General features: G+C 44.2%; 3 protein-coding genes and 1 long non-coding RNA gene across 7 annotated transcripts in view; 3 read left to right on the plus strand and 1 right to left on the minus strand.

Annotated features, from left to right (window-relative positions):
* Positions 1-14,609: 14,609 nt before the first annotated feature.
* METTL14 (methyltransferase 14, N6-adenosine-methyltransferase non-catalytic subunit) lies at positions 14,610-36,638 on the plus strand. Its single transcript, XM_021008305.2, is given in 12 exon segments — positions 14,610-14,863; positions 19,384-19,472; positions 21,328-21,415; positions 23,212-23,292; positions 24,981-25,068; positions 26,505-26,595; positions 27,862-28,003; positions 29,580-29,672; positions 30,379-30,469; positions 30,472-30,494; positions 32,979-33,189; positions 35,279-36,638. Coding segments are annotated over 12 exon segments (1,377 nt in total). The 5' UTR covers positions 14,610-14,797; the 3' UTR covers positions 35,593-36,638.
* A 3,445-nt stretch (positions 36,639-40,083) lies between these two features.
* SEC24D (SEC24 homolog D, COPII component) lies at positions 40,084-156,569 on the minus strand. Of its 3 annotated transcripts, none has more exons than XM_078148706.1 (23): positions 156,424-156,569; positions 148,900-149,062; positions 142,440-142,569; positions 132,421-132,578; positions 127,674-127,949; positions 124,166-124,299; positions 120,695-120,806; positions 116,856-116,983; positions 89,614-89,752; positions 86,250-86,365; positions 76,629-76,753; positions 70,060-70,251; positions 68,804-68,897; positions 62,535-62,651; positions 60,606-60,776; positions 57,906-57,999; positions 56,069-56,214; positions 54,492-54,630; positions 52,117-52,235; positions 50,574-50,753; positions 49,057-49,248; positions 45,992-46,081; positions 40,084-42,109 (listed from the first exon to the last, which is right to left on the minus strand). In XM_078148706.1, the coding sequence occupies exons 2-23, from the start codon at positions 149,018-149,020 to the stop codon at positions 41,969-41,971; spliced, it is 3,114 nt and encodes a 1,037-aa protein (XP_078004832.1). In that variant the 5' UTR covers positions 149,021-149,062; positions 156,424-156,569; the 3' UTR covers positions 40,084-41,968. The 3 variants fall into 3 exon arrangements, with proteins under 3 accessions (XP_078004832.1, XP_020863940.1, XP_020863941.1); XM_021008281.2 differs by having other exon boundaries at positions 57,906-58,002; positions 156,424-156,568; XM_021008282.2 differs by lacking the exon at positions 156,424-156,569 and adding an exon at positions 156,165-156,250 and having other exon boundaries at positions 57,906-58,002.
* Positions 156,185-167,131, plus strand: LOC144455400 (uncharacterized). The gene is made up of 2 exons (XR_013484142.1): positions 156,185-156,274; positions 166,725-167,131. It is a non-coding gene; the product is annotated as an uncharacterized LOC144455400 (long non-coding RNA).
* Positions 167,132-231,441: 64,310 nt separating this feature from the next.
* Positions 231,442-288,358, plus strand: part of SYNPO2 (synaptopodin 2) — a 207,406-nt gene continuing 150,489 nt past the window's right edge. The window contains exon 1 of one of the 2 annotated variants that reach the window (XM_021008279.2): positions 231,442-231,717. In XM_021008279.2, coding sequence (XP_020863938.1) covers positions 231,613-231,717 — 105 coding nt within the window. In that variant the 5' untranslated portion in view covers positions 231,442-231,612. Of the gene's footprint in view, positions 231,718-279,957; positions 280,324-288,358 lie in introns of those variants that run through there. The other variant, XM_021008280.2, reaches the window with a different exon arrangement.

Here is a 288,358-nt window from a genome sequence, read left to right on the forward strand (position 1 = left end):
AACTGATTTTCATTACTCCCTAGATGGAGATGCAAGAGAAGGCAAGTTTCACAGTAATTGCTTATAATCCTCTTAAAGGGGATATATTTAAAGCACGAAAAAATATTCAATAAAGCCCCCATCTGTCTTCTACATAAGCCTCCATTCAAAGCCCCCTCGGCTCTGTTTTCTGATCTGTGTGCTGTCTTTTGATGAGAATGCTATATTTAGATCTTCCCCCCAATGAACCCTTGCATTCATTTATACTGAGACATATATGCCCTCCATTGGTATAGCAAAGCTGTAATTAGTTTAGAGATGATCTCATACACAGTGAACCATTAACAACAACAAGAAGAAATCCCCTACTTGCTCTCAAGTTACTGCTTGTGTGCTGTAATAGATCTAAATAGAGATCCTGGACAAATTTCTTCTCTTGGGTCATTGATTCCTCATTTTAAGAAATGCCAGGCCCATGTATTCACATGAACCACTATTTTATCTTTTGCAAATTCCTCATCTCTCTGCAGAATAATATGAAACCATATATATATACGCCTGTAAAACTCTCAAGTTCACAGGCCAAGAATTTGTTCTCTTCCAAACATGATAAAAGTTCAAGCAAACAGAGGAAACAGGAATCTTAATTATGATTAAGGAGAGAATAATTATAGTCTTTGCTTCAATATGTATCTGTGTTTTATGATAATTGCATCAGACATTTATTATGCACCTACTGTGTGCAAAGCCCTGATGCAAACATTGGGGTAGTTACAACGTTTAGATATGGCCTGCATTTGTTCTGAGGGACCTCAGGGTCCCACAGAGAATAAAGTGCAAATGGATAACTGTATTATATAATATCACATGAGAAATGCATTGGGGAGGTATAAACAAAATACCGTGACGGGGGAGAGGTTGCTGTTGGCTTCGGTGGGAGTGGGAATCAGGGAAGACTTCCTGGCAGGTGAGTTTTGAATTGGGCTCCAAAAGGTAAGCTGGAATCCAACAGACAGCTCAAAAGAATAAGGTCATTCCAGGCACAGACAATGGCCTGAATCAAGGCACAGACGCATGCGATCACCCTATACGTTGTAGGAGGAGCAACATTTGCTCTTGGATTGGTTGAGACTCATGGCGGCGAGATGGAAACCTTTCTACATGGGCCTATTTGTCCCCAAAAGGTAATAATGGGAATATTGCCTGAGATTTACCTGGTTCAGACAACTAAGGCTCAACTCACTGATAAAGGTTCCTGGTTGTCTGAGATGACCCAGGCACAGATAGTCAATATATGTCAGGTTTGAGGGACTTCCCACTGCCAGATGATTCAGCACGCCCTTCTATCTAGGCAGAGGACAGGAGGGCTGCACCTAATGGCATGAGTGTTGTATCTTTGCTGAACATCCTTTCCTTATTATTGTTGATGAAACTTATCTTTTCCCAATATCATCTGGCCTAAAATCATCTCATTTTGTTCGAATCCCAAGTCTAAATCACCAGACCAGACTGAGTCAAGCCTTGCCCAGACTATTAGATGTGACCAACAAAGTTGGTAAAGAATGACCTTGTGGCTGACCTCATGGTTGAAATGGGAGAAGGGTGATATGGAAGGAAGGGAGCCACACCTGAAAGGGTAGCCTGATGGCAGCCTGGGCCCCTGTGGCCACCACACTTCTGGCTGTTCCTCCCCACATTTGGCAAAGTCCTCTCAATGGGACTGACATGATGGCATTAGCCTGCTGGGTGCTTAAGGAAGTGGACATAGGAAACCAGAGATACTACCAGGGCTACTCCCTGGCTATTGCTGATAGCAATAGAGAACTGAATTGCTACCACAAGAGAATGAGAGCTGGGAACCTGACCTTGTTATAAGTGAGTCTTACCACCTTGGAGGGATGGGATGTGGCTTTTGGCAGAGGGGGACAGAGGGAGGGTGAGTTTTTACCACCAAGAACCCTGGGAGGTTAAAGGATGAATTTAAACAACAACCTGCCTCCCAGTCATAATGCTGAGGTTCGAGTTGGGAGAGCTGGTTAAGGTGTGAAAGAATTCATTTAGACCTTCTCTGTAACCATTGATGATGAGTTCAAGGTGGACCCCAAGAATGTTGGGATGCTACCCAAAATGATGAAGTATAGACATATGATCATGGTGTCCTGAAAGAATTCATTCGGACAGTCTCCAAATTAAAGAAAGGCATTTATTGGGGTACCCAAGCGGGCCTGCTCCCTATGACACAGAGCCCCAGTGGTCTCTACTCCCCATGGGAGGCAGAACATAGGCAGCAGGCCTTCCACCCCTAAGGGAGAAGAGTGGCCCCTGCTTCCCGTAGGAGGCAAAGGCAGTTAGCCAGGTCAAAGGTATGGTTCAAACACAATTTTATGCAATAGGGGTAAGGGGACAAGAGAACAGGAGGAGCAAACATGGCTCCAAAAATAGCTGGGATATCACTGGAGTTGAGAACACGAAAGGGAGGGGAAGAGCTGTTCTGGAATTGAGGGCCCACGGTGGTGGCTTCAATGCATAGTCTTCTTTGATCACTTTTCTGGTTGATCACATCCTGCATCGTATCTCCTATCTCAGTCCTGCTTCTTCCTTCTGTCTCAAGCAGAGCTTAGGGATCTCCGATGAGATTTACTTTTGAAAAGTGCAATTTCTGAGAACAGCCGGCTGAGGACCAGAGCCCAATTGAGTAGCCCAATAAAGATGAATTCCCTTTGAAACCAGTTTCACATTGGGGGTCTTTCAGGAAGGAGGTACCTCCACCCCACCTCACATTCACACCAAGGACAGATTTGGTGAATTGGCTTTGTGCTGCCCCATCAAGCCACCCTCCCCTCATTCCTTATAAAAAGGCAGCTGGTGAAATTTGACTTCAAGATCAGGACAGGTGCTGCAGGTGCCAGCACAACCAATGAGGTGAGGCACAGCACTGGCTTTCCATCTCCTTGAACTTTCTCTGATGCTTGACATTATCCAATCCTTCTTCATTTTCCTTCTTTCTTTGGCTTCCATGGCACTATTCTTGTCTAAGTCTCTCACATCTTTAACTATTCCTTGTCTTTGTCACTGATTCCTCATTCTCCCCTAACCTGCTGAGTCACGTTCTTGTCCCCCAAAACTCTGTCCTTTCTTTCCTTCCCTTTTCTCCATCTACCTACTCTCACGAATTCAAAGCAGATAACTCCCAAATCAACAGATCCAGTTAAAACCACTCTCCCAAATCCCAGCCCTCTAATTCCACCTAGATGTTTGGCTGGCATCTCAAACTCAACATAGCATGTCTAAAATATCATCAATTTTCTTCCAAAAAACAAAAACAAAGACATGTCTCTCCAACTAATTTCTCTATTTCTATTGATGACACGTATTTGGACAGATCCCCATGAATTTCCCGCAGACAAGGCAAAATGTTTGAATACTAACCATCCTGGGAAATGCAGTCCCATTTGGAACTTTTTCTAACCTGGGGGAAAAATGGAAACTATATTGTACACCTTAGAAATGAAGAGTGTGGGATATGGAAAAAGAAAGAGAGCCAGACAGTCAGAGACAAAGAAAGCGACAGGTACAGAGAGATGGAAGGAAGGAAGAAAAAGAGGAAAGAAAGAGAGGGAGAAAGGAAGAAAAGAAAAAAGAGACAGAGGAAGGAAAGATGGAAGGAAGGAAAAAGAGGAATAGAGTGAAGAATTGGGGAAGAGTGGATCCTGAGCAGCTAAAGTGAGTAGCTGGTTCTCCTACACCTCCAGTGGGGGATAAAACACCTCAACAATGGCAGTAGCTGCTTTTTTATTTCCCAAGTAGCTGAGAACAGCAATGGGGCCACAGTGCTAATACAGGCAGGTTATGGATGAAGCAGCATGAATGGGGTTGAGGGCAGCCAGGCTCCCTAAAGGCATCTTCATCCCCCACAATAGCAGGGGAATATAAATCCTGCAAGATGAGGACTTTGTTGGCAGCCATGAATCCAGGAAGCTGAGGAAGGGAGAATCTTCTTTCTTCCTCTAATCTCTCTGCTCTATTACCCCAATGTCACGTCAAATGGATATTTAAACCTAATACCTTCCTTTAAGTTTTTTTTTAAATACAGTATTTTATTTTCCCCCAATTACATGTAAAAAAACAATTTTCAACATTCATTTTTAAAAACTGAGTCCCACATTCTCTCCCCCATCCTTGTCATTAGGAAGGCAAGTGATTTGATATAAGCTATTAAGGTTTTTTTTTTAATACACTATTTTAAGTCTGTTTTCTCTTCCTAGATGGTAGGATTAATTCCAATTGTTGCCTCTTTATGTCTTTAATCATATGCTATGTGCAGGCCCTGTAGTCTCTCAGGGGGTTTAGAGAATAAAATGTAATTAGCTAGAAATCTCTGGTGGTTTAGATGTCACCTAAGGGTTTACAAACTGATACTGATTGTTCTAGCTCTATTATTAACTCCATAACTCTCCTGAAAGGAAGAACCTTTGGAGCTCTGGGCCTTTTCTTTCTGATCTTTTGACGAAGTGCATCATCTGTCTTTCATGGTCCTAGTGACTGTAGATAGGACAGCAGGGTGCGAGTGGGGCTTTGAGGCTAACAGGAAGTTCTTCTCCAGGCCCATATTCAGAGAAGGGCAGAGGGAGGGAAGAGAAGGTGATGGAGAGAGTGCCATCCCAAGTCCCCTCTGGGCCCAGACAGGCCTGGTCCTTAGGAGGATCTTGTTCCTGCCTCTCCTGGTTGGGGGCTGTGAATCGAGTTCAGCCTCTGGCCAGCCCTCTGCTCTCCACAGTGACACCTCGTGGCTACTATCCCTCCAACCTCCCTGGCCCCCTCATAGTCCGATTTTCAACTTATTTCTGATCCTCTCTGTGCTCTCACCCTCTGTGTTCCCAGTTCTTTGATCCCACTTCCACAATACGACCCCCGCTGCTAAGAGCCCTTATTAACTTTTCACCTCAAAGAGAAATTCTTAACCCAGGGCCCATGAGCTTAAAAAAATAGATAGATGATAGATAACTGGGCCTGGCACATACTAGGCACCTAATGAATGTTTACTAATTGACTGATTACAATATAACTGGTTTCCTCTGCAATCCTATGTAGTTGATATATTTGATGTTTGTGCATTTATGATCTTACTCTGAGAAGGGTCCAGAAGTGTTACCAGATTGCCAGAGGGTTTCATCACACATACACACACATACACACACACCCCCAAGTTAATACTCATTTGCCCTAGAAGAATGTAACAACCTTCTTAATGTTCTTCCTGCCTCCAATCTCTCCCTGCTTAAGTTCATCTTTCAAGCCACTATCACCATGACCTTCCTAGGGAGCAAGTCTGATCAATACATCTCCAAGGTCCATAATGCTCACAGGGTATTATAATAATCAGATCAATAATGAGCATTTACAGGGCACTTTAAAGTTTGCAAAATCTGTTCATTGCCTCCTTTGGTCCTTAGCTTGGCACTCATTCTCTGAACATGTATTTCCAACAACTGGTAAGGTACTTGGAACACAGTAGGTGCTTAATAAATGTTTTCTTACTGCCAGGTTCCTAATTCATCTCAGATGCCACTTCTACGGAAAGGCCTTTCCTGGCTCTCCCCATGCGACCCTCTGCTTGTCCACATCCTTTCCTCTTTAATTTCCCCTTCACACTCCCCTCACCCCTTTCTGGACCTGTGATTATCAGTGTGGAGAATTACCAGGTCAGAGTGTTAAGCACTGTGTCACTGATGCTGTCAGAGAGTTGCCTGGGGGCTCTTCAAGGTCCTGCGGCTTTGCATCCGGGTATTCCTGGAATGGTTGTTCCAAGGGTGACCCCTCTTTCCACTACGCTAGGCTAGCTGGCTCCTTCTGTACTTATCCCATTATCACCTGTGCTATAGTATTAGGCTTAAGTGGCCCATCTGCCCCTTGAAAGGGGTTAGAACTTGCACATTTGCAGCTTATAAAGAGTGGGAATCTTTGACTAGCCTTTCCCTTCGACTAGGGAAAGATAATGAGGTCTGCTTGGCCATGTTCAGTTTAAGGCGTCTACAGAACAGCCAGTTTGAGATGTCAGAAAAGCAACTGGAGATGAAAGACTGGAGGACAGTAGAAAGGCTGGGGCAAGATAGGGCGATGTGAGAATCGTCAGCATACAGACGACCATTGAATCCATGAGATTCAATGATGAGATTCCCAAGTAAAGCAGTATGGAGGGAGAAGAGATGAGGGCCCAGGCCAGAGCCCTGAGGGACACCAAGGCATGGTTGGGAGGAGGATCCAGCCAAGGAGATATACAGGAGGAGTGGTCAGAGAGATGGAAGGAGAACCAGGTAAGAGGGGAGTGTCAAGGAGGAGAGGGTGGTCACCAGTGCCAAAGGCTGCAGAGAGGTCAAGGAGAAGGAGGACTGAGAAAAGGCTGGATTTGGCCACCAACTTCGTGGGGAGAGTTTCTTCTTTCTCAAGTTCTCTATTTTGATGAAATCATAGGTCTGTTCTCTACCCCAGCACTCACCTTGCTAAGCTATTGAATTATTTTAGTAGGTTCAAACACCAGATATTTCACCAGGTCATAGAATGGGAAGGGACTTTGGAGACGTAGTTCAATAGTCACGTTTGACTGAGAAGTCTAGTCCTCAGAGAGAAGTGAAATGACTTGCCCAAGGTCATACAGGTACTAAATGGCAGAGTCTGGTGCTTCCAAAACAAGTGATCTCTCTTGACTGTTACCTTTCCTCCTGTTTTGATGAGGAAACAGAATAGAAAGATGAAATGAGTAGCCCCAAATCAATCAACTAATTCTTTTTTTTTTTTGATTAGGCAATTGGGGTTAAGTGACTTGCCCAGAGTCACACAGCTAGTGAGTATTATGTGTCTGAGGCCAGATTTGAACTCAGGTCTTCCTGACTCCAGGGCTGGTACTCCACCCACTAGCTGCCTCTAGTGAACTAATTCTTGTATGAGCATGGACACACATACTTTTTTTAGACTCAGGAAACAAAAATTTGATTTACATTAAAAATCAGAGTGTTTGTCTTGCAAATCAAAGGTAATTTCTCATTTGAACAAATTCTTACTATTCTGTTTACAGCATCATTACCGGTTGTATCAGTATTGTCTGCATTAGTGCTTTTTACAGTGTGGTTTGAGACCCTGTGGATCCCTGAGACCCTTTCTGGGAATCTGAGGGGTGAAAAACTTTCATAATAATACTAAGGTATTTTAATTTCTAATATGGTAAATATCAGTGGATATTACCCACATAACAAAATCCCTTTGGGATTCTCAATAATTTTTAAGAGTATAATGGGGTCCTGAGACCAAACAAGTTTGAGAACCGCTGGCTTAGAGGAAAAAAATGATCATCTTTCTCTCTCTCATGGTGGTTTCCTGTAGGATTTAGCTCACACAACTGACGTTAAGGAAGCTATGTGTAAAATACATGATTATTGGCAGAAAATGAGTCTGAAATTCTTTCTGAAATCAGATTTGTGACAGCTATGGGAGCACATTAAAAAAACCTTTTAGTTTCTCTAGCAATATTAAATAATATTCTTCCAATCTAAAACCCTTTCCAGACTTTTTTGCTTTAAAAAGGTAGGAAGATCAAAAGTTATGACTTTGCTTTGAAAGAAGGATGATAATCAAACTTAACTCTCACCTTCCTATTCCCTAAAGTGGTTGGTGCTATGACCCACCTAAGGACTGTTTGCTTTTAAATTCAAGGTTAAAATATTGATCACAGAAAGGAACTCAAGACAAAGTGGTTTTGGAAGGAAAGCAGCAGTAATTATTGTGGAATATTAACCTCGAATTTGTTTGTTTTAACCTATTATGATCTTTTCCTTGTTCAAGATGCCTATAAATGTATTTCTTTATCCTTCTTGGGGCAGAGAATCATGTTGGAAGCCAAGGGGACACTGCCAGTTTGGACATCTCTCTTTCTTTCCCAGCTTGAAATAGCTTGGCTACAGATCAACATTAAATTCAATAAAATGGTTTCTGGATGTACAGAATACATTGTTACTATTGCTTTCCTTTGAAACAGCTACAGTAACACACCCACTTCTTCATTCCCAGCATGTTTTTAAGTGCTATATGTGCAGTCAACAAAGAGCAGGACTCCTTATGCAGTTTCTCTATTTTGAAAGACGGATGGTGGTTCTGCTTGCTTTCTACAAGACTCCCTTAGGCTCCATTAAAGACTCATTTTCTATTTATGCCATGGCCTCGCCCTCTTAGGTCCAAAATGCACATTCCAGGAATGCCATTTAAAAATCTATTCTGGAGACAATTCTGTAGGCTGTCTATAGATAACATTCCTTTTAGACTCAGTCAACATGTGACTCCATAAGTCGATGCTTTGAAAATGATTCTCTAGACTTCCCTATTATCTCAAAGGGGCCAATGCTGGAGGGCCAGACTTTGATACTGTCCTTGTATCATGGATCTGGGCTTCAACTGCAGTCAAGGTGGCGTGCTGGAAACTGACAGTCTAGGCCTGGCCTGGGTGAAGCTTCCTGCCCACCCTATCCCATATTCCCCATCAGAATCGCTCTGTACTTGGGGAGTGGAGGGAAGGTGGGGAGGCAAGAAAGGGGGTAGAGATTTCTCCATGGAGACTGAAGAGGTCCATTCTTATCCTTCTTCTTCCTGGCAGATAGCCAGGGAAGGTTTTGTTTGGTTTTGTTCCCATCATGAAAACGGAGGTTTAGTAAAGGCCTTAGGAGGGGTTTAATGACTGAGAAGGAAAAGATGATTTGGGCCTCGGCCTATGGTATAGCGGGCCAGTGCTTGGGAGTATGGCCCGAGGTGAGCCAACCTAGGGCTTCGTCATATTCCTCTGCCAACCAGACAGCAGACACAGGCCGGAAGCAGCAGACCAAGGGTATCCGAAGCCCCGAAGCCCTGGCTTGAACATCTCCTTCTGGCAGCACATGGATTCTCTGAGCTGTTTGGTAAGTCTTAGAGAAGCTCCTTTATCAGCCTAGGGAGGCAGGTTCGTCTGCTGGTCTGAATACAGCATCAAAGACACCAGGCTTTGCTGTTGACTGGTCTGGGTAATAAAGACTGGGGTGTGGGCCAAGTGGATAGAAAACAATGATAGGCCTCCTTAGCTTTCTTTTTGTTTTAAATTCTTTTGCATAATAAGCCTAGGAATAGTCCCTAGGAGTATCTAATCCTAAATTAAATAAATCTAATTTAAATCTAATTTAGGTGGTAGAGAGGATTGAGTGTTGTACTTGGAGTAGGAGGAAGACTGTTCAGATCCTACCTCAGACACTTACCAGCTCTGTAAAACGAAGATTAAAAAGAGATAACATCTATAAAGTGCTTTGCAAACCTTAAAGCCTAGCTAAACAAATGCTAGGTATTTCTCTAGTAACTGGGGACAGCTAGGTGGAGCAGTGGTTGGAGCACTAAGCCTAGAGTCATGCCTGGAGCACTGGGCAAGTCACTTAACCCTCCTTGCCTCAGTTTCTTCATCTGTAAAATGAGCTGGGGAAGGAAATGGCACACCACTCCCATATCTTTGCCAAGAAAACCCCAAACAGGGTCACGAAGAGCTGGACACGATGGGGATAACGACTGAGCAATAATACTTAAACCTCATCAGAGATGAAGTGGTTTGTGGGACTGCATTTTACATTTCACCTCTACCCTGCACTGACTCCCTCAAAATTCACATCTTTTGGTGAGCCAGAGACGGCCCTGGAGCTCCTTCCCAATGTATCACCTGTCAACTCCATTCATTGGACCCAGGACCCCTGGACCTATCAAATCCCAAAAGGCAGTTCCAGGCCTGGGCTCATGCACCCTGAGAATGATAGCCATTCAGCTACTTAGGAAACAGCAAATAGAAAACGCAGCTGGGGGGCGGGGCTCAGGCACAAGCTCACCTCATTGAGTCCATCCTCCATGTGAGAAGAGATGTAGCATTTGGGGACGGGGAAAGCACAGCCCACCTTCCCGGCCCCTTAATGGACAATCCAGAAACACAAGGGTCTTCCATTCCATTGGGTCAGATACGTACACATATAACTCTAAACACAATGCATACACACTAAACACAAGGTAGTTTAGGGAGGAAGGGCACGAAAGGTGTCACGGAGAGGGGGTGCTGGAGCTGAATTTTGAAAGCAGCATGATGTAGAGGTGAAGAAGGGCTGCATTTCAGGCTGTTCAGTGCAAAGGCATGCAGACAGAGATAGAATGCTGTGGGTAAGGGGTGACAAGTTGGCCAATATGGCTGGACTACAGAATGCAGGAAAGGGAAAAACCATCTAAGAAGTCTGGAAGTATGGGTTTTCCCTAGTGTGTGCTGCTTGCCCCCAACCAGCAGTCGCTCTGGTTGCAAAAATGACTAATTATGGCTCTGGCTACATTGTTGAGATCATGAAGTCATTGAAACATAAAGGTGAATGAGGAAATGGACTTATTGACACAAAAAAGGAAATCTGCCAGGCTTCAATCTCAATTAGAGCTTCTGGTTCACTTCCTATTGTCTGCTATTCTCCATTTAACTTTGATTTGCTGGCACCCTAAAACGGTCCCTCCTTCATGCTGTTTTGCTGTCATCAGTCCATGCTTAGGCATGCCCTTTCTTTTTCCTTTGTACACTAAATGAAATTCAGGTCCTCTCCCACCCTCTTCTAAACCATCTTTTATACTGTTTCCATACATGGCGCTCTGCTATCCTAACTGGTGCCTACCTCTCCCAGAGCATTATTTTCAAGCTGTGTTAGCTCCCTGAGATCTTGGAAATCCAGCCCTTATCAGAGGTATTTGATGCAAACATTTTTCTAGTATCCTATTTTCCTAGTTGAACATAGTTGGTCAGTGCAAAGGTTTCTCAACCTAATGCAATCAAAATGATTGTGATTGTGTGTGTATGTATGTGTGTGTGTGTGTGTATGGAAGAGAGACAGAGACAGAGCAGTGAAAGAGACTGATTTCTAGTTAAGAACTCTTGCTAGCTGTAATTGTGAAAGCTTCCTAATCTTGTTCTAGTTTCTTTTTTTTTTTTTAATGGTGAGACCTTGAATATTCAGGTCACACATCCATATTGAGCTTATTGTGGTATACAGTTAACACCAGTCAGGCCATTTTTTTTGTTTGGTTGAATTTCTGACAAACTGCTTTCTAGTCTTCCTAGTACTTGTCAAAATATGGACTCCTTTCCCCAAGTAACTTATTTCCTTGGTTGTATCAAATACTAGGTAACTGAGTTCAATTATGTCTGATTCTTCCTCATGTAGCCTGTTCCATTGATCAACTTGTCTATTTCTTAACTAGTATCAAATCGCTCTGATGAATATTGCTCGCTAGTATAATCTGAAATCTTGAATTCTCCCTTCATTCCTACTTTTTTGGTCAGTATCCCCTTGACATTGTAGGCCTATTGTTCTTCCATATAAGTATAATTTTGTCTAGTTCTATAAAGTGTCCCTTGATAGCCTGTCACAGCACTAAATCTCTAGATTAATTTAATCAGTATTGTCATTTTTATTACATTGGCACTGTCCAACCATGGGCAATAAAAACCCATCCAATTACTTGTCTCTTTGAAGAGTGTTTGTAATTGTATTAATACAAATCTTGAGTGTGCCTTGCTTAATTCCCAGATATTCTATGTATTTTACAGTTATCTTGAATTGGACTTCCTTTTCTATTATTTCCTCTTGCATTTTGTATTGCAATGTAGAAATGCTGTACAGATTCTCAGAAGAAGAGAGAAGGGATTTCATTCCCTGAATGGGGGGCCAAATGCGCAAGGGGACAAGGGTGGAAGATGGAATGTTTTATTTGGGGAACAGCCAGTGGGCCAGTTGGCTTGAACCCGGTGTATGCAGTGGAGCAAACCATCTGAAATGTTTAGAAAGACAACGTGGAGCTGCAGCTTTGGGGAATTAAGAATGACATGGTTCCAAACCATAGCTACTAGAAAGAAGATGGTGTCCTCAACAGAAAGAGAGGTTTAGAGGAGAGAAAGGACAAGGGCAAGCTGCATTTTAGATATTCTGGAGTTTGAGCTGCTGGTGGGCCATCCAGCTGCCACTTGATGCAGGACTAGATTTCAGGAGAAATTAGAGCTGGACGTACAGATTTTTCTGTCTTTCACTTAAACCAGCATTTATCAAACAACTATATGTGTCAAGCACTGGAGATACAAAGACAAAGGCTGTGAAGCCAAAAAAGACGTGGCTGCAAATCACACCTCTGATGATCACTGCATCCATGGGACCTTGGAAAAATGACTGAAACTCCCCAAGGCTGTTTCCTCCTCTGTAAAATGAGGCTGGATCAGATAGCCTCCAAAATCCCTTCCAACACTTAATCTATGGTCTTGAAGGCTAAATAAATCGAAAACCTACAAAAAGTGGCACAGCTCACCAACCCATCCTGACGAGGTCGTCTTTTTGCCTGTCCCCGCCTATCTCCATCCCTCTTCATCTCCTCCTCCTGACTTCCCAGGCATCCTTCAGATCTCAGCTAACGTCCTACCTCCAGGAAGTCCTTACTAGTTCTGCACAATCTCAGTGCCTTCCCTCTGAGAGAATCTCTGAATGACCTTGAGATTAGACTGCCAAGAATCCTGTTTGTACATACAGTATTTGTTTACACATTGTCTCCTCCATGACACCGTAAGCTCTTCAACAGCAAGGATTTTCTTTTTTTGCACCCTCTGGTGTGTAATAGGCACCTAATTGTTGCTTACTGACCTACTAGTTAACCTATGGGGGAGAGAGGACTGGAAGGAAGCAGTAACATCTTAGGGAATCAGAAAAGGTAGAAAGCTTGAAAGGAACTAGGGCTTCCAAAATGTAAAGGAGAGGAAGAAGATGGGTTTGGAGGCAGAACAAACAAGATTTGACAGCAGACTAGATATAGGGAACAACAGAGGAAGACTGAGGATGACGCAGAAGTTATGAATCTGGGTGTCTATCAGGATGGCAGGACTCTCAGCAGAAGCATGGCAGTTGGGGGGGGGTAGCAGAGGAAGATCTGAGACTGAGAAAAGGGATTTTGAAGCCAACCCTCTCACTGTACAGCTGAGGAAACTGAGGCCCAAAGAGATGGACAGACTTGCTCATGGTCACTCAGCTAGTGAGTGCCTGAGAGGAGGCTTTCAGGTTTTTTGTGCCCTGCACTGTGCCTGGAGGCACCCAGCCAGCAGCCGCCTGTCCTGACCTCATGCCTGGACATCAGCAGAGAGGGCTGGGCCAGATGTGCAGGCTTGGCAGCTGGGAGAGCATGTGGACGCTATGAGAGGAACGAGGGTCCCCCAGACACTGGAATCACCAGCACTGAGCCCCAGGATGGGACAGAGGGACAGGACAGAGCCCCAGGATGGAACAGGATGAAGCCCTAAGACAGATGGGACAGGACGGAGCCCTAGAACAGAGGTCTGAGTCCCAAGGCCAGTCAAAGGGGACAGGACAGAGCCCCAGGATGGGACCAGACAGGACGGAGCCCCAGGATGGGACAGAGGGGACAGGACAGAGCCCCAGGATGGAGCCCTAAGACAGAAGGGACAGGACGAGCCATAGCACAGAGGTCTGAGCCCCAAGACCAGACAGAGGGGACAGGACAGAGTGTCAGGACGGGACAAAAGGGACAGGTCACAGCCCTAGGATGGGACAGAGGGACAGGACAGAGCCCTACGACAGAGGTCTGAGCCCTAAAACCAGACAGAGGGGCCAGGTCAGAGCCCTAGGACAGAGGTCTGAGCCCCAAGACCGGACAGAGCGGACGGGTAATAGCCCCAGGACGGGACAGAGGGGACAGGACAGAGCCCTAGGACGGGACAGAGAGACAGGACAGAGCCCTAGGACAAGGGGACAGGTCGGAGCCCTAGGACAGAGGTCTGAGCCCCAAGACCATACAGAGCGGACGGATCATAGACCCAGGACGGGACAGAGGGGACAGGTCGGCAGCCCCAGGATGGGACAGGATGGAGCCCTAGGACAGAAGGGACAGGACAGAGCCCCAGGATGGGACCAGACAGGACGGAGCCCCAGGATGGGACAGAGGGGACAGGACAGAGCCCCAGGATGGGACAGGATGGAGCCCTAAGACAGAAGGGACAGGACGGAGCCATAGCACAGAGGTCTGAGCCCCAAGACCAGACAGAGGGGACAGAACAGAGCGTCAGGACGGGACAAAAGGGACAGGTCACAGCCCTAGGATGGGACAGAGGGACAGGACAGAGCCCTACGACAGAGGTCTGAGCCCTAAAACCAGACAGAGGGGCCAGGTCAGAGCCCTAGGACAGAGGTCTGAGCCCCAAGACCGGACAGAGCGGACAGGACAGAGACCCAGGATGGGACAGAGGGATAGGACAGAGCCCTAGGACAGAGGTCTGAGCCCCAAGACCGGACAGAGGGGACGGGTCACAGCCCCAGGACGGGACAGAGGGGACAGGTCGGAGCCCTAGGATGGGACAGAGAGACAGGACGGAGCCCTAGGACAGGGCAGAGCGGACAGAGTCAGCGCCGCCCTCCTGAGCGCGCCCCCGAGCGAAGCAGGCACGCGAACAGGGAGGGGGCGGGCGTAGAGTTCTGGAGATCCGCGCTGCGGCCACGCCCCCGACGAGTGACGTCACGTCACGCACGTCCCAACGCCGGGCGCCGGCGAGGTCGTGGGGAGGAGGCGGGACTTCCTGGGCCGGAAGCGGCGAACCCGGGAGCGTGGAGTGGAGCGGGTCCTTGGGGCAGGTCCTCGGAAAGGACGCGGGCTAGGGGAAGCTCAACCTCGGGGAATTGCCCGTCGCGGAGGGAGGCTGTGTGCGTCTCCCTCGCTGTCCTGGCCCTCTGCGAAGAGTGTCGGCGGGAGCATGGACAGCCGCCTCCAAGAGATCCGCGAGCGGCAGAAGCTGCGCCGGCAACTCCTCGCTCAGCAGGTCAGTGCCAGGGCGGGGGCGCGAGGCTGTGCCGTGCGTACATGCGGCCGCCCAGCGCATGCCCGCCGCGCTCCCTTCGTGCATGCCCGCTCCGCTCCCGCCCGCCCCTTTCCTCTGCGCATGCCCGCATCTCTCCCTGGCGCATGCTCGGCGGGCTCGCGCTCCTGCCCGCGCCCGCTCCATCTGCGCTGAGCCTGGGCACCCGGGACGCGCTTCTGTGCGCCCGCAGGAGCCCGGGTCTTGGCGGTGGGGGGGAGCTCGTGGGGGCCGGGCTGGTGTGCCGGAGGTCGGGGGTCGGCGGAGGAGCCCGCGCCAGGCCCGCCCTCCCCTGCACCGGCCTGCCTCGGTGTCCCCCCAGAGCCGGGCCGGCAGCTGCCGGGGCCCCAGGGGGCAGAGCCCTGGCTCCCCTGCCTTCCTAGCGCGTGCTCCTTAGATGACGCGTTCAGTGTTTGGTCTTTCCCTGCGAGAGTAAAGGCGATCTCAGCCCTCATTGCACCGTGGGGCTCCGGAGCCCCCCCCCGCCCTGCCCGTGACCTGCCTCCCCTCCCCCTCGGTTCTTTCCCGGGGCGCCCCTCCCGCATGGCCACCCCGTGGTGACCAGCGCGGGCCCACCGGACCTCCGTCCTCGGGGGTTTAGTTCACCGACAGTGCAGGAGAAGGAAGGCTGCGCTGCCCGGTCTCTTAGGTTCGTCAGCGGTCTCGGCCGGGCTTCTCTTTCCCCACGAGCCTCCTTCTCCGTCAGTGCCCGTGCTGAGCACCTCGCTGTGGGCATGCTAGGTGGAAAGAAAGCTGGAGAGCCTCTGGCTGCCTCCTGCCGTCCCCTCAGGCATCTTCTTGCTCTCAGATGGAGAGACGGAGATGCTGCCCTTCTCCTTGGCAGCGCCGACACCTCCACGTTCCCCTGATCCATTCCCTCCTGAGCTCTGCGGCAGATTGTCTCCTCTTATTCCGTCTCTTTCTATCTGCTGGTTCTTCCTGGGTTTCTAGGAACCTAATCATTTAGTCCCTAAAAAAGCCTCTCTTGATCTGACCATGCCACTACCTCTCATCCTATCAGTCTCTTCCCATTATGGCTAACCTCCTTGAGAAGCCCCCCTATAGTCCACACTTCCTTTCCTCCCTCATTCTCAAAGTCTGCTGCAGTCTGGCTTCTGACCCTGCTCTGCTGCAAGGGCTGTCTCCAGAGTTACCAGTCTTTTAATTGCAAAATCTGATGCCCTTTGTACAGTTCAGGTAATGCTTGGCCTCTCTAACATTAGGCACTGTCTGTCACTTTGTTTTCTCTGGGTTTTTGTGACACTGTTCCCTTCCTGGTCTTCCCATCTCTGTGACCACTCTTCAGTTTCTGTTGCTGATTCTTCATCTGTGTCATACCTTCCAACCATAGGTGTCCTCCAAGACTCTATCCGGGGCCCTCTGGGATTTTTTCTCTATACTGTCAACTTTGGTGATCTCATCAACTCTCCTGATTCGCTATCTCTGCCGGTGCTTCTGTGATCTGTATATCTCCCTAGTGCCTCTACTGAGCTATGGTCAGCCACACAAGTTCAGTGTTCCTCCTTCAGCTTCCTTCATCACAACGTATTGTCTTCCTCTATAAGGCTGTAAGCTCCTTGAGGGCAGAGGCTGACTTTTCTACTCTGTATGGGTCCCTAGCGCTTAAGCACTGTGCCTGGCACATAGCAGTAGGTACTTATGAAATGATCGTTGATTGACGTGTCCGAAAGAGAGCCCCTCCCCTTGTCCCTTCTGAGATTTCCTGTCCTTGTTGAAAGGACCACCATCCTTGCAGTGGTCAGGCTCCCAAGCCCAAGGTTGGCATCTTCATTCCTCACTCTTACCCCACATGTCCATTCCATGCCAAAATCTTGTCTTCCTTCATATCGTCGCTTGTGGACACGCACTTCTCTTCTCTCATGCAGCTGCAGCCCTCTCACCAGGACAGTGGCGGGAGGCTTTTCATGGGCTCTTCTAACTGCTCCAGGCTGTCTTCCCTTCCACTGCCAGAGAGATTTTTCTAAAGTAAAAGTCTGACTTTGTCACTCTGTTCAGTGAGCTCTGGAGATTCCCTGTTACCTTCAGGATCAAATATAAATTTGTTTGGCATTTAAATTCTTTATGACTTTCCCACCTTTCCAGGCTTCTCGCACTTTACTCCCCTCCACCGTTTCTGTGGCATTGGCCTTGAACTCTCCACTCACAGCTTCTGTCTGTCTTTGTGCCAGCTGTTGCCCATGCCCACACCGTGCCCCCTCATCTCTGCCGTCTCCTCTCCCTGGCCTCACCCCATGCAGGGAGCTTTTCTTGGCACCCTCGGCTGCTAATGGCTTCCCCAGTTGCCTGTGTCCCCTCAGAGATTTCGTATGTCCCTGAATATTTACATATCATCTCCCTGTTAGAGCACACACTTACTGTACAAGCAAGGGCTGTTTTTTGTCTTTCTTGTCCTCTCAGCCCTTAGCACAGTGCCAGGCACATAGGGAACACTTGACTTATGGACTAGTAGCTAACATTGATTTCTCTGATCGTTCTCTGTCACTGGTTAAAGAGGATTTTAATAAATTAGTTACTGTAGGTGATCAAGAGGTGCTGGTGACTACAGTTATTAGCTGCCTGCTGTTAGAACCTACGGTGATGTGAGGGGTAGAGCGTGGAGGCAGGGGATCTAGTTCCCCTTTCTCTCTTTTGTCAGCCTCGGTCTGTATGACCTTGGCCAGGTCCCTGGGCTCCTCGGGGCTCCAGTGTTCTCCTCTGTTAAATGAATGAGGTGATTTTGATGATGTGCCTGCCCAACTCCAGAGTCTGTGCTGCTGGGATTTGCTATGCAGCCTCGGGAGCCCATCAGGCAGATTGATAATTAATTCAGGGGTCACGTCTATGTTATAGCATCCTTACAACATGCCCTCACTCCTCTGAACTGACCATATTTTACATGGGACAGTTTCTCAGTAGATTGATTTGCTGTTCAAGACACCATTCTTTACGGAAAGAGCCCCGAGATCACGCTGACTGCCTTCCCGAGGTCTCTTTCATCGTATGCCGCTCTCTGCTCTGGTTCAGAGTGCCGCCTCACCTTCTGGCCAGGCTCAGTTGGAAGCACCTACGTCTCCGTGGCATCCATAGGCCTCTTGAACAGGACCGTTTTTACGTCATCACTAGAACATGGCCCGCTGGGGGAAAACCAGGGTGAAGAAGCCCTGAAGGCTTAGGCTGGAAGGGACCTCCAAGGCATCATCTGGTTCAGGCTCTGCCTTTCCCAGATGGGAGGCGTCAGGCCAGAGATGGGGTAGCTTGCCAAGATTCAAACCCGGCTCCGTATTTGGTCTTCTCTGCTACTTGGGGCTGCTGCATTTTCTGAACAGAAGAGTCTCAGATCTCTTGGGATTTATAACCTAACAATATTAACCATTCTATATGTGTGTAGGTATTTGAATAATAACACATACACAAATGGAATTAAGAACTTATACTTACTGTCATCGTGGGTGCAGGCAAGTCACCTGTCTTTTGTCCTGCTAGCCCCTAGTGCTGCCTGGTCCAGTGCCGCGCCCTCCAAGCCAGCAGAGCAGCCCAGGCCCTCGTTGTCATCTGCCTGAAGGTGCAGTTTTGTGGGATGTCTTGCATCTGAGATTGCCCATGAATAGTGGTGAGAAGACTGCCTTGACCTTCCTGGTCAGTCCAGGAAGTCTTCCTGGAGGAGTGCCCCTCTCAGGATTAGGTAGACTGTTGTAGGGAAAAGGAAGTGGTGATGCCAGACCCAGAGTCCAGTGGGCTTTCACTTCTTTGGGAAGGTGATCCCTTGAACATCTCAGATCCCCAAACTTCTTGACCTGGGACTGTTAGCAGAATCCCCATGTGTGCCAAGTTTCTCACCAGTTGCCATATTTTCAAAGAAATACAAATAAAAAGGAATATTTTTAGAAAATCTTAGGTAGGATTGGAAAGAGCTGTTCTTGGGCTCCTAAGATTTAAGGCTGGAAGGGGCAGTGGGGCTTTTCTCATCTAACTCTTGAATACCTGTGCTGAGCAGTTGAGTGTCACCCAGTCAGCGAGGGAGTCAGCTGAAGAGCCAGGAGGCTCCTGGGACACTGCGCTCTGTCACAGTTGGGACTTTTCTGGTGCAGAAGTTTGGATGAGACACCAGGCTTCTTTAAAAGAGCTTTTTCATTTTATTGATGACAGGGAAGGTAATAGACAAGATACTCCTGACTTTTCACTTAGTATGTAATAGTTCTAATCCTGGTTTTAGTCATGGTATTTAAATAAAAAATTTGAACTCTCTGAAGTTAACAGAATTGGATATAAAATTGTTCTGTACTGAAGAAATACGTTCTCTTACATTGCTGTGAATTATAGCCAGCCTCCCCTGTGAGAGTCCACAGTCTGGCCACTTTTAATGTTCAAGTTATATCTTTTCTATTATTTGTTGAAAAGTCTTTCCCCTTATCAGCGAGGCTGAGGCTTTCAGCCGCCACCTGCCGCCCACCGTAACATACCTTTTGTTTTTTGCCTGTTCTCAGTTGGGAGCTGAGAGTGCGGACAGTATCGGTGCCGTGTTAAATAGCAAAGACGAGCAAAGGGAGATTGCTGAGACCAGAGAAACTTGCAGGTTAGTCCAAAAACTGATTTTCACCGTTTGCTTTAGTAAAGAGCATGTGGGAAAACCTTTCTGTTTTAGTGAGCCATTCACCCTTGGAGGGAATTTGTGCACTTGGCCTGGTTTGCAGCGAGAGGCACTGAGCACTCCGCTCAGGCCCACCAGTGCCCTCCCCCCCAGGACAAACCTCTGGGATGCTCGGCTGGACAGCATTTGTTTCAGACTTAGCCAGACCCCAGGCAGCCGAATAAATGCAGCATCTGCTGCTCTCAGCGTGCTGCTGTTTAGATGCTTCATTTTCTTTAATTAAAAAAAAGAGTCAACTTTTATTGATGTCTTCGTCATTCTGTCACCCACCTGTATTCTGCACCGCATCCCTCTCCCTCCTGCTGGAGAGCCATCCCTTCTAATAAAGGTTCTTCATTAACAGAGTTCATAAGACTTCTTTTCCTTCTCTTGGTCTGTTCACTCCCCTAATCATGTCTGGGAGGCCGTTCCTGGGCTCACCTGGCTGGCTGGCCTCTCTGTTTACATACTGGTTAAGCTTTTTGTGAGAATGATGTAAAAAGATCTCAGTACCAGCCTCGGAAGCCTGATAAGGGATACTTATTCAGACTGAACCAGGGACATTAATATTATTCTGGAGCCTACAGAAGAGTGGGCGGGGCGGCTCAGCACACTTCCCCTGCACTCATTTCTCCTCACTCTGCAGTCTTGCTTTCCGATTCATCAGTCAGCTGAGACTCTTCTCCCCAGAGTTACCAGTGAATTGATTTCTTCTGCCCTCTGTCCCAAGCCTGTTCACCTCCGGCACTTTGAATTCCTAGTCCTTTCGAAGGCTCCACGCAGGTGCCCTCACCTTCCCGGGCCTTGTTGTGATGCCTCCTGCTGATGCTTCCTCTCCAGTTACCTCGTACTTATCTTGTGTATGTTTTCGTATGTGCTTATATGCGTCCACGTGGATCAGAAGACTGTGAGCTCGTGGAGGGCAGTGACTGTTGTGTTTGTCCTTATGCCCACAGCCTGGCACAGCCCTGGGCACTTAGCTAGGCTCTTACGAGGTGCTTGTGGATTAATTAATTACATCAAGTGAAGGCCGAGCTTGGCCTCTGAGGTCACTGGCTCCGAGCTTCTTGGACTCTACAATACCTGGGCAGCTTGAGTGCACATTACTGGCCTTCGCCTGGTCTGTGTTCCAGTCACGAGGCATCTCTTGCTCTTCCATCTCATCCTGACCTTTTCCACCCCTCTCTGTGCCCACGCAAGCTGGGGGGCATCTGTCGAGGGCACTACCTCTGTTGAAGACAGAGACTTTTTTCGTGCTTTTAGTATTGGGTCCCTGGTGCCCAGTGCTTGGTTGGCACAGGGTAGACTTTTCCCAAGTGCCTGCTGCACTTGCTCCCATCCCACCCTTCTCATCTTCTCTGTACTTGTCGTATCCCCTCAGTACAGTGTAAGCTTGTTGAAGGCACTGACCCTCCAGAGCCTGGCATAGTGCCTTACCTATGACAGCACTTAACAAATGGTAGTTTTTTAATTTATTGAGTGAAGGACCTGCATCTTACCTTTTAGCACCTAGCACAGTGTGTCTTGTATTTTATTTTTATTTTGAAGTTTATTTTTTACATAGTTTTAAAAAATTTTTTCCCTGATTACATGTGAAGACAATTTTTAACATTCATTTTCTTAAAAATTTGAGCTCCAGATTTTCTCTCCCTTTCTCACCTCCACCCAAGACAGTAAGCAGTTTGATATATGTTATGCATGTGCAATCAATCCATGTATTTTAGACTCAATATTTTGTTGTTGAAAAAGAGGGGGGAAAAATCTCATTATGTCTATAAGATGTTTTATTCTGAATTTCTAGGGCTTCTTATGACACTTCAGCTCCAAATGCAAAGCGCAGATATTTGGATGAAGGGGAGGCAGATGAAGAAGACATGGAAGAATATAAGGTATGTGGACACCAAGGTAGCCTTATGTCGTGAATTCTCCTGGAAAGAAAATGCTGTTCTGTGAGAGAGTGAAAAATTAAAACGTTACAATTATTCTGTCTGATACTAGTTTGTATGGAACTTAATGGCAAAAGTTTTGTAAAAATCATAAATATTAACTTATTGTATAGAATGACAAGTTCTTTCAGTCAGTTCCCAAATACCAGGCTCTTACAGTGGGCCAGGCCCTGGGATACAAAGAAAGAAAAACAGCCACTGCCCCCCCCCCCAGCTCCCACTCTGATAGAGGAGCAGCAGATAAACATCGATGTCTGTGCCACATACAACGTATTTATGAGTAAATTGGAGCTAAGCTCAGAGGGAAGGCGAGGAAGGAGCCTTCCAGGCATGGGGGCAGGCAGTCAGTGAATGGAGTGTTATATGCGAGGAGTGGGAGAAGGGCAGCAGGGTATGTGGAGGAGTAAAGTGTAAGCTGCCTGGAAAGGGCCTGGGTAGGTCATCGAGGGCATTAAAAGCCATCAAGGAGATTTTATATTCGCTCCTGGAGGCAGTAGGGTGCCACGACAGTGTATTGAAGGAGGGAGAGACACGGTCAGGTCTGTTGGGGGGGGGAGCTCCCTGTGACAGCTCAGTGGAGGATGGGCTGGAGTGGGGAGAGACTGGAGGTAGGCAGGCCCACCCCAGGGCATCATCCAGGCCTGAGGTGATGAGGGCCTGAAGTAGGCTGTGACTGGATCTGCGGTGTGAGTGAAGAGACAAAGCTGACACCTGGGTGGAGATCCAGGGAGGATGGTGTTGCCCGACAGGGAAGTAACGAGTTCATCCTTGGATATGGTGAGTTTGAGATGTGTTACATACATCTAACAGGCCATCAGAGGTGGCGGATTAGACGTTGGAAGAAAAGCTGGGGCTGGGTAAGTTTAGCTGATGATCATCTGCATAGAGCTGCTGCTGATTGAATCTGTGGAAGCTGACAAGATCATCAAGAGAGCTAGTGTAGAAGGAGAAGAAAGGGTTCTGGACAGAGCCTTGGGAAACACCCAGGTAGCCGGCGTGATTTGGCTAAAGATGCACAGAGGAGACTGAGAAGGGGCAGTCAGATGGGGAGCACAGTGGCCCAGCATCCTGGAGAGGAGAGAGCGAGAAGAGGACGGTTAGCCCCGTCTGAGGTATGGTAGCACCTCCCTGCCAGGGTTGTGAGGGTGAAGTGCTTTGTAAACCTTGAAGTGATCTAAATGCTAGCCTTTATCATTCATACTTAGTCCAGAGGAAGTGAGATGTCATCCTTATGGAGTCTCTGTCACATACTTTGATGCTGGTTTTTGCAGTGGATGGAGTTTTTAATGCCATTGTACATGTGTGGCTGGTTGCATGAAGCAGCTTTTGGTGAATCTGACATTGAATTTATCAATTTACTGCCTTTGGAGTAAAATTAGTATGTTACCAATGTAGAAGACAAGATCTGTGGCAGTCAGTTCTATAACCAACAGAGACTCAGGGGGATATAGAATTCCTTCCCTTTTACTTACTGTTCACTTCTGTCTCATCATCAGTAATGTTCTCTAGCTTGTATTGTTAACATCTTTATCATTTCCTAGGTTATTTATTCATCATTAATCATGACATGGTGATAAGAAAGCCAGGCAATAAGTTGACTGGGTGTCCTTGGGAAGTGAGCGGTGGAATGATTGATGATGTGCTGTGGAAGGAGCTGGGAAAGGATCATTCATTGATTAAGGGGAGTGGGACCATGCACATAAAATGTCCTTTAACTCTCCTGGGTTTATTTCCCAAAGGATGAAGTAGAATTGCAGCCAGATGAAGAGAACCTGCCCTACGAGGAAGAGATCTACAAAGACTCCAGTACTTTCCTTAAGGTGAGAGTGCAAGCGCTCCAGGGGCTGGGCCCTTCACGCCCCCTCTTGAAGCACCTCTGTCGTGCAGCCTTCCTCGGCAGACAGAGAGGACGCTGCCCCAGCTTCTGGCCTTCCCCATCCAGGCGGCCCCCGCTGCTGGGGGGTTTACCTCTCATCTCTCACGTCTTTTCTATGCTCTTTACTGCTGCACTGATGCCTGCTGGTCTTGCTCACCATCTCCCTTCACCTCAGTCTCTTCTCCTTTGTGTCCTGGACCCCTTTGGCAGTTGGCTGGAGCCAGAATAGGATTTCTAAATGCATAAAATCCACATACTGTGGATTACGAGGGAAAGTCCTGGGATTACAAAGGCAGCCAAGTCAATCGAAATAGTTCTCAACGTGGTTTTTAAAAAAGGAAAAGGTTGAGGCTCCCAGGTTAAGAGCCCCTGCTCCAGTCCATCTCTCCTGGTGCTGCCAGGCTCATCTTCCTTATTCACAGATCTGTTCTGAACCATGTAGCAGCGCCATGTTGCCTTCCAAGTAAAGTCCAGACCCTTTAGCCTGGCATTCGAATGCCCTCCACAATATTTTTGCTGCCTTTTTTGGCCTCATCTCACACTGTGTTCTTCCACGTGTGCTGTTGTCTAACAGAATTGCGCTCACTTTTCCTTGGACAACATGGCTAGTGCTTGCCCACCTCCATTCCTTTGCTAGAGTGCCTCTTGATGCCTCAAATACTTTCCTTTTCCCCTAGCCTGTAATTCCCCTAGTAATTGCATATATTCCTCTAGCCCTGGTAGCTGCCCAGATATCTGCTTTTAGAATCCTCTCTGTTCTTCTAGATATCTTAGATGCCACCTCCTCCATGAAGCCTTCCTTGATATTACAGTCAAAAATGTTCTTTTCCTGCCTTGGACTTCAGATAGCACTTTGGTACTCTTTATGCGTCTCTTCAACAATTTACCTCAATCTGTGAAGTGATGTACTGTATTCTTTTCCATAATTGTTATTATGTGGTTGCGTACATTATCAGTTTTGGCGTGTTATGTGTCTGTTGTAAAGCAGAGGTGTCAGACTGGCTGGGGCCCAACCAGATGAAAATGCAGTTGGAAATTGTTTGACAAAGTAAATAAAAGTGTAACATAGCAAAGGTTAGTATGTGGCATTCTAAGTCAGCATGCACCCGTTGAGGATCCGTTTCTATTTGAGCGTCACACACCTGGCTTAGAGTACCACGTGTGTCTCTCCTTCGTTGCTCATTCCCCAGTTCTGTGGCGGGCACCGTGTTTTGGCTGCCTTGTAGCTCTTTCAGCACCCCATGTACAGGGCTTCACTTTTGATTGCCCTACACTTAAGTCGAAGACTGACCCGAAAAGAAAAGTATTAAATTCAGGTGAGATTAAAGGTAGATAAAGTAGGTACCCATGTCTATAGGGGGTAGCTAGGTGGTGCAGTGGATCGAGGCACTTACCAGCTGTGTGACCCTGGGCAAGTCAGTTCACCCTGTTTGCCTAATTCCCTTTTCTCTAAAATGAGCTGGAGAAGGAATGACAAACCGTTCAAGTGTCTTTGCCAAGAAAACCCCAGATGGGGTCCCAGAGTCGGACGCGGCTGAAATGGCTGAACAGCGGAACGGTCATGTGTGGGCATACGCAGTGTAACCTTGGGACTTACTGTAATTCTGTGTATTTCTATTTTTACATTTTTAGGGGACCCAGAGCTTAAATCCTCACAATGATTATTGCCAACACTTTGTTGACACAGGACACAGGCCTCAGAATTTCATCAGAGATGTGGGTATGTCCGACTTGCCCAAACAAGGGCTAGCTCTTGATTATCTGCAGCTGGCTTGGCAACTTTTTGACTTACCTCTGGCAAAGTACTGTTTTCCAGACAGTTCTTGCATTATGTAAATTTGCATTGGGCAAATTCGCCTTTACAAAAAGAATTCTGAAAGAAATCTGCTTCCGAAAAACCACATATTTTAACTTTGTTGTACAGTGCTGTGCTCTTGCCCCTTGGCTTGGGTGTGCCAAGGCTTCCCAACCCCCACCCCCCAAAAAACCTCTGAAAAATCCCCTCCAAGTAAAAGCCGAAGACCAGACGTGCAGAGAGGCTGCCGCTGCTGACCCCACCAGATCAGGGCTTGCCTTGAGATCCCCGGTGCTGAGAGAGGACCTTGGCCCTGTGTGTCCAGCTTTGCATGTCTGCCTTCTTTCTGGCTGTGCTGGGTACTGGAGGTCTGTCCCTGGCTCCCACTTGTCCTTGAACTGTGTCCTGGTCTCCTCCCTCCACAGGTTCATATCCCTGTTTCTGCCCCCTCTCCTTCCCTTCTCCACATCCATGGGTAGATTCGCATTAAGTAAAAATTACATGGAGGTCTGTGGAACAGTCCACTTGTGTAAAGTAAAAACTGTATGTAATAGTCTGGTCAGAATATAGTTAGGTAAAGAGGCCACGAAACAAGTTGTGGTCCATCCTCGAATCAAATGCAATTTTAAAAAACATAATGAATGCTGTTAGACTGCTGGTTTCGTATAGAATTGAGAGTTGCCTGTAATTCTTCCATTATTGACCAAAAGGATGTTTTTTTAAAAAATGTTCAGAAAGTTGGAATTTAAGCTTTAATTATGTAGTGTTTACATTTCATAAGCTTAAGAAAGATTAGAAATAGCTTTTTTCTTTGTATATGTTATAGAATTCAGTAAAATACATGCTTCTCATAGATAAATATTTTAAAAAATGGTACCATCTATAATTCTACGTGCACTTTCTCAGTGTGTGTTTGCAAAGTGACTCTTTGCTGCAGTGAGTAAGCTTTTTAAATAACTTTTACTCACAGAGAGTGTGTAAAGCTCTCCTGTCTTTATTTAAATTGGTACCACCAAACCTGTCCTGAAGCCTCTTGGGAGATGCTGAGGCTCCGCACAGTCCCAAAATCTTTGGAGTGGAGAATAAACCAGGCCTGGGGGCTAGATATGATGAATTGTGGCTTCCCACTTTAGACATCATGGGGGCTGTCTAGTAACCCTTTGTCTCTAGGTTTTGTAGACCCTTATTAAAAAATGGTCGTGAGGGTTTGGTGTAAAGGAAATTGGGTCCTCCTCCCCAGCATGGTGCCAGGCACATAGTGGGTGTTTAATACTTATTGATTGATTTAGGGAAGTCTCATAATTTAGTTTCACTGAATTAAACTTCCCTTGTGTTGCTAACATCAATATTTTCCCGTTCAGGTTTAGCAGATAGATTTGAAGAGTATCCTAAGCTGAGGGAGCTTATCAGACTGAAGGATGAGCTGATCTCAAAGTCAAACACTCCTCCCATGTAAGTGCATTCACGGCCATTGTTGGCACCACTTTTGTTCTCTGGAAAGCCCTGTTGTTCAGCAGTTCAGGAAACTGCTGTCTTTTGGCAGCTGTCTAAGATGAATGCGACCTAGTTTGTTTCCTTTGGAGAAATAGGTTGGATTGAAGGGCCTGTGGCTGAGCGCATCGCAAGCTCTGCATGAAAACTTCTTGGTTGCTTATAAGGCCTTTTGTATATCACAACACTGCTTTTAGAAAACAGAGACAGTATTGAGGCACAAAGCTCCCAGGCAGTGGAAGTAATTTGCTCTTCAGGTGTGTGTATGGGTGGTTATTTTTTTGAAGTTAGGGTGTGTGTTTTTAACACATTTCATATACCGAGGATAAGAAACTGTCTGGCGTTGGGAGTTTCCTAAGTGAGATTTTTGTTTTGATTGAGTCACAGAGATTCCCTCTTCTTGAGTACAATGCTGTGCTTTGTAAAGATGGCATTCTTATAATTGTTGTAGTGGTTTTGTGTGACATTAAGTCATCTTCATCCTAATCTGATGTTGTTGTAAAAGAGATTTACGAATTGAATGCAGGGTTTGATGAGGTTTCTTTGAATGCTAAGATTTTATAACTAGGCTTTATGAGGAGTCATAGAAATTAGCTTTTATCTGAAGCCTGTAATACTTTATAGTAGACGAATAGAGAAGATGGTTAAAGTTCATTTTTATTATCATGAAGCTCTTCCCTGGACCGTGGACTGGAGGAAATGAGGTCTTGAAAAAAAAAAAGGTAGAATTCTTAAAATCTGAGTAACATTTACTCACTGAGTTCACACTTAACAGATGGACCAGTGGACTCTGAGAGATGCACCAGCAGAGCTTAGAGCCTTCTATGACTACACAGTCTTTTGTATTTTTCCCTTGACTTTGATAGATGGCAGGCAGCATCACCATGCTGCTGGAGGAGGCAGAGAAGAAGGCCTGGGGGCTTGGGGCACATGGGGACAGGATGACGTGGCCTTCCGCACTTCCATCTCTGTGTTTCTGCCACATATAGACTGATGGAAATGTTAATGACCTACAGATAATACAGTCCATGCCCACAAGAACAGTTTTGCTTGTATGTTTGAATGTATGTTTTGAACTAAGAGAAAACTTTAAGAAAGCATTTGTTGATTAACTCACGTAAGCTCTGGGAATAGTGTGGAACCTGGATTGTTTTACAATCTTGTTTCATTGCTGTTAAGTGGGATGCTTACAACCGGCCGCCCGTGGGTTGTGCTTTAATCCACTAGGTATTTACAGGCAGATCTAGATGCTTTTGACATCAGAGAGCTAAAGTCCAAATTCGATGTAATTCTTCTGGAACCTCCTTTGGAAGAGTATTACCGAGAAACTGGAATCACTGCTAATGAAAAATGCTGGACCTGGGATGATGTAAGTGTTTCTTGAAAAGTGAAAATGAGAGGGCTTTTTTTTTATGGTGAACTGGTTATTTTTCAAATATGATCTTAAACAATTCAAGCTTGAATAGAAAGTATCTTTGTGTATGTGTTCCCATCTTCTGTGAACATGTGTGCTTATAGCATGCTGTGGCTGAGGTTAAAACCCTAAAGGTAGCCGTGTTGTTTTGGGCCTGGTTACAGGGAAGAGTGGAGAAGTGAGTGGACTGCAAAGTCTTCTCTGAAGGCAGGTGCACATGCTTCTTGGAGCTCTGGAGGGGCCCTGGGTTCTGGAAGCCTAGGCCAGAGCAGCCCTGGTTCTAGCAGCTCCAACCAAGCTGGGAAGGTTTCACAAATGGCCCAGTAATGGGTAGTCAGCTAAGTTTGGTGAAGCTGACCCAGTTGGTGTCAGGGGAATGAATATTTTTGTCCATAGTATATAAGCATAGAAGAGTTGTGCGTTGTTTTAGTGGTACCCGCCCACAGTGATAAAATCACAGCTCCTTGGAGCGGGTCAGAAAAGCTATAGAGTTCACTGAAAGCTCTTCTCTGCCCGCTGTCTGAGTAAGCAGCCAGCTGGCACGGTTGTATCCTCAGCAGAATACCAGGATGGTGGTGCTGAGGGCAGCCCCATAAGTACCTGCCTACTGCACAGCAGGCAGCAGGGCTGCCGAGAACGAAGCTACCAAGAGCAAAGTAGTCCTTCTTTGGAGGACCTTACATTGTAGCGGGGGAACGAGAAACCTGGCTGCAGCAAGGGTCTGCAGAGTAGATAGCAAATGAAAGGAGAGATCGCCAATTATGAGGTGGCACTTAGATCCTAGTCCTAGTCACAGGAGCTCTTGAACTATAAAGATAGTTGATGAAAGGTAAGGAATACATTAAAAAATGGTTTTACTTTTGTTGTTGGTCTAAGATAATTTGTCCCAGCTTGGGCAGTTATGTATTGAAGAATTATTCTGATCCTGAAATGGATGTCGATGTGACACTGACATGGAGTATTGCACGTGTTTCAGGGAAAGATGTTGTTGTGTCTGTGTTTGTGTGTGTGTGTGTGTTTCTATGTATGAGTGTGTGCGTGTGTGTGTGTGTGTGTGTGTCTGTGTCTGTGTCTGTGCGTTTCAGATGCTAAAGGTAGTCCTTATCCTCTTTTGAGCGTTCCTGTTTATTTTGTGTAGAGTTGGTGAGTGCCTCTTTGGAGATGGGGAAAAAAATGAGAAAGCTGTATGTTGCTGCATTGTCGTTTAGCTGCCCGATCAGCTTCGTGATCCTGAGTAGTTTCTTGGACTTGTTGGGGTCTTTGTCAGCTCGTCTGTAAAGTGAGAGTAATGAGCACAAGGATTGCTCGGATCCTTGCTGGGCCTCATTACTGATCAGCATTCTTAAAACCTTCATTATAGTCTCTTGTTTTGGGAGAGCCAGCAATCGAATAAGGAAATAGGAATTATTGCTATAAACCCTTTACTTGAGAAGACATGAGTGTGTAGATTGAGATCCAGAACACTATCAATTATGGTTTCAAAATGTGTAGCAAGCTGTGCTTTTGTGCAATATTGTTTTATGTTCCTTAGATTATGAAGCTAGAAATTGAGGAGCTTTCCGGACTACGGTCATTTGTCTTTTTATGGTGTGGCTCTGGGGAGGGCCTGGACCTTGGCAGAGTGGTAAGAAACTTGTTTTTAAAAATCCTTAAGAAATCTGAAGCAAATATGCTTGCATGAGAAGTGGTGGGAGAACCTGTTTACCTTAACGTTGTTGAGCCCATGTTTTGCCTGATAGTTTGAATGTGGTCCTTGGTCCCTTTAAGCAGCCAGAAGAGGGGGGCGAGTGAGGAGACAGCCAGGCTGAAGTGGTGCACAGAGCTGTGGGGATCCCTCAGTGAGGGCCCATGGAACCAAGTGAAGTAGGAAAGGGTGGGGAGGGAGAAGATCTTGCCCCAGGGATTGGATGGCGAGTGAGACACACACACACACACACACACACACACACACACACACACACACACACACACACACACACGCGTGTGGGCGCACTTTTTCCCTCTCCCTTTCTTCTCTAGTATTTTAATGCTTAGAAACCAGGAGGTGTGGAAGTTTGTAAAAACTGAATGAGAGGGCTGGGAAAAGAAACAAAAGATTTGAGAAGCAGAGGTGGCAGCAAGTGCCGATGAGGTACTTTCTGCACAGACGGTTTAGAAGTACGGTCAGCTGCTTGGGGCAGTGGGGAGAGCGCGCTGTCTCTGGGCTCTGAACGTTTTCTCTGGCCGTCCCTCATCGCTGGAACCTTCCCTTCCCTCTGCTTTGACTACTGACCTCCTCGGCTTAAGCCCGGACTAAAATCCTAACGACTGTCCTTTCCCCTTTCTTTTAGTGTTTACGCAAATGGGGTTACAGAAGATGTGAAGATATTTGCTGGATTAAAACCAACAAGAACAATCCCGGGAAGACGAAGACTTTGGACCCAAGGCTGTCTTCCAGAGGACAAAGGTGCAGCCTTTTCCCGGCTTCCTTTTTCTTATTCCTGGCTTCCTTTGTACTCCTTCAGATTGATAATGATCTTGAAATGAGGACGGAAGTAATTGTAGGGAAATAAGGACGTTCTTTCTGGTTTCTAGCACATAAATTGAATTAGAAATATTTAGGTATATTTTTACTTTAGTAGTTAAGAATTATGTAAGTTAAATACCATTTTCCCCCAAACTTAGTTTGATAAAACCTCAGAACCCTGGTAGGCTGTGATCCTGCGCCTTGACGGTTGTTTATCTACTCCGAGGGTTGTTGTGAGCATGGGGAGGAGGTTGCAGTGCTTTGATGCTCCTGTTACTTTGTAAAAATGAGGAGATTGGTTTAGATCAAGGCTGGGGAACCACACGAGATCCTCTAGGTCCTCAAGTGCAGCCCTTGGACTGAATCCAAACTTCATAGAACAAATCCCTGTAATAAAAGGATTTGTTCTGTAAAATTTAGACTCAGTTGAAAGGCCGCACCCAAGGACCTAGAAGACCTCGTCTGGCCTCAAGGCTCCTGCTTTAGAGGATCTCTAATATCCCCTCCATCCCCAAAGCCTCATTTGAAGTGGTAGTATTGTAATTTGTTGTCTCCTAAAGAAAGCTGCTTTTGTGGGTGAGGCCTATGTTTGACTTGGTTCAAGGTTTTTTTTTTTTTTACAAAAAATTTAGTAGGTACTCATGAACTGTAGAAGCCATTCAGAACATACTTTAATAATGCAAATTTTTTAAAAAAACAATGTAGTAATAAAAAAGATGTGAAACGGTATTCCTTTTTTACAGTCACTGAGGCACAAACTGAAGGAAATGACCTGCTGGCAGTTCCAGCCCTCCAAAGATTCCTGACCCTTGACCTCCTTTTCTCCTCCCAGGATAACCGTCTTATCATTCAAACCACCAGGGGTACGAAGCCCTTGGCTGGGCAAGCCTGGGACCCAGTGGAGGACCAGCTGTGGCCCGGCAGCTGCGAGAGCCCTTAGGAAGAAAGCTTCTGCAGATAGCCTTTCACCCAGCGAGCCACACTTCTCAGTTTGGGCCCTTGACCATGGTCCGTCATCTTCTTTGGGAGCTCGCCCCTTTGAGCGTTTCCTTCTCACCCTTCATTCTTTCTTTGTCTTCTGGCTCCTTCTTTTTAAATGTCTCTAAATCTAAGCTTGACCTGTTATCCCCCTTAAGCTACGAACATAAGTATATGTATACATGCATACACACCCAGTACTTACATACGTCTGTGCGTATCATGCCGTTTAGAAAGTTTGAGAGACGTAAGTATGTAATCGTGTCTTTTTTCATTGATAAACTCTCGGGCTATTTTTTCACCATTGATTCTCTATGGAAATTGCTCCTCCAGAAGTTTATCAGTGAGCTTTTAATTGATAAATCACAAGGCATTTTCTCACTTTTCTTGACCTTGACTTTTGTGTCACATTTGACCTTGTTGCCCTTGTCCTCTTCCCTGGTGCATTGAGCTTCCTTTTCCCTTGTGTTCCTTGGCTCTACTGTCTCTGAGTCTCCTCCTCTTGGTCTGACTTTTCTTCCCACCCATTACTGGGTCTTTATCCTCTCTTCACCCCTCAGGTGTCATTGTCATGTAAAACCCTTGCTTTGACTGGGCCTACATTTATTTGCCTGGTGGCCATTTTACCTCCTAAGTCCAGTTGGTTGCCAAGATTTAGTGATGCTCTGTCCTCACACTTACTCACCTTTTCTCTGAGGCCTCCACCCATAGATAATCTCCTTGCCTCTTGCCAGAGTCTCCTGGTGCTTCCAATCTCAGCCCTCTGACAAGCTGCCAGACGGCTTTTGGAGCCAAAGATTTAGCAGCCCACATCATCCCTAGTCAAACGAGGGTCTTGGGACCGAAATCACAAGCAGGTTTTTTGTTGTTTGTTTTGTTTTAATTTTACTAGAAAGCACTTGCAAAAGTTGAAGGAACTAAAAAAAATGTAGTTTCTCCTATGATGAAATCTAAGTTCTTCACCCTTTCTTCGAAGGCTTTTCCCACTCAGTCTAGCTGCATCCTACCTTTCCAGGCTCATTTACCATTTCATACTTCGGTCAGACTATGACATCAGCTGTCACCCTGTCACCTACGTTTATGCATGCCATCCCTGCGACCTGGACTCCACTCTTTCTTAGCATTGCCTTTCAGAATCATCTTCCATCAGGGCTCATCTCAAGTGCCATCTCTTCACGTAACCTTCTCTGGTGGTCGGTACCCTGCCCTCCCTTTCCTCCCCTGCCTGGCACTCTTGGCTTTGTTCTGATCCATGAAAGCCCATCTTCTGTTCGGCTCAGTCTGTAGCCTGAGAAGTTCTGGCTCATTTTCTCACTCCGACAGTCCCCTTGGCTTTTATCTTCCTGAAGACCATGGGAAGTTGGAAGGTTCTAGAATATTTACCCCAGAGCTCTGAACAATCCAGCCAGCTGTTTGCAGGAAATGTTATTTACTTGTCTTGTGCAGGAACATTGTCTGATGGGCATCAAAGGGACTGTTCGGCGTAGCACAGATGGCGACTTCATTCATGCCAACGTGGACATTGACTTAATTATCACAGAAGAACCTGAAATTGGAAACATAGAGAAACCGGTAGAGATTTTTCATATCATTGAACATTTTTGCCTTGGTAGAAGACGTCTTCACCTTTTTGGAAGGGACAGTACAATCCGACCAGGTAAGACTTCAGTTTAAAAACAAAATAACTTTTAAACTCAAAAATATTATATGTTTAAATCATTAATTAACCTTTTACATCATAGAATAAAATAATGTACAGAATAAAATTTCCGTGATACAATGGGAATGATATAATCTTGTGGAAAACTTGGAGTAGTTTGGTAGCTGTCTCCACAAAAAAACAAAAAAATCATATTTCTCATTTTAATTCTGATTAGGAGTATTAAGCCAAATTTGCTTTGCATTTGTATGCGTACTGTGTATCTAAATTTCTGAATGTTCGTGTTCACAAAATGTTCTTTAACATTTGAACTGGGGACCAGTTGAAAGCCTAAAATCATTTCAGGTTGAGATGATTGTTCTGGTGAGGACTGTCCAAATTGTACTAGGAGCCATTGTTTAAAGCTGTGTTGCCTCTTAGAGAGGAAACGTTACGATGACTTGGAGTTCTTATTTTGTCTTTCTTTTGTAATCAAATAATGAGTATTGGGAGAACATGACGTTAGATAATCTAGAACAAAGGGAAGGGAGTTCACATAAGAAATATATTGGGGGGGAAATCATACATATTTCGTAGCCAGAAGAAGCTAAGATCACCAAGAATGTTTATTTTTCTTTCCTTTAATTATATTAGGCAAAATAAAATGGTCGAGTGTTGTCCCTGAGAACTGTGAATGAGTTGTGACGCCCAGTCAGTACGCATGGCGTAGTGGTTCTCAGGCCATAGGGGATGACCCTGCCGGCTGGCTCTCTGTTAGAAGTTCAGGGGAGCAGCTGTGGTCAGGCTGTGGCAAATAATCCTGTAGGTGGCATTGCTGCAGCCGGGATCAGGCGCCAGGTTTTCCATTGGAAAAGTATAGGGGGAAAGCAGCTGAAAAGTAGATCTGAACCCTTTTTGCAGGGGTGGTTTTAGGAAAGCATTGTGTGATCTCCACTGTAGTTGTAGACCAGAGCACCATTTCAGACTTTGTGGAGGTTTTCTCCACATTCCAAAGGCTTAGCTCTTTAAAAATAAATTAAACAAAATCAGGTAGTTTGAACTATTTTGATTTAAAAATGACTTCCCATCTTCTAGGCTGTGTGTGTACATGTGTTTATGTTGTGTGGATACAGTAGCTTCAAGATGTTTAGCTTTTCCCTGAGGATCCCAAAACAAGTTGTTTTGAAGTACTGTGGGTGGTTTCACTTTTTCATCAGACTTCCTCAAAGGACAGATGATCATTTTTCCCAGCAGTTTAGGGCACAAAAGTTTATTACCGTATTGCTGATAGAAACAGTCCCTCCTTGTGACCTCCAGCGTCCATTTCCACAAAATTCCTTGGCTACATTGGTGGGGATCCGAGGACACTGATGGGCCTAATACGCCACTCCACAAGCGGGGACCGTAGCGTGCCTTATGGCCCCCCACCCTGCTCGGTGTCCCCAGATTCCTGCCCCGCTGCTCTAGTCCTTCTGCTCAGTCAGCCAGCCTTTAAGTGCTTGCGGTGCACTGGCCACGTCTGTAAATGCGGGGAATGCAAAGAAAGGAGTGTGTGGTCTCCTGGGAGGGCAGTGTGTGAAAAACGAGGCACGTGTAAGGGATATGCCCTGGGTTTGGGGTCTCCTCCCGGCGAGTCACACAGCTCACCCACCTTTGATCTCTTGGACATCCCGCTTCTGCGGCAGTCTTCTCCCACCCACAGGGCTCACGTCCATCACCGAGGTGTTCCTGTACACCAGCTAGGCCCCCTCCAGTACACAGCTGGTCCCGCTTTGTCCGTGTTTTCAGATTGACAGGTGGCTTCCACCTCTTGATCTGTTCTTGTCTTGAGGTAACTCGTTCAGGAGTAGACTGTTGTGGACGCAGTGACTGTGTGTGTCTAGGAGAGGGCCAGGACCAGGAGTCACAGTCTAGCTGGGGAGACAAGATGGACACGGGGAGTGTGTAAAGCCCAGGCAAGAAGACCGGATGTGAGAGGTGCCCCCCCAGAGCTCCAGGCGCTAAGGGCTGGGGGAGCACCAGGGCCTCACGCAGGGCCCTGAACCTGCAGGTGCCGGGGGAGGGAGCTGAGCCAGTGTTGATGACTCTTTATTTCTGTCTCTTGTAGGCTGGCTTACTGTGGGACCCAATCTTACCAATAGCAACTTCAATGCAGAAACTTATGCTTCCTACTTCAGCATTCCCAATTCCCCTCTGACGGGATGTACGGAAGAGATCGAGAGACTGCGGCCAAAGTCACCCCCCCCAAAATCAAAATCTGATCGAGGAGGTGGCGCCCCGAGGGGGGGCGGCAGAGGGGGCACGTCTGCCGGTCGTGGAGAGAGAGGCCGGGAAAGAAACCGGTCCACCTTCCGCGGAGAGAGGGGCGGGTTTCGAGGGGGCCGTGGAGGGGCCCACCGCGGGGGCTTCCCCCCGCGCTAGCACCGTTGCAGGCATGACCCCTTTGGTTCCTCCTCCTCCTGGGTCTGTGCTGGGGACTCGCGTTAGGAACCAAAGCCAGTCGACTCCTCGTGTTCGGAAACCATTGGCTACCTCCTGTGGACTTGCCACGTGTGGCAGGCTTTGTCTGGTTTGTGTTCATGTGCGTGTGACTGAGCAGAGGGAGAACACACAAGTACCTTAGCCCAGATGAAATTTAGTCTAGTTATGTTCTAGATCAGCCAGGTCCTTTGCTCCGTTTTCATAGCCCAAGAAAACCTTCCAAGCTAAACTCTGTCGCTAGTGCCCGGACGAGAGCTCAGCCTGCTCGCTCTCCGTTTCCGCGGTCACGTTCCTCGTAGGCCTAAGACAACCTGTCTTGGTATTGATGCAATAGAATGGGAGACCCGCTTCTCATTCATTCCTGTTTTCTCGCTGTCCGGCTCTAACAGCAAAACGATAGTTAAGACTTTTTGTTTTACATTTTTTATTGTTTCAGAGCCAAATGGGTAATTAGGCAGAGTTTGGCTCTTCAGCCGGCTGAGGAGGCAGATGCTTGTCAGAAGCATGACAGGAATTCTTCCATGTAGATCAGTGACTCCTTGTCTTCCTTACAACCATTATGGTTAGAGTCCAGATCTCAGCTGGGCTCAGGCACTTTCAGACTTCCAGCAGCCGTTGTAGGTGTTAGCAAGTAAAAGGGTGAAGAAAGCTGCAGAAGCTGGCCGAAGGGTTGGGATTATCGGCTGCTTCCTTTACACATCCCTGAGAACGGAAAGCAGCCTTTGTCCTTAAATTTGTTACAAAGAATTTAAGGAGAGATGGGTATTTGTTCTAAAGACTGTACAACACAGCTTGTGGACAGAAATCTGATTCCGCTTATTGTGTTTTGTTTCTATTTTTATGAGAGACTGATTTGGTAAATCATTTATATGACACTTTATACAACCTGGTTCTCTTCTGTAATTCATGTTTTAAAAGAATTTGCTGACTTTGGGGCAGTGAAAATGATTGCATTGTTAATTTTGATAAATACCATTTTTATAACATTTTGAGTAGGTTTTTTCTTTTGAATGAAAGGTGATCATTAGATGCACATCTTAAGATGCACCTTTTGGGGAGTCTGCTTTCAAGAGCTGCACTGGTCTTGTTTCTGGATGAAACCCTGGAAGGCTGAGAGTAAGAGCCTGTTTAGATGTCACTGATCCCTCAAGCAGACTGAGAAAATTCATGGAGATGTGGTTGTTCCGTGCCACGCTATGTTGAATCCTTTTTGGTTCGGTTCAGTGTGTATTTTTTACTAAAGTGGCACCTTAGCATCCTTCTCTCAGGTCTACCAGGAGTAAAGTTCCTTTTCGTAAAGGCGCACCCTGAGTGTAGGAGGTTGGGAAAAGCTCTGATCTCCTGAGCTCCTTGCCGGCTTGGTGGCAGTGGCAGCTAAGGAGGAGTGATACGTATCCTGAGAGGACATGGCTGCCTCTTTGGGGGACCAGGGCCTGGCCGTGGCTGAGGGGAGAATCAGACCTGGCCTTCAGAAGTGGGCATGTCCTTGTCACTGGACAGGATTCATCCATCTGTCAGGAGCACAGCTCTTCCTTTTTCCCCTGTGTTCATCTCTGATGGGCATTGCTTTGGGAAGCGACTTCTACCTGCTCTCAGCCAGTGACTCCCACGACCTCATGCCAAGCCCCAATGGAGGATTTGGCTGACTGAATCTTTTCCATAGGCTCCATGAAATGCCTTAATTAGAGAGATATGCGTAACTTATTTGGGGGAAATATGTTATCTAACATGGGTTTCTTCCAATCTCGTGAAGCCTCCGAGAGTGGGTTTTGAATGAGAGTTTGCAAGGAAATTTTTGTTTTGAGGAAATTCCTAGCTCAATACAAACCAATCTCATAAATAACGTCCTTAAGTGAGTTCTTAACAACAACCCTAAAGATAGACGGTTGGTGCCACTAATAGGAAGCTGGGTTACAAATCCAGCGCTCCTGGGCTCTCTTTGGGTTAACTTGAATGATGAAAGATTACAGCCTACCAACTCCAAACCAGGACAAGAGGAGGCGTTGGACCTCTGGCTAACATCATTGACTGTGTGAATTGGAAGGTCACCCAGGCCCATCTGTCCGTGACCAAGGACCTGACAAGATCCCTACTTTGTAAGGGAATGCTGCCATAACGTAGGAGGTTTTTCTATGCATTCAAACACAAATCTGCTTCCACTTCCACCCTGTGACTCTAGCTCTGCCTTCAGTGGCTGAGAAGACAAGTCCAGTGATCCCGCAAAGGGTTAAGCTCCCTCCACTTCAGGAAGGACCCCGTCCCCCTGTTTCTGTAAGGACACTATCCTTCCCCTTTGCCAGGTCCAGCCCCCCGGTGCAGTCTTGGCTCTTCACTCCGTCACCCCACGCATCCCCTTTTCAGATCTTGCCGTTTCCCCTCCAGTTCGCTACTCACTGGCCAGTGCCTTCCACCTGGACCGTTGCAGGAGCCTTCTCACTGGTCTTCTGCTTCAAGCTTCTCCCCATTCCAGTCCATCCTGAGGTATAGGTGTGATGGCGCCATTCCCCTTCTCAGGTGGTTCCTTCTTGCCTTTAGGATCCAATGTAAACTCCCCTGCTGGGCATTGAAAGCCCTTCATGACCAGGCCCCTGCCTATCTTTCCAGGATTACACGTTACTGTCTGGACCACACTCTACGCCTCACCAAGCTTACATAATTGCTAGTGGCTCGTTGAGTATTTTTCAGCCAGGTCTGCACAAAATAAGTGCCCAGAATAGGGCTTGTTCAGTGGTGTGAGGGACCGGATTGACTTGGCCAGTTTAGGTTGCTGGCTTCCAGTTTTCAGCACAGATTACTGGCACACACCTGCCCTTCATCGTGGTTACTGTGGATATGGCTGGAAATGCTATCTTTGGTGGTTAGAATGGGTACTCGGCGGGGAAGTCGGTTTCTATGCTGAAGGCTGTCTCGTAGTGGGCGAGGGGGGTTGTCAGAAGCAATAAACCCTTGCCAATCAATAAACTGCTTCATCAATCTCGATGTTTTGGAAGTTTTTCATTCCACATTTATAGATTTCTTCCAGGTTCTTCATTAATCTCCTGTAAGGGCTGCCATCTTGGGCCTTGTGCTGTTTCTGTTCCATAGTGCATTGTGTCTAGCTGGGATGGGGATGGAGAGAGGGAGGAGGAGGGGGGAGAAAAAGAAAGAAAAGCTGTAGCCCCTTTCCCACCTATTGCTCTCAGCACAGTAAACAAACAATAGTCTGAGAGCTTCTGGAGAGGGCTGCCCGTTACCTGTCCCGTGGACCAGCTCAGTGCTGGGCCTGCAGACACTACTTCCCTCTGTGCTAGTAGAAAGGAAACCCCTGAGAAGAGGGACGATCTTGGCTCTGGATCTATCCCTAGTGCTTAATGAATGCTTTTTCTTTCAGGTTCCGCGCTTTTCTTCCTTCACCTCTAGTACTCTGTCTTGTAGGATGTTTAATCTCTGGCAGTTCTGGAGGAGGGAGAACTTGGGTGTTCTGGAGGGAAATAAGGGATGGGATGGAGATGTTTGGAATTCCTACCTCTCAGGATGTCATTTTTGTGGGGAAGTTTGCCTTTCCTTCGCACCTGTTTTTTTAATAGAAGTATTACTGTATCTTAGATGGAAGATCTTGTCTTACTACCAAGGTCAGACTGAATTCAAATTTTATAGATCCTAGGGTTTAGGTACAAAGTGGCACCATCATTAGGGAAAGGTAAAGTTGTCCTGCCCTTCCTCCCACCAACACCTTTCACCTTCTGTTCTTATCCAAAAAACCTTAGAATTAAGTAGAATTTGGGGTGAGTTGAGAAGCAGCTGCAGAGTAGGCAGCAGGCTGGAGTCAGCGGGTCAGCCCTGCACCAATCAGGTTCAACTGTGTTTGGAGTTCAAATCTGGTTCTGTTGACCTTGGGCCAGTTACTTAACCTCTCTGGGTCTCACCTTCCTTAGCTTTGATATTCCTCCCATGTCTAGTTATCCTTACGTTACCTTCAGCAGCCTTCCCCCAGCCCCAGGTCTTTCCCAGGCCATCACCTTTGCACTGGATACATCGGAGGTTCTTAACCCTCAGTCCGGCAACTTGTTTTCAATTGTTTGATGACTATTCTAGTATATGTGATTGGGGGCTGTGGATTTTTTTTTCCTCTTGGGATTCCGTTTTGTTTTATGTGCTTTAAAACATTCTGAGACTGGACTCCCAAAGGATTCTAGGACACAATGGGCTACTGTCTGCGCACTATGGGTGACCAGTCTAACTCTACACCATGCACCGTCACCCTTTGTTCTTGAATCCTTCGTCTTCTTGCCAAACCACAACCCTGCATTGCTCCACCTGCTCCCTAGAAGCTACCACAGCAGTGGTAGAAACACATCTTGCCTCCTTTCTCCCCCCTCTCCAGTCTGTCCTCCATCCAGCTGGCAAAGTGATCTTCCTCATGCCTGGGTGAACAAAAAGAAAGGGGACAGACACGATGAAAAATGTTTTAATAAAATTCATTTCATTTTGGTTATGTTTTAACTGCTGGTAAAAATCCCTTAGGTTTTAGTACATAATGAATTGCACTTAACACAACACATGTTTTTCTCTCCTTAGTTAAACACGTAGAATGAACCTGTTAAGGCTTATTCTCTGCGGTCGGCTTGAGTTGGGATGGGTAGCCAACCACAGGGATGGAGCTGCCTTGCGACAGGGTGGTAGAGAGGCAGCCAGGTTCCTGTTAACATCAGCAACAGCGCTGCACAACAGGAAGGCAGTACAGATGCCTGCGGTGTTCCAGGTACAACCAGGAGACCGTAGCATCGAAGGAGGAACTGAAGGCGACTTGATTCTCCCCCTGGAGTTTGGATAAAATGTTTTCAGAAGATCACAAGTCCCTTCGAAACAAGATGTGCAAGTCCAAATGGTTCTCCATGGAATGTGGAATGGGCCTGATTTGTGGCTGCTCCCCAGGGTTAATGGGGCTTCATCTGCATCAGGGGCAGGCAGGCTGGTGGAAGTCCACATGTGTCCAGTGAACACGAGCGGGGTGAAGATGCACCCCTGCACCTCTGTAAAGCCAGGTAATGGAGAAGGCTGGCTCCAAGGGGGACGGAGGGGAGATGGGGTCCTAAAAGGGTAAATCCTTTAGCCCTGGATTAAAAATGGCAGGCAAACCCTATGGTTTAATAATGGGTGGTTTTGGCCTTGTGAAGGATTTTTTAAAAAAATTGTCGATAGAATTTAAGGAAAAAAAAACTTTTAGGAAGCTTGTTTCAATTGTAGACCCTTAATGGTCTGTAAGAAATGACTCACAAGTTCTATGTTAAGTCTATCCATCCAAATAACCGAGTGCCTTTCCTTGCCTTTTTTGCTTTCGATCTGTGATTGTATTGGTCAAGGGGATTTTGGGGAGAAAGTCACTCTACCCATGCTGGCGAGCACCTTCTTTACTTACACTCTGGAGAATTGCCTGGGGGATAAGTGACTCACCCAGCCAGTAAGTGTCAGCAGCAGGACTTGAACCCAGATCTTTCTAAGCCAAAGGCCAACTCTCCACTAGGCCAGGCTGCTGCTCTCTTCCTTGTTTTCTCAATCCCAAGGTACATTTACCTTTGAGAAAATGCTTAATGCTGCCTATATTTGATGGACAAGAGACATATGAAGTGATTTATCTCTATCAATTAAGATCCCTTTAATTACAGGTAGAAACCTTCAAAATTGTACAAAGAATCATTAAGAATGTTGACAGTTTTATGGACAAAATAAGGAATGGAGGGAAAAAGGTTCAACTTAGGATATGTAATTCTGAAAAGTTGCTGAATGCACATGAGATTCTCTGCCAGAGTCTAAACTTAATTTAGACAGGCTTATAGATGTTTGCCATTGAATGGAAAAATGCATTTGGAATGGAAAAATAAGTCTTTTACAAAATTAAGTACCATATAAAAATGAAGGTGGTTCTTCCTGTATCATTGGTGGGAAAGGCACCAAGATCTCTCTCCCTCCGCACATTGATACATCTTTATAATTTAGAGGAATAGAAAAGAAAAGAGAATTGAGAATGAGTCCTGTAAAGTCTGCCTCATATGAAATGCATAGACTTAGGTAAGAGTTTTAAAATTTGCCATCAGAAATAGGTGCTTTCCCTATATCTCAGGGCTGACCATCCTGTCCGTCTTCAGCTGGATACCTGAACACGGCTCGATAGGCCACTAGATAGAGAAGATGAGCAATGTAGATTCAGAGACCAGAAACTGTACAGGAAGGAAGCCTTGGGGAAAGCCCGAAGCAAAACCTCCTTCAGGACAGTGACCATGGGGTATCATCCCCTTAGAAATGGGAAGATGCCAGAGGATGGAGAGGCCAGTTTCCTCTAGCTCAGCAGCCGGCAGATTTCTTTGTGGACGCAGCAAAGGAAGTCCACGTAAGATGCTCCTCCGTAGAGACCTTTGTCTTCCACTAGGAACTGTCGGAAAACCACCTCTGGCTGCTCACGCTGCTTCACGATGGTAAGCTGGAAAAAAGAATATCCAGTCATCAGAGTACTCGGCAGTGTTCATAAGCTTAAATCTAATCCCTGCTCCTGACCAAGATGCCTAGAGTTTTAAAAATGGCGGATGGTTACCTAAGCTAAAAAAGTTAAAATTGGGGGACAAGACGGTGGAATTTTCATTGTCATGAGTGTGAGGAAGACAGAAAGGCCTAATTGCCCTCAAAGCCTAGAAAACATGATTAGGCAGAGGGGGCAGCCATTATGCTGGCCCTGTCCTTCCTACCCCATTTCCATGGTTTATAGCCCTCCTTTTATTTTCTTTTTTCTTTCCTGTTCCTTCCTATGCTCTTCTTTTTAAAGCTGGTTGGGTTAGCCAGTATGCTGGTATCAAAAAATGGTCTTGATATTCTAACAGGATGAAATCAAATAGGAAGGAAGGAAAGAAATAAGTTTTTTTAATTGTATTTTAATTAATTTTATAATTCTATTTTCTTTATCATTTGTTCATTTTTTTAAACATTCATTCTTTTGGAGTTCCAGATTCTCTCCTTTCCCCAGCTCTTTCCCCACCCATTGAGAAAGCAAGCAGTTTGATACCTATCATACATCTAAAGTCATGGACAACATTTCTGTATTAGCCATGTTGCAAAAAAAGAAAGAAAAGAAGGAAGGAAGAAAAATAAGGTGAGAAAACAGCATGCAGTCCGCACTCAAGAGTTTATCAGTTCTTTCTCTCTCTGGAAGGGGATAGTATTTTTCATTGTGAATCCTTTGGAATTGTCTTGGTTCACTGTATTGATCAGAGTAACTAAGTCTTTCATGATGAATCATCACTACAATATTGCTGTTAATATATACAATGATCTGGTTCTGCTCACTTCACTTTGCATCAGTTCATCTTAGTCTTCCTAGGTTTTTCTGAAATCACCCTGCTCGTCATTTCTTATAGCACAGAAATTGTGTCCCATCACAATCATATACTACAACTCATTCAGCCATTTCCCAGTTGATAAATTTCCCTTCATTTTCCAATACTTTGCCATCACAAAAAGAGTGGCTAGAAATATTTTTGTAAATATAGGTCTTTTCTCTTTTTCTTTCGGATACAGACCTGGTAGTGGTATTGCTGTGTCAGAGAGTATGCACAGTTTTATAGCCCTTTGGGCATAGTTTCAAACTGCTCTCCAGAATGGTTGGATCAGTTCACAACTCCACCAGCAATGCAGTAGTCTCCCTATTTTCCCACATTCCCTCCAGCATTTGTCATTTTCCTCTTCTGTCATGTTAGTCATTCTGACGTGTATGAGGTGTTACCTCAGAGTTGTTTTAATTAACATTTCTTTAATTATTAGCATTCTTTAATATAACTATTGATAGCTTTGATTTCTTCTGAAAACTGCCTGTTCATATCCTTTGGCCATTTATCAGTTGGGGAATGGCTTTTATTCTTTATCAGTGTGGTTCAGTTCCCTACATATTTGAGAAATTGGGCCTTTATTAGAGAAACTTACTGTAAATTTTTATTCCCTAGTTTCTGCCAGTCTGCTTTTCAGTTTACCCAGCAGTTTTTTCAGATAGTGAGTTCTACCCCAAAAGCTTGTATCTCTGGGAAACAAGCATTTAGTATGCATCTACTAGATGCCCGGTGGTGTGTTAAGTGATTTCCAGATGTTATCTCATTTGATTAGTGAGGTAGGTGCTGTTATTATCTTTATACAGATAAGGAAACTGAAGCAAATAGAGGTTAAGCAATTTGCCCCGGGTCACACAGCCAGAGACTGAAGACAGATTTGAACCCAGCTCTTCCTGACTACAGATCCAGCGCTCTATTCACTGCACTACTCAGCTGCCTCTGCACTGGGTTTAAAAAAAAAAAAGGCAACTACCCAAGCACAAGAAGGGAAGAAATGGCTTGATGGCATTTCCTCTAAAAACCCAAACCAAAACCTCATGGCTTTTAATTAACGGTGAGGTCTGCCAGTAGGAGCCAAGTGTGATATGAAGAACAGCAGAGCCCATGGAGTGCTGTCCCTCCTTAATAAGAGGAAAGTGACCACAGCAATGCAAAGAGAAGACCGCCTACCCCAAACAACCAAGAAGAGAACGTTGTGAATGCTTGGTCCCGAGGGGGAGATGAAGGAAGACATTCGCTCTACTCGTGTGCAGCTGCGGGGAGGTGATGGTCCTCGGTTGTAGAATACCTCGGACAGTAACTTTTCCCACTCTATTCATTGGTTTGGCTGAAATTTTATCTCCCTTTTTTTCTTTAAAAAAATATTGTTATAGGAAATAGCTCCCTAGCAGGGGAGGGAGAGGAACATGGGGGAAGATAGCAAGATATCATGGGAAATAAAAAAAATAAGCATAGTATCTGGGGCATTGGGAGGTTTGGTTCTGCTGGATACAGCCTGGAGCTGTGTTTGAGGCGGGACGCCAAAAAACCTGGGGCCACCAGGATGCTGGGATGCTCAGAGGTGTGGGGCCGCTGAAAACCGATGTAGCTTTGGTCTGAAGGACTGCCCCAAGTGAGAGAGAGGGCTGAGCCCTTGAACTATCTTTATTAAGCCAAATGTCTGTGAGCAGCTTCCATTCCTCCTTTGATGGGAGCATGAAGGGAAGCCAGAATCATTTGGGATCATCCGACCAATCTATTTAGCTGCCGTGTGACCAGTTGGGAAGGGGAGAACTCAACACTGCGGCTTCCCAGAGGTCGTGGCTAGAAAAGTCAAGTTGGCCACTGCTGCAGGGCTTGCAATGAGGAGCGACAGTGAGGGGCAGTGAGCTGAAGGTTGGGGGCGCGGGCCCAGCACACCGCCTCCTTACTCCTCTTTGGGTGACCTACATCTCACGGGGGCTCAGCCTCTTAAAGTGGAGTCTGTGAACATCAGTCAGAAAACATTTTGTCTTTGTTTTCTCTCACCTGTGGTTTCCTTTCAGGTGCTATATATTTTATGCATTGAAAAACATGATTTGAGAAGGGACCCATAGGCTTCTCCAGACTGCCCAAGGGGTCCATGATAGGGAAAAAAAAAAGGTACAAGACCTCCTTTCTACTCTAAATCCATGATCTTATGGTCCTCTCTGAGCATTGGTTTTCTCATTGTCAAATAATTTCAGGGGTGTGCTGGTAAATGTTTAACAACTAGCTCTCAAAAAAAAAAAAGGTTTGCACCATACACTTTTGAGTTTAATCTTCATCATTAAAGTTTTCTCCATCAGTCCCCTAAGTCGAGACAATCAGCAACACGATAAATCACACCTGGATTTGTGTCACTCGCAGATTTTCAGGGTGTAAATGGTCACACTGAAGATTTAATGATTAGCTCTCCCCTTGGAGCTAGCTTTAGGGCACCCCTTATTACAAGGATCAGAGGAAAGCCCTTGGTATATACTTCAATGACTCAGGGATGATGACTGAAGCCTTGGTAGCTTGATGTTTTCATGGAAAAGACTTTCCTCTTCAGATCTGTTAACTTTGTCCCTTTGTTCCAGACCGTGAAGGAGAGCTTCATCTGACTGCAGATTTATTCTTAAATTGTACTACAGCCTCTATTCTGTTTGCCTTTAGGTGATGACAGGTAGCCGGAGAGCCTTTGAGATGATAGTATATATAAAGGCTCCTTCCGAAGGCCACGTTATGAAAGTACAGCAGCCATGTTAAATGAGGTGGGAAGAGAAAGCACAAACCAATCAAAAATGAGTACTGCAAAAGTTACAAAGAACGAGCCTAACCCAGTGAAGAGATAGAAGATACTCCCCCCACCCACCTCTGCTTTGCAGAGTAGGGGGTGGGGGTCTGTGGGTGCAGAACACTGCAAACACTGTCAGATTTTCTGATGTGTTGATTGAGTTTTGCTCTAAAGTAATGAAATAGGTACAGAATGAAAAACTCTGATTCCTTACCTTCATCGAATACGGCTTCTTCTGCTGGATGTTACTCATGGTCAGTCTGAGTTTCTGAGAGTACGGACTCCCCACCTCAGGCAGTGATGTCTGCATTAAGATAATTCAGATTTAAGGTTCAAGTGAGCCTACTTGAAAGGATGTGTTTATACCTAGCTAGCACTGGGACAGATGGATTGGACTTCTGAAATGGACAATGACTGAAGTGTTAACTTGACTTAGAGCTCCTTTCTGTGTTCATATTTGCTACTCTTACCATGGAAATAAGAGAATTATCTTTTGGGGGGAAAATCTACAGTAAGAATAATCCCATCAGTTTTGGAATAAAGTTCGAAAAGGGGAACAGTGATTTCTCTTTGTATCAGGTAAACAGAATCCTCCTCTGGCACTCTGACATGGGGACATAGTGGAACTGACGCAAGGGCGCCATGTTTTATTCGAAGGATGTTTTTGTGCAATCCATTCTTCAAGTCTTCCCTATGTGTGTGGTCTCTCTCATTAGAATGTGAGCTCCTGGAGGTCAGGGACTCTCTTTGTACCTCCAACACTTAGCACAGAGTAACTGCCTAATAAAGGCTTATTCATCCATTCATTCATTGACTCATTCTTGTCTAGGTGGAAAAAGCCAAAGTGATGTTGCTGGGGAAAGGTCTTTTATTCCCCTTTCATGGAGTCATGGCTTCTTTCACAGGCGTGAGATTAAGGTAGTGGTAGAATGACTGCATTGAATGACCACTCTTACATCTTCATAACAAACTCTGCTAGACTGAATTTTCAGCTGGATAAATGAGGCTCAAGAGTATCCTTCAGTCTGGTTAGTGGACTCTGGAGCTGTAATCTATCCCCATGCGTTCCACTAAGGATAACAGGAAACTGTTCAAGTTTCTCCCATTAATGCTCAGAACTATCTTAAAATTGACCTCTGGCATGAGGGTGCCAAGAGCACAGACATCATCTACCACCCATGTGTAGGAGGAGTGATCTGGGGAACCTTTAACACGAACCCCAGAACTGTAATTCACAGACAAAACAACGGTCGGTGTCATCTCGTCAGAAATAAGTTGTAAGAGAGGTGGGTAATGCAGCATTACTTCAAAGTGCCACGTTATATGTGCGTATGGACCATTAAGATGGGCTTTTATCTGAAGATATTGGGAAGTTCTGTGTCTGCTTTCTGACTGGATGCCCACTGGCTGGTATGTCGTTGAGGGGAATCTGGTCTGAATGGGTGGGACAGGGTAGGACCCCTGAGGTCCCTGCCAGCTCCAAGATTCTGGCATTCTAGTTCAAAGTACTAACAGTCCCTCCCTCTCCAAGGATGGCAGGTAGCTGTCTGTTAAATAAATCAGTGCATTGTGAACAAAAGTGTCAGCCCCTGCCTGTCTCATCTGCTAGCATTCTGGACAATCAGTGTACCTTAGTTTTTACCTATGTTGAATGAACCTAAGTACAATGGTCCTTCGAGGTTCAGTCTACATGCCCCTTCTTGCAGGTGGCCTGGCCTGATTCCCCACCCCGCACAAAATGACTTTGGATATATTTTGTATTTGTTTAGCTGGGTACACATGGCTCCCTCAGTAGGATGTCAGTTATTTGAGGGCAGGGTCTAATTTGTTTTAGTTTGGTTTTTGGCTTTGTGTTCCCTGTGCCTGCCCTATAGTATGCAATGAACAAAAGCTTGTAGAATAATGGAGGAATTGTAGTATTTCTTCCTTAAATTGGGTAAAAATATTTCTTAGGTTCATTTGCCTTTCCATGCTGCATTGTAGATTTTTTTTGTCTCAGTCTCCTTAGGGGGAGATGGTTTCCTCTTCAATGATCTTTCCTTTTCTTATGATTAAAAGTACACTCTTAAGGTTTTCTAAATTTTATCATCTGTTCACAGGAGATAAATCTGGAAGGAACCTTAGAGATATATTTAGCCAGATTCTCATTTTACAAATAAGGAAACTGAGGATTGAAGAAACTAAGGGACTTGCCCAAGGTCACAAATATGGTAACTAAACTGAGATTTGAACCCAGAACTTTTAGTTCCAGATGTAGCACCCTTTTACTATACTACATTGGTAAGCTATTTACCATTAATTATATTTAAAGTGATTACACATTCTTACAACGTAAAGGCTGGGGTTCCTCTGGTGAAAAGGTGAGCCAAGGAACACCACAATCTCCACAGAATAAAAATGGCGACCCAAAGACAATAGAGAACTGCATCCTGGGCCCCAGGGGGTTACAACATAGCGCTCATCGTGACGTACACAAAAATTGGTGGTCATTTGCAGAGTGAAAAGAAAGGCTAATGCATGGATAGGCCAGAGGCCATACTGGTGCCACAGAAAGTTTGGGAGACCCGTAGGAAGGCCTTCAGAACACTGAGTGGATTCTTTACTGTGCATTTACAGGAGGACCTAGACAGGAATGTCACAGGACGAGATGGTGTGGTTTGACATCCCCCCACGTTTGGAAGCCACTGTGGCACAAAGTGATATTCAGGTCATTCCCCAGGCAAATGATAAGTCAGCCCCAAATCTCTCCATGTGCTGTGGATCCAGCCCTCCTCCGGGGACATGTGCCTAGAAACAGTTCAGCATCATATTCATCACAATGACTGTTCTACTTTGCAGTGGCTCAGCAGAATGCCTGGCAGTGATGGGTCGGGCTGTTGTCTTTTCCTTAAAGGAAAAAGCATCTCTGCAGCTTCTCTAGAGATCCAGGGACCCTTTTGTCTAGAATAACTTTGTTTTTCCAATACAAGAGGACAGCTGCGTGTTCCATTACGTGGTATTTGGGATATCTAAATGCGATGCACTAAAATTGCCTGTTGCATCGTCATCATGTAAGATTATAGAATACTTAGTTCCCCTACACTTCCTCCCTCAGCCTTAGCCTACATATTACAGTCTATTTCTTATGCAGAACTATGGGTGTTGGTGGTTTTTCCGTTCTGTAATCTGTGGGTGGATGTTAAGTGGAGAAGATGGAAAGGTTTTTATTTTGAATTCAGCCACAACCCTCTCCCCACTCCTCCATCTCTATCACACCCCCAAAGGAAAAATGAAACTTACTACGTCCGTGTTGATGTGCGTAAAGGAGGGCACGTTGAATATCCCCTGAATCAGCTCCGGCGGCGCGCTCACGCCCAGCCACAGGAACATCTGCAGCCCGTTGGCCAGCAGGAATACCCCTCCTTCAGAGAGACGCTCTTCGGAGCAGCGAATGGCAGCTGGGAGAGTTTCACTCTTGACATCCATTGTGTGCTGCAGAAACAAAAGCAGACCCAGAGCATGGCTTCTCCAACTCTTAAACATGGAAGCCCCTCCCCCGAAGAGCTTCTGTTTATGGGGGTCACATCAATCTGCATCTGCTGTATTACAGTGTCTTAGTATTGTTGTGAGAGTCATTTTAACCTTGGGAACCCCCTGAGACGGCCTCAGGGGCCCCAGGGGAACCCTGGACCACACTTGGAGAACCAGTGATCTAAAAGTTATTTGGGCATCACCAGCGTTATGTATGTCCTTGTGAAGTCGTGGGCTCACCCATCCCTGGAAGTATTTAAGCAAAGGCCAGAGGACTTTTGCTTGAACTCCTGATCCAACTTCCACGTTAAAAATTCCAGGATTAAAGATGAATCCATCCTTTGGTCATTCTCAGCTAGACTCACCCAGGACAAATCTTCCAAGAATTGAAAAGTTCCCTAAGCACCTTACAATGGTTTTACTTATTCTTCTTATCCCAGGGTCCAGTATGATCAGTAGTGCTAATCAACCTCTCTTAAAGTGTGTTGTCCTTTATTGGACTGTGAATGGTCCTTTGGATGCTCAACTTGCAGAGGCAAGGCTGCTCAGGCTGATTTCTTGCCTGACCTATGGTTTCTGCACCTGCACCATCACACACTTGTGTATGTGTGTGTGTGTATGAGAGAGAGAGAGAGAGATCACTGACACACAAGAGTTGTTGTCACCAGTGTGAGCAGTGGAAATGCTAGCTCCTGAACAGCAGAACCAGACCTCTGGAATTTTAAACTTAATGGAAAGCCCTTCAGAGCAGCGTGCAGGAGCCCCCTCCTACGTTAGAAGTCTCCTTTTCTTCCACTTATTATTGGTGCTGTCTCACTCTTGAAATGACTTTGAACAACTTTGTATTTACTCTTCTGCATACATGCTGCACTCCCCTCTGCTACCCCAAGAAAACATAAACTCCTTAATGAAGTGCAGGGCTTACTTGGGGCTTTGTCTCTGTCCCTGGTATTGAGCACAGAGTTGATGTTTAAGGAATGTTTGTTCAGGTAACCCGAGTACTTAATTGGCTGAGGCATTCCACCTTGGTGAAATTACATGAATCATATGGAGTTATTCAGGAAAATTAAGTCCCCCAAATGCCTCATTACCCTCTATCCTTATCTCCCCTCTTCCAACTTTGGTGTTCATCTTGATACACGGGAAAAACAGTCTCTCCCAAATCCCAAAACATGCCTGGCAGGCGTTCAAGACACCGACTTCCTTATTTTCATGCACGAGACTCAGAAATGACGTATGGAAAGAGCAGACAACATCACCCCCTTTTGCTGATGCTGCACACTTACTATTGGTATGAGCTGCGGGTAGAAAAAGATCTGAGTGTCTGCAACGTCCATCGACATGACCAGCTGCCTCTGAGAGGCTCGTTCGTCCACTGAGATCTCCGGTCTGCTCAGTAGCACACAGTTTTTTAGCAGACTGTTCATGTACACTGGGAATACCTTCATGGCATCAGGCAGGATGAGCTGAAAAGAGAAAGGGATTGTTTGATGGTCTTTTCTGACCTTGGAAGGGCAGCTGGGTGGTGCGGTGGATGGAGCACAGGCCTGGAGTCAGGAAGAATTGTCTTTATGAGTTCAAATCCAGCCTCAGACACTTCCTAGCTGTGTGACCCTGACCTAGTCACTTCACCCTGTGTGCCTCAGTTTCCTTATCTGTAAAATGAGCTGGAGAAGGAAATAGTGAACCACTGCAGTCTCTCTGCCAAGAAGACCCCAAATGGGGTTGTGGAGGGTTAGACACAGCTGACTGGGACACAACCACAAAAATGCGCGACCTGTGTCTGGGTGAAACTGGCACTGCCGATTGGGTAGGAGGGGGGCATCCTCTGTGCTCCCCACCCCTCTCTCTTCAGGGAGAGAGCTGGACCTTAGGTGGAAGCATCCCTTCCAGACCACCAGCTTCTGTCCTGGGTGCAGGCTTCTGTTTCTGCAGCTCTTAACTTGTGAGGAAACCCAAACTGTTGCATTTTACCTAGTACATAGATCTAAAGATAAGATAGGATAGAAGGGAGGAAACATTTACCAAGCACCTACTGTGTGCCAGGCACAGGGATAAGCATGCTTTACAATTTTATCTCATTTAATCCTCACAACAACCCTGGGAGGAAGGTGCTATTAGAATCCCCATTTCACTATTGAGGAGCCTGGAGTTAAGTGACTTGCCCAGGGTCACACAGCTAGGGAGTGTCTGAGGCAAAATTTGAACTCGGGTCTTCCTTATTTGCTGTCCCACCTAACTGCCCAGGGGGCATAGCTTCTCCTGTCTGGAGATGGGGGATTATCTGGTTCTGATGTGGGAGCTCAGAAGTTTACATGCTTGGCAAAGACTCTGTGGTCAAGATACTCCTAGGGAACTAGGGATACTCCCAGGAGTGAATGATCAAGGCAGGAAAGTGTCATTTCTTCCTTCCCTGTGAAAGCAGTGCACTCTGGGTTTGAATAGAGAACTATGTCCTTGCCAAAGTGAGGTTGGGGGAGGCATGGGGAGGGGAGGGAAGGTGGTTTGCTTGGAAGCCTGGAAGATGGAGCAATCCTCTGGACAGGCTCAGACAGTTATCTTGGGCTAGGGGATGAGTGTCAGCTCAGCCTGTCTTGCTCGCCAGCACCACCTGGTTCATGAAACGACGTGGATCAGGTCTATGATGTAAACTCTAAGGACGTGGCTAGAATATTGAACCCCACCTCCCCCTCCCCCCCGCCCCCATCTTTAGGGAACGGCCATGCTGCTGTTTTGGGCTGTGCAAGGTTAAGTGCTCTCTAGGTGACCGGACGGACGGACGAATAATGTCGGCTCCTCTGACTCCAGAGCGGGCAGGGTCTTCCTCACCTGACTGACGGCTGAGGGGCTGGCGCAGTTCTTTCGGTAACATGCCAACATGTGAGCGGTCTGATGCACCAGGATGTCCCGGACCGTCTTCAGGGGCTGTGTGAGAACTGCCGTGAAAGCTACAAGCAGAATAAGGCAAAGGACACGCAACTTAGAGATGGACCCCCAAAAGCAGAGAAAACGTCCCAGATTTAGCTCTGCCAGCTCCAGCTAGGAAGACCAGCATCCCACTATCCCTGAACCGAAAAGAGACTGAATTTGCATTTGTCCTCTTCCTTCCTTGTCTGCTTTTCCTTAGAAGTGAGGTGATGAGGGAGCCCTAGAACTAGGTAATTGGCTACCTCAATTGCCCCAAATTGTTTACACCAATTAAAAAACACAGTGTCAGTTTTGGCATCCTGATGGCAGATGAAATGGCAATTTCTGATGATGGTGATCTGAGCTGTGGCCTCGCCCAAGTCCTCCTCCCAGGCCTCCTGGCCTTTGCAGGCAGTGCTTGGGAAACAATGGCTCCCACAGGTTCTGTCGAGCTGGAATGGTTGGGTGAAGGGCCCCCATGGCAGCACACCTGCTAGCTCAGGTCCAGACTAGTTAACTCAGAAGTGGCCCAGTGCCCAAAGGGTGGCTACCAAGTGATCAGGATGGGGCCACAGAATCTCAAGAAGAGCTTCTATAACAGTGTAGAAGGCGTCTGTGGATGTGGAAATGATGAAACCACCAACCCTGCAAATACTGATGCTAGAGTCATCACAACACCTCACATTCATGGATCACGTCGAGGCAGGGGGGCCCATCGGAAAGATCGCTGACTGGATTCAGAGGACCTGGGTTCAAATCTGCCTGTGTGACCTTGGGCAAGTTGTTTAATTTTGCCGAGTCTCAGTTTCTTTATCTGTACTGGCCTCTGGGGTCCATTACGGCTCTAGATCAAAGACCTTGGAATCCTGAGGCAAAGGTCATAAAATGCTTTGTGTGCTAAGCTAATGTGGACATCGGCTTCCTTAAGAGAGGCACAGGACCACCGAGGTGATGCTCCCATTGTCCTCTGCTCTGGTCATTCCATATCTAGGGTATTCTGTTCTGGGTACCACCTAGGGGCAGCTAGGTGGTGCACTGGACAGAGTGCTAGGCCTGGAGTCAGGAAGACTCATCTTCCTGAGTTCAAATCTGGCCCAAGACACTTCCTAGCTGTGTGACCCTGAGCAAGTCACTTAACCCTGCTTGCCTCAGTTTCCTCATTTGTAACATGAGCTGAAGAAGGAAATGGCAAACCACTTCAGTAGCTTTGTCAAGAAAACCTCAAATGGGGTCATAGAGAAGTTGGCCATGACTGAAAAATGACTGAACAGCAACTGGGTGCCATATTTTACGAAGGTCATGATAAGCTGGGGAGCACCCAGAGAAGGGCAGTCAGCATGGCGAAAGGACTTGAGTCCACCCTGGGTAAGCGTGGTTGAAGGGACTGGGTATGTTTAGCCTGAGAACAGAAGACTGAGGGGACGTGGTCGCTGTCTTCTAATATCTTTAGGGCTGTCCAGTAGAGGAGCGATTTAGATTATTCTGTTTGGTCCCTAGAACTAGGAAGAAGGGGTGCAAGGTGGGGGCAGAGAGAGGTTCAAGGTCAGGAAGAACTTCCTACAGGCAGAGCTGTCAAGGAGGCTGTTAGGGGTGGGGAGGGCGGGACTCCTATATAGGCACCCGATGAGATGGTCCCTAAGCTTACTTCCAAGGCTGGATTTGAAGTCAGCTCTCCCTGACTCCTGGTCCAGCACTCTATCTGTTAAGGCTGCTGTTGAAGCAGGGCCTCCTACGAGTCCAAAGGATCATAGGTATTACAGCTGGAAGGATCCCTCTAGGCAACTGAGTCCAACCACCTCATTTTAGAATTGAAGAAAAGGAGGCACAGAGAGGGGTTACTGATTTGTCCAGGGTCACACAACTGGTAAGTGTCTGAAGTGGGATGGGAACCCAGGTCTCCCTAACTTCAAGCCCAGTGGTCTCTACACCCTTTCACTCTTGGGTGGCCCTTCCAATGACTTTTCTTTTTCCTGTGAAGAAACTTGTGGACGGGCAGATTAAGACAGCAGGAGACTGGGGAAGGAAAATCCCCAATCAGGCAATGGGAAAGGAAGAGGAGCCCCCATGACCACAGGCCTACTGGCTGGGGCAGCTGTTCCATGGTGCCCAGTGTCAGGAAGGCCCAGATCCAGCGGCCTTCATATTGTCCCCAGTGGGACGTGCTGGTCCGTCACTCAGAGCTCTAGAGTATATTCACCCAAGGGCAGGATTCTAGGGAAAAGAGGATCTGTCCATCAATCAGACACCTCCAGACCCCCCAGCTGGTGCAGCTTCCCCTTCTGGGAGATGGGTTTTACCTGATTTGGCAAAGAAGTTGATGAGGGCATCCGTCTCACAGCTCTTGTAGAGGTCCGCCAGCTGACTGCTGCAGTTCAGGCTGATGTTGTGAATCCTCAGCCTTCTCTGACCACTGATGGTCGTGTAGAGCACGGCACACTACAGGCCAAGGGGAAGGCCACAGGCTTAGCTCATTCATTCATTCACTCATTCATTTACTCACTCATTCGTTCACTCATTTACTCATTCATTTATTTGCTCATTCACCCATTCATCTACTCACTCATTTATTCATTCGTTCACTCATTTACTCACTCATTCACTCATTTACTCATTCATTCATTTATTTGCTCATCCATCCATTCATGTACTCATTTACTCATTCATTCACTCATTTACTCATTCATTCATTTATTTGCTCAGTCACCCATTCATGTACTCATTTACTCATTCATTCACTCATTCATTCATTCACTCATTTGCTCATTCATTCAATAAACTTGCATTGTTGCAAGCACTGTGTTGCCTTTCCTAATTAGAATGGAAGCTCCTTAAGGGGACAGGGATGCCTCACTTTTCCATTCAAACCCTCCGTGCTCAGTATGGTGCAAGGCACACAGTGAGTGCTTAATAAATGCTCTTCACTTCTATTCCAAGCCTCTCTGTAGTGTGCCTGCTTGACATCCTTCATTCAGAACTCTGTGTTTTATGTGAGATGAGGGAAGAACAATTAGCAAATTCTTTACTTTCTGTTAAGCTTTTCTGGTCTAACCTTACTGGATACATGCCTTCTTCACTCCATCTCTTAGAATTTCTATCTTCCTCTAAGGCTAGGATCTGGAGCCACCTCCTACAAGAAGCCTTCCCTAATCCCCTTAGAGTTGTCTTCCACTTCAAATGATTACTATTATGTGTTGTAATAGGAGTGTGAGGAAACTCACAAAAGCCGGTTGTTAAATGTTCATTGTGAGCATCTGCAGCTCTGAAATGGGTAAATAATATCAACCAGGGCTGGATTTATCATTTTTTGATTATCTTGACTTAAGAAAGTGATAGAGGCAATATTAATGCAAACTGTGCACACATCCTCCCCCTGCCAAGTTCTGGTTGTTAAACCATTTACCAGCACACCTGGAACCTCCATGTATCCCCCTCAGAGAATGTAAATTTCTTGAGATAGGGACTGTTTTCTTTTTAGTCCGTGTAATCCCATGTAACCCCAGTATCAGGCCAGCTAGAAGGCACAGTGGATAGAGTGCTAGTCCTGGAGTCAGGACGACTCATCTACCCAAGTTCGAATCTAGCCTCCAACAGTTTTGGGAAAAAAATACCCTGTGAATAGAGAAAAGCCAGAGTTTGGCCTTAAAAGGCAGTGACATATAAATTTAGTAGAATGTATGCTCTCAGGAGAGGGGGAGGTAGACGGTGGGAAATACGGGTGAGTCAAAACCAAGCGATAGCGACACTTTTTTTTCCTTTTTAAAGACAGTAGGTTACCAGGAGACTCTGAGCCCTAGCAGGGCTGGGGTCATTCCCGCCTTCTCTTTGTGTGCCCAAGGAGGGCAGAGGGACGTGGGCCGCCAAGCCAGCCTCTCACCTGGATGAGGGCGCCGCTGTCTTCGTTCAGTTTGTCATCATGCTTGAACTCCACCGTCACGGCTTTGTCACAGTCCACGCCGGCCATCTCGACGTCTGTGGTGTTGTTCATGTAAATGGCACCAAAGAAGTCCGTGGCTCTGAAGCCTGGAATCAGAAAACAGGAGTTCTTGGCCGAGCTGACCGCAGCTCCCTCTTTTCTCCCTGCTCTTATGGTTTTCTGAGCCTCCTGCACTTTGGGCGGAGTCTCTGTGACGGACCTACGTTTCTCTGGAGACCCTACGCTCCTCAAGGGCAGGGATTGTTTCATGTTTGCCTTTGATTCCTTGGCAGGGTGCCTGCCACATAGTAGGTCCTTAACTAACGCTTATTGACTGACTGACTGACTAAAAGAACGTGGACACGAGGTGCGCAGTTGGAGCAAGCCTGGATGGATGGCAAGCTGCACTAACAGGCAGAATAGCCACGCGCGGGAGGGTGTGGATTCCTCTTCCACAGCCACTGATTCAGAGAACACGGGAGCATCTGTCAGGGGCTTGGTGTCCTTCTGTGCCCTGGCAGAGGGACGCTCCTGTTCTTCTAAGACGTGAGCACCCCCACAGAGAACGTTCTGAGAAGGCATCGGCCTCCATCGAGGCGGTCACTACAGCCGGCCATCTCTGCCTTCCCTCCCCCAGCGGTCCTCCCCCAGCGGCCACGCTGCCAGCACGTCTTGACTCTGTATTTCCAGGCTTAGAAAGCAAGGAACGCGATACAGTTTGCGATTGAGGGGCTCATTTCTCCTTTAAAAGAGGGTTCCGTGCGCAGCGGAGAGATGGATTTGGAGCATGAGCCCACGTGTTAGAACCCTGCCTTTGCTACGCGTTAGCCGTGCACTCTTTGCACGTCCCGGGGGGAGGGGAATTTCCTCATTTGTTCAATGAGGGGGTTGGCCTAGGGTCATAGGAACACAGACTTAGTGTCAGAAGGGTCCTTAGAGGTCACAGAATCTAACTCCCCCATTTTGTAGATGGGGAAACTGAGGCCCTAACGGACGCATAGCGGTTGAATCCCCAAAGAACGTAACTTTTAAAACTCCTTTCTGAAGCTCGTTATTTGTCTGTTGAGTCAACATCTACTTCTCATTCCTTTTTGTCCTAGCTGATCATCATTATTATTATTGTTTTTATTATTACATAATAATAGCTAGCAATTATTATTATTGTTTTTATTACTATCTAATAATAGCTAGCATTTCTAGAACGCTTTAAGGCTGGCAAAGCACCTTATAAATATCATCTCATGTCATCCTCATAACAACTCTGGGATGTAGGTGCTACTATTATTCCCATTTTGCTGATGAGAAAACTGAGGTAGACAGAGGTTAATTGCCTTGCCCACTGTTTGAGGAGGGATTTGAACCAGGCCTTCTTGACTCTAAGTCCATCATCCCACGCTGGTCAGATCTTTTCAGACTTTAAATGCCATGATGCAAACATCTTTAAGTTAACTCCAGAAAGGAGAGAAAACAAAATGTCTTTTCTGACAGCTCTTTCCTTCATTTTGGTAGAAGGGAGACTTGTCAATGCAGAGGACTGCGTCAGCCTAAATCACACAGAATTGACTCTGCCAAACACAGATCACAGGACGCTTATCTTAGGGGTCACTGATTCTGAGATCACTTCACTCAACTCTGTCCATTTTCAGGGAAGAAAGTGGAGTCAGATCAGGTCTCCCTACAGGGGGGCCCATGTACTCAGATGACCTGGGGCCCCTTTGCTGGCCATGCTGAGGCTCAGAGATTACACCAATGCCTAGGCCGATTAGCCCCTCACCCCATTTGGGATTCCAACATTTACCTGTGCTGGTGCGTACCCTCATGATAGCGTCAAATCCTGTAATTTTCTGGACATCATTCCTGAGGTCATTCAAGAATGTCTGGCTGTCCAAGTGCTTCTGAAAAAAAAAATTCTGCCCATCAGTGTCCACCCGCGAGTGGAAAAAGCACAAGAAAAGAGACCCCACCAGAAACACACAGATGTTTACGATTACAACACTCCAGGGAGGTAGGGGTCAGCATGGGCACCATTATTCACATTTTATAGGTGAGGAGACTAAGGGATGAAACAATTAGCTTCCACAGATCTTAGAATGTTAGTGCTGGAAAGAACCTTATAGGCTCGGTGCTGAGAATCAAGCTCCTTAAAGGCAGGGGCTGTTTCTTGTTTTAACTTTTTCTCTCTAGTATCTAGCACAGTACCTTGTATACAGTGGGTATTGGATAGAATCATAGAGTTGAAGTGAAAGGCACCTCAGAAGCCAATCAGTTCTATTGACAAAGAAACTGAACCCCAAAGAAGTTAGGTGACCCACCTAAGGTCACACAGCTGGTATGCGTCTGTGACAAGATTCAACCTCGGGCCTTCCTGACTCCAGCCTAGCACTCTGTCCACTGCCCCACCCAGCAGCATGTTTCATTCAGATTTTAACCTTGTGCATCCCTGTTTGCTAAGCTACCATCCTCATGCCTATGAAGCAGTTTCTGAAATCACAACTGAGCAGTGTTTGCTCCGCGTCTGGGCCTGGCCAGGGAGTAATCAAGCGGACCCAGGCTCTGCCATTCAGCGTTTCACACAAGAAAAGCAAAGAATCCTCTTGGGGAAAGTGGGAAAACCCACCCCAGGCTGAGTGGACAAAATCCCCAAGAGAACACAGCTTTGTAGGGGACAGGGGAGCAGGGGAGCTGTGCTCAGGGAGAGACCTGTGACCATGCATTGCCCAGGATGCATTGTCCAGGAGTGTGGGGGAAGACACCCTTTTGGGCCCTCTTCTTTCAGGATGTGTCCTACCTTTCACGAAACATTAGAACTAGAAAGGACCCTGTCCTCAGGGGTGTGCTGGTAAATGTTTAACAACCAGCTCTCTGAAAATTGGGGATGCACTTTTCAGTTTATTGGCATCATTAACATTTTTTTCCATCACAGTCTACTATTTACACTTACTAGCTGTGTGACCCTGGGCAAGTCACTTAACCCTTTTGACTTGGTTTCCTCATCTGTAAAATGAACCGGTTTGCAATGGCAAACCACTCCAGTATCTCTGCCAAGAAAACTCTGAAATGGGGTCACCAAGAGTTGGACGCGACTGAAACACCTCAGCCACAACACAGAGGACAACCGTGGTAGGTGTGAACAGGACCACTGAGGAAGTTTGGAAGACAGAAGCACAAGATGTCAGCAGGGGAATGTAGGACGGGAAAAGAAGATGAGCTGGTCATGTGGTGAGGGAGAGGGAGGACACGAGAATGGCCAGAGGCATCTGCTGTCTCTCACAGGTTCAAGAGAACTTAGGAAGGCCTCCTGTGCCTTGGGAGGTACTGTGGCTAGCTACAGCCAGCCAAAGGGCTCTCAAAATGCCGGAGAGGAGCGTGCCCCAGGGGGAATGGTGATGTCTGGAGCAATTCCACGTTGATGAACTCACAGGACCATTAGGACGTTGGGTTTTCATTTGCCCAAAGTGTCTCTAATGAAATAAAAACTGGATAACTAGCAGTTATATTACTGAAGCCAGTGTTTACATTTTAGCCAGCAGATACAGGGTCAATGGACCTGAGGTCAGAGCTGCCTCTGCCCCTTCCCTACCACCTGTGAGATTTTGATGCAATAGGATTCCAGACTGAGAGATGTGAAGGACCTCGAATCATTCAGGCCTTAATTTGACAGCTAAGGAAACTGAGGCCCAAAGAGATAGAGTGGCTTTCCTGGGGACGCAGGGAGAGATGGTGCCAAATTCACATTCAAGGTCTCTGAAGCTGCTTAACCTCTCTCTCCTTATTTGCCAAGTTGGTCTTGACAAACTCCAGAAATCCTTTCGGTCAAGCTCATGACCCCACGTCCTAGCTTTGTTTCTCCCCACCTCCCCCCCAACCTGTGATTTCACTGGTTGAAGGTCTGGTTGAGGACACTTCTCTACCATTGCAGGTCCTCACCATCTCTGCAAATCAGTCTTAAGACATGTCTGGGGCACTGAGTGTGAAGTGACTGTCCAGGGCATGAAGCCAGCATGAGTCAGAGGTGGGATTTGAACCCAGGCCTTCCTGCCTTTGAGGTCGACTCTCCACACACTACCCTTCTATGATCCTGATTTTCTTCAGTTAAAGTACACAACTCTACATAACTGGCTAATATACTAAAGTCACTGTGCATCCTGTTGATGAACATGATTCCATTTACTCTGTGGCTAAAAGAAGATGTACGCAATATTCTGGGGCCTGGGCACTGGACCTGGGGTCAGAAGACCTAGGTTTGACATCACCTGTGTGACCCCAGACCACTCCCTCAACCCCTCTGGGCCCCCTTTTCCTCTTGTGTCAACGGAGGGGTTTGGAGCAGACGACCCTTCTGTGTGTTTCTGGTCATTTTTCATCTCTCGTTTGTGTTCTGTCCACAAGAGGGCAGAATGTGCAAACGTATGAGGATCTAGAAACCCAGTAAAATGGGAGAAGAAGCCCATGGCATCTGGAGGAAACATCTGGAAACATCTGCTGTTGGGCTGACTACCTGGAAATTGTTGTATTTATGCAGCGTGCCTCCCGTCTGCAGGGTCACCAGGCCCATGGAAGCCACGTCCACGTACTGATTGGGGAAGAGGAAGAGGTTCACGCAGCAGCCGTTTGCCACACAGTCCTTAGTCAGGGCTTCATAGATGTTTGTCTGTGGCTGGAAAAGTGTCTGAAGGCAGAGATGAAAAAGAAAACTCACACACATGCGACAAGTTAATTTATTTCTAACTAATTATTACTTATATATCCAACATATTATTATATATCAATAATTACTTATATATCTAATATTATATATTAATAATCAATAATATTAACACATTACTCATATAGCTAATATATTAACATATTATATATTATTATATATAATATAATAATATAATAATATATAATATATAATCTAATATGTCTAATTATTTCTAATTAATTTCTAATCCTTGCCTAAAATGCTCTCCATCTTCCCTGACTCAAGGCATTTTCCTTGGGTGTCCCTCATCCCTCCTCATCTCAGCCTCCTGGCTTCCTGCAAGTCCCAGCTCAAAGCCTGCCTTCTACAGGAAGCCTTTCCCAATCCACCTTGAGTCTGCTGCCTTCCCTCTGCTCATTATCTTCAGTTTAGCCTGTGTCTCTAACCTATTGGTACATAGCTGTTAGAAGGTTGCTTCCCCCATCAGCCTGTGCCCCTTGAGACCAGGAACCATCTTTTGTCTTTCTTTGTATCCCTAGCACTTAGCGCAGGGCCTGATACATAGAAGGGGCTTAATAAATAATTATTGACTTGAATTTGAAAGTAGCTGAAAACTAAACCAGCTCGTGGGTTCATAGTTCAAGAGCCTCAAAGGGCCTCAGAAGCCAATCTAGACCAATCCTTTCATTTGATAGAAAATGAGGCTTATAGGAAGGCAGACACTTGTACCCCATGTAGGGAGAGGAGCCCGTCTGGTTCCCATCCTAGTGAGCAGAGTGAGTGAGACTGAAGGGCCAGTCACAAAAGGTGGCTTCTCTGCCCAGGAGGGAATGGCATGAGGCACAGATCCTTGGGCCTGTTTCTCAAAGGGCCTTTCTAACCCTCCCTGCTATGGCCTCATCAGCTTGCTAATAGGCATGCCCAGAGCCCGAGGATTGGATAGCAAGAATCTCAGGGATCCTCTGGCTCTGCCTCTCTTTCCAGCTCTGGCCTCCAAGGGAAATGGAGCTGTGTGACTCAGCCATTTTTCTTTTTTCTGTCCCCTTCCCCATTAATATAGGTCTACACCATCCCCATTAGTACAGGTCTACACCATCCTCATTAGTTCAGGTCCACACTTTCTCTATTAGTTCAGGTCCACACCATCCCCATTAGTACAGGTCTACACCATCCATATAAAGTACAGGTCCACCCCATCCCCATTAGAACAGTCCACACCATTCTCATTATGGAATCTCTTTCCTCCTCTCTACCATGTGATCCATACAGAAAGTTTTGTAGTGCTTAGACCTCTGTTGTTTCTGAATGTAAATGTTTTTATTTCCAAATAAAGCATCAAGATGCTCAAACATAGGGAACGAGGAGGGTGCAGTTTGAGGGCAGCCTGGTGGTGGCTCTATGTTACCCAGACTGGATGAGGTGAGAAGGATGAATTACTCCTAGCTGTGGAGGCAAGGCACTGGGACCCTCTGACCTGTGACCTTCCTAAGTACCCCCTTGTGGCCCCGAGATCAAGAGGATTGTCTGGACAAAGGCTCTGATGTGGAGTCAACCGAATTAACTCAGTTTACACCAGAGTCAAGCTGCAAGGCTCCAGTTAGTCACGTCACGATTGGGAACGTAAGGCTGGGAACTGAATCCCCCTCCCCCTGGCTTCAGTTTAGGAGGGGTAAGAATGTTCCTGCCTCTTTAAAGAATGAAGGAATGTGGGGCCTACAAATGCTGCTGCAGGTGAAATACCTTTTCTTTGTCTGTGTTGATCAGTTTTCTGTCATCTCGGTTTTTCAGTTTGCCCGGGGCCTCAGCAGTCGGCAATGATGAGTGGAAGATGTATAGCTTCCCTGGACAGTCTGCTGCCTAGTACAAGCACAAAGAACATGCCTCCATTATGGCGTGCTTACTCAGAAGCCTTCAGGATCAACTTTCATGTCCTGCAGCTCTGTAAATTTGGGGAGCTCACAGAGTTATTATTATTATTAATTATTCATTCTTCAATTCAATTCAACTTGTAATGCACAGGGAGGGCAGCTAGGTGGTGCAGTGGAGAGGACCTGAGTTCAAATCCTGTCTCAGACATTTACTAGTTATGTGACCCTGGGCAAGTCACTTCACCTTATTTGACTCAGTTCCTTGCCTGTAAAATGATCTGGAGAAGGCAATGGCGAACCCCTCCAATATCTCTGCCACGAAAACCCCAAATGGAGGCATGGGGAGTCGGATAAGACTGAAACAACTCAGCCACAACAAATATGCAGGGTACAATGCTAGGTACTACAGAATAGAGATTAATAATGACACACAAGGAGCTCACAGTCTGTTAGAAAGAGAAGCTGTTTGTGGCTGAGACATTTCCAAAAAGTCCCAGGGAATGTCCTACTTCTACATAGGATCACAGATCCAGAAGGGGAAGGGACCTCAGACAGCCTTTATCTCCTTACTGTGAAGCTTCAGAGATCTGTACATTCAGCTGTGTGTGGGCGCTTTTCCTGGACAAAGACCACACAGCCTCTTCATAGCTTGGAGCAAGTCCCCCTCGATTTACCTGTGAGACCTTGCGCAAATAAATCACTTCATCCCTGGGGACCTCAGTTTTTCATCTATAAAATGGGGGTGGTGGTTGTTGGACTAGATGGGCCCTGTGGTCCCTTTCCGCTCTGGGTCTATGGTCATTTGACCTGAATGGGCAGCATTTATTACTAGGGATTTGTTCCAGCTGAAGAAAGAAACCGGCCATCACTGTGGGGCTAACTTTCTGAGTAAGAGCTTTTCTGAATTTTGCCAGGCTGGTCCTTGAACACTAGACACAGAGGTGCTTTGAGGGGTCCACACCCAACGCCTCTATTGTTGGGCAGGAATTGATTTGCTGGCACAACCTTGAAAACTTCCGAGTGACCTCAACACCAAAAGGAGGCACAAGAGCAATGTTTGCATAGGATCGTGGGCTTTTAGAGTTGGAAGGGAGTCTGGATTTCACGTGGTCCTGTCCCTTCATGGTAGAGACTGAGAGGTCACAAAGCAGAGCTAGATTCTGATCTCGGGTCATCTGCCTCCAAAGCTCGGTTCCACCTCTTGTCTGCCCGTGCTTTAGCGAAATACTGGCCATAAATACTTGGGCCCTCCATGGGTGTGGGCACTCCCTCCAGGGTACAGAGCCTTCACACCTTCTCCTGCATGGTACTTGTCCATATCCTCCTCCCTTAGTCTTCCACAGAGAAACCACCCAAAATGATGGAGCCTTTCCTCTAGGACTTTCCACACTCCATGGTACCAGGGCAGCGCCTGGGCTGCTCAGTGGCTAGCCCTTGCCCTGACCACCTGACTGTCCCATCCCCTTTTCTGAGCAGACATTTCCTGGATGATGGCCCTCATTCCCCTTTTGTACGTAGGCGGACACTGGAAATCGGCTGCAACTGACTTACTGTCATACTTGATTACACAGAAATAATAAATGTTGACTTTGTATCAGGCTCTGGGGATAGAGACTAAAATGAAACAATCTTCATCCTCAAAGAATTTACCTTCTTCTGGGAAGTGGTGATGTAACATATACATAGAAAAGTAACACATACGAAGTACAGACAAAATCATTTCATGGGGGGAAGACCCTAGCAACTGGGAGGAGCAAGATCAGAATCAGGATCAGCTTCCTGTAGGAGGTGGCCCCTGAGCTGAGATCTGAAGGAAGCTAGGGATCCCACTGGGCCACTAGCTGGTGCAGTGCATAAAGCACTGGGCCTGGAGTCAGGAGGACTCACCTTCTTGAGTTCAAATCTGGCCTCATACACTTCCTGACTGGGTGACCCTAGGCATTTAATTTCACTTAAGTGACTTTACTTCACCCTGTTGCCTCAGTTTCCTCATCTGTAAAATGAGCTGGAGAAGGAAATGGCAAAGTGCTCCAGTATCTTGGCCAAGAAAACCCCAAATGGGGTCACGAAGTCAGACACAACTGAAAAATGACTGAACAACAATAGGGAGGGACCCCATTAGGTGGAGAGTGGGAGGGGACTGCACTCAGCCACTGAGACGAGATGGAATGTGGTGTAAGGGGACCACCAAAGAAGCATCTTTGACTAGAACATGGGATGCAACGTGCCTGGAAAAGTGTGCTGGAGATGGGCCGCAAAGGGCCTGGAAAGCAAACAGGAGTCTGCAGGAGTCTCTCCCAGAGGTAAGAAAGGACAACGGGAGCTTCTTGATCACGTGTTGTAGGAATATTGATTGGGCAGAGAAGGAAGGGTCCAGGATCCATCCAAGGTGGTGAAGCTGGGAAACTGGAAGGAAGTTGGGGCCTTCTCCAGAAATAGGGAAGTCATGAAGGGATGGCAATTTGGGAGAAAGACGAGTTTTATTTCAGATGTGCTGAGTTTGAGAAGATTGTTATTGGAGATTGTCCAGTAGGCAGCTGGAGAAATAGAGAAAGTTTAGGAGAGAGAGTAGGGTTGGATGTATTTACCTGGATAGAGGTGATATTTAAACTCATTAGAACTGATTGTGTGTGTGTGTGTGTGTGTGTGTGTGTGTGTGTGTGTGTGAGTGTGAGTGAGAGCGAGAGACAGACAGACAGATAGACAGACAGAGAGCAATGAAAGTGTCATGAAAACCTCGGGAGAAGCAGGTGTCTAGGAGGAGATGGTCGCCAACAGTATCAAATGCTGCAGAGAACAATAATGATAAGATTCTGAGAAAAGGTCCTTGAGTTTTGTAATTAAGATATCATTGGTAACTTTGCAGAGATAAGTTTCAATTGAGTAATGAGAGGAGAAGCCAGACTCCAAGTGGGTGAGAAGGGAATAATAGAAAAGGAAGTCGAGGCAATGCACGCAGATTCTGAGATGGCTGTGACAAGGAGGACAGAAGATGACAGTGTGAGGGGATGGTAGGACCAAATGAGGGATAAGGATAGGGAAGCTTGGTGGTATTTCTGTCAGAAGAGACAGAAAGGGAATCAATCAGAGCACTGGGTCTAAGTGAGGAGAAGGGTCATCTCTTCATTAGAGACTGAAATAAGGGAGGGGACAATCAGGGACAGTGTAGCAGTGACTTGGAACACAGGGCTGGAGAGCAGCTTGTGCCAGATGGCTATGATTTTAAGGTCAATTTCAGAAGAGTTGAACTGAGCTAAGTGGATTCATCTGTGTGCTGAGATTCATTTTCCCCCCCCATCAGGAATTGGAGATGAAACCCACAGATCACGTTTTTTTTCTGAGCAAGGAGCCAAGAAATGTCAAGTTGATAGCACTTTAGAATTACAGATCGAGAGCTGAAAGGGATCTCAAAAACCATCTAGTTTAACCCCTTCCTTTTACAGATGAAGAAGGTGAGACCCAGAGAGGTTACGCAAGTGTCCAGGGTGACAGGAGCAGTGAGCCTCAGAGGCAGGGTGGCTGACATTATTATAGCACTCCCTGCTAGGCCTGCACCTGGGCGTCACATCTCTGCTGCTTCCCAGATGAGGGCTGCATCTGTGTTTCCCTTCCTAGACATCTCGGTTCCTCACTGAGCATTTCACTCCCATTGTCTTGGCTGGGCATTGGTCCCTGATACCAGCTTCTGGACTTTGCTTCTTTGGGGTACACCTGCTAGGGTAAGGGTGGCTATAAAACCGTCCATGATAACAGGAGGCTAGAATTCTTTAGGCAAAATAATGCCACACCCAGTTGATAAAATCCAGGCAGAACGCCCCTAGTTTAAGATTTAGTCTTTTCTCCTAAACCTTGTATCTTGAGCCAGAGATTCCCAGACAAACAGCTGATTTAAGGTTAGAAACTCCAACTTCCTCTCTGGTTTGCTATGCAAATGAATTTGAGCCAGGCTCTCCATTCCCCAGGTCTTAATGAGGCCTTTGTTATGCATTGGTGGAGGGAGTTTTCTCATCTGGGAATTCCCTGTATCAACAAAATAACTTGTCTGTTTCTCACCATTCCCTGTCTCCCCAAACTGAAAGTTAAGTATTAATTGTAGATAATTTAAAGATAAGTCCCTGTAGCCTGCAACAAATATGGCACATTTTAGGCAGAAGTATAGAGGCACTTTTTTTTTTTATTGCTAAACTTATTTCTTGCTTGGAATTTTATCTTCACCTATCATCATGGAGGAAGTCAACTATGGCTAACTTGGAAGATCTGTTTCTGCAAAAATTAAGTGGTGACACTGTCTCCTTACTCCTGGCAGGGTCCAATTTTGGCATAAGGATTGGATAAGATGTGAAGAAATAAGATACCTATTAAAAGTACCATATTTTGTGTGCATGGAAGCATTTAGAGCAAGAAACACGATGTCAAGAGTTGCATTGGTGAATTTCAGAGACTTTCAGAGAAAACTTGCACAAGAGGTTTCCAGAGAGTCCCCCTTTATCTTTCTGACAAGTCCGTTTGGATGTGGATTCTGTTTGTTTCTACCCCATCTGCTGGGCCTGGGAAGTTTATTACTTCTGATGATTACAGAGAGATTTTCCTTGGCAGCCATGAAAGAGCAAGCAAAGATCTCATTGCCACGGGGGAGGAAAGTTTCCAAATGACTGCTGCTGGCTCCTCCAGGAGAAAACCTTCATTTTTGTACTCTTCCATGTGGGTTCCTTGGCCTGCAGCCCTGGGCTTATTAATGATCCCTTTACCAGCCCCAGACCTGCCATTTTAAAGGGCACGCCTCTGTTCATTTGTCTGTTTTTTTCTTTAACGTGAAACAAACAGGCAGTTTTCCTGTACTTAGATGCTTTCCTTTCAAATTCTCCCAAGTATCAGCCTGTGTCTTCCAGGCAGTTTCAGTTGATCTGGGGGGTATATTGTCTCAGAAATTCTGTGACCCTACAGTTCTCCTCCAATGCCTCCCTGTGGTGCAGAAATGACCCTATGTTCCGGAAAGGTATGGGAGAAAATCACAAGCTCTGGCAGAGTCTCCCAGGCAGGAAACCCTTGGAGAGCCCTCCCAGGATGGCTTCTGACCTCTGGGGGTCTGTAGGAACCAGTATATCGAGGCACGGAGAAAGAGGCATGCCAGCAAGCTGGCCCCAGAGACTGGATCGCTCAGTCAGTTCTCTCCTCTGGGCCTCTGTTTTCTCATCAAAAGAAGGAGGAGTTTGGTTAGATTAGGAGTTATTTACCTGGGGATCATGGACCCCTAAGGACTTCATAGGTAGATCTGGGGGTGGAGGGTGTCCTTGAATGTGGCTAGAAAAATTAACATTTTTATTTTCACTAACCTCTAACTGAAATGTAGCACTTCCATCAATGATGAATGCTAAATTATTCTGAGAAGGGGGTTCATGGGCTTTACCAGACTGCCAAAGGGATCCAGAAGAAAGAAAGGATAGAGAATCCCTAGATCAGATGATCTCTAAGGTTCTCTGGAGCAAACATACTCAGAGGCTCCCGCTGCCTGGGGAGACAAGGTGAGCTGGCTGCCTACTCACTGATTTAGAATGGGAGGGGTCTTCAGAGATCATCTCATTCTATGACCTCACTTCACAGAGACAGAAACAAGCTAAGTGACTTCACTGGGACGTACATATAACAGGTAGCAGAGACAGCCTCATTCACTGTCATATCCTCAGGGCCTGGCACACAGTAAGTACTTAATAAATGCTTATTTGTTGAGTGATTGGAATTTGAACCCAACTCTCTTGACTCCAAATTTGAGAATTTCTTCACCATACTAAGCTGCCTCTCTTTCCTGGCAGAGAACTTCCCCTTTTATAACCCTAGGGTCCAAGGGTTCAAGACACATCTGAACTCCAAAGTCAAAATAATCAAGACATTTGTCCTCCCCCCCCCCCTTATCCAGTAGAGGAGATGGTGCTGGAACAACTTTTAACCTGGAAAAAAATAAGGTTCATATAGAAACCAGGCAGGAAACACACATACACACAGGCCGGAAGTTTGGGGAATTTGGGGGTTCTAGTGATTTCTCCCCATGACAGAGGGTCTGAGTCCCACCAGACCACAGCAGGTGGCCTCACAAATGCATTTCCAGCAAAGCCTTTCTGAGCACAGACTGAGGAACGTTCTGACCTTTAGGGCTTCCATGCCAGCTTGGACAACAGGAGCAAACACTGTCTCATTCTCGTTAGAATCAGCGAAAATCTCTGGAATCTGGTCCAGCAAGCTATGAGAAAAGAGTTAAGGGTCATTACCAAAAGAAATCCTTAGCTTTTCAGCCCCCGACAACAGCCTCATTTGGACACCCAGTACAGGGATGCTTCGCCTATGGCATGTTGGATGGGTGCCGGTCCCTTGGGGAAGGTCTGCGTTCCTTGACTGAGATCTTACCCAGTGAGATCAAAGATTTTGGTAGAAGAGAGCCACACACGAACCCTTGTTCACTCCTCTACAGACCAGTCACCTCGTGACTTTGTAGAATCCTAACACCGAGAGCTGACAAGGTCTTACTCCATTTAGTTCAGCCCTCTGATTTTACGGATGAGGAAACTGAGGCACAGATGATCTGCCCAGAGTCACACCAATTCATAGCTGAGCAGTGACCGAATTCAGATCCTCTGACTGTCATTGAGAGGCACCACGGCACTGGACCTGGACTCAGGAGAGCTTGAATTCCCCCATTTTCCTCATTCCCTGACACTCACTAGCAACATGACCCTGGGAAAGTCACTTAACCTCTTGGTGCCTCAGTTTCCTCATTTGCAACATGGGAGGCTGGAGGGAAGTTAGGCTGGCTTCTAATTTCTCTTCCAGTTTTCAATCAATGATCCTATGACTTAGGATTGTAGAAGAGATTGTAGAAGAGAATCTTATTCAGGTAGACATTAGGGTCAGGGGTATGCAAGAACCAGCTAGTACAGGCGCCTAAAATGTTTATTAAATTTTCAGTGTGGACATTTACACCTCAGAAACTGGAAGGCACTATAAATCAGGGCTTGATTTATGCTTGAATGTGTAGACTTAAGAAAGTGATAGGAAAATGCCAATGATGCAGATTAAATTGAAAGTGAGTCATGCACACATTATTTTGTTTTACAGAGCCAGTTACACAATTACCAGCATGCCTCTGGTAGGACTAAATGACCTCAGAGGTCCCTCCTAGCTGGGAAATCATTTAGTTCCACCCCTTCCTTTTTCAGATGGGGAAACTGAGGCCCAGAGAGATGAAGCAAGTGGCTCAAAGGTTTGTGGTTACTAAGCAACCAAGCTAGGTCTGAATCTAGGTTTGCCTATGCTAAATCTCGGGCCCTTTCTGGCACTGACTCAACCAGAGACACAATAATGCCTGAAAATTAGATCTCCATTGAAAACCATGAACCATTCTTTACTTGTGAATGACGGCCTTGGATTCTTGATAGTTGACCAGGAAGCCGTCCAAGAGAGGAACAAAGACCTCTGCCACATCGGTCACCACCATCATCTGGGGCTGGGCCAAGTTGCTCTTGACGTTGAAGAAGTGCAGGACTTTGTTATAGGTGACGAATCCCACCCGGATGGCCGAGGTCTCTTCTTGCTCTTCCCTGGAAACAGAACGAAGAATCGGGGATTATTCTGCAAGTTCAGTCATGGAATGAGAAGAGATTGTCTGGGACTGTATACAGCAGCGACCTACAAAACACAGCCCACCTCCCCTGCACTCCTCTCCCCCAAGGACCTTCCTCTTAGACCTCACCGAGCATCTGACTCTGTAATTCTCAAATGCAGCTTAGTACGTCCACCTGGCCCCACTTCCTTGATTCATTTCCTACCCATCCTTTAAAGCCCAAGTAAACGCGACCTGCTTTTGGAAGTGTTGCTGTTCTCTTTTCAACAGTAATGACCTTCCCTCTCTGACTGACTCCCCCTTTCTAAGCCACTGGAGGGATTTTGTCTACTGAAGTGAGAGTTGAGGCTGACTGCTCATCCTTGTAGAAAAAGGGAAGGCAATGAACCATGGCATCAGGGCCACAACAGGAAAGAGATTCTTTGGAAGAATCTAATAATGGTCCCCTAAATTTCTTTCTTTTTTTTAACTAAAAACTTTATTTTGACCTTGAATGCCAAAAGTGCATTTTCCCATACAGCAGAACACAGAGAATGATCTATGAAAATGTGAATCTTTACTTTATACCACTAGCATTAGATTATTATATATATGTATGCACACACATATATGTATACACACATATATAAATATACACACATTTATGCGCTACATGTAGCAAATCAATCGATATTTATTAAGCACCTACTATGTGCCAGGCACTGTGCTAAGCACTGGGGATAAAAACCCAGCAAAATATAGTCCCTGCCCTCAAAGAGCTTATAGTCGAATGGGAGAGACAACATGCAAACAAATTTATACAAAGCAAGCGAGATATACAAGAGAAATAGAAAATATTTAACAGAGGGAGGATGATAGAATTAAGTGGGGTTGGAAAAGTCTTCCTACTGGAGGTGGGATTTTAGTTGGGACTTAAAGGAAGCCAGAGAGGTCAGTAGTCTAAATGGAGATGGAAGAGTGTCCTAGGAATGGGAACAGCCAGTGAAAATGCCCGGAGCTGAGAGATGGAGTGCCTTGTTTGTAGACTAGCCAGGGGCCAGGATCACTAGATCAAAGGATATGTGGTCGAGAGTAGGGTGTAAAAAGACTGGAAAGGTAAGAATGTCTAGAAGGGCTTTGAATTTGAAAAAGAGAATTTTGTAGTTTATATGTGTATATGTATATATATGTGCATATAAAATTCTACAGGTTACTTTCAAAAGCACCCTACTGTCTGCCCTTTCTTTTGTTTTCTCCTATACATTAAAAAAAATGTTTCAACGGCCCTCACAATCCTCTATTCCATTAAAGTTCCCTTTCTCCTTTCTTGCCCCATAGAATTATACTCAAGTTTACACGGTTAATTATTCGTGGTTGTAAACTTATTTTTGCCCTTTGGATAGCGTATTCTGAGATGGTTATGATGACATATTGTGACAGGAATGGTATCTGGTTTGTAAATACTGGGAAATTTCCAAAGGGAAGAGGAGGCTGCCTTTGGGATCTGACTGGTCCAGGAGTTTAGGGCTGGAGGCATTGGTGTGGTTTCCTGGCCACCTGAAGTATAAAAAGGCCCAGTAACTTTGATCTGGAGTCAGAGCTCCTCTGGCCTTGAAAAGAGCCCCCTCCTTAGCCCTCTACCGTGCAAGTCGATTTATCTTTTTTGACCATGTGCTATTTATTACCAGAGCAAATATGAAGGCAGAGGGGAACAGTGTCTACCTGGATCAGCTGGTGAGCACATCCTTCTTATATCGTTAATTGTTAGGTTAATTTCTCTTTATCGAATTTTCTACGGTCCATGAGTCCTAATCTCAAGCATGAATTATAATAGTGGCCTGGAGCAGTCCTGGTCCAGAACACAGACATACAGATATAGACACACACACACGTTTAAATTCATATTGATAGGGGAGAGAGGGGGAAGGGAGGGGAGAGACAAATGAACAGACAGAAGAACAGGCCGACTGAGTCTGGTGGTTGTATTTAAGTGTGAGTCTAAGTGGATTTGCCACGTGAACCTTCCTGGGACACTGAGTAAGTCATCCTTTCCCCTCTCTGGGCCTCAGTTTCCCCACCTGTACAATGAGGGAGATCTCAAAGGTCCTTCCCTACTCTCCAGTTCTCCATCCTTTCTCTCCATACCTATAGATGTTCTATTACTGATTGAAAATTAGAATCCTGTATGGAGCTCCGTCATGAGAAAAGCTTCACCAGCGGCGTGGGGTGTGAAGGGGTGAGTCGGAGGCACGGACCCAGAGGGGGGCTTAGCCGTGAGATCAATCAAGAAATGGAACAGCTTGTCCCCTAGGGAGACATCTATGACCCCGAGGGGCTCGGCCAGGGGGGAGGGCGAGAGGGAGGTAGACTGCGCTGTGTGGCTCAGGCCGGCAGAAGGATGTGAAACTCCAGGACGGCAAGCTTGCTACAACTGCAGGGGAGCGTGTCCCCATTAGAGGAGGCAGGAGGCAGGCCCCACCCGCCATGTTGGCACCTGTCGGCAGAGCCTGGTGGCCCTCCCCTCCTTTTGACTCTTACTTTGACAGTAAAGGCCCAGAGCAGTTCCCAGACGCCCTATCTCCTCAGGGTGGAAGGAAGCAGGCAAAGGGCGGTGTTTGTTTGCGATAGCTGATTATGGGTAGATAAAAGGAAGAAGAAGAGAAATAAAGAAATGACCGCACTAAAGAATGTGGAATGTGAATTCCCACTGGGCTCAGCTGTTTTTCAATGGTATGAGAGAGGAAGTAGCCTGGAGTTGTCTGGGTTCATTTAGGAGCTAGAATTAATGATTTTGAAGCATTTAATCTGAATGTCTCAGATTATTACAAAACATCAGGCTTCTCTCCATGAGAACATATTTGAGGAACCTTGATAAACAAAGAAACGTTGGCCTAAAAGGATTTTATCTTCAACGGGCTGAACTATTGAACACGTGGAAAGAACACATTTCCCAATTCCCAGTCTCTTCTTCTCTGATGTAACTCCAGGGGACCTGGCAAAGGGAGGTGGGGTGCTGGTATGTGGGTCCGGTGCTTCGGCTGCCTCTTGGCTATTCATCCATCCTGACACACAGGACTCACTTTTTAGTCCCAACAGATTAAAAAACAAGAAAAGCTTTAGGGAACATGGTGTGGTTCAAAAAATTCTTCCAGCACTTACCAGAACCTAGACCAGACTATGCCCAAGTCCCTCCCAGCTCTCAACTGTACCACCCCCCAAGCTTGGTGAGGCCTATGGTAGAGGTATCACCACCATTTTACACCTGAGGAAAGTGAAGTTCCATACGGCTCATCAGTCTGGGAAGTGAAACCCAAGAGCCAGGCCTCCTGGCCAGCCCACTGCCCAGCAAGCCCCTTCCCCAGAGGCAAGGAGGAGAGCACCGAGCAGCAGCTGAGTGACCAAACCTGGCCCCCACTGGACTATTAAAACATGTCTCAAGGAGCCACTTTGCTTCTGCTTTCCAAAGTGCAGATGAATTTGTTACCCTGCATTAACAACAGCTTAAATGTTCTCTCTGAGAGCTGGCCCAGTAACATTTCAAATCCTTCATGATCTGGCCCTGCCTACATCACTCCATGTACTCCCTGTTTCTGCCACTCTGGAGTACTTGCTGTTTCTTTTTCAAGACCCATCATTTCCAGCTGCAATGTGTTTGCCTAGGCAGTCCCTCACACCTAGAGTGCAGTCCCTCCTCACTGTCAAGGTTCAGTTTAAATGCCACTTCCCACATTCCTGATTTTCCCAGTTGTTGGGGCCCTCCCCTTCTGCCAACTTTTAGTGTCTCCTCCTTTCTAATTATCTTGTATTTGACGACCTTAAATACTCATCCTGCACATACTTATCTACATCCTTCTTAGAATGTCAGCTCCCCTAGGGCAGGGGCAATCTCACTCCCATTCTGAATCCCCGCTGGTCAGCACAGGGCTTGGCACAGAGAAAGCACTTAATATGACCTTATCGATTAACTGATTGTGGAATTCCTCCTCATATTTCAAAGCCCAAAATCAAATGCTGCCTCTTCCAGGAACTCATTGCCATCCAGCCCCGTTCCCAGAGAAAACTTCTACTCAGCTTGTCACAGAAGCCATTGTCGGGCTGCCATCTTCATCCTCCTCCCCCTGCACTGCCCTTGCCTGCACCCAGATGCCAGTCCTGCCTCTGCTTAGCAGACGCTAAGCTCCTTGCAGGCAGGAACCTTGACACGTTTGCATTCGTACCCCCAGCGCAGAGCCCAGTCAGCGCCTTGTCCAGAGTGAGCACTTAATAACCACAGGTTAGACTGACTCGGACCCACCACGCTGCAGGCTTTGTTTCTCCACTGTGTCAAAAGGAACAGTCATGCTCTTCAGGCCAGACAAAATGAGAATCTGGGGACACTGGCACTGTTGGGGTCACTCTGCTCAAGCGAGGATGCAGAGAGAAGGGAGAGGGTATTTATTGACACTGGGGATTTTTAACTGCTCTTTCTGAAGCTCATGAACCTTTTAAAAATCTGGCCTTAGGAGGGAAATGTCATTGGGAGCAAGGCCGTCATAGGCCCATAAGCCCATCTTGGACAACAGAAAGTAACCAAGGCCCCAAGTGCCCTCGGGAGCCTCCTCCCTCGCCAGGTCCCATTGCTCACTCAGGAACTGTCTGAGACTGTTGATTGAATTGTAAACATTCCCGCTCAGTGCCTCTAAACCAACCCCCACCATTTTAGGGTTTTAGGTTGTCAGGTACAAACAGAGCCTGCGGTCCAGGGGTTGTTGTCCCAAGTGCATAGAAGCACAAGAAATATGTGTGGAACTCATGTGACCTGCAAACCCAGGCCCGTGACCTCAGCTGATGGAAGGAGGCACTTATCAGAGCAGGCCGGTGGAGGAGAGAGGGCCTGGCAGAAGCATGTGGGCCAAGGGTAAGGGCGGAGGGGCTACCAGTGGGGCGCCCACTGAGCTCCGTCCTCTAGGCCCAGAGTCCGTGAAGACATGGTAATGGCTCATGCTTCCCCATGGACAATAGCATCCTCTCCTGATCAATTCTAATAACAACCCCCCCCCCCCAGTTTGGCAGATCATGGAGAGCTGAAGGCTGGGCTATGGGTGTAGCAGCTGAGCTGACTTGGGGCTCCCCTTCCACGGCCAGGCTCGATGCCCCCCAAGGCCCCTTCCAGCTCCCAATCAAGGATTCTCTGGGTCTATGATTCTAGTCTGGGAAAAGCTTCACCCAATTAATTCCCTCATTTTACTGATCAGGAAACTGAGGCCTGGAGAAGCTTCAGACCTCACAAGTGACGAAGCTGGGATCTTAATTCAGGCTTTATGGCTTTCTTCCATGGTGCCATACTGCCTCCTTTCAAAGTTTACCAAGTGATTTCCCCAGAACAAACTGGTGAGTGGTATGGTATGAACATGATGATCTTCATTACATAATCTGGCATAGCTAGAGTCTCCAATATGCTGATGGCTAACCACCTACAGGACGCAGAAGCACCAAGGGCTGATGGTGGGGGCAGGGATGGGCACACAATGTGGACAACAGAAATACGCCATTAGCATGGGCTGCCACCAGAAAAGATCACTGGGGTCTCTGTGATCTCCTTGGAACCTTTCCTAAAGCCTTGGGTGGGCTTCTGTCCAAGGTGCTCACCATCTAATGCTGAGGGTCATCACTTTCCACGTTTCCTCTCCCTCTACCAGCCTGAGAGCGAGCACCATGAGGGTAAGAGCTATGTCTTAGCTGAATTCTGGGTCTTCCTCAGTACCCAGCACAATGCCCTATAGAACATCATTGCCCAATAATGAATTGTTTAATGAATAAAAGCAATGGGTGATTGAATGGAAGCCATCACCAGCTCTGCCCATCCTCGGTGCTGGAGAGAAGAAGTGTGGACCTGTTGCGTGGGTTCGATCTTAAGATCATCAGATTGTAGATTTGGAACTGGAAGCACTTTAAGGGTCACCTGGTCTGATTGGCTATTTCATTTTCAAAAAAATGACCAACCTTGGGCCCAAAGGGTTTAGGTGATTTGTTCAAGGTCATGCAGATATCCAGATCCAGCCTATTTTTCCATCTCATTGACTCCCTATGCTTTCCAAAATATTGGCCTGAATTTCTTTTTTTATTATACTTTTTTTTCTTTTTTTACTATACTTGAAAAAAAAAAGTTTGCTTTTTATATGGATAAGAGGCAGAGACCGGAGTTCTGGGTTTGAATAGAGCCTCAGGCACTTCCCAGCTCTTTGACTGTGGGCAAATCACTTTATTCTACTAAAGTCATTGAGGGGTTATAATCCGCATTGGTAGAGGGAGTTCTCACCCTGGGAATTTAATTTTTAGTCAACCACCATCTATCACAACATGGCCAATGGTATAAAATGTACTGCAGCCCCTTACTTTGGAAGACTTTCCAGGACGGTCTTCAGCTCTTCACAGATGAGCTTCACCAGGCCATTCTTCACATTACTATAGGAAACATCGATCATGAAGATGTAGGCCGGTGGGTGAGGAGGCTTGTTATTCTGAAGGACACAAGCACATGGAGCGTATCAGTGCAGGCACATATCTATGCGGGGAGCAAGCACAGGGCCCAAAGGGCTCTAGTGGTCATCAGGGCTTTCATCTAAGAATTCAGACATGAGGACTACAGCACAGAACTCACCCAGGATGTAGCTGCTTCTGTCCAAAAAAAAAAAAATGACTAAGACATTATGGTTTCCTGATCCCGGGGTGAGCCTGAGGCTGGCTCACTGGGGAGTCCTTGGAATTCAAAACATCAATCCCCATTTCAGAAAATGATTTATCACAAACTTGTCAGTATAACTAATTAAATTTACTTAATAACCACTAGCATTTAAGTTAATTCACTTTAATGCATGAAATATATGCATTAGAGATGACTTCTCAATCACCCCTCTAAATGGGATAACACACAGAAAATGCTTTGCCGATCTTAAAAGCACTACAGAAATACTGGCTATTATTACTTATATAGCAGGATTCTCTGGTTGTTCATGCTCTTCCATTTTCCCTGTTATATGGTTATAATTAATGCACACATGCTTCTTCTGGTTCTTTCTTTTACATTTTAAACAGGTCTTTCTGGATTTTTTAATATTCCTCATGCCAGCCCATTTAGATTGCATCATAGTATTCTAACACATTCACATGCTATAATTTATTTAGCCATTCCATTACTAGACATTTAGATTGTTTCCAGTGATTTCACAATCATAAATAATTCCGTTAAGAAAAGTCTTCCTTTCTTTGTTTTTGACATTGTTCACCTTCGTTTTTGAAGACCAATGGCGTCGCAGGATGACATCTTGACTCAAGTTTGAATTTGATTTAAGGGAGGCAGAGCTGCACAAAGTCCTCAGCCTCACCTTCTCTTCCAAGGTCATCGAAGTCCAGGGGCAGGACAAAACTCAGGGTGACTAGCGATGGCCTGGGATGCAGTGAGCGACCTTGGCGTCTTTGATGTCTGACTGCTCCACACCCTCAGGTATGTGCCCAACAATGGATTTATTGGGTCAAAGAGCATGATTATTTTGAGAACTATTCCTGAATCCTGTCATATTGCTCTGCAAAAAGATCCCCCAGATTTGTAAGTTCCCAGCAGCGAATCAAGTTGCCTGTCTATTTACAACCCGGCAACCTTGAGTTTCATTACTTTGGACTGTTTTTTGCCAATTCGATGGATATGAGATGATAACTCATAGTTCTTTTACTACGCATGTCTTTGATCTGGAGTCAGATGACCTGGATTAAAATCCTTCCTCAGATGCTAACTAACCACGTGACAAGTCACTTAACCAACTTGGACTCAGTTTCTTCATCTGTAAAAATAATGGCCTCCAGTCATCCTTCCTTATTCTACTCTCAAGAGTCTGTCCCAGAATATCTAGTTGTCTTATTTTGTGAAATTACAGTGTATTTCCATGTTTACCTCTTCTTAACTTCCACCTATACATTTTCATTTTCATCCAAACTTCCATATTTGCTGTTCCCCGTGTACCCCATCTCATCTCCCACCTCTGAGCCTTTGCTTGGAATGCATCTCATTTCTCTCTCTTGGAAATCAAGCTCCCTTCAAGGCTTAGCTCAGGGAAGACTCCTGCTTGAAGCCTTTCCTGACCCTTCCATCTCCCTTCTCCCTTCCCCCCATGGACTATGCTCCCATTATTATTTTAAATTTAATTTGTAAATATTTTGTTATTTACTGATCTACATATGTGTTGTATGTAAGCTCGTTGAAGGCAAGGACTTATTTTGGACCCATCGCAGGCTACAAATGGTTGCTGCGTTGAGTTAAATGCAACGATAAATATCCAGATCATGATGCATTTTGTTTGTTTTCACCCCAACTTACTTTACAAGCCTTTCTATGGTTGATAGAATATTAGTCTTGGAGTCAGGAGGACTTGAATTCAAATTCCACCAGACATTTACTAGCTGTGTCACCCTGGGCAAGTCACTTTAACCTTTATCAGCCTCATTTTCTCATCTGTAAAATGGGGATAATAATAGCCTCTACTTCTCAGGGTTGTTATGAAGCTCAAATGACATCATATTTGTAAAGCACTTTGCACATGTTCAAGTGCTATATTAGCTATTATTATTACTACTACTCCTCTTGATAGCCTCACATTTCAAAATTAAATTTATCCTTTTTTTCCCCCAGCCTGAACATGTCAGTGAGGGCTCTGGCTAATTTTGGACACGTCTCCGGTAAGAATGAAATGCTGCTGCGTCTTCCTCCCGTCTGTTTTAGCAGAGACCCCGTGACATGGGCCAGCTGCCGCCCTTTGGAGCTCTAGCTGTGAGCCCTCACTGCTGTGTGAGAGGACACGAAGGAAAAGAGGCTTCACTTCTGCTCTTACAAAAATATTTAGGAGAGAAAAAAATCTCAGAGCAACTTTATGGACTCTGGCCAGAGAAGGAAGCACCAAATACACTTGTAAAATTATGACAGCAGGCAAACCTGGATGCTATAAAGCAGAATCTGAATTTTATTACAATTTATGAATAACAAAAATCTTTCTATCCTTTTTTTCAATTAATTCCACATCTAAGGAACATTGTAGCGGGGATCCCTGTGCTGGTACAGGCTGGACTAAATGACCTTGAGAAGCCGAGATTGATTCTGTGATAGGTTTAGCTACAACATGTCACTAGAAGAAGCAGTGGGGTAGAATAGGAAAAAAAAAACCCATCTTGGGGTTAGAAGAACCAGGTTCTGGCTCTGGCACTTATTAACTGAGTGACCATGGACAGATTCTTTCATCTTTGTGAGCCTCGGTGTCCTCATCAGTAAAATGGGGAGAATAATACTGGCACTGCCGACCTGCCAAGGGTGGTTGGGAGGAGAGCACTGTGGAAGCATAGCTGTTCTTGCTATTATGTTAGTAATAATAGCTCCCAATAAGAAATAAGGGTCAGCTAAAAAGGTGACCCCAAACAATCTCTTTTTAGTGTAAACATCGTGAATCTGGCTTCTCTCAACACAGCATCACGTTAATGGCGGGCTGAAGAAACAGATGAACTGTAGGCCAGTGGGAGCTGTCAATCACAATTATCATGTCAATTATAATGTCCATTACTTTTTTTCCCCTGACTTCCACAGAATGGATTTCATAGTGTAGGCCTGTGCTCATCTGAATGACCAATGCGTGGTGAGGTTCTCCTACTCTCACGGCCCCAAACCCATATCGCCAAATGTCTAGTCAACATTTCCACCCACGTCCTTTCCAATCAGCTCAAATGCAGTCTGTCCCAGAATGAACACAGCCTATGACCTCAGAAACACAATCGATCAACAAACATTTATCAACTGTCTACTACGTGCTAGACACTGCACTGGGCCTCAACAGTGCAAGGACAAAAGCGAAACAGTGCCTGCCCTCAAGAAGCTTGCATTCTATTGGAGGAGATGACCTGAACACATATAACGACATGCCGAATAAATATAACTTACGTACATGTGGTTTAAGGAAGAGAGGCAGGCAGTTGGGGAGGCCAGGAAAGGCTTTGTGTTAAAGGTGGGGATTAAGATGCATTGTGAAGGAAGTCACGGAGTTTATGAGACTGAGGGAGAGCAAGGGGGCCAGCCAATGGGAAGGCACAGAGATAAAAGATGGCGTGCTTATGTGAGCCAGAGAGGGAAGGCCACTTTGGCTGGACCATAGTGGGTAGGAAGGAGACTTGGAAAGGTAGGCTATGCACATGTAATGAGACTTTGTAGATAGACTGAAGCCGTGAAGGGCTCTAAGACCAACAGAGGGATGCATATTGTATCTTAGAGGGAATAGGCAGCAGCTGCAGTTGACTGAGTAGGGGAGGGATGCAGTCAGCCCTGCAGGCCGGAAAAATCCCTTTGGCGGCTGGGGGAGAGGGTGGATCAGAATGGGGAGAGACTGGAGGCAGGGAGATCGAGGAGAAGCAGGAGGTGATGTGGGTCTGAATTACTATGGTGGCTCTGTGAGGGGAGAGAAGAGTCTGGATGCAAGATTCTGCAGAAGTAGGTGCAGCACGCTCCAGCAATGACTTGGATCTGAGGTGGCAGCGAGGAGCCGAAAATAATAATGATGTGACCAACCTGGGTGAAGGGGAAAACAGTGTTGCTGTGGATAGAAAGAAGGGCATTTGGTAGAAGGGGAGCTGAAGACAATATATCATTTCATTCATTCATTCATTTACTTTTCTTATCTAGCATTCTCTCTCTCTCTCTCTCTTTCTCTCTCTCTCTCCCCCTCTCTTGGAGGCAAACAAGGTTAAGTGACTTGCCCAGGGTCACACAGGTAGTAAGTGTCTGAGGCCAGATTTGAGTTTAAGTCTTCCTGACTCCAGGGTGAGTGCTCTATCCACTGCACCACCTAGCTGCCCCCAGATAATATATTTTAAATACGTTGCATTTTAGGTATCTCCAAGATGTCCAGTTTGAAATATCTATGAGATAGCTAGTAATTTGGAACTCAAGCTCTGGGGCTGAATATATAGATTTAGAAGCTGTCTGTATAGAGAGGGTGGGAGCTGATAAGGTCATGGAAAGAGAGACTGTGTGAAAAAGAAGAAAGGACAGCCCAGGGCAGAACCTTGGGAACGCACAGAATTAGGGGGCACGATATGGATGATCAGCTAGAAAGGATGCTGAGCCTCGGTCAGACAGACAGAAGAGGCACCAGGAGAGACCAGTGTTACTGACGTCCAGAAGGCAGGGAGTATCTGAGGAGAGGGTGACCAACAACGTTGAATGCAGCAAAGAGGGTGAGAGGAATGAGGTCCAAGACAAGGGCATCCCCCAGGTACTTAAGACAGAACATTGAGGAGGGTGGTCTCACTTCACTGGTGACGTCAGAAGCCAGATGGCACAGGGCTGAGAAGTGAAGGTGAGGAGGAATGAAGACACCAGGACCAGACAGCTTCTAGAGAAAGGGGATGGATGGAGGTAGACAGATAAAGCAGCTGGAGGCAGGGGTGGGGTCCAGGGAAGGTTGGTTGTTGTTTTTTTTTTTTTAAGTGGTGGGAAAGATTTGATGTTTATTGGCAGCAGAGAGAGAGTTGTGAATACTCAGCTTGGAGAAAAGGAGGAGGGAGGGAATGGAAACTTTGTGTGTGTGTGTCTGTCTATCTGTATGTATACACACATATGTACATATACATTTGGAGGGATTTTATGAGGAAGGGAAATTACATTTGTTTTTCTTGATCCCAGAGGACAGATGCAGAATGCTGGGTGGACGTTGCAGGGAGACAGGTTTTGGCCCCAATAAACAATGCTCTCCCAGCTCAGAACGGGCTGCTTCTGAGGTAGCAGGGCTTCTGCCAGCAGAAGTCTTCAGGTAAATACTGCAGGATCACTTCTCTGGTACACTCTACAGAAACATCTGGTCCACACAGACTGGACGAGGTGGCCTCTGCGGCCCCTCCTGGATCTGATATTCTCTGACTCTGTGCCTCACACTCAGATTTCTGGAGTTGTTTCTAACGTGGTTTTCTTGACCACAGGCCCTCCTCACTCTAGATTATCCTGCTTCCTCCCTGCTCCTATATAACTCTTTTTAAAATCCATTCTCACATGGATCATAGCACGTAACTTCCTCAGTCAAAAATCTCCTTTCCAAAAAGATAAAATCCCAATTCTTTTACCTGGATTCCAAGGTCTCTCTACTGTCGTAATATTGAGACTGATCATCTAGCTTCACCCTAAATGTTCAGTTTGATTTCTACTGTTCCCTGCCGCAGGCTTTTCTGCTCAAATCCCAGACCCTTGTTTCTTTTCTCTCTCTATTATCTACCTTGGTGATCTCATCCACTCCTATATGTTTAATTATCATCTCTAAGCAGATGTCTCACTGACATCTAGCCCTGACCTCTCTCCTAAGTCCCCTCTGCCTTGGGGACATCTCAGACTGGATGCAGAGGTAGTACCTCACACTCACTAGGTCCCAAACTGAACTCTCCCCTTCTTCCCAAACCTTCCCCTCTTCCCAACTGTCCCATTACTGACTAGGCAGGACATCATCATCTTCCCAATCACTCGGGCTCACATCCAAGGCTCATTCTCAGCTCCTCGCTTACACTCACCCATTTATTATCCAATATATAAATATATTATATAATAAACATTATATCCAATATATATCCAATGCATTGCCAAATCATTTTTACTTTAACCATATCTCTTGTAAATGTCCTCTTCTCATTCACCCACCATCCCAGGACAGATCCTCATGACCTTTCACCTTCATTATTGCAACAGCCTTCTAACTGGTCCTTCTGGCTGAAGTGTCTCCCCACGCCAGTCTATATTTCACTTAGCCAAAGAGACTCTGGGAAGTGACTTAGGAAAGTCTCTTTGGCCTCCAGGCGTTCCTGATCACCTCTAGGATTAAATGGGAAAACCTCTACTTGTTCTCCACCTGATCCCATCCTATCTTTTCAGTCTTCTACACTTACCTCCCCTCATGCATCCTATGATCCAGCAACATTGGCCCACTTGCTACTCCTCACACATAATCCTCCACCTCCCCATTCTGAACCTTAGTCCTGACTGTCCGCCCTCCCTCCTCACCTCGACTTCAGGTTTCTCTGGCTTCAAAATTCACCTCAAATCCCATCTCCTGCAGGGGGTCTTTCCGGGTCTCCCAGATGTATAGCTTGTATGCACATAGATATTTGCATACTGCTTGCCTCATTTGAATGTGAGCTCCTTCAAGGCAGGGATCACATTTTTGTCTTTCTATGTCTCCCCCCCGGTTAAGTGACTTGTCCAAAGTCACACAGCCTGTATGTATCACAGGTGGGATTTGAACTCGGGTCTTCCTGGCTCCAAAGCTGCCTCCCTCTCCACTCCACCAGACCACTTCTCCTTATTTAAGTAAATAACACAAATAATGTTAATGTATGGGGCTGAGCCTTTAAAGTCTTCTTTGTCTAACCCTAACAAAAGTTTGTGGTTTTCTGGACCCGCAGAACTGAATTCACCAATATTACTTTCTAAACAAATCTACCCCACGTTCTCAGCTCATGATTCGAAGCACTACTTCCTCTCACGCAAAATGATGACTACCTAGTCAACTAAATTATTGTTGCAAAGATAAAAAAAAAGAGTTAAGAATAGCATTTGTCAACAGGTAAAGTGAATGTCATTAAAATAAAGCTGGGAATTTTCTTTTAATGATGAAAAACAACTTGCCATTGGTAAAAAATTTATTTTAGGAAATTTTAGCTGTTGTGAAACACATCTGGTTTGATGGTTATTTCAACTTTGGATCGTCCCCTGCCTCCCCCTTTGCTCAGCCCATGCTGGGTTAAGTAATAGAGTTGAGGTTCAGGGTCAAGGAGAACCCTAAAGGCATCTGGTAATTTGGAATTAGCCCTCTAGGCCAAATTGGTGATTTGGGCCCAAGCCATGAGACAAGGGAAGTCTCCTGGACCTTCTCTCTTGAGCTTACACAAAGCCAAAACAAAACAAAACAAAACAAAACAAAAACAGCCCTCTCTAGCCAAAGTGCTAGCTAGCCCTTTCTTTCCCTCTCCCTGCTTAAATTCTCCAGGAATCATGGATACTTGAAATACAGAGGCACTGAGGTCAACTTAATGTTAAACAATGGAACAATTGAAAATAATCAACATGTTTCTAAAATTACTTCTGTAAGACATTCTCTCTCTAACTTTTATGCATACAGCAAATTTCATTGAAATCTGCTAAAAAGGACATTGGGGTCGTCCATGGGTTGCCATGTGATTTGGTGAACTGACTCACCCATAGTGGGTCAGGTATATCTTGACACCCTTCAGCAGTAAAATGGATGAAGCCAGAATCATGTAACTCCTCAAAGTTCTGTGGAACTAGGAAACCAAAGCGGGACAGGGAGGAGGCCAGACCAAAAGGAAATGCCAGGTAGGTAAGTGAAAACAAAGACCTCCTTTGGCTTAGTCACTTTATCCTTGGGAAAAAATCTCAGCTAAGGCACAATTCATGGATTTGTTAATTGTTTCTCCCTAATAACCTCTTTCTTCCCACCTCTCATCCTTTGCCAGCATTTTTGGCATGCCTGAGGCAAGCCAGCATAGTGCACCCTCAACTCAACTTTCTTTTTTAAAATGTATTTATTTTTAGTTTCAACATTCACTTTTATAAGATTCTGAGTTCTAAAATTTTCCTCCCCAGGATGGTCTGCAATTTGATATAGTCTACACATGTACAATTATATCACACATATTTCTACATTAGTCATTCAACTCAACTTTCTAATTCACATCTGCAAATAATACAGAAGGTAAGGAGACCTGTTTGGAGGAATGGGGGGCAGTGGAAAGGGTGGGGAATCTGTTATTAGAGTACCTAAAAGCTGAATGCTGTTGCCAAAGGGGCACCATTGGGCAGCTTTGCCTCCTATTTTATTTTATTTCTTTAGGCAACTGTGTGACTTTCCCCGGGGTCACACAGCTAGTAAGTATCAAGTGTTTGGTCTGAGGTTGGATTTGAACTCATGTCGTCCTGACTTCAGGGCCGGTGCTCTACCCACTGTGCCACCTAGCTGGCCCCTTTGCCTCCTATTTTAATAAATGTCTTTTGCTAGTGGGTGGGGAAGATAATCAAAGAGCTTGCGAGACTCCAAGAGGTCATCTGGTCCAATACCCTCATCTTACAGAGGAAGTTAAATGACTAGACCAAGGTCACACATTTACCAAGTGTCAGCCTTGGGATCTGAGTTCGGTTCTCAAAACCCGACTTCCGCTCCACACTGAGCGGGGCTCAGTTATTCTGACATGTCTGAAAAGGGGGCACGTGCAGTGAACATGGAGTTATGACAAGTAGAAAAAGTGCATGATTCTTTTTTTAGAAGATCGTCTTAAATTTCTGCAGCCTCTGCCTTTCTGTGCCCAGGGTCAAAGCTCCAGCCACAGCTGTCCATCTTTTCGAGCCCTTCCCTGGGAATGTTCCCAATTGGTTGGCAGCAAGGGGCGGTCTGGAAACTACCTGTAGCATTGCTGGTCTCTGTGTCTGACTGCGCGATACAGAGGCTACTCTCCTGGACTGGGGAAAAGGGTTTTAATCGATCACTGGACTTCTGGTGGATGGGGTTTAAGGCCCTACCTTGAGACAGGAGGTGAACAAGGTCCTATCGTGGGCCAGATAGGAGCTGGGCCTCCAGCCTCAGTCTCCTGCTTTTGAGGCCAAGCCTTTGCTTACCTCACCTACAAACCGATTTTGCTTCCTTAGTTCATGTTGGGTCAGAATCTGGGCATCATCATCCCAGGACAAGGAACTGGACCGGGGAGTTCCCCGGCTCTAGGAACTCCCAGATGAGGTAACTCCCTCCGCCAATCCACTTCTCTGCAAGTCTTCAGAGCTCCCTAGAGCACTGAGAGGCTAGTCTGTGTCACAGGCAGGACCTGAACCCAGGTTTTGCTGCCTCTGAGACCAGCTCTCCGATTGCTCCTTGGCCAGGCCCTATGGCTTCTGATGATCCCAGCTAACACGTATCCCCCAACACTGCAGGCACTTACTCTGCAGTAATCCAAAGTAGCAACATATTCGTAAGATCCCAGAGAGAGCTCCGGCCTCTCGTAGTGGTCTAGCCTTCTGCCGATATGGTCCAGATGTTGGAAGTAGAAGGGTGGGACTAAGGGAAGAAAAACGAAGAGTCACTTGTGTGTTTTAATAAACCCAGAGAAGTACGTCATCAACGACCATCAAGAGAGAAAGGGAGGGGGGCCAGAGCCCCTGAAAGCTGCCCGGGCGCACCTGCAAGCTCTCAAGCTCCAAGTGCACTGTGGGAAGGGGCTTTGACCTGGTGCATTGGACCTTATCTCATTGTACCCTGAGGATCCCAGCTGGATTCATTGCAACTTCCCCCAAGGAGTTTCCACACACATTTACTGTGCGGTGTCCTTGGCTTGGGCCCAGCCAGACCGAACCCTAGTGGTATTTAGTGGAACGTTTTTTAAGACAAAGCACCTCTTTAAGCTGTGCGTGTGGCCGGCATGCTTACCTGGATGGCCTCCTCGTAGGCCAGCAGGGCCTGACTATCTGTAGCCCTCCCTCTGAGCCTCTGGCTCCGGCTACATGTTCGCATTTTACGGGGGAGAAGATTACTGTATTAGGGAAAGACTCTCCCCCCTCCTCTCCCCATGAGCCTCGCTGGGGAAATCCAAATCCAATGTGTTTCCAACGTTGTCAAGGAGGAGGAGGATTAGTGCTGGCAATCCTTGGATGGCGTCCAAGAGCACAGATACGCCGAATTGTGAGTCACGGGCTGAACGCTTGCACAAATATGGTGTGATGTTTCTTGGTGTTTCTCGTGGAAGGGAACTCTGGCCGCATGAAGGCGAGCAGGGCTGGCCACAGTGCCCCTCGCTCACCTGTGGCCAGCTGCTGCCGCCGCAGCATTGTCAGGAAGAGGGCTTTCATTAGGAAGAGGCCAAGGGGGTGGCTTTTCTTCCATGACCAGGACTCTCAGATCTGAATTGAACTCCTGAAGAAAACCCTTTCATCTCAAGATACATATTTAAAACACTAGGCTTAAAAGCCTTTTCTGTTCCTGGCGATCTGATTATCAAAAGCTGGACTAGCTGGCAGGGCCCCCAGTGAGCTGTGACTGGCACAGCGTGTTGGGTCTTTGCCAAGGGGCGCTGCCACAGCTCTGCTGCGAGCATCTTTTCTGCCTTTCTTTGTATCCCCGGCACAGCACCTGGCACACAGCAGGTGCCTAATAAATGCTCGTCGGCATGACTTGTCAGCTGTTCCCGTCCTACCCATTATGTCCTTCTCTTGGACCTTTGTTGCCCTCTTATGGTGGCAAGGACCAGACTCCCCCTTCCCCTATCCCTGTGTGCCTGCCTGTGTTGATAATCAGTCTTCTGCCTTCCCTATCCACTCCCCACAATTGTTTTTTTTTTTTTTTTGCCTTGGGTGAACATTGTTTTGACTTTTGGCTCTCGGATTTATAGATCCAGGTCAACCAGGTCAAGATTTAGAGAAAGAAAACTCCAAGGAGCAGGGGATCAAAAACTCAGAGCTGGAAGGGACCTTAGAGGCCACTGAGTCTGGCCACTTCATTTTAGGTGAAGAATCTAAGGCCAAAAGACCTTAAGTGACTTGTCCAAGGTCACATTGATAGTAAGTACACAAGGCAGGATTTGAACCCAAGGCCTCTGTCTCAAAACCCAGCATGCTTCCATGTGAACCAGTGTGACAAGAAGGCCCCATTCAACAGAAATTGGGAAGTGAGGAGGAGGGCAAGGTTTGGGGGGGGAGGAAGATAAAGAGTTGTTTTAGACACGATGAGTGTGAGATGCCTGCAGGACATCCTGTTGGCAGGATCAATGGGACAAGGCTGGCATTCATGAGAGACTCTGGGGTTAGGGTGTCTAGATAGAGGAGGAACTGCATAGAGGTTTTGTCTGAACCCAGGGGAGCTAATAAGATCATTGTCAGAGCACATCAAGACGAAGAGGGGGGCGGAGACAGAACACGAGCACATCCACACATAGGGTGTAGGATTCAGAGAAGTACTACCAAAGGAGACTGGGGCGGCCGGGGGCGGTATGAGGAGAACGGGGGAGAGAGCACCTAGAAGGAGTCAGTGAGAAGCAATGTGAGATGATACAGAGAGGAAAAGAAGGATGTGGACTGGGGACAGACCACAGGATGCTGCCGTTGTGAGATCCCTGCTTACCGCATGGTACCGAAGGTTACTTCAGAGAGAGACGTGTCTTGTAAGTGATAAAGTTGGAAATCAGACTGCAACAGAATTCCGGGGGAGGCCAGAAAGCAGAGACAACAGGCAAAAGCAGTCCTTTCTTGGTGTCTGGGTGTGAAAGGGAGTAGAGACACAGCAGATCAGAGGCAGGGTTGGTGGGATGACATGAAGAATAGGAATCAGTGGGTAGTGAGAGACTGAAAATTCAGCAGAGAGGGGAGGACTGAAAGGCTGAGCTGCCAGAGGAGACAGAAGGGGATGGGGTCGGAGGTACAAAGGATGAAGGGCCACCTCTTCCTCTGAGAGGGGAGCAAAAGAGGAGTTTGTTGAGATGGGGGCTGAGGGGAATGGAAGTATAGAGCTGGGAACCAGAATGACCCAGGGGCTGGGAAGTTACTGGATCTGGGCAGGCTCATATAACTAGGGAGAGGGAACCCAAGAGGAGACTTGTAATGGAGAGGGCAGTGTGGGTCAGGAATGAGAGAACAGAGGAACAGAGGAGAGAGTACTAGCCCTGGAGTCAGGAGAACCTGAGTTCAAATCCAGCCTCAGACATTTCCTAGCTGTGTGACCCTGGGCAGTCACTTCACCCTGTTTGCCTCAGTTTCCTCATCTGTCAAATGAGCTGCAGAAGGAAATGGCGAATCACTCCAGTATCTCTGCTGAAAAAATACCAAGTGGGGTCACGGAGCATTGGACATGACTGAAAATGACTAAAGAGCAAGAAAGGAGCTTCCCAGGACGGCTTCACCCTGCAGAAGACCTCTGCCTGCGCTCAGGGGGAGAGGGCTGCATCTGCAGACAATGCCTTCTGCTCCCTCCTCTGACATGGGAGGTCTCAAGGAGACAGAGGTCACCCGGGGACTTCCCAGGGCCAGAAGAACCAGGCTGTCCCCAAGACCAGAGCGCTGACCACAGGCGTGTGTGTGGCCCCCAACAAACGAAGGGGATTCCGTGTCACTCTTTGGTGGGTCTCCTTCTGCTGCACTGACTTTACACTTTGGACCATGGGCCAGGTTTTGGAGAAGTCCAAATTTTCTTCACGCAATGCCTGAGACACGGCCAAGGGAACCGGGAAGGTGACGCTTGTTGGGGTTTTTCCAAAGTCAGAAATGTATTGTTTCAGAATGGATCAACTTTCTAAATTGCAATGTGAAGTCTCCACTTACCATCATTTACACAGCTGCAAAATCCACACTGGTACTTCCTGCCTCCTTCAATAAACTGCATAAAGGGGCACATATAGGCCTTGCACCTGTTGCATCTGACCGGTCCAGACTCACCATGATTTACCAGATAAAGAGGCACCTGGGTAGAGCAAGATAGAAGTTTTTTTCACCTTAGTTTATTTTCCAATTAATAAGCATGTATTTTCTCTTTCCCAGATTTAAATGAAAACAAAAACAAAACCCTTACAACAAATCTGCCTAGTTAAGCACAACAGATTCTTATGTCAAGTCTGAAAAGAATTAAATGAAAGGTATTTCCGATACTGTGGGTTGGCCTACACAGAGGCTATCCGAGAAGCCTGGACTCTCAGGGTACAGAGGGGCCTCAAGCACCAGCCAGTCCGACCTGCACCCAAGTAAGAATCCCTTCTTGAAAAGTGGTTGTCCAGCCTTTGTATGAATCTGCCCAGTGAGAGGTAACCCGCTACCTTCTGAGTCTGCCTTCAGGCTGCCCACGTATAATTTAGAGGTAGCTGGTGGTACAGTGGAGTGAGTGCTAAGCCTGGACCCAGAAGCCCCGAGTTCAAATCCAGCCTCAGTTACTTACCAGCCAAAGGCCCCTGGGCAAGTTATTCAACCTCTGCTGCCTCAGTTTCCTCACCTGTTAAATGGGGATAATAATAGCGCCTTCCTCACAGGGTTGTTGTGAGGATCAATGACACAATTGTGAAGTGTCTAGCACAGCTCCTGGCACATAGGAGGTGGTCAAGAAGTACCTGTTCCCTTCCCCGGTCAGATCACATTCAGGCCACTGTGCTCGGTTCTGGGCACCACAGTCCAGGAAGGATCTGGTTAAGGTGGAGAATGTCAAGAGGAAGGAGATAAGGATGGGAAGGGGTTAGAGGCCATGTCACAGGAAGAGCAGTTGAAGAAAAGGACATGTTTGGCTGGAGCTGATCCCCAGGAATCTTTAAAAACCAAGTTGGACAGTATTCCTCAGGAGGCAGATCGCTGGTAAAAAGCCGATGATGGGATTTGGTCTGAATCTTTTTTCTCCTGACCATTCTGGAGTGCACTCTCAATCCCCAGATGTAGCCGTGGTACTCCTCTGCTCCAGCACCTTCATGGGCTTTCTATTACCTCCTCAGTGAAGGAGCTCTGCACTCCGAAGGCCTGCACCCTTCTAGTCCTAAATAGGAGAAGCCCTGCTCCTCCTGCCCCCCTGCAGGGTCTGATGCATTCCTGTAATCCTGACCCTTTCAGAGCAAAAAGTACAGACTGCTAATAAACTGTGTCTCCTGTAGGTGTGAAAGCATGCTCACATGCCTGTTTCCACCCCTCTTTTAAAACCCTCAAGGACAGAGAGCTTAGCGAGGTCTTTCGACCAGGGAGGGGACGCTCCCGGAGCTCTGGAACATAAAACGCTTTTCAGCTGTTTAGACTTCTGTTTTCAGTCACCAGGCGCCCCAGCTTGGCTTCCCAGGGGTCCTGCCTTATCTCATCTTTCGGACCATCCTCACACCAGCCCCTGAGAAGCTTTCCAGCCCTCTGCAAAAGGCAGAAGTTTGTGTGATTGGATAAACAGCCAGTCTGAAGGTGGCTTTGGCATTTTTTAACCACACATTCCTCAGCCCCTGAGATTCTGTATCTGTGCTCTTAGCAGGGACTTAGGCTCACATTCTCCAGTTGGTCCTTTGAATGTTTTCCAGGTCCGCTGATCCTTCTGTTTTATCCTTTGCTCTTTTGGCCTCGGTCACACTGGAGGTGGGGCAGGGGAAAGTGACAGGGTGGGGGCCCCTGAGCCTAAGATCCCTAACCGGCTCTTCTTGGCTGGGGCCCTGGGATGAAGTAATTCCAGAGCTCACTTAGAGCATCACAGAGCTGCAAGGGGCCTCAGAAGCCTCGGCCAGAGCCCTTGTTTTACAGAAAGGGAAACCGAGGCTTAGAGAAGGGAAGAGACCTGTCCAAGGTGACACAGGTTAGAGTTAGGTGGCCTGAAGAGACGTGGCAGGGAAGCATATGAGGGGAGCCTACTCGTTGACATTCCATCTCTGCCTACAGTCCTTCACACACCCGTTCCTCTGCCTGGAACACTCTCCTGTACTATCTCCAACTCTTCTGGGCTGGGGGACAAGTGAGTTTTGGACACTTGACTGCTAAGCTGGAATTCTGCGATCCTCAGGGAAGGTCAAACAAGAGATCTGCAAAGGTCACAGGATCTGGGAAGCTCTAGCGGCTCAGAAGCTGTCCCACCCCGTTGCTTCTCACTCTGCCCTGGGGTGGGGGGGGAGCAGGCAGAGCAGAGTGGGCCCGATCCTCCTTCCTATGACACAAGGCCTCCCCCCTTCAAGGCAGCCTGAAACCATGAGAGGTGTTGGGCCACCGTGCCACGTACTCGACTCACACTTGACTTGTGTGGTTCACTAAAACCCTCAGATCATTTTCAGACAATTGATCAGCCAAATAGCATTTACACTATGTGACAAGCTCTGGGCTAAGTTCTGGGGCTATAACCACAAACAGTAGGTCCTGCCCTCATGGAGCTTTCATTCGGATGAGGTAGATAAGCCCTGAGTTTAAATTCTGCATCAGACACTTATTAGCTGTGTGATTGTGAGGAAGTCACTTAACCACACTCCGTCTTAGTTTCCCCCATCTGTAAAATGGGAACAATAGCACCTAACTCCAGAGTTGTTGTGAGGACCAGTTGAGGTAATATATGTAAAGTTCTTGGCAAACCTTAAAGTACTATACAAATGCTTACTTTTATTATTAGTATCATTAATTATTTGTTGTATCCCTAGCATTTAGAACAGGGCTGAAAGCTATTAAGCACTTAATAAAGACTTGTTTATTGACTGATTGAATGTAGTGTGGTAAGTAGAGAGCCAGCCTCTGATACAGAAAGATCTGGGTTCAGGTCTTAACCGTATCACCCTGGACAAGTCACTTAATCTCTCAAGTTCAACGTCAACGGTGCAGGGGCTCCCCAGTGGAATGCCCCAGCGATCTGTGCTTGGCCCCAGGTTGTTTAACCCCGGTTATTAGTGACTTAGATAAAGTGACAGAAGATTGACTTATCTCAGGTAACTGACTGGCTAAAAGGTTTAGAAAAGGTGTGGAAGCCATTTCCTACACCCCTAAAATCTCAGGTCCAGACCCCCAAAAAAGAACAAAGTCAAAAGCCAAAGGAAGCTTTCTCTGATGGTCCAGTTAGTAATGACCTTCCTTTTGTTCTCCACAGGGCATTCTGTTTATCCCATGCTCCCTGTTCCCCCCTCCCCATAAAGTACTTTTCATAAAATGGCGGGGGGCATGACATGATCTGGCTTTTTGTCTTATTCCCCTACAGGACTATGGTGGGGAAGAGGAAGGGATGTATGCATCTTCCTTCAGTGCCTAGCAGAGGGCTCTACATGGAGCAGGTACTTAAATGTTTCTGGAAAGACGGGTGAACCCCGAGAAAGGTTTGTATTAACTGAGGCCAGGCATTCAGACAAGATTCTCTGCACTCAGACGTGCGGACAGCAGAGCCAGGAAGACGGCACTTACAGCAAAGATCCTCTAGGGGGCACTGTGTTACCAGGGATTGCAACCCAGCTCTCCCGCTGGACGCCATTGTCTCTAACCAGACAATGACTGGTTCTGTTGGCCTTGGCCCCTGTTCTGTTCTACCAAGCTTCTATCCACCTGCAGCCACGAGAATCCCCTTCCCCTTTAAAAATGACACACGTGTGAACAGAAGCACAATAAGAGAGAGGAAAGGTCAAAATCTAGAGACAGAGAGACAGAGAGAGAGAGAGAGAGAGAGAGAGAGAGAGAGAGAGAGAGAGAGAGAGAGAGAGAGAGAGAGAGAGAGAGAGAGAGAGAGAGAGAGAGAGAAAGAGGGAGAGAGAGACAGACAGAAAGACAGAGGGAGAGACTCAGACAGAGACAGAGATGGGAGGGAGGAGGAGAGAGAGACAGAGACAGAGAGGGAGGGAGGGGGAGAGAGAGAGAGAGAGAGAGAGAGAGAGAGAGAGAGAGAGAGGAGAGAGAGAGTGAGAGACAGAAAGACAGAGACTGAGACAGAGACAGAGAAGGGAGGGAGGAGGAGGAGAGACAGAGGAACAGAGACAGGAGGGAGGAGGAGAGAGAGAAAGACAGAGAGACAGAGAGAGAGACTGAGACAGAGACAGAGAAGGGAGGAAGGAGGAGAGAGAGAGAGAGACAGACAGAGACAGAGAAGGGAGGGAGGAGGAGGAGAGACAGAGACAGAGAGGGAGGGGGAGAGAGAGAGAGACAGAAAGACAGAGAGAGAGACAGAGAGAGAGACAGAAAGACAGAGAGAGACAGAGAGAGAGACTGAGACAGAGACAGAGAGGGAGGGAGGGAGGGAGAGAGAGACAGAGAGAGAGAGACAGAGATGGGAGGGAGGAGGAGAGAGAGAGAGAGACAGAAAGACAGAGAGAGAGAGAGAGAGAGAGAGAGAGAGAGAGAGAGAGAGAGACAGAAAGACAGAGAGACAGAGAGAGAGACTGAGACAGAGACAGAGAGGGAGGGACAGACTGAGACAGAGACAGAGAATGGAGGGAGGAGGAGGAGAGACAGAGACAGAGGGGGGAAAGAGGGAGGGAGGGAGGGAGAGAGAGAGAGACAGAGAGACAGAGAGAGAGAGACAGAGAGAGAGACAGAGAGAGAGACAGAGACTGAGACAGAGACAGAGAAGGGAGGGAGGAGAGAGAGACAGAGACAGAGAGGGAGGGGAGAGAGAGAGAGAGAGAAGAGAGAGAGAGAGAGAGAGAGAGAGAAGAGAGAGAGAGAGAGAGAGAGACAGAGAGGGAGAGAGAGACAGAAAGACAGAGAGAGACTGAGACAGAGACAGAGACAGAGATGGGAGGGAGGAGGACAGAGAGAGAGAGAGAGACAGAGAGGGAGGGAGAGACTGAGACAGAGACAGAGAGGGAGGGAGGGGGAGAGAGAGAGAGAGGAGAGAGAGAGAGAGAGAGAGAGAGAGAGAGAGAGAGAGAGGGAGAGACAGAAAGACAGAGACAGAGATGGGAGGGAGGAGGACAGAGAGAGAGAGACAGACAGACAGACAGAGACAGAGATGGGAGGGAGGAGGAGAGAGAGACAGAAAGACAGAGAGACAGAGAGAGACTGAGACAGAGACAGAGAAGGGAGGGAGGAGGAGGAGAGACAGAGACAGAGAGGGAGGGAGGGAGAGAGAGAGAGAGACAGAGACAGAGAGAGACTGAGACAGAGACAGAGAAGGGAAGGAGGAGGAGGAGAGACAGAGACAGAGAGGGAGGGAGGGAGAGAGAGAGAGAGACAGAGACAGAGAGGGAGGGAGGGAGGAGAGAGAGAGAGAGAGAGAGAGAGAGAGAGAGAGAGAGAGAGAGAGAGAGAGAGACAGAGACAGAGAGAGTGAGAGACAGAAAGACAGAGACTGAGACAGAGACAGAGAAGGGAGGGAGGAGGAGGAGAGACAGAGGGACAGAGACAGGAGGGAGGAGGAGAGAGAGAAAGACAGAGAGACAGAGAGAGAGACTGAGACAGAGACAGAGAAGGGAGGAAGGAGGAGAGAGAGAGAGAGAGACAGACAGAGACAGAGATGGGAGGGAGGAGGAGAGAGAGAGAGACAGAAAGACAGAGAGAGAGACAGAGAGAGACTGAGACAGAGACAGAGAAGGGAGGGAGAGAGAGAGAGAGAGAGAGAGAGAGAGAGAGAGAGAGAGACAGAGAGACAGAGAGAGACTGAGACAGAGACAGAGAAGGGAAGGAGGAGGAGGAGAGAGAGAGAGAGAGAGAGGGAGGGAGGGAGAGAGAGAGAGAGAGAGAGAGAGGAGAGAGAGAGAGAGAGAGAGAGTGAGAGACAGAAAGACAGAGACTGAGACAGAGACAGAGAAGGGAGGGAGGAGGAGGAGAGACAGAGGGACAGAGACAGGAGGGAGGAGGAGAGAGAGAAAGACAGAGAGAGAGACAGAGAGACAGAGACAGAGAGAGACAGAGAAGAGAGAGGAGAGAGAGGAGGAGAGAGAGAGAGAGACAGACAGAGACAGAGATGGGAGGGAGGAGGAGAGAGAGAAAGACAGAGAGAGAGAGCAGAATGGGAGGGAGAGAGAGACAGAGAGACTGAGCGTGTGATTTCATTGATATAGGGAGCTCCCAAGTGAGGAAATTCCTCCCAGTACAGGCGGGCACCTGCCTCTGTACCTTCTTCTAATGAATGAGGTGCCATCTTGGCCCTTGCAGTGAAGTGGTTTGGCCTAGGATCACACAGCTAGTGCCTATCTGAGGCTGCATCTGAACTCGATGCGCCTTCATAATCCATAGGGTGATGTGATAATCAAAAAGGCTGCTGTGATCATAGAGTGTGTTCAGGGAGGCGCAGAGTCCAGAACAGGGGAAGTGACAGGTGCTCCACCCCAGACAGGCCACAAAGGGAGTGCTAGGTTCAGTCCTGGGCACCTCATTCTTAGAATGGATGTTGGCAAGCTGAAAAATGAACAAAATGGAGGACAAGCTAAAGATGGGGGAGGTCTCAAGATGGTGACACTTGAGGATCGATGGGGTGCAGAAGCTGGCAATGTGCACAGGCTGGAGAAGGGGCCCTGACCTGTCTTCAAGTGCTTCATGGGGGAAGAGGGAATAGACTTGACCTCCTCGGCCAGAGAGCAGGACCACGGTAATTGGGTGCAGGTCACAAGGGAGACTTTAACGTCATATAAAGGACTTCCAACAATTCAAGCCATCCGAAGGTGGAGGGAGCCACCTGCAAAGACGGTGCTTTCTTCCTCATGTCTTTTTACCAAAGCCCAGATGACTGCTGGTTGGGCGTCTTGGTTGGGCTGACCTGTGAGTCCTTCCAGCTCTGAGATCCTGCTATTCTCTCCAGGCCTCGGTTCCCTTAACCATCCCTTCTACCTCGAAACTGTATGAACCAATTCTGACAAGCTGAAAATATGAAGCTGGGAGTTAGTTGGCAGAAACTTTGCAAGTTTGGCTTTCAGAGTCTCAATCTTCTTGGAAATGAGAGAGAAGAAAGATTCGCTTTTATTCTGATTTTAAAATAAGGCTGGAAGAAATATGCATTTTGGTACATAAAAGGTCCCCCAAATGCCACTGGAAAGCACCATGTGGTCTGGAACAATTTTCAAAGGCTACAAGTCAAACAATTCTAAAATAGAAAGGTGACATTCAGCCTTGAGGGCTGCTCTAAAAACCTTGTGACCGACAGCTCGTGGCTCTTCCTTTGTGGTAGCTGAGCTTTGTCACTGTAATCGCAGAAAGTATGACAAAGATATCTCAGGGACCGTGTTGGGATGAGACGCTTCTTCCTTACCTAATATTCCTCTACCAGTATCCCTGAGCATCACCAGAACTCACAGGAGGAATCAGATGGAGACTAGTCAGAAGACAGAAATGGGCCCAAGAAAAGAATGACTGGATGACAGGTAAGAATGGCCCAAAGGAGCCCGTGCAAATGACATGGGGAGAGGAGGCTCGTAGAGGTGCTGGCCACCTCTGGCCAGACAGGAAGGAGATCTCCAGGAGCACCCTGGGAAGCTGTCCTTGGCCATGGCTACATTGTGTTTTGATCAATCATTCAGATGAATGGTAGGCTTATAGGTATACAGGTATATAAGTAGGCAGGCTTATAAAATTTTAGATGGCATGAACTTGAGTGGGATAATACATTTTAAATGACAGAATAAAGTTTCAGAAAAGGCCTTCTGACTCTTACCTTTGACAATTTGTCAATCTGACTGGGAACTTGCCATCTGGAAGCCTTGTGTTCAGAACTAAATGTTCCAGGAGTCAACAAACAACAGGTGCTTGCTATGTGCCAGGCAGAAGTATGGAGGAAGAGCTTACCAGGCATGGGGCACAGCCTGGACAAAGGTGTGGAGACAGGAGGTGAAATGTCACAGAATTATAGATTTAGAGTCCGACTGAACCTCAGAGCCCAGCTGGTCCATCATTCTCATTTCAGGGATACAGAAAAAGGCTCAGAATGGTTAAGTAAGTTGCTCAAGGTTACCCAGGTAGTAAATGTCAGTGGTGAGATTTGAACCCTGGTCCTCTGACTTAGAGCCAGTGCTCTTTACACTGTACCATGAAGAGCAAGGACAATTTTGGTAGGAGTTTATAGTGTATGATGGAGAATAATGGCTAGTCAGGGGCAGCGAGGTGGCACCTAGGTGGACAGAGCTCTGGGCCTGGAGTCAAGAATACCTGAGTTTAAATCCAGCCTCAGACATTTACTAGCTGTATGACCCTGGGCAAGTCACTTAACCCCTATTTGCTTCAGTTCCTCATCTGTAAAATGGGGGCATACTGGAGAAGGAAATGGCAAACCACTCCAGTATCTTTGTCAAGAAAACCCCATGGACATCATCCATGTAGAGTCATGTCAAGCTGGACACAACTGAGTAACAGCAATGGCTAGTCATTCTGGAGGAATGGGTGGGAGCAGTCTATGAAGGACTTTAAATTCCAAAGAGAAGAGTTTTTATTTTTCCTTCAGGACGTAGGGAGCCACTAAACTTCTTGAGGAGGGGACCCATGTTTTGGGAAGATCACTGGGGCAACTGAGGCAAGAGGGGCTCAAGGGAGCAAAAACATTTGGCGTTTTCAGAAGTGACTTCCAGTGACAGAGAGTCAGAGGTCTTAGACTGGGCAGGGGATCAGAGTCATTATTAATTCACCCTCCGCATTTTCAGATGAGGAAATCGAGGCCCAGAAAGCAAAGTGCTTTGGCCAAAGTCAGTCTTACTTAGTGACCAAATCAGACCTAGAAATTCTTGTGGTACCCCCGAATTTAAGTGAAGAATATTAGTCACATTAAATCATTCACAGAAAAAGAAAAAAAATTCCTTTCCTTTTCTCATGAAGCCATGATCTGTTATAGTGTCTATGATGAGGTCTGTAAGTAACGAGTAAACATTTAGATCTAGGAGGTAGCTCTAAGAGGTTAAAAATTCCAAACTGGCAGACAATGTTGGGGTCAATAGCATCATGGGATGCAGAGGCTATTTTTTACGAAGCAGTAAATTTCACTCTATTTGGGACTAGGACATAGTGCATAAACACTGGTTTTGAAAGATTATGGAAATGTACATAGCAAGTATGTCTCAGGGTATAGATTATCCTTCATTTATAAACATTTGAATTGTAAATGTTTAAATATGCTACGCGCATGGTTATTTTCTCCTTCCATCTTCTAGGAACTACTCTTGATAGGAACCATACTGAAATGAACTGATCATGTCAGCTAGTGGCCTGCGAAGGGGGACTGTCTGTTCCAATCTCTCTTCCCCACCACTTCCTTTCTCCCCCCCCCCCGTACACGTGCCATTTGCCTTACTTTTCTTCTGACTTTGTGGTTTACAGTGCAGTTAATTCTATCTTAGGCACTCTCTTTCTCACATAAACACATAAAATCTGTGACTCATTCTATTTTCCCATCTTCTTTCTTTCAATTAAAAAAAATACATTCTATTGATGGCTTTTTTTTTTTATAGTCCTTTTCCAAGCCTCCTCAGAGTGAAGCATACCTTTTGTCCACCTCCTTTCTAAGTCCTCCTCGGTTATTTCAGAAAGAGTCTCCTTTTCTCTCGCTCTCTGACTCATTCACCCTGTCTTCTCTCTTCACGTCTCATTCTGCTCATAAGGAGGCCACTTCAGTTACAGCAGAATCCATAGCCTCTGAGTACAGAGCCAGGACACACCTACGACATCACAGAGCAGAAAGACACAGCCACAGACGGTGACAGTGGGGGTCACCTCTGGGAAGACAGAGCCGTCCACTCTTTGTCGGCAGGGGTCACGTAATTTTTTATGTTTGTATACTCAGTGTCTTGCATAGGGTAGGGTCCGTCTCAGTCCTTTAATAAATGCTTGTAGGAGGGAACTCCAGTGGAGTCCAAGTCAAAGAAGGCATCACAGCAGCAAGAGGGAAGTGATAGGCATTTATAAAGTGCCTACTATGTGCCGGGCACTGGGCTAAGCATGTTACAAACATGTCATTTGCTCCTCACAACTCTGGGAAGCAGGTGCAATTGTAATCCAAATTTTATAGTTGAGGAAACTGAGGCAGAGGTTAAGCAACCTGCCTGGGCTACACAACTAGTGAGTGTCTGAGGCTGGATTTGAACTTGGGTCTTCCCAACTCCAGGCTCAGCGCTCTGTCTACTGTGCCACCTAGCTGACTCCAAGAGACCAGCAAAGAAAGAACCAATATCTTACAGCAACATTAAAGGTCAATTTATTTAATTTCTCATAAGATTTTACAATATATTAATAATAATTCCCATTTCTATAGAACTTTTGTGCTTACAAAGCACTTGTCATTGTAATTTGTGAATTTGGTAGCTGTATTATCCCCATCTGACAAATGAGGACACTGAGGCGCAGAGGAGTTAAATGACTTACTCACAGTCTTACCGCTAGTGTATACCAGAGCCAGGCTTTGAGCCCAGGTCTCCAGACTCCCAGCACATGGTTCTTTCTCCTACAGCATGAATTAGTAAGACAGGGGAACCTACTACATCCTGGTCTCAAAGGTGCCAACTATTTCTTTAATGTCCTGGAGTATTTGATTCTAAGGGATTGTCAGGAGCGAGGCCTGATGGATGGCCTATGTAGAAACATGACCCAGCCATGTACAGAGACAATCCAGGCCCTGTGCTGGACAACCACGCCTGAAAACGTGAAGGATTTAAACAATGAAACCCCACGAAGAGGGGGATCTGATTGTAAGACGACTGAGAGAAGAGTCACCGGGGTTCTCTACAGGAAGTTCCCCACAAGAGGAAAACCCTGAACCACTCGCATTTGGGTCTCTTTTGCACTGTCTTGTGTCGTATTTATTCAGCAAAGATGGGACTTCCAAACCAACAGAATCTAAAGAGTGCTTAGAGAGGAATAAAATAAGAGAGGTGGCGCTAGGGAGCTAGAGTCCAGGGCAAGTCACTTAATTACTCAGCCTCCGTTAGCTCACCTGTAAAATGGGGATAATATTGGTACTTTCCTCCCAGGGTTTTTGTGAAGTTAAATGAGATAATACTTGGAAAGTGCTTTGAATATCCTCAAATACTATATAAATGATGTTGATGATGATGATAATGATGTCTGGAGGTACCATTCCTTGTTCAGACATCAAAAATTATACCTATACAACACCTTGGAATATTTTTCTGAATGTTTTGAAAATATGCTTTAAACTGGAGTTTTCTTGGCAGATACTGGAGTGGTTTGCCCTTCCCTTTTCATTTTACAGATGAGGAAATTGAGGCAAACAGGGTTAAGTGACTTGCCCCGGATCACACAGCTAGTATCTGAGGTCATATGTGCATTCAGGAAGATGAGTCTTCCTGACTCCAGCCCAATACTCTACCCACTGCATTGCCTAGTGGCCCCATTTCTTCCCTACTGCCTTCAAACATTCCAATCTTTCCATCTGTAAAAGCCTCTGCTAGACCCAACTGTCTCCTTGAAGTGTCATCTTATATCTTTTTCTCTTTTACAGCCAAACTTATAGGATCTATAGCTCCTCTGTCCTCTGCAATCTGGTTTACAACCTCAATTATCCAACTGAATCTGCTCCCTTCATTTACCTATGTACCATCTTTTCATTACCAAATCTCAAGGTCTTTTCTTGATTTGTCAGAATTCCTCAGTGCTGCTGCCTAGGTGAATGTGGAGCACAAAGGAAGTATCCATTTTAATTAGCACCTGTACTGCTTTAAAACTTATTGGAAATCAATTAATTTATATTGAATTTTATGTTCCATGAGTGTTTCATCACGAACCAATCTCCAGCCTGAATCCTTGGACTTGTCTAATTTAAACCCAGTCCAGAAAACAAAGCCACTTTCCAGGACTGTCTACCAAGCTGCCGGAGGTTGTAATCTGTGCGGATGGAAGGAGCATCCTGCCCTGAGCCCCAACTGCTGTTCTTTGTGAAGTATGAAAGCACTGATATGTTCTCTACTTATTAGCACCAGGCAAAGAAAACACAGAACAGTCACTCTTTTGGAGGAAGGCTCACTGGGAGAGGATTTTATAACTCGGGCCAAAAATGAATTATTTTTATCATCCGCAAATGCAACGTGGATTACAAAAGATAGCTTGTAACCCTATGCATTTACCCAGGTTTCTGTGAAGAAAGTGAGATGTTTTCTCTTTCTTATCTTCATAATTAATTTCTTCTTTAAGCCTGAAGATTTACAAAGCACTTTCTTCATTATAATGCTATGAGGAGGCAGGGAGTAAAAATATTAATATCTCCATTGTACAGATGAATAAATTGAGGGTCAAAGAGGTGAATTGATCTGCCTAGGGTCATACCTCTTATAAGTTTAACTATTTTTCAAAATTATGAAACAAAAGTTTTATCCCCTGATCTGGCTCCTTAAGGGTAAAAATTGAGGTCTCTTCTATTTCTATGCACTTTGTTGTTATCCCTTCTGCTCAGAGAGAATCACAGATCTGTGCAACTCAATTCAGTCAAACAAGCACATATGAAGTCCTCGCTATATGATCAGGGGGCCGTGGTAGGGGCTGGGAGCATGAAAAGAGAGAAATGCAAGAAGGCTAAGACGCCCGGCAATGAGTCCCACCAGCCAAGTTGACCTCCAAATGTGAGAAAAAAGAGCCAGACTGCTCTATGAGAAAGCAGGCCAAGGTCTTCTTCAAAAGAGACACAGCTGCTCCCTCTTGGTGTTTCCATGAGGGGCTTCAGGGTGCTGCGTAGCTGCTGACGGCGACCTCATTCGGACAGTGCCCTCGATGCAAAGGCCATAGAACTGATTCTCAAATGGAATCCCAAGCCCAAGTGTGGGCCACAAAGCCCCTGCCGGAGCAGCTGTCAGGCACAGCAGGCCAGATTTGTGACTCCTGTACAAAGGTTAGCGGTTCTTAAATAATAATTGACTGGCTGGATTTGATTTTAGATTTTTTTTGCTGACACAGCCTTCTAGGTGACGGGCATATTTTTAAAGGTTGGCAACATGTTTTCATTCTTGGAGCAGCTGTTAGAAACGTCTGGGGGTATACGCAACTACGCGAGGACAAGAGATATCTCTCCTCATTGCATGATAAACTTGGAGGGCTTTTTCCTTGGTCCGTTCATGTTGGTTTCCATGGGGACCACGTTTCAGTAACTAATTAGAGACCTTTTGGAAGAGGGACTTATGTCACTGAAGTCACAGTGGATTGTAACTCAATCACTATCTCATTCAGATGCAGAAAGTGACCCAGACCCTAGACCTGGACCCAGCACTGAAGGGAGAGAGCAGAGTGGCTCCCACCTGGAAAACCATGCGGTATTTTTAATGACCTCAAGCTTTGTGCTGAAACAACACCCTTCTTCTTCATTTCTTTTTCTTTTTTTTTCCCAACACTAACATTCATTCAGTGATCTTGTATGACTGCTGCTCATTGGAGAGAACTTCTGTGTTGATGAGATCCTAAATCCATGCGCATATGGTGGACAGTGTCCCAGAGAAACTGAATGAAAATATTCGTTGAGACCAAAACAACTTTTGGAGATATTAATGAGGAAGTTTTCCTTGCAACCCAATAGTAAACTTGGCTTTCTCAGAAAATGGTGGGGCATCTTTGGACTCTAAAGATAGGCCAGAGTTGAGGTAAGACAAGGCACAGGCTAGGAATTAAACACTCCTTGAGGATTCAGGATTGAGAGTTGATTGACATCTCCAGTCCACGTATCTCACTCTCTGGCAGACATCATCCACAACAGCACTGGTCAAAGTGAGTTCTTTGACAAAAAGTGCTTTCTTTGATGTTTTGGCACATCAGGGACCCGCTGATGGGAGCATTCTTTCCATGGGGGCACACCATGCCTCCATTTTTTATTTCCCCTTTTCCCTTTGTGATTCCTGTCTGGGAGTTTCCACAAAGCCCTAGAGCCATACCATCATCCCTCTGACTACTTTCTGAGTCCCATTGCAGGCCTATTTGTTATCCCTCCATTCTGGCACATAGCCAATCCAGCTTCTTTTCCAGTCATAAATACCATTGATGATGTCTTTTATGACACTTTCTTACACATAAGTGATTGGCTGGGCAACAGGCAGGACCATCACTACTGGGGACACCTTACCCATATTGTCATCCAGAATCTATCCTGAATGGGTAAACCCACTTACCATGGGGTTGGGGCAACATGGTGGCCCTCTACCCTCTTCTTTTCCCCCTTTACCCTGGCTGTTGACTGTTGACATGACTTGGATGAGATGGCAGTCAACAACTCTATGCCAACAGGCCTAACCATTTGTCTTTCTACTGTCTCCTAAGTTCCTCCAGACCTTACCATCTGTCATACTTCTATCTCCTGGCATTCTCATCTGATGACCTAGTTCTCTCATGTGGAAACTTGCCTTCTACCCCACCACTGAGCCTGTATGGGAGCCTATTTCCCCACATAGGTCCTTTCATTTATTTATTTATTTATTTTCGCCAAGACTAATTGCTCTAAATTCTTTTAATGAAGAATTCTACGTTGAACTAACTTTTGAATCTTTTGGTCTTAATCTTGTACTCTGGAGGAGAAGGGAACAAATACACCCTCTCTTCCTCATGTCATGTTTTAAAATTTGAAGGCAGCTATCTCTTCCCCCTAATTCTTCTCTTGAATATCCTCAATGGTAGCAAATCTTCACCCTTGGAAGTTGGGGTTTTTTGGGGGGGCAACAAACAAACAAAAGCCTTTCAGAGGCAAGTCTGCCAAATATAGGGAGGGGTCACATGGAGGGAATAAAGGTTTTCATCAAAGTATAAATGATAATTATAAAGTAACAAGACTGGTATTCTCGTGTGTCTTGAAACCTGGCCCTGAAGGCAGTTTAAAAGAAGACGTTCCAAAGATATTTGAGCAACGTTAACACTGTTGGAACAAGATACTCCATATGGAAGGTCAACATTCATTTGGATACAGACATTCTTCTATGTCTAACAAATCAGTCACATAAGAAGACCCCTTCCCCCTGCTCCTTTGGCAGGGTCATGGAGCACAGGTGTGGAATGCTGCACATAATGTCAGGTTTTCTTCCATGCTGATCAGTTTGACTGCATTTCTTTCCTTTTTTTAATTTTTAAAAAATGCTTTGTTGTAAGAGGTATCTCCCTGGACAGGGAGGGACATGGGGAAATCCAGATGTTGTTAAAAAAAGATATCAAAAATACATTTAAAAAATAAGTCAAATGATTTTATAGCCCACTGTGTGCAATTCATTTCCATTTCCTTAATGTGACATTAATTTGAATTTCAAAAGAGTAACAATAATTTTTGTTTTAAGAGTTCATGGCAATTCACCAGCAGCTATGATTTCCACTCATCTACAGCCGATAGACAAGAGTTCCCAGATCTGTCAACCTGAATTCATAAGATTAAAAAAAAAAAGAATTGTAGCTTTCCAACCAAAATGTAGTCCTCTGAAGGACAAAGAAGTGCCCCTGCCCAATTCAGAAATGTAGTAAAAATGCCTGGATGAGATGGCAGTCAACAACTCTATGCCAACAGGCCTAACCATTTGTCCTACTGTCTCCTAAGTTCCTCCAGACCTTACCATCTGCCATGTTTCCATCTCCTGGCATTGTCATCTGATGACCTAGTCATCCCAAAAATGACTGGCACCCTTCTCCCCCATAACTGAATGTATCCTAGTTTTTTATGTGAAATCCAAGAAAGGAGCCAGCAACGGCAGCCTGGGCCACAGATGTCTCTACACAGACAAAGAATAAGTAATAAGAAAGACAAACAAGAGATGCTAATGGGAAGGAGGAAGAGTCAAACTTGACACTGTCGCTGAACCTTGGCGAAACGGGACCTGTGGTACCAATGTGGCTCTGAGGATATGCCGAATTCTTTAAAAGCATAACCTCCAAAGAAGCAAGGCTAGTAAAAGAGGGTGGAGGTGAAGCGGAGGTCAGAGTGGCACTGTAGGTTAGGATGCTACATTCACGCGAGGAAATCCTGGAACCAGAGAGAGGAGGCATGGTGGACAGACGGTCGTCCGGAAGTGATGTCATCAGAATATGCTCCTGACCGTCTGTATAGGAATGATACTCAGAGGAAGAGCTCAGGAAATACATCATAAGGCAGGAAACTGACAGTGGAGGCATCCAATTATCTGCAGTGTCAATCAACAAGCATTTATTAAGCACCCACTATGGGCCAACACTATGCTAAGTGCTGAGGACAAAATGAAAGGCAAGACAATCCTTGCTTAAGGAGCTTGCACTCCCAGGGGGAGATAGTACGCAAGCAATGGTGAACAAACAAACTACAGACAGGATAATTGGAGCTGATCAGTAGAGGGCAGGCGTTAGGGCATTAGGGGCCTTCCCCGAGGTCAGACTTAGCTGAGGTGAGAAGCCCGGGAAGCCAGGAGGCGGAGATAAGGAGGGAAAGCACTCCCGGCAAGGGGGGCAGTGGCCAGTGAAAACGCAGAGTGAGGAGGTGGTCTGTCTACCGTGAGCGACAGCAGGGATGGCCAGCGTCCCTGGGCCACTGCGCACATGGAGGGGACTGAGCTATAAGAAGAATTTCTGCTGGAGCACCCACTCAATTCTCGGCTTGTCTTCCTAATGTCATCCCTAGAAATGTAAAGAAATGAATGAAGGGAAACGACAGATGGGGCTAGACGATGACCCACAAGAAGGATGAGGGTTGGGAACGGCCATGGGCTGGGACCTGGACACCCCGAAAGGGGAACCACTCCCAAAACTTCCCAGTGCAGGTTGCCCCACTTCTCGATGCACCTCTTCTGTGGTACGGGTGTGGTGATGTCCTTTCTACATGGCATTTGTCCATATTCATCTGGGTTTTAATTCATAGATTACTAGAGCTACCAGAAACTCTGGAGACCACAGGATCATGGAATGGTGGATTTCAAGCGCAGGGCATTTGAGAGGCCATCTCAGTGGTAGCAAACTGCACAGGTATATAAAGATCCCTGCGGGTACATGGTGACTTAGAAAACCACATATTAATGTCATCTCTGTTCTATTGTATTTTTATCTATTTTGTTAAAACGTGTCGGTTGCATTTCAATGTGGTTTGGGCCTCATTCTGTGGTTTTGTAGCCATAGGGGCAGGTGGCTGGACACCTCAGGTCTGGTCCGCAGGCTTCAGCTGCTCGCCTTGCCTGAGGCCACAGGGAAAGAATGGCACACGCAAAGCTTGGATCCAGGCTCCCTAACTCCCGAGCTAGAGCTCATTCCTGCACCCTTCTGCCTTCGCTGGTGCCCTTCCCAAAGCTCACCTTTGTCTGAACAGACAAAGAACAGACAAAGCTCAGATAAAGCTCTGCCTTGTGTCTGCTGCGACATCACCACAATTCCCAGGATTCCTCCGATGGGCTGCTCCAAAGTCGCTTCAGCCTGGGCAGTGTGTGAGCATTGCTCCCCTAAAAGGCCAACTTTCCTTTCCAGGCTTTCTGAGGAGCCTATAATGTCAAGGCCATGTGTTTTGCAGAGGCTACCTGACAAGGATGACATAGGCTGGTTTTTAAGACTCTAATCCGCCCAGATTCTACTTCTGTGGCCTGAAGCTCTTCCTAGCACACTCCCCAAGATCTGAGATGGGTCACACTACGTGGTGTCCAGAAGGGCGTACTTTAGAGTTCTCAAGCCTCTAAACCCACAACGCTCCTGGAGCAGACTGTAACTGGGAAATATGTAACAAAATAAATCAATAAAAAACAATAAAACATTAAAATAAAACATGAAGGTAAAAGAAATAAAAACTATTAAAATGATTATTAAAATAAATTAAAAGAAAAAGAAAATATTTTATTAAATTAAAATCAACTATTCAAATAAATTTATTAAATATAAAATTAAAATAAATCATAGTAAAACAAAATAAAACATTTAAATATTAAAATAAAATTAAACTAAAACCCAATATAGATAACATTACGTTTTAAAATAGTCATTGCAGCAGGGATCCTTATGTACGGATTAGTGGCTCTATTTCAATTTGAGTCGACACCATTGCTTTAGAGGACTAGTCACCAAAGCGGGGCTTTGGACCGACCCACAGCCCTTCCCAGTGTCCTTTGCTGGATCTTCCCCCAGGACACACCTGTCGACCTTGGCGGTTGCCCAGGGGTTTCTCTTGGGCTCTCTTTTCTCAATACTACCTGACTTGGTGATCTCACTAATTCCCAGGTGCTCAATTATCATCACTGTGCAGAGGAGTCTCGGATCTCTTTATTCAGCCCTCACCTCTCTCGCCACTTCTAGTCTCCCATCACCAACTAGTTAACGGGACATCTAGAAGGGGTGTCCACATTTCCAAAATGGAACTCAACGTCTCTTTTCCACCACCCTGCCCTTTTCTCCATTTCCCTACTACAATTGAGCACAACCACATCTTCCCAGTCACCCAGGCTTGAGACCTTGTTGTCATCCTCAGTTCCTCAGGCACTCCACATCTCTGATCCGGTGCTAAGACTTGTCATTTCTACCTTGGACATGCTCCCTTCTCTCCTCTGACACTGCCACCCCTCCGGTCCAGGCTCTCATCACCTCACGCCTGGACTATTGAAATAGTGGCCGGTGGGTGTGCCTGCCTCAAGCCTCTTGCCATTACAGGCCATCCTCCACTTCCCTGCCAAAGTGATCAGACTAAATTTAGCACACTCCTCTACAGGGGCTCCCTATTACCGCTAGAGTTTTTAACATTATTTCATCTTTATCTCATCCTTTTATGATTTCTATGTCAATTTTAATGTATATAATGATTACAACAGCTGTGTGTATATAATTTATAAATAGGCTAATGTTTCCATTATGGTGGTACACACTCAAACTTTTTTTTTTATTGATAGGAGTGATGAACCCCACTGATTTTTAGCACCACAAAATGACCCAAACATCCAGAGTTCATAGGATCAGAGAGCCGGGAGGGACCTTGCAATTTATCTCCTCCAGGCCTCTCATTTTACAGAGCAGGACATTCAGATCAAGAAAGGGAACTTCACCTAAGTTCAGCCACAGAGTTGAAACCATCCTGCATTTTGCAGATGCAGAAAGTGAGAGCCACAGAGGTGAAATGACTTATCTAAGGTCACACAATTAGTGTCAGAATTGGAACCCAGGTCCTTGGATACCAGAGCCATTGTTCTTTCTACTGTCCAGCTCTCTAAGCAGAAGTTACAGTAAGGACACTTTTGTAGGTCTTTGCTCTACCAGTTAACGCCTAACCAAGCATTTACAGACGGAGACAGAAGGTAAGAAATGAATGCCGGGAGTGCCCCAAACAGTGTGATCCCCAGTCTTGGTCCTGGCTGCTCCTGGGATCTGCAGGATCAGTTTCTCATGCAGAGAGGTTGCGGCGTCTTGTATTAACCACCCCACGGCTAGGTCTTGGGGACACTGAAAACCTCTGGGAAACTGAAAAAAAACTAAATTGTTACCCAGAATGCATCTCCCAAAGGGATCTTAGAATTGGAATATGAGCATATGCAATCTTGTCAGATGGGAATAGAAATGTCATAAATTTAAACAATCCCTCCCGGACAGATGGGGATCCCCGTGTGTCTGGCACTCGGATCTAAAAGGAGGTAAGATTCAGTCTTTGTCACCACTGCCACACATGAGCATAGCAAAGTCAATGAAGGAGCCTTCAGAGTAGGGCACAGAGCAGGAGGTCCAGCCCTCAGGGACATGGTGCAGCTTCTAAGGGATCTTGGTGCTCAGGGCAGTACCGGAGGAGGAGACAGAGGCAATGGGGGGGGAGTTTACAGCTGATTCTCCTGGAGCTCCACCAATACCTGGTATTGGTATACCAATATATTGGTATTGGTTTCTCTGTATACTACATTTTCTCTCCAAGTTTTTTTATAGTGTTTTTATTAAAAGTATAATAATTAAAATAAGGCTTAGCACGAGAATGATTTTTATCTGTTGCTGTAGCTCTGATAGTTGTGGCGAGAAGGTGAGAATCAACTTCACAAAGATCTGGGTTCAGATTCTGCCTCTGACATTTACTAGGCATTTGAACATGGGTAAATCACTTAATTACAAGTCATCTGCAGTTACAGTCATGGTCTGGGGTGACTGGGACCCTGATTTTCCTCAGTTTATTTTACCACAACATTGTAAAAATTTCACATGTCTTTGTTACTATATGTCCGTTTTATGTGTTGCCTTGTTAAAAATTTGTACAGACTGTAACTTATTCATATCTAGCAGATGCATTGTTCAGTCATTTTTCAGTCATGTCTGATTCTTGGTGACTCCATTTGGAGTTTTCTTGGCAAAGATACTGCAGCGGTTGGCCATTTCCTTCTCCAGCTCATTTGACAGATGAGGTAACTGAGGCAAACAGGGTGAAGTGACTTGCTCAGGTCACACAGCTAGTAAGTGTCTGAGGATAGATTTGAACTCAAGAAGAGGAGTCTTCGTGACTAAAAGGCCTGGAACTCTATGCACTCTGGTCCCAGTTAGCTGGCCATCTAGAAGACTAGGATGTATGTATGTATATACACATGTATGTATATCTACATATACATACATGTGTATATATCTACATATACATATAAACACAAAGAGAGGAACAATTGCTTATGAAAAGTGGTTAATTATATTTAATATATATTTAATAAATTGAGATGGGGCTCTGATTAATTAATGAGGGAAAGGTTGCAATTTTTATAACTAACAAGGAAATAAGTAACTGTGCCACTAGATTTCCCTTAAACTCAGGATGCGAATGAATGAGGGTAACAGTTCACGTCACAGGCTGAAGGCTGACCACCACAGGTTGGCCACAAGTGACGGTGGCCAACCCTAAAACCCTGCCACACTAGAATAAAAGTGTAAATGAAAACAAAGCCGCTTGTATTTGGCCCTTGTAATTTTCTCACATTACCGTCCCAAACCGAGGACGTCCCCGGGACTGAAGAGTGGAAACACTGAACTGGAACGTTCTAGAAAGGGACCTGGCCACCAAGCTCACCTCTGCCTCCAATTTCTACATCCCGGAAAGTGATTACCGAAATGAGTGTTGGCGTGCACCTGGGAGGTCAGAACAGGGGCCCACGGCAGCGGGTCACAGGTCTGCGTCCCACTGTGGGCCCGGGGTGTTCTCCGGCTCTGCGTTGCTGGACCGCTCCCTGGCCGGGCTCGGGCCATCTGTCAATCACCAAGAGGGTCCTCAGGTGACTGGAAAACAGTGAACATGACTGCTTGCCTGACTCTTCGCCTGCGTTTCAGAGAGGGAGAAACTGAGGAAGCCCAGAGACATCAGCGACATGTCTGCCCCTCGCCTCCCCTTCGTCCTCTGCTGTGACTAACTTTTCCTCCCCTTCATGTCCTCCTGTGGGAGCCCAGCCAGGGTACTGCAGAGCTCTTGCAGTGCTTGTCTGTAACTGTGGCAGCAGCAGAACAGGACTCAGCCGGCCCCTCTGCGACTCCTCACTCTGCTCAATGCGAGTAAAGACGGATTTTGTTGTCGCTGCCGTTCATTCTTCTTTCTGATTTTTTTGTGAGGCAATTAAGGTTAAGTGACTTGTCGAGGGTCACACAGCTAGTCACTGTTACATGTCTGAGGCTGGACTTGAACTCAGGTCCTCTTGACTCCAGGGCCGGCGCTCTAACCACTGTGCCACCCAGCCGTCCCACCCTTCTTTTTGAAGAGGAGCGATGACATAGTGGGTGATGTCTTGATTTGTGCATGAATTGGATTTAAGCAAGGCAGAGCTGCGTAAAGTCATTGCCTCGCTCTGGCTTCAGTCATCAAAGTTCAGTGGCAAGACAAAGTCACGACAACTGGGGATGGCCCAGGATGCAGGGAGGACCTTGATGTCTCTGCTGTCTGACCAAGCTCTAAGCACTCCACAGCGCCTGCTTCGGCCATCTTCATGGCCGTTGGCATGAATTGTTCTTGTCTTCCCAGTGGGAGAAGTCTTCACGTGTCTGCAGTAATCAGCCCACTCACTCATCTGTCAGTTACCTTCAGCCTGAGTTAGTCCGCCTGCCAAGATAGTGTTACCGGCTGCAGCCGCTGCCCACGGGATGGCTTCTTGGAGCCACAGGTGGGAGCTGGGGACGGGTGGACACTGAAGGCACTTGAGCAGCCCCAAAAGGCTCTCGCCCTAGAGGTGCTAATCCTTCCTGCGCATCCCATACATCCCACGGGTGGGCCACAACCTCGCAGGACTCCAGGCAACTTATTACAACTAAGCTGTAGAAAAGGGGTCCACTTGCCTTGGTAGAGGGTATTTCCTCACCTGGGAGTTCTCTATGCCAACAAAATCATGGGTCCAATCCCTATTCCTATCCAAGTTCTGAGGCATTATGCTCTCACTCCACACTTACACCAAATCAGAATTTCTCTTTATCTGGTGAGAACAGAAACTATACATCACTCTAAGCAGACCAAGATGAGACCTGAGGAGATTCCTTAGCATGTTGGTACTGAAAGTCTTTGGTCTCAGGACCCTCTTTACGCTCTTAAAAATTATCGAGGCCCCCATCCCTGTTAAGAGCTTTTGTTTATATAGGTTATCTATCAGTCTTTACTTGATCAGAAATTAAAACATCTTAGTATTATTATGAAAAGAGTTTTGACCTCACAGACTTGCTGAAAGGTTCTCAGGGACCACCAGGAGTCCAAGGACCATACTCTGAGAACTGTTAATTGAGCATAACCCCTTTCTCCAGAAAGATGAAGTGACTTAACCAAGGTCACACAGCTAGCTAGTGGCTAAGCCAGGTTGGACTCAGTCCTCTGGGTACCACATTGCTTCTCAGTTAGGTAAAATCCCAACTGGGAAGTTCTGCCAGCCCTTGGATTTCTAGGATTCTACATGATTTCTGCACCGCTTCTTCAGATATAGCATCAAAGCAGAATCATCAATTTCTTAACATGAAAACCACAGAGATTTGATTTCTAATTGTTTGAAACACGGTGACATGGGCCATTTGCAAACCTCCAAAAGCAGCTTGAAAAGTAAATGCCAGGAAAACAAAGTGATAGAGAAGGATAATGTCCTCAGCCCCTGGGACATCCATTCTAAGCCAGGGCTGGCCAGCAGCGCTGAGGCAGCCAGGCTTCGTTTGTTTGGCGGAACTGTTGCTAACACAAGGCTGAGTTAGAAGGCGGTGCTGTCCAGCAGCCACCGATGTTATAGAAACTGCCCTAAACAAACCTCCCCGGCAGAGACCAAATCTGGAGGTGCTGGAAGGATGGAGAGAGGGTGCCTGGCCCCCGATGGTACAGAGGCGACGGAATGACCATAAATCAAAAAGGGAGGTATTCTAAGAGGAAAAACAAAGGGGTGGTGGTCAGCTGCGCTCATGCTAAAGGAAAAAAATGTATAGAACTTCATATGAAGATTGTCCCTTTGAAGGATGACAGACAACCCATCACCTTCTTTCTGACCTTATCTTTAAAATATAGTTTTCACCAGGAAAAGGTTTATCCTTACCAGCCCAGGGACTGTTTTGAGTTAAATAATTGAATAATAATGGTAGCTAATAGTTTTACAGCTCCTTAAGGTTTGTAAAGAGCTTTATTTACATGGAGGCAGACCTCAGAGATATTGTGGGTTTGCTTCTAGACCACCGCAATAAAACAATTATCTCAATGAAGCGAGTTATATGAACTTTTTGGTTTCCCAATGTATTCAAAAGTTATGCTGACACTGTGCTGCAGTCTATTTAGTATGCAACAATGTTATGTCTAAAAACATAACACACACGCCTTAATTTAAAATACTTTATTGCTAAAAAATGCAAACCATCATCTGAGCCTTCAGAGAGTCATAATCTTTACTGGTAGAGGGTCAGTGTTGAAGGCTGCTGACTGATCAGGGTGGCAGTTGCTGAAGGCTAGGGTGGCCGTGGCAATTTCTTAAGATAAGACAACAATGAAGTTTGCCCCATTGATTGACTCTTCCTTCCACTTGAACACTTAGAGACCACTGTAGGGTTATTAATTGGCCTAATTTCAATCTGGTTGTGTCTCAGGAAATAGGGAGGCCCAAGTGGGACAAGAGAGACTGGAATGGCCAGCTGGTGGAGCAGTCAGAACACACACAACATTTACGAATTAAGTTCACAGTCTTGTATGGGCGGCATTCATGGTGCCCAATATAATGATAATAGTAACAACAAGGATCACTGATCACAGGTCACCATAACAGACAGAATAACAAGGAAAAGGCGTGAAAGATTGCAAGAATTACCAAACTGTGATACAGAGACACTATATGAGCACGAGCTGTTGGAAAAATGGCACCAAAGGGGGCAGCCAGGTGGTGCAGTGGATAGAGCACCGGCCCTGAAGTCAGGAGGACCTGAGTTCAAATTCAGCCTCAGACCATACGCTTGACACTTATTAGCTGTGTGACCCTGGGCAAGTCACTTAACCCCAATTGCCTAAAAGAAAAAGAAAAATGGTGCCAACAGACCTGCTGGACTCAGAGTTGCCACACGCTTTAATGTGTAAAAAATGTGATATCTCTGAAGCGCGATAAAGCAAAGCTCCATAAAACACGGTAGAACTGCGTAGTAACACTGCTGACCCTCTCAGCAGTCCTGAGAGGTAGGTGCTGTTATGATCCCCATTCTGTAGAAGAGGAAACTGAGGCTCTGAGGGATGAAATGACTTGCCCAGGGTCACATGACTAGCAAAGGTCTGTGGCAGGATTCAAACTCAAGGCTTCCTGACAACAAGTCTAGTACTCTACGCGCTAGCCAGCTGGCTCTCAAGGATCTGCGATTCTACTGGTGGTGGAACTCTTCCCACTGACTCACAGCCATTTATGTTGATCTTTAAAATACAGTCCCAGTATAATAAAAATGACAATTCTACCTAAACAAATCTGCTTATTCAGTGCTATCCCAAGAAAATGATGAAAAACATATTTTGTTGAGCCAGAAAAAACAATAACAAAATTCATGTGGAAGAACAAAAGGTCAAGAATATCAAAGGAAAAAATGTAAGAGAAGGAGGGTGAGCAGCACCAGATTTTAAACTATATTTATCAGGCAGTAATTATGAAATCTATCTGGTACTGGCTAAGAAGCAGATTTTGAATGAAAGCACGATGCTGAAAAACCTATAAATGCACATGATTGCCTCTGTCTGGGACCTGCGCACACACTTTCTTTCACCTGAACATGGCAGCTAGTGGCGTTTTTTAGTAAAGAAGTTGTCGATGCTGCCACATCTGCTGTGTGTGACGGTGACACTGAGGGTGAAGGGCATGGCTGGCGTGGCCTGGTCCCGTGGGTCATGCCCCTCCCTGGTGAGCTATGTCACAAGGCAGGCCAGGTGGAAGGATGGAGTGAGGACGCGGAAGATCTATGGCCGTGGCCGGAGGAAATGAACCCAGCCAAGGCCGTGCCCTAGAGATGACGGTCGGTGGCAGCACCTGCGAGATGGCACTTTTTCTAATTGTGTGTGTGAGTTTATTAGTATTGGGAGCTCCCAGTGAGGAGATCCCCTCTACCAATGAAGGTCAGTGCCTTCTCTTCCACCTTGAGTCTCAGGAAGCCACCTGGGTAGTGAAAGGTCACGCAGCTCACCCAGCGACCCAGAGCTGGTATATCTCAGATCCGTGACTTGAATCCAGGTCTTTGTGGCTGATTCCCTAGGCCATGCCGCCTCTCTTAGTAATAACTGCTTAAAAGTTGTGTGCTCGCACTTCCTTCTCCCAAATCTATCATAACTCCCTACTGCTCGCCCAGGTAAATTCATCCTGGCATTCAAGGCTTTGCCCAATTTGGCAACATAAGGCACCTCCAGACTCATTTGGTATCATGCTTCTCCACGCGCTTCATCTCCAGCCAAACATCATACTATCTGTTCCCGCCACTGGGCCTCTGCTTAGGCTGTGTGCAGTGCCTGCCGTGTCCCTCCTCTGCTCCTTCCCTTGTGAAATTCCCATCCCTGCATGGGGTTTCATGGGATTTAAAGCTGGCATACACCGGAGACTAGCTAGTTCAAGCCCTTCAGGCTAAAGAAGAGGAAAAGGAGAGTGGGAAAGGCAAATGACTCTCCTAGCATCCCCCAGGGAGCAGTAAATAGAAAGGCGAGGTTTCCCCACCCTGGCCCTGTGGGATCTGAGCCCATCTCAAGGGTCACCTCCTCCTCACGCCCTCTCTGATTCCCCAATTGTTCCCAGGCACGTTCCCTTCCTTTGTTCATCGCCTTGGCCCCCACTTATCCCCACTGGGCAAATGGCAAAAAGCATCCGTGGCCTCATTTTCCTGCTCTGTAATGTGAAGAGGCTGATTGGAGAATATCCAAGGCACTTTCCTGCTTCAAAAGTCTACGTTTCTCATATGTGCATGACCCTCTTAGTTCACTGACCTGGAAGTGAATCTTGAGGTCATCTTGGTGGAGGCTTGGTCTAGAAAGCATCTCAGGATCCTATCACCTGGGTCAGTCCCTTCATTTTACAGATGGGAAACTGAGGCCTGAAGATGCTATGAGGATGAATGTACTCCTGAAGGAAGCACCTCTATTAGTCTCTCCTTTGGACCCAAGGAGAAATACACTGGGGATGCACCCATTGGGGACGTTCAGCAAACTGCACCTCCAGCAATGTCCAGATTCCCCAGTGTTCTCTTCCTCCTCCCCTATCTCCTCAACTCCATCTCATCAGAACTCCCAGCCTTCAGGCTTCTATGGGACAGATGATGGCACTGGGTCCACCAGTCAGGTGTCAGGGTTATCTGTGCACATATCTCCCCTTACTGGAATGTGAGCTCCATGAGGGCAGAGCCAGGCCCGACCTAAGCTTGGCATGATCTTCAGTGATCATCACAGTGCCCTTCACCTGGCAGCTGCTACTTAAAAGGGTCTGTTGGATCCAACTGGAGGTTGAGGTTGAAACCCGAGTGAAGGAATACGTTCATCCAGTGGGAAGAGAGGCAGGGAAGCAGATTTTAGACCCTGCCTTCGTTACTGCAGTATTATAACTGACGCGTGGGAATTCGGGGATTGCATGGGGCAGGATGGTTACAAAAAAACCCAAAAACTGAAACGAAAACGATATGGTCAATTAAGGCCTTGTCTATACGAGTCCCTAAAAACCTGCTTTTAGAGGACTTTTTTGCTACTGAATAGAGTGATTTGACTAGACAGGTAGGTACCACGTAGACATTAGCGCCCCACTGGCAAAGCAGAGAACTAAGAACTGAGAAGTAAGCCCAGGAGGTATAACAGAGGAGTTATTAAACTGCCATATGCTCCTGTCCAAGTCTCTTACCTCGTGTGGAGGAACAGTGGCAAATGGCTTGATGATGGCAGCTAACGGGAGCTGAGACTGCTTGGCCATGTCTGAAGTGGAAGGGAAGCAGTATGTTGTACACCGGATGTAACGAGGGCTGGCATTCCCTGAAATATTAAAAAAGGTTCATTAAAAAACCCAGTGAAAAAAATATATCCTAAAATATTCACATACAAAACCCACAATTGAACAGACCTAGCCATCCAAGTAGGAAAAACCAGCTGGATGAAGAGTGCATATTGCTAGGGGGCAGCTAGGTGGCGCAGAAGTCAGGAGGACCTGAGTTCAAATCTGACCTCAGACCAAACACTTGACACTTACTAGCTGTGTGACGCTGGGCAAGTCACTTAACCCCAATTGCCTAAAAAAACCCCAAAAACAAACAAACAAAAAAAGAGTTCATATTGCTGCTGGTGTGCAGTCGTTTTTAGCCCTGTCTGACTCTTCATGACCCATCTGGGGTTTTCTTGGCAAAGATCCTGGAGTGCTTTGCCATTTCCTTCTCCAGCTCATTTTTCAGAGGCATACCGGGTTAAGTGACTTGCCCAGTCACACAGCTAGTAAATGTCTGAGGCCAGACTTGAACCCATGAAGATGACTCACCATACAGCATGGTGCTCTACACACCATGGCGCCCCCTAGCTGCCCTGAGGAGTGAATACCTCCATACATAATGACTATAACAACGCAAATAGTCCCTGTGGAAAGGTAGCAGAGCTCTGGCCGAATACAACAATACTGACGTTCACCGCAGGAGTTAATGAACACATCCCTTATTTCCATTAATAATCAATAAACTGTTTTGCAGAGAATATACTTTGTTAGGAGGGCTTATCTGAGTATTTGCTGGCAAGTGTCACTTGTGTCAAAGCAAAATTTATCAATAATTTTAAAGGGCTATATATTAAACAGAAGGCACCTAAGTGGTACAGTAGATAGAGCGCTGGGCTTGGAACCAGGAAGTCTCATCTTCCTGAGTTCAAATCCAGCCTCAGTCACTTGCTAGCTGTGTGACCTTGGGTAAGTCACTCAGACCTGTTTGCCTCAGTTTCTCATCTGTAAAATGAGCTGGAGAAGAAAATGGCAAACTACTCCAGTGTCTTTTCCAAGAAAACTCCAAAAGGGGGTCATGAAGAATCTTACACAACGGAAACAATTCAACACCAACAAGAACGTTTAACAGACTGTCACATTTGGTCAATGGTCATCCCATTGAGAGCCCACACATTTGATTCAATTCAATTTAATTAAGTATTTGTTAAGCATTTACCATATGCCAGATGCCATACTAGGTGTTGGGGAATCCAACATAACAATGAAACAATACCTGCTTTTATGAGTTGTTGAAGAGTTGCTCCCCCCTCTACTGGAGGGGGAAGTACACCCTAATAATATACACATAAACTGGAGGACATTAACGACTGGGGGAGTCAAGAAAGACCTTTCGTCAGAGGCAGCACATAGGCTGATTCCTGGAGAGCTGGGGGCGTCTCAGGAGAAATATGCCTTGGACAGATGCTGTACATGGACAGTACGGAGCAGTGCAATGACATGGTGCTGGATTTAGAGTCCAGGGACCCGAGTTCAATTCCAGACTTTGGTACTAGCTAGGTCACTTTGGACAAAATATTTAACCTCCTTAGGCCTCAGTTCACCAATCTGTAAATGGAGAGGTTGGACTAGGTATTGTCTCAGGACTCTTTTGGCTCCAAATTCACTATTCCATGAACCAGACACAGAATTAGAAGAGAGGAAGGGGCCAGGACAGCTTTGGAAATTCCATAGCACTTTTAATGAGCCCTAGATGGCCCCTGCCATCAACATCTATTGTTTGGAGGCCCACATTGTCTTTGTGATGCGCTCGTGAAACATCCTGGTCACACGCTGGTCTCAAGACTGAAGGTCATAGACTCCTATGGCGAGAAAGAATCTCAGAAATCACTGAGTATAGCCCCCGTTTGACAGATGAGGAAACCGAGACTCAGAGGGGTGAAGTCACACAGCTAATTAATGTCTAAGGAAGGATTTGAAGCCACGACTTCAGGACTCCAAGTCCAACACTCTGAAAGGCAAAAGAAAGATGAGTGGGGACCTGGACTTGGAAGAGTGTGGTATGCTGCACAGATTCTCAGACTTTTGATCTGGCAGCTAGGTGGTGCAGTGGATAGAGTGCTGGACCTGGATTCGGGAAGAACTGAGTTCAAATTCTGCCTCAGCCACTTACTAGTTGTGTGACCCTGGACAAGTTATTTATTCTCTGTCTGCCTCAGTTTCCTCATCTGCAAAATGGGGCTAAGAATAGCATCTACTTCCCAGGGTTATTGTGAAAATAATGTGAGATTATATTTATAAAGCACTCTATAAACAGCTACATATGCTATATAGCATTGATATATATATATATATATATACACACTTATATGTTCTATATAACATAGAACATATAACCCTAAACCCATTATATATTTATGTGCTTTAGATGCTTTATAGCTATAAATGCGAGCTGTTATTATTAATCACTTTGGCTGATTTTTTCTCTTTTTCTTTTTCTTCTTAAAAATGTTATTTATTATATGGCATTGCTCCCTGGGAGAGGATGGGAGAAGGATGCTGGGGGAAATTTTGGTGACATAACAAAAACAAAAACTATCAATAAAATTTGTTATTTTTTTAAAGAAAGAAAAATGATGAGTTTACAGAGAAGGATAAGGGAGGGGCGTAACCAACATGAATTCAGTACAACAAATGGAGGCAAAGATGTCCTTCCAACATTTAAACCCCAGAGGAAGATCACTGGCTCAATTGGAAGAAACAGGAGATTGACACGAGCCAAGTGGAGCTGACTCCACACCCAAGGATCTCAGACCCACTGGAGTGTCAGAGCAACTTTAAAGCTTATATTTTAGAAAACGCTTTTCTTTTCTATGTAAAAAAAAGGGAAAAAATATCGAATAGTACTTTAAAAAAATAACACGTTCCCACAAATTATCTAACCAGAGTTACCATACTGTATCTAGTTCTGCCTGAAGGAGCCAAGCAGAAGAATGCTAATCCCCCTTCCACAGGATGGCCTAGCCAATCCTAGACCACAACTCTCCTGTGCCTCTAAGCCTTTTTAGACCCCTTACCATCCGGGGCATGGTCCTCTGGCTGTGACAGTGTGTCCACGTCCTTCACAAAATGCGAACTATGGGAAACTCCAGACGTGGTCTGGGCAGGGCAGAGTGAGTTAGACTATCTCTCCCCATTCCTGATCCCCCAAATTCACATTTTCTTAATGCAGCCCAAGGTAGCAAGAACTTCAAATAGCAAATCAGCAGTTTGAAGCTAGTTATGGCCTTAGAAACTCATTTACTTCCTCACTTTACAGGCCAAAAAACAGAGGACCAGAACAATTCATTGAATTCTTCAGGTCACACAATGAGTCTGCAGTACAGGAGATGAGGACTCAAATTTTCTGACTCCTAATCCATTGTTAACTACACTATGTTTTCCATGACTAAGGAACTTACTTTGGAAATACACAGGTGAAAATATATCAAACAAAAAAAGAGAAATTTTAAATTAAGGAAGTTAAGACTTGGAAAGTTTCCCTACAATGACTATTTTATTACACTCAGTTTTAGCTTAACACTATGTCATCATAGATCCCAAAAGGTCTTTGTTCCTGGCATAGCAGAAGGAAAGATGGTATTACAAGGTTCTTTCACTCATGCATTGGTCCCATAGCAGGGACCATAGTAGGCTCCAGGGTGCTTGCTGTTAACAAGACATCCCAGCTCTGGGAAGTCCAATAAAATGGCGTTGAAAAGCAATACCTTGGTCTTGGATCACACAGTCCGTGGTTACCAGAGGAGGAACCTGGCCTCTTATGTTGGTAGTATAAACTTGACCGCTTCTGGTAGATCTGTCATTCTCAATCACCTGAATCTGGCAAATGAGAAACCACCAAAAAGTAAGTATCTTCTTAATTCATTTTTTAAAGATTCTGTATTTTAATTTGTTGGAAATATAGAAAAGAGTATGGTCCAATGGCTAGAAAGCCAGTGGCTTCAGAACCAGGAAGACCTGGTTGAGTCTTCCTTCTGCCACATGCAGGTTACGTATGCCAGGACATGTCCCTAAACCTCTCAGTGCCCAGCTAACTCTTCAAGACTTCAGAGAATGTATATTTCATCATGCAGAATTTCCCACACTTATGAAACAAGGTGAAAACACCTACAAGCAAAGCCTTAAAGAAAAATACTAATTTGACCCAAGTCCAACAAGAATTCATGGAAGAATCAAAGAAAGAGATAAAAGTGGTAGAAGAAAAATTGGGAAAAAGAAATAAGAGTAATGCAAGAAAACATATGAAAAGGGAATTAACAGTTTGATAAAAGAAGTACAAAAAAAAACTGAAGAAGATAATACCTTAAAAAGTAGAATTGGCCAAATGGAAAAAGAGGTACAAAAGCTCACTAGAGAAAATAATTCCTTAAAAATTAGAATTGAGCAAATGTAAGCCAATGACATCATGAGATATCAAGAAATGATAAAATAGATTTAAAAGAATGAAAATAGAGAAGAAAATGTGAACTATCTCATTGGAAAAACAATTGACCTGGAAAACGGACATATGCAAGATAATTTAAAAATTACTGCACTACCTGAAAGCCAATAAATTTCAAGAAATTATAAAGAAAAAACTGCCCTGCTATCTCAGAAGCAGAGAGTAAAACAGAAATTGGAAGAATCTACCGATCATCTCCTGAAAAAGATCCCAAAATGAAAACTCTTAGGAATATTGTAGCCAAATTCCAGAGCTCTCAGGATAAAGAGAAAATATTACAAGCATCTAGAAAGAAACCACTCAAACACCATGGAGTCATAGTCCGGATCACATAAGATTTAGCAGCTTCCATGTTAAAGGAGTAGAGGGCTTGGAATATGATATTCTGGAAGGCAAAGGAGCTGAAATTACAAACAAGAATGACCTGCCCAGCAAAACTGAGCATAACCCTACAGGGGAGAAATGGATATTTAATAAGACAGAGGACTTTCAATCATTCCTGATGAAAAGACCAGAGCTGAACAGAAAATCTGACATTCAAACATAAGACTCAAGAGAAATATAAACAGATACCATAGACAATGAAGCAATATCAAAAATTTTTTACATGAAGTTTCTCTGATAAAGGCCTCATTTCTCAAATATATAGGGAACTGAGTCAAATTTATCAAAATAAGAGCCATTCCTCAATTGATATATGGTCAAAGGATATGAACAGGCAGTTTTCAGAAGAAATCAAAGCTATCTAGAGTCATATGAAAAAATCCTCTAAAGCACTATTGATTAGAGTAATGCAAATTAAAACAACTCTGAAGTACCACCTCACACCTATCAGAAATGACAAATGCTGGAGAGGATAAGGGAAAAGAGATATTTTAATAAATTGCTGGTAGAGTAGTGAACTGGTCCAACTTCAAACTGCATGCAAAGGGCTATAAAACTGTGTATGCTCTTTGGCCCAAAAATACTACTACTAGGTATGAATCCTAAAGAGATTAAAAAAAGGAAAAAGAGCTATATTACAAAAGATATTTATAGCAGCTCTTTTTGCAGTGTCAAAGAATTAGAAATGAAGGGGATGCCCATCAATTGGAGAATGGATGAACAAGTTGTGGCATAGGGCTGATGGAATACTATTGTGCTATAAGAAATGACTGGGGGGATGGTTTCAGGAAAAAAAATCAAAACAAAACATGGCAAGACCTATATGAACTGATGCCAAGGGAAGTGAGAAGAACCGGGGGATCGTTGTGCCAGTCTCCTTACATTCTACACGCTCCATGCGGCTGCCATGCTGGTCTACCTGCTTGTCCTTAAACACAACAACCCTCCATCTGCTGCCTTGGTGCACTGGTACCAGCTGATCCAGTGCTCCCTCCGAACCTGACCCGGAGAATTCCTGATGTCAGGACTTAGCTCAAGCGTCGTCTTCTTTAGGAGGCCAGCATCGGCTTTCCCCTCTTCCCCTGCCCCAGATGCCAGTGCCATCCCCGCTAAGGTTATCTTTGATCTACCCTTTCTTTACAGGGCATGTTCCAATTTCTACATGGCATCTTCAGTATTAGAATGTAAGCTTCCTGAGGACAGGAAGTAGTTTTGCTTTTTCTTTATATCCCTGACAGTACAGCGCCAGGAATGTAGGAGGTGCCTAATCAATGCTTGTTGATTGATCCTATGAAATGAGGCAGATTTCATATCTATGCAGCTGCCAAGCAGAGTTCCAGTGAGCTCTGATGGGTGCTGCAGGCTCCTCATGGGCAGGCAATCTTCTTCCTACAAACATTAATACTGCTGTGCGATTTTATTTCCTACCACCTCTTCAGATTTTATTTCCTACCACCCTGCTGAATGTGCGTCCCACTACGCCCATGCAACTGTGACATCCTTGATGCAGTTAGTTCTATGACCACAAAGATTACAGCCCAATCCCAGCTCACATTGGCCTTAGTGCTGCTCTTCCTATGACCAATATTATTCGATGGAAATAAAGAAAAGACCTTAAAGATGAAATCTGGCTAATGTCCAGGGACCTTTAGTTAGTACACATGAGGGCTGGATCATGCATGACGGGACCACGAGACTGCAATGATCAAGGTGCCTAGGGAATATTTTGTTTTATTTCAACTATTTGTCATAGAAATGAGCAGCTCGATGGCTCAGTGGATAGAGCACTGGGTCTGGAGTCAGGAAGACCTGAGTTCAGATGTGGCCTCAGACACTCACTAGCTGTGTGGTCCTTGGAAAGTCACAACCCTGTTTGCCTTAATCTACTGGAGAAGGAAATGGCAGCAACAGGACCATATAGTGGAGGTGGAAGTGAAGAGGAGGAGTAGGAACTGAGAAGATGAAGGAACTGGGAAGTCGGGGCATTGAAAGGAGCATCAGTATCCATGCTGAAGTCTCCTAAGGAAAGGGCAAGAGACTGGGAAGAAAGAGAGACAGACAGTGGGCCAGCCACTGAATTCCTCAAGGAGAGTCGAGAGATAGCAGCCACCAAGACCAGAACAAGAGGGTAAAGTTGGGTAGAGGCATCCAATAAGCTCATACCCAGAGAGGATGAAATGACTTTGGTGGAGATGCCCAGCATGGTGGGGAGATCCTCTAAGGGACATGGACAATGGTCACAAGGGATGACAAGGAGTGGAGGAAGAGTCCACCCAGAGGAGATTGCAAATGCACCAGAATGGACCTCAGAAGCCTTTGCTCAGGAAAACATTCACACATTTTGATCACTTACTGGGCTTGGGATAGAGTCTGGATCCAGCTTCTTTGGAGGCTGCATCGGCCCAGCCATCTGTGCAGGACCACCAGGAAATCCCGCCGGGGAAGTCAGCTGAGCTCCAGGCATCTGGGGAGGGCCATAGTTGGCCCCTTTAAAAACAATGAGATAAACGTCAGCTTTGACCATCTCAGAACACTCGGGCCACTGGATGGCCTTTGTCAAATACAGGTATGAACAAGACTGCTTTTGGCCTTCTGACTGTCCCTTAAGTTTGGCACCCTCAAGTACCCCAGCACCTGTCAAAGCAGAGCAACATATGAGAAGACACGGAGAGGGACTGGATCTGAATTTTACTGGCAGAGGGAACTCCCAGGGGAGGAAATTCTCCAACTAACATTTTGGAGACTCAGAGCAGTAAGAAGTTAAGTGGCTTGCTCAGGGTCACACAATCAATGATGCCCAAGGTGGCATGTGAGGCTGCCAGGCCCCCCTGGCAGGGAGTTACGGTAATAGCTCCCACGGCCAGCTTTCTATCCACTACACCTTGTTGCCAACAAAGGAATCCAGGAATAAAGACAAGGAAAAATAACCCCTAACCACCAAGTGCCCACCTTCTCTGCCCTAATTCTAATATATGAATATACCCTGGTACTAAGCAGTCTTCCTTTAATGGGGTAGTCAAGTGGCACAGTGGATAGAGCGCTGGGCCTACAGTCAAGAAGCTCAAATCCAGTCTCAGAATTTACTGTGTGACCCTGGGCAAGTCACTTCACTCTGTTTGGCTCAGTTTCCTTATCTGTAAAAATGAGCTGGGAAGGAAATGGCAAACCACTCTAGTATCTTCATTAAGAAAACCCCAAACAGGATCATGAAGAGTCAGACACAACTGAATGACTCAACAACAATATTTAATCACAGAGATAATGTGTGGATGCCTCAAGGAAGTTCGCTTTCTCAGAAACACCAACATCTGTCCTTGAGAGAAAGATAACCATCCCAAGGCCTCCGGTGACCATGAGGCGTCCTGATCTAGAATAAGTGAAATTTGTTGCTGATTTGACATTGATCTCTTTCTTGGTAAGAACATCTAGTTACTTTAGGATTATGGAAGCTCAAGCTGCAGAGCTGCACAAGTCCTCAGAGGTCACCTAGTCCAAACCCCTCATTTCACAGATAGGAAACTGAGGCCCAAGGAAGGTGAATGAAATGCCTGAGATCACTCATACCAGCAGTAAGTGATGGGGGCAGGACTTGAATTCAGGTCTCTGGCTCTAAATCCAGCATTCTTTTCAACACACTAGGCTGCGTCTGTAAAACTAATGATGGTGAGGCCAAATCAAAATGAATGTTCAATAAAATGAATTCTTAATTGAAAATAATGGAATGTGGGCCAAGTGCACTGAATACTGTTCTGATGAAGTTCAAAAGCAGAAAGACGGACATATCTCTGGGAATGTCCAACTGAGAAAACAGGGGAGAGGCCTCCCTTGGCATCAGGACTTTAGTAAAGGGGCATTTTCCAAGAGACAACTAGAGGGAGAATGTGGCTAAAACACGTGCTAAACAGAAATGTCAATTTTCAGCTGTTAAAAAAAATGATCGCTGAAAAAAGATCAACTTTAATATTTACATTTGTTTCCAGCAGAGGAGAAAAAAAATTACATTTTTACAAGAAGCTGAAAATTGTGTCAAGGTTCACCTTGCAGAAGAAAATCAAAGAAAAATGTGACATTCTGCTTCTCTCTCAAATGGAAGAGTCAGTGGCCCCTTTTCCTTGCTCATTAGGATAGGGGCAGGCAGCTAAGTGCCTCTGTAGTGGATAGGGCCTCAGACACAGAGTCAAGAAGACCTGAGTTCAAATCTTACCCACTCTGTGACACTGGCCAAATTACTTAACTGCTGGCTGCCTCAGTTTCCTCATTTGTAAAATGGAGCTAATAATAGCAGCTACCTCCCAGGGTTGTCGTAAGGATCAAAGGAGATAAATGTTCAAAAACCCTGCAAAAAAAGTCCTATAAAAAGTTCTGGCAATTATTGTGGAATGAACACTGGTTCTGGCCTCAATGGATGTGGGTTCAAATCCCACCTCTGACACTTACTAGCTGTGTGATGCTGGGTAAGAAATCTTACTTTCTGTAACCTCAGTGGCCTCATCTGTAAAACGAGGGGGTGGGATTCAATGACCTCTGAGGCCCTTTGCAGCTAGGACTCCGAGTCCATATTGCTTCCAGCTCTAAGTCTATGGTCCTGTAACAACAGCCACGGTTACCACAAATTGGCCTTGCAAAAGTCTCATGAGAGGGTTCTCTTTGAATGGCCTTGCTGAATGCCTGGAGACAGGCAGGAGACAGGCATGTATCATGTCTCTCTTTCAGCTGTGTATGGGGAGAATATATGTAGTTATCTCCTGACTTAAACCTCTTCACAAATATTGCAACCGGTCCAGAGCAACAGCCCAGCTCCAAAGACCAAAGAGAAATTATAGGATGGAAGGTCATTTGGCCTGTTTTTCTTATGAAAGAAACCTCAGCTTCAAAGTTCTGGAGATATAAGATGGAGCCAACACAAAGCTTTCTTCTCCATATAATCAACTGCCCCTTTCACATATGGGCATTCTGGCTGCTGAGAGGGACAGAAACAGAGGCTACGCATAAGGAAAACTGGTCAAATCAGCTTGAGAAGAAACAGAGGCCATCAGATAAAATGTTGAGGAGAAACACCGACTGTTGTTAGGCTTGCCCCTCAGAGAAAGGTCCCCGGGGTGGGGCGAGCAAGAGCACTGATGCAGGTAATGGCAGCAGCAGGGCATTGCAGAACATCAGCTCATTTGCATGTCATTGCTTTCAGAGGTTTAAAAGGCTCTAACTGGGAAAGAGTCAATGAAACAACTGTTTGTGGACTACGGGAAAATGATATAACTGGCATGTTCAAACCTAAGAGATGCTAGGAATGAGGACTGGACCTGGATGTCATTGCTAGAGGGAACTTTCAGGTGTGGAAAGTCACTCTGCCATCTTCTCTGAAACTGAGGGTCTTGGAGAGCACCGTGAGGTGAAATGATCAGCCCAGAGTTGCGCAGCCAACATGTACCTCAGGTGAGTCTTGAACCCCAGGCTCCCTGGCATCAAGGTCAGCTCTGGGCTCACTACTCTACACTCTCATGAAGTAAAGGCTGTGATTTTTCCTGCTTTTGCTTTCTAATGAATAAATGCTATGATTATGCCTGCTTTTCCTTTATCGTTTAGTAAATGATTTATTTTTAAGAGTTAATGGCATCATAATGGTTTGGCCATGCATATGAGAGGACGCCTCCATCCTCCCCCTGTCTTGCACCTTTGATCCCTCCAGAGCTGGGGAGGATGGTCCATGGGTGTGGAACATAGAATATAATTCCAGCCCTGTGCTCATGGACTCTGCTGCCTCCGTGGGTGGGCCATGACCGTGACCAGTCGTATTAGCGGAGCCAGAGGGCCCTTGGCTTCCTCCTCAGTATTGCCCTCAAAGGAAACAACCCCATTCTTACCTTGCTGAGGAGGATATCCAGGGCCTGGAGGTTGTCCTGGAAGAGGCAGAGATGGAAAACTGGCAGCAGGAGGGCCGGATCCAGGGAGTCCATCCTGCCTGCCTGCTGGTGGCAATGAGGGTGTGGCGCCGAGACCATTGTGCGTGCTCGGCAGGGGTGCGAGCATCTGGGGGCCCGGCTGCAGAATGGACGGCTGGGCCAGCTGTGGAGGCCCTTGGAAAGATGCTGCCAAGGGCGGGGCCAGGATGCCCGGGGAGCCCGAAGCCATGCCAGGACCTGTGCAAAGGCAGCAGGAAGAATGTGACTGAGAAGGGAAAGCAGCCTCCAGAAGACTGAATCAACTTTGCCCAAATGCCTGACTTCTCCAGTCACACAGCAGAAAGGCCCAAGCCCTTGTGAGCCTTTTGCGCTCGTGATGAGCTGAAGGCCTATACTGTACAAAGTGGCCCTCCCTCTGGGATGTCTCCAGAACAAGGACTCCAGAACCCTGTGAGCTTCAGGAGGAAGCTGGGAGGAGAAACTGTGTCTTCTACAGTAGCCCAGGTGAAGTGGGCATGACCGAGCTGTGTTTCCTTCAAAACCTGAAAAGGACCGTTCATAGCGCGGTCAAATAATGTGCTTTTGTCGGGATCTGGGGGGCCAGAAGTGAGTTAGCCCCCACACTCCCATGTTATGAAGCCACCCGCAGGAACAGAAAGGCAGCGGGAGAACAAGGAATAGTGAAGAGCCAGAGGAAGTGGGTTCCTGACTGGGCCATGAAATGTGATGTTAGCCACATCATTTACCTGCCCTGGGACTCAGTTTCCTCTTTTGTAAATTAAAGTAGGCAGCCCCTGAGGCCCCTTCCAGTTCTAATCCTATGAAACTATTTATTCTGTACCATAATAAAAAATCCAGTTACATTCAACTGTCAGGTATTAATAAACTAATTTAGTCTCCCTTCCCCTCACAGCCTTACAAAGAGTACAATGCAAACAATCCTCTTTGTTTCTGAAATGCTCTTCTAACTCTTAACCTATGATCTCTGTTCATTTCTGCACAGCTGCTACTGTCACCTCCAGTTCCTCCCCTTCACCCGAGATGCAAAGTGGTTCACTGGGGCATCAGGTGGGAAGAAGGACACACAAGTTCTGAGTCATAAATGACTGTGAAGTCTATATCAGGGCCAACCAGGAAAGGAAGTTATTTTGTGTCTCCTCTAGATTAGCATACTCCAAGGGGTTTACTGACTGAATGACTTTCTACCAACAATTTGATCCCCTTTCAGTAACAGCAAGACTTTGGCATGTCTGTCATTGAATTTCATGAGTCAGATACTAAAAAAATTCGGTACAATCTAAAATTATCTCGTGAGCAAATATATTTCAAAAGTTGTGACAAATCATTTGGTTTTTCCCTAGCAAACTAGAAGATACCAAAAAACAAGAGGTACCCATGCAATTCAGTTCAATTCAGTGAGTAGTTATAAAGTACCTAGTATGTGCTAGGAGCTGTCCTAGGTGCTGGGACAAAAATGCAAAATGATGAATAGTCACTGCCTTTATGGATTTGGGAGAAGGGATAGATATAACATGTACACAGATTTAGTAAATACAATATAATTTGGAGAAAGAACACTAACAACTAGGGAGATAAGGAAAGGCTTCCCATGGATGGCACCTGAGATGAGCCTTGAATATAGTTAGGAAGAAATATAAGCAGAGGATAAAACAGAGATCAGGAAGACCCAAGTTCAAATCTTGCCCCAGATACTTACTAGCTACGTGACTCTGGGCAAGTCATTTAACCACTATCTGCCTCAGTTTCCAAACCAAATGGAGATAATAGATAATAATAGTACCTTTCTCCTAGGGTTGTTGATTGTTTTAGAATTATAAATGCTAGTTATTATTACTATTGTTATTGGAAGTGAGGAAGTGCATTTAAGTAATTGAACATATACATACAGCCTGAGCAAAGGACTGTAGCTAGTAGTTCAATTTCTCTGAAACCCAGAGAAGGTGAAGGGGGCCTAAGGTGCAAAGGTCTGGAAAGGTAGGCTGGAGCCAGAACAGGATGGGATTTAAATTCTAAGCCGAGGACTGTGTATTTTCTCCCATAGGCAAGAGGGAGGCATTGGAGATTTTTCAGCAGGAGTGTGCCATGATCAGATCTGTGCTTTAGGAATATCGATTTGTTAGTTGTGGATAGATTGGAGAAGAAAGAGCCTGGAAGCCAGTAAAAAGACCAATCAGGAGACTATCAGAATAGGCCAGGTTAGAGGTGACAGAGGTCCAAACCGGAATGGAAACTGTCTGAGCAGAGCTAAGGGCATGGAACTGAAAGAGGTAGCAAATGAACTGATGCTTACTGAAGCGAGCAGAACCAGGAGAACATGTATGCAGTAACAGCAACATGTGTGATGATCAACTATGATGGACTTAGCTCTTCTCAGCAATACAATGATCCAAGACAATTTCAAGGGACTCGTGATGGAAAATGCTATCCACATCCAGAGAAAGAACTATGGAGTCTGAATGCACTAAAGCTACCATTTTCACTTTACTATTTTTCGTGTGTGTTTTTTCCCTCTTGATCTGTTTCTTCTTTCATAACATACGGAAATGTGTTTTACATGATTGCACATGTATAACCTATATTAAATTGCTTGCTGTTTTAGGAATGGGGGAGAGGAGGGAAGGAGAAAAATTTGGAATTGAAAATCTTACAGAAATGAATGTTGAAAACTATCTTTACATGTAATTGGAAAAATAAGATACTATTAAGTAAAGAAAAAAGGGGGAAAAAAAAGAAAGATGCTATAGAGATAGAATTGACAAGATTTGGCAAATGTTTATGTGAGTTTAGGAAGAGGGAAGAGTCCTGGATGACCTTGAAGCTATGGAACCTAGAATGATGGTGCATGTTTGGATGGAGCCCAGGGAAACTTGGTTTTGTTTCAGTTTTGCTCAGGTCAAGGTGCCAACGGCAAAACTAAATAGAGATGTCCAGCAGGTAGCTGGTGATGTGGGCTGGAAGGCAAGAGAGAGATGAAGGATAGCTATGTATCACATTTGTCACCTGTGGAGAAATGGTAACTGGACTCATGAGGGTTGATGAGATCACCAAGATATGGAAAAAAAAGAGAAGTCCTGAGACCGAAGTAGGGTTGGGATAGGAATATGTGAGGAATACTGATGCTGTTACTTGGTACTGAATTCTATTGACAAATTTATTGGGGACTAATTTTTAGTTTTGTTCTTATATAAAAAGAGGGGAAAAGATAAGGGACAGAATCAATTCTTTACTCAGAAAAAAACCCCTCATTATTATTATTATTATTTTTTTGTTTTTAGGCAATTGGGGTTAAGTGACTTGCCCAGGGTCACACAGCTAGTAAGTGTCATGTGTTTGGTCTGAGGCCAGATTTGAACTCAGGTCCTCCTGACTTCAGGGCCGGTGCTCTATCCACTGTGCCACCTAGCTGCCCCTCATTATTTTCAATGTTGGAAATTGAATCAATGTGGATAAGATAGCAGTGGGGCAATCTTTTTAGATGAAAATACTCCAAGTAAACTGTTAATCCACTTTAGGAATGAAGTATACAATATATTATGCTTGGAGAGCTAGTGGCCTAACAAAGGTGATACTATTTAGTGCAGGACCCAATCCCTCCTAAATATTGGAAAGGACCATATTCCCAGTCACTTTGGATGCAGTTCTAAGACGAGCTAATCACAAGCTCTAGAGATAGAAGAAACACTTAGAGGCTACCTAGTCTAACACTCTCATTTTACAGATGAGGAAACAGACCCAGAGAGAGGAAGTATCTTGCCTAAAGTCATATGTAAGTGGAAAATCCAGATTTGAACCCAGATCCAGTATTTGTACTCCTAAACCACGATACCCCCCCTCATATTTCCAGAAGACCTCAGTGAAAATCCTGCCTATTAATTAGGTCTTCTAGCCCTCTCCCATTAGCACCTTGGCCTTGACTAATAACACTCCCCAGGTCGTCCGAGGGGCAAGAAATGGAAGGACATCTCCCCTTATCATCATAAGACTTTTAACTGAAACAAACCAGGCTGATTTGGGAATTGTTGAGCTTGGGAATGTGGGAACTGGGAGGGCCATCCATGAGCAAGACATCTTACCTTTCTGGGTTTCATTTTTTCCATTTAATAGGTCACTATGTCAGGTTAAAGTCCCTTCCATCTTGAAAATGAGATATTCCTATGGTATCGTTACATATAATAAATGGCTTTTTCCCCTTGTCTACTCTACTTTGCATATAAGTCAATCAATCAATAGGTATTTATTAAACACCTACTATATGTCAAGTAGTGGGACCATACAAAGACAAAAATCAAGTAGACCTTGACCTCAAGGGAGTTACATTTTTAACAAATAGAGTTAAAATTCATTGTGGAAAATAATACCCAACACTCTTACATTCCTTATTTTAGGAACACATAAGAGGCAGTGTGGCATGCCGGATAGAGGTTGGACTTGGGGAAAGGAGGACCGGGGTTCAGATCCTGCCTCGGACACTCCTCCGCTGTGTCAACCTGAACAAGTTCCTTCACTTCTCTGAGCCTCAATTTCCCCATCTGTGACATGCAGATGCTGGATTCAGCGGTCCCCAAGGCTCTTTCTGGCTCTGGCTCTATGATCCTATGATAGAGTAGCATCCAGCAGCTGTTGCCCTCGCTCATGAAACATAACGAAATACACAAAGGAGCACCGGAAAGGAGGAATTCCCCATTACCATAATCGTGGATTTGCATGGCGCCGAGCTGATGGCCCAGCTGGGCTGCGGCAGACGCGGACCCGGGACTGGGATAGGATGCTGGTGGCAGATGAGAAGGTGGTGGGTAGGGAGGGGCAGCACTGTTGGCATTGTTGACAGGTGGAGGGCCTGGAAACCTGAGAAGAGAGAAGACTTGAGGTTAGACGATAACAGAAAGGATTTCCCAAACTCGCCGTCTGGAAGAATGGGAGGGTTCTTTGAAGTCGAGATGCCACTGGCAACATCTTGAAAAGAATACTACTGTATCTGGAATGAGAAGATGGAGGGGGGAATCCCAGCTCTGCTTCTCATCGTTGTCACTGGTCCTTTGTTTTCAAAGAGTACCGATGACATTACGGGGCGATATTTTGACTTGTGCGTGAATTGATTTAAGCAAGGCAGAGTTGCTTTACTGTCTGTGTGGCCGTCATTTCTCCGGGCCTCGGCTTTGTCATCTGACTGTTTCAGCTCAAAATATATTGCGCAATGACCTCAAATTAAACATGTCCAAAAGTGACCTCATCCACTTTCCCTGGGACCTCGTCTTAACTTCTTTATTTCTGCCGATGGCACCGCCATGCTCCAGTCACCCAAGCTTGACTGGATAGCGTCATTCTGAAATCACCCCTTTTCTCTCTCTCTTCTTCCCTTCCTCTCCAAATTCCATCTGAAACCACAATCTGCTTCTGATGCATCTCTCACATCTGTCCTCACGCTCGGCTGCTCTGGGTCAGGCCCTCATCATCTTTTCCTGGTTTATCAGAATAGCTGCCTACCCAGTTTGCTGTCCAAATCACCTTCTTAAGACACATCTTGACCTGACCTGGCACTTCCTTGCAAAACAAAACAAAAAACCAAACCCTAAGACTTCAGGGGCTTTCTAAGGATCACAGGACCACAGATGTATATAGAGATAGAAGGGACCTTAGAAATCATCAAGCCTGACCCCCTCCTTTTTACAAATGAGAAAATTGAGGTCAAGAGAGCTTAACTAACTTACCCAAGATCACACTGGTAGTAAGTGATAGATCTAGGATTTGAACCTAGGTCCTCTGACCCCAAACCAGCTTGCATTCTATTATGCCATGGGGATTAAAATGCCAATGCCTTGTACTCAAGGCCCCGAAGAATCTTGTTCCCACCAACCTTCCCAGGTTGACTCTCATCTTTTCCATTTTCTCTAAGCTCCTTAGTTCCATCAAGCTAACTGCTTCTGAGCAGACAATGAAAATGCCAATTCATCTGAGCAGTAAAGCTCTGCCCTAAGAAACTAGAGGATATGTGGAGAAAAGAGTGGGAGCTCAGTCCCAGGCCAGGGCTGTGTAAGGAAGCAGAGACTGGCCTTAAGCAATTATCCAGCCAGGGGAAGGACATCAGGTGTGGCTACCCCTTTTAGGCCTGCAGCAGGGCCGGGCATCCAGATTAAGTGGGGAGGACCAGGCCCCAGTATAGCTTCATCTCACCCCAAGTAAGAGAAAGTTATGAGACAAAGGGCATAGCCACCCCTTCCAAAAAAGCAGGAGGGGGCAGGGCCTTGTCCTGGTACAATCCCTATCTGGAAACTGAGGTTGAAGAGATGAGTAAAAGGGAAAAAAACCTAATGCAATGAAGAAATACCATGGATTAAAAGAATTCCAAGTTAATACCCCAGATGAAGAAATTAAGATCACAATAAGAATGAGTAGAGCCTTGGAAAAAAGAATGAATTGGACACAAGGACTCCAAGAATGGGTGGAAAAGAAGTCTGAAACAAGAGATAAAGAATGAAATTAGAATATTTGGAAAGAGGATGGTTTAAAACCAAAGGTGGAAATCCTTAGGCAAGTAGTGGCTATACCCTTCCAAGCAGAATAGAATAAACAACTCAATGATTCAATGAACAACAAGAATATTAGCACAAAGCCAAAAGAATAAAAAATTAGAAAACCATGTGAAGTATATACTATCCAGAGCAATTGACCTGGAAAATCAGATAAAGAAAGAGAATTTAAGAATTACTGGACTCCATGAAAACAATGACCATAGAAACCCCTCCCCCCATATATTATATTTCATATAGTCATAAAAGAAAACTACTCAGCACCATCCTTACCAGAGGGCAAAGTAAAAAGAGAAAGAATCCATCAATCACTTCCTGAAAGAAACCCCAAATTGAATATACCCAGAAATGTGATAGCCCAAATCCAGATATTCCAGGTCAGAGAAAACATACTATAAGCACATCAGCAAAAAGAGATCAAATATCAAGGAGCCATCTTCAGTACACACCAAGATATGCAGCAGATACTATATAGAAAAGGAAAGCTTGGAATACTATGTGACAAAAGGCAAGACAAAGGCTTTTATCAAGTATAACAAGCTAAAAAACTGAGTATAATACTGAGGCAGGGTTGAGGGAGGAAAGAGAGGAATGAACTTGTATAGAATAAACAGATTTCAAGCATTCCTGTTACAAAAAAACAGATGGGGTAGAATTTCTGAAATGCAATCACAGGAAATTAGAAAGACCTAGATAGACAAATACATTTGAAGGGGTTAAATGATGATCACAGGTTTACATCCTATTAGAAGGAGAAGAAACCACTGTTTCTTCAGAATTTGACTGTCATCAAGGGCCATGGAGGGAATATGGAAAACCAAAGGCCCTGGGTCTGGTGTTTTTCCTGTTCCTTTTCTTTTAGGTGAGTAAAAAAAGAGACAAAATGAGGAGGAAGAGGTAGGAGCTTGATATTTCTCTTCACTGGGTACATCTAGAAAGAGCATGCATACGTGGAAGCTGGGGTGGGGAGATAAGGAATCCCATAAACTCCCCTTATATGGAATGGAAGATGAAGTTGAACACAGACACAGACATAGATACACACACACACACACACACACACACACACACAGTGTTTGATATAGGAATACACTGAAGTCAGTTGGGAACAGGCAGGGATGGGCAAAGAGAAGGGAAAGAAGGAGGGTAGATTTAGGAAAAGAATAATTAGAAGGAGCAGGTCCCCATCGCCTCACAACTAGACGATTATAATTGGTCCCTGTCTCAAGTCTCTCCCAGCAGCTGACGTCATAGTGCACAGAGCACTAAGCCTAGAGTTAGGAAGATCTGAGTTCAAATTTGACCTCATATACTTACTAGCTCTGTGACCTTGGGTAAACCTCTGTCTGCCTCAGCTTCTTCAATTGTAAAATGTGGATAATAACAACACCCGCCATGCAGGATTGTAAAGAAGATCAAAGGAGGTAATGTTTGTTTAAAATTAAAAGTGCTAGATGGTGCAGTGGATAGAGCACTGGCCCTGAAGTCAGGAGAACCTGCGTTCAAATCTGGCCTCAGACCAAACACTCCATACTTACTAGCTGTGTGATCCTGGGCAAGTCACTTAACCTCATTGCCTCACCAAAAAAAAAAATTCTTAAGGTAGGATCTGACACATAGTAGGTGTTATATAAATACTTATTCCTTTATGCCTCTTTCTTTCACTTTCCTGTCCAATTGGTCTCCCTAAAGTATGTCTGACCATTGTCAATACATGCTAGTGGCTCCCTGTTGGCTCTAGGATCAAATATACAGCTTCTGTTTGGCATTCCAAACCCTTCCTGACCTGGTCCCTCTCCCCTCTTGTTGAGACTTTTTACACCTTCCACCCTCCTCCCCTCGTTCCCATGCAGTGACACTGGCTTTACTGTTCTTCCAGCTCCCAATTCTGAGTGTTTGCGCTGGATGTTCCCCATGGCCAGAATTCTCTCTCTCCTCAAATCCACCTCCTAGTGTTCTTGGCTTTCTTCAAGTCTCAGCTCGAGTTCCATCTTCTACAGAAAGCCTTTCCCTTTTCTCCTTAATCTTACTGCCTTTTCCTTGTGACTGCCTCCAATTTACCCGGCCTCTTTTGTGTTTGTACCTCATTGTTTGCATGTTGTTTCCCCCTTTAGATATCAGATTGTGAACTCTTTGAGGGCAGAGACTTTCATTTACCTTTCTTTGTAGCCCTGGCACTTAGCACAGTACCTGGCACTGAATAAGTACTAGCTGACTGACTTGACAACTGGAAGAAAATTCACCTATGGAGGGCTGATTATATAGGATAGAAACAGAATATTAATAGCTAGCACTGATATAGGGCTTTAAGGTTTACAAAGTTTCGGACGTTTGCAAAATGCATCATTTGATCCTTATAACAACCTTGTGAGGTAGGTGTTATTACAGATGGGGAAACTGAGGCTGAATGGTTAAGTGACTTGCCCAGTTAAGGAAGTGTCTGAGACCACATCTGAACTCAGGTCTTTCTGGTTCCAGGTTCAGCACTCTCCCCACTAGCTGCCACCTAGTTGCCCCCAAGAAAAGAGGACAGAGGAGCAGTATAAGATAACTAACTATAATAACAGGTTACTATAGCTGATCCCATTCCCTTTCCTTCCTCACCTTTTTTTTCCAGTGGAGGAGGAATGGGAAGGACCCTGGAGAGAAAACACTAGGATGTAATGAAGGAAAAACAGCTAACAATAATAACCATGAATTTAAGTGGAGTGGGTTTTTGTGTAAAACAGGAGAGGGCAGCAGCATGGATTAGAAAGCAGAAACTAACCACAGGCTGTTTACAAGAAACACATTTGAAATACAAAGATTCATACAGAATTAAAATGATAATTGGTTGGAGCAAAATCTTTTATGTCTTGGATCAATCTCAAAGAGCAGGGGTAGCAATAATGATCTCAGGCAAAATAACAATAAAAATGCCCATGGTTAAATGAAATAAGCAAGAGAACTATCTTATACTTAAGGGTACCATAGATAATGAAATGCTATTACTGTTAATTATGTATACATTGAATGGCATAGTACCTAAGTGCTTCTGGGAAAAGCTAACTGAACTAGGAGAAGTACACAGTAAAACAATAATCATTGGGAAATTCAATATACCCTGTTAAAACCTAGACAAATCTAGCAAAAAGATAAAAAAGAAATTAAGAACCTAGATAGAATTTTAGAAAAGTTACACATGATAAGCCTCTGGTAATTACTGAATGGGAATCATAAGAAAAACACATAGTACTCAATGTTATATGGTACCTCTACAAAAACTAATGTCGTGTTAAGGCAAAAAAAAAAAACTGATAAAAGCATGAAACACATTCTTTACTGACCATAACACAATAAAATTATAACCAATGTGGGGAATTTTAAGAAAGGAATAAGAAATACATAGAGACTAAATAATATAATACTAAAGGATGAGTGGTTAAAGAATGGTTCACAGAAACAAATAATTTTATCAAATAAAATGACAATAAGATAATGTAACAAAACTGTTCTGATACAGCCATAACAATCCCAAGGGAACAATTATATCTCTAGATAGTTTAATCAATAAAAGAGAGAAAGTAGAGATCAACGATGATGAAAGCAGAGATAAAATTGAAAAACAAAAACCACTGTGTTAACAAACACATTGGGGGCTTTTTAAAAAGGCAGGCTATTAATTAGTTTGTTTTTAAAAAAAACAAAGAATATTAAATTACCAAAATAAAAAATGAAAAATGGGTATTTGTAACAGAAGAAGAAATTGTTAGAAAACTACTTTGCTCAATTAAATGCCAACAAAATTGATAACTTAATGGAAATATATATATTTAATTAATAAAAATAAAAATAGATTAACAGGGAAAAAATTTAAACAGCCTAACCTAAAAAAAAAAAAAGAAATTGAACAAACCATAAGTGAACTTCCAAAGGAAAAGCCTCATTTCCACATGAATTTAAAAGTGAATTCTATCATATATTCAGAGAATGAATACCTTTAATATTACATAAATTATTGCCAAAATGAGAAAGAAAGCAGCCTGTTAAACTTCTGTGAGAAGATATTTCTGATAAAAAAGATAAAAAGTGCTTAGCACAATATCTGGCACACAGTAAGTGCTATATAAATATTTATTTCTTTTTCCTTCCCCCTTCCATGAGACAAATATCATGCTGATACCCAGACCAGAGAGAGATAAAACAGAGAAAGAAGCCTAAAACTTTTATTTCTAATAAAATTGCTGGGAAAAAATGTAGATAAAACATTATCAAAAGGGTCTATAGCAATGTATTTGAAATATTCTTTACTATGACTAGTGTGAATTTATACTAGGAACACAGGTTTGGTTATGAAAACCATAGGCACAATAGGCCACATCAATAACGAAAATATTAAAAGCCACATGATTATCAATAGATGCTAGAAAGACTTTTGACAAAATGCAACAAATGGAACAAAGGGTCAAGAAAATAAAGAAAAAAGGAAAATAAAGGAAAATAAAAGGAAAAATAAAGAAAATAAAGAAAAAAGATGATAAGAAAGGGGCTGTGTCAGTGTGACATAATAAACACAATCACAACTCTTTGGCAATGATCTAAAAATAGAAAAGTTGATCAATGGCCCAGAACAGGTAAACAATGTCCAGGAACCAACCAAACACATAATTGTGCTTAGTAAACCCGAGGATACCGACTACTGTGGTGACAACTATCGGGAGAATTGGACAGTAACTGGACAGTAATCAGGTTCAGACCAACCTCTTACACCCAATAACAGGATAAACTACAAATGAATACAATACATTGCCTAAATATAAAAGGCCATAAAATTAGAGAAAGAAAAGGATTACTTTTCACAACTATAAACACTGGATAATTCCTAATTAAACAAGGGATAGAGGTGAAGATTAAAAGGATAATTTTATTACATAAAATTGAAGAGCTTTTGCATAAATAGAATCAATGCAACTAGAATTAGAAGAGAAGCATTTAATATTGGAAATGTCTTTCCAGTAAATATCTCTGGTAAAGATCTTATGTTCGAGATATCCAAGGAAATTGAAACAAATAGATACGAACAATTCCTCACGAATTCAAAAACTTAAAAAAAAAGGTCACAACAATGCACCTCTTTACCAATCTGCTGTGGACATGGAAACTGAGAAATAGCAAATGATAGAACTAGGGCAAGGAAAGCATGGAGTGTTTTCCAAGTTTTTACATTATAATCAGAAAAATTGATCACGAACTGGCCCATTAAGAAGACAAGTCATTCTATACACTACATTTAAAGACCATGATGCCATAAAAATGGGTGTGAAATAGTGACATCATGAATAAGAGACTGACACTGGTGTGTTAATATAACTGTCATAAAGGAGAATTTAAAGAAGGGTCAGCAGATCACCCAAGAAAGAAAGAGGATACTGATATAACACATAAAACTCTGAGATAGAGCCAAAGCGGGACTTAGGCAGAAATTTATAGTTATGTTAGCAGAAGAGAGATACAATAAAAGAACTGAGTTTGTAGCCGCTCCCAAATCTAACAGTTTAGCCAAAACAAAGCAACGAACTAACAGAAAACAGAAGAGAAATAACCAGGATCAGCACAACTGAAAATAGGAAATCAATGGACACAGAAATGAAACACAAGTGCTGTTTTTCCAGAAGACTAACTAAGAAAAAAAGGGGAGAGCAAACCCAAATCACCAGAATTAGAGAGGAGAAAGGAGAGATCACAATGAGGGCAAAGAAATCAAGAAAAAGATAGACAGAGTTACACACACACAGCTCTATGCCAAGAAATCTGAGAAGCTAACTGACACGGATGGTTATCCACCAAAGTGCTAACAATCAGAATGATCTGAGGCTAGGAAGGCAAGCTAAAGAAAATGAAAAAGAAACTTTATTGAACTGAGTGAAAGTGGAAGATCAAAGAAAGAAGAGGACAGTTTTGTTTGTTTGTTTGTGTGTGTGTGTGTGTGTGTGTGTGTAGATGGAGCAACAGTAAAAGAAGACAGAATAGGCTGAGCTACTCAATTCTTCTGTTATCTCAGCAAAGGCCAATCTTTGGAGAGAAAGGATTAGAGCCAAAACGGTCAATAGGGAGTACACATACATGATGATTAGGGAGATAGTGAGTGATCACCTCAGTGCCTTGGAAGAACTCAAGTAACCAGGACCAGACTGGCAACACCCCATAAAATGGCCAGAGCCAGCAAGTGTGTTTGCTGAACTGCGTCAGAGACATTTGAAGGATGGTGGAGAATCTGTGATGTGGAACAAGACTGAAGAAATGTAAGCGTTGTCCTGATTTTTGAAGAAAGGGAAGGCCTGCCAAATCTAGGCCTATGGCCTTGATTTTGATCCTTGGCCAAAGTATTGAATTTATTATCAAAGGGACAGGGAGTAAAACCATTAGAAAAAGAAAGTGATAACAAAAATCCGGGCAAGGTTTTGAAAACACATTGTTCCAGGGTTCTTTTTTGTTTGTTGGTTTTTTGGTTGCAAAGAGCTGGACACAAAGTAATGCTCTTGATTGGGGAATGGCTAAACTAATGGAGGTGCATGAATGTAATGGAGTATTAATGTGCTGTAAAAAATGACAAGTAAGATGAATATAGAGAAGTATGGAAGGGCTTGCAAAACTGATGAAAAATTAGGTGAGCAGAGTTAAGAAAACAATGTAGACAACTACAACAATGCAAATGGAAAGAACTGCAAAACAATGGCCAGTGAATGTTGGGAAATTACAAAGAACAAGCTTGGCCCCAAAGAAGTAAGCGCTATATAAATGTTAGCTACTGGCTATTTTCATTCATTCATCCATCCATCCACCCATCCATGCATCCATTTATTCATGCATACTCTGTGCAAAGCCTGTTTATTGGAATGCCCAGGCTGTAGCACATTACAACCCAAGAACTGTGCGGAAAACTCAGCACAAGGGATATCCTCAGAGAAATGTGCAACGACAAAGGGAAGAGGACCAGTCATCTAGGGGGACAAAGGGAAGGTCAAGAGAGAGCCCACATACTCCCATGGCAGCCCTGCAACATCAAGAGCACAAGAAGAAGGTCCCCAACACACAGGGAGAACCTTCTGCTAAGCATTTATGGGAGTACAAGAGGAAGAGTCATACAGGAGGAGAGGGCATGGAACTGTTGTGGTCTCCTCCACTGGAAGCAGAAGAGACGTTGATGAGATAGCAGATCCAAATGGACAAGAGACAGGGCTGTAACCAGGGATAAGAACTGAAAAAGGCCCCAGCCCCTGCCTTCAGTAAGCTTACGTTCTGTCAGGGGAATACTGCAGGAATAGAGGCCAGCGCAGTATGAGGGAGCGAATGGTGGCAGCATATGAGAGAACCAGATAAAGTGCTCTGGACATACTTTAGGAGAGAAGAGAAGATTTTCATCGGAGGGCTTGACTGGCAGTCATCCCAGGATTAGGGGACACCAGGAAGCCTTCCAGAAAGAGAAGGCCTAACGAAAGAGGCAGCCTGGCACTGCGTAAAGAGGGCTGCATTAGGAGTCACACGGCCTGGGTTCGAATTCCATCTCTGACGCTTACTCTGTATCCTCGGACAAATCTTCACCCCTCTGGGCTTCAGTTTTTTCATTTGTAAAATAGGAGGGTTGGATGGGATGGTGCTAAGGGGCCTTCTAGCTCTGAGTCTATGATCTGGGTGTTTTCTCATGATCCCGATAACAAGTGTTCTGGGACAGACCCATGGTAAATCAAAAGCTCGATGAATTCTATGACTTGAATCCTCTTCCTTACCCTTACGAAAATCCCAACTGGCCCATCTGAGGGATTTACCCATAGGTCCGTGCCACAGAGAAAGGTGTCAGTCCAGAGGGCAAATTTACAGCCCGGGGTATGCTGGAGCCAGCTCAAAACCACTCGAGAGAGCCAGTTATTATGTTTTCCATGTGAGCAATTACACCTCAGAAAACAGAAAACACTACAAACCATGGCTTGGTTTGTTACTTTGTTGATTGTCTAGACTTCAGAAAGTGATGGAGAAATGTCCATAATGAAGATTAAACTTAAAACTGTGTTGAGCATACTATTTTTCCCCCTGGAGAGCTGGTTGTTAAATATTTACCAACACACTGCATAAACACTCAAGTTATTTAGAAACAACTTTCTGATCAAATACCACCATGAAGAAATTGATTCTGGCTACTTACCTCTGCTGGGGATACCCTGAGATATTAGGACCATTCTGGCCAAATTGATGGGCCCCAGAATTGGGGGGTCCAGGAGGTAATGCCCCAACAGGTGCAGTTGGTCCCAAAGGCCCAGCTGGCTTCATTATGCCTGTAAAGCAACAAAGACTACAGGTAAATAAGTTTAGGGGTCTATGTTATTAATGGATTACAGCAGATGATGCAAAATCCTTAGGCCAAGAACACAGGCTGATAAAGGGAGAGAGGGGATAACCATCCATTCTAAGGTGCAAAGAGCTAGATGAGGGGGTAGCTAATGTCCTCTCCAGCTTGGAGCCATGTGATCCTGTCACTCTGTGCTGTAATTCTGGGCTTCAGCCGTGGCAGAGGGAGCCCTGCCTCAGTGAACGATACTGAAAGAGGATGAGAAATACTAAAAATAAAATAAAGAAAATGGGCAAGAACTAGAATATTCTCCATCCACTTAGTCCACAAGCCAGTCAAACTTTGTGCCTTGCACAGAATAAGCACTTTTCCTCCTTCCTTCCTTCCTTCCTCCCTCCTTCCCTCCCTCCCTTCCTTCCTTCCTTCCTCCCTTCCTTCTTTCCTTCCTCTCCTCCCTTCCTTTCCTTCCTTCTTCCTCCTCTTCCTTCCTTCCTTCCTTCCTTCCTTCCTTCCTTCCTTCCTTCCTTCCTCCCTCCCCCTTCCTTCCTTCCTCCCTTCCTTCCTTCCTCCTTCCTCCTTCCTTCCCTCCCTTCCTCCTTCCTTCCTTCTTTCCTTCCTCCCTCCCTTCCTTCCTTCCTTCTTCCTCCCTTCCTCCCTCCCTCCCTCCCTCCCTTCCTTCCTTCCTTCCTTCTTTCCTTCCTCCCTTCCTTCCTTCCTTCCTTCCTTCCTTCCTTCCTTCCTTCCTTCCTTCCTCCCTTCCTTCCTTCCTTCCTCCTCCTTCCTTTTCCTTCCTTCCTTCCTTCCTTCCTTCCTTCCTTCCTTCCTTCCTTCCTTCCTTCCTTCCTTCCTTCCTTCCTTCTTTCCTTCCTTCCTTCCTTCCTTCCTTCCTTCCTTCCTTCCTTCCTTCCTTCCTTCCTTCCTTCCTTCCTTCCTTCCTTCCTTCCTTCCTTCTTTCCTTCTTCCTTCCTTCCTTCCTTCCTTCCTTCCTTCCTTCTTTCCTTCCTCCCTTCCTTCCTTCCTTCTTTCCTTCCTTCCTTCTTTCCTTCCTCCCTCCCTCCCTTTAGTTAATCAAACTGGACTAACTGCAGAAAGGCAACAAGGAGTAGAGAAGAGGGTCCTGGATTGTGGAGTCCAAGGATCTGGGTTCGAATCCCAGCTCAGCTTCTTACCACCGCTGTGACCAGGGGAAAATCACTCCCCATCTCGATGCCTCAGCTTCCTTTTCTGTGGACTGGGGCTGGTCCAGATGGTCTTGAAGCCTCACTGCTAAACTCTAATAATTATTTGCTGAATGGAACGGAATAGAATACAATTTACTTGTCCCCCATCTGTATCCAACATTTCCCCACCATCTGGGCTTTTTTGCCCTCATCTCCACATGAAATCTCTATGGCCTGGATATAAAGCTACCTCTTCCAAGAAGCCTTACGTGACTGCCCAGAAACGCCCCTTCCCTCCTCAGTCTTGGCATGGTACTCCATTTTCACATCTTAGGATCTCTCTTGTGTCACAGGTACAAGGTCATAGTTCAAGTGCTGGAAGTAACCTTTGAGAGTGCCTATTTTAAGACCGACCCTCATTTTACAGATGAGGAAGCTGAGGCCCAGGGAGGTTGACTGATTTGCCCAATGTCACAGAACTAGTAAAGGACAGAGCTGGGATTCCGACTCGGGTCCACAGGGACTGCAGTTTGGGGTTCTTCCCACTGAATCACATTGTATCTCTGGGGAATGCCTCCTTATCAGACCCTGAGTACCCACCTTAGTGCTCTCCACATACATCACTAAATAAACGTTGGTTGAATTGAAAAGTGCATGGATGCACGCACATCTTTGCATGTGTTCATGTATATATACACACATATTTACTAAAGTAATATATATTCTTGTACTTATGTACTAGCATACCATACAATAAATGTAAATATATGCATTGTTGAGTCATTTCAATCATGTCTGACTTTTTGGGTTTTCTTGGCATTATGGATGTATTTTATATACATATATTTCGATATACATATGCATATATACACATAGCTATGTATATAAGCATGTATATAGATGCATGTGTGTTTATATATACATATATGCATATACACATATTATATATGGTAAATGTATTAGGCTCTACGGAAGTAGCCACTGAAACATTTCCATAGTAGATCAGAATACAAGTTTAGCAAAATGAGCCTATGAAAAAAGTTCTGAGCCCTAGAAGCTAGAAAGGAGCCAACCTTGGTCTTGGAGACAGTTTTGGGTCTCCCTTGTGGCCCCCCTCCTACACAGCCATCCAACCCCAAAATCAGTCAGCTAACAAGTATTTATCAAGTGCTTCCTGTGGATGAGGCAGATAATGTTCAACAACAACAAAACAGATGTGAAAGAAATGTACAGGTGGTGGAGAATGGAATTCAGTTCTCCAAGAATCCTTGATAGTTTTTAAGCTTGGAAGTGTAATTTCTTGGGTGGAGGGAATCGTAGGGAGGAAACTCTCATTTCAGATCAGTCTCTATTTTGCAACTAATTTTGTCTGGAGTCACTGAGGGCTCAAGTGACTTGCCTAGATCAGGCCACAGTGAGTGCCACAGCTGGTGCTGGACCCCAGTCCTTGCCCCTATCCATCATACCACACTGCCTCTTGGGTACCTCGTGATTCTCCAGAGGATCTGGAGGAAATCACAGTTTAACAATGTGATAGATAAGTGTTTAACAGAGACTCTTTGGGGTCAGGGCCCAAATCTCCACACGGTTGCCAAACTGATCTTCCTAAAGTAGCATCTGACCCTGCTACCCTCTACTCCATAAACTCAATAGCTCCCTCTCCCCTATAGACTAAAACAGAATTCTTCTGTTTGGCATTTAAAACCCTTCACAATCTAGCCTCAGTCTATCTGTTCCAGGCTTGTTTCATACTTCCTCCCTCTTCTACCCCTTGACCTCCACTGAGCACACCCTACGTTTGAGACAACCTTTGTTACCTTTGTATGCCCAGTACCTAGCAAACAGTTGGTACTTAATAAATGCTTGGTGAAGTCTCTTTAATTTTCTTTGTGGTGCACCTAGCCTGGTGTCACGTGTAAGTAATAAAAATCTTTTAAGAGCAGCAGTTTTCATTCACCAGTGGCTCGTTTCCAACCCTGATCTTTGTACTAACCACGCATTTTTCTAAAAGTCTTCAGAAGGGAAGGGGAGGAGGGGCTAGAGATGTTCATGTTTGTTGTTGGGGTTTTAGGTTTCTGGCTTTGGCAAATTTCCCTCTTATTAACATGACCATGTATTTGAGTTTTCCTGGGATTGGCCTCATTTATGAAAATGAAATCTTGCAAAAATATGTTCCCGGAAGCTAATTTTAATATGGCAGCAATGTACCCACGTGGGCAAAGGAAAATGGTTGGATTCACCAATATTCGAAGCACAGAATTTTACCCCTGCTCTCTCAGTGAGAAGCAGCAGAATGTCTGGAGAAGTACCACCAAGGCCACCAGAAGTCCTGAATATTGGCCAGTCCCCTTTCTGCTATGTGCTGCTATGTGACCCTAGCCAAGTCACTTAACCTCTCAGTGCTCAAGGCAATTTGCTAAGAATAAGTTGCAGAGAAGATGATAGCCTGCACTTGGGAGTTCTCATATCAGTGAAATCACAGCTCCTGTCTTATCAGCAGCAAAAGAAGAGAGGGGAGCCTAGGAACTTTGGGCAGGTAGGTGGTGAAATGGATAGCGCACTGGGCTTGGAATCAGGAAGATTCATCTTCCTGGTTTAAATCAGGCCTCAGACATTTACTGGCAGTGTGACTCTGGGCAAGTCACTTGACCCTCTTTGCCTCAGCTTCCCCATCTGTCAAATGAGCTGGAGAAGGAAATGGCCAGCATCTTTGCCAAGAAAACCCCAAATGGGTCACGGAGAGTCAGACACGACTGAAATAACCGAACAACTGCCTAAAGATGACAGTGTTTCGAAGGACTGTGAACGGGAGCTGGGGGAGATGCTGCAGGCTTGTTTAAATAGAAACCCAGCTGCAGGATCTGATTAAGGTGAGAAGAAAGAAGGGATGTGGGCTGTGGCAGGCTAACCTGCCTTAAAGTCTGCTGGAAGGGCTGCATTTGCACCATGCTACCACTGAGAGCACCTGAAGACAAGATGAGCAGAGATTGTTTCTGCTGCAAGTTTGTTGAAACTAGCATTTATAGGGCTTTACAAATCTTCAATGAGTTTTACAAATATCACCTCATTTGATCCTCACAACAACCTGGAGAAGTCAGTATTCCCATTTTACAGATGAGGAAAATGACTCAGACAGAGGTTAAGTGACTCGCCCAGGGTCACACAGCTACTAAGTGCCTGAGGTTACACTTGAACTCAGGCCTTCCTGACTCCAGCACTCTCTCCACTGTGTCACCTCTACCACCTCACCTACCTGCCCATGACTAGTATTGTCTCCTTACTCTTCGCCTCTGTCAGCAGTACAGTCCAGAGGAAAGGCAGTCGGATTGAGAGTCAGAGGATGTGGGTGTGAATCCCCCTTCCGCCACATATGACCTGGCAGTGGGGAGGAAGTGGCCTTGGGAATGTCATTCTCAGTTTCCTCTTTTGTGAAATACGGGAATTGGACTAGATGACTCCTGAGGCCTCTTCCAGGTCTCAATTCTACGGTCCTGGTCCCTCTAGGGACAAACAGAACATGTCTCATCATTCTTCCCTTTGAATATGTGCAGGGAGAAGTGTCACGCTAGCTAGACATCTGCCTCCTTTGTTCTATCCTCATATGGCAGGACTTTGAAGTTCTGTAGTAGGGACAAAATTCCAGCTCTGTCACGTCGATGACCTTTCCCCTGCCTGGTCCCTTCCTCCCATTCCTTCCTCTTTGGGGGGGGTCATTGTCTCTCCCTTTAGACTGTAAGCTCTTGAGACCTGAACTGCCTTTTTATTAATCAATAAATTTATTAATCAACCACTAACTTATTAATAAATTCATTAATACTAAATTGTCATATAGCTATATCATGTAACATATTATACAATATATAACTATGCAATTCTATGTAATTATAGTTGTTATTGTTATATAATTAATGATGTATTATATAATATACAGTTATGCAAATTATATATTTTTATTATATAACGAAGGAGGCAACTACATGGCTCAATGGATAGAGTGCTGGGCCTAGAGTCAAGAAGATCTGAATTCAAATCCAGCCTCAGACACTAACTAGCTAGGTGACCCTGGGCAAGTCACTTAACCTCTATTTGTCTTAATCCACTGGAGAAGAAAATGGCAAACCACGCCAGTATGTTTGCCATGGAAACCCCATGAACAGTATGGTTCACGGGGTCATGAAGAGTCGGACACCACTCCACACCTGAACAACAACAAAATTATATCATCATGTGATATAACTCTACAATAATGAATGATATATTTTAAGATTACATGCTATACAGTTATATATAATTTTATAGTTCTATTATATAATAATTAGTGTGTTGTATGTAATAATGCTATGTTATGTAACTATGTAATAATGAATGATTATGAATTAATTAATTTATTAATAGTACTTAGGACAATGCCTGGTGCTTAACAAATTTTTCTTGGATTTACTGGATTGCTTATTTGAGGTCACTTTACATCTTTGTCAAGTCTGGGGGCTGGGCCAGCTGAGTTATTGAATGCCTTCCAGCTGCCCTCAACCTTGGATCCCATGGCCTTGCGGCATGCCCTCCACTAGACACTTTCCAGCCCATCAAGGTCTTTGAAAAATGCAGCCCATAAAAGTGAACACAATCACCCATAGTGTTCAGCACCTAGGGGGACAGGGATGGGATGGGACCCGGGAAGTCAATGATGCAGGGGACTTCCAGATGAAGAAACTCCCTCTCCCAGCATGCATCAGGACCTTTTCTGCAATCTATGGTCTTCAAGAGCCACCCAGGACCCTGAGAGGTTAGGGAATTTGCCCAGGGTCACTCTTTCAGCATGTGTCAGGACTCAGAATTGAGCCAAGGTCTTCTGGGCTCTGAGACTGACTCTATCCATCAGGTCATGCTGCCTCTCACTTGGCACGTAGTAAGAGCTTAGGAAACATTTTTCATTTAGATCTGAGCATCTGCATCTGAACAGAGCAGAGCACAGCAGAACTATGCCCTCCACAGTCCCTGGAGACAGCTCTCTGTCTTGCTGGTGCCTAAGAGGGCTCTAGATTCCTTGACTGGCATATCATACTATTGACTCTCATTAAGCTTACAGTCCATTCAAATCCTCAGATCTTTTGCAAAATCTCTACTCTTCATAAATGAACTAACATGATCCATGTTACCTGCTGGCGGGGCTGAGTGTGATGGGTCACCATAATGTCCACGAAGAGGTGGGGAGAGTGCCCCCATTCCAGGCTGGGGCTGGGAGTATGGAGGGGTAGCGACGTAACCTTGTTGGCTCATGGTGAAAGTTATCTCATTCCAGATCACAGGTTTCTTCTAAGGCTGAAACAGGAAAAAGACAACATCAGACTCAAGGGCTGGGTCATTCTGCTCCTAAAGGAAATGGACATTCTGCAGAAGTTCTAAGGACACTGCTGGGGATCTGGGGACATCATTACATCCTTTTATCCTTGAGCATCCTCCATTTCATTACAGCTGCTGCAGAGCAAAAAGGCCAGATGACTACTACTAAACAGCAAACATGCATTAAGTTCCCACTGTTTATCGAGTTTATCGAGTATTCTGTGGGTGCCTGGAACATACAAAGGCCCTTCCCTCTAGGAGCTTACAGCCTAATAGGGAGGATATAGGAATAGTGGTGGCACAGCTACCTTCCAAGCAGTTGACCTTGATTTAATTTCTGGCCAATACATATTTTTTTTAAGGCAGCTAGATGGTTCAGTGGATAGAGTGCTGGGCCCAGAGTCTGGAATACCTGAGTTCAAATCCCCTTTCAGATACTCCCTAGCTGTGTGACCCTGGGCTTAAGTGACTTAACTTAACCTCTGTTTGCCTTGATTTTCTTATCTATAAAATGGGCTGGAGAAGGAAATGACAAACCACTCCAGTATCTTTGCCAGGAAAACCACACATAGGGTTAAGAAGAGTAGGACATGACTGAACGACAGTACTAACAATGACAAGGCAGGACACGAGGAATGATACAAGGTACTTAAATTCTTCAAAACTCCAGGCTTTCATTGCTGGGAGAAAATTCTCTTCTGAGGCAGACTGTGACTGAGAAGGAAGGCTTTGTGCCAAAAGAGTCATCACCCCGAGGCCCACCCGGGCATGCATCTATATGGACCACATTCTTCCTTCTCTTTTGAGGAAATTAAAAAAGAGTTTATTAAGTATGCCAAGACTGCAAGCACCGGAGCCAGCCTAGACCTCATTCTGATAAACGAGGGAGGACCTGCTGGGTTGTAAATGATGGGAACCTTCAGTTAATTCATCCACAGGCATTCATAAGTTCATTGATAAGTCACACACAGAACTAAGTGCTAGGGATTCAAAGAAAGGTCAAATCAATTCCTGCCCTCAGGGAGCTTACCTTTTAATGGAGGACATATCATGTTCCATAGATACATGAGTATATATAAACTGTTATAAGGTAACCTGGGAGATGGGGAGAGACACCAGCAGGTGGAAAAACCAGGAAAAACCTCCTGAAGAAGGTGTAATTCGGGCTGAGGTTTGAGCGAAGCCAAAGATTCTGGGAGGTGGGAGAGCATTCCCAGCAGGGAGAAATAACCAATTTATCTTAGAATGTGTGATGAGGAAGAGGAATCTCAGCCACAGTCTGACTGGCACCCTAGCTAGGATCCAGTGGATTAAAATTCTGTAGGAGAAGTCAGCCCAGGAGAGACAGAAACTCTGGAACTGAATTCTGAAGACACACAAGGCAAAGGAAAAACAAGAGTTGTCCGAAGGAGGGAAGGAAGGAAGGAAGATAGAAGAAAGGAAGGAAAATAGGAAGGAAAGAAAGAAGAAAGGAAAGAAGGAAGTATTTCTTAAGTATAAACTATATGCCAGGTACTACGCTAAGCACTTTTACAAATATCTCATTTAATCCTGACAAGAACCCTGGGAGATAGGTGCTATTATTATCCCCTTTTTACAGATGAGGAAACTGAGGCAGACAGCGGTAAAGTGACTTGCCCAGGATCACACAGCTATTAAGTGTCTAAGGCTTGATCTGAACTCAGATCTTCCTGACTCCAGCTCCAGCACTCTATCCACCGTACCATGTAACTGCCTCTAAAAAAGGGAACTCATCAACCATCAGACAACTTATTAGGGGCAGCGACATGGTACACTGGGTAGAGTGCTATGTGTGGAGTCAGGAAGACCTGAGTTCAACTATGGTCTCAGATGCTATTTGTGTGATCCTAGGCAAGTCACTTAACCTGTTTGCCTCAGTTTTCCCACATGTAAAATGGGGATGATAATAATAACATCTACTTCCTAGGGTTGTTGTAAGGATAAATCAAGTGAGATAGTTGGCATGTAGTAAGTGTTATGCAAATGTTAGCTATTTTTTTTTTAGTATTAGCTTAGATTTTTAAAAGACATGTACAGAAGGGAGAAGCAGGGGCAACTGAGGATGAACAAAGACATGTGGCAGAGACTTGTGAGCAGAATGTCCAAGAATTCTGGCCTGGAAGAAGCTGAGACTGGAGGAGAGACTCTGAACAACAAAAAGGGTGGGGGTCGTGGAGCTAGAATGGGGGAATGAGGTGGCTCCCAGATGGGAGAAGAGAGAGGACCCTGCTCATGAGGGCGGGGCAGTGGGAATGGGGGCAGAGAAAGGGCAGAATGGTTCAACTCTTGTACTGATTACCTTTTCCACCAATGAGAGCAATCTTTGATCTAGAAAGGACAGAAACAAAATGTCTCATAGTGACTGACACCCAAGATAAGTAGAGAGATCATTCCTGGGCACTTGGCTTCCCTTGTTGGGCCTAAAGTAACAGGTCCAAACCGACTTCATCCACTGCTACGGAAAGAGGCGCTTGCTAAGTCACTGTCAAACATCTCTGAGAGATCTTGGAGAACCAGATAATTACTGTCCCCCCCCCCCCCCACCAAATTAGAGAGAATATATGTCCCAATGTTTTAAAAGGAAAGAGAATAGAGTCAATACATGGTAGGCCACTGACTGGTTCCTGGCAAACTTAGAAAATGCACTATTAAAGGGACAGGTGGTGAAGGAAGTGATGAGGACAGAGTCATCATGGCTTCAGAAACGACAAACGCCAGACTAACCTCGCTTCCTCTTTCGCCTAGGGTTACTGGTCTGGCAGATCAGCCAAGTCAAATAGAAACAGCCTATCTGGATTTTAGCAGGCCTTTGACAAAGTCTCTCTAGGCTATTCTTGGGGACAAGGTGGAGTGATATAGACTGACAGAACAATTCATCGAATTATAACCTGGTCAAATGGCTCAAAAACAATCATTGGCGATTCAATGTCAACTGGCTGTTAATGGGCCTAAGAAGATGCAGAAGGAGCCCTCCACTGGAGCTTCCTGGGGACGTGTGCTTGGCCATGTGCTGTCTAACACTTTTACCAAGGACTCAGATGAAGACCTAGATAAAGGTCTAGATCAGGGCTTCTGAAACTTTTTCCATTCATGACCCACAGTTTAAGAAGCACTGGCTAGATGGTATGTGCATCTAATTGACAAAAACCACATTGCTGGGGCAGGGGATAGCTGATAAACTGAATGGCAGAGGGAGGGTTCAAACAGATCTCCACAGCTTACAGGGGTGGGGAATCTGTGGCCTTAAGGCCTTTTGACTGAGTCCAAGTTTTACAGAACAAATCCTCTTATTAAGGAGATTGGTTCTGGGGAGTTTGGATTCAGTCAAAGAGTTGCACCCAAGGACCTAGAAGGCCATGGGTTCCCCACTCCTGGATTGAATCAAATCAGATGAAGCTGAATAGAGATAAATATAAAGACTTCTTATCGCTGCGTGGAAAAAAAGCAAAAATAAAAACAAAAAAAACTGTCACAAGTACAAGATGTCGGGGTGCATGGCTAGACAGCAGATCATTTGACAAAGGTTCAGGGTCTTTGGTGGGTTACTAACTCAACATGAATCAACAGTGTGATATGGAAGTCAAAAAAGCTAACCCAACCTGAGGGGTTTTCATGGGGCTCAAGACTAGAGAAATAGCACCGTCCACCCCGATCAGACATCTAGAGCACTGTGTTTAGCTCTGGGTGCCATATTTTGGGAAAGACATCGCTAAGCTAAAAAGCATCCAGAGAAAACCAAGCCAGATGGTTCATACCAAATGAAGAGCTTTGAAATGAAATGGGGCCACTTTAACTTGAAAAAGAGACTCCAGGGGATATGACAGTTGTCACCCAACTACAGAAGAATAAATATTGACCTGCTTTTCTGAAAGGAAAGGGAATAGAGTCTTTAAATGGTAGGTCAAAGAGTTTGACTTTGATTCCTGGCATTATTAAAAGGATAGTTGGTGAAATCCAGTATTTGGAGGACTGACACATACAAGAAGGATTGGACTTGCTCGACTGGGCCCCAGAAAGCAGGGCTAGGAGCAATGGGTAGGAACAATAAAGAAGCAAACTGAGGCTCAAGTCATGGGAAAAAAAACCTTTCTAACAATGAGAGCTGTTCTAAAGGAGACAGTGGGTGCCTGCTTATTGGAGGTCCTCAGAGGAAGGCTGAATGCCTCCTTAGCAGGTGTGTGGAAGTGGGGATTTTTATGCAAGTGTGGGATTCAGGTAGATCAGGGGTGGAGAACCTGCAGCCTTAAGGCCACATCTAGGTTCTTAAAGGAGGCCTTTTGACTGAATCCAAATTTTACAGAACAAATCCTTTAAAATTAGGATTCATTCCAAAGACTGCACTGAAGGACCTAGAAAGCCACATGTGGCCTTAAGGCTGCAAGTTTCCCAGCCCTGGGCTAGGCAGACTCTGAGGTCCTTTCTGTCTCTGAATTTACGTGATTCTGTGAATGCGGAAGAAATTAAGGATTCTCAGTATCAAAGGCTACAGGGTTCAGAGCTTGGAGACACCTTGGGGATCACCAAGTCCAACACTTCCATTTTATCAATGAAGAAACTGAAAACATTGGCCCAGGGTACGCAGCCAGGGGGCCCAGTGGATAGAGTGTTGGGCCTGGAGTCAGGAGGACCTGAGTTCAAATCCAGCCTCACACACTTACTAGCTGTGTGACCCTGGGCAAGTCACTTAATCCTTTCTGCCTCAGTTTCCTTATCTGTGAAATAGAGAAGGAAATGACAAACCACTCCAGTATCTTTGCCAAGAAAACCCCAAATGGAGTCATGAAGAGTGGGCCGCAACTGAAAGGACTGAACAACATAAGTAAAAGCTGGGACTTCAAACATAGGTCAGCTGGAGGCTTATTCCACCCTTCCATAATAGTGGTGAGTCAATGTTATGGGTCACAGCTTGGACAAATCAGAGGGCAGATTATAATCAGTCTTCAGCTATCCACAGTCTTCCTAAGTAAAGTAAACAGCAGTGATGCCTACTGGTTACAGCACTGGTCTGGGTGGGTGGGGTATAACAGCCTTTCAAATACTTTCTAGCTGTGCATATCACAACCTCTTTGAATCGCTTCCCAGCCTGCTGTAAGAAAGGTATTTGGCCGGTCTTAAAACCTACAGAAAGGTCAATTAAGAACTTGCCAGGAAGATGTTAATTTCTCCATTATGCATAAAATGATGCTTGGTTTACATGGAAGTCTACAGAAGGCCAGGTAGAGGAAAAGTGAAATTCTGTAATGACCATTTACTGTTTGGATCCCATTAGGATTCTCCTCAAGAACTGGACTTCCATTTACCCCATGGGCAGAACAGGGGCACAGGGAAACATGCAAATCTTGGCTCTGCCACTGACTACCTGTGCAACATTGGGTTGACTTCCCCCCTCATGGCCTCAGTTTCTGCATCTGTAAATTAAAGAGCTTGAGCCAATTTTCCCTTCCAGCTTTAAATCTGTGATCCTAAAATCTTTTCTGGTTTTCACAAAAATAAGAGCCATTTCTATGTTGATGAAGAATCTATTTTGTGGTATAGTTGAAGATGAAGCGTACAGGGCTTCTAGAGGCCTGAGTTCTGGTCTTGGCCTGCCATTCAGAAAGCCCACTTCACGTGTGTGCCTCAGTTTCCCCATCTTTAAAATAAGAGTGATTTTTAGAGCTCTTTCTGATCTCAAGATCTTGTATTTCTTCTAAAAAGCTTCTCCCTCCTCTGACTCCATGACCTGTAGGCACAACAACAGAAGCCCTTCCCATCATATGTAACTGTTTCCTTAGATTTAAAGCTCTTCTTAGATTTGGATCCGGATTTGGACCATACACCCTCATTTTTACGGTTTCTGAGGCTCAGAGAGGGTAAGGGATGGCGCAAGGTTATTCAGAGAGTAAGTAGCTGAGCTAGGATTTCAAAATCAGCCACCTGGTTCCATATCAGGGGTTCTAATCATGGAGTACAAGGGATTTGAGGATGCCTGTGAACTTGGACTGGAAAAAAAATGACATCTTGATTTTCACTAACCTTCAGCTGCCTTTCTAATTCACTGAATCTCATTTTCTGCATTTCAAACCTCTTTTCTGAGAAGGGGCCCAGAGGTTTCTCCCAGCCTGCCTCAGGGATGCACAACACAAAGATGGTGAAGGACCTCTGTCTAGAGAAGCCAGGCTCTTCCCAGATCACCAGCTGTAGCCTTCTTGGGAAGGCTCTTAGAAATCAGATTCCTGCTCAGGAGATGGTGGGGGGGCCGGGCATCCTTAACATTCCGAGCCTAAAATACCCCCTCCCCCCGTTTGTTTGCCTGTAGTATTACTCCACACTCCAGCACCGTGATCAGCTAGCAGCATTACAAGTCGATTTCCTTCCCTTCCATCCAAGAAGCAAACGTGACCAGCTGTGGACAAGACCGAAGGCCTGTTTGCCTTGTCCTTCGTTGGGGACAGTATCTTCCCTCCTCCCACTATTTAGAAGACAGGGAGACGTGGCAGTCTGAGCTTTAGTCAAGCCTATCCAACGGGGCACCTCCGAGCAGAGCCGGCCAGGACACACCCCTGGTCGTCCGTCCCCCAGTCCACCGGCCGGCTTCAGCTGTTGCCGACTGAAGTTGTCACCGGGAGCCCGGGATGCCTCTCGCAAGTGCACAGGAAGGGGCTGGCATCCTGCTCCAGTGCAAGTGGGGGAACTTTGCTTCCTCTCTCGCCCAGTGCAGTCTGCCACGTCAAACTTCCCGGCGCATCACACACACACACACACACACACACACACACACTGACATACACACACTGACCCATACACACAGCGAGTTAACACGGAGTATCCTGACTCAGCGGGAAATAGGCATGCAGGCAAAGAGATCCCCGAAGGGGAATCCTCGGAGGGAAGAGGCCTCCAGCCCCCGGGATCCCCGGGCGCCCTCGGACCCCGAAAGCCACGCAACCGTTTCGGTAGCGGATCTCAGAGCATTACAGTCACAACCCCCGATCGTGACAGTGACTCCAATAGCCTCGTATTCCAAGGAAAAGCTGGGGGTGGGGGTGGGAGGAGCCCATGGGTGTCATGGAAGGAGGACCTGGGTTCGAATTTCGGCTCCGACTGCTCGACCTTGGGCAAGCGTCTGGGCCTCAGTTTCTCCCTCCGTAACAAGAAGGCGCGGACCCGGCGATCTCCGAGCCCTCGGAGGTACGTGCCGCCGCAGGGAGCTCGGGACACCGGGGATCCAGGAGCAAGGAGAAGGGCGGGGGCCCCCACATCGCTGTCGAGCTGCAGCCGGGGCCCCCGGGCTGCGCGGGGCGCGGGGAGCGGGCGGGGGGCCCGCCGGGGCTGCCTACCTGGCTGGCTGCGGCCGCTCGGCTCCGCTCCGCTCCTGGCCCGCTGCGGCTGCCGCGCTCTCCTCCGCGCACACCCCCGCCCACCAGCCCGCCCGCCGGCTCGCTCGCCGGGGCAGGGAGTGCCACGTCAAAGCCTGCCCTGCCCGAGGCCGCGGCTGCAGGAGAGCGCGCGCGTGCCCGGCGCGGGGCCCTGCCGGCGGAGGCCGCGCGCGCGCGAGCCCACCGCCCCCCACCCCCCCGCCGCTGCGCCTGCGGAGCGAGCCGGGAGCGAGCCGAGGAGCGAGAGCGCGCGCCGGCGAGGGCGCTCCTCTTCCCCTCCCCCCTCCTCCTCCTCTTCCTCTCTTCCCCCTCCTTCTCCTCCCAGTTTTCTCCTATCCCTTCTCCTCGCCTCCCCCTTCTTCCTCTTCCTCCTCTCATCCTTCTCTTTCTCTCTCCCTCTCTCCCTCCCCTTCCCCTCCTCCTCATCCTCCCCCTCTTCCTCCCCTTCTACCCCTCTTCTCCTCCTCCCCTCCTCATCATCCTCCCCACGCCCTCCTGCTTATCCTCCCCCTTCTCCTCTTCTTCCTCCCCTTCTACCCCTCTTCCCCTCCTCCTCCTCTTCCTCTCTTCCCCCTCCTTCTCCTGCCTGTTTTCTCCTACCCCTTCTCCTTGCCTCCCCCTTCCTCCTCTTCCTCCTCTCATCCTTCTTTTTCTCTCTCCCTCCCCTTCTCCTTCCCCTCCTCTCTGAAGTTCTCTGAACATCCGACACCTCACCTATAAAAGGAGGCCAAACTCAATGCCCTCCAAGGTCCCCTTGCCTCAAAATCTCTGATTTTATGTGATTTGGAGCAAATCCCTTCCTCTCTCAGGGCCTCAGTTTCCTGATATGGAAAAGGAAGCTGGACCAAATGCCCTTTAGGCTCCCTTTGAGCTCCCTCTCTGGCTATGTCCCTGTGTCCATCCTCAGGAAAGGCTTGGGTGAGAGCTCCCATGCTACATTTCACATGTATCCCTAAGGAGTTACTTTTGAGATAGATTCTGTTCAAGAGGAGACATTGTTACTCCCAGGAGGAGGCTCAAAGTTATAGAGCTGAGAAGAGTCAAGGCAGCAGCATACAGGGTGGACAAACACTAGGCTCAGTGAAGAGAGAGAATGGTAGTACAGGTGCTCTTAGAAAATGGCCAATCCAAGCCCCTCACTTCTTCAGAGGAGGAAATGGATAACCAGAGAGAATAAGACTTCATCTTCATCAACAAGAAGCATTGAGTAAGTGCCTACTATGTGCCGGGTATGGGCTATGTATTGGAGACATAAAGACAGACAGAGCAATGACCCCAGCCTTTCAGGACCTCCCAGGCTAATGGTGAGACAACCTGCAAGCAACCATGTATATGCAAGCTAACCACGGGAGGAATGGGAGGGGCGCTCATAGGAAAGGCCCAAGCAGTACCGGGTAGGGGAGGAAGACTTCTGTAGTCATGGAACCCGAGCAGGCTGGGATGTGGGCCAACCCTTTTATTTTCGAGACTGGCTCAGTATTACTCAGGAAGTGAGTGGCATAGTCACAACTTCAGCAGAGGCCCTCTGGCTGCACACCCAGGACTCTTTGCCATCACACTTCAGCTACCTACAAACGACTTGGCAACTGTAGACAATGAAGATTGGGCTTCAGAGTGGGTGGCAGGCCTCCAGCTGAGGGGTTGCTATGCACACATTCTAGGTTTAAGAAGCGGAATCCGTGTGTGAGTTTTGGAGCCACACAACTTCTGATGTGGCTGAGAAATTGGAAATGAAGGTAGCTGAAGTGAAACTTAGGAACTGATCTCTCCGATATCTTGTTCTAGAATCTGGGTTATACTGGGTTTCGACCCATGCCCAGTTGGGATAAGTAGCTACTCTATGGTGGGGGTGGTTCAGCCAGGTAGTTACAAAAAATCAAAAACTGATGACCATTAGGACATACCAGTATCTCTTTTAATGCAAGAGGTGATGGAATTTGGATGAACAAAAGAGTTTGTGGATTAGTCTCTTATTAAAGGCATTTGACAAATTCTGTTTATCATCTGAAGATGTCCACAGAAAAAAAGTAACAGAACGTAGCATTTTCAGATGGATCCTATTTAATGTATGTAGCAGTTCTACAGATGTGACATGAAAAGAGGCTGGGATTTGGAGTCAGAAGATGGGATCTCCCATCCTAGCTTTACCACACTTTACCTGTTTGACCTTAGGAAAGTCTCGATCTCTCTGTATTCATCTGTAGAATGGAAGGGTTAGACCAGATGGCCCCTAGGGCCCCTCCTTCTAGCCCTCCTAGGACCTCAGATCTAGAACTGAAAGGAACCTGAGATGCCATCTAGTCTAAATCCTCATTTTTCTCATGGGGGAACTGAGGCCTAGAGAGTGGAATGCATTGCCCAAGGTGGCAGGTTCTGTAACTCCCAAAGTAGCATTCGTTCCGCTGTACCATGAGCTCCATCTATGACCTGATAACCCTTTGTATAGTATATGTAGATGATGTGCCTAGCCCATCATCAGCAGGTCCTCTGAGTAGTTCCTCCAACAGTGTTCATGTAGTGAGGTGGTACAAAGGGTAAAACAATGGAGGATCTGAGTTCAGCTCGATTCAGACACTTCTTAGCTAGGTCAGATGCTGACTTTTCTGGGCAAGTCAATTAACCTCTCCGTTCCTCAGTCTCCTCATCTCTAAAATGGTGATAATAATAGTACCTACTTCCCAGGGTTGTTGTAAGAATCAAATAAGATAGCATATGTGAAGTATTTTACAAATCTATTTTTAAAATTAATTTTTGTTATGATTTTATTTCCAGGCTATCTCCCTCACTCTCTCCTCTGTACTAGAGAAGGCCACCATTTGGCAGATATATAAATATATGTAAAACCATACTATGCATATTTCTATTTATCAGTTCTTTCTCTGGAGGATAGCTTCTCCCTTCATAGGTCCTTCATAGTTGATCTGAGTGTTTGTAATACTCAAAATAACTTGGTCATTCATAATTATTCTTTGAACAATAGTGCTGTTACTATATACGTCATTCTCTTGGTCGTGCCCATTTCACTTTTCATTATTTCATGTCGTCTTTCCATGTTTTTCTAAAATCAACCGTCTCATCATTGTTTACAGCACGATAGTATTCCATCACAATCATATACCACAACTTATTTAGCCATTCCCCAGTTGATGGGCATCCCCTCAATTTCTAGTTCTTTCCCACCACGGAGAGAGCTGCTATAAATATTTTAGAACTTATAGGTTCTTTTCCTTTTTTGCTGATGTGTTTTTGCAAATCTTAAAACACTATATAAAGGCTAGTTATAATTATTGGTATTTATCCCTTCATACTATCTTGTCTAGTTCTTTAGGTATGTGAAACATGCTTAAATGTTGTGAAACAACCCCCATTGATATGGAGTAAGTATATCATAGAGTTATGGCATCCCAGAATTTGATCTTACCCAACCCATGGTTCTTTCTATAGCTCCTTGCAAAAGCGGTTACCCAGTTTTTTCCTGAATATCTACAATGATTGGGGAAGCCACACCCTCACAAGATGTGCTATTCCAATTTGGAAAGCTCTAATCCTTAAAATGTTCTTCTTTATACTGAATCAAAATTTCCCTCTCTGTATCAATCATCTGTTAGTATTGGTTCATTCAACTGGGGCCATGCAGAATAAATCTAATCTCTGTTCTACCTGACATCCTTTCAAAGATATGGGGTTAATCATGATCCCCCCCAATAAAGAAGCTTCTTCAGGCTAAACATCCCCAGTTCTTCTGCATGAAAGGGTGGGGATTCCTAATTTGTCTAAAGCACACAAGGCCTAGTCTTCAGAATCAATCAAAGGTGTAAACTAGGTTCAAATAAGTCTCTAATCAATTTTGGAGGCCCGAGGTGCTTTGATCATTGGATGAAAATAAATAACACCACATAGGAATTATCTCCTAATTGGCTGAAAGGATCAAACAGACCTCTAGGCCTGTGTACATCAAAGCAAGCCAGTTCTGAACTGAGTATTCCAAGCAGGAACAAGCAGCAGTGGTTCAACAAGCAGGAGTGGTCCTAGGAGGAAGGGAGGAGGGAAGAGGGAGGAGGGAGGAGGGAGGAGGGAGGAGGGAGGAGAGAGTTTCTCTCCCACCCTCACTGACCCAGGGATGATCTTGTGAACTGGGCAAGGTTGGAAGATCTGGAGTTCCCCTTGCCTGGCAGCAGGAGCCAGGCAAACAACCACACTGAGAAAAGACAACTTCTGGGCTTTACAAGAACACCAGCCCTCTAAGCACCCCACACTGTGCTACACCTTACCATGAATTTCATGAGGACTCCACAAAGGGGAAAACAAGAATTTCTGATAATCAGGGGCTGTGAGTTTCCTCATTGGCCACAGGAGCTCTCTAATTTTAAGCCTGCTGTCCCCTGGGACATTCTGGGGCCCCAGGAAAGAGTGTTTTTTCTTTTTCCTTTCTTCTTTTTGAGGGGAATAGGGAGAATGACATTGATGTAACAACTGTCCTTGCTATATTTTCCTAGCAAATGTCTTTTTTTCCTAAAAATTAACTAACTTGGGTCAGCAAATTGGTAATTGATGAGGACTATATCATATGGGAGCTTATGGACAGCAAAAATAGAAATGATAACTCAAGATTCATGAGAGGAGGTGTGGTCAGCTACACTCCACAGAATCAACCTGCCAGCGCTAGTGGGGGATTGGTAGATGTCCTAATGTGGGTGCTGTACTCATAGGGTGTGGTTTGCAGTTACCCTACCATTCTGGTCTCTGTCCTTTGGACGTGTTCAGCACATCACTTCCCTTCCTAAATGTGGTCCAAAGAACTGGACAGAGTGTTCCAGGTATGGCCTGCCCAGGACAGAGTGGAGTGGAATTCCCTCATTCTGAATGTTATAGTAATTCTATTAATTCACCTTGAGGTAGTAGAAAAGAGAGCTCATCTGGAGTCGTCCAGATCTTTCCACTGCCCAGCTTGTGGCTGTGGATGAGGTCCTTCTCTCTGGGCTTTAGTTTCCTTATATTTAGAATGAAGGCGTTAGAGCAGATCTCTAGGCCCTGTCAAGCTCTACAATCCTACAATTCTAAGGTGGCATCAGCCTTTTGGGATAACTCAGCATCACATTGATGACCCCTACTGACTCAGCAGGCAGGCTACCAAAACCTTCGGGGGCCCCCCCTCACAGAAAGTGCTGTTAAATCAGGTTCTCTCCTTTGGGTGAGTGTTGCAGGTGACTTTTCTGAGGGACCCATATTTGTGCTAATTCAATTACATGCTACTCATTTGTCCCATTTTCCCATTTGGTTTGTCTCAAGTTTTCAAGTCCACATCTTGGCTCTGTCCAAACGGTTAGCTATTCCTGCCAGCTTTGCATCACGCACGCACATGTAATAAAGCATGTCATTGATGGCTCAATAAATATTACTGATGGAATTAAAAAAAGCACGGATTAAGCACTTATAGTGTACCCAGCACAGTGCTAAGCACTGAGGTTACAAACAGAGTGAGCTCACTTTCTAATCAGGGAGACAGCTCATAGAGGGGGTATCAGCTACAGGGCAAATGGAAAGGCCCAGTCAGTGGTCCTTAGGATACAGCAACAGGCTAGATGACAAAGCCCAGGTATTCTTAGGATGCTGCAGGAAGGACACAAAAGCACCTTTATTAAGCACCTAGTATGTGCCAGGCACTGTGCTAAGCACATTTGATCCTCACAACTACTCTGGGAAAGAACGATGGAGTCTGAATGCAGATCGAAGCTGACTATTTTCCCTGTATTTTTTTTCATGGTTTTTCTTTTTTTTAGTCTGTTTTCTCTTTCACAAGATGACTAATATGGAAATGTGTTTTACATGATTGCACATATATAACCTATATCAAATTGCTTACTATCTTAGGGAGGGGAAAGGAGTTGGAGGGAAGGAGAAAATTGAGAACTCAAAATTTTTTTTAGAAATGAATGTTAAAAATTGTCTTTATATGTAACTGGAAAAAATACTATTAAATACTACTCTGGAAGGTGGATGCTTTTATGATCCTCATTTTAGAGATTAAGTGACTTGTCCAGGGTCACACAGTTAGTAAGTGTCTGAGGCCAGATTTGAACTCAAATTTTCCTGCTTCAGGCCCAGTGTTCAATATACTGTGCACCTATGATAGCAGGTCGGATGGCAGTGTCTAAGGGTTCAGAGGGCTCCACATCAAGGCATCTAAGGCCCCAGTGCTTCTCCATTTGACTAGAAAGGTTATAGATGGTGATTGCCTCCTCATTCAAGTGGTATGAGCAGCCATATCCCCAACTAATGACAATGTAAGGGGATTGTGACCCCAAGGGTTGGAGTGGAGAAGGACTTTGAGGGTGTGGATGGGAGGAGGTCAGCATTCAGTTGAGAAGGATGTCCAATACCTAATAAGAACTGGGTTATAGGGTCTGGGGCAGGGCCTTGGTCCTGCTGGGCCTTAGAATATATGTGGCTACAAGAGATTTGGGGCAGAAGAGGAGAAGGGTCTTGGATGTTTCCATATAGCCCCTATTCCTGCATGCAACATTGGGAAAAAAGCGTTAACAGAACAGGGCAAAGGCACACACCTCCATCTAGACTTCTCGTCTATTAATCAACAAACTCATTCATTCTTTCTACCAGTTTTGAATCTGCCTAACTTTACTCTCTCATCCATACCCCATTTCTCTGTCTTGTTCACAAAGAAATCATGAGAGACTTTATTAGATGTCTTGATGAAATCAAGATAGATGAAGCCTGAAGCATTCTGCTAATCTTCTGGTCTAGTAACAATGTCAAAGAAAGAAATTAGATTAGACTAGCATGGCTTCATTTTAATGACTGTGTGTTGGTTCTGTGTGTTTACTGCTGCCCTTTCTTTTTTTTCTTTTCTTTTTTTTTTTAGGCAATTGGGATTAAGTGACTTGCGCAGGGTCACACAGCTAGTAAGTGTCAAGTGTTTGGTCTGAGGCCGGATTTGAACTCAGGTCCTCCTGACTTCAGGGCCGGTGCTTTATCCACTGCGCCTAGCTGCCCCCACTGTGCCACCTAGCTGTCCCCACTGTGCCACCTAGCTGCCCCTACTTCTGCCCTTTCTTAGAGTCCACAAGCCATGTGTTTAACAGGCCATTCTGAAATTTGGCCTGCAATCAGCATAGGGCTTATTCATTTGTAGTTTATGAAATCCATTCTCTTTCCCACGTCCAAGTGTTTTTATGGCTGCCCATATGTGAGGAAGTCACAGTCTAAATTTGTGTTTGGGGGTCATAGATTACAAACGGGAAGGAAACTCTGGGGTCTAGTCCATCTCCTTTGTTATGGAGATGAGGGAACTTGGGCAAAGTGAGGTTAGGTACCAGGCCCAGGGTCACACAGAGAGGAAGTCCACCAGTCACCCAGCTGCCATGGGTCAGAGGACAGAGCTGAGCTCATCTCCAACCACCACAGCTGGTACTCCATCCACACTCTACAAACTGCCATTTTGTGGTGCCTTTACTTTTTTTGGTTGGGTCTCTTGAGTTTTCTAAATCATTTGCAATTTTAAAGTATTTAGTTTCTATCTGTGTTTTAATCAATATATCAGACTTCTGGTGTCAAAACTTCTTTGAGTGATATGAATGACTAATTCTGTGACTTAACAGTCTTAAAAGAGAGTTTCTCAGGACATCGAGGTTAAGTAACTTGCCCAAGGTCACACATGTTAAAATGTTCAGTAGATTTGATAGCTCCCCTCTCCCTTTAAGAATTCCTTATTCTTAAGCCAAGAAACAGTTTGACTTATAAAGAGAACAGTTTTACCCCAAATGGGGCTTAATTGATGTTATTGAATGAAATTTATTGAATTAAACCCATAAGGCCTACAGAACTGGTGAGAGTCTTATTACAGTCTGAGCTCAAGGCTTAGATGGAGACAGAACCCTAGAAAAGAAAGGTATGTAGGGAGCTGTGAATATAATCTGAGTTGGAAAGGACCCCAGAGGTTATCTATTCCAACCCCCTCATTTTTTAGATGAGGAAAAACAGTGGCCCAGGGAGAGTGAAGTGACTTACCCAAGGTCATGCATCTGGGAATTGCCCTTGGGTACAATGGAGCACAGAGGCAGTTAGGTGGCTCAGTGGATAGAGTTGAGTCAGAAAGACTTGAGTTCAAATCCAGCCTCAGATACTAGCTATGTGACCCTGGGCAAGTCACTTAACCTCTGTTTGCCTTAATCCACTGGAGAAGGAAATGGCAAAACACTCCAGTATCTTTGCCAAGAAAACCCCATCGACAGCATTGGCGTGCTATTGTCCCCAGGGTCACAAAGAGTCAGACGTGCCTGAACAGCAACAGCGTGGGAGCCTGCTGAATAAGCTCACGAGAACGATTGTTCAATTTCCACTGGGAACGTTCATACCTTAGAAATGGGCACATGCTGAACATCAGGGCTTGATTCATTGCTTTGTTGCTTATCTAGACTTCAGAAAGCGAAGGGGAAAATCTTACTAATGCACATTAACTTTCAGTGTGTCTTGTGCATGGCTTCCCCCAGGAGAAGGAGTTATTAAACACTTACCAGCACTGCCCTGTGAGAACCTTGGACTCCAGATACATATAAAACAGCTGCCTTCCCCTCTGCTGTGCATCCCTCCACCACTCGAGGCTGACTCCTCTTAAGCCCCACAGAAAGGTCCAGCCCAGCGCTGGTCTCACAGACCATCCTGCCCTTAGATAAGGGGTGGGAAAAGCCTGGAGGTAGTGTTAGCAGATCCAGGTTTGGATCCTGAACCTCCCCCCCCCCAGCTGTGCTAAGAACAAACACTGTGACATTGAGGAAGCCACTTTTTCTCTCTAGCCTAGGTTTCATCTCTAAAATGGGGGTAATAATGTTTCAGCTACCCACCTCACAAGTGTTCGTGAGGATCACACTATGCCAATTTAAAGTGGCTAGATAAATGTGAGCTCTTACCAACATGAAGATCTCCTTCTGAGTCAATCATTCCAGTTTCTCAGGAAGATGGTGATGATCTTTTGCCCTAGTGAGTAATTAGGTGTCCAGGGTGAATACGTGGACATCAAGGAGCTCAGAGGTACTGGAGGTCAGGGCAAGGCAGAGACCAGCAGACAAAATGTGTGAAATGGAAATAAAGCTTGTCTCCAGCAGGAACAGGAAGGCATACTATGTATATGATGATGAGGAGAACATGAGAGGAAGCCTGGAAAATGGGGAGTGAGATGTGGGCTTAGATCCCATCTCAGGCAGATACAAGCCTTGTGGCCCTGGCTGACTCTCTCCAGGCCCTAGGCAACAATAAGGCTAAAAGTTGCAGAGAAGGTGTCAACCTGAATTGATAGGGTTAGTTTCCTCACCTGGGGGTTCCCTCTAGCAAGGAAGTCGGAGTCCCAATCCCTATTTTTAAAAGTGCTCTAGAGGGGTGGAGTATGCTGGAACCAACTTAAACTGACTTTAGAAAACCGATAATTAATTTTCTGTGTGAGTGTTTTACACCTTAAAAATCAGGAAATATTATGTATTGGGGCTTTATTTATTTTGTGGACTGTCTAGATTTAAGAAAGTGATGAAGAAATGTTAATAATGCAGATAAGAGTGTGCTGGGTATACTTTCCTCCCCCCCCCCCAGCTAGTTGTTAAATATTTACCGGCACACAATTGAAGGGCGTGATATGGGGGTCATACAAAAGGGCAATGTTTTACAATTGGATGTAGACATTAAACACTTAGTCACCTTCAACAAACATTTAGAAAGTCCCTACCATGGCCAAAGGCCTATGCTGAGGACATGAAGATGCCCCCCACCCAATCTGCTAGAACTTTGCCTGTAGGATGACCTCTTTCTGTTCTCTCACAGGTACATAGTTATCCATATGTTGTCTCCACCGCTAAAATGGGTGCTCCTAGAGGCAAGGACTGCTTTGGCCATTCTTGTATTCTCAGTGCTTGGCACAGTGCCTGGCACATAGGAAGTATGTAATAAACTCTTGTTGACTGACTCTGGGAAAGACAGTGATGTTGAAATAAGACGAGAAAGGTAGGTTTGGATAAGTTTGGAGGGACTCTGAATGCCAAGCTAAGGAGTTCATATTTTATTCTGCTCCAACAAGGAAAATGAATTTCTTTCCTGTTAAATGATCTCTTTAAACACAGAATAAGAAGATAAAAGGAATAATAAGGGGATAGTTTTTCTCCCTTATCTTTTCAGCCTGAGAAATGTTTTAATAAGAGACCTGTTTTAATCACATCCTTATGGTTTTCTGGCTTCTCTTTTGACTTGTTTCTTTGATCCAGACATACTTTACCAGCATCACACAAAATCCCTGAGTTGGAAGGGACTTCAGAGCCATGGATCCAAATCTGCATGAGTCCCAGCTACCAGCTATTTAACAAGCAGCCATCCAACTTTGTATGGGGGCCTCCAGTGAGAGAGGACCAGCTATTCCCAAAGGCAGCATCTTCCACTTTGGAGAGCTCTAAGAGTGAAGATGTTGTTCCTTGGCCATTTTCTCAACTTCCACCCACTTCTTTTTTTTTGATGTATATTTTTTCACATTTATTTATTTTATTTTTAATTTATGGAATAAAACAAGCATTTCCATAATGTAGTATAGTAAGAAAAATGATTGTACATGAAACTGCAAATCTACAATACACAACTTGCTATCCTTTTTAAATATATAATAAAGTCATCATGTAAATTTCTTTTTTTTCTTCTACTTCCCACTCTAGACATGACTGCCCTTAAACACAAATAGGTATACATGTGTAAAATTTTTCTATACATACTTCTATTTATCAGTCCTTTCTCTAGATGCAGATAGCATCTTTCTTCATATGTCCTTTACAGCTAATTTGGATATTTGTAATAGTCAAAATGACTTATTCGCTCAAAGTCGTTCTTGAAACAATATTGCTGTTACTGTATACAACGTTCTCTTGGTTCTGCTCATGCTCTTCATTCTTTCATGCAAATCTTGCCATGTTTTTTCCTAAGCTTATTGAGTCATCATTTCTTATAGCACAGCAGTATTCCCTCACAATCATGTACTACAGCTTGTTCAGCCATTCCCCAATGGAAGGGCATCCCTGCAATTTCCAGCTTTTTGCTACCGTAAAGAGAGCTGCTATAAACATTTTAAAAACATATGGGTTCATCCATTTCTTCTAGTCCTGTCCTCTGGGATCTAGCAGAAAAAAGTGTAATCTCTTTTCCAAGTGACATCATTAAATTTTTAAAGACAGATGTCATGACTACCTTCCCCCTCCTCAAAATAAAATCTCTTCTTTTCCTGACTCAGTATCCCCCTGTTTCTCCACCTGATCCTCGTGTGTCCTGATTTTGAGACCCTTCACCATTGCAGTTGTTTCTCGGGCTTCCCTCTAGCTCATCAATGTCTGACATTCCTCTCCTGGCTGTAGTCTTGCCTCTCCTGACTTTCTCTTTCTCTGCCCTGCATGGTAGAGGTCCCTCGCCCGCAACCCTGACTTTACAGTTTCCTTTTGCCTGCTGTCTTCTCTTGCCAGACTGTCTTTTTACCGGTATTTGTACTCCCAGCACTTAGAATAGTGTCAGTCACATTGTAAGCACTTAATCCATGCTCGTTGACTTCCTAAAATATGGCACCCAGAACTGAACATGATGCTCCAGGAATGCTTAGACTCGTCGCAGTAGGGTCCATCACCTCATTCCTGGAAAGGGTGCCCCTTCTCAGGGAAGCCAAAGATCTCTTCTTCTAGAAGACTGGCCCGGAAGGGCCATGGTTCTTATTGCTTAGGAAATGGAGCCGCATCCAATTCCATGACATCATCCTTGAAATAAAAGGAGAAACAGGACTTTCGGCCTTTCATTGACAGATGCATGAGACCTCTGTGCAGCATCCGACCCTGCTCAATGGCCTGTCCTCTCCCATACTCTTTTTATAACCCTGTTCTTTCCTGCTTCCTTTCCTACTGGCATGGCCTCTCTTACCCAGTGTCCTCTGCTGGATCATCATTCGTATCCTCCTCCCCCCAACTGTTGTTAAACCCCAAATCCTCTTCTTTGGGTCCTCTTCTCCCTTCTCATTTTGTCTCTTGGTGACCTCATCAGTTCCCATCTATGCAGATCATTCCAGTATCTAGACATCCATGTTAGATTTCTTCTGCCCCCCCAGGCCTACATCACCAGTTATCCATTGGACATTCTTACCTGGCTAGCCCAGAGACGTTTGAAACCCAATGTGTCCCAAACTTTCCCCTCGTCCTAACTGTTCTACTTCATTTAAGGGTCTCTTCTCATCACTCAGGAGTCATCCTCTGCTCTCCATTCTCCCTCACCCTACGTATCTGCTCAGTTGCCAAACCTCATCAATTCTACCTTCACCATCTCTCTCAACTACCTCCTTTTCTCTCCACTTATGTAACCAACACCCTAGTACAGGCCATCCTCACCCCCTATGTTGACTATATTGCAAGTAGCTTTCTAACTGGCCTAGCATCTCCCCTCTCCAATCCATCCTCCACTCAGATGCCAAAATCATGTTCCTAAAACACAAGCCAGGCCATGTCACTCCCCTGTCTAAGAAGCTTCAGTGGCATCCTCTTTCCTCTAGGATAAAATGCAAACTCCTCAGTGTGGCACTTAATGCCTTTCATAATCTGGCTCCAGCCCCTACCTTTACATGGTCATTGAACAACACTCTCAGGTGGTCTCTTTTCCAGTTGCTCACAATGCTTGGGGCATGCCCATCCATCCCTTGTCTTTGTGCCTTTGCTCTGGCTGTCCCACACACCCATGCACCCTCTCCTCACTTGCCCCCTAGCTTTCTCCACCACTTAGTCCAAGTGCTTCCTCCTTTCATGGTCTATCTTCCACCAACAGCTGCTAGTGCCACCATCCCCCCAGAAACTACTTTGTATTAAATGTGTATGTAACAGGCCATTGGCCATGCCCACAAGGGACAGTCAGCAAGCATTTCTTAAGTACCAGCCATGTACAAGGCACTATGCTAAGCTCTGGGATGGTGATTCAGGAGATTTGAGAGGAAATAGCCACTGTCATTGGTGGAGTGGGAATGAGCTGAGCTTCACTGCCAAATTTGCCCATGCACCCACTTTTGGACAATAGGCTGAGCAAGCAGGAAGAAAGAAAAGAGGACACGGAGTCTGGAGAGGCATGGCTGACTGCAGATGGGAGGCTTCTGGAGGCAGAGTCCAATGAGGAGGCTATCTGATGGTCCACCTGGGAGGTGATTGAGTCTGGACTGTCTTGGTGATGTGAAAGTGGAGGAAAGGGGCCAGAAAAGAGGTACTTTGATAGAAATGATAAGACCTGATTGCTAATTGGACTGAAAATATTTAATGATAATGCCAAGAATGTGAATCTGTCTGGGTGACAGGAAGGATGGTGGCAGAAGAGGAATGAAGAAGTTATGAAGGAAACAAGCATTTATTAAGTGCTTAGCATTACCAGGCAATTTACAAATAGTGTCTTGTCTGATATCTCACAACAACCCTGGGAAAAAAGGTACTATTATTATCTCCATTTTATGGTTGAAGAAACTTGGGCAAACAAATGCTAAGTGACTTGCAGGTTGACAGGGTCACACATGTTGAGTTTAAGATACCTATGGGACATCTGGTCAGAAATATCCAATTAGTATGTGGTGATGTGGGACTGGAGTGCAGGAGAAAAATTAGCATTATACATGTGTACATCAAAGAGTCATCTACAGAGAGATGACAGTGTGGAGCCATGGAGAGAGGAAGCCTATGATGCCAGCAACGTTAATGGCAGACCAAGAATTCCTTCTTTCCCCATCTCCTCTCTCTCTCTCCTGAGAGGAAGCCAAATGTCCCTGAGGGCTGTTTGCCGGCTTGAACATCTTTATTTCCTTCTGGGCTAGAGAAGCTTAGTGTGTCTTGTTAAATATTCACCATGATGAAAAAAAAATTGGTCAACATAACTTAGCAGCTGTACTTTACTCATGGCTCAGATAAAGAAAAGAAAGGAAGAGAGAAAAGAACATTCCCTGTTTGGAGACAGGAGTCTGGCTACGGGATCAACAGAAGCTGATCTGGGGGCTCGGAGAAAACTTAGAACAGATGGAAATAAGGGAAAGCCCATTATTGGACTGTGCAGAACTGGCAACAAATTCAAAATTCCAATGCCTCTAAAAGTGAGATTGTGAGCCGGTGAGAACAGCAGCCTTCAAGGGAATAAAATAAACATGGTCCTTCCTCTCCGCTTTTTCATTGGCAGTGATCGTTTGACACAGCAGAGTCTGAAAAGCAAGCCATACTCCATAGGGGGATGGGAAGATTACTCGGAAAGAAGAAATCAAGCTCTTGAGAAGGAGCAATCTGGAACTATGCCCTAAAAATGACTAAGTTGGGCACACTCCTTGACCCACTGATGCCACTAGGTCTATACAATATATAAGGCAAAGAAGGAGGAAAAGGACTCCCTGTGGACAAAGATATTTATGGAAGCTCTTTCTGAAGTGTCAAAGAAGTGGAAAATAAAAAGGAGTCTATAAATTGGGCAATGGGTGAACAAATTACGGTATATGAATATAATAGAAATGATTGTTCCATCAGAAATAATGATGGAACCATTTCAGGGAAAACAAGGAAGATTTGTATGAACTTATGCCGAATGAAGAGAGTAGAACCAGGGGAATAATTTAACAACCATGTTGTAGAATTGCTTTTTTTTTTTTGCTTTTTGGTGAATCAGTTGGGGTTAAGTGACTTGCCCAGGGTCACACAGCTAATAAGTGTCAAGTGTCTGAGGCTGGATTTGAATTCAGGTCCTCTTGACTCCAAGGCCAGACTCTATTCACTGCACCACCTAGCTGCCCCTAACAACCCTATTGTAAAGATAAACACTAGATTACTATGGTCATTTACTACTATGTATTGTGCACCTTAACCTATTCCGCTGATCCACTACTCTATTTCTTAGCTAGTACCAGATTGTTTTGATGATTACTGCTTTATAATGTAGTTTGAGATCAGATACTGACAGGCTGCCTCCCTTCATATTTTTTTTTTCATTGATTCCCTTGATATTCTTGACCTTTTGTTCTTCCAGATGAATTTTGTTTTTTGGTTTTTTAGCTCTATAAAATAATTCTTTGGTTGATTGGTATGGCACTGAATAAGTAAATTAATTTAGGTAAATTGTCATTTTTATTATATTGGCTCAGCCTACCCATAAATAATGAATATTTCTCCAGTTGTTTAGATCTGCCTTTGTGTGCAAAATGTTTTATAGTTGTATTCATATAATCCTTGGGTTTGTCTTGGCAGCTAAACCTGCAAGTATTTTATATTGATTGCAGTTTTTTAAAATTGAATTTCTCTTTTTATCTCTTGCTTCTGGGATTTGTTGGTAATATATAGAAATGTTGATGATTAATGTGGGTTTGTTTTATGTCTTACAACTTTGCTGGAGTTAATTGTTTCAACTAGTTTTTTAGTTGATTCTCTAGAGTTCTCTAAGTAACCATCATATCACCTGCAAAGAGTGATAGTTTTGTTCCCTCATCACCTATTTTTCTTCCTTCAATCTCTTTTTCTTGTCTTATTGCTGTAGCTAGCATTTCTAGTACAATATTGAATAATAGTGGTGATAATGGACATCCTTGTTTTCCTGATCTTATTGGGAAGGCTTCAAGTTTATCCCCATTGTAGGTAACACTTGTTCTTGGTTTAGATAGATACTACTTGTCATTTTAAGAAAGGCTCCATAGATTTCTGTGCTTTCTAGTGTTTTTAAAAGGAATAGATGTATTCTGTCAAAGGCCTTTTCTGTATCTATTGAGATAATCATATGATTTCTTTTGGTTTTGTTATTGATAAGGTCAATTATGCTGATACTTTTTCTAATATATAACCAGGCCTGCATTCCTGATAGAAATCCCACCTGATCTTTGTGACATATTGCTGTAATCTCCTTGTTAGCGTTTTATTCAAAATTTTTGCATTAAGAAAATTGATCTGTAATTTTCTTTCTCTGTTTTTGCACTCCCTGGTGTAGATATCAAAACCATATTTGTGTCATAAAAGAAATTTAGTGTGATTCCTTCTTTATCTATACTTTCCCAAATAGTTTATATAATATTGGAATTAATTGTTCCTTAAATGTGCGGTACAGTTCACTTGTAAATTCATCTGGTCCTTAGGATTTTTTCTTAGGGGAGTTCATTGATGGCTTGTTCACTTTCTTTTTCTAAGATTGTGTTATTTAAGTATTTTATTTCCTCTTCTGTTAATCTGAGGAGTTTATATTTTTGTAAATATTCATCCATTTTACTTAGATTATCAGTTTTACCATCTTGTAATTGGGAAAATAACTCCTAATAATTATTTTAATTTTATCTTCATTGGTGGTGCATTCACCTTTTCATTTTTGAGACTGATAATTTTTTCTTTTTTTTTTTTAAAGCAAATTAACCAATGGTTTATCTATTTTATTGTTTTCCCCCTTGGTTTATTAATTCAATTTTTTTTTACTTCCAATTTTATTACTCTTTGCTTTGATTTTCAGGACTTCCAGTGTGGTGTTTAATTGGGAATTTTTAATTTGCTCTTTTCCTTATTTCTTTTTTTTTTACTTGCGTACCAAATTCACTGATCTGCTCTTTCTTTTTTTTAATTGATGTACGTGCTCAGAAATATACATTTTTCTCTAAGTAGTTCTTTGACTGCATCCCACAAATTGTTGTTATGTTGTCTCATTGTCATTCTTGTTAATGAAATTATTGATTGTTTTTATGATTTGTTCTTTGACCTACTAATTCTTTAGGATTAGATTATTTAGTTTCCAATTTTTAATCTTTGCTTCCATGCCCCTTTATTAAATGTAATTTTTTTTGTTGTTTTATGGTCTGAAAAGGATACATTTAATATTTCTGCTTTTTTGCATCTGTTTGTGAGATTTTATGCCCTAATACATAGTCAATTGTTGTGAAGGTACCATATACAACTGAGGTAAAGGTATATTCCTTTCTATTCCCATTTATTTTTTCCAGAGGTCTATCATATATAAGTTTTCTAAGATTCTATTCATCTCATTACATTCCTTTTTTACTTACTTTATTGTTGTATTTTATCTAGTTCTGAGAGGGAAAAGTTGAGGTTCTCCACTAGTATTATTTTACTATTTCCTCCTGTAATTCATTTAACTTTTCCTTTAACAATTTGGATGCTATGCCATTTGGTACATACATGTTTAGTATTACTGTTACTTCATTCTCTTGGTGTCTTTTAGCAAGGTGTAATTTCCCTGCTTATCCCTTTTAATTAGGTCTATTTTTGCTATTCTTTTGTCTGTTATCATGATTGCTACCTCTGCCCCCCCCTTTTTTTTTTTAACATCGTCCAAAGCATAATAGATTCAGCTCCTTATTTTAACTTTGTTTCAAGTATGTTTCTTGTAAACAATGTATTGTTAGATTTTGGTTTCTAATCCATCTGCTATCTGTTTCTGTTTTATGGGTGAGTTCATCCCATTTACCTTCATGGTTACTAACTGTGCATTTCCTTCCATACTATTTTCTTCTGTTTATCCATCTCTTTCTTTTTATCTTGTCCCCCCTCTAAAATCTGTTTTGCTTCTATCCACTGCCTTCTTTTATCTGCTCTCCCTTATATTGCTTCCATTTCTCTTATCTGGTTACTTATCTCTTACTTCCCCATTGGGTAAAGTTGATTTCTATTACCAATTGAGTGTGACCTCTGTGTGTGTGTGTGTGTGTGTGTGTGTGTGTGTGTGTATCCCCTCTTTGAACCAATTTAGATGTGTGAGGTTTAAGTGTTGCCTCCCCCCCAACCCGAACATTTTCTCCTTCACAGTAGGAGCTCTTCCTTGTATGTCTCTTTATGTGAGATGATTTCCCCATTCTTCTTTTCTTTATCTCCTTCTCCCACTACATCCTTCCTTCTCATCTATCCATTTTTACATCATCCCACCATAATCAACTCAACCCCATAATCTTTTTCTGTATAGAATCCTTCTAACTGTTCCAAATAATGATAAAGTTCTTAGAAATTACATGTATCATCTTCCCATATAGAAATGTAAACAGTTTAACCTTATGGAGTCCCTTATGATTTTTCTTTCATATTTACCCTTTTTATGCTTACCCTGAGTCTTGTATTTGAAAGTCAAATTTTCCATTTAGCTCTGGTCTTTTTATCAGGAATGCTTAAAAGTCCTCCATGTTATTTCTATATATTTTTCCCCTGGAGGATTATACTCAGTTTTGCTGGGTAGGTAATTGTTGGTTGTAATCCCAGTTCTTTTGCCATCTGGAATATCATATTCCAAGCCCTCTGCTCCTTTCATGTGGAAGCTGCTAAATTTTGTGTGATCATGGCTGTGGCTCCATGGTATTTGAATGGTTTCTTTCTGGCTGATTGAAGTATTTTTTCTTTGATCTGGGAGCTCTGGAATTTGGCTATAATGTTCCTAGGAGTTTTCATTTCGGGACCTCTTTAGATAGTGATCAGTGTGTTCTTACTCCACCATCTTGGCTCCACCCCGCCAGTGTATTCTTTCAATTTCTATTTTACCCTCTAGTTCTGTGATTTGTTGTATTGTTCAATCATTCAGTCACATCCAACTCTTTGTGACCTCATGGATCATAGCACATCAGACCCATCTATCTTCTACTATCTCTCAAAGTTTGTTCATGCTCATTGTTTCCATGACACTATCTATCCATCTCATCCTCTGCTGTCACCTTTTCTTTTTGCCTTGAACCTCAGTGTCTTACTGTTTATCCTATCCTCTCATTATGTGGCCAAAGTATTTAAGCTTCAGCTTCAGTATTTGACCTTCCAGTAAATAGCCTGAATTAATTTAAGTATTGACTGACTTGACTTCTTTGTTGTCCAAGGAACTCTCAAAGTCTTCTCCAGCATTACAATTCACAGGCATTCATTCTGTGACACTCAGCTTTCTTTACAATACAAGACTCACAGCCATACATGGCTACTGAAAAAGCCATACCTTTGACTATATGGACCTTTGTCAGCAAAGTGATGTCTCTGCTTTTTGGTATGCTGTTCAGATTTGCCATAGCTTTCCTTTGAAGGAGCAAGTGTCTTTTAATTTTATGGCTTCAGTTGTCATGTGCAGTGATTTTTGAGCCCAAGAATATAAAATCTGACACTACTCCCATTTCTTCTCCCTCTATTTGCCAGGAAGTGATGGGACCATTTTCTGCCATCAGAGTGGTATCATTTGCATATCTGACATTGCTGATATTTCTCTTGGCAGCCTTAATTTCAGCTTTTGATTCATCCAGCCTGGCATTTCCCATGATGTATTCTGCAAACACGTTAACTAAATAAGGTTACAATGTACAGCATTGTTTATATCTTTTCTAATCTTAAACCAATCATGTTGGTTCTAATTGTTGCTTCTTGGTCCTCATACACGTTCCTCAAAAGACAAGTAAGATAATCTGGTCCTCCCATCTCTTTGAGGACTTGACACATTTTGTTGTGATCCATGCAGTCAAAGGTTTTAGTGTAGTCAATGAAGCAGAAGTAGATCTTTTTCTGGAGCATCCTTGCTTTCTCCATAATCCAGCAAATGTTGGCAATTTGGTCTCTAGTTTCTCTGCCTCTTGAAAACCAGCCTGCTCTTCTGGTAATTCTGAATTCGCATATTGCTGAAGCCTAGCTTGCAGAATCTTAAGTAGAGCATTGCTGGAGTATGAAAACTTGAACATTCCTTGGCATTGACCTTCTTTAGTATTGGGATGTAAAGTGATCTTTTCCAATCCAGTGTCAATTGTTGAGTTTTCCAAATTTCCAGATTTACACTAAATTGGTGTATTGAGTGCAGCACTTTAACAGCATCATCATTTGGGGTTTTAAATAATTCAGCTGGAATTCTACCACCTTTGTTAGCCTTATTGTTAGTGATGCTTCCTAAGGCCCACTTGACTTTATTCTCCAGGATGTCTGGCTCTAGATCAGTGGTTATTGGTGATGTTAAGATCTTTCTTGCATAGTTCTTTTATGTTTTCTTGCCACCTCTTAATCTCTTCTGCTTCTGTTATGTCCCTACCATTTTTGTCTTTTATCATGGCCATTTTTTGTCTGAAACTTTCCTTGATTTTCTAAAATGAGCAATGTAGAGACATAGAAGAAAACAATAGAATGGGAAACACAAGCAATCTCTTCAAGAAAATTAGAGATATCAAGGGAAAGTTTTGTGCAAAAAATGGACATGATAAAAGTTCTAGGATAGTGGGGCAGTTTTCCCTGGTAATTTCTTGAAATATGATGTCTAGGCTCTTTCTTTGATTATGACTTTCAGGTAGTCCAATAATTCTCTCTCTTTGATCTATTTTTCAGGTCAGTTATTTTTTCCAATGATATATTTCACATTTCTTCTATTTTTCATTCTGTTGGTGTTTGATTTTTTCTTGATGAGTCATGGAGTCATTAGCTTCCACTTGCCCAATTCTCATTTTTAAGGAATTGTTTTCTTCAGTGAGGTTTTATACCTCTTTTTCTATTTGACCAATTTTGCTTTTTAAGTGAAGGTTTGTACCTCTTTCTTCATTTGACCAATTCTGTTTATTGAGATTTTTTTTTGGCATCTCTTTTACCAAGTTGTTAATTATCTTTCCATAATTTTCTTCCTTTGCTCTCGTTTCTTCTCTTATTTTTTTCCTCTACCACTCTGATTTTGAAAATGATTTTTTAGCTTTCCAGGAATTCTTGTTGGGTTTGTGTCCAATTCACATTTTTTTTCCTTTGCAGTTTTGTTCATAGCTGTTCACAACTTCATTGACGGCTTCTGAGTTTGGGCCTTGATCAAGTTCTTTGTTTGCTTATTTTTCCACCCTATTTTTTGATTTTGAGCTTTATGTTAAAGTTGATTTCTGTTCCAGGCACTGGAGAATTGGAGGTGGGGTGGAGGGTCTGTTTTCAGAGCTAGTTCTGGGAGGTTGGGAGTTTTAAGTGCTTCCAAGGTGGTATGATTTGGGGAGAGGTGTGGTCACTGCTTTCCTGGTCTGAACCCTGGTTCTTACTCAGGAAGGGTCGCTGCTTCCTTAGGATTGCAATTGATACTGCTCCTCAGGGCCCCTCCTCCCTTGGGAATGGGAGTGACTATGTTCCTCAGGATCCCTAATCCCTTGTGACCAAAAGTGATACTGCTCCTCAGGCCTCTTGCTTCCTCCTAACTGAAGGTACTTCTCTCTGCCCTTGAACTACAAATCAGAAGTAGATATAGGCAATTGAGTTACCAAATGGTATCTGGCCTTGTGTCCATTGCTAGCACAGGGTCCCCTCTAATCTTTTTCTGACCAATTTCCAGGTCCCCTTACCATCTATGGCTCAGAGCTCCTGAACCTGCTGCTTCTTTTGTTAAAATCTATTTATTTTTAGTTTTCAACATTCACTTTTATAAGATTTGAGTTCTAAGATTTTCCCCCCTCCCTCCCCTCCTCCCTCCCCAAGAAAGCATGCAAGCTGATATAGGCTATACATGTACAATCATATTAAACCTATTTCCACATTAGTCATGTTATGAAAGAAGAATCAGAACAAAAGGGAAAAAACTACAAGAAAGGAAAAACAAAAAACAAAAAGAAGAGAAAATAGTCTGCTTCGATCTACGTTCAGACTCCATCGTTCTTTGGAGTCTGGATTTGGATAGCATTTTTCATCATGAGTCTTTTGGAATTGTCTTAGATGATTGCATTGCTGAGAAGAGCTAAGTCTATCAAAGTCTATTAAAGTCCAATGTTGCTGTTACTGTGTACAATGTTCTCCTGGTTCTGTTCACTTCACTCAGCTTCAGTTCATACAAGTCTTTCTAGGTTTTTCTGAAGTCTGCCTGCTCATCATTTCTTATGGAGCAATACCATTCCATTACGTTCATATATCCCAACTTGCTCAGCCGTTCTCCAATGGATGGACATCTCTTCAGTTTCCAATTCTTTGCTGCCACTAAAAGAGCTGCTACTAATACTTTTGCACATATGGGCCCTTTTCCCTTTTTTATGATCTGTTTGGGATACAGACCTAGACGTGGTATTGCTGGACCGAGGGGTATGCACATTTTTATAGCCCTTTGGACATAGTTCCAAATTGCTCTCCAGAATCTTTGGATCAGTTCACAACTCCACCAATAATGCATTAGTGTTCCAATTTCCACACATCTTCTCCAATATTTATCATTTTCCTATTTTGTCACGTTAGCCAATCTGACAGATGTGATGTGGTACCTCAGAGTTGTTTGAATCGGCCTTTCTCTAATCAATAGTGACTTAGGCTGCTCCTGCATCTGTCACCATCACCTAGTTCCACCACTGGTGTTTCATCTACATGAGCTCTAGTCCAGCCTCCACCTCTATGTCACAGATCTTTCTTTCTGATCTCCTCAGTTGTCTTGAACTGTAAGAATGTTTCACTTTAACCTTTTGTTGGTTCTGCCACTCCAGAATTCAATTTGAAGTTTTATTTTAAAGTTGTTTGGAGGGGAGTGTTTGGAGGGCTCAGCCGGGTGCTTCCTCTATGCCGCCATCTTGGCCCCACCTCTGGAAGTCTCTGCCATTTTTTTCAATGACTGCTTTGCTGCCACATTTAGACCTTCCGTCTGCTACATTCAGGTCCCTACCTGAAATCATAATCAAATCAATACCATCATTGCTACTATAAAGGGTATGATAATCTATTCTCTTACGGCTTCACATGATATCTCTGTAATTTTCCGAACCAACATATCCCTCTGACTACTAATCCTCTATATTTATTTTCTCCTTCATTATGACGTAAGCTCATTGACAGCAGAGTCTGTCTTCTCTTTTGTTTTTGTATCCCCTAATGCTTAGCACAATCCTTGGCACACATGAAGTATGTAATGAATGCTTTTGGATTAATTCATTAATGCCTTTGCACTGGCCATCCATCATGCCTGGAAGGCACTCTTGCCTCCCCTCTACCTCGTAGTGTACGTGTAAATGGAGCCTTTCTTAATCAGTCCACCCCAGCTGTTAGTGTCTCCCCTTCCTAAGTACCTTGTATTTATTTTATATGTATGTATGTATGTATGTATGCATGTATGTATGTAGTAGGGTTTGTTTGCTTTTTTTAAGGAAACTTATTTTTCTGCAGGTAGAGAGAGAAGGTTCTCAAAAACCAGCTGCATGAATTTCTGGGAATTGTAGTGTGAAACAGACAATACTGTTTCTTCCACTCCTAGGAAAGACAAAGAAATTATTGTGGAACATGTACACAGAGATGGAGAGTTGGAAGAGGGGCCCACATGTTTCAGGAGCAAGGAATGGAGGAGACAGACATTGGGGAGACATAGTGAAGAAAGACCACTGCCATGACTGATGTGGAGTGCAGCTGGGCATCCAGTGGTGGTTGTTGCCTTTGTCCACAGAGGCACAGCTTTGGCATGTGTCTTATTGGTGCTGAACTCTGCCCAGACCGAGAATTCATGGCTATGTTGTAGGGTCTTTCTTTCCCTTCCTCCTCTTTCTTTCTGTCTCATGAGATGGATATTCAATTCAAAGATTTTCTGTTCTTTAAAGTTATTTACTTGTGGTTTTAGCTACTACTTTAGAGCTGGCTTACTCTGTGTAAAATTAAGATTGGTCACAAATACTTTTACTTACATATTTTATTATTTGTGAACAGTGGTGCTGCAAAAGAAAGGAATAGTGATTGCAGTTGGTATATATAGAAATTCAAAACTACTTGCCTTCCATTTAAAACACTAGGATTCTATCTTGACTGGGGGATCCAAGAATATGAGAGGGAGAATCTTACTGATATTGATTTTTTAAAATTATCTTTTTTAAAAAAAATTAAAACCTACTTTCTCCCTGTTTTGGGAGAAATATCTCCTCTCTGAGTTCATGTGGTAGGAAACTGCTGCCAAAATATATACCACCATGCAGAAATTATAGAGGCAAAAAGAAACCTAGGTTTTATTCTGCTTAAGCCTAAGGTCTGGCCTCAAAGTGAAACAATAAATCTGAATGAAGATTAGGCTCCTAACAAGGCCTCTCATAGACAAAATTACGTTAGAGAGACAGAGAAATAATTCTTTTACATATTGCAAGCTTGTACATTCCTCTTAGACCATAAAAGTTAAAGAGATTCATAATCCCATGCTTCCGTTCAATGTTATAAAAGTTGAATAAATTTAGTTAGTTATAATTTTATACATAAACAAATCTAGTTAAACAGACTCTATAGGTAAACTAAGTCAGGTTGCAAGTTACACTACTTTTTTTTTTCTAGGCAGTTGGAATTGAGTGACTTGCCCAGGATCACACAGCTAGTGAGTGTCAAGTGTTTGGTCTGAGGCCGCATTTGAATTCAGGTACTCCTGACTTCAGGGCTGGTTCTCTATCCACTGCGCCACCTAGCGGCCCCAAGTTAAACTACATTTAGCAGGCTCACAAACAGGCTGATACAAGGGGAACATTTACATGTCACCAAGGAGTCAGGGCCCATTGAAATTCTTCCTCTGGCTTCCTAGCTAAGGAATGTTTAAGGCCTTAAGTAAATTTTTTCATCCTATGGAACAGGTTTTGGTCAGGTGAGGTTAGTATTAACAGAAGACGGGCTTTCATTTAACCACCAGTTGAAAAAGGAATTGCCCTGACCCCCAATTAATAAAAAATTAATAAAAAGAAATAAAAAAACTTAAAAATTCTCATTGCATGTCACAATCCCTCCCTACAAAGAGAATGCAAGAAAAACAAAATTCCCTGCTACAAGCACATAGAATCAGGTAAAATAAATTCCTGCCTTGGTCAGGTTGAAAAAGAAATCTCAGTCTGTGTTCTGTATCCAGAAGTGAGCAGCCTGTTTTATCGTGGTTGATCATGAGTCCTCTGATGTTTGCTTGGCCATTGTGTTGATCAGGGTTCCTAAGACTTCCAAAGTTCATTGGTCAATATTGTTGCCATTGGATAACTCTTTCTCCTGGTTCTGCTCTTTTCATTTGGCATCAGTTTTTTCAAATCTTCCCAGGTTTCTCTGAAACCAAACTCTTCATCATTTCTTATTGTTATTGTTACTGTGTACAATGTTCTCCTGGTTCTGCTCACTTCACTCAGCATCAGTTCATACAAGTCTTTCCAGGTTTTTCTGAAGTCTGCCTGCTCATCATTTCTCATAGCACAATAGTATTCTACCACCTTTATATACCACACTTGTTCAGCCACTCCACAACTGATGGGCATCCCCTCAGTTTCCAGGTCTTTGCCATCACAAACAGAGCTGCTATAAATATTTTTGTACATATGGGTCTTTTGCCTCTTTCTTTGAGGTGTAGACCTTATAATGGTTTGATACTGATTTTTAAAATATATTATACAAATGTCTCAAAATTGGTTAGAAATGGGAATTCCTTTCACTGCCCTTAAGCTAAAGTAAATTAATAGCAGCTACTAGTAGGAGAAAGTTTGATTTTAGGCTTCTTTCCTTCCTCATTGTTCCCTTCTCTCCCTCTTCTCCCCCCATGCATGCACAGAGCTTTGTGTAGGAGTAGAGTCAAAGATGGTAACTAGAGATTAGGGACTGCTCAATGGGAAGAGAAATAAAACCTCTACTATCTGTCAACATTCAGATTCCAAAGGTAAGGGCCAGACCAGGGAGTGAGTACCACCTCTTTCTTTCATATTTTGCCTTAACTCTCCAAACTTAAGACAATGGAAAGGTTACAGGTGTATGCTTACACACACACACACACACACACACCTTCTGCTCCCCAAAGCTGTAAGATCTTTTAGGCCAATGACCAGTTCATGTTTTATCTTTATATCCCTTATGCTTAGCACTGTGCCTTGTACATAATAGGCATTTAATATATGCTTATTTTGTTTATTGTTTCTGGAATGAAAGTATGGATTAACTCATTCATCATTACTTAATAATTACCTATTGTTTTCGGAATACATTGAATAGGTTATGGGGAGATACAGACTTTAGATAAAAAGGGGACTCATCTTAAAGGAGCTCAGTATTTAGTAGGGAGATAAGAGACCATTCAGATTTCTGTTCTTCTCTTTATTAGATGATAAGGATATTTGAGAGCTATCAAAGCGCCCCATGATGTCTGAAAGGGAAGACCATTACTGACTGGGTAGATCAAAGAAGAGTTCCTAAAGGAGGTTGCATTTGAGTTGGATTTTAAACACCTGATTGAAATTCAGCTGATGAACATCAGGTATCAGACATGGCACTGGGAAAGGGAAGGAGGTGGGCGGGTAGATGGCGCAGATGGAGGATGGGGCAAAGACTAGGTCGGTTGGAGCTGTGTTGTGATTTCTCCTTTGTTCTCAAAAAGGACTGCAGCCATCAGGAAGCTGATGCCGTGACGTGCAATTGAATTGGATTTGAGGGAGGGACAGCCTTTGCATGGAAGGGAATACTTTGAGATAAGGCTAGAAAGAAAGAGAATTTAAAAAAAAAAAGAAAAAGGAAAGATGGGCTGCTCTCTGATTCTGAAAAGGCCCAAACTCCCCTATTTACTGCTTATCTTCCTAGTCCATTCGAGCAGATTGTTATGGGAAGACAGAAGGATGACGGATCCTGAATAGGATGGTACAGGTGAATTTACCCATTTTCATTGGCTGCAGCTTTTCATTTGAGAAAAATAGTATGGTCCCTTAAATTGATTTCACTTTCTATGAAATACTCTCCTTTTTTTTGTAGAATAGTTTGATAGGGTTAAGTAATGACATCTGATATTTTGTTGACAGAAAGAGGCCCAAGTTTTGACTTCCTAACACCATACAGCTGTGTATAATTCGGGACATATGATCCCTCTACTTATTTTGCCATCCAATACAGAAGATCATATTTCTTCCTGTCTGAGGTCAAAAATTTTTTAAATTGATGGAATGGATTTAAGGAGTTTTTAAAAGAAACAATATGCCACAACAAATTGTCCTTTATTAAATGTATATGCACTCCATTAGCAGAAGCAATAGGATGAAACACATTTCTATAATGCCGTTAAGGTTTATAAAACACTTTCCTCACAATATCTCTTGGAGATAGAACTTTTTTTTTTTTTGGCTAGGCAATTAGGTTAAGTGACTTGCCCAGGGTCACACAGCTAGTAAGTGTCAAGTATCTGAGGCTAAATTTGAACTCAGGTCCTCCTGACTCCAGAGCCAGTGCTCTACACACTGTGCCACCTAGCTGCCCCAGAGACAGAACTCTTAACAACCGTTTTACAGATGAGGAAACTCAGAGAAGTAAAGGGACTAACTCAGGGTCACACAGTAACCATTTAGGTTATGCTTCCAACTAAAGCTTCCTGACTGTAAGCCCTTTTCGTTTTCACTGGGATTTAGAAGTTGACAGATAATGAGCATTTCTTTCAATATGCTTTGATGTTTCTTTTAACTATGTGAATATATTGATGTTCTGGAAAAATTGGAGTTGCTTACATGAGAATTTATGTATAAAGTACACAGATTTTATATGGAAGAAGCACTTTTGTGATTTGGTTTCTATGCCACATGCAGAAGATTTATTTGGCTTTTGTAAAAACTGTTGTCAAAAAATGATAACAGGATTGAGATGAGATGCAGTGTGGTCACACTGGTTTCAGATGGCTGAAGAAACTCACTTCCATCTTGTTGACAGAGAGTACGTGGGGTGGTTATAAGTAAGGAATGCGATGTATGCTTTCGAAAGTCATGGGCTCTGCATCAGATTGCTTGACCTTTGTTTGTTTTTGCTATGAGACAGGATGCTCTGGTGTGTATAGATGCTTACTAGGGAAGTGATTATGGTATAAAAAATGCAGAAATAATACACTAAAAAAATTAGCTGGGACCCTCAAATGAATTTTTAAAGCTATTATAATGAGTCCTTTTCACAAAACATTATTCTCCAAATTGAAAGTGCAATTTTATTTTTGTCATTTATTAATTCTAATTTGATTCACTATAGCTACAGAAAATATTTGCCCATTTTAAAATGTATTAAATATAACACATTTCTATATGTTTTAAAGTGTTTAACCCTTAGACATAAAATAGCAACATAAAAGCTTATTTGACTGGTACAAGAGACATCACAACAATGACTGACGTGGCTAGGTGTAGTGCCCTCAGTGGCGCCCCCTTCGGGTGGGCTCCATCACATTCCAGCCAAGTGCTTGGAGACCCATCCCTGCCCCAGTTCCAGGGCATGTACCAGTACCCTCTCATTGCTTTGTGTTGGCCATGATGACTCGGGGGTTGGTACTGTGGGATGATGAGAAGGCTTTTAACTGCTTCTTGAGCAAGAGCTCTGTGGATGTTTGAAACACAAGGGTGAGGATGGATCTGGGCTGTCTAGTGGGGGAGGATGGCCCCTATCTGATTCCCCAATGGCCCCAAGCCAAGAGCACGTGTTCTGCCTGGGCAAAGTGGTGCCTGGGATGTGGCTATCTCACACCCCTGTCTTTCCATTGAAGAGGGTCTTGTGAGATCTCAAGAGGTAAGCGACGTCTTCTCCTCCAACGCACCAGAGCAGCAGCCAGGAGAGAGCCCCTGAGCCTCAGCAGGGGCAGGCCAGCACCTCCTATTTGAGGGAAAGGCTATCCCAGTAATTGTGGTGCCCAGAGTGGCCGAAGCAAACAGGCCACAGGGAGAGTCTCCAGCAGAGAGGCACCGGCAGATTATGCTGGATGGTAGGACTGGACCATGCTGGAGCAGAGGAGACATGTCAGACAGCTAATTAGCAGCCTTGCGGACAAGGAGGCTTAACTACTAGTCTTTCAGCTGCCTGTCCTGGGAGGGAGGCGTGAGGCTGCCAAATTAGGTGCTAATTATCTGTAAGGCTCAGAGATCTTTACCACTACCATCATTTATGTGGGGAACTCAAAGGACCCCATTATGTGCCTATTCATGTTGTATATTGAGCACTTCCTTTAGGAATTAAACCCTTTTCATATTAAAAGACAGAAGGTGACAGTGGATAGGGATAACTAACATTTGGTAATAGAGATAGAGCGTCCCCCCACCCTCACCCAAAAGACCTGGGTTCCAGACTGTCTGTGCTATCTGTGGTACTCATCACCTATCACCCATCACCCAACCTCTCAGTGCCTGAGGCAACTCTCAGAGAGTGTTCAGCTGCAAAGACAGTGTTGACCTGCATGTGTAGAGTTTCCTCCTCTGGGGAAGTCCTCCTTCTAATGGAATCATGAGTCCAGTCCCTATCCCAGGGTCACACAGCTAGTAAGTGTTGAGTGTCTGAGGTCAAATATGAATTCAGGTCCTCCTGACTCTAAGGCTGGAGCTCTGTCCACTGCACCACCTAGCTGCCCTATCCCTATCATTTTTAATGACAAAGTTCTTCTGGACCCCAAAGAGAAGAAGGAGGAGTCGAGGGTACCTGTGGAAAAGAGGTAAAGATGGGTTTAAGGGAAGGCGATCCACCCAGTGTTTGTTGGGGAGGGCCCTATGGGAGGCCCTGGGGATTCAAAGACAAACCAAAAAACATTCAGAGCCCTCAGGAAGCTGACATTCTACTGGGGCATGGGTGGGGGTGGGCTTTTCTAACAATTAGAGATTCCACAAAAGTAGAATGGATAATAAGGGGAACTGATCCCCCCTCCCTGGAATCTTTCAACAGGACTAGATAATTCCTTGTTGGCTCTGTTTCAGAAGTGACACTTGCTCACATAGGGGCTGAACTAGCTGGCCTCTTAGGCCAATCCTAGTAGCTGAGATTCTGTGAGAGATGATTAATGTATCTAAATTTTCAACCTCACATGTTGTCCACATTTATCAAATGTGAAATGAATCAGACTGGAAGATCCCTCCCCAGGCTTTCCTCCTCCTTCTTGAATCCTGGCCTCTGAGCCACAGTATTAGGGTGCAATATAAGCCATGAGACTGTGCCCCAGTTTCATCATCTGTAAAATAAAAATTGGGCTCCGTGACTTTCCTTCTAGCTTTAACATCTCTTTGACTGTATGAGTTTTTAGTCATTTGTGGGGATGGGGGGGGGGACTTGGGCCATGAATATTTAGACCACATCAATCAGTTCATTTTAAAACATTTAATATGAATATATCGGGGGCATGGTCCCAGGCTGGAGGCTTTTTCTTTTTTACTGAAATCTGACACCGAGCTGAACTCCTGGGCTCAGCTGGATCCCCAAGATATCCCTCATCTTCCTTAGGGTCCTTGGCCCTGGAATTTTCTGATCCTCCTCTTAACCTGTCAGTGGCTCTCCAACCCCTCACCTCTCTTTGTGACCTAATCTCCCGCTCTACTCCCTGCCTCACCCCTGGCTTGAACCTAGTTCACAAATCCCAGTGGGCTTGGACCAGACAAGTCTTAGGAATGCAGTGAGTCAGATAGTCCTTTGAGCTGATAATTTGTCTGCCTGCAATGCTTCCTCTGGAGACATAGCCAAAAGCTAAAGATGTTGGAATTAGAATAATTAGATTATTTTAGCTAATATGGTGGTGGAGCTAAACCTCAATTGCTGTACTAAGCAGTAACAGTTAAATTTAATAAGTGGTTAAAAACCAGTCACTCTGACAGCCCTGCAGAGAAATCCTTCAGCAATTTGTTTCCTTGCTCTGACTCTGAAAGGACAGGACATGGCTGGAGGCAGCCACAACCTTGTGGTAGTTTACTGGGAATGCCTGCTTGGCACCTGATTACCTCTGTGACGTTGGACAAAATAATAATCAATCAATCAATCAACCTTTATTAAGTGCCTTCTGTGTGTCAAACACTTTGTTAAGCTCTTTAACCATTATCTCATTTCACCCTCATTATCTCCATTTTAGGGAGGAGGAAACTGAGGCAAACAGACCTTAAGTGACTCGGCCAAGGTCATCCAGTTAGTAAGTGTTGGAGACTGGATTTGTAGTCAGGTCTTTTTGACTCCAGGCTCAGCACTCTATCCATGGCACCACCCAGATTCCTTTATCAATCAGTCAATCAGAATATACTTATTTGTTGCCAAGCACTGTATTAGATGCTAGAGATATAAAGACCAAAAAACAACAGCCCCTAAAATGGAACACTAACTGCCCTCAGGGAGCTTATGTTTTAGACAACAGGTACGTATTGTCTAAGCATAGAGGAAATAAATACAAAATAAGTATTATTTGGGTAAATTTAGGGGTGGGGATCACAAGCAGCTGGTGGGGGGGGCAGTGGGGCAGCAAAGGCCTCTTGTAGAAAGCAGGAGTTCTGGGTGCTGAGGAGAGGGTGGTGTCCATTCCCGGCTGGGTACAGCCAGTGCAAAAGCATGGAAATGTGAGACGTGGTGTTTGTAAAGAATGTCATGAGGACAAGTTTGGAACGGTAATGATGCATTGTGGGGCTGGGAAGCTCGTCGAGCCTAAGTGGTTAAGTGCTTTAAAATGCAAACAGAGGTTTGGATTTTGTCCTAGAGACATTATAGGGAGCCACGAGAGTTTATTGAATAATTATACAGTTCGAAGCCCAGGGAACATCGATGGGCTAACTGGGTAGACTGTCATGAGGAGGGACTTGAAGTAGAGAGGCTGCACAGGAGGCTACTGCAGAGAGTCGTCCAGTGAGGGGTGATAAGGCTGCAGCTGGCTGTGTGAGCAACAGGAAGAGCCTCAGACCCCCCTTTTGCCAACTTGATGAAACTTTATACATGTCTTAAGTTTAATTTATTATTATCAATGATTTGGAACAACCTTTAATATGGCTTGCAACTCTTCTCTTACAAACTACTTATATCTTTTGTCCGATTAGAAATTGGAGGATGGCTTTATCTTAATTATTTGTATTAATTACCTATGTATCTCAGATATCAGACTCTCATTGGTAATATTTGATGCAAAGATTGTTTTTTCCTCAGTGGTCCATTTTCCTTATTATTGTAGTTACATTAATTTTTAGGCAAAAGTTTTATAATTTCACATAACCAAAATTATCTGCTTCATCTCCCCTTATTTGGTTAAGAATTCTCCTCTAGCCATAATTGTCAAAGATCCATATCCATTTCCATGGGGAAACTACCCAATGAAGGCCCAGTCCGTAGAGGATGCTCAGGATTTTTCTTCCTGGTTATTTGTACATTATATGTGTAATCTTCCCTGCCTGATTCCTACCTAACATAGGAAATTTGAGTAGCCAGTTTCCAGCCATGAATGGCTGAGGTGCTGTGTTGTAATGCGCAGTTTTTGAATTGATTTGAGAGCCTAGAGGATTAAAGGTGGAGCTGGAGATGAGTTCACATACAAAAGGGCCAATACGTTCCTTATTTAGTCTTTTTTTTGGGGGGGTTATGCTTCTTGCTGATCAGTGATGGGGGCGGGAGCAAGCAGCAGGGTCCTATGTTCTACGTGGCTGCTGTGTGACCATGCATGCGTGCTCCTTTTGATTCTTTTGTCTCTGGAGTCTTTCTTTCTGTCTTAGTCTTAGTTAGATGAGTGTTCTGGAATGGGAGTGCCCAGGTGACTAGTAAGCTGGGAGATCCATCAGAGCCATCTCTCGTCCCACAGACAACTGGAATTCTACAACTGGAGACATCAGTAGCTGAGGACCCCTTCCTGAGGATGGGCCTACCTGAGCCAGTCAAGCAACAGATGGAACGATAGCTGAGACCCCAAAGGAGCCTAGCTGAGCAAGGGAGCAAGTCGTCCATCAGCTTGGCCATGTTTAGAAATAAGCTTTGAGAGGCCTTCACAAAAACAGAAAAGGAGTCCCAGGTCCAGGAGGAACCCCAGGGCCACATGTGGTCCTTATATAGATTTTGTGCTTCAAGTTTGACCCTATTTTCTCCGGGCAATGAACGTGTGCTTCAAAGAAATATCACTCCCAGTTTGGCAGATCTTAGAAAATAACTTTGGCCCTTATTATACCTTTTCAGTAATTATCCCTCTGTAGAAGTTAATTGATATTAGCTGGTTAATTGATATTGGAGGAGCAAACCAGAAGGCAGTTTAATGGAGTTCATGAGCCATAGTAGCAGAAGCTCCAGCCACTCAAGGTTATCCTAGAACTCAGAGGGTGGAATATCCAGCTGCCCTACGAGGATTCAATCTGCTAGTCAAATGGGAGTTGGTAGGACGAGCCTGGAGGGTATGTGACACATATATCCATTTTCCACTGCCATCAAAAAAATACTTTAATATGCAGGTTGTATTACCCATTTTGAGCTTATTGTGGTATTTGGTGTAAGATGCTGGTTCATATATTTTTTGACATATTGCTTCACATGCTTATTAGCAGTTCTTGTAAAATAAGGGGTCCTTTCCCAAATGTCTACAATCTTAGGTTTATTGAATAGTAGGTTGCCAAATTTTATTCCTTCTGATTCTTGTTTATTCATTGAGCTTCAGAGATCTACTTTTCTATTTTTCAAACCAGTACTAATTACACCAAGAATTGGTACTTTACAATATAATTTGAGGTCTGGAGATTTTATTGCCCCTTTATTCCTTCTTCCCCTCTAATTCATTTTTCTTGACATTCTAGATATATTTTTCCCTTCCAAAACAATTTTATTACTTTATCTTGCTCTGCATAGCAAACCCTTGGTACTTTGATTATAATAGCATTACGAATATTAGTACAGCCCAACCATGAGTAATGAATATCCCTCCAAGTATTTAATGCCTTCTTTAAAGAGTGTTTTGTAATTATGTTTATGTAAGTCTTGAGTGTGTTTGGGTAAATTAACTCCTATATATTTCATTCATTTAGTAGTTATTTGAATAAGGTTTCATTTTCTGTTTTTTTTTTCTTTCTGTATTCGGCTAGTGCTTTGTAGAAATGGTGGTGGTCTTTGTAATTTCATTTTGCATCCTGCTACCTTAGTAAAGTTATTTCAGTTAGTTTCTTTGCTGATTCTCTAGAGTTTTCTAAGTAAACTATCCTGTCATTTGCAAATAGGGATAATGCTATCTCTTCTTGCTCAGTACTGATAGCTTCAACTTATTTTTGTTTAATCTTATTGCTGTCACTAATATTTCTGGAACTCTGCTAAATAATAGTGAGGAAAGGGAATGTGTTTTCCTTCTCTATTTATTAGGAAAGCTTCTAGTATTTTCCATTGCAAAAAAAGGGCAATATGATTTTAGATATATTTTCATCATATTAAAAATTGGACCTTCCATATATATGCTTTAAATTTTTTTTTGCATAAAAGACATTTTTACTTTGTCAAAGGCTCACAATTATGTAGATTTAGTTGCCTTTATTTATAATATGTTTAATTAGGTTATCTGTTTTCTTAATGTTGAATTATCCATTCATCTCTCGTACAAATCAAAATTGGTCATAATGAAGGAGAGAAAAGTATACTATCTACTAGGACCTTTGCCACATGCATTCTCTATGCTCAAGCCCACTTTTGACTGGCTCTATATGTACTTGTGAGAGAATGTAACCCAGTTGGAGGGGATGTTTTTATGCCAACTGTTTTTACCATACCTAATTAGGAAATTGATGTCAATGGATAACGAAAGGAGGGAGTACTGTGGCGAAAATTCAGAGTGGTAGAACTGGAAAGATATGCCCAATCCTAAAGTACCTTAGAATCCTCATGGGAGAAATAGTCCACCTCCTCTGGGGACTCAGCCTGCCAGTGTCGGAATGAGAATTTGGGATTGTAAGCCCTCAGGCCTCTGCCATATTCCCAAAAGGAGGAAGGTGATTGACAGGCATTCTCAGACATGATAAACACATAAAAAATGTACAGAAATATTTTTGGCACATGCAGACATAATTTCACAAAGCAATAGTAAGAGCTAATAACAAGTATGTACCACCAATGAATCTGTCAAATGTATCTGAAAAGTGGTTTATCTCCAGTTGCAGCCTATGAAATAGGCAAGATTTAAGAGTAGGTTCAAAAGGCCCTCCATGAGCAATATCTGCATGAGTCCAGCCAACATTATGCAAATGAAGTAGAGCTGAGCAAATACGTGGGTCATATAGACATACGGGCCAAACAGATCGTTTATGGAAAGGAAGGGGCTTATAGCAGCAATTCTAGACCAAGTCATCCCTATCAGTGCTTGACAAAGTGTCTGGCATATAGTACATGCTTAATAAATGTTTATTGACTGACTAACTAACCACTAGAAATTACAGGAGGATTATCCTTAAGCACTGCTATAGGTGTTTTCAAGAATGGTTGGTAGATATAAATTCTCTTTGGGATACTACAAAATATGTATCCTGAACATGGATACTTATTGGCCAGGATGGAAATCCCCCCAAATTCTCCCCTCTTGAATCTTTTTAGAAAGTCCATCCTGCCCTGGGACTGACTTAGTTGGACTTGACTGACCTGTTTGCCATCAAAACCAAAAGAGGAAGAGTGGAAGCAGAATCTGGAGCTGGCCGAGGAGGAAACCAAGGCAAGTCCTGAGTAACAAAGGAGAGAGGTGCCACAACAGCACCGATTGAAAAGTCATCTGCCTGGAGGAGGCAATGAGGGATGAATGTCAGGACACTGAGACTGTGCTCTCAGGGCGATACAAAAGCCAGGGGGAGCAAACACAAAGCTATTGGAACCATACTGGGGATCCTTGCCTTTTCCTACCTGTTCCATTCTCTTGGGAGAAGGAGGGGAGATGGAATGGGCATTGATTTAGTGTCTACAATGTGCCAGGCATTGTACTAAGGACTTTACACATATCTCATTTGATCTTTACAAACAACCCTGGGGTGGGGGAAGGTAGGTGATATAATTAGCCACATTTTACAGATGAGGAAACTGAGAAGTTAAGTGACTTGCTCAGGGTCATATAACTAGTAAATGTCTGAGGCTGGATTTGAACTCAGGTCTTCCTGACTCCTGACCTAGGGCTCTACCCATGGCACTGCCTAGCTGCATTTTTTCTCAACTGCTGTTTCTTAGAAGTTTTCTTGAATCTTATTTCACTGTTACTACAGCTCCAGTAACATAATCTTAGAGGGTCACTGCGATCTGCCTATGTTAATACAACTTGAACCCAGGTCTTTCTGGATCCAAAGCTTGTCCTCCATCCATTATGTTACACTGTCTTTTCCCAACTAGAACACATTCTTATCAGTTCCAAAGGTAAGTCTGGATGGAGAATGTCAAGACAGAAGATGCTACCCTATTCATTCAAATTGACTCCTTTTATTGAACATGAAGTTGCCTATTAGATGGTGACAAATCCTGTAAGCCTTGTGGCCAAAATTCTCTAATGGCAGCTTCTAGGCATACTTGGTAATGCATTCAGTGTTTTAGCCTGGCCGTTGGTTTGAGGATGACTGAGGATCACATGGCAATAGGTTGGCTAATGCTTCTTATTTACAAATTCCCTAAATGCAGCTAAGACAGAACCAGCATCAGAAAATGATGGTCTGGAATCTCTGTTGTAAAATAACTGTTGTAGAGATGTAGTTGTGGTAGCAGTGATTTGGGATGGAACTCAGTGCACCCTATGCCGTTAGAATGGTCCATGTAGAACCTTGCCTAAGGCTTCTTCAATTGTATGCCTGGCATGTGCAGGTTCAGTCTTGTCAAAATCTGAGTCAACTGCAGGAGCCTTGGACGGCGTGTCAGGTCGTGTTTTCATGGGAAGCATTGTTGAATTGCTGCTTAAGAGTACTATGGTGAAGAAAACAGTCATGGTATTAAAATAATCCATTTATTCTGGATTTGAAATAATCATCAATGAAGACAAATGTTTACCACCAGGTGGTGCTAGTGAGCAAGGTAGGCAGAACTGTCGATCACACTAGCCAGAGGGGTCTGTCTGTCTGTTGTTGCATATGTTGTGGTGGGGGTGGGGAAGAACATTTACTCATTCCTCCCTTTTATGGAGATGTGGCTTTCTTTTCAAACCCAGAAGAAGCTGTTCTGTTCTTTCCCTGGAAAAAGGGAAAATAAATGGCCACCTTGTTTGCTTAATAATTTCTGTAGTTGAATTGGCTCACATTTCTTAGCTGTCTCTCTCTCTCTCTCTCTCTCTCTCTCTCTCTCTCTCTCTCTGTTCGCTGTCTCTGTCTCTCTCATATAAATAAATTCTCATCTCTATGAAATATGTGAATCTTGACACCCTTCCCCCCCTCCCCAAGGCAGTTTACAGTGGCAGCTCTGACTTGGATTTATGAACTCTTCATAAATTTAGATAAACTTCCCCAAGGCTTTATTCCTTTCCTTCCCAATCTCTCCCCAGGCCTTTAAGTAAGCAGAATTGGCATGTATTCGATTAGCTATCTGGTTTTAATACTATTTCAAAGGCATCACAGGAAATCCCAAAAGCCCTGCTAAAAGAGATAACAGATCTAATATTAGCCCTCAGTCTGTAGCTTTTTTTCTCTTTACTCTTCCCTGACACCAATAAAAGTCGGAAGTAAATGAAGGCAAATAAAAAGGGAGTGTGCCTCCCTCAGACATGTGGCAGCAGTTCTGTGCTATCATATCTCTACATCCTCACAATGGCAGGATGGTGCCCCCTCCCCTAGCTACCCCCACATAGACAAATTCCAAATTCAGGACAGTAGTTATAGTCCCTCCTGGCCCCTCAAGCCCTCTGCCTCACCACTGTTCCCCTCTGCCTTAAAGTCGAAGGTCTTCTTCCTGGCACTGAATTGTATCCTCTGCCCCAGCCAATGAGATCTAGAAGTGCCCCCAGATGAAAAGTACCACCACTCTCTCCAGGTTCCTTGCCAACAAGCAAAACAAGAAGAAAAACTGTTTACACACTAAAATGTGTGTGTGTGTGTGTGTGTGTGTGTGTGTGTGTTGGTGTGTGTGTGGGGGGGCCTATTAAGGACAGCATCTTCTCTGCCATTTATAGTCTTAGAAAATGACCTGGAGTACAGAGAGGCTGTGAGTTGTCCAGGGTTATATAGCCCATATGTGTTAGAGGTGGGATGTGAAATCAGGTCTTATGGGTTCTGAGTCTGGCTTTCTAGCCTCTCTACCCTGAGGTGTGCTGGTAAATGTTTGATAACCAGCTTTCTGGAAAAAGAAACTTAAAAAAAGATTATGATATACCTTCAAGTTTAATCTGAATTATTTATAATACTTTAGTAATATTAATAATACTTATAATACTTTCTTCATAGCTTTCTTAAGTCTAGACAATCAATGAAATAGTAAACCCAGCTCTAATTTGTAGATTTGTCAATTTCCGATGTATAAATACTCCCAGTGAAAATTTAGCAACCAGCTCTCAAAAAAGCTTGCTTTAACATATTCCTGACACTGCACTGCCATTTATCACTTTGGTTATTTCTTTTTGTCAAGCCTCTTCTTTACCTTCTTTTTTCCCTTAATTTCTCTTTCTTGATAAATTATTGTAGCTTGCATTTCATAAGCTATATCCAATAGTAATGTTGAGAATAAGATGTCCTTGCTGCTATTTCTAGTGGAAGAGCCTCTTATACTTTTCTATCATATACAATGTCAACTCTTGGCTTTGAATAAATATTTTTAAAAATCATAATTCTATGCTTTTTATGTTTTTGAGTATTGCAATACATAATAGGTCTTTTCTGTATCTATTAATTTAACCATGCAGTTTTTGTTTGTTCATATTAATATGACATATTGAATTGATTTTCTCTAAATATTTAGATCTATATGTATTCTTGGTTACTCTGAGCTCCAAGCATGATCCAATTGGATCATAAGGAATCATTTTAAGTATATTACTGTATTCTGTTAGCCAGCATTTTCTTTACTGTTTATGCATTTATATTGATTAAGGATGTCTGTCTACAATTTTATTTTGCTTTGCCAAACAAATATGATCAGAATCATACTTGCCTCATAGAAAGAATTAGGTAGAATGACATGAATCTCTATTTTTGAAAATAGTTTCTGTTATTTTCATTGATTGATACATTTGTTTATGAATCTATCTGGTTTGATAGCTTCTTATAGGATAACTCATTAATGGCCTTTTTCATTTTCCTCCTATTGTTGATTTATTTAGGTTATCTATTTCCCATTTTAGTAATTTAGATACTTCATATCTGTCAAAATATTCATCCATTTCTTTTCATTCTAAGTTTGGGGGCATATAAAGTCTTTGATGTTTTTTGTTTATTTCTTTTACTTTGTGGTAATATTCCCAGCTTATTTCTTAATTGTGTTAGTTGGTTTTTCACTCTTCTCCTTTTGAGAGAATTTGCCAATAGAATCTCAGCATCTGAAAGTTGGAAGGGAGTTCAGAGGGCATCTAGTCCAACCCATTAAATTAAGTAGTCTTTTTAAAAATCTAGCTTTTTGCTGTATTTGGCATTAATTAGTCAATTAATTAACTAATCATTTTGTTTTCTATTTTGTTGATTTCTTCTTTGACTTTACATGTTTCTTCTTGGTGCTTGCTTTTAGTACATTTACATGTTCATTTTCTAGTTTTTCTAACTTCAATCATAACTCATTTTTTCTTTTGTATTTCTTAGTAATATAAATCATAGAGTTTAGATTTAGATCGCGAAGATCTTAGAAATCATTTAGTCCATTTCCCTTATTTTATAAATGAGAAGACGGAGGCCCAAGGAGGACCTGTGATTTGCCTGCAGTCACATAGGCAGGGAGTGCCACAGCTAGATTTGAACCTATGTCTATGAACTCCATGTACAGTGTTCATACCATATTACCCACTCTAATCTTCACAAACTTAAATTTGCTTTCATTAATTTTCATTATTCTAACCATATACCATAAATTTAGATATGTTGATATTGTTATCTTAAATAAAATCTTTGTTACTATAATCTCTTCCTTAACTCAGACATCATTCTTGTTAACAAGCCACGCTAAGACTTCATTTAGGCCTGCAGAGTTTCCCTATATATGCCTATCCCATCCTACACTCTGACTAGCAAGTTGAATTTCCAGAGGGTAGCTTGATCCTTTTCAAAATTCCAGGGATGACCTTGAGAGGTTGGAGTGATTCTTCTAGTGTTATTGGCTCAAGCCCTCATTCTAATGTGTTGCCCCTGATCTCAATTGCCAGTTAACATCTCTTCAATATAATCAATATCAGTTACAGTTAGTATTTCTCCTTTATAATAATATCTAGCATTAATGTAGTCTGTTAATGTTTGTAATTTACCTTAAAATATCATCTCCTTTTGTCCTCACAACAACCCTGAGAGGTAGGTACTATTATTATCTCTACTTTACAGATGAGGAAATTGGGACCAACAGAGGTTAAATGACTGATCTGGGGTTCTACAGCTAGTAAATATGTGAGGCAGTATTTAAGTTCCTTCTTTCCTGATTCCAGGTCAAGTGCTCTGTCCACCAAGCCATCTAGCTACCTTTATCTGTGATTACCTTTATTATTGATTGATCTAGTGATTAATGCCTCAATATCATTCTAGCCAGTAAACATCAATGAGCAAGACAAAGGGATATTTATTAGAAAAAATAGCAAGACCAGAAATTGCAAAGCATTTTCCCTCTAACACCAGGGATACACTCTTCCCTCTACCACCTTCCTCCCTGGGGAGAATGGGCTTTTGCTTCTGAGTAGCATAGTTGGTAGATGGGAATGTGCACTTGCTAGTGGGTCATGCTGTCAAGGTATTGAGCCACTGCTGGGCTAGGCCAAGAAGGCAGCTCCTTAGAGCCATGGAGGCACATGGAGCATGGCTGCTGGCAGACTCTAATATTGACCTCTGGCTAGTGGCTTCTCCAGATATTTTGAAGCTCTGAATATCCTTGCCAAATCCATTCTATCTTCAATATTCTCGTATTCAGTATGCTCTTTGTCAGCCCAAGTAGGAAGAGTGGGTCCCTACCTTCCTCTCCTCATCTGGAGACTTTAAAGTAGACATCAACTTAATCATTATTGAGAAAGAGAAAGGTGATTTGGCCAGTTAATGTCATCTGTATGAACACTCACTTCCAGCTCAGAAGCCAACCAAAAAGACTTCCTTTGTTTTTGCCATGCGAGCTAACAGGAAATGGTTACAGAATACATGTGCATTCATTCATTTGTTAACGGTGCCCCTTAGATAACTTGGCAAAGTCCTGGGTTTTGCCTTTAGAGTTTTGAATTGGCACTGCTGGCACCAGCACCGACAATGGACCAAGAAAAGATCACTGGCTTTGAAGTCAGGTGACCTAGATTTGTTCCTCCCAATTGCCCCAGGACATTTCTTTTTAATCCTCTCTTCAGTATTTAAAACTCTTCATGATCTGGCTCTGACTTGCCTTTCTGGATGGATTTTCCATTATTCCCTTTTTTAAACACTGTAGTCCAGCCAAACTTGTGTTCTTGCTTTTCCTCATTTAAAACTGCTTTGGAGTTCACTCCCCCAATTCACAATGCTACTGGCTGGTTGGGTCCCCAAAAGGACGGTTATCACCACTCCCAGGACTGTAGGGGGGTATCCTGCAAGCCCTGAGTACAACTAATGTAACATCCCATTTTCCCATGTTGTAGCTGTTGATGGTGATAATGATGTAGCTGCTGCCAGTTCACGAGCCCCCACTCATATGCTTCCCCTGAAACAATCACTTGTCTCAATTCCTTAGCAAAAGTATATTCTCAAATGATATATCAAGGAGAGTAGTTAGAAAGCATTTTGCCTAAATACAAGGGCACACTCTTTCCCTAGGGGCATACTCTCTCACAAACACACCCAGAGCCTAGGAGGGAGAAGAAGAGGTATGAACTTAGTACTTAATAGTTATTAGACACATATGGCCAAGGTGACTCAGAACTCTAATATTGGGGCCCTTGACATCCTTTCTCTCTCCAGAGAGTCCTCTAAAGTTCAAACTTCTGACTTACTTTTCAATGGGTAGCTGTTCTTTCTTTCTTCTTTCTTTCTTTCTTTCTTTCAAAAAATGGGGGAGGGGTAAGTTTAATCTTTTTTTAATACCTTCAGCCAGAGAGAGTTATTATCCTTTGTATCATCAGAAGCTCCTACCATTTGACTTCCTTAAAATATCTCTCCTGAGGTTGTTGTCACATTCTGGCTAGAGAAGAGAGAGGGCTTGCCTCTCCTTTCAACAAATATTTTATTCCTTAAAAGTCCCTTCCCTAATTAAGCCATTTCATCTTGTCTTAGGGTGATTAGTTTTAGTTCAGTCATGTTTACCTCTGATATTCCCCTTACCAAGGTAGGAAAAAAATATTTCCTAGCTGAAGTTTTTACCCTTTTTCTTGCAATGTCTCTTTCTCTTGGCCCTTAAAGACCTTGAGCTTTTCCTGAAATCTCATGAATCACATATACACATTATTCTACGTGCCCTCTTCTAGCCTTTGTCCAATGTCAGGAATGTTTTTCCTTCTTGCTTAACCCTTCTATTCAGACAGCTCAAGAGCTGTCTCAAGACCTTTCTAATCTCCCCAGTTGTTAGTAACCCCTAAATTCCTTTCTCCTTACTTTGTATATATTTTGTATTTGGTTGACGGGCAGTAGGCATGTGAATCGCCAGCCTTGCAGTGAAGAAGGCCTGGGTTCAAATCCCACTTCTGCCATCCTGGCTATGTGACCTTGGGCAAGTCACTAAACCTCTTGGTTTCCCAAGCAGATCTTTAGGAATCTGAGTTGGGAAGCAGGTATAGATCTTCACTGGTAGAATAAGTTTCTCCTACCAATGAATCACAGACCCTATCCCTCCTTCTATTTGGTATTTACTTATATGTGCACATGCTCCTTCCTCTGGCAGAATGTAAACAACTTGAGGTCAGGGACTCTTCATTGTTGACTCTATAACCCCACTGCCTTGCATTGTACCAGGTACATTGTAGGTGTTTTATAAAAAAAAAAAGTGATTGCTGAATGATGATGAATGAGTGAATGTGTCCTGGCTCGAACACTTACCTGCGTAACCATAGACATGTCTCCTGACTACTCTGAGCACCATTTTCTTCAGAATCCCTGGACAGGCTAAAATGCTTCACCATTCCTTCTCCTCTCCTCTTTGGAGCTGGAATCTGTGGTCACAAATTCCCCCAAGGGAGAGACCTAGTGATGTCTGCTCTCGGAATCTCCTCCAAAGATCAGTACCCCACTCAGCTCAAAGCAGATGCTTAATCAATATTTGTTGAATAGCATTTTCCTCTTCACTTCATGATTCTTCTCTATTCTCTCAGCTGAGGATGACTGAATCTCAAGTTTATTCTTATAATTCATGTGTGGGATGGAGTTTCTATGCTGGGGTTAAAATGCTTTTTCCCTTGGCTTGAGTATAAAAAATTGCTCAAGTAACGTTTTTTCTTTTTTCCTCCCAAGTTTAATGCCTTTTGTTGTTTTCACGCCACGGATATTTTTAAATAGCTCCCTCCTCTAGCTTCTCCCCAAAGTAAGCCGTCTGACCTTCTAATAGACCAAGCAACATTCTGCACCTGGGGTATCCCACCCTTCCAATGAAAGGAGGGTGGTCCATTTCCTTGCCTCTTCTCTGGGGCCGAGGTTGATCATTATCATGTCATAGCGTCAAATTATGTTTCTATTCACAAAATTAATGCTTTTGACTAGAGACATTTCTATCTATCTCCTTATATGACAAAAATTCCTCTTGCTTTTGGACACTTCAACAAAACTGCTTCTCCCCCTCCCTCCTTTGACATCCACTATGGCTTTACAACCTGCACATGGTTGTATGAGCCTCTTGGTGGCAGGGGTCCGAAGCACCCCTTGCATAGCACTTGGCACATAGCAGGCACTTTGATATCTGCTAAGTCAAATGGAGAAGAAACACCAGCCCAGTAGAAGATTTATTGACTGTGGAGGCTTCCTCAAAGCCCTTGAACACCATGAAAGTAACATCCCGTGTTTCCCGGTTGTAGATAATAGTAACTAGCTCGCATTAATATAGTGCTTTAATATTAGCAAAGCAGGTTTACATGTGCTGTCTCATTTCATCCTCACAACAATCCTTAGAGTAATTATGATTACTCCCACTTTAAAGATGAGGAAACTGAGGCTGGAAGATGTTTAATGACTTGCCTGGGGTCATAACAGATAGTGAGCCTTGAGGCTGGATTTGAACTTACATCTTCCTGACTCTAGGTCCAGTGTTCTTTCTACAGTAAAATTCTGTTTATAGAATTGTTTTCTGGGACCCATTAAAAAGAGTCTGGATTGCTGTAAAGCCAGATTGGTTCACATCAAATACTAGGTAAGGACAAATCAGCTGGCTGTGTGAGTGGGGAGGCGCTCTCTCTAGAAGAAAATGTGTCCCATTTGTTTCCAATTGACCTCATGAAATTTTACATCCCATGGAGTTTCTTCGATTTTCAGAAGGAGCTGCAAGGAGGTCAGGATTCCAGCTGATAGTGGGCATCCTCACCCAGTGCTGGAAAAGGACATTGGCTGATAGAGCTGCAACTTTGAGGCTATGTGGATTCAGGAACCTGAGATTACTTTTGGAGGCTGTTGCTGACTAATTTGAATCCTTTCACAAACTAGCTTCGGACATGCTGTGACTTTGAAGGAATTGGCTTTTTCTTTTTCATGCATGCGTGCGGTGAGCATGCACACACACACACACACACACACACACACACACACACACACAGCCAAATACCACCACAATGACCACAACCAATACCATGTGACCCAAACAAATGTCCCCATGGTCATTTTGGACATGCCCATGAAAGTGAAATACATCAAGAAAATGAAACTGACTTTGAAATATACTCAGGGCTACTACCAACTATGAAATCAGATTCTTTCAACAGGAAAGATCCAAGGAGGAGTGTAGTGATAAACTTGTACACTTTCCTTTATAATTTCTCTGTTGAATTTTAAAAAGAAGTTCCCATTTTCTTATCAGCAAAAGTAGCCAGGGCACTGTGAGGCGAATGCTTGGGAAACCTTGAAAGTACAGGCAGTGAGCTCTGATCAGAGAGCTTGGGGAGGAGTCAGAGATAAAGGATGAGCATGAGGAAGAAATGAGATATCTTGCTCTAGGATCTTAGGAATTAGGACTGGAAAAGACCCTGGTGATCACTTAATTAAAGTGCTCATTTTACAGATGAGGACCCTGAAGGCCAGAGAGCGACAGGGACCTGCCCAAGGTTGACCAAGTACTTTGGCCCAGGTTTTCTGACTCCAAATTCAGGGTCCATTTCAGTAGACTGTAACTCCTCCCTTCTAGTCAAGGAAAATGTAGGGGGCAAGGAGAAGAAAGGAAGGGGCTCCACTGTGGAGTAATAGAGACCCTTGCTTCAGGTTATGCATTGGGTATCTGGATACAGTGGGACAAGGGTAGAAAGAGGGGTAGAGTTAGAATAAGGATACCTGGCATTTATTTATACAGTGATTTCCACACATGATCTCATTTAATTCTTGCTACAACCATGGGAGATTGACCCTGTTGGCTCAAAGACCCCCTCTCTAAAGATGAGAAGTGAATGAATGTCTGAGGCAGAATTTGAACACGTATTTCCTAACTCTGAGTCCAGTGTTCTTTTCATTATAATGTTGACATTTTATAGATTGTTTTAAGGTTTTCAAAGTGCTTTGTGAATATTATCTTTACAAATATTATTTACTTGCCAAAGGGAGGGGTTGAAATTACCCCTCCCCATTTGAGCCTTGACATATTTTATTATTATTATTATTATTGCTGTATATATATCTTTCACCACTATGGTTAGGGTAAGAACTCTTAGCCAAACAACATCTTTAGTACATGCTAGTTGAGTGATCTGGCCTCACGATAACTCTGAAGGTCAAGTGCAGCACACTGAAGTTATGACTTGCCCGTGGTCATACAGCTGGTAAGTTTCAGGGTCAGATTCAGACTGAGGACTTCCTGACTATGTCTAGCACACTATACCATTCTGCCTTTCTATCACGGATCCAGCAGCAAGCCATGAGTGCCAGGACCCTAACTAGAGCCTTGCTCCCTTTGGCTCTGACAGCGAAAGTCTAGTCAGAGAAACTGAGAGTAGGAGGACGAACTTGAGCTGGCAAGTTGGTCAGTTGCCAGGACAAAGATGGCAAAAGTCTCTCGTATTAGATGGTGCTGGAACAAGCGGAGGGTTTCTCACATCTGGTCGTACGCTTCCCAACCCAGTGATTCTTAACACCTGTAGATCATCATCCCAACCCCCTTCCCACCCCCGGCACCCGATTCCTGAGTCCCATCTCCTCACTCCTCCCACCCCAAAGTTTCAACCAAATACTACCCTCTCCTTCTATCATGCCCTCTGGAACACCTATTCAATAGGCAATAAGCTTCCTTTCATCCTATATCTTTTCTTCTGCCACTCCTTCCACGCACTAGCTGTCACTGAAATCTGGTTTCCCCCAGATGACACAGCCTCTCTGGACACCCTTTCCAGTGCTGACTGAACTTCATTCTCCTCTGTTCACTGGTTGAGGTGGGGAGTTGAAATACTCCTTGCTCCCCATTTCCACTTCCAGGTAATTCTCCTCTCTCCATCACTCAGTAAACACCCTTCCTTTGAGGCTCATGCTATTCATATCTACCACCCAGTCCAAATTCTGGTAGCTGTTGTCTTCAGACCCCCAGGTCGCTTCCCTTCCTTCCTCAATGAGTTTGATAACTCTTACAATTTTTCCCTCCTTTCCAACTCCTGCCCTCATACTAGGAAACTTGAGCATACATATCGGTTCTCCCTCAGACACCCTAACCACTCAATTCCTCAGTCTACTCACTTTCCTTGAGCTCCTTCTCCACCTCACCTCAGCCACAAACGAAGGTCATGCCCTCAATTTGCCATCACCCACAAATGTACCAACTCCACATCCAGGAATTCTGAAATCCTTTTATGTTACCATAACCTATTGGCTTTTTACCTCTCCCTCTACCTTCCCTTACAAAACCCTACTCTTCATCCACAATCCCTTGACCCTTCAGTTCTCTCTTAGGCCAAATGTCTTGCACTTTGCAGTATCTCTTCTTTCCCTGCTCTTGACTCTTTGGGGAACCAATTCAACTCTATGTTGTCCTCCTCTCTTGAATCTCTAGGCTTAAATCTCATAGCTTGAATCTCTAGCTTGAATTTCATATTACTCGCTGTGAAACCTCAACCTCGGATCACTTTTACTATTCTCCTACACACTTGTTTTTGAATGAAGGTGGAGAAAATCATACAACTGTTCTGACTGGGTCCATTGTAATGTTGTGATGTACATCAACTGGGTCCTCACTGCTGGTAGGCAGCCTTATTATCCCTCCATTATGAGGTCACTATCCTACTCTCCACAGCAACTCTTCCAAACCTTTTCATCCTTCCTCAAGTCTCCCTTAGCTTCCTCCACTCCACCCTCTCAGATGAGATCCTTGCCTCATATTTTATAGAAAAAATGAGGCCATTTGCCATGAGCTCCCTCTTTTCCTCTCTTCCTCATCTACTATCACTCATATGCCTTCTGCCACTATCTCCTCCTTCACCCCGGTCTCACATAATAAAATGACCTTATTCCTTACCAAGGCTAACCCCCTCCACCTGTTCAAGTCCTCCCATTCCAACCTGTCTCCTCCAACAGATCACCCTTCCTGTCCTCCCCATTCTGTGACTTATCTTTATTCCTTCCTTGTCTACTGGCTGCTTCCCTGATGCCTACGAACATGCCCATGTCTCTCCCATTCTGAAAAAATCTCCTCACTTGATTCTTCCAACTCTGCTGTCATCTTATACTTTTTCTGCCCTTTGTAGCTAAACTTCTTGAAAAGGCTATCTACATTAGGTGTCTCCACTTTCTCTCTTCTCACTCTCTTCTTAACCTCTTACAATCTGGCTTGTGACCTAATCATTTCACTGAAACTGATATCTCCAAAGTTGCCAAAGATCCCTTAGCTTTCCTTTTCTCAATCCTCATTCTTCTTGACCTCTCTGCAGCCTTTGACACTGTTGATCACTCCCTCTTCCTTAATATTTTCTTCTCTCTAGGTTTTCAGGACACCCCTCTCTCCTTGTTTTCCTCCTACCTATCTGACTGTTACTTCTCAGTCTCTTTTGCTGGACCCTCCTCCAGATCATGCTCTCCAACTGGGGGAGTCCTTCAGGGTTGTGTCCTGGACCCTCCTGTCTTCTTCCTCTATACTACTTTACTTGGTGATCTCATCAGCTCCCATGGATTTAATTATCACCTCTATGCTGATTGATAAATCTACCTACCCTGTGCCAGCACCTCTGCTGACCTTCAGTCTCACATCCTGTTGACCTTTAATCTCATATCTTTACCTATCTTTCAGATATCTCAAACTGGATATCTAGTAGATATCTTAAACTCAATATGTGCAAAACTGAACTCATGATCTTTCTCTTAAGACCTCCTATCTTCCCTCCCACCTTCCCTATTACAGTAAAGGGCAACAATATCCTCCTAGTCCATCAGGCTCATGACCTAGGAATCATCCTAGACTCCTTACTATCTCTTATTCCCCATATCCAATCTACTACCAAGGTCTGTTGATTTTACCTTTGCAACATTTCTTGTATGTGCCGCCTTCTCTCTTCTGACACTGCCACCACTCTAGTGCAGGCCCTCATCACTTCAAGTCTGGACTATTACAATGGCCTCCTAGTGGGTTTGCCCCACTCCAATTCATCCTCCCATTCAGCCACCAAAGTGCAGGTCAGATTGTGCAACACTGCCCACTCACCCCCCAAAACTCCAATGTCTCCCTATTGCCTCCAGGATCAAATGCACTGTGCTCTGTTTGGCATTCAAAGCCCTTCAGAATTTGTCCCTCTCCTTCCTTTCCACTCTTCTTATACCTTACTCCCCATATACCTGCATAATCTGCAACCCAGCAACATTGACTTTCTGACTGTTCCAGATACTCCATCTCTTGACTTCAACCATTTTCTCCAGCTGTTCCCCCATTCTTGGAATACTCTTCCTCTTCATCTCTCTCTACTGACTTCTTTTGCTCCCTTTAAGTTCAACTAAAATCCCATATTTTACAGGAAGCCTTTCCCAGCCCTCAATTCTAGTGCTTTTCCCTCTCTTAAATATTTTGTATTTATCCTAAATATAGCCTGCTTTGTGTCTATTTGTTGTCTCCCTCATTGGATTGTTGGGGAGAGTGAGGGAGTGTCTTATTCCTCTTTGTATGCCTAGCACTTAGTATGTGCCTGGCACATAGTAGGTGCTTAATAAATGTCAGTTGGTTGGTTTCTTGGAGAAGCAGGGTACCCACTACTAGGAAGGTTCTACAGCTAAAAGGACTAAAGAGCTTGCTTGCCTGTCCAGAAGAACAGGATTTATAGGTTGCTTGGACAGTAGAGATCCAAAGTGAAGGTGTGCTCTTTGTTGAATAGTCCTACAATGTTTCTTAACTTCCCGGGAGAATATTATGAGAGTGATGGTTGCTGGTTCATATTTTAGATATTTGCCAATGAGAACTTAGGAGTCTTTTGTTCTTTAAGCATTTCTTTTGTAGGGGAGGAAATAAGTAGTTGTCTCATACCTAATAAATGTATGGCTCACTATCGGGGGACAGGGCAGGGAGAGGAACCTAATGTAATCATAGGCTCCATTAAGAAGGGCTTTCCAGGAAGATGGAGGTGAATCCTCACATTGGACCTACTCTGGAATATTGTCTTCAGTTTTGGGGGCCACAGTTTAAGGAAGCCATTGATAAATTGCAGAGTGTCAAAGGAGAGTAACCAGGATAAAGGCGCTCAAGTCTGTGTCATACGAAGATTAATTAAAGGGCCTGGGGGTATTTGCTGTGAAAAAAAGAAGACTTATGGGCAGCTAGGTGGTGCAGTGGATAGAGCACTGGCCCTGGATTCAGGAGGACCTGAGTTCAAATCTGGCCTCAGACACATAACACTTACTAGCTATGTGACTCTGGGCAAGTCACTTAACCCCATTGCCTAACCAAAAAAAGAAAAAAAAAAGAAAAAGAAGAAAAAGAAGACTCAGTTGGGACATAATAGCTGTTTTCTAGTATCTGGAAGGCTGCCATATGATGAAGGTTCTACACTTGTTCTGCTTGGCTCTAGAGGGCTGAACCAGGAGCAGTGGGTAGAAGTTCCAAAAAGGCTTGATGTCAGGAGAAAACTCTCTAACAACCTAAGTTGCCTGGAAGTTAAGTGGGCTGCTTTGAGAGGTGGTGGACCTTCCTTCCTGAAGTCTTCAGAGAGAGGCTGGAATGACCCCCTGGTAGGTTATTGATAGTGGAGATTCCCTTGGTGTGTTGGGTTGGGCTCAGGTGTGCCCAAGTCTGCTCATCCTGGCTCACAAGAACCAACCCTTAATTTTTCAGGTTGACCATTTACATCTTGGAAATTGCCGATCATTGCAAATCAGGGCTTATCAAGTTGATTGTTTAGATTTAAGAAAGTGATGGAGAAAATGTTAATAATGAAGATTATTATTATTATTATTATGTGTCTCTTCACACATGCACTTTTTCTCTTTGGAGATTCAGTTGTTAAACTTTTAGTAGCACATCCCAGGTTGGACTAGATGGAAGCTAAATCCTTTATTATTTCTCAAATTCTGTGCATCTATGATATTGACTACCTTATGTATTGGGTACCATTCCAGAAGTGCTTCATCTTAATTCCTCTTAGGGAGACCATAGACATATGCAACTCTTAATATTTGTTTAAGAGAATTCCCCCAGCATAAGATGAGGTGGGTGTCAGGTATGGGGGACAGGAGCCCAAGAGTGCAAGAAAAAACCTGGATCCCTCTTTTGGGGATTATGATCTCCTAGGACCCCAGGGAACCCAGTTTGCATGAGTCCAGGTATGGAAGAGCCCTTTGACGGAAAGGGGAAACTCCTGGACTGTGAGTGATACAGTATCTGTTGTATTTACTCATTTGTGGAGGAATGTGTGTGAGTTCCTTCGGAGACTAGTTTTATCTTTGAATCTCTAATAGCATGGTGCCTAGCACATAGTAGACATCTCATAAGTTTCAGTTAAGTTGAATTGAATAGTAGAAAAATCACTGGTTAGAACACCTGGGTTTAAATCCATCTCGGATTCTTACTACCAGTATGACCTTCGGGCAGTCACTCACCTCCCAGAACCTCAATTTCCTAATTTATAAAGAAAGACAGCTTAATTAAATGACCTGTGAGGTCCTTTCCAGCTCTGGAGCTATGTCTTACAAAATATGCACAATTCAGTTTTACATGTCAACTCTTATCATTGTTAGGAACTTCTTTCCCCTTAGTCGAAAGCTTACTAAGCTTACACAAATGTGTGTTAGGCAAGCGTTTTTTCACAGATGCCACTTCAGAGTTCTGGATAATTTAATATAGCAGGGAGAAGCAAAGACTAGAAGTGGGGAGGGTGGCCAGTGCAAGTCAAAGAACCACTTCAGTGTTATTAGTGCCAGGGAAAGACAGGTTAAAGACAAGGAGACACCAGCCACCCCAGAACTCCTCCCTCCTCAGGAAACCCCTGGAAATGGTCATACTGAGCAGATAAGTGGTGGTCCTCTGTAATAAAGCACAATAAACAAGTAAAAGGTCATCTAAGATGCATACTGGGGCACAGAGCCCTCATTTCTTCTAAGTAACCAGAGAGAACTGGCTTGCATTTTTTTACCCACCAGAAAGAAGCCCCAACTGAAAATGGTAAGTGGCTTTTGCGGAACTCAATTGAGCATTTGCCCCCCTAAAATAGAGTAAGGTCTAAAAAAGAGTCCTATCTGAGAGAATCCCAGATTCAGAAATTTCTTGATGGAACAATGCAAAATGGAAGTCAATGACCAAAGTGAGTTTGGAAGTCACATGAGATTTTACTTTTCAGTAAAGTCAAAAGGCTACAGGCCAACATGACCACCCAGGTGGCATAGAAAAACTCACTTCTTTCTGAATAGTGTTTCTCATTAAATCAAAATTAAACAATATCTTAGGGATGTTTTACTGATAAAAGGAAAGAATGGCTTGACATCTACTGTTTCTTAGAGATCAGCCACTGGGTTAGAAGAAAGAAACTTGAGTTTTGAAGCACTTATGTTTGAGTTCGGGAATGGACAAGTCATTTCCTTTCTCTGGGCCTCAGTTTTCTCAAGTTAAGGAGATTGGACATGATACCTATTTACAGCTTTAAGTCTATGATATTATTGTTGAGGGAGAGATGGATGATATGTTATGTAATTGTGCCTCATGGGTGTCAAGCACAAGTGGTATTTCTTGGGTAACTAGCATCTCTCTGAACTTTATTTAGCATTAACTTCATATGGCTTTGCTAGGTCCATTGTCAGCCAGCAGAGAAGAGCACAATTCCAATGGTTACTTATTACACTAGGAAAAAGATGGGATGTTCCTTTCCCCAAGAAGAAGAGAGCAGTAAAAGACCAGAGCCTTCAGTAGATTGATTGGTTCTTAAGCCTTTGCTATAGCTTTTATTCTGGCCAACCACATGCATCTAGTTATGTTTCATCTTGCTAAGATCCAAGCCAGCTTAGATTATATAACATCTTTATATTTCAAGCTTAGGTAGATCTGAAGGTCAATGGAAGATGCCTGTTTACCAGGAATGAACTAATTTTGAATAAATGGGGCCTTCCTTGTTAAAACCAGGTAGCTGGTTTTCTGACCCATCAGCATAATCCAGGAGGTAGAAGGAACAGGGCCTCCATCACACTTCCCATGACAAATACTAAAAGGTGTACATTGTTAATTAGAATTTCAATACTCTCCCTATCCTATTTGGTCTCCCTCCCCCAACCTACACTTACACTGGTAAGTTGGGTCTTCAGAGTGATGGCTACTATTAATTTCAAGGTTATAAGGGTATCCATATTACTTAGTCGCCTAAAACTAGTGTGTGAGGCCCCTGCCAGTGTAGTTCTCCTTTGCAATCAGCCAGTAGACTAAATTCTTTAGCAAAGGCATTTCCTCAAATAGCATAGCAAGAACAACATTTATAAAGTGGTCCCCATCCCCAGTATAAGGGGAAAACTCTCCCAGAAGTACACCTGAGTCCAGGAGTGGGGAGAGAAGGCATGAAGTTAAAATACAATGATAGTGAATAAAATCTGTAGGGAACATATGTGGCCATGGCAAGTCACAACTTTAACATATCCTCATGATGTGTGCTCCCAGATACAGTGCAGATTTTGGAAGAGTTTCTCTGCCGCTTGACTGGGCAGCCTCTTCAAAGGGCATGATGTCTTGGCTGGATAGGCCAATGCACTGGTGGGCTGGGTCACCACCAGGCTTGGCCATTGCTGAACTGAGCCAGGAAGGCAGCTTTGCCTTGGGGTAGTGGGTTGATGGACAATGACAGTCTGTCCACACTTCCAATGGACTGCAGCTTCCAGAAAAACAAGGAAGGCTCTTCTGCCACTGGGCAGCTATTGTCAGGCTTGATCAGATTGGCAGCTCAGCCACTGGGCTCTTCTTAAGGTGAGGTGGCTCTGCTGGATGGGACCTCAAAATGCTCTCCTTTAACCAAAACGAATAACGAAAAGATAAGTAAGAAGTCAAAGACCTAAACAGAAGTTTACAAAAGGTAGATATGATAAATGTTTGGCAACTGTTGAATGGGAATAGACAAGAATGTACTTCTTGCTCAGCTGTGCATGATACCTTTATAAAAGCCAACCATGTGCTAGGGCATGAAAACCTCATAAATACAGAACAACAGAAGCATTAAATACATCCTTGAGTGGGTCATGGCCCAGTGAAATTATAATCAGTAAGGGTAATTTGAAGAATTGGGCAAATTGAAGAAACATAAATGGAGCCTAAATAATATTAAATAATTGGTGGTCAAAGAACAAATCATAAAAACAATAGGTAATCTCATTAAAGAAAAAGATGACAATAAGAAAACATATCAAAACTGATAAAATGTAGCCAAAATAGTCCTTGGGGAAAATTTATTTCTTTTATCAGTTAAAGAGAGGAAGGGCCAATCAATAAATCGACATGCAATTCAAAAATAAGGAAAGCAAACAATCCATACTCCTCAATCAAACAAAAATGAGTTTTAAAAATTAAAGTAGATGAATAAAATTGAAAAAAAAATACCTATTTAATTAATATATAAAACTAGGAGACAGTTTTTAAACAAATGAATAAAATACAGAAACCATTAATTAATTTGATTTTTAAAAATAGGAGAGAAATAAAATTCCTAATATCAAAAATAACAAAAGGAGAATTCACGCCAAAAGCAATTGGTTGTTACAAGGTAGGGTTCTATTTGGGGGTGGAGGGAATTATTGGGAAGTGATAGTCATGTCAATGTTGCAATCTGGCCCTATGTCAGTATAACCCTAGAGATGCAGATGCTTTCCTAGGATTCAATTGGCCTTTGAGGTCATAAACTGTATAAGGGCTTCTCATGTTCTTTGTAGAGAATTTTGGGAGAAAGGCTCTGGAAGAAGAAGGAGGAAACTAAAGCCCAGGGGTAGAAGGTCGGGTCATCTCCATTTTGAGGCCATGTGGACTTGTGAAAATGTTGAATTTATCCTTCTCTGCTCTCCTTGTCATCACATACCACTAGCCTCTCGTTCACTTACGAGGACCACATCTCACCACGCCTCCAGGTGCTGGTTGGAAACAGAGAGAGGAATACACCACCTATTCCTTTTAAAAACACCAGAGACATAGGAATAAAGGGAGCATTCCTTACAATGATAAGCAGTATTTATCTGAAACAAGCAGTGACTTTCGCATGTGCTCGGTGTAACCCCCCATGGAAAACATGTTGTGTGTGCTGTGAGGCCGGGGCACCAACATAGCATTTTAAAAGGGAGACAGTATTCTGTGTGCTCACAGGGCGTGATTCATATTTCTAAAAATACATAATTTCCCAGTCATCTTGTAATTTTTTCTTCCAGTAACTGAAGTGAATCCTGGACTATTTTGATAATTTAAATAAATACATAAAATAATCCTCAGACCAGTAAAAAAAACAAAAAGCAAAAAAAAAATCAATACCCTTGAACAACTTACTACAAAAATGGCAGGGAATTGAACCAATCCATTGACTTACTTTAGTGAGAATGAATTGTCATTTTTGAAGGTGGCCAATCACAGAAAAGCTTCACAAGTTTTATGGGTTACCTTCAGAAGCTTTGTCTATTCTCAGGAAACACAAGAACTCTGGAGATTTCACCTTGAAGACTAATAAATATCCTCTTTGTAGGATATGTCGGCTTCCTCTTACTCACTCTTTCCCTGAGCAGGGAACGTAAAATGTCGAGAGCGGCACCAAAGGACTGGGGGTGATCAGGAGCCTGAAGACCAGGGACTTGAGTTCCAATTTGGCCCCTGACACTTGCAAGCTCTGTGACAGTGGATGAGTCACTTTGCCTCACAGCTTCCTCCTTTGTAAAGTGGAGATGACAATGTACCTGAAGAAGGCGCCTCTCAGGGTGTTTGTGAGGCTCACACGAGACATTCTACGTGAGTCTATGATCATCATTGTGGTCAGAGACCACCACGCTGTGAGAATTTGCCCTCTGAGAGCTGCAGTAATTCCAGAAAATGACGACGATTCGGCGGCGCAGTAGATAGAATGATGGCCCGGGAGTAAGGGTGAGTCACATCAACATCCAGTTTCAGACGCTTAGTCAGGGTGACCCTGGCTAAGTCACTGAATCTCTCTCAGCCTGTTTCTTTGTCCGTAAAATGGGAACAATCAAAGCACTTACCTCTGTGACCAAGTGTTCCGATGGGGATTCCTTTCTTTGTGTTGTTGTAGAATGTTTCTGAGGTCCCAACCAACTTTCACTCTAGGATTCTGTGATCTTAGAATATTTTTTGTTGTGGAGTCGGTTCAGTCATGTCTGACTCTTTGTGACCTCATTTGGGATTTTCTTGGCAAAGATACTGAAGGGGTTGGCCATTTCCTTCTCCGGGTCAAAAAAGGGTAAGTGACTTGCTCAGGGACACACAGATAGTAAGAGCCTGATGCCAGATTTGAACTCAGGTCTTCTTGATTCCAGGCCTAGTGCTTCACCCACTGAGCAACCTAGCTGCCTTAGATCTTAGATATATAATCTTAGTGTGTGTGTGTGTGTGTGTGTGTGTGTGTGTATGCATACACACACACACATATGAAATCTTAAACTGTAGGTCGAATCTCTGATTGCACTCATTTTGCTAAAGGCAACTAAAATGGATTGCCTTCACTTCAGTTGCTGTCTGCCTCAGTTTCCTCAGATGTAGGATGAGGATCATCATAGCTCCCACCTTCCAGGGTGGTTGGGAAGATCCAATGAAGTGATAATCATAAAGCACTTAGCACAGTGTCTGGCATATTGTATAGGTCCTTAATGAGGGCTTGGTGCCTTCCTTTCTATGTCATTTCTCCTTCATGGTTGAGGATTGTTGATGAACAGAAGGTTCCTTTGGTGAGATCCTTGTGGTAATTCACGATAAACTGTCTATTTTCAGCCTGTTTCCTAATCACACACTGCATCTCCAATCCCCACCAGCCACCTGGTCAGGTTGAGTAATTCTTCCTGAGGGAGACAGGATGTTCCGCAAAGGCTCTGATGAGCCCTGCTTTGCCGACGTGAGATCTCTCTGGTTGTTATTACTTCCTAGACATCACAAGCGAAGGCAGACAGATGGAGCTCTTTTCAGTTCTGTGATGACAATGAGGTCTTTGCTTGAACCTTGGCAATCACTCTTGTGTTAAATGCCATTCGTCCTGAAGGCTTGGGGGCAGGTAGTTATTATTATCTACCATTTAAAAATGGAAAGATAAAGGTCAGGCTGGCTGGGCAATAAAATAACAAGAGGCCCAGCTTCCCCACTGGTTTAAAGGAATCATTGTTGTGGACCAGAGCTGGAGTGGCCATCTCCCTAGCCACTGGTTTTCTGGGGAGTTGATACCTTTCCGTTAGGATCACGAGGCTCCTAAGCACATCTGGTCCTCATCACCACTTTTAAACTATGTCAATCAGGATCCTCCTCGTCCTACTGAATTTAGAATGTTCTCCCATATGAATGGTAGAGCGGGTAGAATATTAGGCTTGGAGCCAGAAAGATCTGGGTTCAAGTCTTAGCTCAGTTGTTTACAGTTGTATGATGATGGGCAAGTCACTTGGGCTCTCTGTGCCTCTAGGTGGTGCTGCAGTAGATAGAGTGTCAGCCCTAGAGTCAGGAGGAACTGAGTTCAAATTTGGTCTCAGACACTTACAAGCTGGACGAACCCGTGCAAGTCACTTAACCCTGTCTGCCTCAGTTTCCTTATCTGTAAAATGAGCTGAAGAAGAAAATGGCAAACTGCTCCAGTATCTCTGCCAAGAAAACCCCAAATGGGGTCATGGAGAGTTGGACCTGACTGAAAGGACTGAACAAAAGTGGGGAATGATGACCTTTTCAAGGTCTCATACAGCTTTAAATTTATGATCTATATGATAATTAGAATTTGGAACAGAGGAGGATCTTTTAGGTGTAGTCCAATGTACTTTTACACTAAAGAATGCTTACCTTGTTCCCTACCCCCCATCCCAATTCAAATGCACCAAACTTTCCACCCAAACTCCAAGCAAAGGTGATTTAAAGCCCTGAGATATTGGGATTTGCTTCTTTGATAGTTGTTATTGAATCTCAGAACAGCAGCTGGATTTTTTTTTAATCTCTGCATGGCATAAGATGTTTTTCATCATTTAGACCTCATCTTTTATTCTATCCTCACAAAACAATATACAACAACACCAACAGCAGCAGCACCTTCCTCTTCTCCCTATCCCCTTTCCTGGGTCTGGAAAAATTATCCCGAAGAGCAAGGGCCCTGACCAGCATCCTTCTTGGCGAAGTGATCCTAAGCTTAAAAGAGAGGCTTGCTCATCATTCCCACATCTGGATCCCATTGATTTCTGGGGCATGATCAAATAGATTCCAAAACAAACCAAGTCAAACCAGGCTGGTTGGAGTTTAGTGTGGAGAATTGCCCTCCATGTTTTTGGGCAGCCTCTGCCATGTTTGACTTTGGGAAGGGGCTAAGTCTCGCCCTGCTCTCCTTGATGCTATTTGCATAATGAAAAAAATGCTAGCATGTTTCCATAGATACCTTTTTATAGAGGAGTTGTTAGTGTCCATTGTAGCATGCAGCACAGTGGAAAGATCAGTCAGAGGCCCTGGGTTTGAATCCCATTTGGTTCACTACCAATGTGACCTCATGGAAGTCATTTAACCTTTTTTGAGCCTTAGCTTCCTCATATGTCAAAATGAAGGGGTTGGACCAGATGGCCTTTACATACTCTTTTCTAGCTGTAAATCTATGATCAGAGTCTTTTTGTTCAGGTCTAGAGGGGCGTAAAGAATTTGAGTTAGTGCTGACAATGGGCAATGACGCTTGGCTAGGATTAAATGTTCCATGTCTGTTGCTTCCATTTATTAAAAATGAACAAACAAACAAACAATTGACCCTCCAGTGACCAGCAAAGTCAGCTTACTTCCATGGTTTTTAGATTTAGTCCTTAAATGAATAACAATGTCACATTCATGTTGAGATGATTCCATTTTTTGTTGTCATCTCCTCAGGACCTGGGACAGTGCCTGGCACATAGTAGGGGCTTAGTCATGTTGAATGACTGAGAAACAATTTCAAGGTTTACGAAGAACTTTCCTCACATACTGCCCCTGAGGTTCATGTTCCCAAGTCTTATTTTCCCCATTTTATAGAAAAGGAAACTGAGGCTCAGAGAGGTGATGACTTGCCCAGCTACTCCCTTTTTGAGCTTAGCATCAAACCCAGGTCTCTTCAGGTTAACTCTAGCATTCTTTACATGACACCGTGTTGCTTTTATAACCATTTAAAAAAGTGACATTTTATTGATGAATTTAGTTTTTATAAAACAGCCATTTCTGTGCACTAATTCCTTACTCCCCCAGGCATCGAAGCCTCCTTCACAGCAAAGAAAAACAGTTGAGCAAAAATAATGAGTTCTATGATGATGCCTGCCTTTGTAGCCCCTGCCTGTATGCTGACATGAGGGAAATTGTTTCATCAACTATTTTTCAGGACCATTTCTCCTCCTTTGCACCCACCCCCTCCACCCAGCAACTCAGCATTTGGCTTCCCTTTAGTGAACTTTTTGTTTCCTTTGCACTGATACTGTCCTTGTGCTCACTGTTCTACCCATTTCACTCTGTATCAGTTCATACTAATCTTCCTAAAGTTCTTGGAATTCCCTCTACTTGTCTTGGCCATTTAAAAATATTTCCAAAAGCAAAATGTTCTATGAGGGAAAAAATGGAGCTTCCAATTATGTGCATGGTTAATGAATGAAGATGGAATCTGAGAATACTTTATACAAGCGGCTGCTCCTTCTCAAATGTCCAACTTTCCTTCTGTTTTTATAAAATCTAGTGGAACTTAGTTAAGCAGCTATATTTTCTGAATAACATCACTTCCGGATGTTCTCACAAGTAAATCCGTCTATCAGTTTGAGAAGGAAAGCAAGACAGCTTTTGAATGATTACCCAGGGACTTGTTGGATAAAGAGAATTCCTCAGGCTCAGTGGTCTCGATCATAATCATCTTTCATCCAAAGGAGGGGAGAAACAATGGAACCCCTGAGGAAGGGAGGGACCAGGAGGAAAATTTGGAAGAGATTTGGGAGCTATGTGCTATTAGAAAAACATTTTTTGGGGTGAAATCAATGAACCATTGGCAGAATTACTTATGATAGAAAGAAGAAAGATGACAGGAAATTCCTCCTCTTGGGGCACTTAAAACCAGATTAGACAAGGTGCTAGGAAACAAAATTCATGGAAAAGCCCAAATGTGCTTCCAGAAAACTATCTGGGTAAGCTCCAAGTAACTTTTCCTTTATGTCACAGTTGAGGTTAAGTAGACTCTTGAGTCTGATATCGAGCACAGTGTGATAGCTGCCTCTTTGTTTTTTCTTTAACTAGAATATGATACTGCCATGAGGTTTAATGTATGGAAGGCACTTTAATCAGTTGTAACAGTTGTTGAACAGGTCGTACATAAATATGACCTTTATAATTGTAGTTGACATATGCCTGACTTAGGCTGAGGAGACTTGGCACATTGAGATTATGAGACTATCTCCTTATTGATTGCTAATTAGGAAAAGCTGATGACTCAGTGGATATTTAAAAAGAGAATGCTTCCACCCTTAGGATTTTCTTCCCTTTTGGCTTCAGATCATGTCAAGATTGCTTAGAGTTACTTCCCATGAGAAGCAAGAGACAAGTGGCCTGCCTTGTCTCCCACCCCAGCCACTATGTGGCCATGAGCACATGGCCTCAAAACACATGTCCTGCCTCGGCAAAACTAATCCTGGATTTGGGCTGCCTCTTTGGCATTTATCCTTTTCTGACCTTAGGTTAACAACTACCTATCCTGGGATGGGTGTGTTCAGTCTTGGAGGCAACCTTGTGAGTTTGAGAGATCCTGGATATTTTGGGGTTAAAGTTGACTGGTGGGAAAGGGAGGAATTTCTGTCAAGTACTCCAGTAGTCGTACAGAAAACTAGCACCAACATGAAAGCTGACCCTCCTTCCTTAGAACACATGGACTAGAAGTTGTTTGGACAGTGCAGAGCCAAAGTGAAATGGGAATTATCTATTTGTTTACTCTACAAAATACTTAATGTTCTGTGAGGTTTAAGTGCCATCCTCCTGAGACTGTATAACTATAGTTATAAGAAAAATGCTGAATCCTTCTTTAAGTACATCTGTCAATATGTGTTATAGGTCTTTTTTTGATTTTTAGAATTGATTTTGCACACAGGAGATAAATACCTGTCCCATTTCTAATTTGTATTGTGCATTCGGGACTCCATCAAGGGAGACCCTAGATGTGAGCTGCTACTTAAGCTATAAATGGATTTTCTCCAGGGCATCGGGGTAGGAGACACAACAAGCAGAATGTGAGAAAAGGAAACCTCACCCCTTGATTTCGGAGTCAGATTCCCCAAGGCCTGAACATGATCCAGATCAAATACATGGGTCCTGAGCAGAGAGGCCCCTTATATAGGAGGGAGTGGATGTAGCAGCCCAGCTTCTCAGGGCCCATCTAGAGCTCCTCAATGCTAGATGTTAAAAATAAACATTTATTAAGCACCTGCTGTGTGCCAGGCGGATTGCAGGTGATCTGAAAAGACAAAAATGAAGCAATCCTGTCCTAGAGAAGCTCATAGTCTATCAGAGAGACAACAGTATTCATTGGGAGGCAAGGAAGACGTGAGAGGAAGCCTCATAGTGAAGGTGGATTTGAGCCAATCATTGAAGGAAGCTCGGGGTTTCAAGAAAAAGGGGCTGACTATGCAGGCAGAAAGGTAGGAAGAAAATCGGGAGAGAACAATGTCATGGAAACAGAGCATTTAAAGTGAGAGTATTTAGCAGGAGAGGCTGGTCAGCATGTCGAGTGTAGCCGAGAAATAAAAAATTACAACAGCTGGCATCTGTGTAGCACTTTATGGTTTGTGATGTGCTTTGTAAATATTATCTCATTTGATCTGCACAATAACCGTGGGAGAGAGGCAGTATCCTAACCCTCATTTTACAGGTGAAGAAATTAAGGCAAACAGAGCTTGAGTGACTTGCTCAAGCTCACAGAGCTAGGAGGTGTTTGAGGCTGGATTTGAACTCATGTCTTCCTGCCTCCAGGTCCATCCCTCTAGCCATAGTACTACCTAGCTGCTTCCGTCTCAAGCAGAGACCCAATGACCACTTGTCAGACATGCTATGTGTGTGATGAAAAGTATGAAGATAATAAAAGGTCACCAGATCTGGCTATTCAGATATCACTCATAACACTTAGAGATTTGGGAACCAATATAATGTATCAAGGAGCTCCTCCAAATACAGCAATATGTTGATAGCTGGTATGAAAGAAATTTGAGAAGTACAAAGCCATGTTCTTTCCTTGTGATCACTCCATGCTCAACCCCAACCCAGATCTTGGGTGGAGGCCTCCAACGTTTCTGTTCAGTTCAGATTCCCCTCAGGAAACGTCTGCTGGGCATGCACTCTGTGTTCTGTTCAAACATCAGGTCATTTCTGACTCTTCGTGAGCCCATGGCCATAGCATGCCAGGCCCTCCTATCCTCCACTCTCTCCCGAAGTCTGTCCAAGCTCCTGCTTGTGGCTTCCATGACACCATCTCATCCTCTGCTGTCCTGTTCTCCTTTTCTCTTCAATCTTTCCCAACATCGGGGGCTTTTCCAATGAGTCAGGTCTTCTCATCAGTGTCGGTATTTGTCCTCCCCAATGAATAGCCTGAAATTGTTGCTTTTAGTTGTCTCAGATGCTTGCAGGTCTGTCATGTGTTACAGCGACTGCCTCGCCTCCGCAAGGTTTGTCCTCGCTCTTGCCTATGCCATCACCATCGCCTCCTGCCTTGTTCCCCTCCCTCCGGGCTCCCCAGTTCATCCTCCACCTGGCTGTCAAGTTTATATTCCTAAGGCACAGGGCAGCCACGTCGCTCCTTTGCTCCACAGACTCCAGAGGCTCGCTGGGGCTCTGAGGATCAAATGCAGATTTGGTTGTTTGTTAAGTTCTTCATGACCTGAATGCAGTTAATCAGCAAGCATGCTTAAGCACTATGCTGACTTCGAGAGTACAATGACAAAGGTAAAGCATTCCTCGCTCTCAAGGGACTTCCCTTTTAGCCAGAAAGACACCACGGACATAGAGAGATATAGACAAAACACATCCAGAGCCCTCACAAAGTGACCTTCGATGGGACGGCACCAGAAGCTGGGGTGGGGGGGAGCAGCCAAAGCCTCCTGTGGACGATGATGCTTCGTAGAGACTTAAAGAGACCTTCAAGAGTCAGAAGTGAGTCATTTCACTCTGTTTGCCTCAGTCCCCCCATCTGTAAAATGAGCTGGAGAAGGACATGGCCAACCACTCCACTATCCCTGCCAAGAAAACCCCAGATGGGGGCACAAAGAGTCAGACCTGACTGAAATGACTGAACAGCAACAGAATTCCTACACACTGCTCCCCTCCACACACCTACAGTCCAGACAGACCGGTCCACTTCCTGTTCCTCATAAATAATTCTCCGTCTCCCATCTCTGTGCCTTTGAATTGGCCACTGCCCGCACCTGGAATGCGCTCTGTCTTCACTGCCACCCCTCCACAACCTCAGTTCCCCTCTAGGCTCCGCTCAGGTGTCACTTCCCCCATGAAGCCTCTCTGGCTCATGTTATTTGTAGGAAGGCCACATAAAGGTATGGTCTCTGTGCATGCCCAAGATTCTGGTTGCTTTAGTGCTATCTCTGCAGCCTCCATGTTATTTTATTTACTTTGCATATATTTCCCAATTACTTCTTTGTGTCCATGTTGTTTCTCCTCATTAGAGGGTAAGCTCCTTGTGTTTGTCTTTGAACCTCTGGTGCCTATCACAGCTCCTAACACATCCTGCCTCATTGTAAGTGTTTGATAAATGATCATAGAATTGATCTAAACAGACTTATTCTGCTTCCCCCTAGAGAACAGAACTAGAATCATGATGGTTGAAGCATCAGAGAGGACTTTTTCAGCTCAGTATAATGAAAGGCTTCATTCTGAGCTGCAGCAGGGCTAAAACTGATCAGATGTGTCCACACCAGGTCTAGCATCAATGTGGTGAGCCCTAGGGAGTGGGGGCCACTAGGCCACCTGAGGAGGGGAGAATGGGCCCGGGATGGCAAAGGGTCAAAGGGCCCAAAGCTGTGGGGTCAGGCCTGTGGTGGCTGCAGAACTTCCAGCATGGGAAAGATGGGAGGACCCAATCTCAAAAAAAATTTAAATTGGCTTCCTCAGGATTCCCCACCACTAGAGTTATTCAGAGACTGGATGACCCTTGTCAGGAATGCTGTAAAGTAGGCACCTGGGGAAAGGCAGCAGCAGCCTGAGGGTCTCCATCTGGGAATCCATGGACTTGCCTTTTCTCTTCCTGTTCCTCTCCCTCCCCATCACAGTTCAGGTTTCTAAAGATGAGTGAGTGACTGTGTAAGGAAGTGAATGAGTGGATGGATGGATAGGGATATGGGTGAGGGCTTTATGGATCCAAGAATGTCTTATCTCCTCTCCCAGAAAAGGACCAGCAGCCTAGTCACTGTTCTCGGGTCTGGGGCTTGTGCCCTGTGGGCTGCTAATGGGATCAGAGCTGAACCATTCTCAGTAACCTGCTTCAGCCCCTTTGTTTGGCCCTGAGAAATATTCCAAAGGCTAGGGGTTCCATTCTGGACTTGGCAATAGAGACTGCTTGAGGAGGCAAAACCAGGGAGCAGGGCTCCATCTTTGGGCTATGGACCTGCCTGTGGGAGGGGAGTGAGAATCTAGAGGTCTCCCTCGTCATCTGCCTTGTAGCCCTTTGGGTCGCTGAGGGAAGTAGAAGAGAGCCTCCCTGGACTCTGATGGGGATTCTCCAGACCTGGGGGAAGACACATCCATCTGCTTCCACACTCTTGCTCACCAGGAAAACTCTGGGAGGCGAGGGGGCTCGGTCTCTGTGTTGGCCCTCTGTTTTCCAGCAATAGCTGGATGCCTGAAAGGATTCCTTTATAGAGTTAGTCAGGCCTGGATGTGGAAATACATTGACAGCTGCTCAGCTAGCAAGAAAAGAGCTTTGACCCTCTGGATCCTCCCCCACTGTGTGCTTCTAACTGGAAGCATGGTTATACGTCTTCAGTGTACATGCAATCTGTGCCTGAGCAATGGCCCATTATAGGTATCATTGATCCATGGGTATGATTGTTCCACTGGCTCATGTCATTTGTAGGAAGGCCACATAAAGGTATGGTCTCTATGCATGCCCAGGATTCTGGTTGCCTGGCTAGTGCCAGAGCTACTCATTCTATCTTCAGGAAGATGTCTTCTCCCAGGAGACATGATATTCACAGGAATTCCCATGACTCATAGCTGCTGCCATAATGGTGTGTAGTGGTGGTGGCAATGATAAAGATGAATCTTGGATTTAGTTGAGACCACACTCTCCTTGATTAAAGCTGGCATCTCTCAGTCATAGACTATAGCTTTGTTCTCTCTTTTCTACTACTCATCCCATGTTACCCAGACCTCCTAGGATCATTCTCCCTGGTGGTAAATATAGCCCAATCTGTCATACCTCTGATTCATTACTTCAGGCATTGCCCACCCTTTAACCTTCAGCTAGGTTCTTAGTGGAATAATCCCAGCTGGACTATACTGCTTCCTTCTTTTCCATTAAATCTCTTAGACCTTGGGTTTATGCCAACAGTTTCATTTCCCCCGTATTGCCTGAGTATTGTTCCTCCTAACCCAACCACCCTTTGGAAGGGTGAATACTGATAGGGAATGGATTTGTTGAAACCATGCTGGTGCAAATGAAATTTTGAAATTGAGAGGATACTTACCTGGCTTGTGGGGAAATAGCTCCTCTCTGAGAGGCTGCGAAGAGCAGTCCAACTGCCTCTAATGTGGCAGCCTCAGAAATGAAAAAAATAATACTTATTAGAACTATGTCTATGAGAAGAGCTCCCTTCCTCTTGTCATTCTGGGGGACCACTACTCAGAGATTTATGTGTTACAGGGGTGTTACCACCATTAGAGAGGTGTCAGTTGGTTTTAGTATTCACCATTTGGGGTCTGGGAGATGGTCAGTTGATTTGTAGAGTGTAGGAGTGAGTAAGCCAAATTGGTTTTTAAGAAAAAAACTGTTGGGTTTTTTTTCCATTTCAGGAAGGTGGAATCAAGATGGTGGAATAAGAGAAATCAGTACAGCCACTCTCCCCTTGTCCAAAAAGATCTAGAAAATTCACTAGATCAAATCCTGAGGAGGAAATCTAGAAAAAAGTCACAGAGTCATTTGTCTAGCACAGGTTGATATAGCTTAACATAAAGGAAGGTCTGGGGATATTGGGGACAGGTTGGGTGAATGCAGGATGCAGAGAACTCCAGCACCCAGGGAGAGGCTGTGCACTTGGGTAAGGGGTGGTCCCAGATCTGAACAGGGCCCCCTCCAGACCCATACTGGGCCATTGTGACAGAGACAGATGCCAAGTGGCAGCTTGGTTTCCCATTACTCAGTTCTAGGTCCCAGATCCAGTGTGGAGGGAGAGAGGGATCTCTGAAGGGGAGTGTCATTCCCTGGTAGAAAGGCTCATGGGTCAAAGAAGGAAGTTCAGAAGCCAGGGGCAGCAGCAACAGCAGTAATGGTGGGGCTCATGTCAAGGGCAAAGTAGTCTCAGTTTCAGGAGACAGCCCAGCCCGGAGAGGAATAACCATAGTGGGAATCCCAGAATAAAGGACAGCCTACAGTTCTGCTGCTTTGAGCCAACAGAGCTTTCCAATTGGCTGATGGGAGGAGTCCAGCAGTCACTTACTCTTGCTCAGACCCAAAGTCAGGTTGGGAACTTGCAGAACTCAGAGCAGGGGAGCAAGCAATCAGACTTTACCCTGGATCAGACCAGGTGGGGACTTCTGAAACCTTGCAGATTCTGAGCTTGTCCTTTGGACCCTGGAACAATACCACACTCAATTTTCCAAGAAAGCAGTAACAGGACCTGCCTAGGACTTCCCTTCAGAAATGCGGCAGAGCCTGACCCTAACATGAAGTCTGAAGTCAGGAAGTAGGCTGGGAGAATGGGGGGGAAATTCCATCTTAATGAGCTATTATGGTGACAGGGATGCTCAAGACACAAATGCAGAAGAAGAGAATGACTCTAAAACATCGACAAGCAAAGCCCACAGAGACACAGCTTGGGCACAAACTCCACTAGAATTCCTGTAAGAGATGAAGAAAGAGTTAAAGAAAGAGTTCAAACTTGTTTTGAAATAGAATTAGACTTCTTGAGGGAAACAATGGAAAAGAAATGAGAGTTACAGAATAAAGAATTCTGAAGGAAATTAATAGGTTGGCACAAGAGGTAGAAAACCTGCCCAAGCAACAAACTCTCTGAGAATTTGAATGGGACAATAGAAGCCAACGTCTCTATGAGGTAACAAGAAATACAAAGTCAATAGGGTGAAAAAAGTAAAAGGAAATGTATCTCATAGCAAAAACAACTAACCAACAAAACAGATTGAGGAGAAAAAAAATAAGAATCATTGGACTATCTGAAAACCATGATTAAAAATAGAGCCTAGGTGTCATATTTCAAGACATTTTAGAAGAAAACTGTTGAGAACTCCTAGAACCAGAAGACAAAGTATAAGTAGAAGGAATTCACCTGTTATCTCCTGAAAGAAACCCCACAATGAAAACTCCCAGGAATATTATAGCCAAAATCCAGACCTTCCAAGTCATGGAAAAACATATTGCAGACAGTCAAAGGGAAAGAATTCAAGCATGGAGGAACCACAGTCAGGATCACACACATTTTAGCAGCTATCGCTGCTCACCACAATCAGCTTGGAATACGGTATTCCAGAAGGCAAAGGCTATGGGGTTACGGCCAAGTACAATTGACTCAGCATAAGTGAGTTTGATCCTACAAGGGTAAAAATAGATCTTTAATGAAACAGAGGACTTTCAAGCATTCCTAATGAAAAGACCAGAGCTGCAGAGACATTTTGAAGTGCAAACACAGGACTGAAGAGAAATATAAAAAGGTCATTATCAATGAACAGTGGTAAAGACTAAACAAGGATAAACTGCTTACGTTCAAATATGGTGAATAGAGATGTGTGCCCTCAACCTCCTCATCATCAGGTCACACACACACACACACACACACACACACACACATCTCACAAATCTGGGAATGGCTTTGTAATATTTTGATGATCTTTAAAAAAATGGAAAGAGGAAGGAGAACCAAGGAGGAGGGAGGGAAATTAGGGAAAATTGTTTCACATCAACGGGGTGCACAAATGGACATCTATATGAACAAGGGGGAAGGGACGGGCTGATCGCTTGAACTTCACTCTCATCTGAAGTGGTCAAAAGAAGGAAGAATATATGCACATACCCACACAATTGGGTACAGACATACATTCCAATCACAGGGAAATAGGAGGGAGAGAGAAGAGGTGGGAAGTGGGAATTAGAGGGAAGGCAGATGAAGGTAGGAATGAGCTCTAAGTAAAACAAACTCTAAGGATAGAAAAAATGTTTACAGTTATCACATTGTGTAGGTTAGGGGCACAGCATCTCCCTGTGATCTAGAAAGTTTGTGTAAAAGTTTTTGGTTCTCTCTTTGTACCAGCGAAGAAGTCCGAATTTTTTTTCCTTTTACTGGGTGTTTACAATACCTCATGGAAAAATTTGGGTTAGGTAATTGATCATGGTCTCTGTGTTCTCTGCTGGCCTTCACATGTCATCTGTGGCTTCTGCAAAACTCCCCTCAAATTCCCATTTATTTTCTTATGCCCACCTGCAATATATCAAAACCGTGATGGGGGAAAGTTGCGATGTGGAAGGGAAAAATAACTGTAGTTCTTTCTGAGGTGGCAAAGAATGGGAATCTGAAGGGGTGATCACAAATTGGGGGATATATGAACAAGTTGTGGTATATAACTGAGAAGGAATACTGACTGTTGTGCTGATAACATTCATGATTCCAGAGGATCATGATGAAACATGCGCCCCACCTCCTGCCTGAGAGGTGAAGGATTAAGAATGAAGAATGAATCAAAAAATTTTTGGACATAACCAATATGGAAATTTGCTTTGATTGAATATACATGTCAGCAAAGGCTTTTGTTTTTCTTGGGTTCTCAATACTGGGGGGAGAGGTGGGATTGGGGTGGAAAGTGTGAGAAGGCAAATCTTGGCTGATAAAAACAAACAAGACAGATAAATGTAAACACATATACATATATATTCATACATGTATGCACATAATATATAGTAGATGTCTTGTTTGCTTTTGGATAGATACAGTTTTATTTCTGTGTTTGTGTGTGTGTGTGTGTGTGTGTGTTTATGACATCTTGGGAATTCTGATCAACACAGGGACCAGCCACAATTCTCTAGGACTCTTAATGAAACATGCTGCCCACTTCCTGACACAGAGGTGATGGACAGAGAGTGCAGACTGAGACTTTCGTTTTAGACATGGCTAATGAGAAATTCCATTTTGCTAGACTTGTGACAGGGGTTGTGTTTTTCTTGCTTTCTCATTGGAGGTGGGGTGAGGGAGTGAATGGAGTGTGAAAAGATTGATTTTGGGGGGGGCAGCTAGGTGGCACAGTGGATAGAGCATCGGCCCTGGAGTCAGGAGGACCTCAGTTCAAATTTGGCCTCAGACACATAACACTTACTGGCTGTGTGACCCCGGGCAAGTCACTTAACCATATTACCTATCCAAAAAAAAATATTGATTTTTGTTTGAAAATGAAATAAAATTTAATTTTTCTTTAAATCACCAGCATCTAACATATCTATGTGCCTGGCACATGGTAGGCACTTATTTAATCATAGATCTGGAACTGAAAAGGATCTTAAAGGTTCTGTAGTACAACTGTTTGATTTTATAGATGAAGAAACTGAGGCACAGGCAGTTAAGTGACTTCCTTATGGTCACACAGGAAGTAACTGTCAGAGGTAGGATTTTAACCCAGGTCTTTCTGACTCTCCAGGTCCATTCCATATAGCAGATGTTTGTTGATTGATTCAAGGGTGGAGAGAGATACAAAAAAAAAGAGTAAGATTCTAGATGGAACCTCCTAGAAAACACAGGTTAATGGCTGTCAAAAAGTATAAATCACTCCTTAACTTTGGCTGGTAATTCTTTGGCTATCCTTGCTCAGTGAAATATAACAGCAATAGCTAGCATTTATGTAGCTCTTTAAGGTTTGCAAAGCGCTTGACAAATATCTTATTTTAGCCTTACAATAACTGTGGGAGGTAGATAATTTTATTATTCCCATTTTACAGATGCAAAACTAAAGCAAACAGAGATGGGTTTTAGTTTGTTTTGTTTTATTTAGTGATATATTTGGAGCTGGCATTGAGCTCAGGTCTTCTTGACTCTGGGGCCAACACTCTCTTCACTGTGTCACTTAGAGGTCTTTTTTTTTTTCCGGGAGTGAAAAGCTTTCAGATAAGGAGCAGCCTGCTAAACTGGGGCTCCGTTTTCATATGTATTTGAATTTTGGATACTTCTAGAGCACCTTGGAAGCCTCTAAAGCACATCCCCCCCAGCAACCTAGTGAATAGATATTACTGTCTCCATTTTACAGATGAGGAAAGGGAGGGTCAGAGAGAGTGGGAACTGGATTTCAGACTCCAGTCTTCTGATCCCAAGTCCAGCATACCTCCATGGTTCTCATGGGTCAGTTTCATTACTATAGACATCGCTATCATCACAAGACTTTCTTTCATGGTGGAAAACCACGAGAAATAAGAGAATAAATATTTTAATACCAAATCTATTCTATCCTTTAGATAGTTTCATTATGTGTATTTTTATCCCCAGCACCCAACACATAGTAGGTGCTTAATAAATGCTTGTTAATAAATGACTGGGTCATTGTGGTCATTTCTCTTTGCCCTTGAAGAGGCAGTGTGGTCCACTGGATAGTGTGCTGACCTCAGAGGCAGGAAACCTAGGTTTGGATCCTACCTTGGACGATTCCTTCCTCTGTGACCATTGACAAATATTTTGAGCCTCAGTTTCCTTATCTGTAAAGTGGTGATAATGATGCTCATACTTCCTACTTCACAGGACAGGACTGCTTAGTTCTCATGAGTACATGATAAGGACTTAAAATGTCAGGAAAATGGGAGTTGGTTTCATTGCTCCAAAGCTCTCATTGGGCACAGCAGCTTGTTTGTGAATGAGTGAATACCTTGGCTCCTATGCATTGGTCAATCAGATAAAGGCATAGCCTTTCTCTGAATGGTCCTAGGACTGGAAAGACTTCAGAGGCTCTTGTTCAGTCCACCCATTGGGCAGAGGTGGGAACTGAGACCCACAGAGGTGCAGTGATTTATCCAAGGTCACGCCAGTGGTGAGTGGCTGAGCTGGGGTTGTAATTCATGCCCACCAACTCCAAATCCAGAACTCTCTCCAGTACTGCGCTGCTCTTTTCAGTAGGTTACATGCGAAGTCTTGCCATGATGCCTGAAATGGGGGGGGGGGGAAGGGCCTTTTCTTTGTAAAACAACAGACTCGAGCTAATGCTCACATTTGTCATGGGCAGCTGGGTGATAGCAGAGTGGGCACTGGGCCTGAGAACAGGCCAGTCCCTTTGCTGTCCAGCTTCTGGCCCCCTCATCCAACTGACACTGCTCTCTCCAGAGTTACCGATCCCTTCACGGCCAAAGCTGGCCATGCTTTGCTCAGTTCTCATCCTTCCTGACCTCTCTGTAGGACTTTACACTGGGGCCCAGCCTCTCCTGCATACTTTATTCCCTGGGTTTTTATAATACTGCTCTCCCGGGTTGCCCTCCTACCTCTCTGAATGCTCCTCAGGCTCTTGGTTGGATTATCCTCAATCTTGACCATTGGTGTTCTCCAAGGTGCACTCTCTCTCTCTCTCTCTCTCTCTCTCTCTCTCTCTCTCTCTCTCTCTCTCTGTCTCTCTCTCTCTCTCTCTCTGTCTCTCTCTCTCTGTCTCTCTCTCTCTGTCTCTCTCTCTCTGTCTCTCTCTCTCTCTGTCTCTCTCTCTCTGTCTCTCTCTGTCTCTGACTTTCTCTCTCTTTGTCTCTCTGTCTGTCTGTCTCTGTCTCTCTCTGTCTCTTTGTCTCTCTGTCCGTCTCTGTGGCTGTCTGTCTCTCTCTCTCTCCTCATTAGCTCCCAGGGATTAAATGATCATCTCTATGCAAATGATTCCCAGATCCATAGAATGAGGCATCTTTTGCCTCATTCTCTTTCCAGAGGCAGCTAGGTGGTACAGCAAAGAGTGCTGTGCCTAGAATCAGGACAAATTGCATGAGTTCAAATCCAGCCTCAGACACTTCCTAGCTGTGTGGCCCTGGGCAAGTCACTTAACCCTATTTGCCTTGGTTTCCTCATCTGTAAAAATGAGCTAGAGAAGGAAATGGCCAACCACTCCAGTATCTTTGCCAAGAAAACGCCCGATGGGGTCAGAACTAAAATGACTCAACAACATGAACACCAACAATGTTTAGATATAAATAGGTGTGTGTGTGCGCGTGTGTGTGTGTGCGTGCGTGTGTGTGTGTGTGTGTGTGTGTGTGTGTGTGTGCGTGCATGGGCACAGAGGTGTGTCGGAGCCAGCTCAACTCACCTTACTGATCGTTATAAAACGACTGCAGGAACCGATTGTTAAATTTTCATTGTGAGAATTCACGTACCTCAGAAATCAGCCAACCCTAAAATCAGGGCCTGATTTATTGTTTTGTGGATTGTGTTAGACTCGGAGCGATGGGAAAATGTTAATAATGGAGACAGGAGAACCTGCGGATTCTCTAGCAGAGAAGCCATCCCAGGCCTGAGGGGAGCTTCATGAGGAGTTAGGGATGGCAAGATCCCCTTCACTCCAGTGCCCTTCAAGCTTAAAGCCCCTTGGGGGGGATGATTTATAGCAAATGTTGTTACTACCTTAGCAAACACTTCTTTCTCAAAGCTAATTAAGTCTGTCTCACTGATTGATATTAACTGATAATCACAGTGAAGAGCTCCTGGTGGGGGTTCTAGATCAAGGTCACTTGGAAACTCCTCCCAACCCTTCAGGGCTACCCTTTGAATCCTCTGGGGACCAACCTGCCAGTGCTCATGGAGGGGTGGAGAATAGCCCCGGAATCTGGGTGATGTTTCTATGAACCAATGGCAACATTCCCTGCTGTGTGTTGTGGTCTGGGGGAGAGCGGTGCCTAGCTAACACAAAGACTGTTCTGACCACTTAGCCTCAACCCGGCAGGTGCTCTGGGTGGGTCTTTCATTTGGCCTGTCATGGAACGCAGCTCAGCTATTCCTGAATCTCCTTTATGAGGTCGGATTTATGTGGATGAAGGTTTATGAAAAATCAAAGAGTGACTGGGACAGCAAAATGGCCCATTTGCCGAGTCCATGGTCCATCATGTGTACACAGAGTGAAAGTCCCGCAGACCCTGGCCGTGTTCAAACCCACCCTCTGATGGCTGGCTGGCTATTCATGAGTGTGCCGTTGATTCCTTTCACGAGGAATAAAGTAACTTTAGGCAGTCTTCCAAAGATCAGAGCGAGGAAGGAAAATGAAACACTTCTTGGAGTTTCAAATACCTTCAACCATAGAGTGGTCATGGTTGCAAGATGATCTACAGTCCCCTCCCTGACACATTTTCTCCACCCCCTCATAAGTATATTTTCAGCTGGGGGCCCAGGGCGGGATCTTCCTTCCTCTTGTGGGATTCCAAGCACTCCACAGCAGCTGTAAATACAGCAAAATGCTTCTTTTCCTACCTCTTCACATTAGTTCACCACTACCTTGGTGTAGTAAGAAGAGGGATCAAGACGGAGTAGAAGCAATTTGAATCGTAATTCCTGCTCCACCTTCCAAGCTGTGTGAAAGTCATTTGACCTCTTGAAGTCTCAGTTTATCCCTCCACAAAATGGGAAGATACAACTTCTTCATAGTTCGGAATGTGAGTTGGTGTTACTCTTAGTACTTACCTGAGAGCACTGTTCATAGGATTATGGATTCAGAGGCACCTTAGAGGTCATGAGCTTCTCCTAGCAGGCAGATCATACAGAATCCTGAGGATTGTCATCACCCACCAGAGCACCAGCCCTCGGCTAGCATCAAGGGAAGCAACTCCTGTGGAGGAGGGGCCAGCCCCTTCCATCAATTCCCAACTATCTGCTACTCATAGGGCAGGCAGATCAGCCCAGCTGAAGCTTCTGAGGCAGCCTGAGGGCAGACTGGAGGCTACTTCTCCAAACAAGTCACACCCTCGCCCCCTTGACCACTGTCTCCCCTCCGACCCAAGGGCCATCAGTGATCATCCTGGGAAGCAACCCCCGGGAGGATGCACCTTGGCCACTGCTCTTACGGGTCTGCAGCCACACCTACAGAAGACCCAGAAAAGAAGGTTCTTGCCACCAAAGGCCTGGGCACTGACCAACAGTTCAACATCAGGAGCTGCCATGATTTTATCAGTGAAAATGCCATGAAAGAAGAGGTAGCACCATCTAGCTAAGAACCAGGAGACTTCATCTGACTTGCAGCTGAAACCTTCCCTGTGTGATGTCTCCCTACCTTGGAGTATGAGCTCCTCAAGAGCAGGGACTTTCTGACTTCTCTCTTTGTATCTCTAGCTTATGGTACAGTGCCCCGCACACAGTAACCACTTAAACACTTTATGTTCCTGCATTCATCTCACCCATCTTCCTTGTACAGAGACAGTGTGGGAACCAGACAGGGAATGACTTACCCAAGGTCACACACATAGTAAGCAGTAGAGCCAAGATCTGAATCCGGGTCTCCCGACTCCCAACCCCATTCCTTTCACCCTGCACGTTTGCAAGGAAGGTGCATTGGGAATCCTGATGTCATGGAGACACAAGCTATTCCTAGGATTAGTTGTTACCCCTTTAGGACCCTCCATCTAGAGCTGGAAGTGACCTCAGAGATCATCCAGTCCAACTACCTCATTCTACAGATGAGGAAACTGAGGCCTGGAGCAGCTAGGTGACATGCTCAAGGACACACGGGTAGTAAGCATCAGAGGGAGATTTGAACCCAGGTCTTCTGGCTCCAAAGTCAGTGCTCTTTCCATGGTCCCATGCTGCCTCCCCTTCCCCCTCCCTTCCCAATACTTAGTGCCATGGCTGCAGAACAAATACAGACCTTCCCTATTTGCCCAGCTTGTGCTGAGCGTGTTTTAAGAGGACAGAAAGTGGGCGCTGGAATGTGCTGGTCCTCTCTGTGTGTACATAGTCAATAGAGTCGGAGATCCTGGGTGTAGACAGACCAGATGCGTTCCAGGCTTACAGAATCCTTTCCCTTCGCTATCAGATCAAGAAAGCCCAGGGACCCTGGCTGTTTCTGCTTTTCTCTCTTCCCCTCTCCCTGCCCCCTGTTTCTGTCTTCCCTCTCTTGGTTTTTCCATCTCTCCTTCTATTCCCCCCTTTTCATGTCTCTGACGTTCCTTCCCTCTGTCCAGCTGTCTCTCTCCTTGTTTCTCTGTGTCTCTAGCTGTTTCTTCCTTTCTCCCTCTCAGACTCTGCTTCTCTCTCTCTCTCTCTCTCTCTCTCTCTCTCTCTCTCTCTCTCTCTCTCTCTCTCTCTCTCTCTCTCTCTCTCTCATTAGCATATTCATGAGCTACAGCAGAGAGGGCGGCAGTCAAGGAGGGACTGAGAGAGAGGGAGGGAGAATAGGGAGGGCGCTCCATGCCTGCCTGCGCAGCTGATCTCTCTTTGGCATCCGCCCCGAAGCCGAAGCCAGCGCACATCTCCAGAGGCACCCACCGGGACTGGCGTCTCTCGTTCCCAGCTCTTCATGCTGGTTGCCCCCCCCTGACTGGAGCACCATGGGCACGGGGGACTTTCTCTGCATCTCCATGACCGGAGGGGCGCCCTGGGGCTTCCGCCTGCATGGTGGCAAGGAGCAGAACCAACCTCTACAAGTGGCCAAGGTAGGCAGCGCCCTGCCCTGCGAAAAAGCAGGGAAATAAGCAGGGGAGCCCTGCCAGGGCAGAGCGGGAGATGCCTGCCCACACAGCCGCTGGAGTCCTTTGAGAGCAGATTCAGAGCTGGTGGTGCTGTTGGGTTGGGCTGGGCTTCTCCTCTCCTCAGTGCCTGTGATGGCTTTGAGCCACTCATCGGCAGGACAGGAGACATAGATACAGACAAATGTACAAAGATGCACCCATGCATAGGTGTGTGTTGTGGTTACAAGTGACAGTTGAGATCAATGCATTTCCCCCAGCCTGAGATGGAGAGAAGCTGATTGGGGTCATCTCCCATTGAGCACCTTGGGAGAGTTTAGGCGTCTGAGGTTCTGAAGCTCAGTTTAGCTGAGTCTTGGACCAGGACCAGGGCCATCTTGGTCCTGTAAAAAGATAAGGCTTTGCTGTTGGACCTAAGCCATTGCCTGGGTGACCTGGGATCTCTTGAGAGATGTCTGGAGTGGCACCCATCCTTCAGCGGTTTGGGGCAGGGGTGTAAAGGGCTCTGAGGACTCAAGATGTCACAATGCTTATGCCACAGAGAGACCTTTTAAGGCTGATAGGCATAGAATCCATTAGCAAGCAGTCCGTTTGTTCTACTATACAGGGTAGAACTGCAGTGACATACAAGCCACCCTATGGGTAGAAGAGATCAAATTATTATAAGAAAGGTGTCTTAAGTAACCCCAAGTTCATTAGCTAAGAGTTTCATTTTCAGCTTTTAAAACGTGCATTGTTCAGTCCTTAGATTAGAAGGTAGCCTAGGAGAGTTTATTCATGCCCAAGCTAATGTGGTCTTGTTTTTGGATAACCAGGCTTCAGCTATACTAGGACAATTAAGCATGAACTTCTGTTTAAAGGGTTTAAAATGTAAGGAGTCATTTTACTATAGGAAAGAATAGCCTTCATCATGCGTTCTTATTATCATTAATTTTTTTTTTATTCTAGAACTTTATCAAGTTGATAGTCCACTATGCTTGGTAATTATCTCCTCGATCCCTGCCCACCTCCTCTCCCTCCCCCACTCCTGCCTTTACCTTGTAAAAATTGGCAGCCAGAAGAAGTACAACTTTGGTGTACTTGAAACGTCAGGGAGATCTCTTAGGAAATAATGGTGGAATCCTGCCACCTAGTGGAAATTTTAAACTGACGTCTAATATCGGCAAGACTTCCAGGAAAATTATCGGTTTTAATACTTTTGCTTGAATACCCTTATCGATAAAAAAGATTGATCTGTACCTTAAATATGTTCCTATTTACTTATTTATAAACCATGTACATGTACTGCTGTGCTAATAATTATGTTCATTAAATGAATGTGTACATTATATAATTATGCATAATTATACATACAATACAGACATTTTTAAAGGATAAGATAAAGATAAAATGATGTTTGATCCTAGAGTCCATGAATACTCATTTATTGCCAGTGGGGAGTTCATTGAGTTGGGGGGTGACTTCATGAGGCCTGCACTCGAGGAATAATCACTTCACAGCTGTGTGGATATGGATTCTAGAGAAGAGAGATTGGAGACAGGAAGAAACACGAGGAAGCAACAATGTGTTGGTGAGGAGGGAGGCAGTAAGACCTTGTGCTAGGGTGGGAGCTGTATGAGTCGAGAGAAAGAAACAGATATGAGCAATCTTGAGGATATGGGATGGCAAAACTCAGTGAGAGATTAGATTGTGGGGTCAGGATGAGTGAGGGTCAAGAATGAGTTCTGTATGCCAATCTTGGTGATAAGAAGGATGGCGATGCCCTTGAGGAGCTCGGAAGAGGGAGGAAGATAATGTAACGAGATCTGTGCTGCAAAGTGCAAATTATCCTGTGTGATACGCCTGATTATCCTGTGTGACTCACTCTGTTCCACCAAAAATGAAAAATTTGCGGTGAGGAATGGTCTTAATCTCTTGGACCCTGCCTGCCCAGGAGCTCCTGCCAGAGCCCTGAGGGCTCTGGGAAGGCAGGGTATGGGTGATGGTTGAGGGCTTTTAGCTGCTCAGCTGCGCATGCAGGTATGGTTTTTTTGTTGTTGTTGTAGTTCAGCCATTTAGTTGCATCCTCTACCACCTAGTTATACCAGAACTAGGTAGACAGGCATAAGATATAACCAGTCTGAGAAGTCAATGCCTAAAGCAGAGGCAGACATGCCAAGTGCTAGCCCAGGATAGGAGCCCTGCTGAGGTGGGCCAGCATTATTGTTGGGGAAAGTTGGAGGATGAGTGAAGTTGGGGGTAGAGAAGTGAGGTTGTATTGGAGATGAGTCCCATCCCCCAGAGCCCTTCCCACCTTCCATCTGATTACCCATTAGGTCATGCCCCATCCCCGTTGGGCCATGCCGCAGATGCCCCACTATGGGTGGAGGGCCTCACTTTGGAGGCCATTGATCTAGAGCATGAGATCTCGAGCTGGAAGGTCTCATGCAGATCAGTGAGGAAACAGGAGCCCAAAGAGGTAAAAGGAATTAGCCAAAGTCACACAGGGTGCTAGCAAGTGGTGAGCCAGAATTCAAACCCAGAACTTGTGACTAGAAATTCAGTGTTTGATCCTCTAGACCATATCATCTCTACCACTTATTTTCCTTTTCCAATGAATAATGGCACACAGTGATAAAAGAGACACAGTGAATATTGGTGACCAGAGGTTGCTATCACAAAATTGATCTTGCAGGGCTCAGAATAAAGCCAAGGGCGGGTAGCTCAGGTGCCCTACCTTGTCTCTGCCAGGTGGGGTCACTAGTGACCCTTGGCTGCCAATATCCAGTGATTGGTTGGTATGGAGCCAGTCTGAGGAGAGCACACTCACTGCATAGTTGTCCAAACATGGCACCATGCATGCTGGTTAAATGAAACAGATGTGGGGGAAGGGGCTGGGGAAGGGGGTTCCTGAGGAGAGGCTGTATGCCACTGGATCAGCGTCTGGGTGCTCAAAGAGAAGTGAATAATTACTCATATCATCCAAGCAAGAAAGCCTGCCCTTGGCCACAAACATCCAAAGCAGATGGTTGCCTGCTTGTCTTTTCCTGATGTTTGCCTCTAACCTGCAGTTATCCTGTGTGTACCAATATAGCTTATTCTTAATCAGGACATCAAAAGCTGAGGAAACTCAGGCATTCCTATTGTTGGAGAAGACCAGTATATGCTTCTGCTTACCATCTATTTTTATATTTCTAATGTATCATTCCATTCAACTTCTCAATCACGACCATTAAATTTATGATTTTCCAAGAAGTTTTCTTATTTGATTCTTTTGGGAACGTAAACACAGGCATAAGCATTTCTCTATACATAGGGGAAGATGAAAAATAGATTGTATATTAAACCATAAATCTTTCTTATATATTGCCTGCTTTTTATTTTCAAAAGGATATAATACATTCAGCATGTTACTTTCAAAACTACCCTACTTATCTATGATTTTTCCTGAACTTTTATGTGTTCTCTGTGTATTTTTAAAAATGTTTCAATGGCCTTCCTTTTATTCCCCCTTCCTCCTTTTTCCTTCTCTTGCTCCTTTTCTTCTTCTTCTTCTTCTTCTTCTTCTTCTTCTTCTTCTTCTTCTTCTTCTTCTTCTCTTCTTCTTCTTCTTCTTCTTCTTCTTCTTCTTCTTCTTCTTCTTCTTCTTCTTCTTCCTTCACTACCACTCTATGGCCTTGATCATAGCTCCTAAGCTATGATCCTCTGATTGCAGTTTTGTCCTCCTTAGCATGATGGAGAATAAGAATATCAGAACACCACTTTTCCCCCAGGCACCACATTTTCTTTCCATCTTGTCTAAGGATCCAACCTGTTCTTTGTCCTCAACTGCTTGGGCCATCTGGTGAAGCTTCTGCAGCCCTTCTCAGAATCATGGTTTTAAGTACATAAAATAAAACACAGAGGATTACAAAGGAAGCCAATTGCATTAAAACACAATTATAAAAATATTTTTTAAAGAACAAGTTAATGGACCCCAGATTAAGAACCCTGGAAGGACTCACAGTAACTTATTAGAACCAAGTCCCATCTAGTGTGGACTTTATCCAAATTGGGGAAAGACCATGTACTGCATACAGCATTCAGTAAATCAGCAGTTACCTGCTTTGTGCCAGGCACTGAGCTAGGCACTGTGGGATCAAAGACAGTGAATGAAACAATCCTTACTCAAAAGGAGCTTATACTCTAACAATTACTTTACCAATACAGATATGTGGGTGTGGGGGCTTCTGAATTTGGGGCAGGAAGTGCTCAAAGCCCTGCGAAATATGCCAGCCTCCAGGCATCACAGAGGCTAGTGGTTTCTGATGAGTAGCTCAGTCGATGCTGGAGAATATCAGGGGACAAGCCCCTGGTTCTGTTTCTGCTCTGGGGCCCCAGCAGACCTTGAAACAGGCCAGTGGAATGGGAGACACTTGACCAAAAGGTTCTCATTGGGAGCATCAGAACCACACTGAAATAAACAGTTGTAGGGGGCCCCCACTTCTAATTTCTGGGAAGAATGACAATCTAGAAAAAGTGAACCAGCCGAGAAAGACTTGTCTTCTGCTGCTTAACCTGGGTCCCACTCATGAGGCCCTGATGCCTCATTGTGAATTCTGTCCTGGCAACATCTTAGAGCCTAAGCCTGTGGAAATGTGCTCAGGCAAACATCCCACCCATCTGGTAGCCTCAGGGAGCTGCTGCCAAATCCCCTCTTTTGACAATCACCCATCACTGATATTAATATCCACAGAACTTCTCATCAGACTGTGAACCCAAGGTCTGTTTATGAAACCCTTTGGTTTTGTTTTCAAGAGTAAACTGCAGGAGGCCCAACCCCCCACCCTGCAGGCTCTCTGTGGCTTCCAGGGACTCTGGGGCCTTTCAGGGTCTTTTCAGGAGGTCAATCTGACATGAGACAGAGGACATATGAACCCAGGGCAGTAAGATGCACAGGGTCGGAGAGAAGAGGATCACAGATTTAGAGCTGGACAGACCTTGGAGGCCATTAAGTGGAGCCAGGAGGCAGGCCTTGGCAGTCCAGTCTCCTGCAAGCTTTGGAGGCTGCTTTCAATCATTAGGTGAATTTCACCAGGCACAGTCACAAGTATGGAACCCCGTCTTGTGGCACAGACATCCTTGTCAAGGTTGGGCAGCACTTTAATTGGAAAGCTCTCTTTTGAAGGACTTCCACTTGCATAGAAGGGCTTTCTCTGAACAGAAGCTGGACCGTGGTCTTATTACAAATGGCTGGGAATGTTCTGAATCTGACAAGCTTGGGGGTCGGTGGCAGAAGGGCAGTGTGTGTGTGGGCGTTTTAGCAGCCTGAAAACATTATTTTTTCCCTCTCCCAACAACACATGGGTTGAAAGTAGAAAGTTTGCAGCCAGTTTACTCCTTCCACCTTTTTATACAGTGAATATAATTCAAGTAGTTTCCCTCCCCCTGCCCTCTAACTCTCCAAGCTTCCCAAGTGTTCATTCTTAAACACAAAGACGTTTGGCCAGATGATCTCTGAGGTCTGTCTCAGCTCCAGAGCTATGATCCTATAACCCATCCCCTCCACCTTTAAAAAAAGATTTGGCGATGCCTTTGTTCACACAACATTCATCTCCTGTCATATGACCACAATTAAAGCCTCCTTCGTAACGAACAAAAATCCTCAATCAAAATTGATCAAAGGAATTACCCTGTTTAGCAGCATATCTGATTAATTGAAATTTCACTGAAAAATGTTTTCAATGAGCATTTGTTGATACATTGTTAATTCCATAAAAACAAATTCAATTTTACCTCTGCTACGTGCAACGTACTATGTTGGGTGTAAAGACAACACCAAAAAACTTACCTCATCTATGAAGTGAGAGCATAGGACATGATCAATCACCCTAGAGACCCTTCCAAATGAAAATCTCAGTCTGATCCTGAGACCCTGCCCTCCAGGCGCTTCCCTTCTCCTAGCTTGGACGGATACAACCTGATCGCGATGACGGACAAGTATATACAAAGGAATCTCAAGAGGGAGTGGGTGCTCATAATTGCTGGGGGGATCAGGCAAGGCTTATTGTAGGAGGTGACATCTGAGGTATGTTTGAGGCAGCCAGGAATTCTAAGAGGCAGAGGGGAGGTTAATTACAACCATTCTTTTCAGGTGGCTCCAATAAGTCTAACCCATCATGGTGATATGTCCTTGGTATTTTGAACAAATATATTACTTCCCCAAAGTTATTTGTCCCAAAGGATTTCAATGAGTAGATTGGGGACTTAGCGTCACCCGCCAACAGCCTGAGAGTTACAAATAGAACCAGATCAGGGATGCAGCTATTCCTAAGGAGAGGAAAAAAAAGGAAAGATGGACAGTACAGTTGGGAATATTTTTAGGAAATGAGTCACCTTTCCTACCATCCCAAGGATGGCATAAACTTCAGAGTAGACACACTTTAGGGAAAGAGATGCCTGATTGGCTTTTTTTTTTGTGGACTTCATGTGGAACTTTTAAGCACTTTCTGAAACTAAGTTACTATTTTAGAACACCATGCCAGCTGTATGTATACATGCATGCATGTATGCATATATGTATGTATGTATGTATGTATGTATATGTACATTCATGTACGCATGCATGGATTTGCAAGTGTACTCTAAGATTAGTGTGAAACAGTGAAAAGAAAGTGTTAATTCTAGAGTTTCTGGGTTCAAGTCTTGCGTCTGACACTCAGTCCTGAGGCCTCAGTTTCCTCATCTCTAAAATGAAGGGGGGGTTGGACCAGAAGACCTCGGAGGTCCATCCCAGCTTGAGATTTATGATCCCATAATACAAACCCTCCACCTTTTAAAAAAGATTTGGGGATACCTTTTTTTTTTACACAACAGTCATCTTCTGACTTATGACCACAATTAAATTAAAATTAAATTAATAAATAAAATTAAAAAACAAAGATAGTTCATCGAAACTGATCAAAGGAATGATCCTGGCAGCAGATCCTACATTCTGCTCCTGGAGCCTCCCCACATATCTTTATAGGAGAGGAAATTGTATTTCACCATCCCTTCTCTGAGACTAAGCTTACTTATAACTAATATGAGCTTGGGTGCTTTTCAATGTTGTTTCCATTCACATCATTGTAGTCATCATGTGTACCTGGTTTAGCATCCTTCCCTCTGCATCAATTTGTGTGAGATTTCCCATGTTTCTTTGAATTCTTCCTATTTATAATTTCTTAATGAATGATAATATTCTATCAATCCATACACCTGGATTTGTTCCAGAAAAATGTATTTAGATATTCAGGGAGAGAAGACACACACACACACACACACACACACACACACACAGAGGCAGAGAGAAAGAGAGACAGAGACAGACAGAGAGACAGATAGAGACAGAGAGAAGAGAGAGAGAGAGAGAGAGAGAGAGAGAGAGAGAGAGAGAGAGAGAGAGAGAGAGAGAGAGAGAGAAAGAGGGAGGGAGGGAGGAGAGGGAGCACATTTATTTATTAAGTATTTACTCTGTGACAAGCAGTGTGGTAAGCACAGGAGATACAAACAGAATGTCAATGCAGTGTAGACCTCAAGGAGCCCCCATTTCCCATAGGGGCAGGCTCCACTGAGAAGGCTTCAGCTCTAAATCAGTTGGAAAGTTGCAGGGGCCTTAAGGAGCAGCAGCAAGGTGGACAGATCCTCTTTTTGCTGTTCTGGGACCTGGGTACCAGGAGCTCAGGGGTCAGAGGTCATTGCCTCCTTTTCTTAGGGAAGCACTAAATCTTGGAGAGGCAGAGCCCTGTCCTCCAACATTAGGTTCACATGCTCTGTGGTTGCTTTCTCCCTTTTTTTGATATTTTGGGTCCTGCCTCTTTAGAACCGATGTCCCCAGAGCTGCTCCAGGAGCTATCCTTTCCCATCAGCCTCTGTTGGGAACCTTTTGTGAAAGGTCATCCTCAGTCAGGCCTGTCCTTCCAGGAAGCACATTGATAAACTGGAGTATACCAAGAGGACAGCAACCAGCACCATGATGTGAGCCACCTTTAAAGGAGCTGGGGATGTTGAGCTTGGTGCAAAGAAGTCTTGAGGGCAAAGGGTAGTGACCTGATCATTGTCTTCAAGTATCGGCCAGGCCTTCATAGAAAATAACTAGACTACTTTTACTTGTCCCAGGACAGCAGAAGTTGGAGCAAAGGCAGAAAGTTTCAAAGACACTAATTCTAGGTTGGTGTAAGCAAAGACTTCCCACCAATTTGAGCCCCCTCAGAAGAGGAGGAGCTTCCTTTGCTTCCTTCCCCCTTCTCCCTTGAGGTCTTTGAGCTGGATTGCTTGGCAGGTGAATGGCAGAGGGAACTCTAGTCTGCTATAGAATGGCCTACATCAGAGGTTCTGACCTTTGGGGTGCCATGGCTTACAAAGATACTTAGGCAGTCAGGTGAAGCCTGTGAACTCTGACAGAATAATGTTTTTAAACATATAAAATAAAATAACAAGGAAGCCATTTACATTGAAATACAGTTATCAAAATATATATTTTTTAAAAAACCAAGTTCACAAACTCCAGTTTAAGAACCCTGGAGATGGACTTTGAAGTTCCTTCCTTGCTTCCGGGAAGGAAACAAACATTTTAAAGCACCATGTGCAAGTCACTCTGCTAAGTTCTTTCCCATCAGCCTCTGCTGGGAACCTTTTGTGAAGGGTCACACTTGGTCAGGCCTATCCTTCCAGGAAGGACACTGCTAAGCTGCTGTACATCAAGGGGGCGGCAACCAGCCCAGTGAAGGCCCCAAGTTCATGTGGTGGGAGGAGTAGTTGAAGGAATTGGGGTGTTTAGCTTGGCAAAAAGAAGCCTCCAGGGTAGGAGGTTTTCCAATTCTGAAACTGCAGGATTCTGTGATTCTGTTCCACAAGCCCCCACAAACCTCCATAGAAAACATACCCAAAGTGCCCTTTTCTGTATCTTTTAATGTTTAGTGAATGTCAGTGCAAATAGTCAGGCTGGCTGGTTGTTATCCCTCAACACTCACTCAGCCCGTCAATTTTCTGTCCATGTTTATCCTTATGGAAAAATAAAACCATATTATATTTATTCTCTTTATAGTTATTCAGTACATACTTATATGAGAAGCTGTATGGTGGATAGAGAGCTCACATGCAAAACCAGGCACACCTGGGTTCAAGTTCTGCCCATTGGAGGTGTGATCCTGTCACCTCTTAGAGGCCCAGGAAACTCTCAAAGACTCTAGCTTGTAGAGATTCTGACCTGCTTTGGTAGAGGAAGTTTACTCACCTGGGAGTTCTTTTTTACCAATGAAATAATGCTCATGTATCTATCTATCTATCTATCTATCTATCTATCTATCTATCTATCTATCTATCTATCTGTCTATCTATCTATCTACCATGCCTCCTATCTATACTATTTATATCTCTATGTAAACACAAATCAATGGAAAGGTATCGTGCCAAGTGCTAGAGATACAAATAGAAGCAAAAAGAAATAGTCCCTGTCCTGGAGGAGCTAATTTTCTAGCGGGGAAGAAAACACAAAAAAGCATGGAAAAGGGAATGGGGGAAAGGAGGGAAGGTACCAAGTTGGGGTCGGGGTAGAGAGGTGCGCTGGGCTGGTCCCCAGACTGAGGGCAAGGCCCCAGAGGGGTAAGGAGGCTCCTGGCTGAGGTCCGAGGAGGACCCGCCTCTGGACCTGGAAGCCACTGCCCCTTCATTATTTATGCTGCCTCTCGTGGGCAAACAAGTAACCTCCAGAGTTCTTTAAAGTATGTTAATGTTCGCCACATTATTCTAGACTGTGAAGGGGAAGGTTTGTTTCCCTCAGTGTCTAAGGCTTGTCTTCTGGCAACACTAACAAATGGGGATTGTTGTAGACAAACCCCCTCGGCTGACCATCATCAAGGGAAAATCCGATAACAAGAACGTTTCCAAGCTCCAGGAGGGGGACCCACCTACTCCTTTCAACAAGTATTTGGAACAATATTCCAATGCGACGTAATGCTCATTGTGAGTGAGTGGCCCGGCGGGAGCTGCCCACGCACACGCCCTCTCCTCTGGGCCAGTGGTTGTGAGCTCCAGGGGCATCCTGGCCGCAGGAAGCCTAGCTCTCCATCTCAGCCCTCGTTTCTGCTGCTTTGCAGCCGTGACCGTCCTCCTGCCGACCCCCCCCCCACCCATTCTTGGTCCCTGCAGAACATGGCAGGCGGGGGGAAGCTCCCCTCCCCTCTCCTTCCCTCCCCTCTCCTTCCCTCCCCTCTCCTCCCAAAATCCCAAATGGGGTCATGAAGACACAACTGAACAACAACAGAATGGGAAAGGGGCTGTGATCTGTGGGTGGAGATCCCACATCGATCTAATCTGAGACCTTGGATGGCTCAGAAGACCAGGGTTCGAATCTTGCTGGTTGCCTCTGTGACCCTAGGAAAATTGCTTGACCTCTCAGTGTTCTGGGAGACTCAAAGCTGTAGAGAAGGTGCTGGTCAGAACAGGGAGAAGGGGTTCACTCAACTAGGGTGTACCCTAGGCCAGTGAAATCACAGCTCTAGTCTCTCTGCCTGCGCTGTTCCTTAGCCGAGCCTTAGAACACCAAATGGGAGGGTTTTTATGGAGATGAAATGTTGACGGCGTAAGAGAGGATTGTAAGTGACTGCCTGAAGTTAAAACTCTTCGGAGAAACTCAAGGAAACCATATCTTTTGTATATATTTCAATTACAGTCTCCCTCCCAGTGGGAACATTTTTCAGAATATTATGTTCGTTACCTTCGGCATTTTCTTGGTCTGCCTTATCTCCCATATTTTTCTTCTTATGAAAATGCAGATCTGGCCAAAGCCACAGCCAAGGAAGCCGGCTTTAAACCACTTCTGACATTTATCAGGGGCTGTCAGATCGAGAGGGAGATAGGACCCTTATTCCTGCTCGGGGTCTTTCTGGGTTGGACCCTGGCCTGCTCTGCTGAGATGGAAATCAGATGTTGTTTCAGAGGGGCCTCCTCAAAGCCAAGTAGTTAAGGGAGGACAGAGAAAGCTACCCTCTGAAGGACTGTCCAAGAGAAATACTCAGCCTAGGTTATGTAACAAAGCCTTGCTCTTCCTCTTTACGGCTTCTCTGCTGACTCTGCTTCTCTACTTCCTATGAAACTTTTCTATGCTTGGATCCAGAACTGAGCAGGGAATCTTCCTGGACCTGGAGGCCTCGGGAGAATGGAGGTGGAATCCTAGCTCTGTCTGACACACAGTGACTGTGGGACCCTGCGCAAGTCACTTACCCATGATGCTGGGTCATGGTGTGAAGGCAGAGCTCTTGGAGTTTGAGTTCTTACTCATTCCCCACCCCCACCCCCTTATTAACTCACAGGAATGAGGATGCACAAAGTCACTGAGTTTCAGAGGTGCAGGGTACCCCGGAAAACTTCTAATAGACTCCATAACAGGAAACCTGCTAGGGCACAACACACTGTAGTGAGCAGACAGCTGGTCTTGTAGTCAGGAATCATAATAATGATAACAACAGCAACAATGACTTGAATTTACATAGCACTTCAAGGTTTTCAAAATGCTGAAATAATGATAGCTACTAGCATTTATATGATGCCTACTATGTGCTAAGCACTTTACAAATATCATCTTATTTAGTCCTGACAATAACCCTGGGAAGTGGGTGCTATCATTATCCTCATTTTACAGATGAGAAAACTGAGGGGGGTGCAGTTAAGTGACTTGCCTGTGGTCACACACCTAGTAAGTGTCTGAGGTTGGATTTGAACTCAGGTCTTCCTGACTCCAGGCACAGCACTTTGTACACTATGGTTCCCCCGCTGCCTGAATTCAGGTCCCACTGCTGACGCTGGCTTTGTGACCCCGGGCCACTTAATCACTCTAATGTCTGAGTTTCTGCATCTCTGAAATTAGAGGACAGGTCCCAGCCATCTCCAAGTCCCTTTCAGCTCTTAATCAATGATTGTATGATTGTCTAGCTGTCAGGATACTTGCTTCAGCATTCTGGTTCTAATGCTTACAGTGGTTACACAGCCTGACCTCAGCCCTACTTTCCCCATCTGTAAAATGGGGATAAAAATACGTTATACCTGTCTCATAGGATTTCTGTAAAGAAAGCGTCATATACCCTTAATGCACTATATTATAATTATTTGATATTCTTCAAGCATTTATTAAACGCCTACTGTGTGCCAGCCAGGCAGTGAGGATACAAAAACACAAAGGAAATCATTCCTAACCTCAAGGAGTTTACGTTCTGCAGGGCCGGGGAAGGTGTCACAGTATATCCAATTAGAGGGTTAGGGTATGGAGGCTGGATCTGTACTTTCATTGGGTAGGGAATTACTGGGTAGGAAAGCCCATCTACCAATGCAGGGTGGCACCTTCCTTCCCACTTGTGGCCTTAGAGAGTTGCCTAGAGCCCTGAGAGGGCAAGTGACTTACCCAGGGTCATACAGCCAAAATGTGCCACAGGTGGGCTTGGAGACTGACTTTGCTATAATACCCATCTCTCTTTACGTATAAGTAAATATAAAATATTTTTCATGTTAATTCCTATATAGCTTAGAAATACAATTAGCATTCTATAGAACAAAATGCATTTTAAGAAAACTTTAATGAAAAAACTTAATAGGAAGCTTTTTATCTTTTGGACTGGATGGGTGATTTCATTGGCATAAGGACTCCCGTAAGGACTCCCTACAAGTGCTAACCACTACCTGCTGCAGAAACTTATTCCTTAGAGATACTGAAATGTCAAATGACTTATCCAGGGTCATACAATCAATATCTGCAATAAGGCAGGGCTTGAACCTCTGTTTTCCTGACTCTCCAGGCTGACTCTCTTTCTGCCATACCATGATATCTCTCATCAAAAACATGGATAAAATCATGGAGTTAGGCATTTTCCTCTGAGCAAGTGGATATTCAGGATCCAAATGTTGTCTATGTCTGGCCCAGGAAGCTTAGATCTTTCTCTTCTTCATCCCTTCCAGCCTGACCCCCTGCCCAGAGAAATATCAAGAGGAGCCCTTGTCTAGAATGCCCCCATCCCAATGGATAGCAATACCAGCCACTGACCCACTGTTAGCATTCTAGAGCTGGCTTTGTGTACTCCTCACTGAAAGGGCCCATATTTGGGTTTCAGATCATTCTATTTTGGGGTCAGCTCAAGCTGCCCCAGTCTGCTCCATATATGCTTTACTCATAGCAGTCTCAGCTGGGGAAACTCAAGTATCCCTAGATTTACCAGTATACCAGTCCACAATAACCCTGGTGGAGAAGGGGCCTGCCATCCCCACCAACTGCCATTGACTGGGCAGAAAAGCCAGCCAGACTAACAGAGGGCACCCTACCCTGAAGGAAGAACAGGAGGTGGCATCCTATCACCTAACACCAACTGCCTTCTTTGGGCCCCATCAATAGTAGCCCAGGAGCCTGGACCAAGACCCCTGGGCATAGCTTTCCTCCAGCCTCCTTCCCCCTCAACTCACCTCGCTTCCAGCTCAGCCTTTGTGGCCATCATCCAGAGAATTAGACCTTATAGATGCGTGTCCTGGCAACTTCCATCCCTACCTCCTCAGCAGCCACTGAAGACCCAGAAAGAAATTTGGGACTGTCAAATGGCTCAACAACAGATGTGGAAATGGCTTTTTCAATGGAAATAATATTAAAGAATAGACATTCCCATCCACTTTGCTGCTGCCCCCCCCTCCAGACATGGGACTTTCCATCTGACTTGCAGCTGAAACCTCCATGTGTTGTCTCCCTGAGCTAGAGTGGGAGATCCCTGAGAGCAAAGACCCCCAGGTTTCTGTTTGTATCCCCCACATAGGAAGTACTTTAAAAATACGGATTCATTCATGCATTCATTGTATCTCTCTAAATGTTGTGTTCCCCACTCCCATATGAATTCTTTGAGGGGAGAGGTTATTTTACAGGTCTATCCCTAGTATACAGCACAGTGCCTTGTGTAGACACTTAATAGTTCTTATTGGATTGGGTTTTTCCTCTATCCTAGCCTTTTACTATGCTCATCATTTCTGGGGGTAAGGATACAAGGTCATATATCATAGACTTTCGAGCCAGAAGGGTGTTTAGAAATAATCTCCTGTAATCCCTCCATTTATAGGTGAGGAAACTGAGTCCTAGAGATGAGAAATGATCTACTCATTGTCACTTAGCTGGTAACTGTCAGAACTAGGGGTTCTCTTCCCATTCCCCCATAACTCCAGTGTGACTCACTCTTTTTGGAATAATTTGGAGTTCTGCACCAGAGACAAGGGCTAAGGCTGCATGTGTTTCAAGTATTTCCTCACTTTCCCAGTGGGAAGGAGGGACTTCTATACAAGTCTGAAGTCAATCTAACATGTAAAATATTACATGTTAGGGTTTTGCCTTTCCAAATAGTGGTAATTACCTTTCATCAGTGATGACTCAGCTATGATGCAGCCCAACATCTGGAAAATGCCTAAACTTGGGGATTAGACAGTGCTAGAGAAATCATATCCAAATGCCAATCAAAGGAAAAGCATAATGTGGCCCATTGGATCACACTTCACATGAGTGATTATGTCAGTAAACAGAGTGACTTTGGGTCTCTCCCTTCCTTGATCCAGAGAGTGGGATGTAGAGCTATTTATCCTGCCTTGAATCTTATGGGTTTCTGTCACGAGGAATGTTGGTGAGAAAGAAGACTTCACTAAGCCACCCTAAATGGAGTAATTTAGACCAGTGAGGCAGAGAGGCGAATACGGTGGGTAGGCAGGATCCCAGCATCGGATTGTCCCCTTCCCAGAAACGACCTTGTAGATGGAGCCTCTTAAAGCCAGAAGATTATGGGATCAGAGATGACCCCAGCAGGGAAGCCAGGACTGAGCCGAGTCAGGGTGGATCTTTCCTCTCCTGACTTCTGGCCACAGACTTCACTCCTCTTTGCCTCTTGTTCCTTCTTCCATCCTGTTTTGATGACTTTTTTCTCATTTATGTACCAGCTTCCCTGTTCTTAGCATCAGAATGTCATAGTTCTGGAGCTAGGGGGGACCCCAGAGTCCAAGTAGTCCAACTCCTTCGTTTTACATATGAGGAAACTGAGACCCAAAGGACAGAAGTGACGGCCTGAGGGCACAGTATTATGATAGCTAGAAGGATGCCAGGCGCCCTGTAGTGCATTCATTGCAGACCCAGGACGGTGAAAAGATTTGCTCAAGGTCACAGGCATCAGTGACAGGATTAGCCCCAGGCCTCTGACTCCAGAATTAGAACACTTTTCTCTGACACTCTCTCTACCGCTGCCTTAGTGATAACATCACAATTTGGATAACACTTTGACTTTTTCAAAGCTCTCTTCCTATAATGACCTTGAGAGGTGTGAAGTATCATTAATCCCTATTTCAGAGATTCAATTCAATCCAACAAGGTACCTTTCACTGTTCTAGGCCCTAGGGATACAATGGCAAAGAAGAATTATTTCCTGGCCTCAAGGAACTTCTATTACATGCGCACAAGTAAGCAAATACGCTGAAGTATATCTGATGCAGTTTCAAAGGGGAGAAAGTGTAAATGATGGGTGGGGGAGGGTAACAAAGAAAGGAATCTTCTAGGAGGTGGCATCTGAGTTCACTCTTTGAAGGAGTCAGGGATTCTGGGTGGTGGTAGTGAGGAGGGCGTGCATTCTGGACGTGGGCATGGGGAGGGAGGGAGTAACGTGTGTAAAAGCCTGGAGGTGGGAAATAGAATATTATGTAGTGATCAGCTCACAGCCATTTTGGCTGGACCAGAGTGCATAAAGGGCAGCAGTATGGAATTAGAATCCAGCTAATTGCATGGCAAGCCTACAGAGCTGTTTCATCCATGTCTTGGACAGATATTGCTCTTGAGAAAGGAGTTGGCTCCATATTGAGAAGGGTGAGAGCGGGCAGCATTGCTTTTGAGAAATCCCACAAGGCTTGGAAGAGTCCTGCCCTTCTCCCCAGACATCTTTATCACACCAGTATTGTTGTAATGGTGCCCAATGCCTGGCAAAACAAATCTATGAAGAAGTCAAGTCAGAGGCTTCCCAAAAGGCAATGGAAAGGCACATAGTGGGAATTAAGAGCGTGCAGCAGATTCGCAGGAAGAAAAATCACGTGGCAGACAGGCCATGAAGGGGGCAAGACCTTTCTTCTCTTCGGGCCTCGCTTTCCTCCTCTGTAGAAGGAAGGGGCCAGACCAAGTGAGCTCAAGGTTTGCTTCTGGCTTTAAACCAGACCCAGTGACCTGGGCTGGAGTCTGGCCCTGCCTCTAGCTGGGTGACCTTGGGGAAGGAACGTTAACTCTTGGATCTGATTCCTCAAACATAAAAGGAGGGGTGGCCTGCATGATGTCTCAAGTCCCTTCCAAATGTTTTCCCCAATTTTGAAAAAATAAAATTTCTGTCATGAACTTAATGAACATCACCAAATAGGACCAGTTTAATATACAAAGAAAAGAAAGTGGAGCTTGGATAAGAATCTGTGAACTTCTATTATGTACAACTTGTCTTTCCCCATCTCCTGTCCCTGCCTAAATACAGTTGGTTATTTGGGAGAGGGTAGGGGTGTGTAATTCAGATTTAACACGATAATTTCAGCATGCCCTGCTTCTCTGTCTTCTCTGCAGCTCCCTTCCACTCTCTTCTATTCGTTTTTAAAATGATTCCTTGGCCCTCTTTTCTTTGTTTTCTTCCTTTTTTTAGTATCTCTATTACTATCCTTCCCTCTTCTCCCTGCCCCCCACCTCAAAAAGAAAAAAAAAAGAAAAGCCATCCCTTGAAATAATTAAGTAACTCAGGCTGAGCAAAGGTACACATTGCCTGCGTCCGAACATGTCTGTCTTGTCCTGGCATTGTAGATCATGACCTCCCTGCCAAGAGCTGGGAAACTATTGGTCATCCCTTTCGGAATCTAAGTCTATGACCCTAGGACTTAGAAAGCCTAGGTAGCCATTTATTAACTGTTACCTTGGCCAAGTCATTCACCTGTCCATTTCTCCACTGGGAACGAGAGTCTATTTCTCCATCTGTATGGTGGTGGTGGAGGAAGTGCGTGTTTGTGTCAACACAGGTCAAATATGGGGTTGTGGAGGTGGTGCACGATTTGGCACCAGTGCAGACTTGGGTTCAAATTCTGCTTTAGTACTTAAAATTTGCATTGCCTTGGGCAAGTCATTCAAACTCTGTGTCCCTTGGTTTCTTCATTTGGAGGCATAAAAAGATAACGATCCCATAAAGCTCAGCGGCCCTCATTTATCAGAGAAGCAAGTTTGGGCCCAAATGAGGGATTGGGACTCCTTTGGGCTTAAGGACTTTCTACCACTCGATCTATGCTTGTGTGGCCCTCCAGAACCCCTTTGACAGAGCTCTAGTGAGGTTAGGACGAGCCCTAGTGTGTAAGGCACTATAGGAGGAGAGGTACTTCTATAAAATCCTTTAGAGGGCTGGGAAATCCCAGAGGAAAGGAGGTGGCAGAAAGGCCAAGATGCCCAAGAAAGGCCTTTCTGAGGCTGCTGTGGGATGGAGGAGGGAGTACTTCCTGCTGAGGAGGAGGAGGACACCCCTGCTACTGGAGCTGCTGCTGCTGACTCTTCTTGCTCCCAATTATCATCTGTGTACTTAGTTTTAAGGAAAGCGTTTGGTCAGATGAGTAGGCCCTTCCCCTGGATGGACCTCCCACTGGACCGTGAGCTCACTGGGCGCAGGGACTGTCTTTTGCCTTTCTTTGTAGTCCCAGTGCTTAACAGAGTGCCTGGCGCATAATAGGGCATAATACAAATCTGTCCTTCATCCTAGATGAAGGCGTCAGGCCCTAGAGAGCCATGTGTTCTCAAAGTGATACCTTTCCCATTCCAGGGTCACCAAAGCTCAATTAAACAATACTTATCACTTTGGGATTTCATTCTGAAATGCTGTTTTGGCATGAGAAACCACAGGGAAGTGGTAAGGCAAGATTTGAGATGGAAAGGGACGTTAGAGATTACTGAGTCCTGTCTCCTCTTTTACAGATGAGGAAACTGAGGTAAACAGAAGTGAAGGGACTTGCCCAGGGTCACACTGGTAAGAAGTGCCTGTGGTAGGATTCAAACCCAGATCTTTCTGGCTCTAAGTCCCACCGGTAATTTTACACTGCCTCTCATTTCTTCAGGAGAGTGTCATGAGCAACTCTTGCTTCACTTCATGAATCCCATCTGGAGCAAGCAAAGCAAAAGGGCCTTCTAAACTGCCTTCTAAAGGCAGATTAAGCAAAAGTTAGGATCGGAGGAAGACCTCAGGGAGAGACATCCTACCTTGGGACTCAAGACCCTGTGAGAAACTCTGAGAGACAGAGGAAGAAGCCAGAATGTCAGTGGTCCATGGACAGCATCAATTCAGCACTGGAAAGGCCACAGCCAGGAGGGGAGAGGCCTGGGGAGCAGCTTGGCTGGGGTGTGGCCATAGGGAGAAGGAAGTGCTTCCTGTCTGAATGAATTGGTCTGGCTAGAGAGGTAGCTGCCACTGTCCTTTGGTCTTTCAAACCCTGCCAGTCCTCAGTCTTGGGGTGGACTCTTCTGCTCCCAAGCGGCTGAGTGCTGCTGGAAGAAATCACCCCGGTAATGACCAAGTCCACTCCAAATTCTGTCTTTTCTAAACTTGACTTACTCCTCTCTGTTACAGAGCAATCATTTTACTCTTCCCTGATTGATTCTTTGTTATGCTGCCATAGGTGGCTGCTCCAAACCTTTTCTTCGCTTCAGCCCCCACCCAGTCATTTAGCAAATGACCTCACCTCTTACTTAACTGAGAAAACTGAGGATATCTGTTGGGTGTTCCTCATCTCCCCCAGTTCCGCTGAACATTGAAATATCTCTGTGTCTTGTCCCATCCTCTTCTCCTGTACTCATGCCTTTAAGAAAGTGAGAAAGAGGTGACCCTTCTCCTTGCCAAAGCTATCCCTTGTGCCTTTTACCTAATTCCTGCATATCCTTCAAAAGCTTCATCTTTGTGTTTGTCTGTCTGTTGATTTCTCTCCATTCATAGTATGTACTTCTACAGTCTGTGTGCTGACTTTGATGCCCGTATTGCCAAAGAGTAGGGCGATAGCTACTCTTAACCTGAAGTCTGTGAACTTAAAAAAAGCTGATAATGGTGTTATAGTGTAATTTATTTCCTTTGTGAGCCTATACATTTTATTTTATGCGTTTAAAGCATGATTCCTAGAGAAAGGATCTGTTGGCTTCCCCAGACTGCCCGAGGGGTCCCGTAGCACACAAAAGGTTAAGAATCTCTGGAGTAGTGGAAAGAGAAATGGATTTGGAATCACTGGACCTGGTCTCAACTCCCATCTCTATCATTTACTACCTTTTTGACCTGGAGCACTTTATTTGCCTCAGTATCTTCATCTGGAACACAAGAGGGTTGGACTGGGTGACCCCTGAGGTCCCCTCTAACTTTAAATCTACGATCACTGAATCTGTCCAAGTATTTCTTGAGTATTTGTGCTCTCTCTCTCTCTGTCTCTGTCTCTGTCTCTCTGTCTCTCTCTCTCTCTCTCTCTCTCTCTCTCTCTCTCTGTCTCTCTCTCTCTGTGTCTCTCTGTCTGTCTGTCTGTCTGTCTCTCTCTCTCTCCTCTCTCTCTCTCTCTCTCTCTCTCTCTCTTCCTCTCTCCTACATCTCTGTTTTTGCTTGTCTCTTCATAGAGTATCCACCATGCCTAAAATGTAATGTGTGACCATAGGCAACTCACTCATGCTGTGTGAACCATAGCTTTCTCGCCTCCAAAATGGGGATAGTTATAACTGTAGAACCCACTATAACAATCGTCAGCAAGTCTTCTAGACCAAGGAGGCTCTTTACCCTTTTTGGGTTATGGACATCATAGGTGAAGCCTATGGACCGCTTCTCTGAATTATAGATTTTTATGCATAAATTAAAATACACAGGATGGCGAAGGAAACTGATTGTAGTGAAAAGATAGTCCTTGACCTCAAGGAACTTATATTCTAATGAAGGAAGATAACTCACAAAAGTGAGTTGAAACAGAAGGAATGCCCCTCCATAAAATGGAGGCTCATGGAAGAATTCACCAGTGGAAAAAGAGGGGGGATAGACCTTGGGGAAGGAAATCATCATCATCATCATCATCGTTGTTGTTGTTGTCATTGTTATTATTTCTGCCTCTTGGAATCCTTATCTTCCTCCCAGGCTCACCTCAAGGGCTACCTCCTAGGGCAAATCTCTGCCTTCGCCTAGGTTACTACAACTCACTTTCTTCCTAAGCTAATGGGCTTACTTGTTTATTTTCATTTTGTATTCCCCTTAGTAGAATGTAAGCTCCCTGAGGCCTGGAACTCTTTTGGAGTTTGTTTTTCTATTCTTAGTGCCTAGCATAGTGCCCCCCCCCCCCCCCCCCCCCCCCCCCCGCCATTTAATTAAGGCTTGTTGAATACAGTTCAATTTGTGATTAAAAAAAGCCACACCAACTTCAAAGGATATTAACAAGATGCAGTTCTCCCTGACAGAGGGAAAAGGATGTACTGGGTAAGACCACACTGGGTAGAAGGTTTCCCTATGCTCCTACACCACAAATAAAGAAGCGGTTCTTGGCCAGTGCCTTCATTTACCGTTTCTGTTGTTCAATGGGGGTGATCCTGGGAGCTTCCTTACTTGATTCCCACCTGCTTCATTTCTCCCTTGTCTCTGAGACCCATATATCAGTAATCACCTTAAGTTATAAAGAATATTAAGAATTATTTTAAAAAATAGATTTGAAACAAGATTTTGTAATAAAATAGTTCCATGCACTTAACCTATGGACCCAAAGATTTTCCTTAGTTCTCAGTCACAGATACCATTTTACTAGAAGGTTGAAGGAATGTTAGGGGATCCCAAACACGCAGACCACAGAACTGGCATTTCTGAAGTCATAGGGAATCTATATAGATTGGGGAGGGATCTCAGAAGTCATCTAGTACTACCTCCTCATTTTGTAGATGAGGAAACTGAGTCTGTTCTCCGAATGTGATCCATGTGTTGGCAGAGTGGGAAGGGTCCTGAATTTAGAGACAGAGGATATGGGTTCAAATCTCACCTGTGTTATTGAATATCTGTGTCACCTGAGGCCAAATGCTTCACCTCTCTAGGCCTCAGTTTCTTTATCTGTAACATGAGGAAGTTAGTATAGACTACTTTTAAAATCCCTTCTAGCTCTAAACCTGTGATCATTTGTGACTTTGTTCTTTCTAGGTGTGGTTTTTCCATGCCTGTTCACCTGCAATCTCTGGATGCATTTTTGCTGAGGGGTGTGCTGGTCTCCTGCTTCCTTTACTGGAGGCTGCTCCAGGCACGAGGTGTGGGGGATCCCTCTCCCTTTGTCTGCGACCGCCATGACTTTCCCAGCTGATGGGGCATCTCAGTTTTGAGCCCTTTCTCCAGCCTGCATTTTCCCTTCCTTGGGGGAGGACATGTGGCAGGAAGCAAAGACATCCAAGCTGTCCATGTTCTCTGTTCTGCAGGTGTTTTTCCTTCTTGAGCTTGCTTCTAACCTTGGCTCTGTATTGTGTGTAACCCAGATCCAAAAGGCGTTGGATGAGGCACTTCCACTGTTGCAGTTTCCAGTTCTTGAACCATCCCTGGCCCGAGGCTTGCAGGTTAATTTGTGAACTCAGTGTGTGGGCAGCGTCCCATTTTAAGACCCTTGCGCCTTTTACCCTTTCCAAGATGGACGGTTTTGAAAGCCGGCTGGCTCAAGCACCAGACGAAGAGACATGGTTAGTTTGGCTAGATGACATCTGTGAACACTTCCAAGATCATTTCAAAGGTGAGCAGACCTCACCTAAGACAATCCTTCCTGAAGAGTGACAAGGGTAGCTGCCTAAGAGCAAAACAATTGACTTCCTGTAGCATGCAGCCAACTGTTAATGATTCCCAGATTGATTATATTCCTGTTCCTGTCCTTTCCTTCAAGGCCCAGTTCAAGTCCTCTCTCTTCCCTGACACACTCCCCAACTTCAACAGCCCACAATGACCTTTCTGGCTTCTGAACTCTAGACCAGGTGTGGGGAACTTGTGGCCTTGAGGCCACATGTGGCCTTCTAGGTCCTTGGGTGCAGCCTTTTGACTGAGTCCACGTTTTACAGAACAAATCCTTTTATTAAGGGGATTTGTTCTGCGAAGTTTGGATTCAGTCAATGGGTGGCATTTGAGGACCTGCAGGGCCACATGTGGCCTCTAGGCCATGTTCCTCGTCCTTGCTCTAGACCACTCACCTGCCACTTAATCACATGCTTCTCTGCATTATTATTTAACTTTTCCCATTAAAACTCAGGGTCATGTCATTTAGATTCCAGTCAGCTCATTTTACAGAAGGTGGAACTGAGTGCCATAGAAGGCAAGTGGCCTGTTCTAGGTCAGAATGATCATGGCCCCTCCATTAGAGCTGCCAGGAGAAAGGTGTGAATGCTACTTTCAAGTTAGTCAGTATTTGAATTCTTAGTGACTTCAATAAAAAGGTTTCATGGGGCAGGGTGAAACTTGAGCATCTGGCCTAAAAGACAGTCTTCAAACTCACAGGCCTGTCTTGTCTCTACTGAGAATGGAATCCTGAAGTCCTAGGGTTTGACATGTCTGTAGGGACCAGAATCAGGACTAGCCTATGGATTATACCGCACGTGCATAATTGCTGATCCCAGAGGATGGTTCTCCAAAGAAGTGTCGATGATGATCATGTCTCATATTAGTCTTCTCAGGCACAAGGATGGGATCTTCGACTCCTTTACATTTCTTAGAATTGGGCTCATCATAGATACTCCATTCATATTTGGTGAATCAATTTCTCACCCTCCTCTCACCTTCTAGACATCTCAATACTTCTTAGAAGTGTATAATCATGGGTCTAGAGATAGAAGAAACCTTAGAAGCCACCTACTCCCATCCCTTCATTTGGCCAGTGAGGAAACTGAGACCTAGAGAGATTAGGTGATTTGCCTAATGTCATAAAATCTTGCCATCATTTTTTGAAAGCTATCAGTCAGTCATTCAAGAAACATTTATTAAGCACCAGGATACAAAGAAAGGAAGAAAAGGTCCCTGTCCTCAAGTAGTAGAAGACAGCATGCAAGACAAGATGTATGTCAAGAGAAACGGTGATTTCAGATGTCAGTTTTGTTAATTGTAGTGACCCTAATAAAAAAAAAGTTTTCTGTGGCAAGAAGTTGAAACTTTGAGCAAATTAGAGTCCTTGGATTATCTGTGGATTATAGTTCTCTGTTCTAGACTTCTTTGGGCAGCTGAGTGGCATAGTAGATAAAGGGACAAACCTGGAGTCAGGAAGGTTCATCTTCCTGAGTTCAAATCTAACCTCAGACACTTACTATCTGTGTGACCCAGGGCAAGTCACTCAACCTTGCTTGCCTCAATTTCCTCATCTGTAAAATAAGCTGGAGAAAGAAATGGCAAACCACTCTAGCATGCTTGCCAAGAAAATCTCAAATGGGGTCACAAAAAATTGGAGGTAACTGAAAAAATAACTGAACACTGAAGTGAGACTTGTTTTATTTGCTGTAGATAACCCACTCAATGGTTCCTAATTGGGCATCTACTTTGCTCAAGACAGCATGGGCTATACAAAGATGAGGAAGATGTGGCCCTTGCCCTTAGGAGCTTGGAACCCAGTAGGAGACATTGAGCTATATAACTTGGATACAAGATCGATTGTATTAAATGCCATAAGAGAGATTTGCACAAAGTGCTTGGGGGGAGAAAGGGCCAGAGAAAGGCGACATTACTTCCAGCTGAGGGCATCAGAGAGGATTTCGAGGAGCAGGCAGCACTCTGGGTTTTGACGGAATGATAAAATCTTAACGTCTGAACACCAACGATGTTCATTGGGTTCTCTGGAGTTTCTAAAGTGTTTGGAGCAAAGCAGTCTGTGGTAACTGAATAAACACAGTGTGTGCAGAGAGGCATGAAGCACCCTTCTTGGTTGCTCTAAGAGCCAGACCAGGAACACGATGCTTCTTGACATTCTCCTAAAGGTCGGATGTAGGTCCGAGAGAATGATCTTTGCAGCAGTTTGTCTTCTTCTTCTTTTGCGCTTCTGTTTAGGCTCATTACTGCTCAGACAGCTCCAGTGTAAACATCGGGAGTCCCTGGATTTTCCACTGGGGCCTCTTCGTTGCCAGAGTTTTCTCCATTTCATCTTCTCACTCACCTTGGTAGACCCCCACACCATGAGCCAAGTGCCCTCGTCCTGTTCCCGCGCGCTCAGAGACTGTAGGAATTTTCTCTCTGGTTTGCATGAAGTTTGTTTTTCAGAGAAAGACTCTGGGAAGGAAGGCTGTGATACCCCCAGGGGTGGTAGTTCTTTAGACACTCATTAAGAACTAAGTGTGTGCAAGGTTCATGATTGAAAGATGGTCCTACATTCCTAGAACTTTTAATCTAGAGATGGATACAAACGCCCAGGATACTGAATACAACGTGAGATGTGCCAAAGAGATGCACGGGCAGAGTATTCGACCATCTCTTTGGCTGGAGCATTCCACAAGGGTCAAGAGAGCAGTTTGGAAGCTGCCTTAACATTAGAAGTCGATCATCCTAATGTCTAGGTCATTTCTGAATGTACTTGCCACAGACAAAAGAAACACTATTCTAGGAGATCCCTGGTATGGTGAAGGAGAATCGGTAAGCTCACAGTCTGGAGGACGCTGGGCCGTTTTCACCCTGTAGCTGTGGCTCCTAAGATGCCTTTTCTCTTTTCTGCCTGGAGTCATTCTGAAGAGCATTTCCTTATTCTCGGAGAACTGCAGAGCAAGCAGTGAGGACTTGCTGGAAACTTTTACTGTCTCCTTCTGAAGGGAGCTCAGCCGGCAGTTTGCAAATACACAGCACTTATTTGGCCATCATTTGGCTCTGGCAGAAAGCCGAAGACTGGGCTCTGCATGCAGTTCCCTACTCACTGATTCTGTGATGTTCTGTTTATGAGCCCGTTTTGTCTTTGTTTTAACACTTGGGACGAGCTGACATGGCAAAGCCGGTAACATGCTCCTCTTCCATGTCAGCTGCTAGCCTCAGTGGGGCTTCAGAACACAGCTGTTTCTCTCCAGCATTCTTCCTGCTTTTCTCTTGAAACAAGGCTAGTTTGCTGAACTGTTTGTGATTGTCAATTAGCAGCCTCCTGTCAAAGACCCAGCGGTCACATCTGTGCTTAACAGAGACCAGTCTGGGAGCAGCATGCAGGAAAGATTGGCCCAGGGAGGGAGGAGACACCAGAACACCTGTTAGCAGGCTCTTAGCAGTGATCCTAAGGCCTGTCTTAGAGCTGGTAGTAGGAATAGAGGGTGGGGGATCAAACTGTGGAGATGAGTTTTGAGCTTTGGTAACTAATTGGAAATGAAAAGAGAGGGAGAAAGAAGAGGCAAAGTTAATTCCACAGTCATAAGCAAGGGAGTCGGGGTAAATGGTGGGGCCACAGACAGACATGGAAACATCAGAAAGGGAAATCCTTTTACTGTTTGGTTTTTTAAAGATAAACTCAGTCTGGGCCTTTGAGCTTTGGGTGGCTGGTGGGACCTTTGGTGAAGATGACCTAGAGGCAACTGGAAGAAGTATACCCTGTCAGTCAGAACTCAGGCCATGCAAACTTCATCAGGTCACACAATCACAAAGTACCAAGTAACTTTACAGATCAAAATGTGAGCCCTTTGAAAGTCATGGCATATTTAACCTCCCAGTTTCCTCATCTGTAAAATAAAGGGGTTGGACTGACTGGCCTCTGAGTCATTACCAGATCTAGGTCTGTGACATTATGATCCTAACAGGGGTCAGGGCTAGGGACACAGCTTTGTAAAATACAGGGGCTGATCTCTAAGATTCCTTCTGGCTCTGAATTCATGAACTTAAATCTCCCTCCAGAAGGAATTCTTCACCTTTTTTGTATTGTGGACTATGTTAGCATCTGGTGAGACTTATGGATCCCTTCTCAAAGTAAGATTTTTAAATAATTGAAGAATATATTAAATTTCAAAATGAGATTTGTGAAAATTTAGATGTAATTTTTTTTCTCCCTTCCAAATTCATGGACCCCCTGAAATCTCTGTAGGTTAAGAAGCACTGCTCTAGGGATATGTATCAGACTTGGGATTTCATTGGAATGGGCAATCCCTGGGTGAGGCAACTCCCTCCATCAATGCAAGCTGGCATCTTCTCTTCAATTTATAGTGTTAGTTCAGTGAGACATCAGTCACTAATGTTAAAGGCAGAACTCGAACCCAGGATTGCATGGCTCTGAGGCCTACTCTTTATCCACTATGCCTCTCTCAATCTCCCTTTAAAAGGTCATTTTCCTGGGAACATGACATTTAGAGATGATTGAGAGACTCGTGGTTAGTCCCACACTTGACTCAAGCCTTTGATGTAGAAAGCAGCCACAAAGAAATGGAGAGATGCAGAGATGAGAGGCCCAGAGAGGAGAAGGCCCACACAGACCATCCTTTTTGTGATATTCTTCGCAGGTGGTCTTCCAGACTCAACTTGAACACTTGCCAAGGATGCTTTCACTGCCTAATAAAGAAGTCCATCCACCTGTTGAAGGGCCCCTGATTTCTACACAGTTCTTCCTTACACTGAGGCATAATCTGCCTCTCTGTAACTTCAAGTCACTGATTCAGGTTTTACCCCTTAGAGCAACCCAGAATAAGTTTGCTTTTTTTATAGGATGGTCCTCCAAATATTTGTTGACAACAATCTTGTCTCATCTTAGCCATCTTTCTTACGCTTAATATTCCTAGCTCCTTCACCTGCTTCCTCATGTAACAAGTCTGACAACACTGGCAGATGATTCCCTCTCTCTTTATGTGCTTCTGTTTATAAATGGTTCTTTCAGCATGGGGGCCCTAGATATGAGCCTAGAATACAATAAGACTATTGCCTTCCTTGTTCCAAGTGTCACTTAAATTTACCTGGGCCTCAGCTTCCTCACTTATGAAATGAGGAGGATTTCTGTGGTCCCTTCTATTGCTAGTTCTATGATCATAACAGGGATCGAGACTGGTGACATACATTTGTCTAATGAGGTGGTTGCACCTTAAGGCTCTTTCTTCTCATCCTTCTGCTCATTCACTTTTAGATTTGGTCAGTGAAAAGTGGTGTAGCGGCCACCAGGCTGACCTTAGAGTTCTGGAAGTTCAAATACTGCTGATTTGGTGTCTGGTCAGACACTTGCTAGCTGTGTGACTCTGGGCAAATCACTGAGCCTCTCTCAGGCTCACCTTCCTGGTATGTAAAATGTTGATAACAATAGTATGCACCTCACAGAACTGTTGTGATGATTGAATCACATTGGCAAAGAGTTTGGCGAACCTTAAAATACCATACAGACATTAGTGATTTTAATTATTATTCACTTGAATAACTTTTAGGTTATTTTTCCTTTACCTTGTACCTGGATAGTGGATTTTAAAAAATCTTAATGTGGGAAATTATCTTTCTGTCTGATAAATTTCCTCAGGTCAATTTTGGTCCTTTGTTCCAGGCTTGCCAAAGCCATTTTATATTTCACTTGAATGTGTCTTAGATGCCTGAATGATCCTTCCCAGTTTTGTGTCTTCTGCAAATTTGACTGGCCTGCCTCCCACATCTCCATTCGTGTTAGATGATACTGGCTTTAAAAATGTATGCTTTTGCAGGTACTGGGTTTATTCACTTGTAGAATCTATGCCCAAAGTGCCTTGAGACTAAATGAAGGATGGGAAAAGAAACATTTCTAACAGTTCAAAACTCTGTCATCTACTCAGATTTGACCTCCTCTGGTAGATTTTCATAGACAGGTCAGCAGAGAGTGGTCTCAGTGTCGCTGTCGAGGATGAGTTTTCTAAACTCTTCCAGAGAGATGTATGTTTCTTTGGTGCCTTTGACTAGCTGGGGGAAGCAGCAACTCAATTCATTTTAATAAGCATTTATTAAGTGCCTACTGTGTGCCAGGCATGGCACTAGGCACAGTGGGAATGCGATGAGAGGAATTCCAAGAGAAACCTTGGGTTAACCTGATAGGGTGGGGGACGTTACATGTTGGTTTTTGCTGGGATTTCCTCCTTGGTTCTTTTTTAAAAGGGATTTAGAGCTGGAGAAAATAAATTATCACCAGGCATCTAGATTTTGTGCTCCAGGGGAGGCAGTGACAGAGAATTTTTCATCAGCAACCGAAGGAGACAAATTAGTGAGTTGTAATATCTTTTTTTTTTTAATTTTAAGGGGTAAAATTGTATGAAAACAGGTTGTTTATGAGGAAATGAGATATAGATGAACTTTGATCCTCATCACTGGATTTTTGTTGACCTAATTAACAGTGAGGAAGCTGAAGGCCACTGGACTCACAGTCAGGAAGCATGTTGTTCAAATCCAGCCTCAGACACTAGCTGTTTAACTATGGGTCAATCACTCAATCTCTGTGAACCTCCGTTTCTTCATTTAAGAAATACAGATAATTATGTGAGTAGTACCTAGAATGTTAGATTGTTCTGTAGCTCAAGTGAGATAATGTAGGTGGTATTTTACAAACATTCAAGTTCTAGGTAAAAGTTATTATTGTTATTAATACTATTCATTAATAATTAACTATTGGTATTAATACTGGGATGTATTCTTATAGAATCTGAGATCTAGACCTGGAAGGGACTTCAAAGCTGTCAAGTCCCTCATTTTACAAATGAGGAAACTGAGGCAATTATTAAGTGCTTAGAGAAAGGGGAATGGAATAAATACTTATGTAGCACTACTGTGTCAGGCACTGTGCTGAGGGCTTTATAAGTAGCATCTCATCTGATCTGTCCACCTCCCAGGGGTGGTATGAGTCTCAAATGAGATGATAACACTAAAGCATTTAGCACAGTGGATGGCACATAGTAGATACCATATAAATGTTCACTTAATCAATCGATCTATAATCATTTATCGGGGCAGTGGTTGGGTGGTACAGTGAAAATCGAGAACGCTCATCTTCCTCAGTTCAAATCTGGTCTCAGATATTTACTGGCTGTGTGAACCTGGGCAAGTCACTTAACCCTGTTTGCCTCAGTTTCCTCAGCTGTACAATGAGCTGGAGAAGGAAATGATAAACTACTCTAGTATCTTTGCTAAGAAAACCCCAAATGGGATCATGAAGAGTTGAATTTGACTGAAAAATGACTGAACAACAATCATTTATCAAGTACCTACTATTTGCCAGATGCTGTCCTAGGTGCTGGGAATACAAAAACAAAATGAAAGCATCCTTGACCATAAGGAGCTTCTGTCTGATCAAGGGCAAAGCATGTACATATAAGTATATACAAGATGTACTAAGAATAAGTAGAAAGCAATAGGAATCGCTGACATTTATCTAGTATGATGCATATATTACCTCACTTGCTCCTCACTCTCAGTGACTCTGTGAAGTTGGGGCTCTTATTGTCTGCATTTTACAGGTGCAGAAACTGAGGCTAAGTAAGGTTGAGTAGCTTGCCCAGGATCATACCACTAGTAAATATCCAGGGCTAGATTCAAACTCTGGTTTTCTTGACCTAAAGTCCAGCACTTTCTACTAAGCTATCTACCTGCCTGAGACCCAGTGAAGGTTGAAGTAATTCTCCAAATTCACCAACTAGTTAGTGGCAGATGATACAAAGCTGAATAAGACATTGCCCAGCACTCAAGTCAGTGTCTGCAGATCCTGCTGCTGCTTTACCTTCCATCAAGTTATTTAAAAAGCATCCAGGGTGAGAAGTCCTTGAAAATAAACCTGAGGTTCCAGAATCTTACTGTAACAATGAGCGGACTCCCAAGAGTTGCTCATACTTCTTTGGGGTCAAAGGTTGGCAAAGCGCTTTGCCCACCACAGCAGCTAAATGGAGCTGATGGATTCCTGGCATCTCCATTACTAATGCAGAAATGGGAGCTCAGCCCACCTTAGTCGTGGGCTGTTCAGTAGCTAAGCCACCATGTAAACCCAGCTCTTCAAACCCTGTGTCAAACATCAGTGCACTGTCTCAACCCCGTCTCAAAGCTAAAAAAGAAGACCCTAGTTTGGGGGCTTGGGGTCCTGAAAGTCTTCATGTAGTTTTAAACTGCACAAAGACTTGGGGATTGGCCTGTTTTTAATTTTTGGAAAGTGCGGTTCCAGTTTTGCCATTCAAAGAAGAGAAGCTGGGACTTTTATTGGGCAAATACACCTGCTAAACATGTGTGTGCATGCACACGCAAATATAGAGACATATATACATACACACCCATCCCCTAAGTCCTAGCTTTGGCCTCTAGGTAGCAAATATAATGTCATCCCAATCCGAAGGAATAAGTATACATGACTAGAGAAGCCTCCATTGGCAGAGTTGGTGTAAAAGATGACAGACAGGCAGACGGATACATAGATTGATAAACAGATAAATAGGCAGATAGATAGACAGACAGGTAGATAGATATATGGATGTTAGGAGAGAGAGAGAGAGAAAGATAGATGATAGATAGGATAGATAGATATACAGATAGATAGGTAGGTAGATGGATGAATGGATGGATAGAAAGATAGATAAATAGATGGATAGATAGATGATAGGATAGATGATAGGTAGATAGATGGTAGATGGATGATAAAAGATAGAAGATTGATAGACATGCAAAGAGAGATACCTAGATAGGAGAAAGAAAGCTAGGTAGGTAGTTAGAGAATAGTAGATAGAGATAGAAAAATAAATGATAGGAGATAGGTCAATGAGGGGAGAGGAGATAGATGATAGAAAAATAGGTAGATAATAGAAATAGAGACATGATAGACAGCTAGCTGGCATGAATTCATTAAGTACTTCCTGTATGCCAGGCATGGTGCTGAGCTAAAAGCATGATTTTACTAGTCCCCAGAACCTTTCACCCTTCTTCAAGGCACTTTGGGACAGAGACAGGAGAGGGAGAAGGCCACTCCAAAGGCCATAGGAAGTGAAATCGCAGCAATCCCCTTGGGAAACTCTAATGGGATATGGTGTGCATTATGTGGATCACAGAATTATAGATTCACAACTGGAAGAGACCTTAGAGCCGGCTGGTCTAACCCCCTGTTTTACAGATGAAGACACTAAGGCACAGAGAGTTTTCATGGCCTGCCCATGCATTACACAGCTGGCAAGTTTCTAAGGAGGGATTTGAATCAGGTCTTCCTGACTACAAGTCCAGTCCTCCCTGACACTACATTGCCTCAGAAATGCTGTTTCCTACTTTCCAAATATTTAAATATAGCTCTAGCTAGTAAGCCCCAGAGAGCAGCTGGAGGGGGGTTCTGGGAGCACACCGAACCCCACGGGAATAGTTGCTGCATCCAAATGTGGAGGCGGGCTCCATGGTTCATGATGGGGAAGGGTAAGAAAAGCTGTAGGCAGGGGCTTTAAGCTACAGTTTCCCAAGCTCTCTGAAGACTGGAAGTTTTTATTTTAAACACATATTTCTTTACATAGGACAACAAACATTCAAACTGTATCCAGATGTAGCCTGGATGTTTGCAGCAAATGACGTAAATGCACAGTGACTTCTCGTTCCACGTGGGGAGGGGTGGGCGAGTGGGCGCGATCCTTTACTTCAGAGTTCGTTGTGCTGTTGGACAGTGGGGCTAAACAGCCGTGCCGAGATGGCAGGCTGGGTGGCTCAGTGGGCCAGCAGCACATTTTATAGCCCTCTGCTCTTTGCTTGTGGAGAACGTCTGCAGATAGACACGGGAAGAGGTTCATCATTAGAAACAGGTTTGATTCCTTAAAAGGAAGTTGTTTCTCTTTTTCTACTGCTTCTCTGGAGCATTGGCTCCAAACTGGGAATTGTTCTCCCATGACTCACACAACGAGCAGGCGGCTGCAAACTGAGCTTGGAGAGGATTGTAACGCCGCCGCCGACCCCAAAGGACCGAGCGGGGGGAGCAGCTTCTAGAAAGAAAACGCTCCAACGTGACTGATTGCCTTTTCATTTCTTCACTTGGAGAAGAAAGTGAAAGATGATGATGGTTCTTTTCTGTTTTTAAAAATAGCAGCCCATCGGAGTCCGGGGCCGACGGTTTTGCTCTGTGTACCTCATCTGGGCAGGATTCCAGACGTCCAAGGAGCAGTTGTTTGAGATAATGCTAACTTCGGCACCGAAGGGTGGGAGAGTCTATGGGTGCCTGACAAACAGCCTACCCTAAGAAAGCCCTGGGCCTATTTTTAGCCTTTGGGAGTTGGCAGGTACAACCATTAGCACCAAGGTCCAGCTGAAATGCCGCCACCAACCAGTCCTCACATCCTGCGGTCGCTCCCAGCCACCCCCATCGTTGCACTCTCACACATTGAGCCTGGCTCTGGCTCAAGCCCTTGGTAACTCTACTCTACTAGCTAGAGAGCCTCCATTCTCTCTACCAGTGTCTTGTCTTCTTCAAGTTCATCTTCCATACCACTACCACAGTATTCTTCTGAATGAGTGCTTCTAATTGGTGTGTGACAGGGGCAGCTAGGTGGCGCAGTGGATAGAGCTCCAGTCTTGGAGTCAGGAGCACCCGAGTTCAAATGTGACCTCAGATACTTGACATTTACCAGCTGTGTGACCCCGGGCAAGTCACTTAACCCCGACTGCCTCACCAAAAAAAAAAAATTGTTGTGTGGCCCTAGGCATGTCACTTAACCTCTTGGTGCCTCAGTTTCCTCATCTGTTAAAAAAGAAGGGGGGTGGGACTTGATGGTTTCTAATGCCCTTTGCAGCTCTGAAGCTCCGAGCCTTTGATCATGTCAGTCCCTTACTCAACAATGCCCAGTGCCTGCTCAAATCCAAGCTCCTTCACCTGGTAATTCAGGTCATCCTCAACATTCAGGTATTGAGTGCTTTAATAGAGAGACAGTGATTCCATCTCATACATAGAGAATGCTGTGGTGGAAAAATCACAGAATTCATTCCTAGCACTGTTGCTCCCCTGCTGTATGATTTGGATCAGGCCACTTCCATTCTTCAGGCCTCCATTTTCTCCTCTTTAAAATTAGATGATATTTAAGGTATCTTCTATCTCCCAGATCTTATGTATGTATTACACTTTAAGATTCTCTCTTTCATATATATATGTGTGTGTGTGTGTGTGTGTGTGTGTGTGTGTGTGTGTATACATATACACACACATACACACATATATACACATACACACACATATACCTAGTGTGTAGTGTATACATGCTTATACCTAGTATGTATATGTACATATAATTAGAATATGTGTGTGTATATACATTACATTTATATTATATATACATTCATATGTATAAAAATCATTATACATAATTGTTTGGCTACATTTGACAAAATAGCACCTAAATACGTAGTCTCAAAGTGACATATATGTCTGCCATCTGATTTGCAAACTGCATAGGCCCAACTTTTATCCAGATATCTGACCAAACTTCCAAAATATTGCAATACACAGAAATAGTTCTTGGCACTGATAATCTAGGGAATCACCAGGTACTTGTCTTGTCTTGGAGTGCAAGCTCAGAGAATGATATGACACAGTACCTTGGAAGAGAGGAAAGTAGCTCACTTCCAAAAGTCTGCTAAAGATGCCAACGTTATTGAGCCATTACCAACATCCTTGCCAGTTTTGGTGAAACCTGAGCAAAGATACTGATCAAGAACTACATGACAAGCCTGGGATGGACTTTTCTAGATTAATTAAAAAGCTGCAGACTGGTGTGATTTTGCTGAGCTCGGGTTAAAGGTTAGAAATTTTAATGATACATACACATGCAAACTGGGAGGCGGCATGATGCAGCAGCTACTATTTCCTTCTACGTGGCAACAAGGCAGCTCCTTCCTCACCGAGGTGTTTCCTGGGCTCTTTTGGCCTTCTTCTTGTTGTTTCACATCCATTAAGCTTCTGTAGTTCCTGCTTATGTCCTTTCCTTTATCCATTTCCCATTTTTGTGTACCAATAGCTTGTTTGAATGGGTCAGGTTATAGCTGTCATAATTGGACACTGTATTTTCTCTTCTTTATTTTGTCTTCTAACTTAGGGTTGATTTTTACCTGTGCTCAAACAAGTTCGTAGTCTGAAGATTCATAGTCAGCTCATTCTGAAATGACTCTGATGGTGGTGATCAGCCATTCTTTGTCTATTAAGACATAGTCAATTTCATTGGGAGAGGGGGCGGGCAGATGTTCAGTATTTGTCATATTCATTGCTTGCCCATCTTTCCGCAGAAAGTATTTATAGGATATAGGCACGACGGAGAAGGCTTCTGCATAGTCTACAAATCATTTCTTTCTTAACTCCAAATGGTATTTTTCAGCTTCTTTAGGGAGCACCATGTTCTTTCTACTCACCTTTGCATTGAAGTCATGGAGTATCGAGGTACGTATTGATCTTCTTTGGAGAGTCTTGTCAAGTTCTTCATAGACTTCTTCTACATCATCATCCTTTACAACAGATGGTTGTGCACAAGTGGAAATTATCATGTGTTGCTCTTTTTGCTTATGTTCATTCTAATCACTCCAAGTCAAGATGGCCGAAGGATCCATAGTATAGTCTTTCTTGTTGCCTTTGGGCACACAATAAAAAATGACTAAGCAAAATCTTTTATTTGCCTCTCCAAGAAGAACTTTGGAGCCATCCTTATATTTAGCTCCAATTTTCTTATGTCTTCTCATAAATTAGATTAAGAATGCCAGTACTGATAGGGGTTCCATTTTTCTAGGAGTATAGTAACTCACTGATTGTTGGACACTGACTTCCCATTTAGAATATCAGATTTTAGATTAATGTTGATACATGGTCTAAAAATTATTAGCCTTTCTGTCTCCTTTCTGTTGCTCTTACACAGTCACTATCAAAGCAGAAAGGGAACTGAACAACACCAAGAACCATTTTTATGTAGGACAAACATTCTATTCTAATGTCCCACCATGGTGTAGATAGGTTCTTGAAAGCCACGCCAGAGAAGCATAGCTCAGAGAGCTGGCTCTGTTGATATGGAAAGGCTTCAAAAACAGTTCCAGCAACAGACCCTGTCTACTGCCTGAGACAGTGGATAGGTACAGATAGCAACAGCCTGGATAAGTACAGAGAATTCATTAAGAGTAGGTTGGCCGCTAGGTGATGGAGTCTTAAGCAGCGGCAACCTATCTCTTAGGTCATAGGATTATAGATTAAGAGGTGGAAAGGATCTCAGAACCAGCTAGTATAGACTCATTTTACAGATGAGGAAACTTAATTTGAGAAAAGTTAAATAACTTTCCCATGGTAACACAATTAGTAATTGTAAAGGCTGGATTTGAACCCAGTCTTCTGACGCCAAGACTGGTACTCTATTCATTAAAGCATGCTGCCCCTCAAAGGGTCTTCATTTAAAAGCAGCAGGATTAATAAAGAGTGGGTGTTGTGGGCAGAGCCATAGTGTACATAGCTATGTGAAGGAATCCAGAAAACCAAGGTGAGAAGTATGTTGGAGTGGATTTGGGTGTGAATTAACAAAAGCAGAAACAGTGAATACCGTCACCCTTGAATCTTCTTTCTCCTTTATTCACTTGTATTAAACGCCACATCTTGTTGACTCTAGCAAATCTGAAAAGCGCCATCCTCTTTCTATCCACACAGCTGCTATTCTAATTCAAGCCCTCAGCACCTATTAAATGACTTTTATGCTGTGTCACTTGCCCCAGGTTCCTGTTATTCCTACTTTGACAACCATTTCCTTCTTGTGCGTTAGAATCGAGGAAGTCCAGAATTCAAATTTTAGAGGATCATAAATTTGAGAAATGGAGGAGACCTTGGAGGAGAACCTTCAGTCCTTTCATTTTACAGATGAAGAAATTGAGGCTTAGAGAGGTTAAGCGACTTGCCTAGGATTGAACAGGTAGTAAGTGTTAAAGGCAAGATTTGAACCAGGATATTAAGGCAGATGGGTGGTGCAGTGGATAGAGAGCTGGCCTGGAGTCAGGAAGACTCATCCCTGTAAGTTCAAATCTGTCTTTAGACTAGCTGTGTGACCCTGGGCAAGTCACTTAACTCTGTTTGCCTCAGTTTTATCACCTGTAAAATTATCTGAGCTGGAGAAAGAAGTGCCAAACCACTCAAGTATCTCAACCAAAAAAAAAAAAAGAAAACCCAAATGAGATCATAAAAAGTCAGAAAGGACTGAAAGTGACTGAACAACAATGACACAATTCTAGCTCTAGAACTACAACTCTGACTCCACTGTTCTTTCCACTCATCATGTTACTTCCCTTCTGTTGCTTCCTCCACCTTTCTAAGAATAAAATTATCATTAAGGCCAGCCAAGAATCCACCAGTTGCTCTGCTTTGGGCTGAGAGTTCTCAAAGACATACACAAAGAACTCCCCAATAAATGAACAAGCATGTATTAAGCACCTGCTTGTGTATGTCAGGTACCGGATTATGTGTCGGGGGCACAAAGACAAGTAATCTGAAGCCTTTGTGCCGTGTTTGTGATCCATTGCCCAAAGCATTCACCCATGTGATTAGATTCATGTGCAAAGGATTTTGAGAGAGCAAATTTCCAAGGGTTCAGAGAAAGGCCAGACAAGATCCAATGGCCTCATATTTTGCAGAGGAAATTGGCTCAAGAGGGATTCGAGTCTCCCATGGAGCATGTTCTGAAGACACAGAGATTATTCCAATCTGGCTAACTCGATCAGTGTGCCTGGGGAGGAGCATTATGGACTAACTTCGATTTCAAACAGAAATGTGCGGGGGGACAGAAGCAAGGGAAGGGAGCTGCGGATGACTGAAAAGAAGAACCTGTCAGAGCACGAGTCCTCCAGCTCGGAAGGAGCTGAGGCTGGAGACAGCTGCTAAGGACCGATGACAAAGATTTGTTATGGGAACCTGTCAGGGGCAGCATGGTATGGACAGAAAACAGAGAACTTAGAACCCAGAGATCTGGGTTCAAGTCCCACTTCAGACACACACTGGCTGTTTAGCCTAGGATGGATCAGTTTAATAATAATAATGAACATTTAATTTAGCACTTTCACTTTTGTGAAGTGTTTTACAAGCAGAGGCTCATTTTACAACCACCCCGGCAGCAGGGGTGTGCTGGAGACAGCCCTTGGTAGCTCTAGAGAGCTGATAGTTAAATTTTCAGTGTTGGAAACTGGCAGATCAGGGCTTGATTTGTTGTTTTGTTGGGTGTCTAGACTTAAGAAAGTGACGAAGACAATATTGCTAACACAGATTCCACTTCAAGATGTGTCATGCGTGTTTTTTCCCTAGAGAGCGAGATGATAAATATTTACCAGCCTGAGAGGTAGGTGCTATTATCAGCTCAGTTTTACAGATGAGGAAAATGAGGCTGAGAAAGGATAAATGACTTTCCCAGGGTCTTCCTGCTAAATATCAGAGGCTGGATTTGAAGTCAGGTCTTCCTGACTCCAGCCCTGGTGCTCTATCCACTGAGCTACCTAGCTGCCTGCCCCTAACATAACCTCTCAGTGCTCTGGACAATAATCTAAGACTCTAGATCACAGAAAACATACTGCCCTGCATTAATAGCAGATATTTTTTATATCAATGAAATCTTAGCTCCTGTCCCTGTTCTATAAGAAGTAATGATTCTATTCAATTTGATTTTGTTTCTTAAGGAGAAGCAAAAGAGGCAGAACATTACAGTGGAAAGAACATGGCATTGGAGCTGGAGGAGCTACCTCAGTTCTGATCCTTCCATCTCTAAAGCTGTGATCTCAAGGCACTACCTATGGTCTTCAAACTTGGAAGGCTACAGAGAGGAAATCCAAGATTAATGAGACCACCCTTAGGCAAATAAGATGCAATAAGAGAGCTCCTCACTGCCCTTAGTGAGAGGAAGTCATCTGTTCCAGGTGGGAGGTCCAAGGGCAGAGTGACAATGCAGAACAGCGACAATCTGGACAGTACCCAGAGTTGGGACGTAGGAAGGTAGATACTAGGGTGGTATTAATGAGAATTGGCAAGAGATGCTAGGCAGGTTGGCTTGGCCACTGCACTGGGAGTCAGGAATACCTGGGTGAAGTCTTGCCTCACATATTTACTTAGCTATGTAACTCTGGGCAAGCACTTAACCTTTCTGTGCCTCATGTGTGAAATCAGGTGTATAGATCCAGTGGCCTTTCAGGGTCCCTTCCCTCTCAGAAGTTTTGGTCCTATGGTCTTATAGGAAGGCTGTTTGGGAGAGGCTTGGGAGAGTGGTATTTCCAGAAATTATCCTGATGTAAAAACAAAAGGCATCTAATACAACTTTACAAAAACACAAATAAAAATAAAATAAAATGGAATGGAATAATAGAATTAATTCATAATCCCAATGGCTGAACACCATCCAGAATTTGTAACTTCAATATATAAGATATATGACATAAGCCAGTGTCAAATTAATTTCCATGAATGGCTTCTTTTCTCATTAGAGCCATGCTGAGAGATCGTCCTCTGGAAATTCTCCATCTCCATACTTGGGGAAATATGAGAAATCTTCCTTGAGGCTGCAGACTCCAGGAGTAAGGGTATGCCCATGACAGACAAGCTGGCTGTTCATATACATGTGTCTGCACCCCTGACACTGGTTTGTGCCTCCTGCCCACACAGAGCCCCTGGGTGCTGGCTCCTCCATTCTGATCTTCAACCTGCTGACAGATGGGTAGAATCTGATGACTCCATTGATTACAGCTGTGTTGAGGCATAAATTGCATGAAAATTCAAATTCCTCCAACTGAGGTCAGCATTAATTGAATTCTTAACCCCCTCAAAAAACCAAAACAGGGCCCCTTCTTGTTCCTACATGAGTTGAGTTCATTTTAAGGGGCAGCAATGGGGATGTCAGGCCCCTCTAGTTCATGGCTGCCTCCTTGAGGAGACATACACAGGAAACCTAGATAAAGGGTCACAGAATCATGGGGATCAGAGATCAGATTCAGGGCTGGATGGGAGCTTGGAGGTCATCTACTTCAGTGTGTTCCCAGTGTGTCCTAAACCAGATTAAAATATAATTTGGAAATGTTTAACAAAATAAAAATATAATAAACCATAGATGATGTTAATTTGTGGTTTTCTAAACCAATATGTGGCCTCAGGGATCCATTTCTATTTGAGTTTGATCACATTGCTTTAGTCCATCCCTCTTGTTTTACATTTGAGGAAACTGAGGCCCGAGGACTTTGCTGACACTGAACAGGTAGTAAATAGCAGAACTGGGATTTAAACCCAGGACCTCAGATCCTGACTCTATGCCTTTCTACAGGAAGGTGAAAAGGCGGCAGCTGAACGAGCTACCAGACTTCCGTGGAGTTGTGCAGAAACTTCAGAGACCTGATTGTCTCTCCAGAGGACTCCTCTTCTCTGACTGACCTCTGCCTCTCCTACCCCCTCATGTCCACTCTGTCACCACTTCCACCTCCAATACTCACTTCTAGCTGTCCCTGCCTTTCCTAATTGCCATCGATTCCACCTTGGACAGGCCCCCAGTTGCTGCCCTCCTCGACCATTGCAGGTCCTAGCTGGTGTTTCTGTCTCTCTCACATTCTTCTTATCTGTCCCTTCTTGTGTTTCCAGAATAAGCTTTATTCTGTATAGATCTGGTCCCATCATTCTTCAAAGACCCCTAGTAGCTCCCTGCTGCAGATACTGGTGAGTTAACAAACATTTGTTAAGCACCAGCTATGTGCTGAGCACTAGATAGACTGTAACCTTTGCTGCCTGACATTCAATCAGCGTTTATTCTGCGTTAATTACTGGTGAGTAAAGCCCTAGATCTGGGTGGACACAATCAATCAATCAACAAACATTTTAAATGCTTACAAGGCACCTGCCAGGCACCATGTGAGGATGGAGATATGAAGGGAAAAAAAAACTAAACAGTACCTACCTGCAAGAGGCTTACATTCTACAGGAACATATAACATGATCACTCAATAATAAATGCAAACTATAGACAAAGTAAAGAAAAAGTCATTTTGGGGTGAGGACTAGTACTTGGGGACTTCAGGAAGGGATCTTGAGGGAGTGAATAGCTCCTTGATGTTTGCAATTGTAAATCATGAGAATTCCAGCCATGCCAGACAAACCGGAATTGTTCTCACCGAGTCATGGAGAATGGCCTTCTGGAATAAAGCTAGTCTCTAATGCAGGGCCATCTCTAGCTGTCCTGATCTATGTTCGGCTACTGGACCCAGACGGCTCTGGAGGAGAAAGTGAGGCTGGTGACTGTGCACAGCCCTCCCTCACTTAAATCCAATTCAATTGCTTGTCATCGAATCACCTTCCTGATATCATGGTCTTCTTCGAACACGAAGGACAAACAACAAGTCTTTCTGTATATTTAGGCAGCTAGACAGCACGTGGAGACAGGAATACTTGAGTTCAAATCACTTCCTGGTATATGACCCTGGGCAAGTCACTTAACCTCTGTTTGCCTCAGTTTCCTCATCTGTAAAATGGAGATGATGTGTGTCATATATGAACATCAAGGAAGACAATTTACCTGGAAAATTCTGTATGTGTGTGTGTGTGTGTGTGTGTGTGTGATACACACACAGACACAGACAAAGACAAAAGGGACAGAGATAGAGAAAGACAGAGACAGAGTCAGAGAGACAGAGAGAATGTGTGTGTAACTGTGTGTGACTGTGTATGTAACTATTGTGTGTGAGAATGTGAGTATATATGTGTAATGTGAAATCAGATTCCCACCACATCAATCTCTAATTATGTATTAGGTATACTTCAGTAAGAGGCATTTTGCTAATTTCTTAAGTGACTTCTCATTGTTTCAAATGTCTAAATAGGATTCACTCACTTGTTTTGGAGCCCCATGTTGATAAGTTCATTGTGCCAGAATCCTCTCAAACCACCCACATCATGGGTGCAGTGGGCATGGCAACAATCATTACCAAGAAATAGCATGGGTAGTGGAAAAAGCCCAGGGTTTGGGATCAGGAGTTTGGACTTCTTTCCTTAGCTCCCCTATTTATAACTTGTGACCTCAGGCAAATTATTTGACCTCTCTGAGTCTCCATTTCTTCAAATATAAAATGAAGATAATAGTATTTCCATTTCTTGCTTCACAGGGTCATTTTGAAAATCAGATGCGGTAGAGGAGGAGTGACACTACCTAGGGGACACCCCCACCCACTAGAGACCCTAGCTTTGAGCTTAAATGGAATGAGTTCTGTCCTGGGGGAGATTGGCTCCTAATCGAAGGGAATCAGGCTTTTTCCTCTGTATCCCATCAATGCACTTTCTGGATCATTGTTTCATTCCTGGAGTCCTGGAGACAACCTCTTAGATAAACTTTAGGGATGGCTCATGTCCAAGTTGTCCCCTAACAGGTCCCAACAAGGTCCTTTCTCGAAAAAGTATTGCTCTGCAGTGTTTCTTCCATCACTGTTTTTGTTGCGTTCTGCTTATATTCCTAGAACTGTTGTTATCAGAAAAGGGTCCCACCTTATGCGGTGATAAATGCCTTTGGTAAATGTGGACTGGTCACAGAACAGATATAGATACAAGACATTTTGGTTGTCCTCTTCTTTACCTTGGAAGCCGTGCTTAGTTTTATTTAGAAGAAATGATGATGGATTTAGGGCTTGGCAAAATCATAATGGGCTTAAGAGTATCTCCATGAATATTGCCACAATTTATATTATGTGATCTTAACATTATTCTTTTGGTGATGTGTCTTACAGAGACCAGTGCATATCAGATACGTTTTCATTCTCACCAAACTTGGGCTTGTTTAATATGTTTGCAGTATGTGAATAAGCCAAGAGTGGGTAACTGAGTCAAAGTCTTTATGATAGTCGATAAAGACAACATAAATGGTGCACTGCCTTTTGGTCAGTTTTTCAAATAAGCACTGAATCAATAAAAATAAAAATAAAATAATAAAAAGCAAGAACTCTTTATACCCCAGGGCTTTTTGGAAAAGCCTATTTGTTCCTTCACACACACACACACACACACACACACACACATTTCCCCTTGTGTTTACAGAGGTTTTTCTAGTAATAGAAGCTGTGAATACTTTCTATAAATGATATAAACACATCATTCACCTGTTTTTGGAGTAATCACTAGTGTTCTCCTTTTTGGGTAGTTGATATATGATGCCTATTATTAAGAAAGGTGGGATCCAGTCTGAACCTGAGAGGATGGTGCCTGTGAGCAGTTCCTCCAATGTCATGCAATATCTGAACCAATAGTCATGGATCTTTTCTGACCTGGCTGCTTTCCAATTTTGTGGGCAGCTAGACTTGGTCCCTCACCCTTCCCCATGACAAGAAAAGAAAGTCTAAAAAAAAGTTAAATTCTGAAAAAATTAGAGAAAGTTTAAAATAAAATAATTAGAAATTAGACACAGAAACAATTTCTAGCAGCTAGACTTGTGGACAACTTTCTGCCACTGTATTAACGTGGTGCAAGCTTTCTGTTTCTTATTTGACCCAGCTTTTGTTTTCCTTGTGTTCAACAGTGGAAATGAGAAAATGAGAAAATATTTGTAAAGCACCCTGCAAAGCTTAAAGCACTATTTGTTTATAAATTTATAAATGTAGAAATATAAATTTATGGGTAAGTTTTACAAATTTATTGGTAAATTATGTACATCTATAATTACTGTTCTTGCGACTACAATGATGACCAGAACTTTTCCTCATCTTCCTCTTCCAGTGGTTCTCTCACTTTGCGTCCCTTTAGAGTCTTCGCAGTAAAGTTTTGAATTGATGTTGAATATTTCATTTGCCGTTTGACCTGTTCGGGCTCCTTGTATCACATTGACCTTTGGACTTTCACTTTCAGTTGCTGGTTAAAGTAATCAAGAATTTTGATTTGCTTTTGTTTTCTGGGTTCCTTTTGGCACAGTTCCACGTTTTTACCATTAATTAGATAACGTGGTGGGCAAGTTTTCTGTTGTAGCTACTAGCTCGATCAGAGGCATCAAACATGTGGCCTGCGGGCTGCATGAGAGCCAGGACACTCCCAATCAGATTAAAATATGGTTCCTATCTGATGCTAATGTGTTGATGTATTCATAAAAAAGAAATGCATAAACATGCTTGATTTTTTTTTGGGGGGTGAGGCAATGGGGTGAAGTGACTTGCCCAGGATCACACAGTTAGTTAGCGTTATGTGTCTGAGGCTAGAGATGAACTCAAATCCTCCTGAATGCAGGGCCAGTGCTTTATCCACTGTGCCATCTAGCTGCCCCATAAAAAAAATCCATGTGCTTTTTATTTATTTTTAAAGAGGCAACTGGGGATAAGTGACTTGCCTAGGTCTGGTAAGTGTCTGAGGCCAGATTTGAATTCAGGTTCTCCCGATTCCAGGGCCAGTGCTCTATCTACTGCACCATGTAGCTGCTCCCTCCACCTTTTCCCCCTCCCCCAGGTCATTTACTTCTGTTTGAGCTTGATACCACTGAGCTAGTGTTCATGTAATCTGTCAATGCCAATCCACAGCTCTTCAATATAGGCAGGTTCCAATTAGTGACAGTAATGAATCCTACTAAGGGGTTTTGTATTTGAATTGGTACTATTCAAAGTAATAATTGTAGAAAACATGCTCATTGGTTCCAGCCCAGTGGAAACATGTAGTTGAATTCTAATAATGTGACCACTTCATGGGACTGGGACCTAGATATAGCTCTCTCAAGTTGCTTCTGCCATGGTGGTGTTTGACATCCTGTCTTAGCAGTATTCCCTGATGGCTCCACCTTTCCTTCCATGGTTATTATTATTTCAATAAACATTGTCATATATACTGTTGTGTGCAGGTCCTGAATTTTTCTTTTTTTTTTTTTTTTAACAGACTTTCTGTCCAATACCGTGGGAGAATGTGTTTTGTTAATGAGAGTGATAGATAGCAAACACCAGCTTTGGGGAATGTCTGTGTTGGTATAATTGATCTGCTAGTGGGCTCATGCCATCATACTCCATAAAGACTTTTGGAATTCCAGTCTAAGTACACCCATCTCCTTTTTAAAATAGTCTGAAATACCAGTGCTTTTGGTTATCCATTTAATTCTAGGACTAATTTCTTCAAGTAGAGATTTTCTGCGATTTTAGGATATCCTCCTTTTGCATCTTCAGATTTTGGTGGCTCCCTGATTCTTGATTTCATATGTTGTTTAATCTAGGCTTAGGGATGAACGCTTTTGAAAAAAATTAAATTAATTTTTTTAATGATTGCCCTGCACTGGTTGGTAATCTGTGGTTATGTGATTTATAGCTAAAGGTATCATTGATAGATAGTAGTATAAAGACTTTGCTGGTGAGATCTTTTTCCAGTTTTGTTATGATACAGTACTGAATAATGAAAGTGTTCATGTCTTCAGTCAGTTTCATGTACATTTGTGGTTTGCCTAATTTAGTGCTCAGGGCTAGTTGCACTGAAGTAGGTTTCTGATGGATTGTGCTGTCTTTTGCCTTCAGGTGGCACCAGAATATGAAGGCTATTCCCTGTGGCAAGCTGATCGTTACATGGTTTCAAGTAAAGTCAGCCAATAACCAGATGCTACCCCATCTCCTTCTTAGATTCATAGAAACAATTTCAATAAGGCAGCTGGGATACACAGCAGTAACACCAGCACCCATTTTAGGCTTCCTGGCAGGTCTTCACAACTATCATAGCAATGTCTTGGCACGGAGTACCTACTGCCCACCAGACTGGCTAACATTCCTACATTCTTTTACTTTGCCATGATGTACCGTCCCCCTCCCATGACAACATGAATAGTTGGTTGGTTTTTTGAGAGTACAGAAATGTAGTAGAATATAACTAATGGTTTATCAATCATGTTAGTTTTTAGGAAAAATCAAAGAATATATGGGTCAAATAACAATACATAGAAACTAGACCATTTCATTAAAGAAAATGAGAGTTAGACAATATAACAAAACTTGGGACATAGAGAAAGAAATTCTTAGTATATTTTTAAAAAATCTCTAAACCGTTTCATCAATAAATGAGAAAAAAAGGGGGGGACAATGATTTGGACTGGATACTAAAAAAAAAAAAACTAAAAAGCAAGAAAACAAAAAAAATCCTCCCCCATGACAAGAATCAAAAGTCTGATAAAAGTTTTTATTCTGAAAAAATTAGAGAAAAATTAAAATAAAATAATTGAACTAAGAAATAAAACTAGAAACTAATTCTTTGAATGAGACAGCTATCTAATTTGATCCAAAGAAGAAAGGAAATCTAAATTATAAAAATGAAAAAAGGAGAATTTACAACAGATGAAGAGGAAATAAATAAAATTATTGGAAATTGTTTTTCAAAACAATAAATAGTAGAATTACTAGCTTAAATAAAATGGATGAATATCTATCTATATATCTATATCTGTATTATATATGTGTATACACACAGATAAAGTATTCCAGATTAACTGAACTAGAAATAAAGAATGTAAATAATCTAGTCTTGGAAACAAATCATAAATAAACTCCCAAAGACAAAAAGTTCAAGTACAGAAGGATTTACAAGTGAATTCTTTCAAACACTCATAGAACAACTGATTCAAATACTACATGAGTTGTTTGCAAAAATAAGGAAGGATGGATTTGAGCAAACTCCTTTTATGAGACAAATATTGTCCAGATACTTAAACTAGGGAGAGATAAAGCAAAGAAAGTGAATTATAGGCCCCCCTCTCTAGTGAATACCAATGCAAAAATATTGAATCTAGCATTAGTAAATAGACTTTAGCAGTATATTTTGAAAAGTATGCACTATGTAAAGATTGGATTTATGCCAGGAATGCAGAGTTAATACAAATTGGTTTTAGGAAAACATGGAAGTTTCTTAATATGTCTAGCCAAAACCAAGAGCTAGTATAATCTGTAAGGGATTAACTCTACAGGCCTTTCCATTTAGATCATAGGTGTAGCAAGGATGTTTATTATCTTCACTATTATTTGATATAATTCTAGAAATGTTAAATATGGTAATAAGACAAGAAAAAGAAAGAAATTGAGGAAATTTGCTTAGACAAAGAAGAAGCAAAATTATCACTCTACAGGTGATATGATAGTTGACTTAGAAAACAGGTAGCAAGCTATAAAATGAAATCACAATAATCGTCAGCCTTTCTGTGTATTGCCAACAGAACCTAGCAGGAAGATTTAGGACGAGTTAGAAAAAGAAATTTTCTTCAAAATAATTAGAATATGAACAAAATATCTGGGAGTACCTCTACCAAAAGAAATACAGAAATTATATAAAAACAACTCAACAATCTTTACATACATAAAAACAAATAATTACAAAGAGATTTAATTGTTCATGGTTGGGTGATACTAAAATAATAAGAATGATAATACTACCTAAATTAATTTATGGATTCAGTGTCATACCAATCAACCACCTAAGAGTGTGGCTTATTAATTATCTTCTCTTTCCTGCAGCCCATCTACTTGTTTGTCTAACCTTCACTTGTGACACCCTGCTTAAAAGTACTTATTGATATCTTTTGTTTTTATGTCATCTACATTTCCTAATGTATCACTTCCTCCTTTTCTCTCTTCGAGGGTCATCCTGTAAAACATAGTTTTTACAAGACAGGAAAAGCAGTTCAGCAAAACTAATCAACACTTGGAAAAAATTACGACATTGTCTGTTCCCCAGCATAGTCTTCCACTTTTGAAAAGAAAAGAGGGAGGTGCCTTCTCTTATTCTTCTTTGGGGCCATGCTTATTCATTATAATCTCATTATAGCCATTCTTGATTATTTCTTCCTTTGCTATTGTTGTAATCATTAAGTGTTTTTTCTTGGTTCTGCTTACTTCGCTTTGCGTCAGCTCATAAAAATCTTCCCATGCTTTTCTTTATTGAGCATAACATTGTTTCTTACAGCACAGCTACATTCCATTATATGAATATACCACAGTTTGTTTAGCCATCCCTAGCTGTTTCTACTTCTTGGCTCCTTCCCAAAATGTTGCTACAAATACTTAGGTCAATATGAAGTCTTTCTTTTTCCATTGGTGTCTTTGGGATATATGAATTGCAATGGAATCTCTAGATCGAGCAGCATGGACATTCTTGCCACTTTCTTAGCATGATTCCAAATTGCTTTCAATGAGGTTGAAAATTCCACAAATAGTACGTTAATACATATATCTTTTTGTATTCTCAATATTGACTATTCCTATCATTTGTCATTGCTTATGGCACCTAAATTAAAGAAATGTTCTCTCATTTCTCCTCTTAACGCTTTCTCATGAGTTGCCCAGATAACCTAACATTATTAATTTCTTTTTCAAGATATTCTTCTTTCCAGTCCCTACCTTAAAAAAAAGCCCAGTGGTGTTTATTGGAGGTATTAAAAGCTACATTACAAGACATATAACACTTTCTTGTGCCGTTTGGGATTGGGTCATCTTATACTCTTTACTTGCATTTGGAAGAGGACAAAGTCCCGTGTGTGAAGTCAGAGCACTCTCACGTCATCTTGGTGACACTCGCGTGGTGACCTTGGGTAAGCTACTTGCCTTCTCGGGGCCTCACTTTCATCTGGAAAAGGAAGGACTAGTTGGGCTAGGTAACCCCTGAGGTCCCCTCCAGCCCTGAATCTATGATCTGTGCCATAAGAAAGGAGGGATAGGAGGAATTCAGACAATTCTCATGGGGAGATTTTTTTTAAACTGGTGAAGAAAGGAGCAAAGCCAAAGAATATTACAAATGAGGAGTTGAGCTATGGAAGGGACAAGGCCACTCAGAGGGAGCCAAAATCAGCATAGCCGGAAAAACAGATGATGGCCCTGGAGAATGGACAATTCCATATGCCTGCCTTCTCATGACAGAGAAGTGGGGGACTACTACAGCAGAGCGTTGCATACGTTGTCAGGCTAGGCCACTGTGTCGCATTTTTTGCTTAACTCTTTTTCTTTATTTTAGGGATTAGTTAAATTGCAGGGGGAGGGGGAGGGAAAACACTGATTATTTCCACAAATGACAGTTACGGAAAAACAGAAAGCATCAACAACACTTATTAAAACAAACATAAAAAATAACATCGCTCAGGACCATTCTTTACAATGATGGAAGAAGCAGACATGGCAAGACCAACAATTTATTTTCAGCCGTATAAAAATAGAAATGTTACATAAAATCACCATCATCAGGTGAGAGGAGGTGACAGCTTGTTATCAACAGAAGCGCATGACTAGGAGAGGAGCCCATCCAGCAGGGTGCCTCCTCCCCAGCTCCCCAAGCCCCAAGGGCAGCCCCTGCCACATTGCCTGCCTCCTGCTATTTGGCCTCATGATCCAAGGAGTATTGTCCATGAGAGAGCAAAGAGCCGGGTCCCTCATTTCTGCACCTCTCATTGCCCACCAACTCATGCTTTATTTTTAAACCTGAACAAGCTGAAAGCCATTTTTGTAAGAGGAACCCTGGATACCAACGGAGCACGCAGAACAATTTTCAGGGCGTGGAGCCCAGTGAAAATGGGTTGGCTCAAATTCTGGAAATGAAAATTGAATTGGAATTGGGACCAGCTTCTTGCTTTCATGGGATCCCTGAATTTGAGAGCTGGGATCATTGATGCAGACCTGGAAAGGACCCCACAGGGCAGCATGTCCAGCCTCTTCATGCTACAAATGGGGAAAGTGACGTCCAGAGAAAAAGGTGACTTGTCTTAGGTCACACAGGTAGAAAGTGGGAGAGCTGTTTGTAATTGAGACTAGAAAGGCCCTTAAGTGAAATGAAGGCCTCAAGGACTGACCCGTGGTCAGTGGCTGAGCCAGGCTTCAGGCCCAGTTTCCCTGATGCAAATCCCCATACATGGGCTTGTCCCTTCTCCGTATTGGGGTGTGTGTGTATGTGTGTGTGTATGTGTGTGTGTGTGTGTCCCAGTATATATAAATGAGAACACCTTACAAAGCACAAAGGAAAGGTTATTAAGATATATCTGTTGTTCAGTCATGTCTAACTCTTCATGACCCTGTGGACTATAGCAGCTAGTACTGTCCATGGGGTTTTCTTGGCAAGGATACCAAAGTGGTTTTGCCATTTCCTTCTCCAGTGGATTAAGGCAAATAGAGGTTAAGTGACTTGCCCAGGGTCACACAGCTACTAAGTGTCTGAAGCCAGATTTGAACTCAGGTTGCAGGGTCAACCAGCAGTATGCTCTTTAACTTCATGGTGTGCATATGTGTACATGTGTGCATGTATGTGTATAAGCATGTGAGTGTGTTTTGCTTTCTCCACTTTCTCTCCAAAGCACTATAGGAAACAGTTAATAAATAATAGACACTCTAGGCCGGGGTCATTGGACATGACAAGTTCAATGTCCTTCCCCATGCAAACCCTGTCCCCCAAAATGTACTGAAACATGTGCCCTATACAATGTGTTATTTGTTCTTTTATTTCTGACCAGTAGAGAGTAAACTCCTTGGGGGCAGGGTCTTTTCTGCTTTTTGTCTTTGTATCCCCTGCGCCCAGCAGTGTCTAGGTCATAGAAAGTGCTTAATGCATACTTGGTAAATTGAATTGAACCAATACAGGTTTGAGAGACAGATCGTGTGGAGGTGTGCTATGAAGAAGAGCCAGGCTACACAGCATTCCCATGTGCACCGCAGAGTCTTTCTGCAATGTTGCCTAGAGGGAGCCTGGTTTAGCCAGTAGGTTCCAAATGCAAACCATTCAGTTTTCTGAGGGGGAAGAGATTGGAAGGCAGCATTCAATTAAATTTCTAAAGTATGTATAAGGCAGTCCCACTACGTGCCAGGCTCTGCCATGGGAAGTGGGGATAATAGTGTAAAAACTCAACAATCCCTGCCCTCATGGAGCTCACATTCTATTTGGAGAATACAACACATTCTCACACATAGATTTGATACAAAACAGTGATTAAAGGAAGAATGAGAGAGATCAGACTAAGGAATATTTGATGAAGAAGACAGAACTAATATCTCCAGAGATCAGGCATCACTCAAGGTGGTGGCAGCTGAGCCTTGAAGGAAGCTCAGGATTCAGAAAGGTAAAGATGAGGTAGAGATGAGGCTTTACAACTCAGTGGATAGAGCTCTGGTCCTAGAGTCATAAAGACGTGAAGTAAAATTGGATTGTAGACATCTACCGGCTTTGTGACTCTCGAGAAGTCACTTTACCTCTGTCTGTCTCAGTTTCCTTCAACTGTGGAGTGGGGATAATATTAGCACCTGCCAAGGTTGTTGTGAGGCTCAAATGAGGTAATATTTGTAAAGTGCTTACTTTGGTCAAATGCCTGGAACATAGTAAACACTATTGAAATACTTACTCTTCCCCCTGTTACAAGCATGAGGGGATGGCTTGTGTGCTTAATGACAGTGAGGGGCAGGAGGCATTTGGCTGAAAAGGAAAAAGAGCTATTCTCTCTTTCTGGCTGCCATCTTTGTTTGGGTAAAATCACTCTTTCCAGTGCCTCCCTTCAGAGTGTTACTTTCTCTCTATCCAATGCCATGAGTTTCACTCTGCATGGGTAGATATTCCCTTGAACCTGCTTAAGGATAGAACAAAAGAGGGGGAGGAGTGGTGCCAGGCCATTTCTTTCTCCTTTTTTCCTTACCAAAATCTCTGTCCACTATAACACTGATGATTCATTTGTGTCTAACCATGAGTCACGATTAATTCAGTCTTTTCCCTACTTTCAGAGAGCTATAATAATATATGTCAATAAAATTTCTTTTTTTAATGAGAGTTCCCAGCTGGGGACAATCCCAGAGATTAGAAACAGAACCTCCCTAGCTCTCTTTGTGCCTTGGATGACCGTATCCTCCTAGGCAGCTGCTTTTACTCCCCAAGGACAGACCCACACAAGGAATTATCCTTCCTTGTCTCTAATCATCATTAGAGAAACTGCTTTCTTTTGAGAATGCATGGCAAATCCATAAAGTGAACACTTTTAAAGAAATGAGGAATGAGGTATAGGCTTAGCTGACAGCCTTAGTAAGGAAAAGAACAGAGAGGAAGGGGCAGGGAATTCCATTGATTTCAGCATCACTGACAGCCACCAACATTCTGTATTGGCGTGAACTTTTCCTAGTCTCTCCCTATCCCCCAACCTCTAAACCAGGGCAGCAGTGGCAGTAGTGATCCTGGTCACCCATCAGTGTAATGGTTTTTCATCCTCTCCTTTATCTCTCTGGTTTTATCATCTATGCTCCTAGAAACTCCTTTGTCTCCATCTCCAGTTGTTTGGAGAGCAATCATACTTGAAGAGCTACCCATACTTCATTCCTCAGTTCTTATGAGATTACTGCTCCTCTCTTCCTTTGGGATGAGAGGAGGAAGATATTGAATTTTCAGACACAGTCAGAGCCTTGACACTTTGGATCAGAATACATTGAAGATTTCCATACTGTCCTACAGCCATCTACCTCCTCTACATTACCAATTCCTTGGGTAAGAGGGTGCTCTGTATGAACTCACAAAGGTGAGAGCTGGAATGTAGAGTTTGAGGAATAGGTAGTGGGTCATTTTAGATAGAAAATAGAATTCATAATGGAGTGCAACATGAAATGTCTGGAGAGGTAGTTTGGAACCAGACTGCGGAGTGGTTGAGATGCCAGGATAAGAAGCTTGTATTTTATTTTAGCAACTGGAAAGACCTTAGAGTCCTTTGATTCATAACTCTTGTCTGGAGAGGAACAACGATGGCATCACCTGGGTGGGGTTTGGTACGGCCCAACTCAGCTTGGTCCCCTGTGATCTTAGGTGTAGTGTTAGAACCAAATGAGACACTTGGAGGTCATTTAACAGTTAACAAAAGGACATTCACTCAGCTATCTCAAGGAAAGGATATCACAACACTTAGCTTGGTTAGACCAGCTCCCCTGGCCTTCATAAAGAGGCCATGTGTTTGGTCAGTGGGATAGAGGGTGGCAACCCTTGTGATCTTAGGACATCAGCCAAGTCTGAAGGGCCTCAACTCATGGTGAAGGATGTCTTAATGCCCTTAAATAGACAAAAAATCACAGCAGTACAGGCAGGGGCCACCAGGCAGCTGTGTGGAGGGAGGTCCAGATTATGCCTTTGCCTCCTAAGCCAGTTCAGTCTCTGGGATAGCTTAGTCACCTTTCATGGAAAAACTAACCTAATAAATGGTGAATGGGAGGGAAGGGGAACCTGGTAGATCCCATCACAAATCCACGGACTCAGAAAGGAGGACTCTGTACCACAGAATCTCTCAGGGCCCTTCCAGTCCTCAAGCTCTGTTACCCAATTATTGCTATTACTATCATTAGTACAACCATCATTCTTACAGCCAGTGATGTGTTTCAAGCACAAAAATGCCGCTGACCACACATCGCACATCTCTTGTCTCGCATTCAGCTGTTGTACAGCTGATGACGATAACGAGAGAATTGATGATGTGAGTTCTCCATTTCGATTGGAGTTTGGTTCCACACGCTTGTTGCTGCGGCATGAGACAGTTTTAACACGTCAGCAGTTTCACCAGGCACAAGGTGGCGTGTTAGTGGAGAACGGGCACAGAGACTTGGTTCCCAAGATGCTTTGATCCTAGTCCTGCTTGTCAGAAGTAGGAATGTTTACAAAGCAAGTTCAGCCTTGCCCCGACCAAGATGCTTTCCGGTGACTGTAATTTCTGGCTGAGTCCCTTGGAGTCAGAGGACCCAGCTCTGCTATCTCCCAGCGGTGTGGCGAACCTGTTCATTCATCTGGGAAGGGGATGTGTGTGCATAAGAATACTTGCAACACATCTCCTAGGGTCCTTGTGAGGATCAACCAAGATTATGTGACTTGAGACTTGTGAGCCCTATAGGGTTTCCCCACCAGGAGTTCCTTACAGCAATGAAATTATGGTTTTGGACTCCAACGGAATTCAGTGATCCCATAAGGTTATGCATTGTGGTGATCTCTGCTGATATCTTATCCCTCTGCTAGACCATCCGACTGGGATACAAAGTCAAGTACAAAGATAGTGCCTGGCCTCACAGAGCTTACATTCTAATGAGAGAACAGTGCACCCAAAGAGCTGAAATGGAAGGGGAGGATGAAGGTACCCAGTTGGGGTTGGGGGAGCAGTTGAAGTCCGGAAAGCCAGGAGCAGGGCTGGGAGGGAAATTAAGGCAGGTTGGCATGGGTCCCTCCAGGAAGAACTCTCCAATGTGAGAAGGGGGGGTGGGCCTTGTGTCGGGATATTCTAGGGTGAGCAGGTTCCTGGGGCGGAAGGCTATTCCAAGATGAGGAGGCCCAAGCGTGGAGAGAAGTCTCCATGATGAGGTAGCAGCTGGGCAGGGTTCTAAAGACTAGAAAATCAGCATCAAGACTGAGGGGAAAGATTTCAATGGGAAAGTATATAAACTCTGGAGTTTGAAATGCACATGCACATGAGCTGCGAAATAAAGAGATTATGATTTCATCTAGAAAACTGTATTTGGCACAGAGCAACATTGCTGAGAATCAGAAAGTTGTTAAATGTGTATCAGAACACAGTCAAATAAATTAGCGAGATGCTTGATTCTGCTTCTGCCAAGCAGAAGTTATATCCTTGGGGTAGTTTTTTTTTTATTAATTTATTTTGATTTATCAACAATCACTTCCACAAGTTTTTGAGTCTTAAATTTTTCTCCCTCTCCCTCCCCAAGACATCGCGCAATCTGATACAGGCTATACATATACATTTCTATTAAACATATTTTCACATTAGTTGTGTTCCAAGTAAGAATTAGAACCAATAGGAGAAACCACCAGAAAAAGGAAACAAAACACAACAGAAAAAAACCCCCAGCAAGTAGTATGCTTCGATATGTATACAAACTCCATAGTTCTTTTTCTGGATGTGGATAGCATTTTCCTTCATGAGGCCTTTGGAGATGTCTTAGATCCTGGCATTGCTGAGAAGGGCTAAATCTATCAACGTTAGTCATTGTACAACATGGCTGTTATTGTGTACAATGTTCTCTTCGTTCTGCTCACTTCACTCAGCATCAGGCCATACAAGTCTTTCCAGGTTTTTCTGAAGTCAGCCTGTTCATCATTTGTTGTAGCACAATAGTATTCCATTACATTCATATACCACAACTTGCTCAGCCATTCCCCAATGGATGGGCATCCTCTCAATTTCCAATTCTTTGCCACCACAAAAAGAGCTGCTATAAATGCTTTCGTGTATGTGGGTCATTTTCCCATTTGTATGATCTCTCTGGGATACAGACCTAGAAGTGCTATTGCTGAGTCAAAAGGTATGCACATTTTTATAGTCCCTTAGGCCTGGTTCCAAATTGCTCTCCAAGATAGTTGGATCATTTCACAACTCCACCAACGATGCTCTAGAGTTCCAATTTTCCCATATCTTCTCCAACGTTTATCATTTTTCTGTTTTGTCATGTTAGCCAATCTGATAGGTGTGATGTGGTACCTCAGAGGTGTTTTTATTTGCATTTCTCTAATCAATTTTGATTTAGGACATTTTTTCATATTACTATAGATGTCTTTAATTTCTTCACTGAAAACTGCCTACTTATATCCTTTGACCATTTGTCAATTGGGGAATGACTTGTATTCTTATAAATTTGACTTAATTCTCTATATATTTTAGAAATGAGACCCTTATCAGAGATGCTGGTTGTAAAAATTCTTTCCCAATTTTCTACTTTCTTTCTAATCTTGGTTGCATTGGCTTTGTTTGTGCAAAAACTTTTCAATTTAATGTAATCAAAGTTATCCATGTTGCATTTCATAATGTTCTCTATCTCTTGTTTGGTCATGAATTCTTCTGTTCTCCATAAATCTGACAGGTAAACTATTCCTTGCTCTCCTAGTTTGCTTATAGTGTCAGCCTTTATATCTAAATCATGAACCGATTTTGACTTAATTTTGGTATATGGTATGAGATGTTGGTCTATGCCTAGTTTCTGCCATGCTCTTTTCCAGTTTTCCCAACAGTTTTTGTCAAAGAGTGGGTTCTTATCCCAGAAGCTGGGGTTGTTGGGTTTATCAAATGGTAGATTACTATAGTCATTGATTACTGTGTCTTGCATACCTAACCTATTCCACTGAACAATATTGTACTGGAAATGTTAGCTTTAGCAATAAGAGAAGGAAAAGAAATTGAAGGTATTAGAGTAGGCAAAGAAGAAACAAAGCTATCACTCTTTGCAGATGGCATGATGATATGCTTAAGAGAATCTTAGAGAATCAAGTAAAAAACTACTTGAAATAATAAACAACTTTAGCAAAATTGCAGGCTATAAAATAAACCCACATTGGCATTTTTCTGTATTACCAACAAAACCCAACAGCAAGAGATAGAAAGAGAAATTCCATTTAAAGTTACCGTAGACATTATAAAATATTCAGGAGTCTACCTACAGAAACAAACCCAGGAACTCTATGAACACAATTATAAAACACTTTCCACACAAACAAGGTCAGATCTAAATAATCGGAAAAACATCAGCTGCTCATGGGTAGGCCAAGCTAATATAATGAAAATGACAATTCTGTCTAAGCTAATTTACTTATTCAGTGCCATACCAAACTACCAAAAAATTACTTTATAGAGCTAGAAAAAATACTAACAAGATTCATTTGGAAGAACAAAAGGTCCAGAATATCAAGGGAACTAATGAAAAGAAATGTAGGGGAAGAGGGCCTAGTCATTCCAGATTTTGGAGTAGTTTTTGAAAGAGAGACTCACATGTAGTTTTCTGCCTCCTGGTTATTTCTCACTTTGGATTTGACTGAGAGTGACACAAAGACAGATTCACAGAGATAAGCTGTTAGTCAGGAGTGGGCTGGAGATAGCTCATTCAGGCTCTGGAGAGAGCTGATTGTTAAATGTTCAGGGTGAGCAGTTTCTTTGGAAATTGGCCAAAGCTACAAATCAGGGCTTGATTCATTGTTTTGTTGATTGTCTAGACTTAAGAAAATGATGGAGAAAATATTAATGATGCAGACTAAACTTGAAGGTGTATCCTGTGTGCATTCTCCTCCCCCCAGAGAGCCTGTTGTTAAACATTTACAAGCATACTACTGCCCCACACATATCTCCTCACTCCCCCCCCCCAGTATTACTATTATTCAAGAGATATTTCAATAGGCTAATATAATTATCTACCAAATAACTCCCCATCTATCCTTGACAAGCTTCTTGTACCTCCGGCAGATTCAGGTCCCCCAAGCCCCTTACATAGCTGACATTTTCTGATTGTCATGTTTGGTTTCAGAAGAGGCAGCATGTTAGTCTCCATGCCCTTGGCAAGGCTCACTGAGTGATTCCTGGCTCCAATGAGGACCACAGAGTCCCTTTTATCATTGTTCTTGAGGGGTAAGTTAGAAGAAGATGTTTGTGATTGAAGTCACTGAGCTGTTTATTCCAAACACATGGAAAACCTCCTTGGCTTCAGGTCAATGCCAGCTCTAGATATGGGAATTCACTTGAAGGAACATGGCATCTGCTTCTTTAACCTTCCAGCTTTGATGGAATGACTTGATCTTTCTTCCTTCTCCTCTCTCTCTTTCTTTAACAGTAACTTCTCAAAGTCCTAGTTACCGTGGGAGGTGGGAGTGTGGGCAGTATTGACTTGCCTCTTAGTATCACAGCTTTAAATAACTAATGACTTGGTACAGTGAAAAGACTACTCCCTCTGGAGTCGGAAGAATGGGGTTCAAGTCCTGCCTTGGACACTTCACGGGTCACCTACTTAGGTTCTCT

The sequence above is a fragment of the Phascolarctos cinereus genome, unplaced genomic scaffold (assembly GCF_003287225.1).
Source record: "Phascolarctos cinereus isolate Bilbo 61053 unplaced genomic scaffold, phaCin_HiC Scaffold_9;HRSCAF=440, whole genome shotgun sequence".
In the NCBI taxonomy this organism is placed as follows: Eukaryota; Metazoa; Chordata; class Mammalia; order Diprotodontia; family Phascolarctidae; genus Phascolarctos; species Phascolarctos cinereus.

Coding starts and splice junctions, on each gene's coding strand:
- SEC24D (XM_021008281.2), bottom strand. CDS start 149,020: ATGAGCCAACAAGGTTACGTCGCTACCCCTCCATACTCCCAGCCCCAG. Junction 127,950..132,420: donor CATGCAAATCCACGATTATG/GTAATGGGGAAT, acceptor GCCTTTGCACAG/GTCCTGGCATGGCTTCGGGC. Junction 54,631..56,068: donor ACAGCGGCGCCCTCATCCAG/GTGAGAGGCTGG, acceptor CTTGGCCTGTAG/TGTGCCGTGCTCTACACGAC.